Source organism: Pagrus major, chromosome 12 (assembly GCF_040436345.1).
Source record: "Pagrus major chromosome 12, Pma_NU_1.0".
Taxonomy (NCBI): Eukaryota; Metazoa; Chordata; class Actinopteri; order Spariformes; family Sparidae; genus Pagrus; species Pagrus major.
In genome coordinates this window covers 7,058,281-7,346,638 of record NC_133226.1, presented here as the reverse complement: position 1 = coordinate 7,346,638, position 288,358 = coordinate 7,058,281, and the positions used below count along the sequence as shown (strand labels likewise).

Below are 288,358 nucleotides of genomic sequence, written 5' to 3'. Positions count from 1 at the left end.
AGATCACAGATACAGTAGGTGTGCTTTTTTTTGTCGAATCAACATTGTCCTCTTTTTTCACCCAAAGTGTCATCGGACCTCCCGGTCATGATTTGGTTCTATGGAGGAGGCTTCATGGTCGGCGGTTCCATGGGGGCAAATTTCCTCAACAACTATCTGTACAGCGGTCAGGAGATTGCAGATATGGGCAACGTTATTGTGGTGTCAGTGGGATACCGTGTGGGAGTACTGGGCTTCCTCAGCACAGGAGATTCTAGACTACCAGGTGAGGGCCATTAACTGGATTATTCGGTTCTCCTGCCTACTTTCAGCCTTCACTGTGCTCTTAACAGTCAGTTACTTGAGTAAAGCGGTGAAGTATTTAAAACCAGCCTGGATGCCTGTGTGTCAGCAGACTTGTTGGCTGTGTTAAGGCGTGTTTTACTTAAAATCTGCCACTGCGACAGGAAACTATGGTCTGTGGGACCAGCACGCTGCCATCGCCTGGGTGCACAGGAACATCCGCTCATTTGGAGGAGACTCTGACAACATCACCATCTTCGGAGAGTCTGCAGGTGGAGCTAGTGTCAGCTTCCAGGTCAGCACCATCTTCTAATAAGACATGGTAGTTTTATACGCTTTATTAATGGCTGATAAACAATAAAACAATCCATTAATACTATATAGGCAGGCAATAATGGGTTGACAAGAACTATTTAAGGGTTGCCAAGTTGTAGAAAATCCATTTGGCTGATGTGTATGATCCTCCTGAATACTATTTGTTAAAGCATCCATCAGTATTTTACTAACTATAGCAGCACATATGCCTTTTATTATACTTTTCAATTTATGAAGAGCTATTTTTCAATTCTGAAGCAAATAAAAACAACTGCAAGTATTCTTTTTATATTCTATGAATGTATTCCTACACAGACTCTGTCCCCCCATAACAAAGGGCTGATCAAGAGAGCCATCTCCCAGAGCGGTGTTGCCTTCTGTCCCTGGGCTATGAGCAGTGACCCACGCACGATTACAGAGCAGGTATGTCCATGTCAGACATCACGGAGATGGATCCTGCTGTCACAAAAAAAGTCACAATATTTATTCTGTAGGATCATTTTTTATTACAAATGTGATTTCAATATTAATTTTTAGACAATTCATTATTAAATGATTTAATTATGTAATGATGAGAATGTTAAGGCCATAATTCTCCATTAGTTCCCAGATGATTGTAGAGATACAGACTAGTATTTAAACAGTACAGTACTTTTTTAAGTCCAAAACTGATGTTAGGTATTGAAACTGGAACATTTAATAACCAAAATGTCTGCTGATAAATTGAATCATCACTGTGTTCCATAATTACATATTAATTGCATATATATTGTATAAATTCCCTACATATATACATACTGTATGTTGATATGTAGTGAATGTCTTCGCAATCAACTTTGTGCCAATAGGAAGTACTCATGTTCAGGGTCTTTTACTGGTAATCAGTGTCAGAAAAGTATTAAATCCACATGCAATGTAGACAAACAATAACACATGAAAACTTCCACAAGTGTTGAATAATATTTGATATTATATAATCATACTTTTTTAACTTGTGTTAAGTGTAAAATGATATGTGCACCATGTTGATTGTTAACTGTGGCAGCCTTTTCTACCAACATTCACCAACATTATCTGTTATCATTGAAGGCTGAAGCACTAAATTGACTATGTTCTACTCAAAACATGCTTCATTACCATGTTCATTCAGGTTGCTGTGAAGGTCGGCTGCCCCACTGACGACAGGATGGTGGCCTGTCTGAAATCAACCGATGTTAAGACTCTTGTCATGGCTGCTCCCAGCGTGGGACAAGGCACCCCAGACAGTGAGCACATTCACAAATGATATTGAGGAATTGATCACATCATTGTTGAGTAAAGTGATTTATTTGCAGTTAGCTGTAAAAGCGCCTCTTATGACAGCTGTACATAACCCAATTCAACATAAAGTGCAAAATAAATGTATCACAGTTAAATTTTCTTTGTGGTTCACATAACTGAGCTTAAACATGGTTTACATACAAACTAATAATACCATCTACTATAAGATGCCACCTCAATAATTCTGTGTCACTTCATCTCAGATCCTGCAGTGAAAAACCTTCTTCTGTCTCCTGTGGTTGATGGAGACTTCCTCCCTGATCAGCCCAGCAACTTGTTCCACAACGCTGCTGACATTGATTACCTCGCAGGGGTTAACAGCATGGACGGACACCTCTTCACCTCAAAGGACATTCCCTCCCTTGGAAACAAGAATGAGGAGACTCCTGTGTAAGACTGATTTGTCTTCAGAGAGAAAGCATTTTTATTTTGTGGGCATGCACGAAAGAGAAAACGCAAGTTGTTGTTACTTACAGAGCTCTCTTTCTTCATTTCCCTGCAGAGAAGATGTGAGGAGGCTTCTTGCTGCTTATACCAAAGATGTGGGGCAAGCTGGTTTTGAGGTTGCCTTTGCTGAATACTCGTCCAACTGGGAATCAACACCAAGCCAGAACAGCATTAAGAGAACTGCTGTGGACATTGGGACTGACTATCTCTTCCTGGTTCCTGCACAGACTGCCATCTACCTGCATGCCGCTAACGCCAGGTGAGGCCAACTGTTTGCTTCTTCTGTCCTCACATATCTTTAATCTGTTGCAGGTGTATTCTTCAAGAAAATATAAATACTAATATTCTGTCAAAGTTTACCGGAAGAAAATCTTGAAAATACAATAAAAAAAAGGCCTCATATTGTAGAACGGTGCTGTATAAATACTGTGAAAGTATCAAATCTCTGGAAAATGGGGGGGGGACAGGAGCTAAAGTAAGAGGGTGAATAGAGGTGCTGCAGCAATGGACAGTATGAGAAAAAGAATGTGTTTTCTGACCATCAATCTAGTAGACACCCAAAATAAGAGTATGAAGCTAAAAATGAGCCTAATGTGGGACCTTTAAGGGCAAAGTTTGAGACTAAACATGCTTTGACTGTCTTTAACAGGTCTGGCCGTACCTACTCTTACCTGTTGTCTGAGCCCAGTTTAATGGCTGGACCAGGCAAGCCCTACAATGACTGGGTGGAATCCGACCACGCTGACGACCTGCAGTACGTGTTTGGGAAACCCTTCACCACACCGAAGGCTTATGGGGACAGACAGAGAGACCTGTCTGGATATATGATTGCCTACTGGACTAACTTTGCCAGAACTGGGTAAAACACTCTTTAAATGCATGTGCAACAGTATGGAGTTTTAACAGCTTGAGGATTATTTTACTACAGAACTATTCTCACAAGTGTTTCTTACTTATTTTTACAGGGACCCGAACACAGGAATCATGAAGGTGCCTGCGACTTGGCCTGAATATGCCATCACTGGTCAACATTTCCTGGAAATTAATGCTAAGATGAATGGGAGCTCCATTGGGCAGGAAATGAGGCTGCGTTTTGTTCGCCTTTGGACCAGCACCCTTCCCGGCCTCCAATCACGTAGTGACACTGAGGCTTAATGATGCATTTTTTGTTTAAATAAAGACACCAATTATAAAAATAAAAATGTGTGCAATAAAATAAAGTCAGTCAGGCTTTTTTATGTGGTTCAACTTGACTGTTTACATAAAGAGATGGCCTTGATGTTTACTGAAAAACAGAGTCAGCAATAAATGACATTTAAATCCAACATCATCTGAAGACCTGAACACATTGCAGCCATCAGCAAATGCCGAATTGTTTCTTTACATTAGTGACATTGAGGATGATGTCCAGCTAAACTGGATTCAGTCACCAAACCGTGAAAGCCTCACAATATGGTATCCTGTCTGAAGAGGTCTAATCCTGTGGCCCTCACAATGGCCAACAAGCTCAGGCTGTCCTCAGGCAGTAAATGGTGCTAATGGTGTTGTTTTATACTTGTGTGTGTACTTTCACTGCAGCAACTCACAACTATCAGATTTAATGTAATTCCCTGATCACCAACATTAGACATTACACATTCTGTCATCCTATAAATGTCACTTGAGACAGAGGAAATGGGAACATAAATATAAGAAATAAGAAATAACAGCATTGTTTGATTTAGCAATTCAAACAGCAGTGAAGTTAACTACATGTAATGAGAAGGGCGTAGGTTTTGCATATGGACTGCAGGGACTTGTCCCGACCAATATTTGAGCGAACTCGTTTGCATTGTCTTTTTACTGAAGTCATATTAGATCATTCTGATGTGTCCTCTCAGAGGCTACGTGTCTGACAGAGAGGGTAAGAGACAGAGGGATGAACAACTGATTCTGTGCCCCTCATACTGATTTTGACAGAGAATCTTTATTAATTAATAATATATTTTAGCTCTCTGCTAGTGCTACATTCTTATGCGAGCAGTGTGATTAATAAATGCAAAGTTTGAATAGGAAGCAAAAGCCTTAGGGCTTGTGTCCATATAGCATTTTTCTCTCTCATTGCATAAGCCTTCATCCCAGTGCTCCTCAGCACCCTGACTTCACTTTTATGCCAGAGAAAAATGCTACATGGGCAAACACCCTTATACAAATAATAATTATGATAAGACTATTAATAATAGGCTCATGATAACATAAACAGAATAAAAAGAATAAAAGCCACAAACACATTATAATTATATAAATGTTAAGAAATGGCCCTAAGAAATTTTGTGTGTTGTGAAAAGTGGTTTAAAAGCTGGCAGAAGACATGGACGGATACACCTGGTGTGAGTTTTGGACATCCAGGTTATAGACAGTCTTTGTGGAGAATGTGCCCTCTGGTGGGGGATTGCTGGAACCTTGTACAATTCAAACATGATGGATAGAAGGTGGAAACGCACTGGTTCTGCAAACTTGTGGAGCCTGCAGTTTTGTGTTGTTTGAATGAAGATAATTGCAAACATTAACATTTATGTATCTAAAAGGTGCATTAAAAAATTGTAAATTGTAATCAAGCACATGTAACTTTTTACAGTGGAGATGTGAAGAGTCTACTGGCTTTGTACACTCAGGTGAAGGACAAGATTGGTTTGGACACATCACTACTGCACCTCAACCTGGGGCACAACTCCCACTCAGGAGAACATCTAGAAAAGTGTTAAGGAGACTGGAACGGACTACATCTTCCTGTTTCCTACGGCTGAAATGAAAAGTGACCATGCCCATTGTTTCATATACTTTTGGACACATGAGCTAGTTCAACTATGTTGCAAGAATGGTTACTAGAGTTTATGGTAGTTAACAAAGTAAATACATGTTTTTATATTCCCGGCCAGGTCTTCAGAAAGAAATACAAGTGTGCGATTCATAGATTAGTTATCAGGTGCACTTTAAGGTAAAATAATCTGATCTTTATTGACTGATTTTTTATGCCGAAAAAATTTAAATAATCAAACTCTCTTCATTCTGATGACTGAATAAACTGAATAAACAAACTGACCTGACAACACAGTTTCATACTGTTTTACTTTGTTTATATGTGGCGGACCCTGCCACCTTTCTAGCTTCAAACAGTGTTCTGGGGACCTTATTTTCCTCTGAGAACAGCTTGTTTATTCAGTTGTGGAGAAAAATGATATTTCTGAGTTTGAATTATAACCTCATTAATATTGTAAATATTCAAACACTTTGTACTTCTTCTCCAAAACTACATAGTGGCCGTTCAATGTCACAAACATAACAAATATGATTCTATTTTTTCACTTGAAACATCTATATCCTATACTAAATAAATAAACTACTACTTTATCTTATAATTGAAGTAGCTTAAATGGCAAAAAAATACCATAATTATGTTTGATAAACTACATACAGAGACACATTCTTAACACCATTAAATTAATTGAATCAGGTTCATTCTCCAGGTCTGACAGGGGGAATAAGTCAGTCACTGTGTTAATATGATTAGATCAGCTGTACCTGCAGTGTGATAGGACCGGCTCTGGGTGTGGCGTAAACCAAGTGGCTCACCTCGTCTCCAGGACAGAGACCCAGGAGCGTCAGGATGGACAGTCACAACATGTCCGTGGGGAAGGTCGCTGCTATCCTCGGGCTGGGAGTAGGAGCGATGGTGGTGTTACATGGAGACCCGCTGGACTCTGAAGGCAGCGGGTACCTGATATGGAGAGAGACCGGGCTGCTCGGTGTTCCGGCCCGGGCTGTGGTGTGCATCCTCGCCGGTGTCTCCTTCCTCGCTGTAGGCTGGCTGTACAGGCTGCTCTGCTGCCCCCTGGAGCTGCTGAGGGCGCCGGATGATGTGGGATACATCGCCGAGGGCGGTCGCTCCAGAGCCCAGGCGGCTAACGAGGTCCGCCGCAGGAGGAAAACAGGAGAGCTGCCTCCGGTTTATCCGAACGGCTGGTTCCGAGTACTGGACTCACACCTGCTGGAGAGGGGCGACGTCAGAAATGTCTCTGTTCTGGGTAAGAGAAGTTGCATTATAACCAATTAAAAACTTAAGTGAGCTAACTACTATTAGTGTGTGACGCATTTGAGTATACCACCAGGAGGTAACCATCACAAATAAGACACTCAAGGAGAATTATTAAAATAAATTGTCTTTTATTTTGAAAACTAGACAGAACATAGAAAATAACAAATCATATGTGTCAGGCGAGCCCAAATGTCAAAGTATGTGTAAACTGAGATCAGGCAAGTTCAGGTTCCTCAGGAGACACCAGATAGTAGACCCTGACTGATACTCAATATTTGGTAAAGTAAAATAAGTAAAATATTTGGATAGAGATATGATGGCCATATACACATTTTTTTTTACAATGATCCCTCTTTTGCAGTTAATCAAACACAAACACAGAGGCAGAACATTTCACAGTGTAACAATAAACTTTATTGTCTAAAATGACAATCAACTTCACTGGGAATTTGATAATCATAAACCACCCCAAGCATCTTTTTCTACGTCTAAAAAAAGTCTAAAAGTCTAAAAAAAGTTTTCATATCGGCACATATTGGACAACATGTACATACCGATCAGGCTCTAACACACATTTCTTCCAATAATCCCTCAAATGTTGTTATAAAACACTTGCGACAAAGATATGAAGGGTATTTTACAGTAGGCAATAAACTTTATTCAATTTAATAATGTTAAACACCCCTGGCATCTTTTTCTGCTTTATAATCTTTAAAAAATAAAGATTTGATAAAATATTGATGCATATCAGACAACATCTACGCTGATACTGATATATCTGTGACAGGCAGATATCGGACGTTAATATCGACTAACCGGTATATCGATTGGTCTCCACTAAACAGAGACAGACACAAATGTCTCTGATCGTATGGCTCTGTTCCCTTCCAAGAACTGTTCAAAAAAAACTTTTTTTAGGCGGCAGGGATTAGCTGTGAAATTATCAGTAGGATAATGACAGGGTATGATTTTGATCATACTCCATCTTAGACCATTATACTTTTATTTTTCATGGGTTGAATAGGTTTGGCAGCGCTAATGTAATCAGTGCAAGACATCATGTTAGTGATCTGCATTGAAAACATTACACAAGCTCACGCCATATCCCTCTGCTTTGAATTTACTACTTTGAATATATCTTCTGCACGAAATGTGTCATGTAAATAAAGTCACCTTGCCCTGTATGCAATTCTAGCAGCACTTAATGTTCTCATGTAAAGGGGGGGTGGATTTAAGTGCACAACAAAAAAAACAATGGCTATCGCTAAGAACAACTCGGTTCTTTTTGTTTGTACAAAAGAATCGTTGGAAAGAATCCGATCGTTCGAGAACGCGACATCATGAGACAGGTGAGGCAAGTCAACCCACACTTTCTTGTTCTTATTTGCCCCTGACCACAGGAGTGGTTTTACTGTGGTTTCGCTCACATGAAATTTTTGGGATATGTCTAACTGCTTCTTCTCTATGTTTACTTTCAACTCAAAGGTCAACCGTTGGCAGACATCCACCGGTTGACTGGAGAGGCTAAAAAGGTTTCAAGAGGTAAAAAGCAGTCAGAGATGTATTTTGGTGTGGACAACATCCAAGAGGTAGTCATGTAAATGTGAAGTGTCAAACAGATCAGCGACCCTAGTAAGCTCCAGAACATTAGACACAAACTAAATAGTGTTAGGTGCACTGAAGATTAAATGAATACTGGTAATAGAGAAAACAAATACTTAAACGAGTACTCCAAATTATTTTCAGTGGCATTACATTTACATGTAATTCAGGTAATGCATTATTTTGTAAATGATCTTCAGGATGAATATGTCATGATTCAGTTCTTTATTGTAGGAGCTGTAATTGTTAATACAAATGTGTCACATTTTTTAATTTTAATTAAACAAAGATGTCACATTTTCACTTCTTTAGGTTTAATTGCCACTGCTGGTCTTTCTACAACCCTGATATTTGTCACTTCACCTGGTCTCTATTGTCTTGAGTGTAATGAGCCTACGTTGCCAGGAAAGGACAGACAGGATCATATTACAAAGTTTTTTGGTATTTAGAGTATACATATGAAACACAATGGCTCGCTGTCCTTGTTAGAACAGTTAGGGATTTTGGTGCTTAGTAACGCTTCGTTTTTGAACAAAGCACCATTGTTTCTGTCAAGCTGTCAACTGCTTGTTTGATTTGATGGTGTCATGGCGATGAACTATATGGTTACGGATATTATTTGAGCTTTTACGTAATGGCTGTTAAGCTGCACCTAACAGTTATTTAGTTATTCAGTTAATCTGCTGATTTCCTGATTAATCTTTGAACTGACTAATGTTTTTGCGTAGGTCATAAAATAGTTAAATTATAATTTGCCAGAGCCTAAGGCGTTTGAGGCAAGCAAGTTTCTTGCTTGTAAGCTTTTACTATTACAAGTAATTAAGTAAATTATTATATAAAGAGAAGGAATTGAGAGGAGGTATTCAAGAACGTGAATGAAGCCACATCCTTCCAACTTTTGTGGAAAACCCGAGTCCTTAACAAAGAAATCCACAGTCCAGCAGCATTTAACAACTTAAACAAATTATCCACTGGCTTGTAAAGCCAACCGAGAAATGGAGAAGGTCTCATTTTTCACATCACGTTACAATCTGCTTACATATGGTCAATAAAAATGTGATTTATACCTGTAAGTTGTTACAAATTCTTAGATAGAGGCCCTTTAAACATCATCTTCTCATCAAAATAAAACCAATCTGAGTAAATTACAAAGTCTCTTGTGATCAGTTTTGATTTAGATGACCTCTTTGATTTCATGTTTATAGTGATCTGACAGCCAGTCTATCCTGCATCAGGCCTCTCTCTGATCAATGATATGACATCTCGTCATTGTGGCTTTAAAGCTTCTGATATGTCATATGTCTCCGTGCTGCTTGATATGTAGCCGCTCCATTTCAAAGTTTAAATTAATGTCAAACACTGACACATGATTTGTTCCAGCCTATTTTCATCGAAGGCACGCGCTATAAAGCAGATACGTGTTTCACATTTTAGATTTGTTATTCTTGTGTTGATATCCGCTGGGACTGTTTCATCTCTTCAGAGAGTTTCTTTGAATTTGAGTTCAAAAAGGTTTCAAAGAGCGCTTGCTGCTTTCATGTTTCTGTCACATCACCTGCCATAAATAAACAAACAAACAGTACATGAAAGGTTTGAAAAGATATCCACCAGTAATAAGAGACACGTGCTCTAGCAGAGCAATTCAGGATAAGGATTACTTTTTATCACCAATTAATCTATTAAATATTTTAAACGTACTACAAGGAAGTATGACCAAAAATGCGTTGTCTTTATTTAACTCACTTTCAAATAAATGCATGCGCTAGCCAGATCTTTATTACAGGATGCGGAGGTGCTCATACCACTTTTGTCTAGAGGGGCCACCAGAGTCAACCAAAAATATGAAAGTTCCTTGTAGCAGCTTTAGCAATTGTGAAAAATGTCTATCATAACAAATTCGACGAGGTCAAGGTGACATCTGCAACCTGTTTGGTGCAGCAAATCCTCACATTTTAGAAATGTTATTTTGTTGAAGCTAACAAAAATATGAATTGATTAAAAGATAGATTTAAAAACATGTATGTCAATTAATTTTCTGGTGATCGACTAATTGAGTAATAAATGATTCGTTTCAACACCAAGTTAAAAAAATACTGTGTTTATTTGAAAGTAATCCCAACTCAAAGTCCACTCACTAGCTTTTTCCAGATAGACGGATGCAGTTTGTATGAGTGATCTGGATGAAATGGTCAAATGGACTGCAAGTACTTAGCGCTTTTCTACATTAACAGACAATGTGCTTTACAATTCACCTCTCATTCACCCGTTCAAATATCAGTGGCTGCCCCCACTAAGTACCATTAACTAATTAACGTCCCTTAAAGCTAGTGAGTGGACCTTGACATTTTTATTTTTTTTATCTTTATTTTGTCAAACTACTTTTTCCATGATCAAGGATAAACCTTGTTTAGCGTGCACACTCAAGACTTCCACCGACTAACTTCCGGTATAGTGCCCGACTAACTTGAATGGGGATAAAATAATGTAATTGTGCGGCTCTTCCAGACTTTCTAAATTTTATTGGACAAAATGTGACAATGAAATGAGTCATTTTGCATCTTTCACAATGATAGCTTATGGGAAAAAGTCTTTTAGTTCGACAGGTGGCCAATTCTTACATATTGCTCCTTTATTGTCGATATTGGTCTTGATCACGTTGGCTCATCTTTATTTCAGATCTTTCTTTACCCCAATCACCAGTGTTTCAGGTTATTTAAGCCAAAAATCTCATCCCTTTCAGGACATGTTCTCCCTCCAGCCCTCTGACATTTTACTGTCCCAAATTCTGTTGATCCAAATCTAAACCTGGCTTCCTTCATGAGCTGCGTCCTGCTGTGAATGAATGCAGTGTCTCTAACTTTTCACTGCAGTCATCCATTTACATCATATATCAAATTCTGCCAAGCGTGCTCTTCTCACACGCTGCGCTGTGGTTCACTTCTGCCCCACAACAGTCTGGGGACAGCAGCGCAGTGGTGTTTCAGCCCTCATTTGGATGAGCCTCATTTTGGATTTCTCAGAACTTTACTGGTTACCCTGACGAGGCACTGGTGGTTCTGCAGTTACTCTCAACGACAGTTCAACAGCCTGTGCTAATCTGGGAGCAATCTATAGGTCAGCTAAAAGTCAAGGCCATTGCAGTAGATGGAGATCTCCACATGTGGTGTCTGACTGGGCACAGATTCAATCTGACTGTGCACCACATAAAGTTGACCTACTGGAACTCAAACTTAATTATAGCAGTGAGCGTAAGTGTGAGCATCTAAATTAGCGACTTCATACGGTTTGTAGAGCTTATCCTTCATTAAAGACAGACTGTGGGATGAGGGTGGCTAAAGGAAAAAGCATTTAAAGTTTAAGCCAATATGTGTAGAATTTGAAAATTTCTCATTTTGATGCCCCCTTGTGGTAATACTAAAAAAGACACTGGTAGACATTAGTGCACTCTGAACACACTATACACATAGACTGCATCTGGTCTAACTGTAATTGTCTAATTTTAACAAATATAATGCCAAAAGAATCATTTAAAATATGCTAAAATCTGATAAAAAGTACTCATAAGTGTTTTAATTATTGATGAAACAATTGTTTTGAGAATAAATGTTTTAGTCAATGGAAATTCAGAACTGTAGTCAGTGTAATTGCATATACATTATATTTCAGTGAAATGTATAAAGCATTTTTGTTCATTTATATTTAAATTCTCAAATCTCTTGTGTAATTTCGCATCCTACATGTAATAATGTGTATATTCATTCATGAAATGTTTTTTAAGTGTTTGTCCCTACTGTCATTACTCGTCCTAGGTGAGCAGGTGGCAGTGTTTCGGGGCCAAAATGGGAAGGCCTACGTGGTCGATGCCTACTGCCCTCACCTGGGGGCCAGCCTGGCTGTGGGAGGACGCGTGGTGGGAAGCTGCATAGAATGCCCATTTCATGGATGGCAGTTTCGGGGTGATGATGGCAAGTGTGTGAAGATCCCCTATGCAGAAAAAGGTATGAACTGAAGATGGTGCCCAGGGATTTTTGTTCTACAAAATGTGTTATGGGGAACTAATAATACCTGCAACTTTACCATGTCTCAGTATCATAGTGTCTTGATTGTGTGTATAATTGAAGGACTAAGCAACAATATCATTTAGAATTAACAAGGCTCCTACACACTCTATCTATAACAAAATGCATGTCATTTGACGCTTTCAGACACATTAGTTTTATGTCTGCTACTGTTTCTAGTAAAAGATGTTTAAAGCCTTGCCATTAGCTCCATGAATAATATTTATATTTAATGTTATCTTGAGAGCCTCATTCACGATGCAGCACCAGCAAGGGCTCTGTTCGTCCAGCTCCACCACCCCACGCCCTTACCCTGATCATAACGGAACCATTAGATCCAGAGAGGTGGAGTTGGACCACCCAGTTGGCTTTACAGTGAGCACTACATGCCTGAGGGTGGTGCTAAAGGATATCTTGTGACAGGTGTTCAATGTTAAAATTTCAGCCTAAGTGTTGGTGCAGTAAAGGAAAAAATGGGCCAATGGTGGTGCTGGAAGGTGCAGACAAGTCAGCAAATCTGAACGTATTTTATACAAATCTGGATTTAAGTTTGTGTACAAAGGGGAAGCTGGTGCCCCTAATGAAAATGTTTGATTCTATGGAGAGCATGAATGTGGTAAGTTTTCTGCTGTGGTTAAACACTAAATTAGCTAAAGTTGTCTTTTCAAAAGTCAATAGACGAGCAATGGTCAACAGTGGTGAAACTAAATATCCACTGTTATGAGTGAACGGCGATTGTCTGAATGAAGTGCTACTGACAATTGTACAGATTGACTAATGAGACTGTATGATTCAGATTCACATTTCATCTGTCACGTTCAGTGCCAGAGTTTGCCAAGGTGCGCAGCTGGCCCAGCTGTGAGGTTAACGGCCAGATCCTGATTTGGTTTCACTGTGATGGAAAGGATCCACATTGGGCCGTCCCAGAACAGCAGGAAATTACAAATGGCGAGTGGGTCTATCGGGGCAGAACTGAACATTTTGTCAACGCTCACATACAGGTAGGTGCATATACTGTAAGTATGTGTGTGGATGTTTTTAAATACACATCATAAAGATGTGTTAGTTTGAATATAAAAAACAGGTGATTTACATTTTCAAATGATCAATGCTATTTACTTTTAATCCTCAGAACATCCACTTTCTGTATTTGTACATACGTTCAGTATCACATAACACAGGCAGAGAAGGGGCTTTTGTTACCCAACTCTTAAAGCAGTCACTGGAGCTTCTCATGACGACATCTCCTCCCGATAGGAGATTCCTGAAAATGCAGCGGACATCGCTCACCTCGCTCACCTGCACACGCCGAGCATTGTCAGCGGAGTAGATCTGCGTTACATTAACAGCAAAACCTGGGAGTTTTTGAGGCATGACTGGAAGGTAAGGATTTTTCTCTGCTGCATTTACAGTCCTAAAAGTTTCAATGATACTAAATCAGTGTTATTTTTGCTCGTTGAAATCTTTGGAGCCTGCAACCTAATTGTCTAATTCTCTGAACACGCAGTATGTAATTTCTGCTGTGAGTGGTCCCTAATTCAAAGCAATAGAAACAAGACACAGTTTGATTATGTCATGAAGTAGCATGGGATCATTGGAGATGTTGTCTTCATCGTTAAACATTGCAGAAAAAAGATCTGTCTACATGGCTTAGACAAGGTCATGTTTTAAAGTTTGAGTCACATTAAGTTACATTCGTCAACTTCCTCCCTCGATGTATCTTACCTTGAGTGAAATTACACATTTTTTTTTTTTTACATTGTTGTTATCTTAGGATAATGTTAGTACACAGCTCAACAAAATATAGAACAAAAGTCTCATAATTTTAAAGACATTTTAATGCAATGTTACATGTTACATTTAATGGTATTAGATTTTAGATGGCACAGAGTATATTTTTTTGGAAGGGGCAAAGTATTGAACAGTGTATTTCAGTGTTTGAATGCCGCTGTATGGTCTTGTCTGTGTGTTTTTTTGAAGGTTCAATGGGAACCAGAGCCAGAGCCCAACCAGCATTGTTCTCAGATGTTGGTGAAACATGCGTTCACTGTGTTTGGACTTCACTGGCCTCTGCTGGATGTTCATGTTGTGGCCAGACAGGTAGAGTAAAGTCCAAAGCAGACATGCAATTTGTACACAATTTCCTATTTATTTATAAATTGTAATGATGGCATAATCAATCTAAACAATCATTTTATTAAGATTTAACAGAATTTTACCACAATATAAGGGTTTTACATAACAATATCTATTGTACCTCAACTGAGGAGCACAGAACTGTATTTCTTTAAATACTTGATAAAACATTACAGAGCTTTATTACAGAACCAGCAGGAAATATGCTGGTCTGATGCAAAAAAACCTGGACACGGAACATTAGCAACTACTGTGCTGTCTCTTCCTTTTTTATCTTGCCTGGTTAATTATACATGATGAATAAATGTACCCTGAAAGCACTAATCTCACCAGTTGAACCAGTCGCAGAGGGCTTCGGGGGGAGCAGGATCCCTTAAGACCCGACACAAATGTTGAAGGCAAGGAAATGTTACTCTCATGTGGTGGGAGAGGGAGGTCAGCGGCATCATTGTGTGATGAGAATAGGATGTTTGTGCATCTGCATGTTGATTTTACATAAGGTAAAATATATAGATGAATATAAAGATTGCATTTATACACTGTCTGTGTTTCAGGTGGGTCCAGGAGTGGTGTTTCTGCTGTTTAACCACAGTTTCCTGGGCCGAGGTCTCATCATGCACTGTGTGACTCCAGTGGAGCCTCTGCTGCAGTGTGTCTCTCACATCATGTTTTATCAGTCTAATATACCACCTGTGGTGCCCAAATTCATCCTCAGAGCAGAGTGTATTCAGGTGCAGTACACACTTATCTTCTACTCTCACTGTGACACAGTCGTCCATTGTCTGCATGTATTGTGCAACGGGCCGCCCGCAGTGATAACCCCACAGAATTATCAGCGATTCTGCACATTTATGGAGATTTGCAGGCATTGTTATTTATTGGCGGTAAGTTTATGACTCAGAGTTTCTCTAATGAGTGAGATAATTGTGTGCATTTGCCTCCTACTCTGCCTTTGGTTTAATTCTGCCTCCTCATTGCCACCAGCAGTAACACCAGACAGTCACAGAAAAGGTGTAAATAGTCCTCATTAAACTTGATAATTAACTGTGTGGTGAAGTGAAAGAACAAAAAGGGAGACAGTTGGCTCAAGAGACAGCAAGAAAAGTATTTTTGTGAATGGTCATGGGCTGATGGCGATCAGACACTAAAAAGTATCCAGGGTGGGTCCCCACTAACCCTAACCCAACCCCTGCCAAAAGACTTTGGCTAAAATATGTTAGATATGTTAGATTCACAAGATGAACAGTGTGATTCAAAACAGAAAACATGACAGATGGAGATGGTGGTTGTGTAACCCAATCGCCAAAAAAGTGTTGGCAATTTAGTGGTTACTGGTTATGTTAAGGCACAAAAACCACTTAGTAAGGGCTCAGAAAAGATCACGTTTGGTTCACCTGGTTCTGTCTCCACAAACATGACGTTTTGTTAAAGATATCCAGTGTTATAGCTTACAAATGTTGAAATGCTGTCTCCAAAAGTTGTCTCTGGCTAGAGAGCCGTCTCTCAGCCAGCTTTCAGTAATCTGAAGGTGATATGACAAGTATGTTAGTAATGTTGATATGATACGTATGAAATGAAGAAATTTAACATATCCGTGGTTTGCACACAGAAGGAATTTCTTGTCGGCTTTGCTGCTGAAGTATTGTGCAAAAATGTGAACCCTTGAAAGTGTTTGATTTGAATCTGCAGATGTTTCTGTTTTCAATAAGACTCATTGTTATTAAATTATTCAAAATGCCAAAATGAAAAGTTTCGATGCAGATACTGAAACATTACTTTTTTCTGTACCTTTGTGAAATATAAGCACGTTCTTTACTTTTTTTTCACTTAACAAAAGAAGACAGATTTCTCTCGAGTTAAATGCAAGTAGCTACAAGAATTTAACCTAAACTGGAATGGCACTTGGTAAAGCACTTAAAATACTGTACATCTGCCAAAGCCAAACAGTCCCCTTTAATTCAATCAAACCTAATCCAAACTCGATAGCCCTGAACTGCTTAACCATTATTTAAGCTCCCCAGATCTATGACTCACATCAAATTACACTCACTCATAGATACCAGCCACCTAAACACACCTGATTTGAAGAATAAAGTAAATAAAGTAAAACCAAATCTGAATTTTCAACAGTCCGTGCTACAGAAACAGGTCAGTACCAAAAACATAGAAGGTGAAGTTTGATCTCCAGCACTAGTTTTCAGGCAAGTTTTGGCCAGCGTCTTTAATTTTCTACAATCCTGTAAGTGTTACTCAGCTGTTTGAAAGTTCAGAAAAAGAATGATTTAAGATAATTGTTTTCAGTTATTTTGCCATTTTGTTTCTCCATGTGGTATAAAACACAGGGAGCCACCGGAGGAAACTCAGTTTTAAAGGACAGTTCAAGGGGTGGATCTTGAGTGTGGACTGAAATGCCAAATCTCAGCAGCTGATGGAGCAACTGTGGCGTGACATTTAATTAACAGCGTTTCACACAGAAATCCCTGCTGAGAAATTGTAATCAGTCACAGCAAAGACACAGTACAAAATACAGATTATTCTTTTAGTTTTTATTTCATTCTGAAAGCTTCCTTGCTTTTCAGTTTCTTTTATAACTGTGTCACGTTTGATTATCAAATGCTAAGGGGGAAGTAAAGGAGGATAACATTTTTTTAACGGATGTTAAAGTTGTAACACTAAACCTATATTATGTCATGTTCACTCAGCATTTGAATTCATTACTCACAAGTCCGTCTCGTGACCTTCTCCTGTTTTCTTTCTGCGTCTAGTTTGAGCGGGACGTGATGATCTGGAACAATAAGAAGTACATCTCTAAGCCTCTCCTTGTGAAGGAAGATTCAGCCATCCAGAGGCACCGGCGCTGGTTCAGTCAGTTCTACAGTGAGAACAGCCCCCGGCTGCAATACCAGCGTGACACTTTGGACTTCTGACCTCCCTGAACTACAGGAGGGGAGATCAGCAGAGACGATGTCAGGTCAGGGTTGACATCAATCAGAAGTCTCGGAGGAGGGGCCAGGATTGATTTTCTCTTTTTTTAAATGAATTCATGGAGGAAAGGAGACCTGACTTGTTTGTGTGATTAGTGCTGGGAGCTCTTTTGAAAGCCTGAACCTTACGTTAAAGCTGACTTTCCAGCTTTATTTTTCGCAAGTGCCTACAGCTGTCATGTCGGCCGATCGGACCGGTATAACTGAGTGGATTCAGCCTGTAAATGTGAGATTTTGATGAACTACTGCTAATATTCAAAGCAAGCGATATTAAGTGCACCGCAATTGCCTTGTTGTAAAGCTCACAAGCTATCAAAGCCATTTAGCTCAGAAAATGTGAATTATTACATAAACTGTGATATTACATATATTACACATATTAGCAGTATCAGTCATGTACTTGAGAGACTGACTGATTTTTAGGTATGAATTTCTCTGCCTCTAGTTGGAGTTCAGTGAAAAAACTTCTTCTGCAGTCTTTCTTACAATCCTACTGTTTGGTATTTGCAAGTGTCTTTATCAATTTGAGTGTATCTGCATTGGAAAAATATTAATCTGGCCTTCTGACTGTGAGCTTAAATCTTTAATGTGTAATCAAACTGGGCAAAGCCCCAGCTGCAGGTGTAATGTCATGTGTGTTTGTTTTCTGATGGATATCTAAGGTCAGTCAACAGCCAGCTGATAGAGATCTCTTAGTCAGGGCAGTGTGCAAAGACAACTTAATGAGGAAAATAGCTCAACAGCACATGATTACAGAAAAGCTTTAGAAGTGTTGATAGGTTAGACAGAGCCCAGCGGTTTCCCTCTGCTTCCAGTCTTTATGCTAAGCTAGGCTAACCACGTCCTGACTCCAGCTCAGAGGTTATACTGCTGCTATGCATGTGCACGGTTTCACAAAACCAACTTTTACGGCTCATTACGGAGTGCTGTGACGTCATGCCATTGGCTCACTTGACCAAATGTGAGAGTTTAATGTCTAATCTTTGAATCGGGGCTACAGACTTTTGTATTCAAAATGCTTTAGGTGGTTTGTCTCCTCTCTGAAAACGTCTGTCTGTACTAAACCTGCAATCACTGATTTTTTTTGGCCACTTGGGGGCAGCGAAAACAAGTTGTGCCAGCAATACTGACATTACATACTGACATCACTGTTTATGTTGATATGGTGAATTTGTTTGCTTTGTTCAGCCGAGACAGAGTGATGATAGGAGCATATTGTATGCTGCTAAATGCTCAACTATGTTCAGTATCTAGTCTTTAAGGCTATGTTCAGACAGCAGGCAAATTTGCCAGTCACTACGTACGCTGGTGACGCTGCTTTCCGACACAAAAGCACCAGAAATAGAGATCCATCATCTTCCCCTCCAAACAATCACGCTGTCAAGTCATAGAGTGACAGTTTATTTCAGTCCGTGGACAGTTGTTTGTTGTTTTGTCCTCCATACTGCTGTGCCATCTGCCACTCTGATGCACTTGTCTTTCTGGACTTGACGTCGTCCTTGTGTGTCGCACTGCGAGTGACACACTGCGAGCGTCCAGAGTGTCCAGACTGAGACAGATTTGTAGAAATCAGATTTGAACAGCATTTCAAACCACCTCCAAATGTGAGTTTTTTGTTTTTTTTTGCTGTCCAGACTTCCTTAAACCAGTCTGGATGTGCCAAGAAATGGGTTTGGGCTGGCAGTCTGAACATAGCCTAATTCCGTCTGTCTGTTAGGTGTTTTGCAGGTACCATACCATTTCTTTGAAAACAGCTGAATGTTGCATGATACAATTAGTCATCCAATTATATTATAAAAACATTGATTATAGCTGTTTTAACACAGAGACAGGATAATGACCTTTAAATCATTAGTAAAGAAAGTGCAAATGAGCATCTATGCCAAATGTTGAACTGTTCCTTTAACAAGCACAATTGTACATACAGTCATATGTCAGCACTGGAATATATGCACTGAGAACCTGTATTCAAAGCCAGTCTTTATTAAATTTCAGGTTTAATTATTTATGTTTTGCTCTTCATACTCAGTCAGAAATCTGTGTTCCCATCACTGCTGTACATTTCTTTTTTTCTGTATTTACTCCTGGTGCTCAGTGTCGACTCGTTACTGACTAATCACTGATGACTACAATGCTGAGAGCCTCTATTAAAGGCTTCTGTGCCTGCTTGGAAATGTGTCAGACGTATGAAAGCAATAATCTTCGGTTGCCGGCGGCGATGGGGCTCAGTGTGTGGGAATTCTTGGCATTGCGCTTTAATTTCCGTTAAAAATATCGGCTGGTCGTGAAAGAGAGAGGCTGCATTTCAAAGCAAATAAACAGTTACAAAGCACAATGCTTGTAGTGAATATCAGATGATCTCTCTTTTGATATGAAAATGTATTTCTGTAAGTGGCTAACCTACATATTTATTGTTTATTTAAATGTGCAGAATAAATCCGTCTGCTCGCCCTTAATGTGTGTGCTCATGCATTTGTGAACTGGCAAAAGCTTTCTGTTGCACTGAATACATTAGTGTGTTAAATTGAGCGGAGTGGTGAAATGTTCACTGTTCTACTTTGCCAGTGGCACTTCTCTCAGGCTCATATTATAGCTCAGCACTCCTTATCTGTGAATGTGCCAATCTTATCTGGGTTTATGGTGGGAGAGGACTGTGTCGCCTTTGTTGTACAGAAGCATTACATCAACAGTTGGCTCACTCGAGCTTTGTCCAGGAAGAAAGTCGACTTTCTGGAATGCGAAAACATATTGAGCTTGTGTTTCGTGGGCTGTGTTAAATGTATCAGACAGACAGTAAAAATCTTTTCGCTATGAAGGATGGCTGAGGCAGAAGTCATGGAAACAGAGGAGGAGGCTGTTGCTACACTCGAAGAGAAGAGAGGAGAGGCTTGGGTCAGAGTTTTATACACACCGAGGGGAGCAGGAAGGCATGAAGATGAGATTGACTCAGTCACACAGCCTCTGCTTCAGCACAAACATCAGCACAGCCGTGATGAGATTCACAAAGAGGACAGGCAAGCAGTGACAGATGGGGCTGACCCAAAGACATCTGTTCCACAAGAGCTGGAATTGGCTGGCAGGGACGAGGCCGGCTGCAGTGAAAGTGTCAGGAGTTTGTGCAGCGACAGCAGCCGCCACGAGTGCCCCATCTGCAGCGAGCTGTTTGACTCAAGCGGAGATCACCGCATCACCTTACTCAACTGTGACCACGCACTGTGCCACCACTGTATAGCTGGGATCATGAAGCGTGGCAAGGATCCGGGCCGGCTGAGGTGCCCCTTCTGTCGACAGACCACGCCATTCCCAGAGTGGGAGATCAGGAGGATGCAGGAGGAGTCATTCAGCGGGGGTGTTTATGAGCCCGGGCCGGACCTCGTCATTCACCCTGGCCCTGAACTGCAGGCCGTCCCTGCTCTGGAGAGGCAGCTGGAGGTGCATACAAACATTTGTGGATGCTGTGGCGACCCTCCCTGCCTTGTCAGAGGATGGAGACTGATGCGACTACACTCCCTCTGCCTCTCCATCACTGCTCTCCTGCTGCTTTTACTGGTGTTGCTGGGCTGCTTCCTGTACATGGTTGTTCCTCTCATTATGCTGCCCATACTATTCAATGACAACGACTAAACTTATTGAGGATCTCTTGAGTGACTGTCTGACATTCAACAGGAACCCTACAGTGAGGCATCGAGGCCTTTAATTGAATTTGCTCAAACAGTTACTCAGCAATGTCAAATGTCATTCATACTTCCAGTATTTTATTAACCTCATTTCTTATCTTTCATTTTGGATGGATCCAGACTGACCCTTTGACTGTAAAGCAAACTGTTGCTGAAGGTATTATAATTTGTAAAGAGTCCAATTTGGAGTTGTCAAAAGCTAAACTGACTTTGCAGGCTCATATGAAGAATTAGTTGTCAGTTTTGAAAAAAAGCAATTCGGCACCAAAAAGTTAATCGTACAACATTTCTGAAATGTCTAAAACTGAGAGGATCCGCTCTCTTATCAGTTTGTCAACCACTGACTTTTGTTTTCTTTGAAGCGTGCCGCGGCTTTGTAGGATTTGGTGCCACAGATAAATGGAGGTCTGACTTTGGATCAAAACTTTTCATATCTTTCTGGGTCTTATATTGACCTACTTCTCATCAGAGCCGCTCAGATGCTCTCTGACGTTACCGCTCTGTATTCTTAGCTACAAAAACCCAGCTTGATCTCCTTTTATACCTCACATGAGGGAGACTTGGCCCTACAATTTAATCCTTTATATCCAAGTTCTTCTCTCAAAGAGAGGAACACAGAGAGCAGTGATGAAAGCTGGGAGTGAAGCTCCTGTTCGATTCCTCCTTTCTTTGTTTTGTTGTTTTGTTGATGCACTTGCACCTTTGAGTTTGTTGCTATGTACCTGAGCTATTAAACAGATATACATAAATATTCTTAGACTAGGTTTCTGTTCAGCTCAGTTTCTGGTTGTGTGCAGAATATGTAAGCATTTTTTTCTCATTCAGTGGAAAACTGTAAAGGTTCACTTCAAGTCCACAACAATCTGTGTGCTTCTCTAACATCAAATCAAAATTGACAAGAGTATAGAAAGAAGTTGAGAGAGCTTTAAACTGCACTCATACATATGTTTTAATCAACAATGGATTAAATGACTTTGTGTAATGTGATACACCCACTGTTCACTACCTGCCCAGCACCAAATGGCAGACAAGCACAGTTAAATAGGAATAAATATTTTACTCTGTGTCTGCTAAATGTGTAAATTAACAATTTGCATGTTCACCATTACAACTTCAAAGCCGCCACAAGAAGCTTTAACTTTGTCGACTCTGGCGGCCCCTGTGGACAAGAGCTGTATGAGCACCGCTGTCTGTGGTAAAGACCTTAATCTGGCTAGCGTGTGCATGTCATGGTTTGAGATTTTGGTTTACTTGTTTCCTGTTTTGTTTTGGTATATTTATCCTCATGTGTCATGTGTTACTTTCCTGTCTTTGTGTTTTTCCCACCTTTTTTGACTGCCCTATTACTCTCTCATTAGTCTTCCCTAACTTGCATATTTAATCTCTCTCTCAGTTTGTTCCTGGTGTCACTGTGTTTGCTCCTCGTGTTTTTTGCAATCCTGCCTGTGTTCCCCGACCTCCGTCCTAGTTTGTACTTTATTTATTTTTCATATTTCTCTTTAGTCTTTTATATTTTCCCCAGCCTGTTTTTGTCAGTGTTGTTGCCTGCCCTTTTCGTTGGCTGCATCTTTAGATTTTTGGACTTCAACTTTTCTTCCCTGCTGTTGTGTTTTGTGTTTGGGTCCTCACCTTTTAGCAAACTGTAACAGCGCATATGTTTTGAAATCAAGTAAAAGAAAGATGCAGCATGTTTCTAGTATTATTTTTCTTTTTTTGCACACAGCTGTTTACAGGATGCATGGTGGTGAGCTAACCCTAACCCTATTTGTGGCTATGTAATGTTAATAACTGTAATATGACGATGGTGAAACAAAGTGTTTTAGTACCGTACCGAACCACCGGACTACAGAGCAGCTTCTTTCCCCATCCAACCCGGATAAGTTGGAATCTGACCTGGTGACAGGCAAGTCAGTTTTATTTATATAGTGCCAATTCACAACAAAAGTTATCTCATGACACTTCAATTGGAGCAGGTCTAAACCATAGTCTTTACTCTTGAATTAAATAGTTTACAGAGACCCAACATCTCCCCCTATGAGCAAGAACTTGTCAGCAGTGTCGAGAAAAAAGTGCCTAAAGAGTAACTATAATATATTGGTAGGAATGTTCTTGCTGACCTTCTTCTTTGCTTATGTAGATGGCATCAGCATCAAAGTGAGAATGTTTCATAACCGGTTACAAATTCTTTGTAGTTTGTTTAAAGCGTCAAAGGTGTTTATGCTTGCCACGCTGCCCCCAAGTGGCCAGAAAATAAATAAATACATTGGTGCAGCTTTAACAAATGTGTCCTTTCAAAACTAAGTATAAACTTAGCGATAAACCAGTGATATTTGCGATATATTTATGTCGGGTGTTATTGAGCTTCTGCTTGATTTAATATCTTTACAAAAGAGGCAGAAGATTGTTTGATGAAATTTTCAAGACTAGGTTCCCAGTACGAGTGTTTGACTGGCTGTTGAGTCTAACGCCAATGATGAAGCAAAGGTAACAGTCAAAACAAGCTTGTCGAAAATATAAAAAATACATTGCTCATGTTACTAAGAGAACTGTGTGTCGAGTGCACAGAAATTTTGCCGTGGGCACACTGATGTAGAGACATACAACAAGGTATTCTGTTTTAAATATGGTAAGCTGCACGATAAGGATGCCATGCAATAATGAGAGTAAAGCAGGCACTCAATGGATCACAGACTCTCTCCTACACACACACACACACACACACACACACACACACACACACACATGCCATATACTTTACATCTACATCAGATATTGTATTGTTCTGAAGAAGATCGTCTGTAACATGTTCACCTGTTTTTCTCAGATCAAATCCTAAATCTCTCCTGACTCAGTGGACTGTCTCAATTGCCGAAACACAAATTTGGAGCTGACAAGCCTCTCTAATGTGAAACAAAAAATTGATCCGTATTGATCGGGCCTGCAGCCCCCCACAAGGCCACGCAGCATGTCAGGAATCTAAAATCCGGAAGAGTCTTTGTGTTCTCTGCGGCATGAATACTTCAGCTCGGCATTGGGACAAGCAAGCAAGCGAGCGAGCGAGCGAGCACCGAGGGGGCTCACACATCTATAATTTATGTAAGGACTTCACACTACATGAGAAACACATCAGATAGGCAGGCATCCATCTGCAGATGACTCATGGAGGCAAACCATTTCCAAGACTTCATCAGGCCTGTTTATGTCAAAGCGCTGGCAGAGCGTGACCTGTTTCGCTCCCCGCTTCAATCAGATAATGTGGGCTCCGTGGCAGAGGCTTCCGACAGCTACGGACATCAGCTGCATGCAGAATGCTGCTCGATGCATTTAAGTGACCCCTCGCATATCATTTATGGTACACTTCTTCACACTGTTCAGCTCGGACGTGTTCAGTTCAGAGCAAATGTGTTCTGAAAAACCACTTTCATCCCCTGCAAAGAGGGCATGAGGAGCTGAAAGCATGTGGTCTGCAGACAAACGCGCTGCTGTCATGCTAAGCGCTAAAGCATGTAGGAGTTCAAGTGTGACATGCTCTGTGTGTTCTTTCCTCTCCTTCGCTTCCACTTTGTGTTTCATACTTGGATGATTCTTGTTTTAAAATTTAACTGCAAGTCCTCCTGATTTTTGCCCATAGCTTTGATCACCCTTAAGAAAATGTTGGTATTTTAAGACCTTTTGAGTGCTACTAATACCAGGACCCTCGCTACAAAATAAATAAATAAAATTGAAAAACAATTTAAAAAAAAGGGGGGGTTGGGGTAGTTGAATTTAAAATGAGACGAAAAAGGTTTAGAAACCACTCCAACAACTCACTTTACATTACTGACATAAAGGTATTCATTTAATGCTAACACGGTTTAGCTGCAGTAACAACAATTTATAGCCTGCGGTGATGCTACAGCTGTATGCAGCAGACATTAAACTGTCTGGTGTAGATTTATGAACAAAGTCATCTTCATTTGAGTAGCTAGCTAAGACGGCTGTTGCTCAGTGTGTTTGTATACCATGTTTTCATTTAAGCTAGCTAGCCTCACAGTGTTTTCTATTGCTCCGCTGATGTTAAACACCAGACACATGCACTTAAAGATGAAGCTTATGTTATGTTAGCTTGTTAGCTGACATGCTTGAACAAATGTGACGGCGGTTCATACAGCGGTATACAGTAAAGGGCTACAGCAGTACGTACACAGCCAGTGCATATATGGATGATAACCATGACTAGCTGATGTAGCTTCCTCATGAATGTATTATGGAGCTGGAAACTACGGTGACAGGCCGGCTTGCTTTCACTTGTGCCCAGAGCTCCTGCAAAATATTCCCTTGTGATCTTAAAGCTATTTTCTCCAGAGACCAATTATTATAAAAGACACATCATTTCGTTTGGAAAAGGCTCCTGTTTGCAGTGTAATTACAGTCTCATCAGCAATATTTGGTCGATCTGGCCCCATTTGGTCACAATATTATCAGCCCTGTCAATCATTTGGAAAACCTCTCTCTTGTTAACCTCTCTCTGAAGTGTGTTCTTCCATTTTGTGGAGGCATCGTCTTTATCAGTTGCATACAACGTACATATGTTGGGTTTTAGTGTGTTTCTCCATGCATCTCCCATAGACTTCAATACAGCTGTCACCACAGGAAAATTTGGTGATGTAATGACCCTTCCTTCTTTTTTAGGTTCCTTGCGCATAACCAGGAACTAAACCCTGAGGCTAGGTGTGGAGCCACTCTCATTGGACTGAATGGGCGCCATCTTTTGGTTCACTGTCTTGTTCCATTTATAATCTATAAACTACCTAAAGACAGTTAGCTTCAGCAAGGTAGCTAGCAGAAAAAGCTGTGTGTTTAGGTAACAAAGGTACATATTTTTACATTATTATCAGTTCCATGACTGTCTTCAGATGAAAAGTTATCTTTTAAATTGATAAACATCACATGTGGAATTCATGGCACAATAGCCATTAACCACCATACATATTGTTTCTGAAATAAGGTCACAGGGTGTTCCACTGGAAGGGGAGGGGCCTCAGCTACACAAACACTCTCTCATCCAATCACAAGAAAATGCGGTGTTGCTTGGGGCAAGTAGTCAATAGATCAATTATTTTATTTGTGACAAGACTAATAAAATAGTACAAATAAATACATCAACTGATTGGTGGTAAAAAGAAAAGAGTTTGCTTTTTTTTAACTAGCTCATTGGAGGTCAGCGGAAAAATATAAAACTGTGTATTTATTTTTATATTCTATTTGACTTATTTTGCTAAAAAACATTTTTTAATTGTCTGGCAAAATTGCAGTACATTTAGTCAGTTTTGGGGCTCTATACAATTTGAAATAAGCACCAAAATGATTTTATGTCGGCATAGCCTCTAAATTTGTACATATGATCACATTTTCTTTTATTCACTCTTAAGCTTGTTTAGTTTCAATAAAGTTTAAGTGTACCTAACTCACTTTGAAACTGCCCCTGTGTATGAATTATGTTATTTAAATACATCTGTTCCAAACATATTTTTCAACCAAATATACAGCTGATGATAGTAATGTCTGCGTTAGGTATAAGAAGTTGTTTAGATAATAACCTTAGCAACGCAATTCCTACAGAACACATACACAGACACACAACCCTTGCTCTTCTCCTTGCAGAGGACTGTGTGGGTGGTGTATGAGTCTGTATCACTTCTGTGTGGGCGACGACTCCAAGTGTGAAACCAGGAGTGCGTCTCTGTGTGTGCGTCCGTGTGTGTTTCACCGTGTATGTGTGTAAACTTAAGTTTAAAAGCCTGCGATGATCTTTGAGTGCGAGACCGCCTGCTCTTATTTTTGTGCGTTAGTCTCACTGAGCTGGAGAGCCTTCATAAGACACTGCTGCGCTGCTTCAGTGGCAAACAAGCAAACTTATTATATAATGGCTGAGGAGCGGATTGGTCCAGCTTTATTGATGTGTGAGTGGAGGATGAGTGGGCTGCAGGAGGGGAAGAGGAGGGCTTCATAACCTCATTTAATACGAGTCAGGGCCGTCCAATAAGTGGCGAATTTAGACGCTGCCTGTGGCCGTCACACAGAGGCTGGGGGGGAACTCATTAGATCTGTTCAACACCTTCATCTTTCTGTTATTTTCAACAGTTTACTGGTGAGAGAGGCGTCTTCTCCTGTCTATGTGGCTGGCAATTTGGAGGCATGTGTTTTATGTGGCACTTGAACCAGCCAGACTCAGTTTTCACAAAATGTATTCTAGTGTTCTGCTCTAGACACATTTACCACCGTTATATAACAGATACAACTAATGGAAAACGTGTTTGCTTTGAATAAACAATATTATTGTTGTATTGTTGCCTTCAGGGGTGTTTCCTTCCTCTGCCTCCAGTCTTTTTCTAAAAAGGGTAACACTTTATTATAACCATCATTAAATGGTACATTTATGATTAATTAAACTTTAGTTAACATTTATTTCACTGTGAACAAACAAATTAAACACTTCTCTCAACATTTCTCTTATCCTATTAGTTAACTGTTTCATATCATGTATATCATTCAAACATTCAGACATACATGTACTGTACATCTTGCATGTGGTTCTGTCTTGAACCATTTCTCTGTAATGGCCTTTTTGCAAGCTGCCAACAAGACTCTCATCAAATATCTGTCTTCCATTAACACAGTGTCGTCTGTAATATGACCATGAAGCACAGCACTATTCACTATCCAGTAAAAAACAAACAAACATGGTGTTCTGTGTAGTGAGATTAAGGTTTCAGTTAAAGTGATGGAAAATGTTCCTCAATCTCCTGCTTGGAGAAATGTTACATTCTTTGTGAAAATGACATTCACAGCTTAAAACAGAGTAATAATGGCTTGTAGACACCTATGGGAGCAGATGTCGATCTGGAAATTTGGTAAACTGAACAGAATTGGAAATGATAAAGTTCAGATGTATTGAAATGTCTTCACAGGTCTGTAGAAATGTAGAAACACACACATTTTGCTGAGCCCTGCTGTGCCCTCTTCACTTACTCAGTATTTGGTCCAGGTTTTCTTGCAGGAACACTTCATAAAAAGTAATGTTAAAGGTAAGGCGAGCAATTATTTATCTATCTGCACATGGACCTATTTATTATCCAGCGCACATTGATTATACTGTCCTTGTCTGAAGTTATGAAAAGAAAAACAAACTCATCATCAGATCATGTTTGAGAGGAGCTCATTTTGGGAGCACACAGCCAGCAGCTGATGACTGTTGATTTCTTCAGCCTCTCTGATTAATTTATCAGCTCACTGCTGCAACACAGTCAGCCTCCACAGTGTTGTGTGATTTATAATTCACAACACAGTTGTTGTACTGGCCTCTTTTATAAAAACACCTTTTCCAATCGCAGCAATGAATAGCCTACTAGAGAAAGAAAAAAAGAAGAAGGCACAACGTGAATCCCCTCGGGGCAGAAATATTCAAATAACAGCCTATTAATAATTAAAGCAGCTGATAAATGATTTCCAAATGTCTTTTCGTCTTTTCATTTTGTGTTTTGTTGATGTCCTCTCCTCTGACGGTCCCTGCTGTGATGAATAAACTCACTCTCTGCTTGCCACAGAGCATTTCCTCCGTGTAAAGATCCCTCTTTGTTTGCGCGTGCGTGCGCGCGCGTTCTAAAGAAAATAAATAAAAAACCTTGTTTCCAAGGTAACCGGGAGGTTGATTCTGCTCGTGTCTCTGGCAGTGGGGATGCTCCCAACACTTTACTTAAACACTCCAAACGCGCTGGGTCAGAGATTACACAACGTCCACGGGCTACCACAGACTGATCCGACTGCGGCCACGCACGAACACGCGTGATTACAGGCGTGTTGAGTTGTGACGCGATGGCATTGACGAACTGCGTGATTAATGAGCTCGGTCCCACGTTACGCACAGATCTCCACGACAAATCAGACTCTCCTTCCAGTTTGGGGGGGACATAACTCACACCAGAGACCCGTGTCCGTGCCACCACCCCGCCGACCAGGCTACTATTGGGGGGGAGAAGGTTAATTTTCTAAATAAGAAGAATAACCTTCTTCTTATTAACACAGCTTATATTCATCTGTTTAAATCTGCGCACCATGTCCTGCAGATACCTACATGTGCTGCCTCCACTGGCCTCTCCTTTCATGTCCTGTTATGACTAACATGGTGATCGAGTGTATTTTGAGCAAGTAAGCACATTTATTTTTCATATCAGCTTCTACTCCAGCATCACCATCATCAGCATCATCATCATCATCATCAGCAGCAGCAGCAGCAGCAGCAGCAGCACGCCAACGCGCAAAGCTCAGAGTGAGGAGCCGATACGACGGGAGCGCGCAGTACACCGCCGCGGCGCGCATGCACAGCTGTCAGCACCAAGGACAGCAGCCGCTCAGCCCGGAGTGACCAGCCGAGCGAGCGAGCGAGCGAGCGACGCATCGGTGCGATCGCTGTCCGCACAGAGCGCACGGAGAAGCGGCTGCGAGGAGTGATACACACCCCGAGGAGGATGGTTTGAGTTTTTCTTCAGCAGAGAGAGAGAGAGAGAGAGAGAGAAAGGGGTTTGAGAGATTCCGCAGAGGAGGGCAAAAATGCGGTTTGGACGTCTCTGGTTAACAGCCTGCCCCTCATAACGATCATGCACATTCCTCCGCATTGCACATAAATCCACCTATTTTTCCCTGCCTTCTTCTTCCTTTTTTGGCCTCCCCCCACCCCCCACTCCCCTCTCTCTCGCCGCCCACCTGGATCGTATCTGCAGTCGAGCTCTCCACTGGCTGAGCCGTGCCGCTGTCCAGAAGCTGGTCGAGCCGACCCGCCACCGGGGAGAAAAGCGACCGGGCTGCGCTGAGCTGTTTGGTGGTCCACACGATGCGTCTGTTTCTGCTGGCGGTGCTCTTCTCGTGCTCCTGCGCGCGGGCCGGCTGCGAGCCGAAGATCGTGAACATCGGGGCGGTCCTCAGCCAGAAGAGGTACGAGCAGGTCTTCAAAGATGCCGTGACCCAGGCCAACCAGGTGTACGGCCGGGACAAATTCAAGCTGACCGCCATCTCCGTAACGCACAAGCCCAACGCCATCCAGATGGCTCTGTCGGTGTGCGAGGACCTCATCTCCAGTCAGGTAGTTCACTGCGCTGAATCCAGCAGTCACAGCCCATAACTCATGCTACACACCACCGCTGTACTGTACACATCACCGCTGTACTGTACATTGTTAGATGCATCACAGTGTTTTGGAGGAACTTGCATTAGAAAGTTGCTGCTTTCAGGAAACGTTTCACGCACCAGCCAAGGGACACTGGATCAGAACAGTGTCTCCTCTTTTCTATAAAGCCTCGCAGCAGGGACATATCAGCACATGTATAGAAACACAGCTCATATACCGGGACAGGCCGGCCATTTGTCCGATTTGGCAGCCAGTACCCTACACTTGAACCCAAAGCAAGTTATTTGCCTTTGGTTCAAGTGTAATTTTGCCCACTTTGTGTGATTCCAACACAGTGAACTCCCCACAGACCCATCTGTTTCCTCAGACATCCAAAAATAGTGCTTTGGTTTGGGGCATATCTCGGATGAAAGGGCAACTTGTACGTTTCAGGACACACAGCTGCAGATCTAGTGAACTGCAAAGGAAGCAGCGATGGGTGAAAAATGCGCGACATGTCATTCACAATTAACAACTTGGCTTTGTGTGTGTGTGCGTGTGCGTGTGTGTGTGTGCGCGCGTGCGTGTGTGTGCGTGTGCGTGTGTGTGTGTGTGGCGAGTGGAGGAGGTCAACATGTCTGCGGACAGTTGGACTTCCTGTGTGATGTCCTCCAGGGGGAGGATCACTCACCCAGCTGCGAGCTGTGTTGTGTGATATGATGCAGGGCTAACATGAGCCACTGTTGTGAGAAGTATGACCATCCTGTTTCAGCTAAAGAGGCATGATGTGGATTTTATTCAGCCGATACTGATAAACGATAATTACCTGCTTCTCATGGCCGATACCGATGCGATAACCGATAAAAAATGAAGTTCCTAATCTGTAGTTTATGTAGAAAGCTTAAGAAAGGCTAAGAAGTAGTGAGCAAAGATGGCTGATGTCATGTTCCACATATGCAACCCTAGTTTAAACTGTACTTAAAGGGTAACTCCACCATTTTTACACAATAAAGGGTGTTTACATATCTTGCATATATGACTGCATATGTAAGGAAAAAGTAGTATAAGGCCTTTGGTGGTTCCAGAAGAAGCTGCATGTAAAAAACTCATGCGATGTCACTCCATTGCACTGTGGGTAATGTAGGCGCCAGGTTTTAAAAAAGGAAGAAGAATGCGTGCTATAACACAGGCGATATCTCTGGTTTTGGTGTATCGATTTTGATCATTTGTTTTTAAATTGCACATATTGAGTCAAACAGTGTTTTCACTTAACCAGAACCAGCATTTTCCATGGTAACAGGATGCTAACCCTCGATCTTTCAGCGATTGGTACAGCGTATCATTCATTCATGAAGATTTCGATTAGTAACTTTGTCAAGTAAATATTACTAACACTATTATTGTGTGCGATGTTAGACCAGTGGACTTTTTCCCAAAACCTAATGCCTACATTAGCCACAATGCAACTGAGTGACATCACTGGAGGCAATTTATCAGATTACATGCAGCTCCCTCTGGAGCCACAAAAGGCTTTATACTATTTTTCCACATATGCAGTAGAACTCCCCAAGACCTGTAAACACACTTTAATGTGTAAAACTGCAGATTTACCCTTTAAACGCAGGTTTTCCAGGGAAGAATTATTCATCATCTTTACAACAGGCTTAAAGTCTCTAACATATGTGCAAACAAATAAAACACATTTCATCAGTAATGTATGACGAGTGTATGTGAGAGTCGCTGAAACACTGGAGCGTCCTCTCATGTGATGCTCTTCATGTCTTTTAAAAAGCGCCAATGTTATGTCACAGCATGCTGAGGCGTCAAGTCCCCCTCGCGCTCGCTCCTGTTTCTCCCACACACATAATTAGGCTTCAAGAGAACAACCCACACCCACAGCTTTAATGCTGCTTTCATGTCCTTGGTCCTCTTGCTTAGTGTAATGGCTCTAATTGATACAGGCTTGCAGAATAATAGTGTCGCATCCAGTCGCCTGTCACATGTTCACCCAAAGCATGAGCGTGCAATCCACCCATCAGGCTGTGCAGATTACACCAACAATCCCCAACAATTACAGACAGACAGACACACACACATACATACACACACACACACACACACACACACACACACACACACACGCACACACACAAACACACACATACACACACACACACACACTCCTCTTGTAAATTAGACAAAATCACACCTAATTCAGACAGAAAGTCTATGGAGGGTTTAATCAGATGAGATTGGCTTGAATGTGATAGCAGTTACTGAGAAGAGAAGTGTGTGGCAGATGGAGGAGTAGATGCCTGGGAGCAGTCCTTGGAAGATAGACCTAATTTTTTGACCCAGCCATACGGACTGCTCACATCCAATAATCCATGACTGCACTGCCATGCCAACTTCATCCCTCTTCCTCCACATCTCTGAGGCATTTCCCAAAGCTGAGCTCACACAAATTCTCTTTTTCACTGGGGTAGCTGGACAGCTTTGGGTTGCTCAATGCAGGGATAAAACTCAACCGAGCTGCCGTAAATGAATATTAGTCTGCCAGCCCACATAGTGAAGAGATTCTGAACAAAGGGAGAGATTTCTTTGCTCTTCGATATCTTTGTCATAGATGAGTTACAATTTATGTAGACATTCACGGCTCAAAAATGTTATTTTTAACCTGTTATACAACGTTTTGGAGCAGCAGTTGCTCCCACTCAAAGATGACTATATTGTATTTAAAGTGTGCACAAATTTAATTCATCTTTAATTAGAAAAACAGATGTTTCCTCCCAGGGCTGGATTATAGAGCAGGCAAAGCCCTAGATTCAATCAGTGGCAATCAGTTTGTAATCACTTGATTAATTATTAATGATAATCTGGAGGCTTTCTCTCAAAAAAGACTTTAAAAATGATGTTGATGAAAAATGAAGTGATGATGAAATGAAGTAATTATAGAGCAAATATCACAAATATCAAATATCATAGCCGATGTTGTTTTGACGTTAAAAAATATAATCAAATGTTGCGTGCTTTGTTTCCTGTCCAATAAACAGACAAGATTGTTTCTTGATACATAATTGCCAACCCTCCGGTGTTTGATTGCCTCTCTCGGTTTCCTCCCAGGGTCACAATGCTCCTGTATTTCTCCCTATTTCTGACAATTTTTCACACTTTATTCCCTCTTGGTTATCACAACCTGTTTCTGGCACTGTACAGCGTGCAGCCAGCTGTACTGTTGCGCCTCGTCCTCCTCAGTGAGTGAGAGAGGGACAGAGAAACGGAGAGGAGAAAGAATATTCAAACACATTTCAGAGAACCTCGACAGAGGAATTCATGTGTCTTACTTAAAGTTTTAAAGAAAAGTGGCTGTAAAATCTGCCACGTCGATTTTTCTGTCAGTCACAAGTGCCGCACCGCGTCAGTCCCCATCGAGAGGCTGACAAGCACAGGGCAGTGCCGTGCACAGACTGTTGTTAGGGTAGGGGCAAAAAATGATTGAATGAATTAAAAGTGATAAATATGACTTTGTGCCACAGATTTATGCAAGTTTGCGCTAGAGGGCAGATTATTCTGTACGGAAGCCCTAAACAGTCATGGGTTAAACATATTATTTCCTCCGTTTTCCCATGATAAGAAGTAAAATGTTATTCGTTTCTCAAGTTACTTATTTCATCATCAACAAGTGTTGTTTTCCTGAGTTAATAAGATAATTTATCATGAGAAAACAACAAGATTCATACGAGTAGACCGTTACATAAACACTCCTCTGTGGGGTAGGTTTTGGGAGTTTCAAAGCAAACCACATGAACTTTTTATGAATGTTTGCCATGAATAATGGGTACTGCTTAATCTGACATTTTCATTTTAAATCAGTTGCTACACTTGTCAAGACACCATCTATGCATGCTGGCATAGCACTGCTGATCTAATAAGCATTAAGCTATATTTATTCCAACCAGAGAGTTCGGAGAACCAGATTCAGCAGATTATAAAAGGTTTACTCTAGACCTATTCAACTGACAGCCTGTGGACCAAATGCAGCCCTTTTACAACCTCATTCTGGCCCTTTTATTGTTTTGTTAATAGGCTAATCAGCCCATTTATTTGCGATGTCTTTTGCCAGGAACAATATTACTGTCACTTCACTATAACAATTTAACCCAGGCTGTTTAATCGGAGGGAATTTCGTGTACTTTTGTACACATAATGTGTCTTTTTCAATTGTGAAAACTAATAAGCAGTGAAAATAAGAAAGAGAAAGTAAGTGTCTTGTTTGAACTCATTTACTGTGAATATTTACAGGTCAGACAAAAGTAGCTAAATAGGCCTGGTTTACACCAACCCTCTCAATCTGATTAAGATATTCCTTCGGATCAGGCTGCATGAGACAGGTTTCCTCCAATTGAGATGATTAAATGATGCATTTCTATTCTGGATGGGCAATTATTCTGATAATAGTGCAATATCAGGGCATTACAAGTTGCAATGATGCAATCGCCAATCTCTATGACTTCTGCACGACCTTGCAATTTTGTCTAAATATTATGATGATTGGTCAAATCTGCAGAAAAGTTGTTCTGATTAGATAAAAAATTTACACCTAATTTACAGGGATTGGGGACTGCAGCAATCGCAACTTCCCGGCGGGACTGACCTTTCCATATGTGTGTTTGGTATGGTTGTGTTATATTGTCTGCAAAAATGAGAGAAATGAGAGAAAGAAAGAAAGAAAGAAAGAAAGAAAGATTGTTGTTAAACTTTCATGCCCCTTTGAATTGAATTGAATTGAATTGAAAGAAAGAAAGAAAGAAAGAAAGAAAGAAAGAAAGAAAGAAAGAAAGAAAGAAAGATGTCTCAAACCGGCAAATTGGATACCTTTCTCTCTCACAAGATGACTGGTGTGCCCATTTTGTCTTGACGCCAGTGTCAGAGTGACAAAGTGTTCCTCTTCTCCGTCTCTGCAGGTCTATGCCATCCTGGTGAGTCACCCTCCACAGTCCAATGACCACCTCACTCCGACGCCCGTCTCCTACACTGCAGGCTTCTACCGCATCCCTGTGGTGGGGCTCACCACCCGCATGTCCATCTACTCCGACAAGGTGAGTGATGGATGAGAGAAATGTAAAGACAAATCGAGCGGGAGGAAAACAGGACGAGAGGGAAGAGAGAGAAAGCGAGGGAGTAAGGAGCTCCCCTGGGGCGGCTTCAAAAGCTTCTTAGATTAAACGTCCCATCACTGTCCATTAGGGGAGCTGTGATTAAATGGGCTTCCAGCTGCAAACTGAAAGGACATCATTAATAATGCGTCTGACCTGAGTAATGTTTTTTATGAAGCACAAGCCACTGAAATGAAACTTTAAAGCAATCACATAAATAAAATGCCACAGACTTTAATAACTCAATTTAAAGCCTGTTCAAGTGACAACTCACCTAATCTGGCAAGTTATTAAAGAAAATCAGAGGCATTAAATACAGAAAGTGAAGGGAGCCCGAGGGGTCAGAGCATGGATCAGGGCATATTCATGTTTTTTTTACAGGATGTTTGTTCATTATTGATAGTGTTAAAACCTAAAAACTGAAAACTCATTAATGCATGGTGTCCCTTTCTCTCAAAGAAATTCAGCTTCAGGAATTCCAGCCTTCAACATATTTTACGTCTAAAAGTACACTGTGTGCAATGTCATTCTGAAACTATAAGCATTAATATGTAGCTATAACAGCCCCCACTCTTCTGGGAAGACTCCCAGCAAGAGCATCAGTGAGGTCAGTCACTGATGTTGGGCGATAAAGCCCGGCGCGCAGTTGCCATTAGTCCATCCAGTGTTGGACCCATTGGGGTCAGGGCTCTGGGCAGGCAACATCATTTGTCAGTGCTTTACAAACCCTGTGCCAATCACTGTTTGAAACATAAATCTGTTTTATGATGTGACAATGCTATCCTTAAGGTTTATTTAGGCTTAGGCACCAAAATAACTTGGTTAGAGTTGGGGAAAGACCATTGTTTGAAGTACTTGGTTGAGGTTTGAAAGGCATTTTGACATGTGACGCAAGTCTCAAAGAAGTCCTAAGTCCATATTCTTGGGCAAGTCAAGTCAAGTCACAGGTTGTGTCAAGTTGAGTTGCAAGTCCAGAGTCGAGCCACTCCGAAAGTGATGACTCTTGGCACAGGCACGATGATGATGATCTGATTTGATCCATGGACCATCAGGTAGCATCGCGAGGAGCTTGACTGACAGGGTAGTCATCCAGTCATGACAAAGCCATTCCCAGCATGCGCTCACATACCAGGTAACGTTACACAGACACTTATAATGTCAACGTTGACAATGTTGAACCGTTTTGATGTTTTTGATATTCAAACTGAAAACATAAAATGACCACAGACAAGTCACTCAAGCCACCAAGTCTCAAGTCAAGTCACAAGTATTTAATTTCCAATTCCAAGTGGAGTCTTGGGTCATTCATTTTCTGTCAAGTCAAGTTGTAAGTCATCAAAACAGTGCCTCGAGTCACAATAATCCGCGACCTTATTTCTGTCATGATGAGAGCAGACAAGGTGGACCCAAATGCAGAAGATGGCAGGCAGGATCACGGCACACAAGGAACAGGCAAACACAAATGAACATGAGGGAAACAGGAGAAGACCAAAGACTGGACTTAGATACAAACTACACTAACGAGGGGATGAGGTGTAGGCGGAGTGAGGCAAAGAAACACAGGTGAGGGTAATGAGTGGAAAAACACCAGGAAAAGGGCTTGGCTAATGAAGTAATGCAGTGCAGGTGTGGAGGGAAAGCAGACTGGGGAGGAACACAGGGAACAGGGCTGAGCTAATTAGACTGATACAAGACAGGTATGGAGGACAAATCAGGCTGGTGAGGAGCACAAGAGAACAGGAGGAAGATGGAGCAAAAGACACCACAAAAACCAAAGAAAACACAAGGAACACACATAAAATGAAACTGAAATGACAGGACCAGGACAATTTCTGCTTTAAGGTTAGGGGTCACCATAACGTCTTTGTTAATTATGGTCATTAATATGGTCACTAGAGGGCTTTGTCACTTGAATTTAAACAAATGTAATTTTTCTTGGGAGGACAGTCTCCTTTATGAGCCTGGCTTTGTGCAAGGCGGCGCTGCCATGTACCCAAACTGTTGCCACAAAGTTGGAAGCACTTTTGCTTAAAAATCTTTTAATGCTGTAGAATTAAGATTTCCCCTTTTCCCTTGAAACTAAAGAGCAACTAGAGCTTTTAACATTTTTTCCTACCAAACTTTTAATCGTTTACTTGTGGAAATAATTGGCAGATTAAGAGTTAGAGTTTCAATCCTAATCACAAAAATCAGCCGCAGTTGAAAGGGGTGTCCACAAACTTGTGACCATGTCCAGCACATTCCAATTAGAAAAGAAAGTATTTTTCTGCTTGGTTATGACTCTATGACTCTTTCAGTAGAAAATTGTTGTAGTGGAAACAGAGTTTAACCTCAGAGCGTTAACCTCTATCTCCCGCTTCACGCTCCTCAGAGCATCCATCTGTCCTTCCTGCGGACAGTCCCTCCCTACTCCCACCAAGCACACGTGTGGTTCGACCTGATGCGCGAGTTCAACTGGAACCACATCATCTTGATAGTGAGCGACGACCACGAGGGGCGGGCTGCTCAAAAGAGGCTCGAGACCCTCCTTGAGGAGAGGGAAACAAAGGTGAGACGCTCGGGCTGCGGCGTGTGAGAGCATTGAGCGCGTGAGCGTGTAGGGTTTTTAAAAAAACCTCAAAGGTCTTCTATGTATGTAACTGTTTTCCTTTCTGTTGTGTGGCCACATCTCTTTCTCACCATTGTGTAAACATTGGCTAACATTCCTAGAGACATCTACAGCGTCTAATGTGGTCTAATCTGACAAAAGTTTGTATGTTTATTTGCTCATCTTCACGTTGCTTTTCGCCATAGTCCAAATTATCCTGTGTCTATCCACAATGGGAGCCAAATAGCGGACTTTAACGTGGGGCTTTGCAAACCATCACAGACGGAAGTGGTTCATTGGTGGAAGTCAGGTGTGTGTTTCCTGATGAATGGTCTGCTTCATTATTGTACACGCAGGCCTTGTGTAATACCACCCTGTTAGGTCATGTTCACAAGATGCGTGAGGTTTTTTTTTTTGCCTTTTCAGATACCGCTGATGCATCCATTTTAAGTGTAGCTCAGAGCAGTGTATGTGGGTCAGTGAAATGCTGATCTTCTCTGAGTCAAAACAGACTTGAGTCTGTGATGATGTGTGCCCTTTAGGAACAGAGAGAGAGAGGGGGAGGCAAAAAACGACTGTCATCCATTGCACACATTTAATAAGATGATATTACCTTGGGATATTTTTTTCCCCGCTATACTCTCTGATGCTTGTCCCTCTCTGGGGCTCTTTGCTGTAATTGTGTGGCCGAGTGAAATGAGTCCCGATTCGGAGATTTAATTAAATCACGAGCTGATGAGATGCTGAACATGACACAGACCCGAGGTAATTCACGGAAGACGGCTACAGCGAAAGTGAAAGCTGCTTAAATGAAGTGACCGGGATCAGTATTGATTAAGAGCCACCAATAGGATAACATTTCAAACATTTGGATTAATCATGTTAGATTGTGCTGAAGATGATACTGTCATATCATCGAGATGTGACTCACATCCTGCACTAGAGACGAGAAATCGCTGTTGTAAAAGCCTTTGATGAGAATCCAGGAAGTGCCTTTTTAATCTGAGTTTGGATCTCAAAATGAACCCATCTGTGCATCCCCTTCAATCCAATAATACTGAGAGAAGTTGCTTCAACTCTCTCGACTGTGAGGTTTTAATTACGCATATATTTAGACATGACTGCAGGGCTAGCTCAAGCATTTTCAGGCCCCGGGCATGATTTATTCGAGAAGCTCTCCAACAGTGTGCAGCAATAATTACACTGAAAGCCTGGTGAAACTTAAAGGATGAGGCCAGTGATATTAGATGGTTTTCCTACTGTCAACTAACAAGACCAAAGCCAACAATGAACTGATCTACTAAGTCTGTTATATCTTCTTCCTCTTTGCCATAAAGCTCCATTGGTGTCCAAATGTAATTAAAAACCACCGTTTGCCTGAATAAATGTTGGAAATGTACGTCTCTGCAAACCATGGACATGTTGAAACTTTACGTTTCGTTACGTTGTAACTTTACATCCTTAGGTTCAACTTTCAATTTTATGTTTTATAGCTCTGTGTTTCTGGCCTGGTTAGGTGTAAGCACAAAAACACCTTGGTTAGGGTTAGGACAAGATCATGTTTTCGCTTACCTGTCCCTTTGTCACAAAAACGGCTGGACAATGTCTTAACGTCTCATCAGAAATATCTGGTTGTTTCACACTTACAAATGTTAAAACACCGTCTAACAGTGGTCTCTGGCTTGGCAGCCTACTCGCCTAGTTTTAACTCCATCAACATTCTCTCCACCTCCCAACATGAAAGTTAGCTAATGTATGACTTGATACGTCAAATGTCAAAATGGTACATATCAACATGCTGCCGACTGCCAACATATTGGCGACTGAGCTGTTAAAACACATGAATAAACCACTGCTGGCCTCCAGACTATTTGTGGTGTCACAAATTACGCTTATAGGCCCCGCCTCTTAAAATCAGATATTCATTGAGAACAGAGAAAATGTACACTTTCAGTAGATGAATGTGAGAACAGCCTTCTTGTGTATACATCGTTCTACACAGCTCAAAAATTCAACTGTAGCAACAAAATGAGAAAAACACATTTTTGACTGGAGGGGCACTTTAAAGATTTATGTTTTTCATAAGAACCAATGAGTTCAGAGCTGAGTGCCACAGCAACGAGAGACAAGCAAGACAGACTAACACATTGTTGTTTTTGGTCTTTAAAATGGGATTGGCTCACAAGAAGAAAAATATACACCAGCCTTACCCTTTAATACATAGTTACAGCAGGTACAGTGTCCTTCTTATGGTAATTCTATATAAAATATACATTTTATAAGAAGGAGACCCTCCTTAATTGTGTTAAAGCTCCAAAGTTTCATTAGCTGTGAGGACAATTGGAAATGTGCTTATTTGCACTTTAACAAAATCAGTACGTGAAGCTTTAATGCTGAAAAGAAGATGAGAAGAATCAAATAAATTCTGATCTTTTGTTTGTTTGAGCGCCCTCTGAGGGTTATGTGACTCAGCCTGTCACGACATTGCCAGAATAACAAAACCTGTACCAGCTCTTCTATCGTACGTTTATTTGAATAGCAATGTCAGCTGAACACCCGAACTGCAAACGCAGCTTCGACTGCTCTAGATGACGGAAGAGGAAGTAAGTTTGGATGTTGCAGACTGCAGCTTCGTCACATCATGCTCTAATTAAAAGAGAGAGGTGTTGTTCTTGCTAATCACCCCGATGTGCTGCATAAACTCAGTGAACTTACATGTTATATTTAGCTTCGTGCCAAGTTCTTAGCGAGGTCACACAATCACAGGGGGATCGCTGTCACCAGCAGCACAGAGGCTCTGGACACAGTGGACTTAGGCAGAGTGCAAACGTGACCAACACAACATGAAATATTAATGCCTGACTGAGGATACAAAAATAGAGCGCTCAGAAATTCTCTTGGGGAAAAAAAAGACAAAGACAAGTTTTTTTTTCTTTTATGCTGCTGGATGTTACTAATGGAAAATATTTCTACACGCTGAAGATACATAAAAGCTCTCATTATATGATTCTGAGACGTAGTTACATATATACGTGTCCAAGAATAAGGACAAAAATCATTTCACTTAGTTGTATATTTCACTCTTTTTCAATGTCGTTTCACACAATTTTGTTTGATCTTTAAAGAAAATAGATTTTTAGAATATTTCCTTAAGAAAGTAATGAGATGGAAAACATTGAATTCTCTGACAATTTGTTCTAGCGATTCTTATCATGGCAAAATTTGTTGCGTGCGATCCTTCAGTTTTGTTAAAATCTTATCTGATCATGATTCAGGATTACCTCTCGACATTTAGAATCACAATCACTCAAACTTACATCACTGTAGCGTCAGGGTTGTGCAATAGGTCTTCAAAGCTTTCAGTTGTGAATGGAAGAGTTTGTGCTGATGGCTGAATGGTCAGAGTCGACTTTGTGAAGGGACAGAAACAGTCCCAGAGCGCACTGGAGTGTGAGCTGTGAAGCCAGGCAGCTGTGAAGGAAACCCTGTGAAGCAGAAAGACGATGTGTTTTCCTGCAAAATGGCTGCCTGTCTCCGGCAGTAGTCCCGAGTGTGTCCTTGCACAGAGCACAGACCCGGACTGGAATCCAAAATGGTGACGTCTCAGATTTTGAGATTAAGCTTAACTCAGCAACCACTGAGAGTCAGTATGTTGTCACGGGACCATATTATACACTACAACTGTTTATAGTATGGATTTATATTGTCCTAACAGTGAGTATACAAAAAGTAAACATAGTTTACAGTTTTACACTAACAGGAAATGATTAGTTGTCACACATCAACAACCACAGAATGTCACTGCTCATTAAACTCCACAAATAACAAGATAAATATGTCTGTAATTGAAGCTCGATTGGGGCTTTTTTCCTTTTTGATCTGATTCGTCTTGATTGTGTAAATTTAAATTAAATTGGTACCCATAGTTATCAAAATCTGCATAACCATTAAATAACTAGAATGGCACTCAGTAGAGTGTATACCTCCACCAAGGCCTTTAATTTAATCAAGCCTAATCAGATATCAAACTCCATAGCTCTGTAACCCTATACATTTTAAACCACCCATAACTGCTTAACCATATTTTAAGCTCACCAGATATTTGATCTGCATCAAATTCGACTCAGTCACAAATACAAGCCACCTTAATTGATTCTGTTCATCAGGATGCATGCAGTATTCCCAGAGAAATTAACCAAAATGTAGAGAAACGCAATGTTAAGGAAAATGAGGATACATTCCTAGAATGTGTCCCTTTATCCAGATCTGCACCAAAAGTTAATGAGGTCTATTCTGAGCTGATAATCCAAGTTTCTGACAATCCAAGTTTCATGGAAATCTGTTCAGCAGTTTTTGTGTAATCCTTCCAAAAAGCCAACCAATGAATGGACACGGATGAAAGCATAACCTCCTTGGTGGAGGTTAAAATAAATCCACATAGTTAACATTTGCATTAGATGTCATGATGGTTTATGGTTTCCGACCAGAAACTGTATCATGACAGTCATGAAATATAATCTACAGCAGTGTATTTCAATCCTATTCCTGAGGCCCCCTGCCCTGCACCATTTCAGACGTTTCCCTGCTCCAACACGTCTGATTAAAATGATCAGCTCGTCACCAAGCTCTGCTGAAGCCTGATAAAGAGCTCTTCATTTGACTCGGGTGTGTTGAGACAGGGACAACTCTAAAACATGCAGGACAGGGGGCTCCCAGGAACAGAACCGAAAAACACTGATATACAGGATGTGAATTTTAAATTGTTTTCATGCAGCATCTTTCATCATCATTTATAAACCGGTTATTAACCTTTTGGTTAAGATGAGGGAGAGGTCGTGATTTAGGCTTTATGTTAATAAAAATCAGTTTATGAAATAACAACAAAATCTAATCTTTTATGATTTATGTACATGGACACAGAATTTTCCATTTGAACCTATAGATTACATTTTGTCATCACTTTACAAACTGCTGTGATACTTGGTTGTCTGATATGTTGTTCCAAGTCTCTGGTCACACTAGTAAACAACAGTATGAGGACAGAACTAGCTGCAGTCTGTGAGGATGCCACTTGAGAGCTGGAAAAAATAGTGAACAGATGGTTGGATAGATGAGAGGTTTCCTCGTGCAGTTCTGCAAGTAGAGACGGCATAAAACTTTTAATGAGCTCTTATTTTAGCTTTAATTCTTATTTTTTTGAAAGCCAAAAACATGATCCTACTTTGGCCTTGATGGAGTGTGGGTTAGGGTTAAGGTCGGCCTTGTTTGGTTTGTTAAAGTTTCCAGTTGAACTGATTATTGCTGTAGCCTGAGCATTTTGATTGCTAAATTTCTCATTGATAATCGATGCAGCTGAATCGGTATCCTCGATCATTTCTGAATTGAACACGTCCTTTACGGCACTTGATATCTTCAGCGTTATTCTAAAGCGGTCATCTCTGATGTTCTTTGCAAGCCCCACTGTTAAAGATCCCAATTTGAAGCAGAAAAGTGGAGATTTGTTGGAATGCTTTACTGCCCTCCATTTTCAACTGTTTATAATATTTTTCTGTGTCTGCATATTTTCTCTGTGCACATTACTCATCAGAATAAAAAAAGGAACTATGAAAACCTCGACCAACTGTCCTATGACAACAAGCGAGGACCTAAGGTATATTTGCATGGTCAATGCACGCCGCCCACCAACTTTCCAAACGTAGCAACTAGAAACCAGCCCAAACCAGTCACCAGCCGACCCAGAAATGTCCCTCTCTTGGTAGCACGTGTTTTCTTTAATTTTTTACTTTGAGACATTTCCCTATGATTTAAATGAAGAATGATTTTGTTATGAAAAATCTATAATTTTCGGTCATTAAAGAAAAAAAAAAGAAACCAGTGAACAGCGTCCCCGCTTTTATCATTTTCATTTTCTCCTTCAATAAAGGAATGCATGTACTCAGAACACACACACTCACACACAAAAAGAGTTTGCAAGTCCATTCCTTTGTGGAGAACCGGTAGTGTGGGACAAAACCGCTTCCCAGATGCTACTTCCTCCTGTTCTGTAGCACTTCCCTAGTTTTCAGCAGTCTTTTTGTTGGGGGAAAACGTCCCCCTCACCCCCCTTCACCCGTTTTTAGTTACTGGTTGCATTGACCTTCTTCTTCCCCCCTACCTAACACATGCACGTCCTTCTTTGGAGCCTTGATAACCCTCAGTTTGCATGCGAACAAATGCAAAAGTTTTTTTTCCCTTCAAGCTTTTTTTTTTTAGTTCAGCCGGTTCCCCTGGATCGCTTTCCTTTTTATCTCTGTCTCCCGTTTTCAAACTAAATCGGCCAAGCTCGAACCCAAGCAGGTAAAAAGGCAGCATGGTGTCTGAGGTAGGGAAAAGTAGCTGGCTTGACCTTTCTTGTGCCCCGATCACAGGCAGAGAAAGTCCTCCAGTTCAGCCAGGAGACTAACTTAACTGCCCTGCTGCTGGAGGCGAAAGAGCTGGAGGCCCGAGTCATCATCCTGTCCGCCAGGTAAGAGATTTTTATCAAAAATTACACATTACTTTCATCCAAAATGGGATGATTGGTGAATCAGTAGGGCTGCAACCAACAATTAGTTACATTTTTATTAATGTGTTCATTAGTGTCTTGATGATGGTTTTGTCTATTAATTGTGAGAAAATAGTGAGTTTGTCTTTAAAATCCCCCAAAATGTATTTGTTTGAATCCTATTTCTAGCATTAGACAAAGAAAAACAACACATCCCAGAAACTGAGAAGATGGAGCAGCCAAGGCTTTTTTTGTTTGTTTGTTTTTCAGCATTTTAGCATCAAAATTAGTTGCATATTAAGTTTCAGTTGATCAACCAATCAATGAATCTACTAATCATTTCAGGTCTTGTTTTAACCTAAATCAGCTTCAACCTTCTGTGGAATTCAGCTGTGGATCGTATGTTCACTTATAATCAACATCTAAATTATGCCAATGTATTCTGGGCAGATTTTAGAAAAATGTACTGATGTTTTCTTAGTCAAACGTTAAGATAAATGTAATGAATGATGAATGATAAATTTAATGTCAGCTGCTGAGATCAAACAACACAATATTTTGCCATGACTTGGCCAAGAAACAACTTTACTGTTGCACAATAAACAGTACCTTTGCCATATGTGGAGGAGAGCGCTTTGTGATCCCATGGCTCATTGTCGTGGAACACGAAGACATTTTCAAACTGGATGAGACAGGGCTAAGAATTAAAAAAATATGACATGCTAGTTGGGAAGTCATGAGGCGTCCCCAGTGCTGTGTTGGTTGTCTTTCACAATTAGCGATTTCACACTGGACAAAAAACCCTCCAACACCCAACAACATCTGGCTTCATCAGCTCTGTGTCTAACATGGAACTTTTAAAACCTCCTGGTCCCTGATGTTTTACTTAATCGCTTATTTTTAGTCGGTTTACCCCATTTAAAAAAGGTGTATATATGTGCACTAATTTCTCATTTACATTCCCAATGTCAGGCCAGTATCTGGCTGATGTTGTGTAGTCTGATACTGGCATTGGTTTTGAATATTTCGCTACTTACCACTAATATTTTCGATATAAACTCAAGAGATTTCAAATTGGGGCATCCTGGTAACCAAATGTTTAATTGCATAAAACATAACTGCAACGTCCTTTCTGTCTCTCCTTGATTCTTGTCTGCCTTCAGACTATCAGCTATCCAACAGAAGCATTGATACAAGGGAATAAACTTGGACGTACACCAATCCCAAATAACTGTGGATTAATCAGCCACTCCTGAAAATGAACACAACATATCTTCCTCACACACAAAAACAATCTTCTGTATTTTTCCCCACACGGTGAATTCCAAGTGAGGAGGACGCTGCCGCAGTTTACAAGGCTGCCCGCTTCCTCAACATGACGGGCTCGGGCTACGTGTGGCTGGTGGGCGAGCGGGAGATGTCGGGTAAAGCCCTGAGCGAGGCGCCAGACGGTACGTTCATCCAGCAGAGATTCAGTGTGAATGTACGAGTTAACCTCCGGCTTTACCCGGAGACCCATCACAACACAAACAGGATTAGACGGATTAACCGTTTAACGATGGATGCACCACATGATATAACTGTATAACTGCTTGTTGTGTGTTGAGCATTTAAACGTTTAAGCATTATGTGTTTAAAGGTTTAAATGAGCTGTGTATCTACAGTACACCTTAGCTTAATTGTGTATGTCCTGGATTATCTAAAGGTAAATTCATTGTGCTCTCCTGCCATATTAATACCCTGGTTTCTAATGAGTTATAAAGGGAGACTTTTGCAACAGATAACTGGTAGAATGGTAAGCTACAACAGCCTTTCTTGTCTCTATTCTTGGATTCTTTCTCACACAAGTCTCTCACAGTATTTTATCACTTTGTGGTCACAAACGTCGAGCGTCTTCTCCTCACTCTAAACACAACCAACCCCTGAAAAGCGTCTGTTGTCCTGTCCATGTCCAGTCTCTCCCACGTCCACTGCAGCCTCTCCCAGGAGTCTGCAGGACTGACGGACCTGGTTGCAATCAGAAAACTTAGCTGAAGTTGGATTGTTGCTTTGTTTAAATTTAAGTCTCATGGTATTTTTGTTTGTTCCGATCACAAGTAATACCTTGCCTGTGCTGAATCACAAAAGCTTAGCTGGTACGGCCAAAAAAAAGATCCAACTTCAAGGGACTCTTTACACATGCTGCGAAAAGGTCATCAGCGGCAAACTCCGAAAAATGATCCATTTATTCTGCTGCCTTGTCTCATAAATGACTAGATGTGGATATTTCCCAGAGTTATATTCCCTGAGATTCACAGGCACAGGATGGATCATGCAGCTGATGTCTGACCTTTATCCAGGATGTCTAAACTGGAGGCCCTATAAGTTTTTTATCCACTCTGTGCATTGCAAAAGGATCCTGAGAGGCTGTAGTTCGCTCGGATCAGTGATTTTCTTTTTTGTTGTCGGCCTGGCCTCAGGTCTGATCGGCCTCCAGCTCATCAACGGGAAGAATGAGTCAGCCCACATCAATGATGCGGTGGCTGTGGTGGCTCAGTCCATCCAGGAGCTCTTTGAGAAGGAGAATATCACAGAGCCCCCGAGAGGCTGCGTGGGCAACACCAACATCTGGAAAACAGGGCCGCTCTTTAAACGGTAAGCGTGACTCATCATTTCAGTTCGTGATAAACTTTGACATTTATAATTTGTTGAGGGGCGTATAAAAAAAGTGTATAAAAAGGTAACCTTGGCTCCCAAAAATTTTAAAGATATTTTTAGCAGGAGGTATCCAGAATTTCTAACATTTTTTTCCTCTCATTTAGCCAGATGCATCTAATCTAGATTCCAAACCGACTTGTGTTTCTGATTGGTTGAGTCTGAATTGTGCATGTTCTCAATTACCCTAAAAGGGACAGTTCACCTTATAATCAAAAATAGGTATTTTTCCCCCTGGCTGTTGTGCTGTTAATCCATCTAGATTGATCTGGTGTGAGTCTCAGAGTTTTGAAGGTATCGACCTCGAAATTTCTGCCTTCTCTTCTGTATAATGAAACTAGATGGCACTCATGAGTTGCACCAAAAAGATTATTTTGAAAAACTAAGCTGCAATGTCTCTTATGAGAAATCATGACCCGGTTACTCATGATAATCTGCAGTCCTTGTTGTGAGCAGTTTAAAGTAGGAACTATTTTCTTTCTACCAAACCACTGGAAACTTGTCTTATAGAATTAGTTTAGCAAATTTTTCCAGAGTGTAAACTTCTTATTTGTCACCTGCAGATGAAGTGACCGAGTTTTCAACTGACCCACTTAAAGTGGTTTCTCAGCAGTGTAACAAAACAGTGTATGCACTGCTTCCAAACAGATGTGGTGACAAAAACAGCAGATATCATCTCCACTCCGTGTCATTGCGAATCATTCATTTTACCGCATGCACTCAAATGGAGGCTAGTACAGAATGATACACAATTAAATGCTCCGTTACACTCCTAATAGACAACACACGATACCCATGCATGAACACGTGTGTGCTCATTCACGCAAATAATCATTTTCATTCGCTTCCCACAGGGTGCTGATGTCATCCAAATACCCAGAGGGCCTCACAGGACGCGTGGAGTTCAATGACGACGGGGACAGGAAGTACGCACACTACAGTATACTCAACTACCAGAAGAGTCGACTCATTCAAGTCGGCATTTACAATGGAACACAGGTAAACTGACCGACAGAGACAACTCTGGCCTGTTGGACAGAACTGAAATGCAAAACCCTGGCACTTTAAGAAAAGAAGTCCATTACCTATTTTCTACTCACTGCCTGAGTAGTCATATTCTTTTTTTATTCATACTGGACATGCAGCTCCAGTTTTCTATCTATAGCACAATGTAGTCAATGTAGGGCAACTCCTCAGTCCCCTGTCTGTCCAGAGAAACACTGCAGTTCAGCCAGAGCTTTTACAATGCTGCAGCAGTCTGTCATAGTGAATTTGAGGTCATTTTCAAATATCTACTGTTTTTTATTGCTATATTGAACTGGAACATACAGAACATTATCAAAACTTTCTTGCTGCAGCCCAAAAAACAAGCCTTTCAGGGAGTGTTAAGCTGCTCCAAGCATTAATAGCGACTGTAAGCTTTTAGTTGATTTTGCTCGGGTAGACCGTCATCGTGTAACCTTTGGTTGAGTCATGGTTTGCAATGAACCATGCCTTTTTTTTCCGCACTGCAGGAGGATTGCAGATTTGTCCACTGTTAACTGCGTTCATGTCTAAATGGCAAGCAGGAGCTGCATGCATCTGAAAATAAAAACCTAACCATGTCCTTTATGAACCCTATAGAGATTAAGAGAAAAATACTTTAAAGGGTATGACTGTTGATCATTTTACAAACCACAATCAAATTTTTCAGACAGATTTCCAACCTTTGAGGCAGGCTGGTTTTCATTCATATCTATGAGGTATGAAAACCCACATGCTGACAGTCAGTGCCACATTCCCCTAATAGATAGTCCTTTGGGTTCGGCTTTAAAACTGTCCATTAGTGGAAGAACAGGAAAATGATCCTTTCTCATAAATGCATAAATATTATACCATAACATAACTCAGTGGTTATCAAAGTGGGGTCCTCGAGACCAGATGGTCCCCAGAAAATTATTTACACTCTATTTCCTTCCATAAGTAGCACAATGATAGAATGTATGACCTTTTGGGCCATCTGAAAATGTTTTGGTTTGGGTTAAAATAACTACGTAGCTACTGTAATGTTCGTTACAAATGTACCTACGTTACTGCACCTACATGACGCTTCTTAAATACATGAGTAAGTCTGAATAACTCACCGTTGACTTCTGGTTTCACACTGGACATTAACAGCGGTCTCCTGAGTGAAAGTCTTGTGCTATTTTAAGTGCAGACCTATGCAGACTTTTCACTCTTATGCTACTTCTCCTCACTTCCTTCTTTGCAGCCATAATAATTACTACAACCATAGAGCTGGTTTCATACACTTTGTGTAATAATACAGCCCAAAGCAAAAATCTTATCAGATGGAGGACCGTAGTCTAATTTCTGTGAATTTAGAGGTCGCTGATGTAAAAGAATTTGAGAACGACTTATATAATGTGACAAAAAAAAGAAAAAGGACACAACATTCACTCATGCAACTTTCAAAGCATTGCACTTTGTAATGAATTTGGAAAACTACAATTAAACATACACTTAATAATGTATGCTTTGAAAACTTGCCATGGAGGCGTCACTCCATGGCAACTGAGCAAAGTCTGCAACTCTGTCTGATGCTGTCGAAAGCTCTGGAAATACGTTCCTGAGGCCTCAGGTATGATACATAAGTCAGAGGTCGGTGAAGTAAATAAAAGAAGCGCTGAGCTGTGGTTATATAAAGCTGACTCATTAGAGATGCTCACCCACAGTGTTGGAGCCTCATCAGCAGTAAGCCTTCTGTCAGCACTCACCTATAATACTGTATATGTGTGTGGCGTCGCTGCAGGTGGTAATGAACAATCAGCGGAAGATCATCTGGCCCGGAGGAGAGACTGAGAAACCACAGGGCTTCCAGATGTCCACTCGATTAAAGGTAGGGCGCCTTCGCTTTGCTGCCTCAATGTGACGTTGGTGTCGACACACATAGAGCTGATATACGCGTGTTGGACAGTGCGCTGACATTTGTTTCTCAGAGGGGAGGAAAGTTAATCTACATTCATGAAGGCAGAAGTGATGTATTTGCTATGACTTTTATCTCTCCAAATTTGTCATAGGTCTGCAAAGAACCTCTCATCTGTATCCTTGTCGGTTATTTTTACATTCATCCGTCTGTCTTTGTGTGTACATGTGTATCTGTGGAGTTCGTTCATTTGTGTATCCGCTGGGTTTTTCCAAGCATTATTTTTCCCCTCTCTCTCGCTGCCTCGCCTGAGTCCCTCGGGATCAGGCTGGATCGAGCTCTGACTACCTGATAAACAGCTTTCTGTCCCATTTGTTGTAGATAGTGACGATACACCAGGAGCCATTTGTGTATGTGAAACCCACTCAGCCGGATGGAACGTGCAAGGAGGAAATGACATTAAATGGAGTCTTAATTAAAAAGGTTATCTGCACTGGGCCCAATGAGACCATCCCAGGTAACACATCAGGGACGTTTATACTGTCACTGTGCTTTTACTGCACCCGCCAAACACCCACTGGAGATGCATACATATATATGCAGTAGGTATCTATATATGTATGCATGTAGCTGAGTGTGCCATTCAGAGTGAGAGGCTGTCGGGATGCTTGGTGTGTATGCTGTGTTTCTGGCAAACAGCGTGATTGTGTGGTTGTCTGCAGTGCACCGTGTGTCACGCATTTCGTTCAGTCTACGTCCGCCGCCTTTGGATTAAAAAAAACAACAAAATCTAACATGTGTCATTAAGAGTGATTTTAACTTGCAACTGTTGCTGGTTTTGTTACAGGACGCCCAATTGTACCCCAGTGTTGCTACGGCTTCTGTATTGATCTCCTGATCAAGTTGGCTATGACCATGAACTTTACCTATGAAGTACACCTGGTGGCTGATGGGAAATTCGGAACTCAAGAGCGGGTCAGTTTTACATTAATAGCTATTTTTGTTATATTTTTGCATGAGGCACAGGTTGCACGCAGTATCTCACATTCAGTACTTTACGCGACTCTAGCTAATCTTTTTATTTTACTCCACAAGCAGTAGTGATCTCACTAACTATCCAGAGCTGAAGCAATAAGCAGTCATAGAGCCACAGATAACAAGCATGTCCAGCAGGTGAATCTGCCCACTGTCAGTGTCAGTTTTTAATGTCTACACTGAAGGATTAGGCAGGCAGCAATCATCATGGCTGAGTGCTGTGGTTAATTTTGAAGTGTAAGTTAATTAGTTTTGGCTTTAAACCAACTTGAAAATCTACCAAGTGAGAAAAAAGAACTTTTCCTTAATTTTGTAAAAGTATAGTGGTGCCAAACAAAACAAACACAGCACCCAAAACCGTTTTTTCTTTGTCAGTGACGCAGTTTTTCTTCATTACCAAGCTTCTTGTCTTCTCCTGTCTTCAGTCTCACCTCTAGCAAGTTACTAGACGTATGACCTGGAAAAAGGCATAGCAATTCATTTGCAATATAGTTACCACATATGAATATGATAATTGGGTTGCCAAGCTGGCACCAGCGCAAATTGGCTTAAGTAAGACGGAAGATGATAATGACAAAAATATTCTTCAAAAGCAGCTTGAGTTCATGTACAAAAACATTAAGCCAGCAAGTTTTGTCTCTATTCTATTTAGTGACTCAGAAATTCTAGTACATGTGCACCATCAGCCGCTGTGATATTTGATTAAAAGGTCAGTTTCATGCTGTACTGGTGAGCCACATTTTATGATTGCAAATTGATTTATAGTCTCAGAGAATTACACTGCCCTTAATAATACGATCGAAGACATAAAGTGTGACATTAAGACCTTTTAGTGATCTGATTCTATTATACATACACATGACTTACATACTAAAGATCATCATTACACACCATATACATCATTCACATACCAAAACATTTCTTGTCTCGACAGGGCTAATTCATTTTTATCAACCCCCTGGGAAAGGATTGTCAAATAGGAAAACTGCCACCACCTAAAAAGACAGTGCCATATAAGGATTAGCCATTTAACCTAACCTTGCATTAGTCAAGTTGTTTTTGTTCACTTTTATACATTTGTAGTACCTACTTTATATCACCTTTGCCTAATCTCTTAGCAACGAAAATCCCAGTGGAACAGCCAACTTCCAAATAGTGCTAGCAGCTAATATTTACAGATTCGGTCCATTGATTTAAGATCTCACAGTGCCAGCCTTGTGCTGTACACAATAGACCTGACAATTACAGGACCATATTTTAATGCCATGGTATTATTTGGCTGCAATGTAGTCTATCGTTTATTTTATCTTATAATATTTCTTATCGAACCAGGATGATCTCTTGAGATTTAAAACTGTTTTTTCCCGGCCAAAATGGCAGCATGACTGTGTAACACAGGCCAAGACAGAAACAACAGCTACAGAAGTAAGAGGAGAGACAGGACAGGAGCTGATTTTCTCCGTGGGCACATTCATCTCTAACCCAGAACAATTCTGTCCTGTAGGCAGTATAACACTTTTGGTGTTCTTAAGTGCATGATCTTATAAACTCCTTGAAAATAACAGGCTCTCTGTTTTTGACAGAGCCCGTTCCAAATGTGGAGCACGCCTAGAACTTACATCCCCGCTAGGCTTAACCCAAATCCTTAAAGCCTGGAAACATTCTGCGGTCTAGACGACAGCAGGTTGATAGCTGATTCTCTTGTTCACACCTTGCTTTTGGGACTTCAGGTGAACAACAGTAACAAGAAAGAGTGGAATGGTATGATGGGAGAGCTCCTGGGGGGCCTGGCTGACATGATCGTAGCCCCGCTGACTATAAACAACGAACGAGCCCAGTACATCGAGTTCTCCAAACCCTTTAAATACCAAGGCCTGACCATCCTTGTTAAAAAGGTAAGTGTCCACTGTAAACCATCTGGTGCTCTGTCAAGGGAAACAACCACTGGGGAGTTGCATGTATCGCTTATCCGAGGAATTATCAACCCTCTAGGGCAATTTTTATTCTTTGAGGATCAAGGTCAACTGTTATTTCATTCCTTGATTTCTACAGCACAAACACAGGGAAACATTGATGAAGCGGAGACACTTGTTAACGTATTACAAGGAACTTTAAACTGGTTATGAAATGTTTTCAATTTAATACTGATGCCTGTATGACCTACATAAGCAAACAACCATTATAAGCAAGAGGATTGGTCATTTCTATTTTTATTAATCTTGATGCCTGCCAACGGATTGGATTCTGAAAATCAAGATTATGTTTTATGGTGGAGTGCTGAGGATAAAATTGAGGAGTCTCACAGACACAGATAAAGAGGCTGCTCTGTAGTCATTCTACTGCCATCTGGCAATGTCTACATTGCCAGATGGCAGTAGAATGATTGGCTTTTGACATTACATTTGATTTTATTGGCTTTGCTATCAAGCTTTATCACAATGTTGGCTTATTGTAATGGTGACATAACATTACTAGGGAATGTTGAAGACTTTAGCTACCTCAACTGTTACCTTTAGGCTAATCTAGGTGTCCGACACTAAAACAAAATGTTGCTTGTTTCACAATCATCATATTACAGTTGTTAATCTTACATAGCCATAAATAGATATATTACTATTTTAAAAAAATAGTTTGTCCAGTCAATCCAGTGGGAGTTGGTTTCTGCTGTATCACAACCATACCAGGGTCTTTAGCTCTTGCTGCAAGCCATAGCCTACTTACTACTCCACCTGACCATTTTGCAAACAACGCTACTGTTCTTTAGAAAACTGAATACATTCTATCTCCTGATCCAGGTATCCTATCTCTTAGCCCACTTGTAAAACATGCAGCAAATCTGGATTCATTTCTGCCAGTGATTATGATAAGGTGATGCCGAGATGACTTTTCAAGTCAGGAAGTTCTGTCCATGACACTCTTGCTTCCATAAAAACTTATACCACCTTGAAACTGTGAACATCTCAAGCCAAGGGTCTGTGTTATGATTTTCACTCATACAGACATGAGAAAACACAAAAGCATAGAAGAGCAATACAGTCAGACAAGAAAGTATAGCAAAGCTGCCCAGTGAAAATGTAAATAGTACATGGGTTAAAAAGGTCCAGCATCTAGGATTTTAATGGCATCACTCTTTAACCTACCTTACAGTGGTTGCTAAATACTCGACAAATGTGAATGGCTCTCTTAAGAGTCAATGTTTGGTTTCTCTGTTCTGGGCTACTGTATTAACATGATCAGAAGAGGATCACTCACTCTGTACATATAAAAGGCTCATTCTAAGGTTACGAAATGAACGATTCTAAGTGATTCATCACTAATGAAAACACAATTACGAATACCATGTTCCATCTCTGGTCCTTTACGGGTATAAACTTGGAATATGATATTTTTCTTCATGTTAATCTATGAAATGCAAACGTAAGGTAATCAAAGTTGTTAATTATCAATCTACAACTAACTTCGGTGTGTGTTTTCAGGAAATCCCTCGCAGTACACTGGACTCGTTCATGCAGCCGTTCCAAAGCACGCTGTGGCTGCTGGTGGGTCTTTCGGTGCATGTGGTGGCGGTGATGCTTTACCTACTAGACCGGTTCAGGTACACGGGGGACATGTGTTTGTATGTCTGTGCCCATGTGTGTGTGTGTTTATGTGTATTCACTGAATCAGTGAATGTGTGTGTACATGCACTCCTGCGCGCTGCAGATCTTCCCTCGGTGTGGACTCGAAGGCAGACAGAGGTGAAGATTGACTCCAACCATCCCACTGCTCTGTCCCTGTGCAGCCGTCTTTGTCTGTTTTCTTTCCCACTTTGTGTCCCTCTTTGCTTTGCTCGCTCACGTTCAGTTCTCCTTCCCTGCCTGGGGTCGCCAGGGTTTTCCCCTCTACAGGTTCTCAGCGATTTCTCATTTTATCTCCTGCAACCCTCCCAATTTTTTCCCTTCTAGCCCTTTTGGAAGATTTAAAGTAAACAGTGAAGAAGAAGAAGAAGATGCCCTCACCTTATCATCTGCTATGTGGTTCTCCTGGGGAGTGTTGCTGAATTCTGGAATTGGAGAAGGTGAGACAGAGGCAATGAGAAAACATAATAATCACCTGAAATCTCCAAATCATCACTTGTCCACCAGTAAATGTTCCTTTCCTCCCAGAACACTATAATGCTGTCGGGTACTTTGGTCTTTTAGACAGGTTTGCTGTTGTAAAAGGCTCCAGGTGTTGCCTCTTTGTCATGTTTTTTCTTTGAGGATGACAAATTAGTTCCTTTTGTGAAGAACGGCGTTGCTGCAGCTTGTCTCCTAACAGTTACCTCTCCTTGTTTCATTTGTGATCAGTTTCTTCTTTTCATGTCTGATATTGCAGTGGGTTATTTTTTGGTAATTGGGTTATGTTACTTCCATGTAATCTTTAAGATAGAGCTGTTCAGAAAAAGAAGTATTTAGCTAACTGCTCTACATGACTAATTCTATTACAAATTGAAAATCACTGAGCTGAAAGGACAAAACTGTCAACCACACAGGTGCGCCGCGCAGCTTCTCAGCGAGAATCCTGGGTATGGTGTGGGCCGGCTTTGCCATGATCATTGTGGCTTCTTATACTGCCAACCTGGCTGCCTTCCTGGTGTTGGACCGGCCTGAGGAGCGCATCACCGGCATCAATGACCCAAGGGTGCGTACAGGATGATACAAGGACCATGTTACTACATGGCAACATTTTTATGACATCATAAAAATTGATACACAATTTTTTTATATAAATTATGCATCCATGGAAGTCATTACTCGTCCTTGTGTCCTTATGCAGCTGAGAAACCCATCCGACAAGTTCATTTACGCCACGGTGAAGCAGAGCTCCGTGGACATCTACTTCCGGCGGCAGGTGGAGCTTAGCACCATGTACCGCCACATGGAGAAGCACAACTATGAGAGTGCCGCCGAGGCTATCCAGGCCGTGCGCGACAAGTGAGTCTCGGCCAGGCCGGGCCGACCGGAGCACGTGTCGGCCGGCTGCTCGACCTATCAGGCACACAGAGCAGGGCCAGTCCAAGTCAGCTCGGGGGGTGGGGGGAGGACATGGACCTCTGGAACAGATGGAAGCGGCAGGATTTACTGCGGTATTCCCTCTGATCCAGGCCCATCGCCCAGCCAAGACAGATGTCAAGGGACAGGAGCAAGGGTGGACGTGTCAAAAGCACTGGCACCAGTGTGAGGTTAAGCTAACATTGAGTCCAGGAGCCCCCTTTTTCAGGTTGTACCCAGACGAACATCTTTGAGATGGGGGGAAACCAATGGGGGACGCGCCCTCACCCATCTGGCATTGGATTTCATTTGGGCCATAAGCAACGGTAGAGATTGCTGGTAAACGCTGAATGACACACACGATCTGGTGTGCGAGAGAGAGAGGGGGTGGGAGCCGTTAATGTGTATGTAAATCATTGTACTGTCGCACCGTAACCCCCTCCTTCCCCTCCTCCTCCTCCCTCCTTCCTCCTCCTCCCTCCCCCTCCCCCACAGCAAGCTGCATGCTTTCATCTGGGACTCTGCGGTGCTGGAGTTTGAAGCCTCGCAGAAGTGCGACCTGGTGACCACGGGAGAGCTGTTTTTCCGTTCGGGCTTTGGCATAGGCATGCGCAAGGACAGCCCCTGGAAACAGAATGTGTCCCTGGCCATTCTCAGGTCTGTCCCAGCCGAAGCTGCATTACTCGTATGACTTTTTTTGTTTCTTATCAATATGATTTCCTGGTCAGGTATTGACCTTTTACAGCCATCCAAAGCATCGCCTTATGTCACATCTTCTATCTCTGTATCTCCCCTTTCCCTCCCTTTCTGTCAGTTTGTCTATGTCAAGTTTGTGTCTGTTTGTCACCTGTCCTGCTGTCTCTGTATCATGTATGTTGCTATCTGGGAGTGAGCGGCTCGGATATTCCGTCTTTTTTGCGGCGTGTATTAACTTTGTTACCTCTCTCCCCACCACCCCCAACCCCCTGCAGTTCTCATGAGAACGGCTTCATGGAAGACCTAGATAAAACCTGGGTGAGATACCAGGAGTGTGACTCAAGGAGCAATGCCCCAGCCACACTCACCTTTGAAAACATGGCAGGTATGGTCCTTATGGCGTAGAGAAAGCGTTAAAAGTGATTGGACAAAAACTGCAGTGGTAAGGTACTGTAGCGCCTTTTTGTCCAATACCTTTACAAAAATCGTTGTTTTAGTGTCGGCGTGGGTGCTCTGTGGAAGTGTGCCGTACAGTATCTTGTGCAGTGGCTTTGTGCAATTGTGGTTTTCTATTAATAGTGTGTGGTTCACAGCCGCCGTCGTCAGTAGGAGCAGGTTGAAAAAGGAGGGGCGACCACTGAGCAAGACAGGCACACCATTCCTGCATTCCTGCTCAGTGGAAGCGGCGGGGTTTGTAGGGGTTTGTTGCTCACCTATCTCCACCTCTGCTCTCTCTCTGTTCGTCTGTCCCTCCCCAACAGGTGTCTTCATGCTGGTGGCTGGAGGCATAGCAGCAGGGATCTTCCTCATCTTCATCGAAATCGCCTATAAGCGCCATAAAGACGCCCGCAGGAAGCAGATGCAGCTGGCCTTTGCGGCCGTCAATGTCTGGAGGAAGAATCTACAGGTAGGACCGATCCCCTCGGGGCGCTCACACGCAGGGTGGAAGGGCCGAGGCTATGGTGCGATGGTGCCACCAAAGCCCCCTTCGCATGGGGATCGACTTTTGTTTCTCAGCCTCTTTAGGCCTCTTTTTTATTTTGCACATCAGCGGTGGTCAGACTGCCAGATCACTGTATAAGAAACTGTGATCTCTGATGCCTTCATGTACTGTAAGGCAGCCTCAGCGGCCACCCTTTAGTCCCTCCCGGAGGCCAACAGCGCCCGTGTCTCTTGTGTGTGCCTGCAGGATAGTAAGGAGGCCTCTGGAAGTCAAGCTGTGGCCGGGACCCCCTCATTAGTATGTAACTAATTAGCAGAACCATTTCCACCCCCATGTCACCCCTCGCTGCTCGAGTAAGATAATTAGCCTCGTGACCCTCTTACATGTTGGACATCCAAATTAAAACTTCTTCCACATCCATAGCATGAACTAGTATTTACTAAGCTGCTGCTATACGCTTCATAAGTTCAGATGATGTGGACATGAAAATCCAACGAAAAGAAGCAAACGTCCTGCTAGAAACATCATAAAAGCAAAAACAACAGTGATTACTGTGCGGTTGATGCACTTTGATCGCGTCATCATTGATTTCCTTCTCTCCAACGGCCATAATAACAGCAGCCAGGAGCTAACAATACAAATAGAGCATAAGGATTAAAATCAATGCCCTGGCTCAAACTATAGAGTGTGCCATGCGACAGTGTGTCTCCTTATCTACTGCAGTGTCCATACAGCAGATCTCTAACACGAGACAGACTCATCTTGCATGCCAGGGGCTTCATGCAACGCAGGCGGAAATTTTTGGGGTCAGTTCACCCAAATTTCAATAACCCTAACCCTAGTGGTATCTAGTCATGCAGATAGTTTTGGTATTATGCGCAGGGCTTTTGTGATATCCTCTGAGACTTCTGCCAACAAACCAATAAAGAGCTTGTGAATAGAATTTCAGAAATAGTTTGAAGACATTTGCATGGCAAGATACTACTAAATGTTATTTTTAATTTTTTTTGTAATTTGAGTGAACCAATCCTTAAAGGTCCAATTTGTAAGAACTCCCAACTCACCAAATACTGACGCTATGGGATGGTGGCCAACCTACAATCCTTAAGCGTCAGTATTTGAAGAGTTGCGAATGAGACTGAAAATCAACTTTCTTACAAATTGGACCTTTAAGCTGTAATCAAGCAAAAAGGCCAGACGAAGAGCATGATTTGCCCCAAACGCCAATGCAATCGTGGCTGTGAAGCGTTGGACATTCAGAGCACCCAACCTCCACTCACACCCTCCCTTCCTTTACTCTTGATGGTTTCACTCCCTGATTGGATAGCTTGGAGGTACAGGGGCTCTGCATTTAATAGCCAGTCACACTGTGAGTCAGTGGTGTGGCCCTGGCAGCCTGCCTGCTGACTCTTTGTGAGCCTTGAAGCAAAGCTCAGTGTTTGGCCCTGCTGAATAGAGAGAGCAGGGCTGAAGGAAGGTACAGTATAAAATCACAAGTGCCTGTCAGCAAATCAATGTCCTTCTGAGAGTGTCTTCCATTGACCCGACTACTGTGTGTAACTGTCGTGAGTGTCCTCATAAAGATGTGCGTTCTCTAGGCGCATACAGCAGGTGAATGCATGCGGGGGTGGGATCACTGAGAAAGGAGAGGGACACACTAAACTGCATGTCGACGTAGCGCGTTTTATATCCATGTCGGCGGTGATCATGTTGAATTCTCTGCAACGCTGAACAAAGACGGCTCATGCATGCTCATCTTGCTCATCGACCGTCACTCTGGGCCCTCAAGCTAAAATAACAGCACATACACAATCTTCAATGCCCTAAATATAACCACTGTAATGGGGTCTCATGTAAGGAGTGCAGAGGGAGCCCACGAAGTCATGTCGGGCTGATACAATCTGTTCTCTTCTGCGTGAATATTATGCAGGATATTATTCATACTGTTTGGGTGCACTGATTTGATTACTCACCGTGATCTCATTTTCACGAATTAAAAACGACAACTTGGTTATGTAGGACACAAAGTCATCACGATGGAAAATCTAAGATCACAGTTTATGTGGCCTCCTCCTTCCTTAGTGTGGCAAGCACTGAAACCTGGAGTCCCATTGTTGGCATCATTTTGACTGCTTGTACGTGTGTTTGTATGTAATTATGTGCTTATACTGCCCCAGGTTGGTGTATTACGCAAAGCACTGTGCAGTACTGTGCACCCACATACCTTTAAACACAGACATGTAACCTGAGAGAACATGCACTTCTGACTAACCTAAATCTGTTCATGTGGTACATCCCTCATCCTCTGCAGGCTGACACTATCCCCATATGCTGTTAATGCTCAAAACCCCGGAAAAGTTCATTAACTTCCACAACACATACATTTGCTTTACAATGAAATAAAGGTGCATGCATTGCTAGGATTGCATGCATAAGATAGTTTTTTATTTAAGGAGCTGTAGCCACAGAGATGTAATGGCTTTTTACATTTTGGTAAGAGAATTTAGCGGCATTTTTGAAAGTGATTTAAATCTTTATGATCTAAATTTATACATTTACTATATCATAAGTCTGTAACAGATGTACTGTATAGCCACAACTTTAGATGTTGTCTCTATTGTGACAGATGTGTGATCTTTGGTTAACTCATAGCGTTGTTTGAGGCTATGGCAGACATCAGTTTCCGGCAAAAGCATCAAAAACAGTTAGCAACTGCTTTGTGAATATAGTGGAGCACTTAGCAGCTACATAGCCAGATATGTTTTTCCAAAGCAAGGCTGAAAGATAGTGAATATTGAAGTCGCATCGCTAGGTGGCCAGAAACACAACTCAAAATTCAGCTAGTTTTGCTTTGTATCTGCTGTACGTATGAAACTGTCTGATATCGACTTCGCCATGTTAACATACAGTAAACCTACTGTCCCCGCTACGGGCCTGAAAACCTCCTCCTTGCAGTGGGCCACAGCTCCTGTGCTAGTGGTGTAAACACCAACACACTGTCAGTGCTGCGGCTTCCAGTCTGGTCCCGGCAAAGTAAGCTAGCTGCACTGCTAACTGGCTAACTATCTTACGGCAGCTACACAACATAAGTTGGTGGTTATTTCAGCAAGAAGCAAAACTATCTTGTCCATTAAAATAATTAAAGCTGTTATTTTATGGTAAATAGTAACACAATGCTGCTTTTAAAGTCATAACAGCAATCTTACTAGGTTTCACAAACATTTCTGTAATATTTTCCAAGATGGCCAACGTCTGGATTGAACGCTCATGCTAACGGAGGGACACATTCTATGTTTTATGTGATGAAATCCTTTGTTTGTTAGCTCAGAACCAATCACCTTAACAGACAGATGGAGTTAGCAATATTACAGATGTCATGTCTAAAAATGTGCCTAAAATAAAATAAATGGCAGTAAATTCTGAAGATTGGCCTGAAATTAAACTAAATTTAAAAACTGAGATTTAGATTTTATATTTTACAAAGTATGCAATAAAATATGCACTCTGTACATTCTTATCTTCTAAAATTTATTTCTGCACATCTCTCAACATTGACGCTGATTCCAATACATATCTAACGAGCTGCCAATAATACTGCTCTGGTTTGAACTATATTGGCTCTGTGTATTTTATATTTTCATCTTCTTTTTTTGCAGCTTGGTCTTGATGCTATTATAATGTGTTGTATAAATTTACATCATACAGATTTATATCTACATGTCTCTGATTTGTCTGTGATCACAATGTGTTGCCGACCACTACATGCCTGAGAGGCTACACATCTGGCTTTGAGCGCTACCTTTTAAAACACACGTTACTCAGAAGTGCACTGTCTGAACGAGACTGAAACTGGTGTCAATTTGGGATGAAAACAATGAAACCCTGTCGCGTGGTGATGATGATGATGATGACGATGGTTTTTATGATGATGCAGTGTGGCAGCTCGCTTCTGTTTCCGACGGGAAACAGGCGGCTGCTGTACACTGTGCGAGTCCCATGCCACGCTTCATCTGATGGTCCAGCATGCCGTGCATGGCCGGGACTGTGCACACGCAGCACTTCATCAGGGCTCAGAGCGGCCAGACTGCGCTCCTGCAGTCTCAGACGTGTAAGAAATGTGTGGAAGTAAAGATTAAAAGAAGAGAAACGACGTCACTTGGGAATTGACACTTACAGTTAGACTCTCTTGTTACACAGGCTGACGTTCTCCATTTACTAACATGAGATGTCATCTTCCAACAGGAAAAAAAGATTTTAGCCATTATTACCTGCACTAAAATCGAGTGATGTCGTGCACCAATCACTTCTCTGCCAGTGCTCATCTATCCTCCAGGCCAGCTAATGCCTGCTCTCCACCTGATATCATGTCATTAGCGGGTTGAGAGAAACATGCTGGTCGGCGGGCTGATGGGTGGTACGATTGTGCCCTAAAAGTGCCTAGTCATGTGACCTGATGAAAAAGGATGTACTGCGGGGCCAGTGCTGGCCAGGATTGATTTGTCATGCTATTTGTTTTGTGTTTTACTTCTTCTATGTTTTCCCCCCTTTATATCCCTCTCTCCATCCATATAACGTTTTAGCATGTTGAAATTCACACCACACTGCCCCGCCCGCCCAAAGGGCCTCCCTCCCCGCATCTGCTCACTCATCCTCCACTTATACTTTGCCTAACATCCATCTTAGAGTGCTTTCTTTTTTTAGAAATAGCATCTTTAGGCCTCCATCTGCTCAGACCATCATGAAATCAAGCACACAGAATCTTTTCTTTTTTTTTGCACTTTAACTCAGAGTACGAATATTTTTGCAGAACAGTAGGTGACCATACCTTTTCAGATCTTTTTTTTTTTCTGATGCTCTCATCTCATCCTCCATCCCAATCCCTTGTGTGTGGGGTGAATTTCCATTATACCACACTGAGGTATAATGACTTTAAATGGGCTTCAATACTGACTTTTGTCGCTGTTGTTTTCCCTCTTTGATATGCACTTTAGTGGCCTCTGATACTGTAGCTTCTTGACTTTTTATACCTGCCTGGCTTTGGATGTGGATGTTTGCTTTGCTAGTTTTTATTTTACTTTATTTTTTAAATATCCGCCCTTTTTGGTTCCCTTGGCTTTTGCTTAAGGATCTTCTTTAAAGTAATAACCATAAAGTGGATGGAAAATTTATTTTATTTTTCTTTTCTCCCCCTATGCAGCCCTCTTCCTCTCTAGAGACTCAGGATGTAAGAATACCTTAATATGAGTATTTTTTTTTGCACACAAACACCCAGTTATTGTGCTGAGAGTAGCTGTGGGGCACTCTGATGGTATGAGGGAGGGAGGGCACCAAATTGTCCCGCCATCTTGTGAGGATATGGTTAAAACTGCTTCTTCTTTTTTATTTTACCTTTTTATTTTATTTATTTACTTCATTTCCAAATGTTCTGGGTTAGAACTGACTACAGAGCAAATTCTAGATACCTTCTTATCACATTTGGTATCTTGTTTAGTTGATCCATTAATTTAAGATCACCTGGATGTCGAGATGAGGAACGTGTGTTCAGGCAATAGCGAGAGTACTTTAGATGGTTAAAGTAGTAGGTATCACAACCACTGACATCTTTACTAGTCATCTCTCATTCCAATGCATTTCTAGGGGCCAAGTGAACGTGTCAGCACATTTCTAGAGGACTACTGTGCCGTCTTGTGCACTCCCGATGTGATACTGTTGCCTAGCATGTAGATGAATGCCCTCATATCAGACTGAACAGACTATTTCCACTCTCACATCTAACAGGCTTTATTCCTTTCTTTCTTCCTCTTTGCGCATTTTACATTTCCAAATGCTGTAGGACCCTCCCTCTATTTAGACAATTTAAAGTAAGGTTATTTATTGGGGAGATGGGTGGTGGTGGTGGTGGTGGGAAGAGCGACCGGGTGAGACTGGAACCACGGTTATCACCCCAGCCAGAGAACATGAATAATGTTTCTACATATATTCATTTTAGGATAGGAAAAGTGGTAGAGCAGAGCCCGACCCCAAAAAGAAAGCCTCTTTTAGGTCCATCAGTACCACCCTGGCCTCCAGCATCAAGAGACGTAGGTCCTCCAAAGACACGGTAAGGAGACGAAGAAGCAACATCTTCCTTGTTTATTCTCCCTTCTCTTTCCTCTTCTTCTTCGCCTCCTCGTCCTCTGTCTCTACTTTCACCGCTCTCCTTTCCTCTTTCTCTGTCCTCTCTCTACCCACATCTCCATAATCCGACCGCGAGACATGTTCCACTCACTCATTTCCACACGGCTCCTCGGCGGCCTCTGCCACGTGTCTGTCCGTTCACCATCGATCAGCCATCACCATTTAGCACCTGTAGGTCCTTCTACAGGCCGGAGGGCATCAGTGCAGGAACTCAGGTCAGGCCAGGCCAGGAGCTGGGCTCTGAATTTTGGGGAAAGGGGGTGTCCCAAGTGATTTTTGGGGGGTTTTGATGGGTTTAGTGGCGTGTTCCTCTGGAGGAGGGGGGCGACAAAAGCAAGCAGTCTGCCAGTGGTGTTTTGTCTTGGGCTGCTCTTCCTCCCTGCCTCTGGTTTGGACGTGGATTCTGGCGATTGTGTATATCTTGGTGCCGTTGTGGTGTGTGTATACTGTACGTCAGCGTATTTGTTTATATATTTGTGTCCTGTCGTTTTTTGACTGCCTGATCCTTTGTATATCCATCGTTTCTTTGCACCGATGCCGCCCGCACTTCCTCTGTTTGAGTTTCCGCCACTGTTGGTTTGCTTTTGGTTTGAGAAGCATGCGCTGGTGTTTTGTCATTTTTTTTCCAATACCATCTCAAGGTAGTCGTGACGGCGAATCCTCCCGGGAACAAAACTAACGTGTCGCCTTATTTTTCAACATGTCTATTTCAGGATTACACTCATGGATTTTCTATTAATCAGTTTACTTTTTTGCTTTGTCATATTTTATTTGTCATAATTCTTGTTTTATTTTTCAGTGTCCTTGTGGTCTGAACTGTGCATGCCTCTTTCAGGGTATATTTTCAGGTGGTGACGACGGCCTTTTTTTATGTTTGACTTCTTGTTTTTACCGGCTACAAACTCTGTGAAGCCTTAGACTCTCACTGTGTTACAAATACAAGCTGCTCTTCGTTCTCCAAATCACATTTTACACAGCCTCTTTATCTTTGCGTGACTCCTTTGTTGCAGCACACTGAGAGTGTCAGGTTTTCTCCATTCTTTCACAGTTCAGTAGAAAAGTCCTGCTCGTTGCGGTTGGGAGATTGTGCTCCACAAGCTGGGAGTGCTCTGACAAACCAGTGACCCGCAGTCATTTGTGCCCAGCTGCTCCGCCAGGCATAGCTGGTCGCTGACCGAATCTGGCATAGGACTAAAACAAAAACAGCAATAATATGTGGAGATAGCACCTTCACAGAGAGGCTGCTGTACTAACATTGTGTTCTGAATGTGTTTCTCAGGGGAGATGTAGCCTATGGAAAACTAAGCTAATGGGTCACAAAGTAAAAGGTTTTTTGTGTGTTTTAATTTGATTTCCTGTCCTCCTCTCTTTCTCTTGTTTTAACTCTCTTTTTTTATGGATGTTTCTGCTTTGATTGAACCAAATCACCTTTACTCTCCCCTGGAGGTTTCTCACTAGAATTGGTTTGAAGAGAAGAAGAGAAGTGGCATCGCCATTTATCGTTAATATGTCTGTGTGAGGTTTCGGATGCTGGTTTTTTGGGCGAAACAAACGGCTCAAAATGGAAAAATAAAACAGGACTTAGCGTAATTTAAAAAAAAGATGCTCCAATTGAAAGATCTGCCATCCCCAGTCTTTGACCATTATTTTTGATTTTATATAAATGTTCTTATTTTATATTAATGGATATCAATGGACTTGAGTGTCAGTGTCCCTCACCCACATGCCACACTGCTCCTCTCTCCCTCTGCAAGCATGCCAATGACTGTAACTATCATAGCTGTAGTAACAAGTAGAGATAATCTCTGTAGCTGTGCCGTTTATTAAGAAGACTCACCATAGCTGTACTGAATAAGTAGCTTTATAATAACCATTAACTGTGGTTGTGATGTCAGTGAAGTGTCTCTCTTTTGCTGGTCCACTTGACCCCAGTAGGGTGCGCTGTTAGCAGGCCCTCAAGGTACAAGACATGAGGAGACCCAAATGGGGGCTGTAAGCCATATGATCATGATGCAACTCGCGGGTCAAGGAGATGAGGAACATCCACTCTGACTCTATTCAGGAGACAAATTCAACATTTTACCGTTCAGTCTGGATGTTTCCCAATCTGTCAGCATGTCAGTTGCATCATAACAGCTTCTGAAGCTCATATGCTTGAATGTATTGGCTCTATCAGCTTGAAACGAGAGGCACTTAAATCCTATAAGATCTTGCTCAATTGAGAAAGACAAAATTCTAGATGGGTACGCTGAGGCAATACTCTTCCCTGTTTTGGTTCTGTTCCTTTGTGATGCATTCAATGTACAAAACAAAACATGTTCCCTCGCACATTGGATGTTATGAAACAGGTTTTTTCTGTGAGTCGAGATTATGATTGGCACGTTGGAAATCATCAGAGAGAGTTGATTATTCCACCCAATTACACTGTGTTCCAAAACATGAAAAGAACAGCATGTGACGAGCTCTATTTATGATGTAATTGACTTTATTTACAATGTTTAACGAGTCATTGTTCCACCAGGTTCCTATATTTGTGCTCATCGGCAGAAAAAGCAGCCTCAGCATTGTAAAAAAAAATATATGGCTTACTGCTGTCGGTCCACACATAAAAAAAGACTCAGTCAAAAGCAAAATCACTGTTGCCATAGAAACTAAGCACCTGCATGGAATCGGGATCTTGTTTCCCCTCTCAGCACTGTAGACGCCTATAATTCAACGCACTCTGCTTTGAAAGAAGCACAGTGAATGAAGCGGGGACTGGACGTAAGAGTCCGACACAACAGCACTTTGAATTCAGACTAAAAGTCATCCTCTCCTCCAGAGCTGGTCACATTTACAGAATCGGCCTGTCTGCATGTGTTCAAACGACTGTGGGGAGATAAATAAGCAGCATGGCAGGAAAATATTACCAAAAATTAAACAACGCCTGTTTCAAATTTGCTGTTGTCCAAGGTCGTGACCTTACGTCTGCTCCCAACTAACCCACCTCAGGCACGACCAGAGAATCCAAAAATCAAACCTAAAGAGATTCAGCAAAAAACTAAGGTGTGCCTGAGAGGGGTTAGAGAACCCTCCTGCTTCTGAATTTCTACAGAAATGAAGCACAGGTGTTCTTAAAATAAAATAAAAAATGAATGTTTAGATAATTCTACTAAGGTTAACAGCAAGAAAACCCTCCAAATGCTTCTCTTGTCAAGAATGACACCCTGTTATGTGTCTCCCTTCCTCCTTCCCCCCCATGTCTCTTCACCTCTGCAGCAGTACCCACCCACTGACATTACGGGCCAACTCAACTTGTCTGACCCGTCTGTCAGCACCGTGGTGTAAAAGAGAGGGAGACATTCTGCTCCCCGAGGAGAGAGGAAACGAGGCGAGGAGTGAGCGGAGGGGAGAGGAAAGGGAGGACCCGTCTCCACCTTCCCTTCGCTGTGGAAACCGAAGCTTTGCCTGCCAACGGAGCTTTTGAGGAGACTTCTTGCCGAAGACGTGGCTGAAAAAAAAAAAGAAGAAAACACTGAACTTGCACCTTTCTTTCAAAGTCAGGATTATCTGGCGTTAGATGTTTGTAGGGTCCCTGAGCATGCACAGAAGAACCCATCTGACTCACATATACAATCTTTTCCTTCTGTATGTTATTAGCTTAACTTATTTAACCTTGTTTTTGTCCTTTTACTCACAGGAATTTATTAATGTTTGATGTTAACTACTTTCAAATTTACTGAGCAGCTGTAGAACTTTAGCGAGCCAGGTTTAGTTTGGTTAAGTCAACGGATAAACTAGTTCTGGTGCAAGTACTGTACTCGACATATCACTTCCAATTAGGGCTTAGACACCATAGTAATATCAAGTTTTTCTTATCAACATATACTGCAATACAAGACTGTACTGTAAGCTTCAATGGATATCAAGTATTTTTTAATAGGAACTACCTGTGTTTTTATCAACACTTTAAAGGTTTATAGACACTGTTTCTTAATTTGAAGCACTAATCACGGCACTAATGATGAGGAAAGGATTAATCTTGTCTACCAGTGAAGATGATGGAAGCATGTGTGTGCTTGTATAAGAGCTTTATGTATCTAAATGATGAAATTGATTATTGTTATTTTGAAGGATATATCTGTATTTTATCTTTTCCCCCTTTACTTTTGTACTAATATGCCAAATGCATGTTTTTTTAATTCTAGTAAGACATAAAATCTGTTAAGCTTTACTACTATTAATAGCAACAGATAAGCAGGTGACTATATGAGCTGACAGATTCATCTGCAGTCTGATGAAACAGTTCATTAAAAAGTGTTTTTTTTTTTTCATCCAAACATGTTGGAGACCGTAAGCCATGATACGCTCGGGGACGCCCTCTCTCTTCCTCTCTCCCGCCGCAGCAGTCTTTCTCATTTCCAGTCTCCGAGGGGGTGCATCAAAGGGCCAGGTTTTTCACCCAACCAGCACTCGGTCTTTCATGAAAAACTTCCTCCCGGAGAACTTTTACATGAAGGAACCCGAGTGAATTGAAAGCGTGGCTAAATTTGCGAGCGTGGTTAGATGCGAAAACAGGCCGTTTCCCATTTTCTGGATCTGAGAAACCACTGCTGTTTGATGACAAAGACTATCACACCCTGTCTGGTGTCTGGCACTGCATTTAGCACTTTATGCTGAGGGGTCTCCCAAAAACCAAGAAACTAGAACAGAACCACTACAACATCAGTCACAGATAGTAACTCCTCCATCTTCAGAAGTGTTTATTTTCACAAATCTCTTTTAGACGACCACACAAAGTCCCTAAAACACAATTTGGTTTGCTTCTGATCATGTTCCCATTCCAGCCTATGCATGCTTACGTGTTTCTAACAGTGCTTTGGTTTGTTTTTGGATGCCTGCTGTTGCTGAGTACAGTTATCCGAGCTATGTGGAGCACTTAAACTGAATGAATTGTAAATAGAGTTTGGTTCAGTGTAAATAGGGATGAGGAGATCGCACTGCGCTTGTATTATGACTGCAGCTGAGAATGTTTTAAGCTATAGTTTCACACACACACACGCACACGCACACACACACACACACACACACACACACACACACACACTAAACCCCATAAGGGAGGAACCACTTGTTTTTCTTACCTTTTCCAGTGAAGATCTTGCATTGACTCATCCTGTTTATACAACTGTAAATAAAATATACTGACATTGACAAGTCGAACCAATCCTGTGATTTTATTATTGAAATTTCACGTTCACATATCTATGACCTGACTTTCTTGTGACTAACAGTTACTTACATTCAATCTGTGGATTTTTTGACTAATCTCTTAAATGTATAGTCTATTCATATTATTATATAGTAAGGAAATATAGAAAAATGTCCCAATGTCACAGTTTCCCAGCGCCAAGGTTCTCAAAATATTCTCTTCAAAGTAACTTTTTTTGTCCAACCAACGGTCAAAAACCAAAAGATATAAAACTTACGTTTATATGAATGATTTAAAAAAAGCAGCAAATCTTCACTTATGAGAAGCTGAACTAGAGAATAATTGCCATTTTTATTAATTGATTGCCAAAATGGTTAGCAATCAATTTCTTCTGATTGACTGATGGATTATTTGACTCATCGTTTCAACACAAATGATTTTCATTGCTGCACATGAGTAAGTCAGTAAGATCTTTGTAGTATTGCATGTCTTTTACTGCTATTTTAAGACTTTCAAAGGGCTTCACAGTTGAAACAATGTACGAACATACTGAACCAAAATGAAGAAAATATATCAGACCATATATCAAAGAAGAAAAGGATGAAAAGCTATGCAGAAACATACACAAGAAGAAAATATAACATTTATAAGAATCAGAAAGGAGCAAGGGGGTTTAAAGAACAAATCAAAGCGAGCAAGAACATCAATTAAGAAAAAGTAGGTCTTATGTGCAGTGGTCCAGTGGTGAAGCAGCAGCGCATGATGGATATTTTTAACAACTGTCCTGCTCCGGCCCAGCAGTCAGCTTACATAAGGGAATATGTGGACCTCCTTAAAAGAATAGACAAAGTCGAACCAACAGGAAGAATACATTATGTATAGCACTTCTTAAGAACAAGCTTTCAAAGTGCAACACAATGCACAAAGCTTTATACTAAACTAGATTTAAAGTCTTTAGAAGCTCCATTAATTAAATTGTTCATGTTATAATTGAATTAGATGTCACACTGTCATGTACAAGGGGCGCCATTATTCAAAAGCTTCCAGACTATACGCTTGACTCCTAACTGCTCTTCCCAGCACTTCACATTAAAACTACTGTATAAGTAGCAATGAGACAGACAATCTGAGTGTTTGTGACCTGCCCGGCAGGAAGCAGTCAAAGCAAAAAGCTGATCATCATCAGTTAAAGGAGCAATTTGGACAGAATTTTTGTTTAATGAACCTACGTTGCAGTTATGTCGCAGAGATATCTACTGACATTAGCATGCTAACGAGCTAACCCAGGCCAGTCCTGCCTCATAACACCACTTTGTACTGCAAGAGGCGATAGTGTGATAGCCGGGAGCGTACCTATGTTCCCTGGGTCCTATGTTCCCCGGGTCCTATGTTCCCCGATCGGGGAACACCTGTCAACCAACAGCCACAAGGGGGACTTCTCCCCAGGATTTCACACAAGTCACGTGAGTCAGTCCAGAGCAGACTACAATTTGGCCTGCCTAAGACTAACACACCACACACATCTACATGCAGACCTACCAGACACATAAACACCACCAATAAGAGTAAAGACTGGTGTCTCACAGCCAGAAAAAAGTGGCTCATCATAGGGGAGTCTAACATAGCCAGATTCCCTCCCTTCCAACAACCAGAACTACAAATTGACAGTTTCCCAGGAGCCACTTTCAGACATGCAGAGGTCATCCTCGGAAAAACCGAGATGTCCAACACAGTACAAAAACTCATCTTATCCTTTGGCTTGAACAACAGAGCACAAAAAGTCAACCAGACTACTATTAAACAATTACAGAGGGCAGTGAGAATGGCCAAAATGGCTTTCCCTCAGGCCCAAATCATCTTACCTGAGATTAACTTTTCCAGGTCTCTCCCTCACCAGGAACAGGACAATTTGAGGCGCCTCAATGGCTACATCACCACCAACCACCACTTCATTCTAGCGCTGGCCAGGGGAGCCTTCACCACCGAGAAGGACGACATCCACTGGTCCCACTCGATGGCCAAACAGATCCTGGATCACTGGCTGCAACATTTAAAATAGACATCCCCGTGAATGCTGTCACTCATACGGGGTACAAAAATGTCATTAACCTGTGTAATAAATTTACCTTAACTGCAGCTCAGTTTGCTCTGCTGAGTAAGGGTCTCAACTTCATTCCCACTAAAGGCAGCAACAAAAACATGAGAGAACAAATTAGATGGGACATTCAACAATATCATAGGAGACTGAAATTGGCTACCTATTTCGAACACAAACCGGACTCAGAGCGTCCACCTTTCACTCCCAAATTAGATTGGGTCCCTCCCACGGGCAAACTGCCTCCTGAACTCACTGCTGCCATTGATGCTGACATTCAGCACTTACAAACAAAATTCAAAATTGGCTGGGTTAAACAGAACCTCACCAGTGTAGAATTTGAGGCCCTCTACTCACTGGGCAACAACAGGAACATCATTATCAAACCAGCAGATAAAGGCAGTGCAGTGGTTATCATGGATAGAGACGCACGCATGCTCTCTTCTACAAATCTAGTTTTCACCCCAAACATACTTATGCAGGCCTAGTCAAATCACAACTATTAAGATTTCACAGAATATGCACAAGGCAGGAGGACTTTAAAGAAGCCACCAAACTGCTGTTCTCAGCTTTAGCCACTAGAGGCTACTATAGGACCTTTTTACGAAGGATCCTCAATACATTTCAACAGACCAAGCCAGTGGTGGTCAGCTCCCTGCTTCCTTTAATTACCACGTATTCTCCATCAACTGTACAATTGGTCAGAACTATCAAAAACAATTTCAACAAATTTGTGGAGAAATCTCAAATTCTAAAAGACCATAGAATAATTGCGGCCTACAGAAAAAACAAAAATTTATAAGACATTTTAGTTAATGCCAAAATTAAGACCTGCACTGACTCCAGACCTAAATGGCACGGAGAATTTTTTCAGCACCGACCCTGGGTGCGCAACCAGCACAATAACAATGTCTTTAAGACATACAATTATGGTAATGTCCACCTGAAAAACTGTGTATACCTAATTCAATGCAAACAATGTGGTATACAGTATGTTGGAGAGACAGGCAATACAATGCTGGTACGATTTACACAACACAGACACAACATTTCTAAAAAGAAAAACACACACACTCTTTTGGTCAGACATTTCCTACAAATTAATTGGTTGTGGGCTGTGTTGCACGTGTGTACATACGTCAGACTTCAAGCTAATTTAAACATGGATCTTTTTAAAGAACCCTCACATGAAAAGGTTAATAAGATGTCTCCTTCACTGAAATGATACCATGGTAACACCAGTGGAACATAGCTCCTACACAGGCACTGTCACAGTCAGTACAATCTTTAATTAAATTAGGAGTGCCATCATTAATTAGATCAAAGCTGTCATTGTTAATTAATGACATATCTTGTTGAGGCAGAGGTGGGTCACAGAGTATTGTCAGGTGAGACATTTGTTCTGGTCCGTTGACCCACTGCCCTGATCACAGCCGACACTCTGTCACACTCTGTCAGAGAGATTAATGAGACTCTGAGCGCTGATTGGTTCTCCGCTGGGAAGATATGATTTATAGCTGAACTTTGACTAATTGCCCTTATTTCCATCCATCCATTCATCCATCATCTGTGACCGCTTATCCTTCAGAGGGTCGTGGGGAGCTGGAATAGTTCCCAGCTGACATTAGGCGAGGGGCAGGGTACAGCCTGGACAGATCGCCAGTTCATCACAGGGCCTCCTTATTTTACAATGTAATATTTAGAATTTTTCTATTTTTGCTTCGAGTTCTTAACTATGTTTGAACTCTCAATTACTGTCAGTGATGATGGTGGTGATCCGAACAGTTAAGAAGTAGTTGAACCGGAAAGTCCTGAACATGGGTGTGCTGAACGCTGATCACCTTGCAAACAAACCTTGACCAGCTTTGCCATCCTGTTTTCAAATTTGATACAGAGGCAACCAAACCAAGTTAGTATGAGGTAAGAACAGATTCGGTAAAACTCTAATCACATTGAACCCTGTTGCACTGAGATAGTCAACATATACTGTAATGTTTCCTGCCAAACATCAGAGTAACTTTGTAACTGTGAAGATGTTAGTAAAGCTGATGCCAGCATTTAGGTCAGCTTCACATAGCTTCACTTTGGGCAGTTAGACAAGACGCTTGTTAGACTTGTAGAGTCTTGTTCAGTTGTTCAGGAGCTAGGCACGCCAGTGTGACAGTGAGCCAGCATGCACGATACCAGGTTCTTATTCAAGGAGACTTAAGGACATTTCATATCACAGGTGTTGCTGACAATATTAAGAATGTGTAAGGGTTTAGTCATCAGGGTTATTTGACTTGGGCTTGGAAACATGCCCCACTGCATACAGCTGGTGCCCTTTTTTATTTTCTTTTTTTCACCACCACTGCATGATTTCACCCATCTAGCTGGGTTTCTCCTGTTTTCCCCCTATGCCTCTTCACCAGTGCCATTTACAAGTTTTTATAAGAAATATTTTTGATTATAAGCAGCTATAATAGCGACACTGGTGACTTAAAATGCTCCCGCTCTTATCAAGGTCCTCAACATTCATTTAAACACAGACAGTGGCAAAATTTCAGTCTTAGTATTACTGGATCTTAGTGTCGCGTTTGACACGGTCGACCACAATATACTACTGGACCCACTGGAAAACTGGGTGTGACTCTCTGTTACAGCTGTCAGGGTCCCACTGTGGCAGTCGGCTATTTGCCGTTTTTGTGTTTTTCCCTCTGTCTGCCTTCCCTCCTCCCTTCTCCCTCACCTGCTCTTTTCCCTGTGTGTGTCTATATCTGTGGGCGTGGCAGTAGCGGAGGGGCGCACCTGCAAGTCATCTACTCATCATCCGCTGCTATTTAACCCCGGTCTCATTGTTATTGTGTTTAGCTTCTTTCGAGTATATTTCTAGTTTCAAGATTTCTATCTTGCATTTAGCTCCGTGTGCTTATCCCTGTATGAGTTTTTCGTCTCACATTTGTACTTAGTTTGCTTCATGTACAGAACCTCCATTGCCTCTCTGTTCTGCTTCTTGCTCCACTGGCTTACCTGAGTTCCTCCCACACTGTCCCCGGACAACTCTGCCTGCCTGCCTGCCCAACTCATCTGCTATTTCCCTCCATGAACTCTTTTGCAAAATAAATCCCTTTACGCCCTGACTTCAGCCTCTGATCTCTGCATTTGAGTCGAGAAAATCCGCAACATAACAACAGGCGTGGCGTCCGAGAAACGTGTAATGAAAAAAGTGTATTATAACCTCTCTCACACGGGGAGTTTTGGAGGGGTGGCTAGACTACACAGAGCTGTGCAGGATGAAACCGGTAAAAAAGTAAATATTGAAAAAGTCAAAGAATTCCTCTCAGAGCAGGACACTTATACTCTCCATAAACCAGCCAGAGTACATTTTACCTGGAATAGAGTGTTTGTACCCCGATCTCTGGTTCAATTTCAGGCAGACCTTTGCGATATGCAGGCTCTGGTGAAGCACAATGACGGTTACAATTACCTCTTGACCGTTATAGATGTATTTTCAAAAAAGGCCTACGTAAGGGCGCTAAAGAGAAAATCGGCCCCCGAGGTTGTCAGGGCCTTTGAATCCGTTTTGATAAGAGAGTCAGAGCCCTGAAAAGTTACAGACAGACGCCGGTAAAGAGTTTTTCAACAGAAATTTTAAGAGCTTGATGAAGAAACGCGACATTAATCACTTTGCCACAGGGAGCGATCTAAAAGCCTCGGTGGTGGAGAGATTTAACCACAAGTTGAAAACGAGAATGTGGAGGTATTTTACAGCCAAAAGAGTTGCAAAAAGTACAGGTAGCTCCAGATAAGCTCTACCGAGTGGACAAAATTTTAGACAAAAGAGTAGTGCGAGGTGAAAAGCAGGCTTTGGTATGGTGGAAAAATTGGCCCGAAAAGTTGAACAGCTGGGTCAAGGTCAAGGAGGTCAAGGAGCCCTGGAGATTCTCAAGAAGGCTCCGGAGGTATTATGGTATTGGCCAGAAGGCCCAGGAAGAGGCCCCCGGGGGACCGTGTTTTAGCAAGGTCTAAAAAACCCCGATGGTGCAAAAAAGAAATCAGTAGAGAGAAGCCGTGTTAAGGGAAGGAGGTCCTCCGCCGGCAGAAACCTAGGCTCCGGAGACATATTTCTCAAATTTTTCTCTAAAAAAAATATAAAATTTTTTTTAAAAAAAGGCCTTATTGCATCACAAATTGGCGGAGTGCAGCATGGCTGAGCTGGATTTATTTTCAGCCCCCATGACACAGTTGTCTATCGACGAGAAACTCTACACAGAGGTCATGCCTCTGTCGGCCATTACAGATACAGGCCCCATAGAGTTTTTTATACCCGGGGACGGTGAAAAATATCTGGATTTAAATGACACCTTGCTCCACCTCAGGGTGCAAATTACCAACGCCGATGGGACAGACCTAGCAGTCGATGCCCCTGTAGGATTAATCAATTATCCTCTGAATACAATCTTCAGCCAATGCGATATTATTCTGGGGGACAGACTGATATCACAGTCCAGCGCTACTCATCCTTACAGGGCTATGATCGAGACCCTGCTCAACTTTTCAGAAGCTGGTCTACAAACACAGTTTAGCTCCGGGTTATTTTACAAAGTGAGAAACATGAGGTAATCACAGGAGGGAATGCATAGGAAGACAAGACACAGGAACTTCAAAATAAAAAAAGTAACTAGAGACAAACCATGACATTTACACACACTTAATAGCATTTTCTGGTTTTACAGATTTCCTTTGGGTGACGTTAAGAGGCTGCGACACTGGGTGGACAACATGAGGCGGAAGTCTTGGACGCCCAATGAAAACTCCAGGCTGTGTGCTCTGCACTTTGAAGAGGAGTGCTTCATTTTGAGCGGTGGAGGAAAGTGCCTCACTTCAACAGCTGTCCCCACAATCTTTGACTACTCCCAGGAAGGTAAGAGATTGTCAGTCCCCCACAAGGTAAGTGTTTATCACACAGACACTTTAACACAGACACACGTCACTGATCACTGTTACGCAAAAAAACACACACAAAATGTGGCAGAGGTCTTGGATAAAGACAGTGTCATTGTGATACAGGATTCATCTGAAAGCCATATTGTGTCTGATGTTCTGCATCACAATTACACTGCAAAACCAGTAGAAAGTATCACAGAGGAAATAGAAGAACGATTTATAGTGTGCGCCCCTAAATTTTTTGCTTGCGCCCCTAAAATCTTAAGTTAGGGGCCACTGTGCTCCTAGTAAAAAAAGTTAGTCTGGAGCCCTGTCGTGTGTCTGACGTCGTTGTTTGGACAAAATGAGCCAAAGAAAACGGAGCAGCATTTGGATGTACTTTTCTCTTGTGGAAGACAGTAAGGCAAAATGCAATATTTGTCAGAAAAATATTTCTTTTAAGTCCAGTTCAACAAATAATTTGCATAGACACTTGAAAACACAACAGCCAACAGTGACAGTGGCAGAGGTGAGAAGAGAGCCAACTGACCCAGGCAATAGTGATGTCACTGTCAAAGCAGCCTTGGCGCAACCTTGTGGAATATTTACAATGAATCCAGATCAGACTTTAAAATCTAGTCCACACATGTCAAATGAGGTTATCATTAATATTTCAGAATAATTCATACTCAGATATTGGTGGGATATCTAATTTTGTATTATTTTGTTCCAAATCTCACCCCATCAACCTCCCAGTGATTATTTCCAAGATAAAATGAGTTACCACCAGGCTGGCTTCTTAAAACTTAATAAATATAAAAATCAGTCAAATGAGCCAGTTTTTTGAACGGCTCTTTGAAAGGAACGGCTCACCAAGATCCGGCTCCCCTCAAAGAGCCATAAATCCCATCTCTACCAGCCTGGGCATTGCTTTGCCCACAGAGCCGCAGCAGGGCTGACTCACACGCAGACAGGGGGAGAGCATGCAGGCTCCACCCAGGAAGGTCGCAGGCCCGGGGAACGAACCCCCATTTCACGGTTAAACCACCACTTCACCCTGCTGGTCCACCACTCCATCAATCAAATGTATAAATGAATCAAAATTACTGACTCCAGATAGGCCTATTGTAGAACACCCCGTATGTGCTAGCTAGCGTTCGTCTGATGGCTACCAGGGATATGTTATATGGACAGATATTTAATTATACGGACTGAAAAAAATGTTTGTTTGAAAATATCATACCTAAACAACTGTTGTCCTTTGCAATCTGATCGATTGATGCAGTTGATGGCAGCACAGGATGGTATTTTGTCGTTGTTCAGGTCGATCACACGTTCACCGGTCCAGATGTGTGGGGAAAAAGGAATGTGTAATGTTTGTGCATCTTTTCAAATTTGATTCGGCTGTCAATCAAGCGCCCCTCCCCCACACTGTACAAAACTGTCATACACAGTACTGTACAGCGACAGAAGTGCGGGATTTTTTGAGAGGTAAGCTATGCTTTTCATCTTTAATTCGATCGATTTTCGATATCATTATCATTTATATAAACATCTGTATCAGCACAAACCATGCAATGGATAAAATATATAATAAATGATCTTTCAGTGTCTTTTAAACGAATATTGGAGCCAGTGACAATATGGAGCCAAAACAAGAACAGTCCAGTAAGAGAGCAACAATCTGTGATTAAAGCATTCAACTTTTTTATTTGGTCAATTTGTTTATAAATCCTCCATATGGGTCTAACACAAGAAAACGATCCTTTGTTCCACAGAGAAAACCGTGTGGATACTGGGGGACAGCTACGTCCGGAGAGCGGAGGGAAGAGCCAGGGAGACAGTGGGCTCCAACCTCGGCCTGGACAAAGCCCGTGTCCTCTGGTTTGGGTCGGGTGGCCTGAGGTGGCACAGCCTGTGAGCCATGTTCATGGTCTGCTTGAGGGGCAGGGCGGCCCCCGATGTCCTGGTCGTCGCTTGCGGCAGCAACGACCTGGGGAAGGCCAAGGGAGTCCAACTGGTGGGGGACATAAAGAGGGACCTGGAGGACCTCCACCACAATTTCCCTGGGATGACCGTGGTCTGGTCCGAGATCGTGGAGAGGCGCCGGTGGAGATGCGCCAAACCGGCCAGACTTAACAAGGCTAGGAAGTGGGTGAACAGTGTGGTAAAGTCCTTTGTAAAAGACTTGGGTGGGTTTTCTGTGTGCCACCCTCACATAAAATTTAACAGCCCTGGTCTGTTTTTGCGCGATGGAGTTCATTTTTCCACTTTGGGAAATGATATTTTTTTTAAAAACATTTTTGAAACCCTTCAAACCCACTATCAGGTGAGGTAAAACATTTAAAATGGGTCAGGTTTTTTTTGTTCGTTTCCTTTTTGTTTGTTTTTTTTGGAGCAAGCAGTTTTCCGAACCTGATAGTCTGTTGTTTTCGTTTTGTTATGTTATGTTCGTTATATTGTAAATAGTTCATGTTCAGTAAAATCACATTATTACTTTGAAAAGTGTTGAACTGTTTCATTATAAAGCCTTGCATAGGAACACCAAATTATGTTAAATACACCACACAACGGAAATTTGTAATTATAAGAATGATAATAGTTTGTGAAAAAATTAAATGAAAAAAAGTTTTTTCTTTTTTTTTAAAATTCAGTAGCATGTGGCGAAGTATAGGTTCTGACATCTCACTACAGGAGAAAACAGTGTTTTAGGGTCGACTATAAAAAGATATCAGGCTAGGAATAACACTTAATGTCCAGGAGCTCCTTCCATGACTCAGGTAATATCCAAACTATATCACATAGCTGTAAAAGAAACACATACGTGTTCACATGCCGGTAGGTAAATCTGTTTTGTCTATTAATGATCCCGTATCACATACGGGATCATTAATAGATAAAACAGATTTACCTACCGGCATGTGTTACCTACCGGCATGTGATCCCGTATCACATACGGGATCATTAATAGACAAAACAGATTTACCTACAGCTTGTATTATTGTGGGGAATCCCATATTTTTTTATTTTAGATTAACCTTAATAAAAATGACTCGTTTTATCCTTAGTTAAAAAAAAAATAAAACAACACAAATTAACCACGTATAGTCTATAACCACGACTTTGAGAACATCATCGGTTGGTGTGCCCTATAAATCCATCATTTGATTGTGTAGATTTGTCATTACCGGTCAAACCCATCCACAAGCACTCATGAGCGCGCAGCGCTTGTCCAGAACGCGATTTGCTCATTCTCATTGCCCCAGGGCATGATGGGAGGCCCCAGAGCATCATGGGGGGTGACTCAACTGCACATGCTCTATGGGCCCCATAACACGGAAGTAAACCCAGAAGTCAGAAACTTTTTCGGCGTATGCGCCAGGCGAGCAACTCCGTTGAAATCAACTGCCGCCATTTTCCAGTCCGGTATCCAGTTATATAATAGTTATATAATATACATATATATATATATATATATATATATATATATACACACACATATATATCCATATATATCCATGGTGTAGGTAGGCTACCGGTATGTTCATGTCCCTTTAAGATGCTCGGCTGTACTACGTATACAGCGTGTGTAGTCACGTGACTCCATCCAGTCTGTTACAAGAAGGGAAAGAGACGGTGAGACGGAGAAAATGGAGCACGCCGGGTCAAAAGATGAAGCGGCTGCTGCTGCGGCTGCTGTCGAATCTCTTTATAAGAGACTGTATTTTTAATACTTTGTGTTTGAAGGAAATTTAAGTTATTTTATACTTTTAACATGGATTAAAGTTCTCCGTCGCTACGACGGATTTCCGTCATTCAAACTTCAAAGAGGCGACTTATGAGATCAATGTAGATCGGAGGAGAACTGTTGGCTGATTTTTATTGACAGAATGTCACACTCTACAGCCGATGGTATCGTTAACAGCGTGTGCACGCCTGACCAATGGCAGTGTAGTGACCCACACAGGGCGGGATCTCAACACGGAGCTGCGTTCAAGTTTAGCTGCTTAGCTAGCAAGGACTCGTCGCGCTGCTAGTTATCAATTGAGTTTAGTCAGCGTGAGAACCCGTCTGACACGGAGAGTCTCCTGTTGTGTGCTACATGTGTGAAATAACAACTATAGTCTGGCCTTTGTCTGGAGTGTATCTGTGTAAACGGCTTCATTCAGTGTCTCTCCCTCCCCCCCTCTGGCACCGTGAGTTACCATGGTTACAGGAACACCCTGAATGCTCAATGCTGAAATCTTGTATTATAACATATAGAACAAAGCCTCAGAGCTTCTTTGATTACTAACATTATGTTAGTGATGACAGAAAGGTGATAACTCGCCATCAGACTGACAAGGCTGCAAAAGTTGCTGTATGTATGATGTATTTTTCTGTTAAACGATAAGAGGCTCACTTTAAACAATATTATTAATAATAATAATTAATGATGATGATGAGAAGAAGAAGTAGAAAAATAGCGTACTGAAAAGCTCTGTAGATGGTTGATTATTTGAAAGAGTAAAACTTGAGAGAAGCTTGGCAAAAGAAAAGGTTGATTTCATAGATTGAAAATTACATTGAAAAGACAAAAAACATTTTAAGTGTGAATAGAACAGCTGTTCAGATCATCCTCCTGTAAAACACTGTTGGTCAAATATTTAAACTTGATGTCTGCGTTAGAGAACATGGTGTGGGGTGAGGCTGTAAATCTTATCTTATTTTTTTAGCACGTGTCAAGTAAAATGCCCTGTAACATGTTTCACAAATTACAAATTGGGAATATGACTTGGCTACAGCTCGAAAAAACATTTCAGTCAAAAGATTTTTTTTTTGCTTTAATCCATGACTTTTAAACTTGTGCAGTTGTTGTCATTTCAAGTAATCTGTGCTTTTCAGCTGTTCAATCATGTGCTTATCAGTTGTTCTTAACTACTAAATAAATAATATAAATCTTAACTACAGTGTAGTTTTACAGTCCTTTAAAGTGGCATTTCTGTAAATATACAGGATTTTTTTCTTTTTTTTTTAGGCGCGCGCGGGGTGGTGGTGGTTACTTATTGTTCATTTATCGTTATCGAGGTGAGTTGCTCAATATATCGTGATATTGATTTGAGGCCATATCGCCCGGCCCTACTCTGGCGTACAGTCTTGTAGCTTTGTAGCTTTCTGCGATCCAGCTGGCGTGGCATTCTAGTTGGGGTTCTGATGCTGCTCTTTTGTGGTGTGACCAGCTACCTGGTCATTCAGCTGCTTTAACAGCAAACACTGGAAGTGGAGAACAGAGAACTTACCACATCCCTAAATGCAGCTATGAACAACTTCAGTTTGTTGTCTGCGGAAAAGACAGAGCTGAGGCTGCTCTTGAAGAACACGCAATGTACACGCTGCTGGCCTGGCTGGGTTCAGCACGATTTGCGCTGCTTCTACCTGTCCAAAGCCCAAAAGACATGGGAAGAGGCTCGCGGTGATTGTCATAGCATGGAGGCTGACTTGGCTGTGGTTCTCAGTGCAGAAGACAAGGCATTGTTGACCAACATGACTTATCAATTTGCACAGCAGCACCCTGAAGAAGAGTTCTACGCTGCATGGATCGGGTTGCAGGACATGACGAAGGAGGGCAAGTTCTCCTGGGTCAATGGCAAACAAATTGATCCAAAGGTGACTTATTGGAGGAGTAGTGAGCCCAACAATGTCATGCCCCTCTGGCAGAGCAGCAATGCGGGACAGGACTGTGTTGGAATTGTTGCGCCAACACGCATTCAGAAGCAGGGTTGGATGAACTCCTGGGACGACATTGTGTGCCGTGCTAAAATGTATTACCTCTGTGAAACCACAGCTCTCAATGTGTTTTGAATCTGTTTTTGAAATGAATTTGTAAATAGTTCGTTTTTAACCTATAAACTTTTTAGTAACCCAAGTCATGTATTTTTTCAGGCCTTTTTTATTTCTTACAGCAGCCGGGCTTTACGACATTAACTGGCTTAATGTACTGTACTGCACTGCTGCACTGTTAGGGCCTGTGTCCACATAGCGTTTTTTACTTTTTATTTTCATTGTGTATTGTTGGCAACTCTTGGCCTGAGACTAAGAGAAGATGGACACTTTCGTTTTTAAAACTTTTTATTAGCACTTTTTATGCTGTTTCTGTTACTCCTGGCAACGGAGAGTCAGGAGCGCATCAGTGAGGACATTGTTTACACACGCGACCAGCTGATTGTGCTGTGTAAACCTGCACTGCTGCCCGGAGCGAGGCCCGACCCCAAGATTCCACTGGATACGCGTCCGCTGCGTTACGGCTCCAGTACGATTTTGCTCCGTCGTCCTCGTCCGGCAACCCCCACCAGCTGCATTTTGAGTCGGCCACGGAGCAGCTCCGCCGAACAGCTGGAGTTACGAAACCGAGGAATTCCCGCGATAATTACATAATCACGCACGACTGCAGTTATACGTATGTGCTATAAACACAACAACACGACGTGTTCCCTACCAAAGGATTAGAAGAAGAGCTCGTATTTGTCTCTTTTTTGAGGTTTTTGTGCTTGTATCAACACGGAGTGTTTGTTTTTTTTAAATTAACCAGATGTCTTGTTGTTGTTTTGTGTCTGACTTCCTGTCTGCTCTGAGCTAAATTCGGCTGAATAGCTGCGTTGTGCTGCGGCATCCGCCAGTATAGAAGTCCTGTGTATCTGCTCCGCAGGGCTGCGGACTGGCAGAGCTGGAACGCCGCAGACACGCAGCGCAGCGAACCTGGTGGAAGTTAAAGGGTCGAATATACTACTCCTACTACGTAATCCGACTCTGTAACCACGGAGACCCCTCGAGCCTTCGCAGTTCTCCGTCGTGGTGCCGGACACGCAATGCAATTTCCCACCCGATCAGTAGGGGTCGCTACGCAAGACTGGCCTAATCCCATGACACCAATGGTCGGTAACCTCGTTGGTTGTTGTGCTTCCGGCTACAGTGAACAATGGCGTCCGAGAGATAAAGACTGTTGATGTTGTTGCAGCTGAATAACACTGAAACACAGATGCTTTTGATACACAAATGGAGACGTGAAAGACAGAGGAGACGTGTCCGGAGGTGGTATGTACATCCACTAAATGTACCGAGACATTGGCCAAAGTAACACAACTAAATAAACTACATCAACAATGTAGACATCTATGGCACCTATGACTGGATATCTTTGTTATGGCACACACTGGCGATATTAAAACAGCCTGCAGCTACACTGTCAGAAGAAACAGGTAATTGTATGTGTTACATCTACAATGCAGGCACATTTATCGCCAATCACCTTTATTTGTATGCAAAAATAGTAGCATACATCAATACTGTATTTGACTATGTGCATTCTGAGTTTTTCCTCCCTGGTTGTAGCCTACTGCTAGCATGCTCGTTTGCCTACACAAGGGAAACTTAACAATCATTACCTTCACATCGTAGTTGGATGACGTCTCCTGATGCTTTATGTGTGGTAAGAGCCAGGAGAGAAACATGTAGAGCTTCGGGACCTTTTTTTCACCGCCTGCATCCCCATTGCTGCTCGACATCTTTCTTCGTAGACGAACAAATTTGTCCCTGAGCGACCTCCATCTCTTGATGCACTCAGGGACCGACAAGTCAACTGCCTTAGCTATTTCCGACCAGGAATTACTGGTCATTTGTGCGTCCTTGTATGTCAGCTAGACGTTCTTCGATCGGATACATTCTCGTCTCGTCTTGCGAACCGGTCAAACTCTTTCGAAAATGGCGGTGGTGGTGTTTATGTTGTCGAGAGAGTAGTCAAACCGGAAAAGTAATTCCGGAAATGATGTTTTTAGAGGACAAATCACAGCCCTTGCCGTCTCCGTTTCCCCTCAACGGAGTGACGGACATTTAAAAAATATTTCGTGAGTACGGAGAGGGCCTCTGACAAGGCTCTCCGGCGACGGAGAGGGCTCTCCCCGTCCGTGTACAGCACTTTACGCAGTAGTAAAAATTGGGCTTAACACGTAGACTAGAGTGAATCCGATTCATTCCTTTTCAGTGACACAGCTCCTTCTCCTGCTCAGATTTATTCTCCTCATGCTCACATTTTGTGCTTGCACTGAGATGTTTGCTGCTTTCTTTCAAAATGTGTGCTTGAACTCAAAAATCACATGCTTGTGCTCACGCATCTTCTTCTTGCACACAAAAATTTCGCTCGCATTCAAACATGTCCTGTGCTCGCTCAGATCTAAAGTCTGCGCGCTCAAATCTAATGTGCATGCACTCAGAACAAGCACCTCCTCTCCGGTTGAGGAGTCTGCTCAGACTCAAGGCTGTCCCTCCCTGCGCTCAAAATATTGTGTTTCACCAGCCAATAGGGGACAGCTACAGTATGGACCAATCAAATGACGGATGCCGCCTTGGGTGCGTTCCTTTGCACTTTTTTTGAGTGCTCCGTAGGGGCGGGTATATGGTCTGTTTGTAAAACTGCTTCTCTCAAACTACACCAATTTACCATATTAGCCAACTATTTGAATCGTCACCTATTTAAGACGCCTGCATATGTATGTATAATTAATCTTAAGTAATCCTAAAAAGAGTTATCGTAGTTTAGATTTCTTTCAGTTTAATATTAGCGGATATATGTTATATAGTATAAATACTCACAACCCACTAAACCACATGTAAGTGTCTCCTGGGGCTCCAGCACTGCATAACATAAATTAAACTTCCATTTCAATAATCATTAACTCCAGTCATTTTCATTTGTAGGGGTGGCTGTAGCTCAGTGGGTAGAGCAGGTAACTAGCGATCAGAAGGTCGCTGGTTTGAATCCCGGCTACCCTGGGCAGAACTGTGCAACGTGTCAAAGTATCCTTGAGCAAGGTACTGAAGCCCAGAATTGCTCCTGATGTGCAGATGGCACAGGTCATGCTTGATTTGAAAGTCATATGAGATCACCAAGGACTCGGAGTGACCTAACGTGCAAAGTAGCGTTAGCTGCAAACATGTAACTTAATCCACTGATGTGTAACACTGAATAGTTACAGAAAGCGAATAGTTAGAAATATGTCCCTTTATATATGGGACTGAAAGCCCAAGGTGACGTTAGCAGCTGGCTGTAGGCTAACGGTTTGTTTGTGTCTGTGTAGTAACATTAGCCGCTTACACACAGCAATCCTGTATCAGAGACGATATTATATGCCGTCTTTGCTTTCAACTGTGTCTTTCAGACTGCATCAAGACTGCATTGTCTGATGGCTGCAGTTACCCTAACGGCCACAACGGCCGTCGTGTCACCATTGAGTCTTATTTCATGATACTGCCCCAAGTCCCTTTAATTAAAAAAAAAATTTAAAAAATGTTTTGATATGATAAGGAAGATTTCGTTGAAATGTACTACAAGGAGCTTTTAACTGGTTATAAAACAGTTCCAATCGACCTTCATAAGCAAACAAGACCAGGAGCAAGAAGTTTGGCTATTTCTTAATGGCTATCAGCAAGTTGGATTCTGACTCATCCAGGTTGGATAAATCACAAAATAAAAATCTTTTTTATGGCCCAGGATTAATTGAGGAGTCCCACCTCAGGAGGTCTGGTTGTACAGGTAGGGTTTTTTCAAAATACGTGCTGGCTCTGCACATCCTTTTGCCTAATACATATCTGTTTTTCATGAAGTATTGTGCTCGACTACTTGTTGACTTCTCCGTGTTTGAGATTAGTTTGTACTGCAAACACCTCCACATGTAAGCATGCTCGTGGCTATATGTGGAAAACCTGGGTTGATTTATCAAGTTGACAAGCAGTTTTGCGTGACCGCTTGGCACGATCGCGACTGTGAGGGTTAGTGAAGCTGGATAACAGAAACATATCTCTGGTTTTTTTGAACTGGCTTCATAGAACAGTCTCCAGAAGTAACTGTGTGCGACCTATTTGACATATTAAATCTCTAATTAAGTCTCTTACTTTTACTTTTCAACATTGACTACTTCACTCATAAACACGAGCAAAGATTGAACTCAGCTGACTGAAAGAGGATGTTTGGATCATACAGTTTGTAAAAGGGGAGGTCATCAATTATAAATTTAACCGGAACATCTCCATTATTTTAATGACATTCAAATGGCCCATGTCAGAAGTTTTGACAGACTGCTGCTTTTGCACCAGTAAAGATTATTCTACCTCGTGTAAGATGCCCAATAAAATTGCCCTCTGGTTGTAGAAGTCTCAAATTGAAACCAATGATAAATGTCGGGACATTTTTTATGGTGAAGGGGCATGCTCGGCCTCTTCTCCTGGTTTATTATAAGCATGGAGGCACTTAAAGGAAGCCTTTGCTTATGAACCCTTTGGCCCGAGTCCAGACCATAAAAACTAACACAAGAGAAACAAGGCCCCATAACTGGGTGTCCATTTACTTTACGTCTCAGCACGTCCAGTCAATGTAAAGACTGTTTCTGTCAGTTCCTTGATCCAAACCTGGACAGGTACCTGACACCTGGCTCATGTTCTTGTGTTTATGGTTCATATGGGATTAAATTAAAGCTGCGTTGATATATGGGCTGCTTTATAATGATCTGAGAAACATTTGAGGTTGCTGTCATCAGTGTTTGCTGCAGATTTGTTTTCATTAGTCTGTGGTTCACTCACAATATATGTCGACTAAGTTAATTAATGCTTTAGGGTTTTAATTGCTTTTATTGCAGCATGTGCAGTTTGCTTAAATATGTGCAGGGTGCAGAAAGGAAGGTGCAGTCTTTAGACATCCACTCTGGACACAGGAATAACAGTGCTCACAAGCTTTCTGAAGAATATGTCATGGAGCATCCTGTCCATACTTGTTCATCTTGTCCGTATTTCTGCACGTTTCTGAGACTGATTTCACTTTGAGCGGCGCCCTCTAGTCGTTGTCTTTCTTAATATCCATGCCGATGTGTCGGTTGCATGTATGTGGACCGTGACCCCCAAATACCACCAGATCCGTGTTCAGTCCGTCCGATCTAATAGGTTTCACTCCGCTGCATTGCGTAGCTACTCTGTTGCAGCCCCGACAGTCCAGACCCGAGCTGTGTGCTGCTGTCTGGTTGTGTTTTACTTCCTCTGTCAGAGATCAAACTTCCATACAACAGAGACATCCAGCCATCCAGCTTGTCCAGTGTTGGCAGGTTCACATCTAACTAGCATGTTAGCTTACAGTAAGCGTAACTAACCAGTCGTCTAAGTAGTCACTGTGTTACCAAGCTTCTAGAAATATTTAATGAGGACAAACGATAGTCTTTGCTGTGGTCCTTTATGGTAACATGACTCAAATAATACAAAATATGAATGAATGAAAGAAAAATAGAAACCTTTGTATTCCGGTGGCACAGACCTCCAGTAAAAGATAGATGGAAAAACTCAGCCCCAGATAAATCACTGAGAATCTTGTCAGCGTGATGACAGACACAACAAATACTTCTAATAAAAAATCTGAGAAATCCTTGATTAAAGTTGTGGCTGAATTACCAGCTCTGGCACATACTGTGCTGCTGCATGCCTTGTTTGAAATAAGCATAACCGTCTGGCTGCCAACTCGATTAGGAAGATCAAACCTTCCAGGACTAAGCTAATTGCTTGGACAGACTGCTTTTTTGGCAGATGATAAAAGCTTAACATTTCTGTGATAAGTGTCCAAAACAAACCAAACTACATGCATTAATAAAATGTAAGAAGTACATTTGGGAAGCAGACAGGCTGTGGAAAGGGACCGTGATTGGGTCCGCCATAACATTTTGGCAGTAATGTACCTGGACATGTGGGAAAATGAGACGGGCATCATTAGTGTAGCAGGAAGTTTAATACATTAGGAAAAAGTCAATTTGGAGATGAGGACAGTCGTATTAAAATGAGGACTAGAGGAACACTCAGCTTTTCAACTCAACAACTTCTTGATTGACAGAACATTTAGAGGTGTAAAACACTGAGGAAAGAGGTTAATTAGTTAGCCTCTGTGTCTGACAGACAGGAGGAACATGGTGATACACAAAAACAGGACTTTGGAAACTCATTTTAAAATCTGAATTTTCTGACACTTCCAACTGAACATCACAGACATACAGAAATGGTTCTTTTTATTATCAAAATTTGATTAATTCAGTCCAATAACATTAGAAAGGTCTATTCATGTGCTTGAGGAGCCCACAGGACATCAGCTGGCTTGGCCAGAGGGAGTCTCGGAAAAAAACGCAGCTCTTAACTGGCTTGGCTGGAGAAGGACTTTATGGGCCCAAAAATGCAAAGCGTGAGAAAGACGACGGTAAATTTATGCTAAACCAGAATAGCATCCAGTAGAAAGCCGAAGTCACGCCCCTTCGAGTGGACCTCATACCTTTATTCTGAAAGACTAAAGATCGTCTCGCTCAACTCACGTCACCAGCACCAACATGGCCACCACCTCGTCACAGAAAATGTAATAAAAACAATGAAAATCACAATAAAACTGGCCATGTTGACAACTATAGTTTTGTCAAAGGAGAGCTGCTCATATACAGGACCAGCTTCACAAGATTTAAGTTACGGGTTTTGGTGAACGTTCAACGTGACGCTATTGTGACTGGCTGTATAATCTTTATAATGACGTATTTTACAGTCTTATATTTAATTCATTTTATGACAAACTGCGACTTTCTTGAATTGGAAAATTATAATAATTATTAAATTATTTGTCTATACATTTTTTTAAAAAAAGGTTCCCATGGTGGTCAAGTGGACAGGGTCTGACTTCGTGTTGAGGTAGGACATTTTCTTGATTGTAAAAAAATCACATGATTCAGAGACAGAGCATAATCAGGTGATTGCAGCCTTTGTTGACTGTTGATTTTCCAGCCTCAGCTGGACAATAAAGTTGGGAAGTCACATCGCAATATCGCTCTTAAGCTTTGAACTGTGGGCGGACATTAGGGTAACGTTACTGATGTTGGAGAGATTGCAGGGTGCAGGCAGATAACACCCATCCTCCATCCAAGTTTAGTGGAAATCCGTTAAGTAATTTTTGCGTAATCCTGCTGACAAACCAACACAGGGGAAAACATAATTTCCTTGCTGGAGTTAATTAGCTATTAGCAGTTCCTGTTCAGTCTTACAGATAACTACCGCTGCTTACTTTGATACTGACGAAGAAGTTGAAGCAATTTTTATTTTTATAAGCAGATTTCTCAACATTTATTCGCAAATCAGACATAAGGATTTCCTTGGAAAGTGGCAAGATAACCGTGGCCCCGTAGCTGCTTTTTCGTTGGTATTAGCTAGCCAGATTAACACTTCAGAAAAATCACGTTGTACATGAACAAGAATTATTCCTCAGTTGAAGCAACAGCAACAAATGGGCCCACCAACAACTGTGCTATATTCAGAGCTAAGTAATATATAGGATTTATGGCTGACAAACAGGATGTCCTTTTAACCTCACGCAGTACTTACCCCATAGAAATATGTGCGTACTGGATCTACTGCATACAACAAGAACAAATAATAGGGAAGCTGATGGATGGAGGTGGTTGAGGTGGGAGAAAAATGGAAATGGGCCAAAAAGCACGTAAGCTAAAAGAGGCAAACAGATTCTTTGGAGCTAAATTGGTGTTTGGCGATGATTAATGCTGGAGAGAAAAGAAATAACACATAGCATTGAATAGATGCCAGAAGTTGAATGCATCCATACGCTGTGACAAGTCTCTGATCTTCCATTTAGAATCAGCAACAAGAATCTTTTTTTCTAATCTTTTTTTTCTTTTTTACCTCCTACTCTCTGAGAAGCATTCAGTTAGTCCACAGTGTTAAAGGTCTCTTCAGTGATGGAGGCTCATTTGACAACCAGAATAATAATTCAGACAGAAACACATTTTCAAAAGATAGTGTCGAACCAGAAGGCCACTTAATTAACTCATTGTAATGATTCTGATGATTTATTCCAGTGGATTTATTCAGTTATTCTAATTTTGTGACCCCTGTGACCCCTTTTTATACTGTCCTCATGACACATGAGAGTTTGTCTCACTAAAAACAACTCCTCTCAACTCCTGTCTCCTTTTTTTTTTCATATCTGCAGCCTTTCCTGTCGCACAGAGAGAGAGCGACTGTAAAGGCTCTTTTTAAATGTATCCTTTTTGTCTGGTTTCATTTAGGGATTGACCGATAGGCTTTTTTCATAACTGATACAAACCACAACAACTGATGGCAAAAATAAAATATTAATGTCACAATTTAAATTAACCACTACTGCAATGCTGAGGTACTTCAGTACTTTCATATTCTACTACCTTGTACTTCCACTCCACTACATGTATTTGTCAGCTTTAGTTACTTTGCGGATTCAGATTACTCATTGAAAGGCTATTATTATTATTACTAGTATTAATATTATTATTATTAAAGGCTATTAAAATGTCTCACTTCATTACACATAAAAATGATTGGGAAAGTCCGGCTATAACATTACTTTGTCGTGGGAACATCTTTAGTCCTACATCAGTGTCACGCTGGATTCAGTCGCATTAGTGCTGTGTGCTTACACACCAATCCATGCAGTTAAATGTGCAAAATGGAAGAAAATAGATTGAAAAGATGATTTGATTTATGGTAAAGATTTGGTTTAATATTTTTGAGAAAATGCACTTAATTTGCTTTCTGGCAGAGAGTTCATTCTCATATGTCTGTATTGTGAAGCTTCATGCATGTTAGCTTAGCTTAGCTTCGCAGAAAGACTAGGAACAGGTGGACTAGCTGACTTTATGTCTTGTTTCCTTAAACAACAATTTGCAGTTTTAGTCTGTGTTGGTAAGTGGATGTGAATAGCATTACACAGTGCCTGGCAGTAGTCTTATATGAGAGTGAACTCAGTCTGAACATCTATAAGATAGAAGAGCCAAATCCCATAACTCACTAATTACAATAACACACTATGTATTCTGTAAAAATGTATTTATGTGGTATGCCATTGTAAGTAAATGTATCTCTGTTCAGGAGGCACATTCTATCTACCTCTGTGAAACTACGTGAAAAATAAAAGTATTTGTTATATTATCCTATTTTGCTGCTGCCGTGCTGGAATGGCCATTAAGGCAGGAAAATGCTTGAGACAGCACGTCTAAAGGAACAAGTGTATATAGCTGCTGTGAATGGCCACACTTGAAGGCAGAGTGAAAAGCCTTTGTAGAGAGGGACGAAGCGAGATTGAATTGGGGATAAAGGAGCACTCTTTCAGAAAGTCTCTCCAGGAAGACATTCATAGCTGCACTTAGTTCTTTACATGAAAAAAAGGTAGTTGTGTAAAGAATGAAAAAAGAGCACTTCAGGATTGTCTCTCAGTCATTAATACCATCCGTCTGTCTGTTGCCATAAAGTCCAGTGTAAATATTCATGGTCCCCAGAGGAGAATACCTGATGATTCTGGTAACCTGTTCGAAGGTCGTGTCAAGGTTTCCATTTGACTCCTGGACACTATGGTCCATGTACAGGTATCATGGAAGCTAATGGCCATATTTCCATGTTACTTGCGGTGGATGTACATGTTTGCCAAGGGACTATCTTCATGTTTTGGTGGCCCCTTATTGACTTTCCTCTAGAATCACCATCGAGTCAAAAATCCTATTAATATTCAATTATAATATGCAGATTGGCATTTCCAGTTATTATTTATTCAGGAAAACCCTGACCCTGATAACAGCGGTGACGGTGGCCAGTAGCTCCTTCAAACTACACAATATTTTTGTTTTTAATCTGTTATTTTGGCACCTTATTGCTGAAACACATATTTACCGATGACAAGGAAGTACAGGCTTTGGATTAAGAGCAGCAGAGTTTGAGACAGTTACTGCCCACACCATCCCAGGGAGGAGAGGAAGAGAGCTCAGTGGGATAATACACTTGTCCCTGCGGTGCTTTTATGGGATGTAAATAGGAAGTATAACATTACCATGGATTCAGTTATACAGTTCATTTTCTTCAAAACACACTGTATTTGCCATTTCTCATTAATAGTATGCAATTGTAATATCTTGGAGACGGGGTTTCTCCTGATCCCCAGTGAAGGAAGTAATAAGTGTTGACTTCCAGAGCCGCAGCTGCGCAGGGTGACAACACACGGTTTAGAAGCTACAATCAGGGATTAATGCCTGGACTACACGAATACGATATATTCCTAAACGCACATTTTTTTGTCCAATTGGGCCTCTCAACCACACGAACACGGCGATTTCACCCACATAAACGGAGATATTTTTAAACGGATAAAAAAGTGGAGAAATAAAAAAATATCCGATTGAGTGGATCCGTGTAGCGATGTTAAACGGAGCTGGTGTTGACGCGATGACGTCAAGCGCCTAGCAACAAGCCGTTCGCACATGCGCATTGAAGCAAAACGGTTGCCAACAACAATGACCAACATGTACCGGGCTATCTATGTGTGCTTTGCACTTTTAGGTCTCATCTCAGCTCTACACATGAACGTAACGTTGTTGCATCAACTGCACTCCAGCGGTACGCAAAGGCGTCTGCTGCGCCCAATATTACTGGATAGCCCAAGCGTCCACGGTTTAAAATCCGCCAGAAACGCCGGTTTTGGGCCGGGTCGGACCAGCAAATGGTGGGACAATTTCGTGGCAGGGGGCGTGGTTGATGAGGAGTGGAAATTAAACTTTCGCATGTCCAGGGCATCACTCGTTTCTTCGCCATAACTTCTCACCCTAACTGCCGGCGTTTGACTGCGCATGCTCATAACGTTCTTCTTCTGTGGTATTTTACATTTTGCTAATCGCCACATATCGGCCGGGCATGGCACTGCAGGCTTCAGAGGCGATCGTTTTCAGTTTTGCCTCTTCGTATGGACAGAGATATTTCTGTGGTGTGGACAGAGTTTTTTTTTTAAACGAGGACGAAAATATCCGCTTAAAAAAATATCCATATACGTGTAGTCCAGGCCTAAGTTGTGGTGTAAAATATCGGCAGACAATCTTATTACATCTTTATATCGCTCTAACAAGCTATGATGTCACCCTCAATTAACCTTTTGATCTGGTTTAATGTGAGTTTGGTGCTCACAGGATATCTGGAGCACATAATAAATGCTGGAAACTGGGAGGATTCACATTAATGTAGATGTGACGAGGTCAGTTCGTAGGAGGTTGCATGTTTTGTTATTATTTTGCGTATTTGCATGCTGTGTTAATTTGTTTGTTTTACTGTGTTACCTTGTTTGCAGTATTTTGATTATTTCAGTTGGAGTTTATGTTGCACTGCACGCAGAGTTTTATTGTCCGAACTGACATTGAACTGCACACGGACTCGTCCCCGGCAGCAATCAGCTCAACGAGCCACAGGTGGTGGCGAGCGCGGGGGCTAGGCTTACATTCCTGTTTTAAGCAGCAGGAAAGCAGCGTGCAGGAGGGAGAAAGAAGGCAGGGGACCCCGGTGGAGAGCCGGACGGCGAGAGGAGACCACCGCAGGCGAACAACCACACGCCTGAAGCGCAGCAGCCTGTGTCCGTTGGCCTTACAACTCCTTACAACGAGTGGTGGACCGCGGGACCGGAGGGTGACCAGCAGGCGAAGGGAGCTCATCGGCCGCAGTTGAGGAGAAGCAGAGGGGTGTAATCACGATGCACCCCTCTTGCAGCTGAGCTAAGTACCCTTTCTGTCTATTTTAAACCATTTTAATCAGGGTTTTAACTAGCATTTTAGACAATTTTAGTCTGCCTACTTACCCCGGGATTTTCCCTCTCTTTTGTGTCTCCAACAGACAAATCACTGCTTGCCCGTCGTCACCTTCAAGGCCTGGGGTCTGCCACCTTCGGTTTTAGAGTAGAGCAGTACAAAGGACAATTGGACTGCCGGAAGAGACTTTGTGCTGGGGGTTTTATTTTATTTTATCACTTTTATTACAATAAATCTTGTATTTAACTGTTATTTGGATTTGTGTTTAACTCTGCTCAACCCTGATTTTAAATAAGAACCTGTGTTGCCTTTTTAAAATTAGAGTCCTAGGCTCTTTTAACCTAGGTGGCATTGTCGGCATTTTATTAATACATCTTAAGAACTCATTTTTAATTTAACTGTAGATTATTCCAACCTCCCCACATAAATAACTCATCCAAATGGACACACACTCACAGACATTTAAGCATTAGCAGTGCTGGTGCCAAGCTCTACTACAAATCAGTGTTCCTTTTTTATATGGCAGATCTACTTTATTTCCACCCATAGTGGCCCGCTGTGTATTTCCTCAGTGACGTATAAACAGGCTGGCTGGTTAAACAGCTGCCCTCCATCGCGGAGAAGTGATGCCTATGGAGTAAGAGAGCTTCCAAAAAGATGTGTCCATGATTCTAACCATTCGTACTCGTAATGATAAACATTTGTATGTAAATAAAAAAGTTGTACCCAAAATTCTGCTGTCATACACATGAGTCTGAGAAATTGTTCGGGTTAGGATTGTTTTTATGTGAGTATGAATCTAAAAGCTGTGAGTGCAAAGTCTTGTGAATACAACTCTAATTTCTACGACTACGAAGTCTTCACTGTGAACACGAATTCAAGTTTGTGGGTACGAGTAGAAAAAGTGTTGAAATGACGTCACAGCAGGTCACAGGCAGGTCACAGGGGAAAGTAATCGAACCCTGAGTGATGCGCCGAAGCCGAGGATGGCTGACAACAGCAGTGCACCGATGGACACCGCGGGTAACTCAGGGGAAGCAGCATCACAGGTAAAGTAAATAACACATCCAACATTCATTTATTTTTATTTAGTTATTTATTTCATGAAATTGTACTGTTTTAAATCATATACAGTTTATGGACGTGAAGACTGCTACTGCTTTAGCTTACAAGCTAACGACATGCCCGGTGATGCTCAGTTAGTGCTTGCATTAGCTACTAGCATTAGAAGTTGGTTTAAGTTAGCTAATTAGCGCTGATGAAAACAAAAACAAAACTAATTTGAGATATAACGTGTATATTTGTGTAGTCTTATCTGTCATAAACAAGAGATTAGGCGTTACGGTGCGCGTTTGTGTCGCGGTGCTAGACGGTCTGAGGCTCCATTCTCCACGTAATTAGTCGTTTATTTAACCAGCACTATTACTCTGAAGCTGTTTAATCAAGGTAAAAAAAAAAGAACCATAAGGAAAATATCCTGCATAGTGCCTCTGTAGCCTCTTTGATCAGAGCTGCGCCCCCAGTAGCGGGCGCACCGCTGCTGGGGGCCCTATAAGAGTTATTATTATTTGCCTGCAGTCATTTGCTTGAGATTAGGCGCACAAGTGTGGTTTGCATGGGTCCAGAGTCAGACCAGGGATCTATTATAATACATCCATGGTCCAGACTGGCTTTTTGTTTGTTGTGGATGCTGACCCAAGCTCAGACTTTAAGAAGAAGTTAGTTTACTTTGAAGGCATTCTGTAAAATCGTGGAAAGTACCCATGTCTGTAACATTTACTATCTTTTTTCTCACTCAGGGCCAATTAAGGGACATCATCAACACAGCACAAAATCTGGTGTTGATGTTAAGTAACAATGTCCCAGCGAATGTCAGGCCAGTCAGTCAGAGAACTTCAGGAGAAGCTGCTGTTGGACGTCCATAAACTGTATATGATTTAAAACAGTACAATTTCATGAAATAAATAACTAAATAAAAATAAATGAATGTTGGATGTGTTATTTACTTTACCTGTGATGCTGCTTCCCCTGAGTTACCCGCGGTGTCCATCGGTGCACTGCTGTTGTCAGCCATCCTCGGCTTCGGCGCATCACTCAGGGTTCGATTACTTTCCCCTGTGACCTGCCTGTGACCTGCTGTGACGTCATTTCAACACTTTTTCTACTCGTACCCACAAACTTGAATTCGTGTTCACAGTGAAGACTTCGTAGTCGTAGAAATTAGAGTTGTATTCACAAGACTTTGCACTCACAGCTTTTAGATTCATACTCACATAAAAACAATCCTAACCCGAACAATTTCTCAGACTCATGTGTATGACAGCAGAATTTTGGGTACAACTTTTTTATTTACATACAAATGTTTATCATTACGAGTACGAATGGTTAGAATCATGGACACATCTTTTTGGAAGCTCTCTTACTCCATAGATGCCATTCATCCTCTCCCCAGGGCATTAAATGGTGTTAATCACCTTCATAAATACGCTTCAGTGCAGGAGAAAACCACAGAGCTCTTTTTTAACCGTTACATGACAGGGAGCGACTGACTCACACAGTCTGACAAACCATGTTGTAGAAAACAATGCAGTGTCCTCCCACTCTTTCTCCGCAGCCCGATCTGTTCAGTTGGAGCTCCGTCAACCGGTTCTGCTGCTTTGCCCCAGCAACTACCAGCTCAGGCCTACAGAGAGCAACAATGAGGCGCTCACAAAGGGAAGACGGTCCTCCTTTCATCCAGATTCACACATTAGTGATTCTGTAGGACCTGTGAATTACATAAGATTTCAACATCTCAGTCTGAACCTCACACACACAGTTTGGATCAAAGCTGTCTAAAAGTTTTTATTCTAGAAGCTAAAACTTTTAATTCTGTTTTCTCTGAAGAGTTTCTTCTGTCTTGTCAAAATTTATAACTTCAGCTTTTAGTTTTGCTGCCTAAATGTGCCACGATATGGGGAACAGTGACATTACTGCCTGCATGGAAACGTTAAAAATGACTGAAAGCAGCCTAATCAAAGCAGAACTTACGCACATTATGAACGTTGTTGCAGTGTGCAATTTACTTACTGAGTGTGAAAACTGGGCCTATTTAGTTGAACACAAAGCTGATATTCTTGCAGGAATTGAAGAAAGACACACGAAGATCTTCCTTAACAGCTCTGAGTCTCTTTTTTTCGTCTTTATACCTATTGTCTCACACAGTGCAGCACTGACACCCTGCCATTTCTGGGTGTGTGGGAACATGTCAAGGTTGGCACTTTCCACGTTTCCAGAGCTGCACCTTTGAACGAAATCCCTTTATTTTATCTGTACTTGTGAGCAGGTTTTCATTTCGGCCTTGCATTCATGTGTTCAGGTCATTCAGATGTTGAAATATATCTGCCACACCACTTGTCAATTGAGAGGAACTTAGCGCCATCATACTTCTCATTTGTCAAAAACACTTTCAAACAAGTTCCTCCCGCAGCACATACACGGGCTAAAATTTTGCCACGGGACAGCCACCGGACCTCCGTGTGGAGCAATAACGCTTTATGCTCTGCTCCCATTTCCTCACAGTGATGCGAACATGCAACTTTTTACAGGTCTCGTCTTCACAAAGTTTATCATGCGTACAACATCTTCCAGTACAGGAGCTAGGTCTGCTGGTAATGTCTTGGCAACAAGTGCTTCCCGGTGCAGAAAACAATGCGTCGCAACGACATCTGGATGTTGCTCTTTCACTCTGTTTACAAATCCTTTGGTGCGCCTGAGCATGGCAGCTGCTCCATCGGTGCAAACACTTACGCACTTTTGCCATTTCAGTACTCCTTGTTCGAAGTACTCTGACACAACTCGAAAAATTTCCTCTCCTGTTGTTCTTTCTGGCAATTCCTTGCAAAACAAGGTTTTTCTCTGATGGTGTCTCCATCTACAAAGCGCACATTTGCCATAAGTTGTGCATGTCCACTGATATCCATAGATTCATCAAGTTGAAATGCAAATTTCCCACTGATGCAAAACTTTTCCAGAACTATCTTCTCAATGTCTGCAGACATGTCTTTAATACGTCTGCAAATTGTATTATTAGAGAGAGGGACTTGTATGGGGTTCCATTTGTGCCAAAAATATGTCGCCATGCGCATTGTCGATGTCTACTGAACATGTGAGAAGACATTTGTCTGTCTATTAAACGTTGAACTGTCCTTGTGTCATTTGACTGTCATTACATTGTGTCGTCATGATGTGTAATTTGACAAAATTACACACACGTTTAATAGACATAGACAAATGTCTTCTCACATGTTCAGTAGACATAGACAGTGCGCATGGCGACATATTTTTGGCACAAATGGAACCCCATAGACTTGGGCTATTTCTTTAATGGCGGCAGGGCTGAGCATCTCTTAAGATAATTTTGCAGGCAGGCAGTATTAATGTCTCTGCCACGGTGTGTGGCTGTTTTGATTTAGCGATGAGTTCAGCAACTTGGTAGCTAGCTTTAAGAGCTTTCTCACTCGTCTTGGTGATTTTTCCTCAATAACGCTGCCTGTTTCTGTCTGTTCACGCAGATTAACAAAATAGTCTGTGTTCTTGTTTTAAAGTGATGGGTGTTTTGTCTGGAGATGGCATTATAGTTTACTTGGAACCATGGCACTGTTAGACAACTTTTCCCCCGCACACCAGGCATAGCGGAGTTGGCTCGGTTGGTTCCCCAATAAAAGTAAATCCAAAGGCAAGATAACTTTCATTGTATTGTCTTGAGCTCACCTTTTTTGCTTTCTTCTGACCACAACTCATGCTAGGGCCTTCATCTGGGTCAGAATTGTCTCCAGGACCCAGGTCAGATTGAGTACTTTTTCCTTTCAAATATTTATCCATCACTATTACCTGCGCTGTCTCACTTGAAGCATGACTATGTACTTCTGTATTTAGCGCGATACGTCCAGCAGATGGCAGTGGAACATTCAACTGCCCTGTAGTAGTAGAAGAACATTTAAATGTTCTGCCTGTCACTACACGCTGCTCGCTTAGAGTACCAATCAGGTGAAATTGAATAATCTTCCACGGCACACCTGATGATTTCTCACGGCACACCTATGTGCCGCGGCACAGCGGTTGGGAATCACTGACCTAAAGAATATATCCAGGATAAAAGGACTTATGTCTCGGCAGGATTTGGAAAAACTTATCCATGCATTTATCTTCAGCAGACTCGACTACTGTAATGGTGTCTTTACAGGACTCTAAAAAATCCATCAGGCAGCTGCAGCTGATTCAGAACACTGCTGCTGGAGTCCTAACAGGAACCAAAAAAGTAGATCACATCACTCCAGTTCTCAGATCCTTACACTGGCTTCCTATCAGTCAAAGAATAGATTTCAAAATCCTGCTATTGGTTTATAAAGCACTGAATGGTTTGGGGCCAAAACACATTTCTGATCTGCTGCCACGTTATGAACCATCCAGACCTCTGAGGTCAGGTACAGGTCTGCTTTCAGTCGCTAGAGTCCAAACTAGACATGGAGAAGCAGCGTTCAGTTATTATGCGTCACACATCTGGAACAAACTCCCTGAAAACTGCAAGTCTGCTCCAACTCTCACCTCCTTTAAATCAAGGCTGAAGACCTTTCTGTTTGCCACAGCCTTTCACTGAAGCACTTTCACTGACTTTTATTCTTTAGTCTTGTCTCTTTTAAACCTCTTCTATTTTAGCTTACGTTCCTATTTCTTAACTTGTTTTAATGTTTTGTTTCTTGATGTCTTCCCACTTGTTTTTAATGTCTTTTAATATAATTGTATGCCCCTGTAAAGCACTTTGAGTTGCCTCGTGTCTGAATTGTGCTATACAAATAAACTTGCCTTGTCTTGCCTTGCTTAATCATAACAATAGTTTGTGTATCTACAGATAGGTATTTCCTTTTGCATGAGCATAAAGGAAATACCTCTGCCAGCGACTGAAGTCTTTGCAGCTTTTTGGCCAAGACACAAAAGATGTGAGGTCTTTTTTTTTTTTTTTTTTTTTTTTAAAAAAAAAGAAAAATCTCTCTCGTCAGTCTCCAAACTACATGCAGTTAACAAGATCAGGCCTTTTCAACTACTTTTAATAGTAGGATTTCTCTCTGCTTGAACAGCGTGGGTGAAAACTGTTCTAATGAAGTAAGAGTGGGTCTGTGCTTGGCAACAGACATAACTAAGGAATGGGCCAATTAGCCTGCTAATAAAATGATCAAAGGGCCAGAGTGAGGTAGTTAAAGGGCCGCATTTGGCCCCCGGGCAGCCAGTCGAAAGGGTCTGAACTAGAGTACCAGTTTAAAAATTGACAGTTTATTCTTGAATCTCTTGAATCTTCTTTAAAAAAGATTTAAAAGGGTTCTAATGAAGACCATTTGATATGGGTGTAAGCTCTGGAACAATAAGTCACCCTTACTCTAGTTGAGATTGTTTTGTTTGCCCCATAGTCATGTCAATTTTATGTATTTCATAAATTCATGGGATCCATTAATGACAGGATCTCTTCTATGATCCATGTTTCTCTTATCACTGCTTCCTCTTTTATGTCATTAATCATTAACACTTCCTCCTCTCTGTGAATTTTACATATAGAGTCACATTTTTATTGCCAGCTGCTCCCTCACTGTATTTGTGAACCACATGGGAAAGCCAACACCTGAACAACATAAAACATTACCATGTCTGTTGATTCAGTGTAATAGATGTCGAATAAATCTGTCACCTCTGTTGACGTTCAGTCATTGGACGCAACCTCAGGCTGTAATTTATCAGTGTAATGATGACGTTTGTATTAAAGAGCTTCAGCTACTTCACCTCTCTTCCAGAAGATCTTAGATAGTTATACTAACAGTAATTTAACTTTTTTTAAACAATAATGAGCATATTATCAATGACACACAAATAAAAATTAGTGCGCTGAGTTACAACATGAAGAACGGCTCACTTGCAATATTCAGAAGCTCCTTCAAAATAACTCATTATACATTCTGCTATATTTAGACCTTGTCAGAACAAGATTTCAGCAAGAATAGACACGTACAAAGAAAAGTGTAGGCCTTTAGTGAAAACTTCCCTTCCATGTTTTACCCAAGCATTCAAATGAGGGTGACATTTGCAAGTCAGGTTTTAAGCTGCAACCATTCACATGCAAATAGTGAAGAAACAACAAGCAGCTCTGGGTCTCTTCAGTCCAGCACTCTACAATCTGGATCACTGCCAGTTCAGGCAACACCTTGTTTCCTCTCTGATGGTGAATAAGTGAATCATGTGATTTTCCTCCTCTGTCTTCTATAGGTGGAGATTAATGAATGAGAATGAGCAGCACCAGCTCTGGCCATAATAAAAACATTTTTCCCTCCATGGCACCAGTAGCCTTGGAGCTGCTTTCATTCATTCACTGGCCGAGGAGGGAAGGGTTTCAGGCGCATGGAGGGGCTCTGGGCTGCGTCGGGGACATAAATTCAGGTCAGGCTTTGCTAGCTCAAGTGAAATGTAAAACAGGAGGCAGGCAGCAGGTGAAGCGTGAACCACAGGCGGGTTGTGATAACGCCCGGCCAGCGGGAAGCCGTCAGCCACTTCTCCCACTTGGCCGCTATTAAGTCGACGCTCAGATATCCAGCGGGCTGCAGACAGACTGAGAGGAGCAGAGCTGCACTTCTCACTTTCACTTCATGGCTCAGCGCTCCGCTCACCCTGCCGTCCCCCTCGCGCTGCTGGTGTTTGGACTTGTTGCCATCCTGCTCCTGACAGTCCCCACTGAAGACGTCCAGGAGGCTCCGGGGTTCATGGTAAGGTCGGTTACGCAGGGTATTTTTGGATCCGTGTTTGCCAGCGCGTTAAGTTGTCCGGACAGTGTAACTAAAGCTCTGCCGTGCAGGGTCCAGAAAAGGTGTTACGCACAGCAATCTGTGGCGCTAAGACTAGACGAGTGTGTGACAGGAGCAGTTAGCTCTGGCTGCTGGTCTTAGTTTGTTCTTAGGTTTAACATCTGTAGCATGCCCCTCTGATAGAGTTAGTTCAATAGTCTGCTCAGCTGGTGAACTTTAGTCAATGGAAGTCCAGGAGTGCCATTGTTAAATAAAAAAAACAAACAAATTAAATGATTAATTTTATCATTTAATTTTGTCTTTTATATGTGAATTATTACAGAATCCAGAGGTATAATTGTATAAAAACAAACAAACAAAAAACGTAATTAATTAATGTTCTCGATTTAATAATTTTTGGTCTGATTTTAGCATCATTTGTCGACATCATGCTATCATGTCTTTACACTTCTGCTATGGATTAGGGCTGCACAGTTAATTCAAATATCTTCAAAATCGCAATATAACCAAGTGTAATAACCAAAAGATGCTTCAATTATCTGATAAAGGTTAAAATACTGCAGCGCTGCAGGGTGTCCTGGACCATAAATTGTTTTCTAATTGCTTTTCAGTGACAAAAGGAATATTTTGATGCAAAAAATGATCATTACCACTAATCATGAATCATATCACAGTTGTAATATAGCAATATGATTTAAAAACATTTTTTTTTTTACCATATCATGCAGACCTACTGTGAACTACGTATGCCAATCAGAAGCTTGCCAAACAAAGGAGAAAAACCCTGGTTTTCCTGTCTACACCTAAACACTGAAAACTAACCCTGAAACGCTGTTTACGTGTGTACGGAAGGCCAAAACGCATAGAAAAAGCTTTGTTTTAAGAAATACCCATGTGCATGTGTACAGGGCCTAAGAAATGTGGATATAAACAACCTAGAGGTATTTGCTATTAAAGGTACAATTCACCCAAAATGAAAATGTGTACATCTACTCTCTTCCATGCCAATTTAAAGTCATGTTAAGTTCTGTAGTCCACAAAACATTTTTGGAGAAACTTAGCAGAAAATGTTGCAGCATTCTCCTAAACAACTGAAGTAGATGAAGCTTGTTTTAAAATATAAACCATAAAATGGCTCCATACAGCTAGTTTGGCGTACGTCTCCGGAACTATGGAGCTAAATCAGGGTCAAATGTTTTGTACTTGAAAAAGTAAAATTTGAAACTGAAATTTCAAGTTTTGTTCTTGAATTTTGAAAAATACATCAACGTATTCAAAATAAAAATAAATGTACAAAAAGTTTTTTCAGGTTAAAAATAGTTATGATCAACTCTGGTAATTCTTTTGAATAAATCATTTATTTTCATTTTTCACTTTCATATGTTTTGATATTTGGGATCCTATTTCTTTCAGTTGCATGTTTTATCTGTTCAGATTCAGATCTTAGTTTTTTTTCAGTATCAGATCCTTTTTTTTCAGTTTCAAATCTTTTTTTCAGTTTCAGACTTTTGACCCTGATCTAGCGTGGGGGGCGTGGCATCAACTGAGACCCAGCACACAGGTGAGGAAAGTAAGGTTGGGAAATCGTGATAAATATCAAAATGAGAGGTCGTTTTGTGTTTTTTTCAGCACCCCATGCATTCCTGCAACCACAAAACAGCACTACCTTTAATCAAATTAACAGCATTATCTGTGTTTTTCACGCAGTACATAGGCTAACGTTACTACCTACTACTGCATTAGCAGCTACTCGATGCTAACGTTAGCCCTATGCTTAACCTCTAGCTTTGACAATTCACCACTTAAAAGATGTCAGAAACATTGTATGTTGTTACAAAACGACCTCTCATTTTGATATTTATCACGATTTCCCAACCTTACTTTTCTCACCTGTGTGCTGGGTCCAGCAGGTGAGCCAGCAGAACCGGACGCCATGGCCAGCGGACACTGCGAGGCATTCACAGTGCTACGTGGAAATCGGACATTTCAGTACTTAAAGTGTGGGTGTCTGTGCACAATCTGGCGTGATTTTGTCGCTCCTGTACTACAATTGGTCCTCAGTACTGTCTAAAACAGCTTCCACATCTCACATCTAAACAGCCTTGGAAATTAAAACAGTTTTAGCTGTGCAGGATATTCGTGCATGGTGTGCAAATGGAAGTTTGTCACTGACAGCAGTTTTTTCACTGCCAATCATGTGGCGTAGCCGAATCGTTTTAGATCCTACGTTCCCTGAAGGCAACATGATAGGGGAAGGTCTGTAGCCTTTTGGTTAAGCTGTCTGTCATGATGCCACACCCCTCTCAGCTGATGCCACGCCCCCCACGCTAGATCAGGGTCAAAAGCCTGAAACTGAAAAAAAAAGATTTGAAACTGGAAAAAAAAGATTTGAAACTGAAAAAGAAAGATCTGAACCTGAAAAAAAAAGATTTGAAACTGAAAAAAAAGGATCTGAAACTGAAAAAAAACTAAGATCTGAATCTGAAAAGATAAAACATGCAACTGAAAGAAATAGGATCCCAAATATCAAAACATATGAAAGTGAAAAATGAAAATAAATGATTTATTCAAAAGAATTACCAGAGTTGATCATAATTATTTTTAACTTGAAAAAACTTTTTGTACATTTATTTTTATTTTGAATACGTTGATGTATTTTTCAAAATTCAAGATCAAAACTTGAAATTTCAGTTTCAAATTTTACTTTTTCAAGTACAAAACATTTGACCCTGATTTAGCTCCATACGGAAGCCCCAAGATCCCAAATTGATTTGAAAATCCTTTATTTACACCCTTGACGAGTGGTTAAAAACATGCATCTACTTCATCTGGGCTGTGTTTTCAGTTCAGCGGCCACAGTGAAAACTTTGGCTTCTGTTTTTGTAGTTTATTGTGAATGTTTGGTTCTCGCTCACTGCTTTAATGTGATTCATCCCTCTGTTGATGAAGATCAGCTGAGGACAGTGTGTTGTTTGCTTATCACAAGGCTATAAGCAGTAAGATTATGATCAATATGCACCCAGGTGACCTTGTGACTAAAATACTGATAAACTGTATAGTTTAATTCTCTCATTCGGTGAAAGACTTTACCTGTGGAGCACTGTGTTGATTAAAGAGACTACCTTTCAGTCAGAACAGAGATCACAGGTTTAAAGATGGAGAAAGACAGTTGATCTGTTTTCTACTGTTGAAAAAATTGTGAATGTAAAAAGTTTTGTTGTGTATTACTTATATAATCTTATATCTAAAACTTGCAAAATAACCCAGCTGAAACTGATAAAAGACTTGAAACTGTAGTGCAGCACTGTTTTGGCAGTTAGATCAGGATTACTGCACGGGTTAACTGAACCTTCTGTTCCCTCTGCTCTCTCGTTTTTGTGTTACCAGCTAAATACCCCATGGTTCCTTTTTTGGTATAAAGTAGCCACCCTTTCACTCAGTAACAATGCCGTCGACCAGCCACAAAAAAAGGAGATGGGTGCAACAGTTCTGCCAGTTTATCAAATGAAAGGACAAAGCAGGTCTTTACAGATCCTCTGTGTTTTTGGCAAGTGTTGGAGCGAGTCCTCACAACTGACTGCACAGCAGTAATGAGAAAATATTACGAGTGAACGCTAACACATGATGTTACTGTTGAACCTGCTGTACTGATATGAGAAGTTGTGTGTTTTTGAAATACCTCAGCTCGGCAGGATGAGCATGTGTATCTATTTCTGCACATTAATGTTGTGTGTGTGTGTGTGTGTGTGGTCCTTGCCCTTTGGCTCGTCACCCACATACCTTCTTGCATGGCTGGATTTCCACACATTCTGAGTGTTTCCTTTCAGACATCAAAGTTGCTCTAACATAATATTCTACATTGTAGTGAAAGTGGAAGCCCTATCAAGGCCACAGGATTTTCATCAGAATGAGCGGACCGTGTCATTTCAGGAAGTTTTTATATGCTTCAGTTATGCTGAATTGTGGGAAATTATCTCTGGGATATAAGGCCCTCCATTCAGTTATGACTGTTATCTTCATAAAACGTTAAGGAATAAGTACCATCTCTTATCATTCCTCTTTAATGCCACTGTATAAGGAACCAACATTGAGAGTCACACATTGATGACAAATTAACATTCGACAATCTTGTCTCCAAATCATAACAAAAAAGTAGAAATAGAGCTAAATGTCCTATGATTTGTAGGAAAAGGGTTGTCGAAGCTGTCTTCCTCTCTGTAATGGATTACGGTGATGTGATATATAGGCATGTCTCTACCTCCACCCTTGGATACGTTATCATTTAACTCTTAGGTTTATTTAGCTTGTACGAAAACATTTGGTGGTCTTCTCTGTCTGTGAGACGTGATATGCATCTGTATTTGATTATCCAGAAAACCCATATTGGGAAGTTGCAGTCCTCAAACTCATCGCCCACTCAATTCCCTCAAGTTGTAGGCCTACTCAATTTGGAAAATCCGCTTTTATTTGTATTGACTTGAATGGCAGGTTGATGTTATGCTGCTGTGTTGCAGGTCGTATAAACGTAGGGAGTCGACGAATTGTTATAATTTCATCACGTACCAGTCAACAACTGAAAAGTTGAAAATCTGGAGGGAAATTAGGCCATATTTTGAGGTAAAATAACATATTTGATATGCTAACATTAGCATTCAACCATTTCCTAGCTAACATTACCATTTGATTACATTCAGTGTGTTTCACCTCCAGGCTTAAAGAAATGTGTCCAAGACTTGGGTTGATATATTAGAAGTAATTCATGCCTTTACCATCGTATCGTGTAACACTATCAAACAGTAATGCTAGCTAGGAAGTGGTTGAATGCTAATGTTAGCAGTTGTATAACAGAAGATAATGGGTTATCAAATATGTTGTTTTAGCTTGGAAAATGGCTCGATGTCCCTCCGAATTTTCACCATCCATTGTTTTTTCAGTTGCTGATCAATGTGGAAGCAGTGAAATGATGATTTGTCAGATTCTCTACATTTGTACAGCCTGCAGTTGAGCTTTGGCAAAAAATTTAAGATGAGAATGGGGCCTGAATCAAATAGTTTAGCCTCTGCATATTAGCCCTTTAAGGCCTTAGCAAAACATCGCTAGAATTTCTTGTCTACTTTATCAACCTAGCTGTATTTAATTTAGCTATACTTCGCAATAATTCATATTGCAGCTGCCACATACAGACTGTTTAAATGAAGTCACTGTGTGTAAGTTAAATTCCTTTAACATGTTCTTGTACACCCCAAAAAAGCCATAGCCATAACAATTATATTTGGATAATAACATTTTGTCCCTTATTTTCTTATTTCTTCTTTTTGTTTCTTATAAGTCAATTAATAAAACACAACGATGAAGGTGTAAAATAATATTATGTCTAATAGTCCACAGTGGAGTAAAAATGCAGTGCAGTCAGCATCTGGCCACCACATATTATATGTGTCTTTTGTAATATAACACCCAGAAGGAGTTAACCTAATTTTACAGCCGAAGGCCTTACAGAAGCCAATTCAGGTCACTAAGCCTGGTCTTTTATGTTCTTATCAGTCATTAACCTGTTTTACCCTTCCCAAAGCTGTCAGCAGCTTTGGAAATGCTTAGCTGTCTCTTCTCTCAACCCCCTTCATGTTTTTTTTTTTTTTTTACCTCTTTTGGTTTTACTTTTCTGCCTTTTGCTCTCTGTAGTATGGGATTGTTCTGGATGCTGGATCTTCACACACAGCTTTGTATATATACAAGTGGCAAGCAGACAAACAGAATGGCACAGGCGTGGTCACCCAGCACACTGAATGTCATGTTAAGGGTAAGTATCAGCACCTTCTCCACCCAAAAACTATGTGTTGAGATGTGGTTCTGAAAGGTTAATAAATTGCTCTTCTCAGAGGACAGCAGCTGTAGTCAGCTCGGATTCACAACAGGTACAACACGTTCCAACAAGATTCAAAGTAAAAGGTATAAAACAGAAATGTGGATATGAATTGAAATCGTATTTTTAACTAAATATGGAGATACCAACCTGCAGAGCCATAGCCCCCCACAGAAACACAGGTTTATAAACAGTACAGTATATGCATGCAGACCAGCTGTTTCAAGCAGGAGATATGCTTCCTTTTTAACCATGCTTTTGCATAGATAACGTGACGGCGCAGTTGGCTGGTGTGCCAGGCTGCTCAGTGGACCCTGTGGACTCTTCCCTGGTGAATCTTATCTCTCTGACCCTCTCAAAACAACCACACCCTGCTGCTGCTGCGGAAACCAAACAGTCCTGGCTGCATCTATCGTTCCTCACCAAACTTCCCATTACTCTCATGTTGCTTTCATCATACTGAAATGTTCAATCAGTCTACGAACTAAAAAATGTCAGAACAAATTGATTACAGACTAATGTTTTTATCAGCATTCGCGGGAAATGCCAAAAGAAAAGCCCCAATTTTTCATCCTGACATAACAATGAATGAATAAAATCTTTACCACTATGTCTTTAGTCAGTGCCGGCCCTGACCAATTTGGTGCCCTAGGCAAGATTTTAGCTGGCGCCCCCTTGCATCGCAGTCAATTTCACAATCAATTTTCATATACTCACACAGGAACTGCATGTATGTATTCAATATTTTAAAAGTGCATCTGAAGAGAGAAGAGAAGTATATGTGACCACTGGATGTTACATTTTAATAAAAACAGATGCTTGGCGTGTGCTATACATAAGACTAATATAGACTAATAATGAAAATACGATGAGATTCATTCAACTTTATCGTCATTGCAATGCAATTCAGTCTAACCAGAGTGCAAAAGCAGTAAAGTGCAGTGAAATTAATTAGGTATGGAGTATTAACAGTTTAACACTTTAACTGAACTTTAACACTGATGTAAACTTAAACTGTGACACAATGAACCAAAGTCTTACAACTACCCTATTACTTATAAAGTGGATGGAAAACTAATAGCATTTTAACTGACATACAAGCAGGGAAAACACAAAATAGCACAAAATAAAATAGCACCTGAACAGGCCTAACGTTAATTTTCCAAATGTCCCTGATGAATTTAAGGTGGGAGAAACATTAACTTACGTCGACTCAGCTATTTACTGATTATTAAACAATGCTACTATCGTCCGAAGTAAGCTAGCAAGCTAACACTCTGCTCCAACAAGGTAACTACGATGCATTAAACTATTAGTTTCATTCACTTCATCACATTGACGTTACTGTACCTCTTTCTTTTTCACGTGTTTCTTCCTCTTCTTTCCTTCTTTTCCTTCCCTGGGCGCCGGTTTCAATCTTTTGGACATTGTGGTTCCGCTACAGTATCAATAAATCTCTCTCTTGGTCTTGGGGTCACGGTCCGGTCAGATTCAGGCAGCTCGCCTCTCGACCCCGCCCCCACCCTCACAGAGGGCAGGTACAGTGCAACGAGCCAGCCAGGAACCCAGAAAAAAGGCCTCTCCGTTATGTAATAGGCTTTGCTATGAAGTTGTGTTGCTGTGGGCTTTTATATACTTTATAATGTTCTGTTTCTTGTTGTATTCACCAGTGGGTTGGATGTTAAATAATGCCAGCTGTTTCCTGCTAATGGATTACATTGTCACAACACAGCATGGCGAGTCAAGCAATCTTTGTCTTAGGCAACCATGAATCAGGAATGAGTCAGAGTTGACCCCTCTGCTTTGCCACTCTTGTCCTGCTGAAGGGTTTTTATGTGTCTTGACTTAGATAAACACTTCTTTTCTCATTTAGTCATGGACGTGGTGTTTACATTGTCATGTTTCATAATCATAAAAATGTCCTGGTCAGAACTGAACTTTGATCCCTTGTTTATGCGGTCTATTATCAGGGACTTCTGGTAACAGTAAGAAATAATGTGTTGCTTTTCATGTTGATTTTTCAGTTTGGGTTGAGAAAAGTAACATAATACATTCACCTACAGTTGTTGGTAGATTGTCAAGCAGTTTCTTCCAGGTAACTGGGTAATTTCTGGATGGTATCAGTTTGAATAATCATGTTTTGTGCAAACTTGAGAACAAGACTGTACGTGTCTATACTATAATCCTGATGTTTGACCTTTTTATCCTGTTGTTATTTCACTGAGGAGGAGGAATATCCAGCTATGCGGGCCAACCAGGAGCAGCAGGGAAGAGCCTCGAGGCTTGCCTCAATCAGGCAGTAAAGGACATCCCCAAAGAAAGACACCAGTCTACACCTGTGTACCTGGGAGCTACAGCTGGCATGAGACTTCTGCAGTGAGTCAGTGTGTGTATGAGTGTGAGTGTGAGTTAAGGGTAGGGTCCCTACCTTTAGGAAAGGAATGTTATAAACCCCGCAAAAAAAGACTACTGCCTCCTTTCCCATTGCCAGGAGACGAGTTTGCCTTTCTGTTTTCTTTTTTGTTCTGTGTTACACTCATCATCACAAACTTTCCAGAAAAACAAGGAAGACTAGAAATCAGCAGATCATAAACCTCATCAGACTACATCCAGAAGATGTTAAAACTTGTTTTTAACGCAGTGAGACATCTTGTTTTTTCATCTCTGTTGCAAGTTGCTCATGCCCAGAACTGATCAGGCAGCTGACAAGGCTCAGTTAGTGACACAGAAGCCACAGACACAGGTACAGTGGTGACCTTTTCAATGTATTTGACTTCAGTCTCAACTGAACGGTGTATTAGCGCTCCTTGAACAGAAATGGATGGAAAAGTGTGAACAAGCCAGCGTCCTTAACTTCAGCACACATCATAGCATGCCGCCTGACAAAGGGTGAAAAGTGATTGTGTCCACCTGGGAGTGAATGCCAACAGTACCCATTCACATTAAATGTGAAGTATTTAATGTGATGTTAGTAGGCGTTGTGGGTGGGCTTTTTGTCCAGTGTGAAAGGGGTGTAAGTCCAAGTAATGTCCCCAGTGTGTGTGTATGTGTGTGTGTGTGTGCACATTATTTTAAGCGTTGACCCTGGATCTGCCTTGTTATTGTTACCAGTTAGTACTCTAAGAGGGAAAAAACACTCCATTTCTTTTGTTAACTAAAATGTGTGTACCAAAACTGGAAAAAAAATTACAAGTCATTGTCATTATTGTCCCTGAATTTGCATATTGGTGCATTTTTGATATAGCAACATAGTTTATATCTTTGACATTGTGAATATTGTTTTTTTATATTATTTAGGTAAATCTAATGATATAAGCCTTTTTTGTGGCTTCATTCATCTCTATGTACAGTTCAATCTACTTATGTCCCGTTTGATTATAAGTGTCACATATTCCTGAGTAGTCAACTCGCTATATCTATATCTGACTGACATTACCAAAAAACAGCTACCCAGCTACAAAATGAACTCGTTAATTGAAGTAAATGATATCACCAGTTAAATCTCTTTATATAGGCAGGGTTTGTTTGTGTAGTGCTGTGAAAGAAATAATATTTTCAGACATCTGGACTGGGCTCAGTGATCTCACACTTACATAATTTGAACACAGAGCTGTCTGTGGACTATGCCTATTAAGATACAAGTCCTATAGTGTTCATCCTTTATTTATTTATTTAAATGAGGGAATACAAACATATTGCCTGTTAACATGTTTAAGCTGGTACCCCTTGATTTTCCTGACTTATTAGTCACGTGTGGAGTTTCCCCTTTTGGCGCGGTTGTTACCGATATGATTGATTAGCAAGTGACACCGTGTCATTGTGCGGGAAGCTTTGAGAGGACAGGCGACCTTTTACTTAATGCAAATGTGTAGCAGAAAACAGCTGCCCAGACACTCAGTAAGAGGTGAATAAGTAAATCATTTGCTGAGTGTAAAAGTGTCCAAAACCTACAATTTGAGTAAGAGGCGACAGCAGCCTATTTTTATCTGTACATTCAAAGCATTCCTTTGTGTGCAGAAAATTTTGGCGCTGATGTAACTCCATACATACATTGTAAATGAACTAATTTAAATGCAGATAACACTCTTTTCAGTGCTGGTTGCAGCACAGGTCTGTTCTTACACTTAGACACACTTACAAATAGATGTAGCATGACTCAAGGACTAACCCTTTCAATTTTTAAATGCTGTTTAAAAAATGAGAAATAAGTCTTTCCCTTGTACCTTGTATCTGAAAGAAATGTTAATAGGATTTGGGCATGAAATTGGGGACTTTGCTAGATAAACATTTGAATTGCTGCATGCAAAGGATGATTTGGATTAAATATTTTAACAGCTAACAACAGAAACTATTCAAAAGAGTCCAGAAGCTACAACATGAGTGAGCGGCAAGGGCCTGCCTATTTTATTTATCTGTGCATTCAAAACACTACTTAGCAATCGTAGAATTTTGGCACGAATGTCTCTCCATACAATGTAAATTAGCTAGTTTGGCTGTTGATAACATTCGCTCCATCATTTCCTTAAGTGCCGGTTGTAGCTCTGTTCTTTTTCTTACACTGAACCTAATAGCTGCACACAAGTGATTGCATTAAACATTTAACAGTTGCAAACTTTTTGCAGATCAAAAGATTAAGTTAAAAAGAAAAGGAACAAAAACTATTTACATAACTAAAATGTAATTAAGTAAAAGAGAGATTCTGTCCTCAAATGTCTTGCTGGTTGGTGCATCTGGTCCAGCTGACAAACTTGTCGAACGGATTTCATGCTGGCGTCTCTGTGTCACTTAAACCTTTATAGTTTTAGAGGTCAGGGGTCAAACCTGCAGCTTGAAGGCAATAAAACAGCGAGAAAAAAAAGCAAGGTTACCGCTAATGATGACCATCAAACAAAGCATTTTATTCATGTATCCTCTGAATGAGGGTCCATGAAAGTTCACTGCTGCAGCTGTAACTTGTAAGAGTTTTGTCAAATTCTTGTTTCCTCCAAACAGTATGTCCAGCCAGGAGCAGTCGGATCAGATACTGCAGGAGGTGGGCCACAAAATCCAGTCCTACCCTTTCAGCTACCAGGGGGCGGCCATACTGAGCGGTCAAGAGGAGGGGGCGTACGGCTGGGTCACCGTCAACTATCTGTTAGAGAACTTCATAAAGGTACTTCATAGAGGCTGCCAGTAGATACCACAGAGTCAAACTATGATTCATTTGGAAGTTTTGTTCAATGCACAGCAACAGCAGACTAATGAGGATAACTGTACGTTTTGTGAAGTTGGAGCGCGCTCTGAAGCAGCTTGCATGAGAATAATTTACCATTCATTAATTCAATTCAAACATTTGTCCAGCTTTTGCACTTCATTGTCGCAAAGATGATGGTGTTTGGCTATTTAAAGCCCACTCAGAAGGCTGACTGATGACATCTCGTAGCATAATGATCGTACAGTCCATCACTATGGCCTCCGATGTTGAATCTCTGGGTCAATTGTCCTGGGGAAATTTGGATAATCAGACTGAGCTTATAAAGTCCTTCCTCCTCTTACTAAGCTATGTTTTAGAGATGAACAACAACAACAACTCTTAAGATGATGAACGGGAAATAGCTCATTATCCTCTGCTTCCCTTTCCCTCATTATGTCTTTGCAGTATGGTTTCGTGGGGCACTGGCTCAGCCCCGGTAGGCCCACAGTTGGAGCGCTTGATTTTGGCGGGGCGTCTACCCAGATCACATTTGCGACTCAGGATGAAGTAGAGGACGAACACGACATGATGAAGCTGCGTCTTTACGGCCAGGAGTACTCTCTGTACACACACAGCTTCCTGTGCTACGGGAGGGACCAGGTCCTCAAGAGACTGCTGGCTCATATAGTTACGGTAGTGTAACATACTGTATCACACTCATTCAAACCAAAATGAAACAACCTATTATTGTAAGCCAATTCCAAAAAAGTTGGGACACTGTGCAAAATGTAAATAAAACAGGACACCATCGGCTTCATGAAGTGTTCCTGAGCCCATGTGGTAATATGTTCTTTGCTTTTAAACGACTGAGTCTTTTGCGGACACCCCTTTCACACCCAGTCATCACACTATCACCTGTTACCAATTAACCCATTTACCTGTGGAGCATTCCACAGCTTTCAGTATTTTGTTGCTCCTGTTGCAACTTGTTTGGAGCATGTTGCTGGCATCAAATTCAGAATAAGCAGATATTTTCAAACATCAATGAAGTTGATTAGGAAAACATTAAATATATATCGTCTTTGTACTGTTTTCATTTGAATATATGTCAGAAAGGATTAGGAAATTATTCTGTTTTATTTCTGTTTTATACAGAGTCATAACTTTTCTATTTTGTAGTTATATGTTATTTTTAAACATATAAAGCTTTGTAGAATTAAAGTAGCAAACACATAGAACAAATCTCATCTCAGTGAAAGCTGCTGTAGAGCCCAACCAATTCAAAGAATTGTGTCCAACATATTTACTTTACTTCGTAGGACATTTTACAGTCAACAGTGCTCTCTGGTGGAGAAATGTATGTTTACTGCAGTAACGTGTTACTAGACCAACATAGACCAACCTATTAGGCCACACTGATACATCTGTGATAAAATAAAAACTCCCAATAAAATCAGCCATGTCAATTTTGAAAATCACATTCATTGATTGTTAATCTATAGTCTGATATACTGTATGTATTAGGGCTGCAACTCACAATTATTTTCAATTAATCTACTGATTATTTTCACAATTAATCAATCAAATGTTTAGTCTATAAAATGCCAAATAATTCAGATAAATACTCATCACAATTTCCCAGAGCCCAAAGTGTCGACTTCAGATTACTTTTTTGTCCAAACCAACATCCTAAACCCAAAGATTCTTCATTAATTATCATAAATGTCAAAGAAAAGCAGCAAATCGTTATGTTTAAGAAGCTGCAGCCATAACATTTTGACACTTTTACTTGAAAAACAATGATTAGTTGATTGTAAAAATAGTTGGCATTTAATTTTTAGGGTCAGCTAATCGTTGCAGCGCTAATATATATTCAGTTATAAGTACATAATTATCCATGTGCATAAAGAATATGAGGAATATTTCTTATAGTATTTTTAATGGGTTGTTTAGGGAATGTATCATATCACTCTGTCTGTCTCTCTCTGTCTCAGTCTCAGGGTGACTCTGAGTCAGTCACGCACCCCTGCTATCCTGCAGGCCACAGTAGATCTGTAAAGCTGGACTATATATTCAACTCACCGTGTACGGCAAAGCATAAACCCAGCTCCTACGACTCCCAGGCCACTCTGACGTTACAAGGCAGCGGACAATATGAACACTGTCTGGGCAACGTGTCTGAGATCTTCTCCTTCGACAGCTGCCCCTTCTCCCAGTGCTCCTTTGATAAGGTCTTCCAGCCAAATGTCACCGGTAGCTTCGTGGTAAGAATGGCTGGATGATACAGAGGGGGGTGGTATTATATACTAAAGGTCAGACCGTACACAAGGGGCAAAGACACAGTGTTAGTGATGCTTTTTAAGTTCATTATTGTTTAATATTTTCAGAACCACAGACAGACAAACAGTATTCTGTATGTCAAGGATTATTACATAGCTAACATTACCATATATCACACAAACACAAATACAAAATAAGCATTTGGATCTAAAATTGCATACTTTACATAGAAACCTATGAGCACATGTGACATCTTTCCTTCAGTGAAAGTAGCAACACCTCAATATAAAAAAAATTGCATAAAAAAATATACTAATGATACATTTTTTCAGCCGAAATGAGTATCACTATCAAAATAAAACTATGGAATGGCCCCCTCAGTCCCCTTTTACCCTGTAAATCAAAGTTGTATTTAATCACAACTATTATCCAAAATATAATCAATCTAAATTGAAAAATGTTTGATATACTGTTGAGTTCATACATGTATCAGGTCATTATTTTTATTAACATCATGTTTTCCAGGCAAATTACAAAGTACAGAGTAAAATGAGAATGTGGTGATTTATTTATTAGCCCAGCTCTGTAACGGTTAAAGAATTACTGTAACTAAAGAGCAGAATAGCACAAAATAACTGCACAGAAGTTTGTGGTGTGACTTTGAACAGACGTATGGACAACGAGCAGATTTTCACTGCAGGCTGCACACAGGAATAAGCACAATATGGCCTCAAAGTGCTAAGAAAAAAGAAACATATGCTGTAGATATGTAATTTATCTTTCCATGTACTACTAATTAACCCAGTCTGTGTTTTATGTTTTGTCCTCTTTCTGTGTTGTCAGGCGTTCTCTGCATTCTTCTACACTCACTCCTTCCTGCAGCAAATCACTGGTATCCCTGTGAGGACTCCTTCAGAGCTGGAGGAGGCGGCCAGAGCTGTGTGCAATATGACTTTCAGTCAAGTAATGTTCTTTTGTTCTATTTATGTATCATATCTCATTTGTGTCTGTGGCCGTGTCCATATAGTCCACGTTTGTTTTTATTTGACATCAGAACATCAGGGCAAGGAGGATGTGGGTGCATGACATAATAGAAGACAAATATACAGTGAATATTATCGCCTAGGCCAGGAAAAAGAAAAATAATGACAGTGATGTGATAGAAAAAATATTTTTAAAAGGCTTCTTATTCATTCCATTTGCAAATATGTATATCTTCTTTCCACAAGCAGGTCAAAACTTCACTTATCCAATGAAATATATTCACATCCACTAGATTGATTGGATAGAATTTGGATGAATTGTAATAACTTTGGTGATCCTTTAACTTTAATCTGACATCATCAGGCCACATTTTAAATGTGTCCAATACTTTGTTTTATGACTAAGAATCTTAAACTTATGACATTCCCATCAGTTTCAGTTTTACTTTGTGTTAACTGCTAATCAGCTATGCTCACATGCTAATACACTAAACGATGGTGAACATGATAAACATTAAACCTGATAAATATCATCATGTTACCATTGTCATTGTGAGCATGTTAGCCTGCTCCTGTTAGCATAACCCCACATAGTATATTTGGGCAGATGAGCATCATTTTTAGTTCGACTTCTTCATTATATTCTAACATTTTAACACATTTAACTCTTTGTTTTTGTTGCAGATGCAGGTTCTTGCTCCAGAGCAAGAGTCCCGCTTGCAGGATTACTGTGCCACCTCTGTGTTTATTAAGATTCTCATGTTGAGAGGATACAGCTTCGATGAGACGTCGTTCCCACGCATTTCCTTCCAGAAGAAGGTGAGAACTTAATCATCACTCTACAGAAAAATGTATCACTTAATGTGCATTTTCAAATGTAAAAAAAATAAAGACACATTTCCACTAACTTGCTGTAATCATGTGTTGCTGATCCTCCAGGCAGGGGACACCTCGGTGGGGTGGGCTCTGGGCTACATGCTCAGTTTGAGCAATTTGCTGCCTGCAGAGACGGCAGGGCACAGGAAGGCCTTGACTCGGGGAGCATGGGGGATGCTTATCTTTCTCTTCGTCCTCCTGCTGGCAGCAGTCCTGGTCTTCATCTTACTCCGAATGCGTGACCGGAAGAAGAAAGGAGGCGGTGAAAACAATACCTAGATACTGAAATCAGAAAACAGCAAGACAGTGATAGGTTTTTGTTGTGTGGGCCCTTTACTATAGCACATTGGATCTGAATTAAAGCTTTATTTAACAGTGTTTACATTATAATAGGTGGACAGTGTAGGGACTGTTTCTGTTTTTATACGTATTCCCGCAATTTTAGGTTAATGTAGCATTTTACTTTGATTGTACTGTATAATTATGTTGACTTTATGTGGCGTTATGTTAACTTGTCCAATTAATCTCTGTCTCCTAAATTTGTGGGACTGTGTATAAAAATGTGGAAGCAAGCACCCTTAAATTAAAGCTTAAAAGTCATGACTTTTACTTCATAGTTCAAATCCAATGTACTAGATCAAAGAGCCAACACGACAAAAGATGTGTCACAGTCCAAATTCTGTCTGACTGCCCTGTCAGTTTTAAACAGCACTCCCATGGTGGAATTGACACTGAGCGGGAGGTCTGAATGTAACTTTCATCCTTGAAAAGTCAAAGCAATTTTTTATGGAATGTAAGAAATTCCAGCTTTATTGTTTTGTGTAGAAAGTTTGACTGCACTGACTGAAGAACTGCTACAATAAAATGAAGCACACTGTGGAGATAACTACCCGTTTAATATGCAAAGAATCACTGTTTTTAATTTTTTTTTTGTATTCAAGATGTTTTTCAGGTGGAAGTTTTATTCACATTTTAGTCTGCCTAGATTAACTTTGAATAATCTATAACATACAGATGTGGTGCTGTTTGGATCTCTCTCTTAAGAAACTGCCATTGTGAGGCAGACATGTTGTGTCACACAGAGGATGTTATCAACTCATTTTGGCACACATGAATCACTGCACAGCAAAAAGAGCAAAAGAGTTTTAGTCAGTAAGGACAGAAAAAAAACGAGCATTTGGTCTTTCAACAAAGGGTTATTGGTCAAACCTGACAGTATTGTTGTACTGCATGCAGGAGGACAGTTAAAAAATTAAAAAATAATATTTAAGCCCTTCTGTATTGGATTGGATTACTCATTACATGTGTTGCATTTATTGTACCCTCTCTGCATTACCGGCTGAAGTGAAAGATGAAAGCAACTGAAAAATATTTGCTTGAAAACATGGTCAACAAACATGATTTTATTTGAAAAGGTTCATCAGTGGTCATAAACATTATCATTTACAATTTGCAAGATAAAAACATTCCAGTATGTACCAGGTGTGTTGTGTATATTTTAGAATTTTTCAAATTACTCGTATAGGTTTTGCTTGTAAAAAGAAAAAGAAAATTACACAATCCTAGTAAACATTGGTGCAGGTTACTGTGTGTGTCAATAGATTGAAGATATATTATAGATTTAATACATTTTATACCTTGCAGACATTTTTAATGTAATTATCCACATCAAATGCTTTGTTAATATGAAGTCATTGTGAATTTTGAATTATCATGACATTTCATTGCTCCCTGTGTGTTCACACTGGATGTTTTACCCCCAGATAACAAAATAAATGTTTTCTATTGTTTTGTGTTTTCCTTTGTACAAGCAGCCTGCTGAGTCCTCTCCATTCAGCTAATTAGGCTAATTTCCTGTCATGGTCTGCTCTGAACTGCAACTACCAGAATGCTTTGCTTTACGGAAGTAGGCGGCTTGCTCTGATTGCCTTCAGAATAAAAGCAGGGGTTTTTGTTTTATTTTAGGTAATTTTACAGTAATGTGACTTGCTGTTTAATCATTATGCCTAGGTGAATGCAGAGATCAGTAATTGGGGTGGGGAAAGTAATTAAAATAATGTAATATGTAACAAATTACAGAAAATGCTATAAAGTAGCCATAGTTTATTTGATCTAACAGCTTGTACAATATAAATGGTAAAGGACATACAATGCTATGATTAATAAGTGCAGGGGGAGGGAAGCAAGAAGTTTGTATAAATGTCTCCATAAAAAATACAGAATTAAAAATCAATTTTAAAAAATCTACATTTCAGGTAAAAAAAAGACAAAACAAAGAAAAATAAGGGCCAGTAAAAGTAAAATTAATTCTGAAAAATTAAATAAAAGATTGAAATGTATGCTTATTATTATTATTATTATTATTATTATCATCATCATCATTATGTGCTTAGTTGCGTTCTGTTAACGCTGACATGACGGCTAAGTACTTTTTAATCGCTTTTATTTTGAAAGCTGTGACCGGAAGTCCTATTGTTGTTGCTGCATGGCGGAACTGGCGTGACGGCGGACGAACTGTTCTCTGTTGTTACAAGTTCATGTTGCTCCATTCACGTTTACATAAACATAGAAAGGCCCTTTGAAGCTGTAAAGCTTTGTGTGTAGACAGACACGGAGACTGTTAAGAAAATTCAAACATTTTGTGTGCTAGCTTGTTTGCTAGTGTTGCCGCTGAGCAGTTCGGACATGTGCACACAGACGAAGGCTGCGGCTCTGATGGCCAACATAAAGCAGGCTGACATCGACCCGGCCGGCGTGTTTAAGTACGTCCTCATCAGAGTTCACAGCAGAGAGGAGGGAGACGACTCGGAGGTGGACATAGTCCGAGGATACGGCTGGGCTGAGTACCACGGTGAGTCAGGAGGAGGACCAGATATTAGAAACACCCATCCATCTAGTTGAATCTACACTGTCAGCTTCAGTCGGACAGACCTGCCAGTTTTGGAGTAATAGCAGGTTTCACTCTTGTGTTTTGGATCTTTGTTGTAGTCTAGTTTACATTTAAATCGCAGATTATGCCTTTAATTGTAACACACTATCATGGTTAGGTGTGGTAAAATATGAATGAAAGACTCACAAACTAATGTGAATACAGTAGTACTGACAGTGCATTGCATTAAGTACTGGCAGGACTATGCTGCCCTCTGCTGGTCAAGACTAAAATGTAAATACAGCTCTTCAGACAGTTTTGGGTTGTTTTTGGGAAGACATTTTAGTCATCTTCATTGACTGCCTAAACAAACTAAATAAACAAGCTCTGTTTTCATGACTGAATAAACCAATTAAACAAACTGATCTTAAAGGACAACACAGCTTCATACTGTTTTACTTTGTTTATATGTGGCGGTCCCTGCTACCTTTCCAGCTTCGAACAGTGTTCTGGGGACCTCAGTTTCCAGCTTGTTTATTCAGTTATGGAACAAATAAATATTTCTCAGTTTGTATTATTACCTCATTAATATTGTAAAAATTACAATTTTGAGTTTGAATTTCTTCTCCAAAACTACGTAGTGCCCCTTTAACTTGGAATGGAAAATTTATGTCATGTTTCATGTCCAAACAAAAAATTAAGTAATTATCATTTAAGGAATGTTTTCATTCAGTCATTAAATGCAAACATTACTCATGCTTGTATCCTGTGCAGTTCGATTGTCTCCAAGCGATTTTATATGTTTTTTTATATACGTTTTTAAATGTACATTGCTACACAACGTGTGTATATTCCAACTATGGGTGCAATTTTTATGTGCAATTGTCCTCCTTGGTCATATCTGTAACTGAAAGGCAAATAGTTAACAGTGTATATAGTTTTATTATTATATTATATTTTTATCTTATTCTATGTTAAATTAAACAACATTAAATTGATATATATCATTCAGTTACTGTTTTCCCTGGGTTTATGACTTAAGCTGTTGTAAACAAGGGAATTTCCCCACTGATGGATCAATAAAGTCTTCTTATCTTACCTTATGTTATCTTAACATAAAATTAAACTCACTTCTTTCAGTTTTTTAATTTGTATCTTCCATAGAAACGGCTCAGACCCGTAGTAGTTACAGTTTATTTAAGTATATTCATTTCCACACATTATGTTGTGTCTGAAGTACAAAATATGATCTAACAAGTCATCAGCCTTGTCAGAGACACCAGATGGAGGCAGCCCATCTGCAACGCAAGATTTCGGATGATCCATAAACATATTTTATGGACAGCTGGTGACTCAAACACTCGAGGCTTCATTCACATGTTGTCACATACAAACAAACAACAAATGTTGTGTTGTTTACTGCTGTTATTTATAAATCTATATGTTTGTTGATGCAAAAATCAATGATTCAAATGATTCCTCTATCAAATTATGATATAATTATAATACTAAACATACTGTATTTTTATATTTACAGATTACATATAGTAGAAAGCATATTGTTAATGCATTGCTCACTTGTCGTACACTCTTTCCTGCAGCTGATATCTATGAAAAGGTTGCTGAGGAGCTGGAAAAGGACGGTCACCTGGACTGTGAGTGTATCGGAGGAGGGAGGATCAGACATGATGCCCAGGACAAGAAGATCCACGTCTATGGGTACTCCATGGTGAGAGAGTCCTGCTGTATTAAAAAAACCCAATGAGATTATGTAGATAATAACAGTTCATGGAGTAAATGTAACCAAAACTATGAGCTAAAAGAGGCTTAAAAGCTGCAGAGACGGCTGAGAATTAATGACAGGTTTGTCACTAATCGCAATATCTTTCATATTATCATTAAATCAGTGTTAATATTGACTCTGTGTAAGTAAACGGTTAGTTTCTAACTCTAATGGAACACTGATGTGTTTTTATTCTTTACAGGGATATGGAAGAGCAAACCACGCAGTCACTACTGAGAAACTGAAGGCTCGGTATCCAGACTATAAGGTGACTTGGGACAATGAGGGATACTGAACTGAACTCAGATCAGTCGTTGCTGGACACCTTTCTCCTGGACTAATATGGCACTTATCTGCAAGACTGACAGACGGCAACAAGTCATTAGAAAAACTTTTTTCTGAGTTATTATGTAACAATTTAAGAAAAGAAATAGTAAACAATGTTGTTTTTCACATTTCTTTGCTAAATTTGGGTCTAAAACAAATACTTGATTATCTTAGTGAAGTTTCATTAGTGTAGAACTTAATCTGGAGTCATGAATAAAAACCTGGTCATGACAGTTTTGCAGAGTGACATACAGTCACTCACTGACTTGTTTTAGAGTCACATAGCCTCATCAGTTTAACCTAATCAGTATGATAATTGGAAAGTGAACCACAAATGCTTTGTCATGATGTTTGTTTAATAAATGTTTCCTGAAATATGCTTTTTTTTGTTGCCCATCAGAAAAATGAAAATGCCTTCCATCTTAGCTTATCATACTATTGGCCAAGAGCAGTTGTGTTCCTGTCAGCCACCGGACTGTAAACTGAATGTCGTGGCCTTAATTTAACGTGGGTAGATAAGACCAAATGAACCTGATGATCTTTCAAGATTACCAGCGTGCTGAAGTATTATGAACTCATGATATACATTTATATGCTGGCGGTGCTGCCAGTGACAGGACACTAGATATGCTGTTGACTTAGTACATATAGATCATAGATGCCTTAAAGAGGCAAGAGCTTAAACAAAGTGTCTCAGACAGAGGGTGAATACAGAGCTGCAACACTGGACAGTGTGAGAAAACTGTTTATTGAGCATTAAAGCATGAAAACCTATTCAAGAAGCAACCAAAAATAAAATGATGAACCTGAAAATGAGCATAACATGTCTCCTCTAAGTTTGGGCCACTTTGGCAGTCCTAATCAAGTCAGTAAACCTGTTTTTTTTCCATTAGCAGTTAGTGCAACATGCTGCAAACACAACAGTGACATACAGTATAAAGTTTATGTTTTAGCTAGTCGCCAGCAGACACAAGTGATGTTAATATTCATTCATTCATTCATTCATTCACTCGACAGGTCCAGTATTTACTCCTTTTAGCCTTTTTAGTATCCAACTAGATCTTTTTAGCTCTTAGATGCTCTGCTTTCTTCACCCAGTAGGTTTACTCGAGATTTTGTGCTAAAAATAACTACGCAAATGTGTGACATGGGGACGTAGTGTGACGTCACAAAGTCTACTTTGTAGACTACTGACGAGGCATTTAAGGAGCAGTGTTTTCTGTTGGAGAGAGGAGCTTCTGTCGGTGCGGACTTTCACCTTTTTAACTTTCAAGATCTTTTACATGCACAAGAACTGATATACTGTAATACGCTGAAGGAAAGACAGAAATGAAAGGCGTAAGTGTTTCATGAGTGAGTTTCATTCACAGTACAGTTACACAACTCAAATTTTCAGTCTCACTGAACAGGACCTTTGTGCTCCGTCAATTTGTCCAGCAGTGGGTTTTTAAAGGAATAGCTTGTTTTCTAAAATCTAAATGTCAATTTCTTACATTTAGATTAATGCATGTGTCAAATACACATAAATCAATTGTAAATCCAGACAGCTGTGGAGTGTGGGTGTGTGTATTCTCACTTGGAGTTATAGGCTTGTAGTTGCGTCTGTGGGATTTATGGAAATCAAGTGTAGTTTAGTCAGCTTAATTTAGTTATTCATGTATGGAGGCAGCAGTGGTTTAAGTGGCTATTAGACATCTCTGGCTGCTTGGTTACCTCCGTCTTGGCAAAAAAGAACTAAGTGGCAAAATGGATGCAAGCACATCATCACTGATATGAAGTGAATGTTAACGCAAATCCAGTCCATTAAGCTAATTACAAAGGATCTATAAACCATTACGTAACACGGTAAAAATGGCTGATTTCAAAATCCATTTGTCATCCAGAAAACTGAGCCAAACTGAGTTCCCTTAAGCAAGGCACTTTACCTTCAACCTCCTGCTCTTGTGAAACAAACACCATGAACTCAGTTACCAACTGTGTCTTCTTCAGTTATTGTGAAATATACTGCTGCGGAAATCTGCCATTAAGAGGAAATTGTTTTATGATGGTTTATTTTAGTTGCATGCTGGGAGAATTTAAAGTCCAGGTGTTATCTCTGAGAAACGGAGAAGAGGTCAGAGTCAACTAGCGAAGACTGTCCAGATTGTGTTCAGACCTTCAGACTGAGCAGGTGGAAGAGGAGAAATGAAGACGTTGCAGTTGAGGAGCTCAGCCCTCGTGCTGCTGGTGATTCTGCAGTTTGGTAAGAGCACACTCAGCCATACTCCGTTCAAACTCTGTGACTTTTTAGTGTGAAGAAATAATCCTGCTGCTGGACAGACTAAATGTAGCTTATTGTATTGATTCATTCATAAAGAGAAATATGAAGTACACAACTGTTAAGTAAGCGTCTAACGAGCCTTTAAAGTTGGACAAATCTTGAGGTCCACTCAATTTTTTTTTTTTTTTTTCAGAAAACTTTCAACCAATTAAAAACACTAATGCTGAAACTAAACTATTAAACCTACAGTTTCTGAGGTCAAAAATGAACATTTATGCTCAAGCAATAGTTTTTCTCTGTTGATGGTGATAAGTGTCACCTGTTGTCTTCAGTCTCTCAAACACATGTCTGCAGACACTGGTCAGGACACTGGGGTCGAGTCTTTTGTCTCTTTTTGAATAGATTCAATAGAATACATGTAGTATATATACATTTGACTAAATGTGTCAACTTTAACCCCAGTTATGTTGCAGTAATCATGATTCACTTTGGAGACACAATGAGTTCTTGCATAACATACTATCACAGCAGTTTGTCAAATGGTCACGAAATATAATCTACAAAATTCATGTACCATGAACATGACTTTTATATTGTTTTTGTAACTCTCAGAACAACTGTCTTTGTGCCTGCACCACGTTTCTCTGACTGACTCAAACAGCACATGTATGAACCACACTAGAGTTGCAGGGAGCTGGTCGCAGTAGATGCTGAGCATACAAAGTCCAGAACTGTCACACCAGAATCCAGGGTTCAGATCCAGTCTGTGGTCAGGTTTAGGCGAGAAAAGCACTTTGGAAAGATATTTTCATAAGGAATTTTGTCTTTACATTTAAAACTCGTGTTGAGTGTCATGATAAAAGTCTACAGTTCATGCCCATTCATGCTCAGTATCTGATGAACTGCCGTGATACTGGGTTCATTCAATGTTCATTTCTACTTTTATGAAATAAAGATGAATAGTTTTTACTTCTTTACCAAACAAATGACAAAACCAGTTACATTTTCTCTCAAGTGTAACCATCCACCTTTTATATAGTATATACAGTATACTTGACACTTTATTGCAATAATGCACAAGTTAAATTTTAGATTGTTTTCATTCAATGATCTTTTTTTTTTTGTTTTACAAGGAAAGAAAACAACATTTAAAAAATGATTTGTCACGATTGCCATATACATGTTAAAAAATTACAAAGACATCACTGAGACATTAAGCGGTATCACTTTATAATAACCATCATTAACAAATGGTAAATTGATAGTTAATCAAACTTTAGTTAACAGTTATTGGCAGACAATGAAATGCTTTATAAGACATTTATAAAGCAGTTGTGAAGGTTTAAAAACAACAGTTGCAGCTTTATAATGGCCATCCAAGTAATGTTTATAGATGAACCACACAGTATTTATTAACCATTTACAAAGTATTATAAAATCAATAAACAATTGCTTAACAAATGGTTTGTAAAGCAGTTTCTTAACAGTGAAATAAATATTAACTATTAAGTTTGAGTAGCTATGAATCAACCATTTATTGATGATGGTTAATATAAATGTGTTACCCAATAATCATAATAAATAAATTAAATATTAAAATTCTTCATCTAATAACAAAGCTGTTTGTCTAGTTTTGCTGCTGAGTCTGAATTCTGTCCTCACGTTCACTTTTCAATCACATTAGAAAGAAACAACTGAAACAATTTAAAAATGTTCTCATTTATTTCATTAATGTCAGCTGACCTCAGTGTCCTAGAGTTATCAGACTGTTATGTCAGTGCTGTAACGACATGCTCTTTGTGTGATAACACTGTGAAACGTGCAGTGTGCATGTTCCTGTGTTGTGTCTTAATCAGAGACCTTTGGATGAACGGATGGCATTTTGCTGGCGTTAACCTGATTACTTCCCTCTGGCCTTTGAGCCTGTTGGCATTAGTTGTATAATAAATCTTTGACAGTAATGAGTCCTGATAAGACAGTTGGAGTCATATGTGAGATTTGATACAGCCTTCAAACAGAAGCAAAGATGGAAAGTAATTATCTTAATGTACTTGTGCTGTTCTGATATCTCAGGTATTTCCATTAGGGAAGCTATAGGCCCACTTTTCTTCTACTTCATTTCAGAGGAACACACACTCTCTGTGCTTGTATTACATTTATCTGACAGCTGGAGTTACCCTTTACTTTTCACAAGTGGAGCTGAATTTCACAAAGCAGTATCCACTCAAAGTCCACTTGTTCTTGTTCTGGAGTTTTTGACTGTGTCACACAAACTTTATCAGCAGGTAGAATATTATTAAGTCACCGTGGCGCTGAAGATGTTTTATCTGTTATTCTGAGCACTTTTAGGACTTACGCCTGCATGTTGGCTTAAACGTTTAATTTAATGAGTTCATTCTAACGTTTCATGTTCTGGATCTTTCGGCTTTATCACTCAGTCATCATCATTTGATGTGTTTGTTTAGTTTTTATTGCAATTTTAATATGCACTGTTCAGAGACTAGCCCTGAGCTATTAGAGATCCAATGAAGCACAAATGTGGATGAAAAAGTCCTCAAAGTGCTCAGAATAATGGAAAGTGAGGCTGAATGAAGACTGTGTGACACGGTCAACAGCTTCAGAACATGTGGACCTTGAGTGAAGATACAGCAAAAAGTTTAATGTATTAATTTGTGGAAGGTTTATCCACTTCACTGGATTGTAATGTTTTTTGATTGTTCAGTTCAGTTCAGTTCATTATCTTGACCGCTTTTTCCGTGAGGGTCGCGGAGATGTTACCGCTTTATCCCCCCTTTCAGGGGATTGCGGGGGTTACTGGGGCCAAATCCAGTTCTCATAGGGCGGAGGCCAGGGTATATCCCTGGACGAGTCGCCAGCTCATCGCAGGGCCCTCTGACGGCAGAGGCTGCCACACAAGGTGCCAACTGCGCAACCTTCTGGTCACTGGTCACCTGCTCTACCCACTGAGCTACAGCTGCCCCTTTTTTGATTGAATTCTGTAAACCTCCTTGGAGATATTTATGTATGTTTTACACATTTTTTCATATTTTTAGGTTTATAAAATGTATCAAATATTATTTCTAAAGGGCTAAAGAACTTTTTCTGAAATCAGTTACTTGAAGAAATGGACATTGGCTAATATTTGGATGCAAGTATTTCAGAAAACAGTTTGAGGTGACTTTGATGTTTTTTCTTGTTACACAGTGGCTGGTTCTCTGGCTCATCCATGTCAGAGTCCTGGTGTGAGATGTGACTTTGTGTGTGACTGTTCTGACTGCAGCGATGAGAGTGACTGTGGTAAGTTTAAACGTGTTCTTTGAATATGGCTTCGGATGCTAAGACCCTGCTCTGAATTCTCTGTCTTTTAACATTATTTGCATTTGATGTGTATTCAAAAGTTAACTGTTATTTCTGTGACATCTCTCAAGGCCACAATGGGAAAGAGTTTGAGTGTGACTTTGAGGATGCAATGTGTGGATGGACTGACCAGTCCATCAATGCACCAGTGTACGGATGGGTTAGATTTCAAAGAGGGGACACTCTGCCCGACAGCGGGCCGTCCTCTGACTACACCACCGGGACAGCTACAGGTACACTTGAATACACAGTCACTTATCCCTTTATTTTGTTTTGTCTTTTTGTCATTTGAAGTATCAAGCACCTTTAAATATATTTATACAGTATCTAATTTATACTAGTAGAGTACATCAGCACAATAAGCAAAGGGTCTCAGACTGTATTATGAGGTGCAAATAGGACTTCTGTAGACAAGTTATTTAGTTATATGTCTGTGATTCACTCTTACAGAGTCGTTCTGTGCGAAAAAAGCTCTAAAAACCCACCGTGCTTTACCTGTTCTGCACAAAATGGCAGAAGGACAAAGTTGGCGACTAGCTGGTGAACTGTGAAACTTTTAGCAGCTAAGGAGCCACACATTTTCATCAGGGGGTGGTGAAGACAAAAAAAGAGCTAAAGGGAGAATGAATATTGGACAGAAACAAAGCTCCTAAAGAATGCTGATGTTGCTTTGTCACTGCTACATGTTGTATGCTAAGAAGTTTACCAATTCAGTGTTGTGTTTACCGCTTATCTCCGCTGCCCAAAGTGGCAAAAAAATAAAAAATCAGTTAATGTAGTTTTAAGTATTACGGTTTTTAGGGTTTTATGTGATTTTTTCCTTCTTTTGTATGTGATCTTTTTTCAGCGGAAACAAACTGTAGACACAACACCGACATACTATATGTTTACCTTTTGGTGCATGGCAGATAGAGCACCAAAACTATGAGCCTAAAGATGCTGATAGAGCTGCAAAGTTGGAGATCATTCTGTGGCCCTGTCACTATCAGTATTGGAAAGAGTACTGAAAATCTGTCGTCAAGTCCGAGTACATTTACATTACTGAAATATTACTCAATTACAAGTAAAACTACTGGTGATAAAATAATACTTGAGTAAAAGTACAAAGTATTTTTCTCAAACATTACTCAGAGTATTAGTTACTCTTTAACTGTTGATGTTTAATGCATTATAAACAGCTGACAGTCAATCAGAGGGTTTCTGTCTCTCCGAATCTGAAGTCATTGCCTACAAAAATGCAAACGAGAGGTTTAGATATTAATTTAAATTGTACTCAATTATGATTTTAGGCTGTATTATATATACTAGTAATATATAAAGTTGGAGTAAAATTATAAACTTGAAAAAAATATTCATAAAAGGACAAGTATCCCAAAAAAAGACTGAATTACAGTAATTTGAGTAGCTATAATTCGTCACTTCCACCCTGGTCACTATAAGCCACTCCTGTCACAGTCCAGGTAATCATGTGATCTATAAGTGCAGCTTTAAAATGTTTCATATCCTCTGTAGTAATAATGATAGGGTGCTTTGGATAAAACTAGCTCTGTTATTGTTCGGTAACAAAAATGGCAATTGAGTCTAATAATGAGCAGGATAACAACAGTACCCTGCACTAAACTTTGAATATGTCCCTTCACACAGGTTGGTTCATGGGTGTGACTGCAGTGAACACGGACTCTGTCAGCAGAGCAGTTTTAACCTCTCCAAATATGCAGCAGTCTTCGCCAACCTGCCGCCTTCGTCTCAGATATTTTCTGTGGGACTCAGGTAACGAGCAGTACTGACTACAGCTCATACATTCAATCTGCCCACAGTGTTAAAGACAGGGCTTCATGTCATTTTGTACTACTTTTACTACTTCTATTAGTATGTTTTTATTTGTTGTTTGTAATCTGTTATGCAATTGTTTCTCATAACTCTGATTGAGTTGATTTGACAGCTGTATCTACTGTAAACATAATCATAATTATTAGATGTTTGTATTGTCGTGTACACAGTAATAAGATTTAATTTCCCCTGCAGCTGCGGTACTAATAAAGTATTTGTAATGTAACCTGTAGGTCACGCAGGCCTGGGCACCACACCCTTGTGGGCGTCTGTCCATCACCAGGACGCTCGAGAAGCCGTAGTGTGGCGTCCCGAGGCCACCAGTGTACGTGGCTGGAGGGAGGCGACCATCTACCTGGGCCGTATTCCCGGACCATTCCAAATCCGTCTTCACTCGCAGCGCTCCCAGGGGGGGAAAGGAGATGTGGCGGTGGACCAGCTGGAGTTTCTGGACTGTGCTCTGCCCTGTGAGTCCGTCAAAGTCATCTGATTAATATACAGCCTTCCCATGGAGACTTGTGTCCCACACGCAATTAATCACAATAAATGACTATCAATGAATCACTTTAATAGGTTTTGTTGTTTTTCTCTTGTTATCAGTACCACTGCCTGGTCCAGAGTGTCCAACAAACATGATAGAGTGTGCCCGTGAGGGCTGCGTGGATCAGCGGCAGGTCTGTGACGGCACCGACGACTGTGGTGATGGGACTGATGAGCTGGGCTGTGGTGAGAATTCATCTGACTGACACAAAAAAACAGCATATGTTCTTTCTTACATGATGTCATATTGACAGACCTCACTTCTAATGAAGATATAGTCCCTATGAAAACTGTTGACAGGGGTTACCATAGAAACCAGAATATTTTTTACAGCAAGAGACGTTGCTGTTAATTTTTTCAAATGTAATTTCTCAAGTTTTTCTTCAGCTGGATGTCTTAAAAATGTGGCACTTAAAAGTATCAGCATAGCTCAATAAGACCATGACAATGAACAAAGACACATGACAAAGACAATGTGGGGTCTTTTTTGTGATTTGAGTGATTGAAAACAAAATTAAAGGTCCCGTGTGTAGGATTTGTGGATTGCAACCAACTAAACACACCTCATTTCACCCTACATTAAAAATGCAAAAAACGCTAAAGGCCTTTTCTAGAGCCAGTATTTAGTTTGTCTGTTTTGGGCTGCTGTAGAAACACAGCTGTAGATATAAAAGGCTCATTCTAAAGAAATGAAAACACAGAGATTCTTAGTTTCACATTATTATATCCTAATCATAACATATACGCTTTTCTGTGTTTTGTTACCTGTAAATGGCGAAATAGGTTGTTGGTCAGTGCCTTCCAAAATGACCCATGTGCTTTTTCTGGAGCTTTGACTCACATCTTACGGTCTTCCTCAATGTTATCACGTGACCACAGACCCATTCTTAGGTCATGTCACAGCTAAACAATCTCCATGATAACCGAGCCAACTCTATCCACTGAGGAAGACAGGGAGATGCGGATGGAAGCTCTGCGAACGCACCTTTGATTGAATTATTTTTCATCAAAGTGTTTGTGTTTCACTGTTTCCTGATCTGCCACCTCTGTGGTGAAGGTTATGCAACTAAACTTGATTGATAGAAAAAAATTGTGGTCATAATTAAAGGAATAGTTAGTTTAAGGAGGAGCGTAAAGTGTTCTGTTTCTTAGCCGGTTGCAGTGACTTCCTGGAGTCTCCCCTGCTTGATAGTCGCTGAATAGAACCATAACATGTTTTTGCATTTCGTTTTTGGTATGGATTTAGCATGTCTTTTGGACAGAGCCAGGCCAGCTGTTTCCACCTGCTTTAGGAGACATATGAGTGGTATTGATCTCCTCATCTAACTCTGAGCAAGAAAGCAAATTAGCTTATTTCCCAAAATGTCAAATAAGTAGTTTAAAAGAGCCCAGTGGTGAGTGTTGGTGTGGGGTGGGATGTGAACAGCCTGTCAGCCACCTCTGCCACGTACTGCCTCTCAGAGAGAAGTCGTCACATACACAATCACAAGAGATGATTCCTCAGGAAAGCTTACACAGGAATTGTTTCAGCAAACACACAATTCTGTCCTTTCTCTGCTGACGACTGCCTTAAAATTCCTTCACATGACTCTGTCTTACTCTATGATGTATTCTGGACTATTCATGTGAAGTAGACCTTTTGCAAAATTCCCCACAAAATTGATCAGATGTTCTATCCGTTCTATCTGTAATTTATTTTATTGTGTCTCCAGGAGACTTCAGGCTCTGTGACTTTGAGGAGGGCCTGTGTGACTGGGATCTGTCTTCAATCTCCAATCTGAAATGGTTCAGGACGAACCAGCAGAGCCTCTCCATCACGGATCCTCTGAAAGGACCAGGCAGGGATCATTCCAACAACAGTGCGACAGGTATAACAATTCCTGTACCCTTATGTTTTTATCATTTTGGAAATCATAACGTTGTTCTCAGTCTGTGGGTTCTTCAATTTCAACAGAGGGGATGGTCCAATCGGAGTCCCCACACTCTCTTAAGAATTTTAAGTAACTTTGTTTTTAGCATAACAACATACATAAATAATAATAATAGATACATTATTGCAGGTCACTTCCTGTATGTCACTGTGCCTGATGGTGGTCTCAAAATGGACTGGGCTGCTTTCCAAAGTCCCCGCCTTGAACCCACCAACAGTACACACCCATGCAAGGTGAGTTTCAAGCTGATTTCTTCTTCTATCAGAGAGGCTTTTAATTTACTCTTACGCTTTGTTTTAACAGTAATTTACTAATTGTTAGACTTAACTGAAAAAAAGTGAAATAAAATGAAATAACAATGGAGGAAATTAAAGGAAAAAAGGCTCCATTGAATATCAGTTCATGTTTAATTTTTTTGATTGATGATGTTCAAAGATATTTCTAAAGATAATTTGAACCGAATGTTTGTGTCTAGATGGTGATGTACACTCACCAGTTTGGGCCGAGGTCCGGCGGTCTGACGGTGCTGGTGGCAGATCAAAAGATCTACCCTGTGTGGGAGAGAGCCGGAGCTCTAGGTGATGTTTGGGTGAAGGCCGAGGTGGAGATCGTCACCAACGCCACTTTCCAAGTGAGTACCTCACCTGAGTTTGTAGCCATAGGAACAGTGTAGCCTTGGAAATCTGTAAAACTGAGATATTCATACTGAAGATTCATAAATAAAGATGAGTCACAGCAAAATGATCTGACATGGTAACAAAAAAATATTTATTTATATTCATTTTCTCACAATGTAAATGTGGACTTAATGTACACAGACGGATTACAATTGTCACAAGAATCTGTGAGTAGAGCCCGACACCGGATTTTTAAGTTCAGCACTGATATTGAATATTTGACAGTTCAGTCTGATGAGGATATATCAGCCAATATTCACTTTTTAAAATAAACATAGAAAGTGATCCGTGCACACCTGCTTACATGCAGACAGGTGCATAGAATAATAATAAGATAATAATAATAATATACGTATATATATATATATATATATATATATATATATATATATATATATATATATATATATATATATATATATATATATATACATATATATATATATATATATATATATATATATATAATATTTATTTGATATTTTGAAAATACAATATTGAACATTTTACTCATTAAAATGGTTAAAAACAACTAGACTTTTTTTAAAATATATTTTGTTGAGTTGTGAAATTACTGTACATAATGGGTTTATATGTTCAAACCCAGTTAAATCCATAATTTTACTTGAATAAATGTTATGTAATAACTTCAAACATCAGAGGATATGTCAGAGAGTAATGAAGGATGTCGCAAACATGTTCTCGTGTAGCATAAAACTTTAAAACATTACCTTGTCTGTAAACCTGATTTCTGCCTGAGTCACATCAGATAGATTTCATCATCAAACTATGTCTTTGGTTTTGATTGTTTTAACTGAGAGACAACCTAGTGGCAGAAATAGCATACTGAGTGTTTAAAAGAAAGGATGAGGATTGAGAGCCGACAATTTTTGACTCCAATGACAAAATCCTGATCACCACAAGAACTAGATTCCTTTACATTTTAGATATATATTAAATAAATCAAATAGTAGGGTTGCACAGCACTTAGTAAATGAATGATCTACAGCTTTTTGTGTTTGGATGAAATTGTCCTGCTGTCACAAATTCACCCTTTTTTTTCCTTCTTCTGTTGAATTTTCCATCATCATAGATTGTAATAATGGCAGCAATCAGGGACTTCGCATATGGAGGTATCGCCATCGACAGCATCGTGTTGTCTCCTGAATGCAGCTTATCACCTGGTAATCCTTTAAGCGGTCTTTTAACACATGACATCACATCTGCAGAGAATGAGAGTAAATGCCTTCTGTGGGGTGATAAATCTGCAATCTCACATTTTCTTCTTGAACAGTGAATGATACCTGGGCAGCATTCCCTGACCATCCTAAAGAGCCGTGTACTGAATCGGACAAGATGTGTGATTTTCATGGTGACTGTCCAGGTGAAGAGGATGAAGCCAAATGCGGTGAGTCTCCTATTTCCTCAGTTTAAACTCATCAACAAGTCTGCAAAGGTTTAAAGAACTAAAAGGAGTTGAGTTCTTTATAAGAGTCAGCAGAAGCATAATGAGGCTGCACCAGGCCTTGGGGGGCCACCAGGGGGCGACCTAAATAAGCAAATCAGGTGAAAACCTTATATTTCAAAAATGTTGACTCTTTGGGAGTCTTTAAGAAAAAGCAGGGGTTTTTTTAAAATGGGTTTTATGAGCCTGTGGGCGTAAAAATATCAACCCAAGGAGGAGCAGACTGTCCACACCAGGAACATCTACAGAAAATCTTTTGGTTAGACATAAAAACACAACTTTTTTTCCTTGACACACCATGTCTTAAGGCCATTTCAATCAGGAGACTTCTTAAGTACTGACGTGCACAATAAAGATCCCATCATAACATCGTCATACTCCCGATGGAGTCTAACCAGTGGTGAGGGTGGTGCAGGTGACTGGATGAAGAGAAATGCCGAGATCTGAATTGAAGGGTTGAGAAGGAGTGGGCTTCTGATGAGCTCGGACTCAAGCGCTGGAAGAGAATAGGGTGGAGAAGGGTCATGATGATTTGCACTGAAAGCAACAGATAGGAGAACAGACTGAAAGAGTAAACACCCATAGTCAGCTGATAATGACAGACGCGAGATAGAAGGAGATAGAGGAGAGAGACAAATGTCAGTGATGAGCAGCATAAAGATGGTCTTCCTGATTGAAGCTACGCTAAGCTAGCATTGTTTCTGAGAAGTGAAGGAGGAAGTAGAGTGATAGTCTCTGAGGAGACTGAGGAGATCAGGTTGGATGATTCTGCACCCAAAGTGTTTGACTGAATACCACAGAGATCTCTTACCAAAAGTTAATGATTCTCCTAAACTTAGCCAAGTAGTTTAAGTTGTGTTAACTCAACCAAACAGGTGGTAGATCAGAAAATACTCATATTAATTATTTTTGTAACTGTAACAAACAATATTGTCCATCTCATACCCAGAAAAAAACTGGAGGTTCTATGTTTCTATTTGAAAGCAATAAGTCCTCTGTTTGTTTTTTATTTAGTTTGTTTTAATGTGCTATTTTGTGTCATTTTGATACCTGCAATAAAAAGGGAATAAAGCAGGTAGATTATCTGTCTATTACTTTTAAATCAATATGCATGGGTCAGACATTATTTTAATTTTAGGTTTGTTTTTGAATACCAAAACCTGTCTCAGTTTCTGTCTTATTATGAGTGAGAAGTCTCCATGAATCTGTCCTGCAGGGGATTTCTCGTACACTGGGGGCAGCTCCGGCTGGACTGACACCAGTATTGGGAATCAAGGCTGGGTGCTCTTCGAAAATTCCACATCCAAAGGTACAAAAAAGCTCTGTCAGCTATTGATAACGACCCATTACTGGATTCACTAATCTTCAATGATTAAAAAAAATAACACAATATTTCTTTTGTATTTATTAGAGGAGTACCTGTCTGTAGATGTGGCGCCAGGCCAGCAGCTGACTGAGGCCCTGACACGGACCCCCCTCCTGGGCCCCTCCGGTCCAGCCTGCACCCTGAGTTTTGATTTTGCACTAACTGGGAATCCAGGACACATTGGTAACTAAGTTTACTTTGACTTCTTACTTTTTCCCTGGACCTTAGATCTTTTAACATGACTCTGTGCACGCGTCTGTGCTGCAGGTGAGCTCTCCATCAGGGTGATTGACAGCATGCTAGGAGTACAGCCTAAACTGTGGGAGTTCAGTGGGAAGACGGGAACAGACGAAGAGTCGTGGCAGGAAGCCAACTTGAATATTGGAGCCAGAAAACATCGCTTCCAGGTCTGATATGTTTACAATTTTTACAATTGAAATGTTTGCACTGATGATGAAAAATTCAATTTTTGGAATTATCTGTGGCAAAATTAGCTTTTTTTTCTTTCAGCCAAATAACCAATCATTTTTTTAATGTTATGTTGTAGTGACATTTCTGCTTTGATGATGACAGTTGAGTCACAGATATGAGCCGAAAAATTAAACAGGAAGTCAAACTTTGGTACAAAAAGCAGGTTAACTAGAGTTGCCCAAAACTGCAGTTCCTCAAATGGCCACATGAGGCTGGCTCCAAAATCGAGTCATTCCCCAAAATTTGATGAGTTCAGTGAAAGTCTTTTCACTCATGAGGCTCTTTTGTTTTCCTAATTTTATCTCTACCAGCTGGTGTTTGAAGCTCGTCGGGTGAAAATCTGTCCATGCACAAAGATCAAAGTGAGAAACGTCCGCTTCGCCAGCTGTCATGCTGAATATTTCCCATCCTCTGCAACAGGTAACTCTAATCACTTGTTACAATTTACGCACAATATTGAGACAGTTTATAGTTTTTTTAAATGTCTCAATGCTTTGATTTATTTATTTTTTTGCCAGCCCTCTCATGCAACTTTGAAGATGGAATGTGTGGATGGTATCAGGACAACAGTGATAACTTTGACTGGGCAATGCTCAGTGGGATGGACCACACCATCGGGATAGGTAAGCTCATTTAAAACAAAAACATACAAAAAAAACATTGACTCTACCTTTCTTTAGCCTTCCGCAAGCATGTAACATCAAGTTTTGCACTTTTCATATCGAGTAGAGAATCCATAAGAGGATATTTATATCATTCCATGTATTCATTTAAGAGTAATATTTTACTCATATGCTCATAGTTTAATATAAAGAGTATTTATATTGATATTGTTCACAGTTTTTTGAGAAAATGTAACAATCGAACCAACAAAAACCTCAAGTCTTAATTAATTGCATCACTCATACCCCCTCACCCTTATGTTGATGTCTAGGCAGAAGCCTCGCTGTGGACATGTGGAGTCCTTCTCTGCGCGGTGCGTTCGGGCGCTTAATTTCATTCACACAGGCACCTTCTTCATATCAATGCCTGACCTTCTTCTTCAAAATCTATGGGCCAAACACAGGTGAGGATGAGACTGAGTGGAAAGCAGTAGAGAGTGAGATAAAGATAATGAAGTTTCTTTATGTGTGTTTTAAGGGGAAAAAATATAATAATATAAATAATAATATAATAGTCATATTCTGTCTGTTGTAAGTGTTTTTTATTGAGTAACTGTCTGAAAATGAAATGAAATATTAGCTTCTTACCTGATAGAGGCTTGAAATAATGAGAAAATTGAATCATTTCTTTGCCCTCTCACTGCTGCTGGTCCATCCTCACCCACTGATCCCGTCCAGGTGTTCTGAATGTGAAGCTGTTACATAAGGATGGTTCTGAGAGTGTCCTCTGGACCCGCAGTGGAGCTCATGGCAACATGTGGCATGAAGCACACTGCCCAGTGCCACACCAGCTCACAAACTTCCAGGTATGGAATAACAGCAGTCAGCCTGAAATTACTACACAATGTCTCAAAATTCATTATTCATTAAAAAAATTATGACAAAAGGAGGGAAGATGGAGTAAAAGAGGGTTAAATTGGGTTTTTGTGTTCCAGTTATTGAAAACCAGATGGATAAAGAGATAATGCCAGAATGATTGATCAACATTATCTTCTGTCTTGTCCAACTCACCCTTTCTGACTTTTGACCTACTACCAGCTGATGTTTGAAGCGGTTCGCTCCGGTTTTGACGGGCGCATTGCCATCGACGATGTGGCGTTCACGGACCATTTGTGCACCGTGCCAAGGATGTGTTCCTTTGAAGGCCAGCAGTGTGGCTACAGCAGCTCTGGTAAAGTTAACTGGCTGTACCGCAACGGATACACCACCACGCCTGCTGGACCCAAAACTGACCACACTCTGAAGACTGAACTGGGTGAGACAGAATCCCATTAAAGAAAAGTCACATTTTAATAAATGTTGAAGAAAACTGTGAGACTGTGAATCGTGATTTTTGCGCTGCTCGGTTGGTTGCTCAGGCTTCTACATGATGGTTAACACTGCAGCGAACATCCTTAATTTTGGTGATACGACAGCCCTCACCTCGCCTTTTCGCCAAGGAACCGCTGCGACCGAGTGCGTCCATTTCTGGTATCAGATGGGAGGAGAGGATCCTGGTAAGACACCTGCACACACCTGCACTCACACAAACTATTAACCCAAAGAAACACAATATGACACAATATATGATATGTTTGTACTTCTTCAGGTTCTCTGACAGTGTATATGAAGCCGGTGACGGGAGAGAGGGTGAAGATCTTCTCTGACAGTCTGGAACAGGGAGATATCTGGCGCCATGGCAACGGCAACATAAGTGGCCTTATGGACTGGCAGGTACAGTGTGGAGGATCAATGATAGACTTTTCAACACAATGAATGAATAAACTGTATATCAGCAGTGTTGTGAAATGAACCCAGAAGTCATGCTTGAGTCGGAGTAAAGACATAATATATATAATGGATCGGTTTAGATCTGTTGACCCACTGAATACAGTATGTACTCAAGTACTCTTCCTATACGTGACTTTCACTTTAACCAGTATAATATTTTAACATGATGTCTTTTCTTTACTCAAGTATGACTTTTAGATACTTGTTCCTGTCCCATTTACAGCTTCTGTTTTGTAGATTTAAAGGTGGCTGTCTAATTCCGAGATGTCTTCAAATGCCTTTAAAAATCCACACTCAGACTGTAGCAGCATGTTAAATTTTCCCTCTCCGGCAGAATTTGACACAGTAACTTTAGAGTACTTTCATTAGTGAATTTTTACGTGTAGGACATTGTGTTTGTCTTTTAAGCCAAGCTGATGTGGTGCTTTATTCTGCTCTGCAGCTTGAGTTTGAGGTGGCCGGAGCCGGAGGCAAAAACACTTTCGTTGCAATTGACGACATCTTTATTTCGGCTCACCCGTGTCAAGATCTAGGTTTGTATCAGCCTCAGCAAAATAAAGGAGAAACACACAACAGACTGAGACTAGTGTGAAAAGGGTTTTTTTTTTAGGTCATTTTAGACCAGCACCTGTGAGAGATCATCTTTGTTTTTACTCATATTAGTTAGATTATAGTCACTTTAACAGTATTACAGCCACATTGGTTTCTGCTGGTCATCCTGCAGCTTTCGAGCTCTTTAAATGTGTGTTTTTACTGGACATCAAGACTATTCATTTAAAAAGGAGAGCCTGTGTGACAAAACAGATGTAGTCTTTGAAAGACATGGGCATGTACCAGGCAGGGAAGGTTTAATGAAAGACCCTGTTTTGTGAGAAATGTAGGCTGCATTGTCCAAATATTGGAAACTTTACTTACAGTATATGTGAGACTGAATGTCAGAATATCTTGGACTCTGTGGCTTCAGTTTTGATCGCTCTTTTGAAATTCCAACGACTTTGTTGTCTTTTTGTTTTTATTTTTTGTATCTTCCCGCCATGTTTAGATGCAACTACCCTGGAGTTAATAAAATATCTTCATACTTTATTTCTTACACCTCCAATTAATTAGTTTATTGAAATTGAATATCTCAGGTTCGAAGTGCACACTGGAGAAAGGACTGTGTAGCTGGACTAACACTCACAACGGACAAAAAGGACTCGAAATGGACCAACTGGACTGGGAGCTGACCAATCAGGAGGCAGAGAGGCACTTCTCCACCCCGCCACACGACCACACTCTGGGCACAGAGAGGGGTAAGCCCGATAGAAGATAATCAAGGATTGAGCTACTTCGACTGTAGATATTGTAGAAAAAGCGACATGTGCTCATGCAAGTCATGTGTTTCACTCCTCATCGAATATATCTGCACACTGACAGTCAGGAAGAAACAACACTCTGTATCATTTTTAAGCACAAATATCATTAATCTATGTCCGTGTCTCATCCTTGATATGTAACAAAATGTAAACTTCCTTGTCTTTTCCTCTAGGTCACTTCCTGTTCCTTCCAAGCAGCAACCGGACGGCAGCAATGCAAAGCGCTTACTTGCTGAGCCCTCACCTGCCCCCGACCAAGGGCACCTGCCTGAAATTCTGGGCCTACAAGCTGTACTCATGTAAGGATCAGTGTTCTGAATCATCTGTGCTTTGTTCATCAGATACATTACATTTTCTGTAGCCACATGTTAATCTTGTATCACAATCCACTTTTTTTCATGTGTGCAGCAGACACTGCGGAGCTGAAGGTGTGGATGCTGGTTGAAGGTCTGCTGAACCAGCTGGTGGTTTTGAGTGAACTGGAAGCACCGTGGAGACGCTTTGACGTCAACATCACATCTGTTAAGGAATATCAGGTCAGACTCTCACTGTATAAACTAACAAGCCTACGTAGTGTTCTGCATGCAAGCCAGGCGATGATGTCAGCTGTGGTCTTGTTTTTGTCATCAACAGATCGTGTTTGAAGGAATCAAAGGAACGTCAGGTGCTGTCGCTCTGGATGACATTGAGTATACTGTCGGAATCAACTGCGCCGGCGAAGTCAAAGATCCAGTCTTAAGTACGATGTGCCAGCGATTTTACATGTTTTTCAACTTTTTAACTGCTAACATCATATCTACAAAGCTTGTTTTTCAGTTTTTTTACCAACTTTCTCAGAAAATATGTTCTGATTGACCAAAATCTGGATAAGGGCTTTGTAGCTGCCATGTCTTAACATGGTCCTGGGTATTTCTTCTCCTGGTGGTGATGTGTACATACTGGTGGAATTAAGTAAAGCTTTTCTGAGGTCACCTTCCCTTGTTTAACCAGAGACTTGTGTTCTGTCGGCCCTGAAGACGGTCCACCTGTCAAGTGCAATAGCTTGATGTTGTGATGGAGCCAGACCTGTGGGCAAAACAGTCTCTGCTTTCTCGTTGCTGAGTTAGCCAGTGTCTTATTTTATCAATTTTATTTTCCTGGGACTGGATATCAGCCAGAAGTAGCCAAGCTGGGCCAGCTCAGTTCTTATCCCCTCTTCCCTTCTCTCAATCGCAATCTTGACATTAAATATGAAGCTATGGCCAGCAGCAGGTTAGCTTAGCTTAGCATTAAGGCTGGAAGCAGGGGGGAATCCATACAAATACAGAAATGTAAAGACTGCAAATTTCGCTTTTACAGGTAGTTGCATGCTGGAACTTTTTCTCTCCAGGCGTAGTGATTTTGTATAATTGCTTCCATTTACTTCACTACAATATATAAATAATATTGCAATCTTGTAAATTGTACTTGAGACTGGTAATGCAGCACAGTCACCTCTACTTTTTCCAAGTAATGCTAGCATGTTGTTAGCATGTTCATGCTCTCACATCCTGTATTTCACAGTTAGCTGCTAAAGAACAAGTATTTTAACTTACATCTTCATTGATGTTGATGGCATATCAAAATCAAAATGTCTTCAGCACACTCTCTGGTTAATGAAAACTAATGTTTTCCATCTTCCCCGTAGCCTCACTAAAGCACGACAACGCAGGAGGGATAGCAGCGTCCGTCATCGTGATGCTCCTGCTGGTCGGCACTTTGATCGCCCTGCTGGTTTATTACCTTCGAACCCGGCCTGAAGTCACGTCTGGGACCAGTCCATCATCATCTTCCTCAGCTCGTGGTGGCTTCAGTAATGACATATATGAACCAGACCTCACAGTGAGTTATTCTGACATTCAAACCTTTAAAAATACTGAAGAATCATCTTGTGAAATTAATGCCATGAGTATTAAAGGATAATTCTGGCTATCACACCTTTGATTTTTTATGTTTGCACGTTGGGCCATCATGCCAAAGAGTAATATTAAAGTTCCAGTGATGTTGTCTTGCTAGGCAAGAAGCTGAACTAGGATTTAAATTAACCAGGCAGCAACAAAGGCTGGCCCCTAACAATAAGACTATTTAAAAAATGAAAGGTAGTAAATCTTATTTGATGTAGACAGAGAGAAAAGCAGAGCATATAAGAATAATGAAAAATGAAAAATGAAAATAACCAACAAATACAGTGAATATACTGGCCAAATATCTACCCACAATCCACAGTGCAGATGACAAAAGAAAATCACAGATTTTTTAAATGAGGAGTGGAGTTTATCTTTAATGTAGCAGCAGCAGCAGCATCTTTTCTTTGCTGTGTCTAGTTAAAGATTAATCACATGTTCTCTTCAGCAGGACCGAGTGGCAGTTCCATCAACACAAAACCATCCGATGGCAGCCGGCTTCAATGATGTCTACGAAGATGTCAGGGAGATGGAGGTGGCGTGAGGCGGGAGGAGCAGGGTGGTCGTGCCACCTCAAGGTGGCTTTGTGAATTTAAGGCGATATCACAGCAGGAGAACTGTTTGTGTCGCCCTTACATGACACACACACACACACACACACACACAACACATGCACAGCACACATACTGAAACACTGATGAAGGCCTAATCGATGCAGCTGCCTCAGATCTGGTGGAGCCCTTGAGGGTCGCAGCTGTCTGCCTGTGGACGGACAGAAGCAAGTCAGAAGGAGAAGAAGAAGACATGGATGGAATTAGTCTAACTTTATGAAAATCGAGATGGGCATTACCCCTGGCTGACAAGGTTGAATGGAGTTTTATGATCCATTTTGGATCTGTAAGGAAGTTCCAACAGTTTCAGGCGAAGAGAAACACTGAATCGTGTTTGTTTAGTTAAAGAAGAACTCATTTCTTTATGGCTTAAAGGGGCACCCCTTTGATTTTAAGTCCATTTACTCAACAAAAGTGCCGCTCAGCCTGTGAAATCTGTTGTATAATGTCTTCTATGGCTCTCTGAGTGAGCTTTGTTAAGTTGAAGAAAAGAATTCACTTAACAACTCCTTATCTGCATATTTTAGCTTTACCTCAGAGGCACATTTATTACAGAGAGCCTGAGCTGTCGCCATTTGATAGACATGACTTTACAAGGGAAGGGGGTCTAACGAAAGACATTACCGAGTTGCATTGTGGGAGTAGATCTCCACTCACATTTAGGACTATCAGAATCTCTCCACCTCTAATCTGTCTCTATGGAAAGTTGTGGAGTGCCCCTTTAACGAGAAAGGAGGAAGAAAAGAATGACTTCAAACAGACAGACGGATTAAACTAGAGAGAAGATCAGGAGGTTGTACAGGAAGTTGACATGTAGCGCAACTGTTTGGAAAAAGACTGTAGGACGGATGTGTTCTGTTGGATGTGCTGGAGGGTTAACTTTACTCTGCTTTACAAGATATAATTAATCTCTGATGATAAATGAATTAAAGTTGAGCATTGCAACACTGGTGTCACTGTGCTTTTTCACTTTGAGAGTAAATTGGTCCACTGGGAAACTACATTTGTTCAAAGTCTGAGAAAAGAAAAAAATAAATGTACATTCTTTACATCAGTTGGTTTAGTTTGAAGAAAAGTATTTGACTTCATGTAAAAAAAAATTCAAAAACTTGTCATTTTTCTTAGTTCTATGCCACTGAAATCCAGCTAATTTGATGGCATATAAATTAAAGAATAAGTTCACCCAAGAATGAAAATTCAGTTATTATCTATACACCCCCATGCTGATGGAAAGTCAGGTGAAGTTTCATAGTCCACAAAAAATGTCTGGAGCTTCACAGCAAAACAGCGTTGCAGCATTCTCCCAAACAACTGAAGTAGAAGGGGACAGAATGTTAGCATGATAACCAGATAGTCTCAGTCCTGTGAGCCTCTTTCTCGCAGCGGTCCAAATCGTCTCTGCTAGCTAGCTGTGTAAACACCAACACTCCCAAAGTAGTCCAGCTGGCTTTACAGCTAACTGAGCTAACAAGCTCACAGTAGCTACAGTCACGGATGTCTAAACATGAACACAGTCAGCAGCAGTTAGCAGTTAGTCTGGTGATATGCTGCCCCCTGTTTGTTAGGAGTATGAATCAACATGTGGCAAATTCTTACATACTGAACCTTTAAGTCTGTAACAATCACATGAGGTCATAGTAACTTCATTATTTGTCCATGGTGGGCAACAGGACTCCATGATACATCCTGCATTCAGTCACCATGAGACGTGCATCTTTGTTTGATTTCATCTTTGTTTTCATGACTGAATAAACTGAGTAAACAAACTGACCTTAAAGGACAACACAACTTCATACTGTTTTACTTTGTTTATATTTGGCGGACCCTGCCTCCTTTCTAGCTTCAAACAGGGTTCTGGGGACCTTATTTTTCTCTGAGAACAGCTTGTTTAGTCAGTGTGGCGTAGTCTGATGCCACTGTGGGTTTCTCGACAGGAACAGACACACGGAGTGATGATTTTTATGTTCTTTTTATTTTTCAATACTCGGGCCACACAATAGCTCTCTCGGGGTCGATCACAGGCGTCCGTTGCTGCCGACCGCCAGGAGCATCCGTCCCTGTGTGGCTCACTCGTCTCTCTCCCCAGGTCCAGCACGCTACTGTGTTTTAAAGGAGAGAGTGATTAGCTCAACAGGAAACCGGTGTGCCAATCACTCTCACCTGGCGCTGCTCTCCTGAGCCCTCCCCACACCTCTCTCCTGCAGCCGATGCACCACGCCCCCTCCACATACCTCCACCGCCCGACTTAGGCCGGGGAGCCGTCCGGCCTAACCCACTCCCCCCCCCCCCCTCCTCATGAGAGCGGGAAAGGAAGTCGGCCACAGCCATCTGCACCCCCGGCCTATGGATCACCGTGAACTTAAACGGCTGCAGAGCCAGATACCACCGGGTGATCCGGGCGTTGGCATCCTTCATGCGGTGGAGCCACTGGAGGGGAGCGTGGTCCGAGCAGAGGGTGAATGGGCGCCCCAGCAGGTAGTACCGCAGAGCATCGACCGCCCACCGGATGGCCAGGCACTCCCTCTCCACCGTGCTGTACCTGGCCTCCCTCTCGGACAGCTTGCGGCTGATGTACAGCACTGGGCGGTCGAAGCCCCGCACCTGCTGGGACAGAACGGCCCCCAGCCCTCTGCCCGACGCATCAGTCTGCAGGACAAAAGGGAGAGAGAAGTCAGGTGTGTGGAGAAGAGGCTCCCCACAGAGGGCCTGCTTAACCCTCTCAAACGACACTTGGCACTGCTCCGTCCACTGGACCGGATCTGAGGCACCCTTTCGGGTGAGGTCAGTCAAGGGGCTGGTCAGCTCCGCGAAGTTGGGAATAAATCGCCGGTAATAGCCGGCCAGCCCCAAAAACCGCCGCACCTCTTTTTTGGTCTTGGGCCTTGGGCAGGCTGCAATCGCTGCTGTCTTATCTACCTGAGGACGCACCTGCCCGCCGCCCAAGTGGTACCCCAGATACCGTACCTCCCTCCGTCCAACTGCACACTTCTTCGGGTTGGCCGTGAGCCCCGCCTGCCTCAGTGACTCGAGCACCGCGGCCACCTGCTGCACATGCTCCGCCCAGGTGTTACTATGGATGATGACGTCATCCAGGTAGGCGGCAGCATATACAGCATGTGGACGCAGCACCCGGTCCATGAGGCGTTGAAACGTGGCTGGGGCCCCGAACAACCCGAATGGAAGTGTAACAAATTGGTACAAACCGTACGGAGTGGAGAAGGCCGTTTTCTCCTTAGACTCTGGAGATAAGGGAATCTGCCAGTAGCCTTTGGTCAAATCCAGCGTCGTGAAAAAACGAGCAGTGCCCAGGCGGTCCAGGAGTTCGTCGACCCGGGGCATAGGATAAGCGTCAAACCGTGAAACATCATTCCCCTTGCGATAGTCCACACAGAACCGGATAGACCCATCTTTCTTGGTTACAAGAACGATGGGGCTACACCAGGCACTGTTGGACTCTTCTATAACCCCCATCTCCAACATGGCTTTCAATTCTGCCTGGACCACTTTTCTCTTGTGTTCAGGCAAACGATAGGGCCGTGAACGCACTGTCACGCCCGGGTGAGTCTGCACGTGGTGTTGAATAAGGCTTGTGCGTCCTGGCAGGGGGGAGAACACATCAGCGTAACGCTGCTGCAACCTGGCAATGTCTGCTCTCTGGGACGGCGAGAGATGGTTTTCACATAGGAGCGAGGCAGGATTGGTCGATTTTGGTACCTCCGGCCCCAACTCATCTCTCTCTGCCACTGCCGTCACCAGGGAAACAGACTCCGCCTCTCTCCAAGCTTTAAGGAGGTTGAGGTGATAAATCTGTGTAGCCCCTCCCCGGTCAGATCGCACAAGCTCATAGTCAACCTCACCCACTCGCCGTGTGACCACAAAGGGCCCTTGCCACTTGGCGAGTAATTTGGAGTTGGAAGATGGGAGCAATACAAGCACTTTATCTCCCGGTGAGAATTGTCTTAACCTAGATCCTCTGTTGTACAGCCGCTGCTGACGTTCCTGGGCCCGGAGCAAATTCTCACGTGATAACTGTCCTAGTGTGTGGAGTTTTGCTCTCAGGTCCAGGACGTATTGAACTTCGTTTTTACTGGGGCTTGGACCTTCCTCCCAGCTTTCTTTAACCAGGTCCAAAACCCCGCGTGGTCTCCTGCCAAACAGCAGTTCAAAGGGAGAAAATCCCGTGGAGGCCTGGGGTACCTCGCGTACTGCAAACAACAGAGGATCTAGCCACTTATCCCAATTGCTACTATCATCGTGAACAAATTTACGGATCATGGACTTCAACGTCTTATTCAGGCGCTCAACGAGGCCGTCAGTTTGAGGGTGGTAAACACTGGTCCGAATTGACTTGATGCCCAATAATCCGTACAGTTCTCTCAGTGTTCGTGACATAAATTGGGTGCCTTGGTCAGTCAGGATCTCTTTCGGGATCCCGACTCGGGAGATAACTTGAACCAGCGCCTGCGCCACACTCTTTGCAGAGATGGTGCGCAGCGGCACTGCCTCTGGATATCGTGTTGCGTAATCCACAAGAACTAACACAAAGCGATATCCACGTGCACTCCGGTGAAATGGCCCGATGAGGTCCATCCCAATACGGTCAAAAGGGACCTCAATCAGTGGTAATGGGCGCAAAGGCGCTCTCGGGGTGGCCGGTTGGTTAACCAACTGGCATTCGGGACAAGACGCACACCAGCGGCGCACGTCCGCCCAAATACCAGGCCAATAGAATCGGGCCATTACACGGTTCAGTGTCTTTTCACACCCCATATGTCCAGCCATCGGGTTATAATGAGCCGCCTGGAAGACCATTTCCCGGCGGCTTTTCGGTACCAACAACTGGGTCATTATTTCTCCTGTCTGAGTGTCACGGCTCACTCTGTAAAGTCTGTCCCTACGTAAAGAAAAGTGCGGATATGTTAACGCTGTGTCAGGGCGCACCGTGTGACCATCAATTTTTATCACTTGGTCGAAGGCAAAGCGTAGAGTATCATCACGAGACTGCTCGAGTGGAAAATCTTCCATGGAGTCAAACACAGGAACCTGCGGAGCCTCCTGAGAAGGCTCCGCTGGCTCCCCCTCCCCGTCTGCAGTGTCGGACAACCTCGCGTCACCGCTGAGCACAGCGCACATATCCCATGTCCCTGTCGGCCGTGAGCGCACCCCCACACACTGCCCCACTAACTTATCAAACCCCGGCCAATCAGTACCCAGAATCAGGGGGTGCGTTAGGCGGGAGCTAACCGCAGCCTTTATACTATGCTTTTTACCCTTAAACCGAATTTCCACTGGTACTACAGGGTATCTGTGAATATCCCCATGCACACACCTAATATCCACCCATCCAGCCTCTATCAGAGCCCCGGGTCGAATCAGACTCTGGCGAACTATAGACTGCATGCAGCCCGAGTCCACCATCGCCTGATATGTACCCCCCTGAATCCTTACCGGAACGCTGTACGTCCCTCCTGGACCGGGGGAGGGTGCTGGAGGGCCGACAACCCGAATCACTTGACCGACCTCCATGAGTGGGCATTCACGGCGGAAGTGTCCGGGCTGTCCACACCTCCAGCACTCCTGCCCTGCCGCCTGAGGAACCCTCTGTGGGCTGAGAGCAGCCCCTGTAGCGGCTGGAACCTGGGAAGGAAAAAGAGGGGAAGGGGGATTAGATCGGGGAGGAGGAGAGGGTCGAGCGGGTGTGTGCGTGTGTGTGTGTGTGTCGGGCGCAGGTCTTCTCCGGGGTGCCGGCGTGGGACGGGCGGGAGCGGCTGGCCGATCCTCCTGTGCCCGGGCTCTGGAGAGCACGGCCAGATGGTCCTCCGCCAGTGTGATGGCCGTTGTCAGGTCCACCGGGCGGTGGCAGTGCACCCAGTCCGAGGTGGCAGCTGGAAGCCCCTCCGTGAACTGCTCCAGGACGATCTGGTCTACCAGCCGGACCTCGCCGGCGGAATCCCCGGGCTGCAGCCATCGCGTTGCCGCGTCCTTCAGCTGCTGCGCGAAGACAAACGGCCGCTCTGCGGGTCCGAGCCTGGCTCCCCGAAACCTGCGGCGATGGTCCTCCGGGGAGAATCCCAGTCGGTCCAGGATGGCCCTCTTTATGTTCGCGTACTGTCGGGAGGGGGCAGGCAGGCCGAGCGCCGCAGTTTGAGCGTCCCCCGACAGAAGGGGAAGCAGTCGCACGGCCCACTCCGCCTCCGGCCAGCCGCATGCCTTCGCCGTCTCCTCAAACATCCCCAGAAATGTCTGTGGGTCGTCCTGCTCCGACATTTTATGGAGTGCCAACCCAACGAGCGAGGGGGCCGGTGCCGCTGCCCCCGCCCGGTTCACCATCACCTCTAACAGCTGGGTCTGTTTTTCGGCCTGGCCCTGAAGTGCTGCCAGCTGCTGCCTGCTGAGCACGGCCTGGTCTCGGTTCATGGCCGCTACTTCTGCCAGCATCTGCGCCAGCGCCATGATTGGTTGCTGCGGTTCCGTCATCCCCCGTCTCTGCGTTCGCCTGCCGAATCACGTTGGGCGCCAATGTGGCGTAGTCTGATGCCACTGTGGGTTTCTCGACAGGAACAGACACACGGAGTGATGATTTTTATGTTCTTTTTATTTTTCAATACTCGGGCCACACAATAGCTCTCTCGGGGTCGATCACAGGCGTCCGTTGCTGCCGACCGCCAGGAGCATCCGTCCCTGTGTGGCTCACTCGTCTCTCTCCCCAGGTCCAGCACGCTACTGTGTTTTAAAGGAGAGAGTGATTAGCTCAACAGGAAACCGGTGTGCCAATCACTCTCACCTGGCGCTGCTCTCCTGAGCCCTCCCCACACCTCTCTCCTGCAGCCGATGCACCACGCCCCCTCCACAGTCAGTTACAGAAAAGTAAATATCTCTGAGTTTGTATCATTACCTCATTAATATTGTAAATATTAAAATTCTGAGTTTGAATTTCTTCTCCAAACCTACATAGCGCTCCTTTAAGCATGGGCTACTTTTATGATTTGTATGTTTATTTCAAAGTTTTACAGTTGTTTGTCTTGTGTGTGTTATTGTCAGTCTCTTTGCCTGTATGACAGTGTTGTATTATGGGTTTTATCCCTGTAAAGCCCTAACCAGGAACAAGTGCTGCACATTAGCTAAAGCTAGGAGTTCTGTGTTGGACTGGCTGCATATTATTTAAATAGATCAATGCCGACACGTGTTATGCTGTCAGATAAAAGAGTGAATGGTAGCTCTTGCTCTTGATTGCTCCCTGCATGTGATGGTCAGATCCTCCGTTCATCTTTAGGAAGAGGGGATGACGACATCCTGTCCTTAGCAACGGTCGCGTCTCTACGGCAACATCCTCCGGTGTCCCCTCTCAGCTGCTGTCACCGTGACTCTCAGCTGCTGTCAGGGAGACAAACAGAGAATCACCGGTTTCACGCGGATGAACGGATTATTTTGGAGGATGTTGCGGTGTCATGGGTGGAGTGCGGGCGATCACCGCAGCGGCCGTTTGTGTCTCGCGACCTGAGCGCTTAAAGTTAAACGCGGGGCAACTTGGGCACGAGGACCCTCTTCTCCTCTCCTCATCCTCATCATCCTCATCATCATCATCGTCAGCGATCATCACGCATCCTGCAGCAGACCGCCGGCCCGGAGCTGTGCACCCTCATCTGGACCGTTTTTATTCGCGCCACCGGGGTCTCATCCAGCGGCGCGTGCGGCTGAATGGATCCCGCCGTGCTCATCTTCCTGCTGTACGTGATGATCGCGCACGAGCTGGTGTGCGGCTGGATGCAGTACCGGAGACAGAGCGCCAAGCCCCGCAAACCAACAGCTGGACCGCTGCTGCGCTCCAGGTGTGTGTGCGTGTGTGTGCGTGCGTGCGTGCGTGTGTCTGACAGAAATATTGAGATTTAACATTTTATTTACATTGAAAATCCCATACCTATACACCTTGTATCTATAAGGTCTGCACAATGTCAGTACTGCACCATAAAAAATGAACAGATGGTCATTTTTCTTAATGAGTCCAGACTGTATCTGTATCAACACCTCTGAAGATGTTAAATTCCTGGGATGTAGAGAAACTTGCATGGTAGCCTCATACTTTGACCTGTTTGAAACCTCTCATTGGATTTGTTCTACCCTCAGCTCACTGAAAGAAACAGCCCTTTGAACTGACTTCATCTTTAAGTGTACATGCGCCCCACATGATCAGAATGAGGCCATGTGACATCACTTTCCTTTTTTTCTCAATTACTTTTTGTTTGTCAAACCAAAACATTCAATTCACATTAGATTGTTTAAAAGAATCATGTTGATTCAACACAGGATTTGGCAGTTACCGTAATACCAATTTATTTAGACTTTTCAGCTTTGACTCCAACTTGATTTCTTAATTCAAATATTATTCAGTGGTATTCAAGTTACCTTTTTTTCAGTTGTGTAGCATACACTAAATGCCTACTTGTAAACTGAACCACCCACCATTCCCCTTAGGCTATTTAAAGTGCTATAAAGGAAATCATTAAACTCCACTGTGGACATGAATTGGGGAATAATCATCATCTACATTTATGTTGTGGAATTAGACTTTTTACTCAAACAATTTCTCAGCAACAGCACTGACTTGTTTTCCTCATGAACTCCTATTGTGAAGCATAAATTCATGCTAAAGGGAAAGTGCTCAGATCAACAGCAGATGCTCTCGTAAAGGTCAGCAAAATGAAATTGAAAAGACAATTACTGTGAATTAAGTTAAAGTGGTCAGATGGTCCTCTGATTGAAATGAATGAATTAGGCATTATAAGGTTACATGTAGGCTGTACATCTGGGTAATAGGATTTTTATCCTCAAGAATATTTCAAGTGAAAGTTCAGAAACTTCCCTTTCACTTTTGATCTGGTTAAAGGGATCCTGCTGTAGATTCATTAGCCCTTTATTGTTTAATAATAACTCATGTCTGTCAGGAGCAAGTATAGTCTACAATCTGATGAATAAAATTTAATTGTGTGTAAATTATGGAGCAATCAATAAAAAATAACATACAGTAGATAATCAGAAAACAAAGCTTAAACTGGTATTGTGCCTGCTGTCTGTCATGACTGACGAGACTCTTGATGGATGTGTGCCATTATTGACAAAGTGTGTTTCACCTGTGCTTTTCCTGCTATTCAAGAAAATCTGCCAAGGAAAAGGCCTCTTACACACTGAAGAGTAGCAGTGTGTACACAGTAGTACTGTGAGTGATAATGAGTCCTAAAACCTAGAAATCAGTTAGCATGTTCACACTTCCGGTTCCCTCGTCTCAAAGCCATTGAGTTTTTTGAATGGTTTTTCAGTTTAATGCCTGAAATAAGGTCTGTGATTAAGATATTTACAAGTTTTGTTCTCTACGGCATTAAATACATCATTAAATGTCCCACTATTCAATTATAAAGCAGTTCCTCAATAAGTCTACAGAGGTTGTCACACACTTTAAACGTCATAATGCCGTACATGGAGGCTCAATCTACTCACTGGTCCGTCTTTACAGGCCGACTTTAGTTACAAACTATTCTAACTCTAACTTTACAACTTGTAGATTTATCAGTTTATAGAGAACATGTTTAGTAATTGTGTAGTATACAAAAGCTCCTCCAGCAAAAGCCATCAAGTCAACTTTGAAATAGAATACTTTATCTAAGAGTTGGAATACTAAATTAACAAATTTAGGATTTAAATTCAGAAATGTTAACAAAAACTGACCAAGTATTTGGAACGTTTTTAACAGTTATGCACAATCCTTACATTTTGCACTCCAAAGGTTTTGAGGTTCAAAACTCCAGTCCTACACTTTAGTCAACTATGTGTTAATCACTTTGTGTTTTAGTACATTCATATTTAGGTAGAGGTGTTAGGTTATTTATTTATTTATTTGAATTTTATTTAATAGGGACGATGCAGTTGAACATAGTTCCAATACACAGAATGTAACTGATCTGCTGCACAGAGAGTTTATAGCTGTTGCTAATTTTCAACTCTTGTCCCTAGCTGTGCTTTTACATGAAAAACATAATTGAAACATAACGTTGTGGTCTGTATCATAAAACCACAGTCCCATAAAACACACATACCAAAACACACATACCACACTACATCATCACACATCTAATTACATCAGCACACACACCCTTCATCAGAGTACAATGTGCTAAAACCAGTTTTGGTTGGCTTTTAGCCAGCACTTAATCTTTGTTACAAAAGATTGTACATGTGGAATTAGTTTGATTTCAGTTGGTAATATGTTCCAGAGATGACAGCCTTTAAAGGACAAAGCTGACTGTGCAAATTTAGATCCACGATGTGATATTTTACAGTTGCCTCTCACAGTGCTCCTGGTTACTCTCTCACTGTCTTGTCTTTGTATATATCCGTAAAGAGGCTCTGGGGCTCGACTATTGATACATTTGAAAATCAATTTGAGAAAACATGTGATTCTTAACATTTAAAAAAGGTTTCAGAGACTCAGGGAAACTGCATGAGTGAGACCTGGCTCGCAGTCAGTGTTCAGTTCATCCTCCAGGTGTTGGATGGGGTTTAGGTCAGGGCTCTGTCCAGTCCAGTCAAGTTCTTCCACATCAATTTGGGAAAACTATTTCTTTAAGCAGCTGGCTTTTTGCTCCAGGACATTGTTAGTTACTTCCCTTTATTGAAGCCAATTTAAAAATAACCCAGGTTGGTATGAAGGAATGTAGACGGGGTTGGAAAAGTGCACCTCAGGCAGCATTCCTGAAATCTTCTTTGACCTTACAGTAATTGACGCTGCCTCAGGGTAAATGAGGGTGTGGGTTTCTGCAGCGGGCTGTCAATTTTGAGACATTGCTTTGAACTTTTTTATTCACCATTGTTTCACTGACATTTTAAAAACTAACCTCCTGATAAACCAATTATGAAGTCACACCTTAATTGCTCAGAATAAAAGTCGGATGTTGGTCGATTGCAGGAAAAGTGACTCAACTTTGTAATGTTATGAACAGAAGTCATGTGGTTTGTAGCACAGTCTCTAATCATGTAATCATGGGTTCTTCCTCCTCAGCGCCCGGGTGTGTCAAGGTGCCTGGAGGTCAAGCATCCATTCGGTCAGGAGCAACAGAGGAGGGAGGGACCTGAGGAAGAGCGGACGCATTGTGAGAAAAGCCTGATGAAGACAGAAGCTGGACATGGAGGGACACTTGTTGAAGAATAACTTTGACTTCATCTCCAAGTGGCTTCTGAGTGTGAACTTGTTGTCTGCAGGCCTGATCCAGTCCACCTTGCCTCGCCATCTCAATCGCACATTTGGGCATTTGAACAGTTTATTACTGTGGTTATTTCTGTAACATATGAGCCATTTAGCATCTTTACCAAAAGGATTTTAAGTCTGATATAAATCAAGATGCAGAGGGCCAAACTGCTGAGAGGATAAGATTGAAGAAAGGGCCAAAAATGCAGCATTTTTATTCAAAAATACAAGGCACTGCGTGTCAGTCTAGTGAGCTTCATGACCGTCATCAGATCAGTATCTTAGCGTCTGTCAAACTGTTTACTGTTGGGCTCCACGTTTCTCAAACTTTGTTTCAAGTACAGTTTTTTTGTTCGGTTATGTTGCTAAAACAGGAGGATCAGCCCTTCCCTTCAGTTATTATCTGTCTGAGATGCACCGTGTTAGCACCATGTTCCCAGTTTGACCTTTGACATTTTCCTTGTATGTTCTCTGTCTGTCAGAGCAGTCAACTATCAAATAAATAAAAAAAAAAGGCCATAAAAAGAGCCAGAAACCACTCCAGCCAATCCAAATCTTTTTTTGAGTTGATGGACATGATGAACCTCAATTTCCAAAAAAAGGGACAGGTATAATGAACACTATGTCAGACTGAGTAACACAGGGAAGACAACATGTAAATTATTCTGTATATTAGCTCAGATATTAGAGTCATTTAAGGACCCTGACACACCAGACTGACTGAAATAACCAGTAGCAATGAAGACGGAATGTTGCATCACCTCGTCACCTGTGTCTTGTCAAGCTGCACTTGAACACACTGCAACAGGCCACAAGATACCAAAAGATAAGTCAAGATATGCCAGCATCTGCTAATTGCACTACACTCCAAGTACAGCTGAGGCTGACAGGCATGTCATCTGTTTTATTGGTATTTGGTCATGAACCAAATAATTAGACAAGCCGCAATTCTGACCTGGTGAAGAAGCTGCTGTTACAGAGGCCCTGAGGGTGACACAACTTGGGTTTTGTGAAATGTTGTGTTTTCTAAAAATGTCATTGTGATTTCTGAAATGTGTTTTGTGACCCTTAGGGCCACCGTATGGTTATAGATCAAAAGTCAAGCTTCCGTCAAGATATCTGACTTTAGAGCTTATTAATGGCTCGGCCTGCTGGTGGCCGCAGAGTTAAAAGTCAGGCGATCACCGAAGTCATCAGGATGAGTTGCCTGTGGACCACGAATGTGTGCACAAATCATTTATCATAAATAAATCTGATAACTGTTGAGATATTTTAGTTCGGACCAAACAAACTGGTCTGACCTCTTTGCTAGCATGGGTGATGTTTATGTAAAGGCAGCAAACAGAGGGGAGATTCGCATTTTACATATTATACCATGTAACGTCCGGGTGCAGAAGAGTATCCTGTTTCTTTTGTACTCATATTTCCATAAAGGGTTGGTGTCACTTTGACTCTCTTGGACTCACCTCTTGCAGTTGCACTGGATTGCAGTCCAGGCATGTTGCATGACAAGTTTATTGTTCTCGACGACTGTGACTCAAAGAGTTTGTGACGTCTAAAAAGAAATTCCATGCATCACATAAAGTGCTGTTGATTACTTCAATTACAGTTATCTAAGGGAGGGAACAGAGGGTGTTGCTGATGTGTATCCTGTTCATCCAGTCACTCCAGTCCTCAAATGTTCACAATTCTATACCCAACATGCTACCCACAGACCTCATCCAAGTGTTTGATCTGCTTTTATGTTGTGCGTTAATGAACTCTCCCACTGATACCGCGCTCATCTACCGTGACACACACACCCACACTACACAGAATTTTGTATTCATGCTCTGAACTTCATGAACCAAAAGCTTATCCTTGCTTGTGCTCTCACTAAATACAGTATATCTTCAGTTTTCAATAACACAAACAACACTGAGCAACAGCTTTCAGTGGAGTACGAATGTGACATTTCATACTGAATCTAATTTTGTTATAATCCTATTTTAGTCACAGAACCTCATTACCTCAATTTTGAGAAAACTTAAAATACATTTTAAGCAGTATGCAGCTGTCAGTCGTACCAAACTTTAAATCTATTGTTGAAAACTTTGCACAGTTAATAAACATTTTTGTCTAATTCCATTGGACAATATGTCTTATCCCCCAAAACTGTTTTTTTACATCAAGTGAATACCCATATTTCCAGTTTTTGGGATTGCCAGTTTTCAAATATTTTGAAGTTTAGGCTACTTACTCTTCAACTCAGTCAGAATGTTGTTGCAATATCTAACTCTGGGCCAAAGTCGGGGACCAACCAACAGACTGACAGTGACTCCATAGAGCTACACCTATAGCATGGCTCAAATACATTAAGAAAATAAGGTCAGACATTCTGTAGAGCTTTCTAGAAACCCTTCAGAATGTACTTCTTATCCAGTTAAAACAAGAATCCAATTATTGTCAGTTCTTCAAAGGTTCATGTTTCTGGATACAGCAGCAGCACTTTGTCATTTGGTTGTTTAGGGGCCCCTGGAGGCCCTGTGTGGCCCAGCTGTGTGCGCACTTAAACACACCATCACAGCGTCCCATGTGACCGGTGCCGTTTCTGTAGGAGTTGTTGAATTTCTGCCCTCCTGCCTGATCTCAGGACAGCTAACCTGACGGAAAGTGAACGTATGAGCAGCCTCTGGTCTCTAATTGTGTTCACTGAGCCGCACGACTCCCAGCTCAGCAAACAGCAGTCAGACACTATCAGCAGATGGCCTCTCTGGCACAGGTGGGTGTTCATTACTATTTCTCATGGGAGTTTATGTCCATCTCAGCTATGACCGTGCAATTTAACTGATTTATTGTTTTTTGTTTGTTTTTCTGTTTTAACATATAGAGGACGGAGGGCTGATTGTTGAGGGTAATTGAAATGTAACACGTTGACTGCATGAATTTTTTTTTTCTAAACAGAGAGAAGCAAGTCGTTTGTCAAAAATTGTCACAGATTTGTTTTTTGCTTGAGGATTAGATTTTGTCAAATGAAAACATCATGCTCTATGTAATGGAAACAAAAATCAAACACACACCTGCAGTTACATAACCGAAAGCCATTGGATGTCCTGTTACGTTCAGGACACGTGACCCTGTGTCAGCAGCGTGGTAATTTGCATTCCAGTTAAATACACCAAACAGGTTTGGACAGAACACACACTGAGTTGTCTTGTCGGTTGCACTTGAAGTCATCTGTAAGACAGTGAGTATTTATCTATGTCTTATATATATATCTTTATTCTGTAACACAGCAGTGTGTAATCTGATAAATACAGCTTCTAGTCTGAGTTATCTATGGATCAAATCTCTTGTGATCAAAAGTGATGCAGGGTCTGATGCAATTAGATGGACAGCTTTGCTCATTCTTTAACTTTGAGCTGTCTGGACTAACAGTTTGTAAAACACATTAGTAGGATTAAAAAATTACATTGTTAAATGAACAAAAGTAAAACAAAGATTGACACAAAAAAATTACAATTTGTATTTTTTCAGTTTTTTGTTTCTGTGAACGTATATGGAATAAAAAAAGATAATATTGTAATATGATAAAGATATGATAACAAAATCACTTAGAATTGATGATGGTGCAAATGGAAAAACTCCATAGATGTGTGCTTTGTTTAAAGTAAATAATACAGAAGTAGAGTAATATGTTTGACTCACTTTAGTACAATTAACTGACATTGTGCGCACAAGTGAAAATTACATCTGCAGTGAGTCAGAGCCTCATCAGGTGTTCATTACCATTCCCATCAATGTGTTCAGTGTGTGAGTGTCATCATGGAAAAATGTTTTCTTGGTAACTCCTTTTGAAGCGGGAACTAAAACACAAGTGACTTCAAGTATTTTTTCATGTATTATTCTGCCAGGAGTTTATATTTCTGTCAGTCTGTCTGTGAGCATCACAACAGTGCAGGACTCAGCACAGTATGACAACATTCATGTGATGGAATGTAACTTAGTAAATTTACTCATGTATTGTACAATGTTGAAGTATTTATACTTTACTTGAGTATTTTGATTGTCTGCTACTTTCACTCCATTACAATTTGGAGGCAAATATTGTACTTTTACTCACTACATTTATTTGACAACTTTAGTGACAAGTGACTTTTCAGGTTAGATAATACTTTTTTTCTGCAATCATATTAAAAATAGAGAACAAAGTTTCACCTTAGTATAGTAGAATTTTAACACTTAAGTATGACTTTTGGATACTTCTTACAACACTGCAACATTCACTGCTGCTCTCAGTGTGTTTGTGTTTCTGACCTGTTGCTTTCTTGTGTTTGTGACTGAAAAAATCTTTCTTTGTACATGTTTTTCAAGTCCTGCAGGTTTCTGTCCTGACCAAACATAAATCCAGCTGACAAAGGAAAAAAAATAAAATAAAGTAGAAAGTTGGACTAGTGACCCTTAGTAGGAGTCTGTCCTTGTGCAGGTGAATGAATAGAAAATCTTGTAGAGCTGACGTGTCACATAATGTATTAAAAAAAAAAATTATCTTTGCATTATATTCTGCCTCTCTGATTAAAGGTGAGCATGGCATCGGTATCATGCAGCTCCAGCCTCAACAAGGCTGTGCGCCAACAGTACATGAGCCTGCCTCAGGGGGGGAAGTGCCAGGTCACATACATCTGGATCGACGGCACTGGAGAGGGACTTCGCAACAAGACCCGAACCCTGGACAGTGAGCCAAAAAGCCTAGAAGGTAAACTGCCTCTTTTGTTTTCGGTTTATTGCTTTTGGGATGAGTAGCAGTTGGTTTAAAATGAAACATTTTAGTTAACTGCCAAATACAGAGTCATTTTAACCCTTTATTTCTATACCTCTTACACTTTTCATATCATGATAAAGGTAAAATATGCATGTGATAAGTTTGTTTAACCTTCATCCTAACAAAATGTTTAACACAGAGGGACTGCTGAGAATAAGCCATCATTGCAAAATGTTAACTTATTTCTTAATATCATCTGAAATCAGATTTGATTATTTTAGGACAGCTACAGGAAAGTTGGGAAGCTTATTGTGCTATTATTTCAGCTGTGGTAGAAATATGCTGCCGTAAATTTGTAATTTAGTTTGCAGTTATTTCAAGTTATAAGTGTTATTAGTAATTTGTGTTATTTTTATATTGTAAAACCAACCAGGGTCATAATGACTCCCCCCAAAAAAGTGAATTAAACTCACAGTCATGTTAAGTTCAACACTTTTAAATCTTTGTCTCCTTCAGCATGACTGACACACTTCCCCTCGCCCCCATGTGACACCCATGACTAACATGAACTCAATAAATACTTCCATACAATAAAGCTGCATAGCTTGAATTGTATGCTTTTGACTGGCATCCCACAGCACCCCCATACATTTGTATTTTTAAAAATGGATACTAAAAACAGACACAAAAAGCAATGATATGAAGACATTGGGAACAAATTGAACAACCAAGTCATGAAACATTGTAATGATAGAATAAAGCACCAATGAGACGGGACAAAACGTATACCCCTAGTGTCCACAGTCAGTAGGTAATGATAGAGGAGTTACACATGCATGTTTTGATGATGATCTTTTGGGTACATTTTTTCTCGCCAGATATTCCCGAGTGGAACTTTGATGGCTCGAGCACGTACCAGGCCGAAGGCTCCAACAGTGACATGTACCTCAAACCAGTCCGCATCTTCAGGGATCCGTTCACACTCGATCCAAACAAACTGGTCCTCTGCGAGGTCCTAAAATACAACCGTTTACCTGCAGGTACATAGTTCACATTTCTGTCCATGGCCATGTCCTGTTTGTCATAATAACATTCAGGAAGTTCAGGACAAACGAGCTGATATGGTTTTTCTGTCTCGACTAGAAACTAACCTTCGACAGAGCTGCAACGAGGTGATGGAGCAGGTTAAAGAGCACTGCATCTGGTTTGGCATGGAGCAGGAGTACACACTCTTGGGAATAGATGGGCATCCTTACAGTTGGCCCGTTAATGGATACCCAGCACCCCAAGGTGAATCAGCAGTCATTTTTCACTCCTGTTTGTTCACTTCATTCATGTGGAAATTTAAATTGAATAAAAGTTACTGCTGTTTGATAAGACATGTTTATAAAGGGTTTATAAGTTGTAAATAATGGTTGATTGTCAGTAAGTATTACTTAAATGCACTTTGGGTCTCTTAATCAAAACAAGACGTAAGAAGTGAAGGATCATGGGAGTTGTTATCTTCATTTTTTAACAACCACCATTGCCTATTAAAATCTATCTGCGTGACTCAGGCAGAAAAATTCAGGGATGAGGTTACTAAACAGATCCTTCACTGGATATTACCCAAAATAAAAGAGAGAAATGTCCCACAGTTCAACAAAGTTGTCACAAAGAAAAGTTACAAGACCAAACAACATTAATGTGGTGGCAGGTAGTGTCTACAGCAGCTTATGTGATGAAAAAAAATACAGAATTTAAACGTGGAAAACTGGCTGTCATCCTGTCTGTCCTACAGGCTCTTCATCACACTTCCGCCCGAAAAACAGCCTCTCTTCCCGCCAGTGAAGCCAGGCGGCTCACACAGTCGACTGGCAATGATTAAATGATTGTGATTCCAAGAAAAAAACTGTCACTCACCATGTCTTTGTCGCCTTACACTATTGTGATTACTGTCTCTGGCAACTTATATCGGGGAAAAAAATCACCAAATTTACTGAGGAAAAGTCACCACGACGGTCATCCCTCCAACTGAGACTTCAGAAAACTTTCCTCCGGAAAAACAGCATCCGTCTCCGCAAGTGAAAGCCAGAAAGGGGCTATTTACTGATGCCGCTTATGTGATGTAATTTAGAGCAAAGACTTTTCTGTATCACTTAGAGGCGAGCCTTCGTTGCGGCGATAATGCAGAATCTCTGTGTGAAAAGGGCTAAAGAGGGAAGTAGGGATGACTTGTAAAACCAGCAGAGTCATGATAAAATGGTAAAAAGTCAATAAAACCGCTAAGATCACTTACGATTGTAGGATTAAAAACATTAAAAATATAACTTAAAAACACCTGGCAATGCCAAAAACAGTGACACGTAGCTCAGTGGATGTGACATCAGTTAAGAACAGATCCCAACAAAATACAAAATACTACAGAACAAAGGTCTGGTCAGTTTAGACACTTTGAGGGAAAGGTTGTGAGAAATTCCCGGTCCATGATCTGGATCAAGTGCTGCAGAGCATCCAGAACAAGAACTATTAAATTAACGTTTTCCTTACAAATACTTTATCACATATCAGGTCTTCCTGTTGAGTAAAAGAGTGAGAAAAGACTAAATATAAAATGATATAAAAATGATTGGTTGAACCAGTGTGTATTGGGCCACAAGCACGTGGCTTAAAGCCTCGCCAGGTGCATTTTTAACTAACCATTAATAACAACTCACAAACCCTTTATGAGTGCTATAAAAATGAAAATATTTTGCGATTGTCAATAATTAACAGACGTGATGAATTTTTTGGTACAGGCTGTATTTTGCCTTAACAAGCTTCCCATCATGTCATCCACTTTAAGGACCTTACTACTGTGGCGTGGGGGCCCAGAATGCATATGGACGGGACATTGTAGAGTGCCACTACAAGGCCTGCCTGTATGCAGGGATACAAATCTATGGCACCAATGCTGAAGTGATGCCATCTCAGGTAAGTGCCACCGTTATTGTAAGTCACAGTGGAGAGAAAACGCTTTCATGTTGACACAACTATGCATTTTGGCCCTCAACGGTGTCCTTATTTGCCTCTTTTCTTTGCCGTTGCTTCTTCTGACTCCAGTGGGAGTTCCAGGTGGGTCCTTGTGAGGGCATTGAGATGGGCGACCAGCTATGGGTTGCACGCTTCCTGCTGCATCGTGTGTGTGAAGATTTTGGCGTTGTCGCAACACTGGACCCCAAGCCAATGACGGGCAACTGGAACGGTGCTGGCTGCCACACAAATATCAGCACCAAGGAGATGAGGAATGAGAACGGACTGATGTGAGTGAACAGTTCCTTTGAAACTTGCAACAACAGTAATTCATCAATGTAAATGCAAACACCCTGACTAATTTAGGACTGATTATTGTACAAATTAGTTTTTTAAATTAAATCCTGCTCGTATTGATACTCTTGTCTTCAGGAAATGAAATACACCCAAGAAGATGTTACCGTTGATTAAGTCCTTGAGTTCTGTATTTCAGGCTAAAGTTGATCAAAAAAAGATAAATGTTCTGGAAAATTGTCTCACTCAGAGTTGCTAAAACATTGTGCTAATGTATGATCACAAATCTCTCTATGGACTAATTCACTTTAAAGTGTTGATATGATTCACCAACATTGCTGTTTTTGATTCAGTCTGAGCAGAATATAATTTCAGTACAATACAATTTGAAAATGCTCAGTGACATGAAGAGACCTCTAAGTGTTTATTTTCTGACCATAAATGGTACATGCATATATGGTAACATATACATTTTTTTTTTTACATTTTGCAGTAACTTTTCAGATGAACACAAATTCCTTTAAGAATTCCTCTAAAATTTCACAACAAAGACCAAGACCATATTTTGAGCTTTTTAAAAATGTTTCACATACTCAAAAAGTAGAAGATAAAACAATACAAAAGTGTTTCTAACTTACATTAACAGATTTTCTGCAAATTCTGTAACTTAAAACAGCTGTAACCAATACTTTTATATGAACAATTTATCACATGTAAGTGAAAGGTTTCATATACTGTCAGACCCACAGAGAATTATCACTGTTTTGGTTTTATCTTACAGGCAAAACAGGCAGCCTTTTTGGCGAAAAAGCTCTAGAAATGGCACTATATGCTACCTTTCCACAACCAAACAGAAAACGGACAAAGTTAGCAACCATATAGCTGGCGAACCAGGAGTTGGTGGGGACCAAAAACAGAGCTAAAAGGAGAGTGAATGTTGCATTTACATTCATGACCTGGCCAGAGAAATAATATTCCCTACATTAATTTAAAGTCTTGTGTGTAGAATTTAGAGGAAAAAGTGGAATATAACTTTAATAATAAAAGCAACGTTATGTTACTTTTTACCTTAAAATAACAGCTTCAAAATCATGTTGATGGTACAGGGTCTTGTAATATGGTGGTGAATGGTGTCTCAGCCACTCCATCCCCCCCATCACTTGTTTATTCTGTAACTTCAGTGAGAGGGTAGCATCACAGCATTACATACATCAAGATGTAATTCAATTCAAGATGCACGTTTTAAACACATAACAATGTTAGGATGTAATAAGTTTTGTTTGTAGTTAGCACCTACATTAGGTCTGGAATTTGTATTTATGACAGTGGAGTTGCACTCAGAAACTGTGGGGGGTGCCAAATCACGCAAAATGCCAATTTCTACATAATGCTCCTTTCAGTTTTCATTAGTACATTATCGCCTGTGTTTTCGTTACTCTAGAATGAGCCTTTAATATCTACAGAGGGAGGGGTCATCTTCCAAGAAGTCTGCCATATTGAACCGCCATGTTTCTACAGTAGCCCAGAACAGACAAACCAAACACTGGTTCTAGGCCTTTCGCGTGTTTCACGTTCTTGGTTGCTATCTACAACCTCACTGCTAGATGACACTAAATCTTCTATACTGGTCCTTTAAAAGGTGATGTCAGTGCTGTGTTTACAGCTTGTTTCTGCTGCCTCCAAGTGACAAAAAACATCCAGCAGACTTAATCAGACTGTGTCAGGTTATAGTCACAGGTTACATTTGAAGGCTTGTAGGCTGTCTTTAGAAGTTCTGTAACTCTCATCATTCTAGTATGTAAGCAGACAACACTCCTCCACCAATGGTCACTGCACCAACCCTCTATATCTCAACTGTCTATGTTTTCCTCTGATTACAGATACATCGAGAAGGCCATCAAAAGGCTGAGCAAAAAACACGATGAGCATATCGCTGTGTATGACCCACACGGAGGGCAGGACAACATCAGGCGTCTCACAGGTCTCCATGAAACTGCCAGCATCAAAGAATTCTCTGCCGGAGTGGCCAACCGAGGCGCCAGCATCCGCATCCCTCGCCAGGTAGGCCAAGAACAGAAAGGCTACTTCGAGGACCGCCGGCCTGCAGCAAACTGCGACCCGTACGCTGTGACGAAGGCCATCGCAAACACCTGCCTGCTTGATCCAGAAGATGAAGAAAAAAGCGAATAGGAGAAGGGAACCTGCTGTGTGGAAATTAAAGCTGCAACGATTAGTTGACTAGTCGATCAAAGAAAATTAATTACCGACTACTTTGATAATTTATTCAACCTTTGCTGATTCCAGCTTCTTAAATGTATTTTGTGTTTTTTTGACATCTTATTGACTAAACAGTAATCTGAAAATAATTAACCGTTCTTAATCTTACCTCTGAGTTCACCTGAGCTGAACACTTGAAAAACATCTCCGTGCAAGATGAAGAAATGTAGATTTAATGTTTCCTGTTATTTCAGTAACTGTCCTTACAAGTGAGAAATTGATAGAATATATATACAGCAGCTTTGTCAGAAGTGGAAATACTGTTACTCACTCTTACACTGTGTCTGAACCTGCATGCATCTTAGCCTATGCTACATTCAAATGGTAATAATTGCATTTTACGGTATGTGTTTGGATGAAGTGAAATAAAATGTCAGTGGTGCTATACTTGTTTGTTGTCTTGTCTATTTGTCTGTGTTGTTTGTTTGTATTGGCAGAGAAAATTTTTAAAATAAGTCAAAATCAAAACAGAATTAACTAGATTTGTGCAATAAATCAATACAATATCAATACTGCAATACAGGATTAAATACTGGCTGTGATTTGATTATTTTAAAGGTGCACTATGTGGATTTGGGGAAGAAATGTTAATCAGAAGAGAAAGACCTTCACTGACTGACTTTTTATGCCTAAACAAACTAGCGAATAAACAAACTGACAACACAGTTTCATACTGTTTTACTTTGTTTATATGTGGCGGACCCTGCCACCTTTCTAGCTTCAAACAGTGTTCTGGGGACTTTATTTTACTCTGGGAATAGCTTGTTTATTCACTTATGGAAAAAGTTTGTATTATTTCCTCATCAATATTGTTAATATTAAAATTCTGAGTTTGAATTTCTTCTCAGAACTACATAGTGCCCCTTTAGTATTGAGATATACTTTAAATATTGTCTTTATCAAGTTTTTAAGGCTATGTTTTAATTGTTTTAACATAATCAACAGTGACTCATTTTGATCATTTGGTCATGATATCCACATTACAAATTATTCTGAATGTGTTACCTAAAGCACCAGTTGTGACAGCCACATTATTTGGTTACAGTATACAGTGTTTGTCAGTGTGGCACAGTTATTCTATCAGATAATTCCAAGAAAATAACTTCAGACATCAATCATGTGGCCAAACCCACTGCAGTACTGTCACAGGTGTAAATGGCTTCAGGCAAATGTCCACCAGGTGGAGCCACTAGTATGAGTCTCATCTCACTGTGTCTCACCTTGGCTGTACATTTAAACAATTGTAATTCATCTGTCAGAACCACCTGACAAAATGCCAGTGTCACAACACAGCAGAGCCATCTGTGTAGCACTTAGAGAATGAATGAGTGACACATGCTTTAAAATGGACAACACATAAAATGACTGAAGGCAGAGAATGCATGGATTAGGTTGTCTAGTCACTACACTCTCAGTACTGGCATGGATCCTCCTCAGCCTGATGCTCGTGTATCTGACATATGGCATTAGCATCTTATCCTGTTACTTCCCGACACACAATCCTCTCACTTTCAGCCTCGCGGTGTCAAAATGACTCATTATCCAAGCTGTTTGAGGGGAGGCTTTTGCAACGTGAGTAAACAAAAAAAGGAGGCATTTCTTTAGACCAGATCAGATGCCACCGCATACCAGATTTCCATGGATACAGGCAGTAACTTGGCAACGGTGGTGTTTGTCTGTCGTCATGGAAACATCTGTCTCAGAGCATTTACGAGGAATATTAGCAGCCTGGTGACCTGATGACAGAGAGAGAGGAGAAATAATTAGTGTAATGTCTGTCTCTGTGAGTTTGATTTCCATGTCCTCAGGTAAATGCAGCATGTTAAAGCTCCATGATGGAAACTGTGAGCTTTTTTACTGTGACCTTTTAATGCAACACTATCATTACCATTATAACTGTCACATCTGCTCCAGCTGCTGATGCTGCACATTCAGACAGGAAGTACAGTCAGAAACAGGAAGTGTACACAGAGATGGGAGGAGTGTGAGCCATGTAAGCTCTGTGAAACGTGCTAATTTATGTTAGTGTCTTCCACAAAATGCCACAATGGGGCTCGTACTAGCTGACTTAATATTCTGGGTGTGGTGTTGATAGACATTTTTGTCCCACAATGCAAAATGAACATAAACGAGCTACTCACAGCCGACAGTATCATTTCCTGTTAATAAAAAAATACAGTTTAGTGATTTTTTCTTTTGACTTGTGACTAGTGTCTAAATGCAAAAACATTGCTCTAAACATCAACTAAGAAGTATTACACTGGCAGTCTACATGCAAATGCTACAGTTATGTTAAGCCAGCGTTCCTGTTTTGAAGAGGGCTATTATTGCAATAATGTAAAGTGAGACTGCTGTATGCGTAGAGTTCCCCATTCAACAAAGCTTGGTTACCAACTTCCCCAGGAGGCTGGGAATTCTGTGTCAGTATGTCAACTGATAATATGCTCGGATCTTGTTGGGGTCAAAGACCAGTTTTAACACACCTTATATTTACGTTTTATGCTTACATGTCGCATAATCCTTAATTAATGGATGTTTAATCAAATGACTACATAGGAAATCTTGGATCTAGTATTCTAGCACAAAAAAGCTGCACACATTGTACAGAAAGTGGGAGGAATGGGGCCTCCCCCAGCAGGTTAGTCAAGTCAAACAAGGGCTGGAAATGTATCTGTAACGATCATTGTCAGTGCAGAATGTGCCTAATGCGATTTCTCAGAAAAAGAAAGTAACTTACTTTCATTATTTCACAAAGTACTGTACAGTCAGGTATGAAACCTGCAGTATGCTGAGGAGTAATACAGTACAATTAACCACTATTAGATAGATTAGATACTATAGAGTTATGTCCAACTTTTAAGTAGATAACAGGACAAAGATTACATTTTGATTGACCTTTCTTTGACATTTTCAAAAAGATTAAAAAAAATAGTAATCTTGAAATAGGTAGCAGCGGTAGCATGCACTTCCTTTGGTTTAGCTGGTATTTGGAGCTCTGTATCCCCCTTTACAAGCTCTTTTTAAAGCAACACTATGTAGAAATTGGCACTTTGTGCAATTTTGCACCCCCTCCCCACTTTGTGAGTGCAACACCACTGTCATAAATAAAAATCCCAGGTCTGTAACAACTACAAACAAAACTTGTATGTTGAAGTAAACTTGTATGTAACGCTGTGATCCTACCCTCTCACTGAAGTTACATAGTTGTGGAGTGTTGATGATGAATTGAGGAGCCTCACAGCCTGGGGAATGAAGGTGCTCTGTAGTCTGGTGGTACGGCAGCAGATACTTCTGTATCTTTTGCCCGATGGCAGCAGGGTGAACAGACCGTGGCTGGGGTGGATGTTGTCCTTTAGTATCCTTTGGGCTCTGTGCAGTCATCTCACTTCACAGATTTGTTGTTCTGGGCGATTTGCATCTCTTGCTGCAGAGCCTTCCTGTCCTGGACCGTGCATGAACCATGCCAGCTTGTGATGTTTCGAGTTTGAATGCTTTCTATTGCTCCTCTGTAAAAGTTGACCAGAATCTTGCTCTGAAATTTAGTCTTTGTAAGTTTCCATAGGAAGTAGAGCCTTTATTTTTGTGCTTTTTTAACCAGGGTGGTGATATGTGATGACCAAGATAGGTCCTCGTGATAGTATTCCAAGGAACCTATAATTCACCCTATTACAAGACACTGGACCAGAAAAATGATTTTGAAGTTGCTATTTAAGGCAAAGAAGTTACATAATGTTGCTTTAAATAAACTGAGGGATCAACAGTCCTCACAGACAGACAAAACCATTAGCATATTGCAAAACTGTAAAGGGTGGGAGACATTCAGTGCAACAAAGTCAATTCTTCAAGTCCCTCAATGAAGTCCATCAAATCTAACTCACTCAGAATAATGACAGCTTAATCCATTTCCTTTATTTCTATCTGATTTTTGTGTCGTCTGTGATGCTGAAGAGTTTGAGGGCTGCAACAAAATGTTACAAGCCGGTTTTTACATCCAGTTTAGAAGACTGAGGATTTCACCCCAAACGATCCTGCAACTAAATCATAAGAGTCCATAATCCCCAGGCTGCATCGCTGATCCTCCCTCCCCATTACTTTCAATGGGCAGTCAAAGTGACGTCACTGGTCTCTGGGGCGGGCGGGGGGTGGGCTCGCGGCAGCAGGTGAGAGCGCAGCGTAGCCTCCTCACTGCCTTGAGACGCAGAGCGGCGGAGGAGCGGAGCGGAGCGGAGCCATGGGCAAGCTTCAAGAATTTGATATTACTTTTACCAACAACAAGGTGGTTTACGGACCTGGAGAGTCCATTAGCGGAACTGTGAAAATACGAACCGCGCACTCGTTGCAGTACAAAGGTAAGCTTCCTTTTCTAACATGTTTTAAACAGAGGGAGAGGAACATGTCTCTCACCGCTTCTGGGTCAGCGGAGCGCGCCGCCAAGCCCTTGATGTAAATAAACTTTTCCTCCGTGATGGTGGACAAGAGGAAGAACGGAGGACTGAATGTTCACAGCCGCCTGCTTGTTTCAGCCGCTCGTTCATTGTGTGACCGTGAAAAATGTGGTGCGCAGGCTCCATCACGGATTTTGGTGGTGCCGCGCTGGGAGTGGACGGAGCGTTTCCACCCCTCCACATGAGGACGAGCCCGCTGTTGGCTGTGCCATTTCAGGTAGTTGGTGTCAGAAAGCCACATCCTGGACCACGTCCTGCTCGTGACAACATGTTGCTTCCATGTATTGTTTTTGACGAACCATTGAAGTTGTTCGGGGATGTTGTTGGAGGCTGACATGCAACCAACAAAGCACAACAACAGGTGTTAAGACACTTTATTGCTTTATTAAGACGAATTTCTTTCAGGAGCATAGTAATGTTTCACAGTGTGGGAAGACATTTAAAGCTTTTGCTTTCAAGATGTCAGACGAGCCAGTGGGAATAGTTGATAATGGGGGGTAAAGTAGGTTAGCAAGGTGGAGAGCAGCTTTTGGAGTGGCCATGGAAGTACACAAAGAATCTATTGTATGTGGGATCCTTGTGGGGATTCTCGTCTGATAATAGAGGGCTGCTATCAACTTTAACTGGAGCACTTTTTCAAAGGGAGTCTGGCACAGAGGTATGTTAATTAACAAGGACAGTAAATACTGCTAAGATGGCTTCTGGGAAGTGCAGTGATGCTAAGGTGGCAAAAAGAAAGCCGTTTCCTCAAGAGGAAGTCACAAGAAGTGTTTACCAGCAGTGACAGGTTAGTCCAGCATCTGTTGAGTGTATCAAACTGATATTACACTGGATTCCATTTAATTCATTTTAAATGTGTGTGTTCAAGACAACAGATACTTTGGTAGACAGCTGATGGTCTAAGGTCTTGTTGATTAAAATAAAAAACACAAATTGTCCTCAGTTCCATATTTTTAAGACTTTTGTTTTGGTCTAATTGACATGTTAGTGAAGTTATTCAGCAGCACCTCAACCTTTATGTCAGACATAGAGAGATTAATTTTCCATGATGCACAGGCTGACCTGAAGCAGATGGCGTTACAGCAGAGGTCAGAGCTCCCGCTGAGCTCCGTTACACCGTAAGGTCGCATGGATGCGGCTCGTCTGTACCTGACACCAGGCGTTATTTCCAAATTAAACCGTGCAGTGGTGGCTGCTGTGGTGAGTGTGGGCTGTCCTTGAAGCATACAGGCAGCAGGAGAGCTTCTTCAAATCAAGTGCAGCTCAGTGAAAGGCTTTGAAGATGCTGAAAAGAGCACGAGGAGAGATTCTGACATCATTGATGGAGGGTTTGGATCAGCTACATACACATGAATGGAAACCTATTTGTTGAACTTACTAGTTCTCTGTACATCCAGTTTAATTTACCTGTAATAACAGGTTTCACACCTGCAACTAAGTGTGAAAAACCATGCAAAAAGTTAACTTCATGTGACGGCTGCTGCTTTTAGGTGTTACTCCTAACACTTTGTCACCCACAACTTTTGAGCTTGTTCCACCCAAATGTTAAAAATGGAGCCTGACCAATATATCAGTTGGCCGATATTATTGGCCCATCACAGATATGTTGGTATTGGATATATTTTTTTTCCTATAAATGATGACATGAAACTATTTTGGGAGATTATAGTACAGAAAAAGATGTTTGTGGTGGTATATAATCATTAAGAGAAGTTTGCTGTTTCAGTGCACTGGTGTCATTTAAGATGATGGCGTGAAGTGTAAAATATCCTGCAGTCATAACGTGTTTTTGTACCAAGTGTTTGATAACCACATTTGAGGGATCATCGCAAAAAAAAAAAAGCGTGTGTATTGGCCACTATGTCGATATGGAATGTTTCACTCCCCAATATTTATTGGCCCCAAAATCCAGTATTGGTCGTAAAATGACTAAGTAATAGACCCTATCAGTAATATTTTTCCAGAATACAGTAGTTCAGTCAAAATTATTGCAGGAATTCTTTTTTTAAATGACTGCAGTGACAAAAGGATGCCAGTCTAATCAATTGATGCTCATTACATGTTTATATTTATGTAACTTTTCATAGTAGCAGCAGTCTTTGCTATGTCTGGTAGTCAGGATGTTGGGAGCTAAAAGGTTAAAACATTTTCAACACATTTTTTGTGAAATTGCACCTTTGGACAAAAACAATAATTATGTCTGTTCTAACAACTAAATCCCTTTTGGCAGTAGGAAAAGATGAGATTTCTCTTTGTCTTTCTCGGTCAACAGAACAAAACACTTTTCTCCACCTTCTGCGTTGATAAATGTGTGTTTACTGTCATGCTGTCGAATGCAGACCTCAGTGCAGCATCGGAGGGTGTTTTTCTGCTGTTTGTTGTTGTCAGTTTTTCTATTACAGCATACCAAAGATTGTCTTGTCCCTCACAGAATGTTAAAATACACCAAAGCTTGGCTGTGAACGTGTGTTTTGAGACGTGATGTTCAAGCTGCTGTTGTATTGTCAGTTTAAGTACCATATTCAGTCCTCCACTGACTTATGGGAGGAGGTACTCCAACTGAGGAGACTCTCGCTCCATCTCAGGCTTTCAGCGAGTCCATTAATGTATTGTAAATGCCGAGGCTGCATTATATGTCCAGTGACATCACCCCTCTCAACCACGGCCGCAGATGATTCCATGAATCAGATGGCTTGAATCATGCTGAGGCTGGGAAATGTGTGCTTGCAAGCTTTGTGCGAGAATTTCCTGTTTTTGTGAAGAGAAAACAGAGGTGTTGTTGTTTTGTAACTGTAAATCTGGACACTTGTTTCCTGAACAGTCAGAGCAGGTTCTTCATTTAACCCATTTCCTGCATTTATTTCATTATGGTTGCCTTATCAAGTAGATTACGAACATGATGAGTCACAAAGGTAATAATTTAAGAAATCATTTCCACATACATAGAATCACTCAGCCCAGTCACCAGGATAAACTGTTGACAGTTAAAGGTCCAGTTTGAGTCTCATGCCAAACTCGTCAGATACTTACACTGTGGGATTGTACTGTAGGTCAGGTCAGCCACCATGCCAAAACATCAGTATTTGACAAGTTGGGAATATATTGACATTTCTACAATATATGTCACATCAGGTTCACATTGAATGTATATGACTTTCATAGCAGGAGGTGGAGGGGATGGTGGTGGAGTTTTAGGAGAGAATGCTGACAAGCCAGTGACGGCAGTTCGAGACTGTGTTTTAACAGTTGTAAGTGTAAAAACCACTGGATTTCCAGCTGTGTTTGTTGCTCTGTTTTTTGAGATCTTGGGACATCTCCAGCAGTGTTTGTGCCTAAACCTAACCAGACCATGCACACAGCGTTGTCTCAACAAAGAATTGAAAATTGAACATAAAGAAACGTAAAAGTCACCACATAAAGAAATATATATATATATATATATATATATATCCATGGTTTGAATGTACCCAGACAATGGATATCCTTCAATGCAAATGGCAACACATCTTTTTAACTGAAGAGTGTTTTTCCATCCTGCTTGGTTAATGAAGCAGAGCAGCAAAATGTGGCCACCAAGCGTTTGCCTTGAACACATGTGGGACTACTGAAGTGCTTAAAGTAGTTAATCAACAGAGTGTTAATCATCCACAATTTGGTCCAGTCAGCTTTAGACTTTCCTCTTTAATGGTCATGAGTCCCTGATGGTCGGTTTTTGAAGCAGCTATTTTCCTGCCAGAAGTATGCACAGCGCCAGTTAAAAGTAGAATCCATCCTCAGATATTTTGCCAAAGAGCTGAGCTGGCCAGGAACATGAAGTTGTGTTTTTTGTCCTTTAAGTGTATGTGTGTCTGGATATCCATTACATACATATGAACTGTTAGGATTCTTTTTTAGTGTGTTATTTACATTGGGTAGTGATACAGTCACCAAGTCGTATGATGAAATAAATACACAGTGATATTAATAAACAGATCCACGCTCTCTGAGAAGCTGAATATTGTCCAGGCCAAATACTCAGCCTCACTCTATTATTGATGATGGAGACCATTAGACAACAATTCTATTGATTAGCTTCCTTACAGAGACAGTCTTTAAAGCACAGTCATGAATGCTTGAATGGAAAAACATGAATAAACCACTTATACACATTACTTACACATAATGTTGAACATGCACCACAACCCAGTTGAAACTGTTATTACTAGAGGCTATGTTCATATTGCATGATTGACAACAATGAATGGAGTTGGTGGATGGATTGGCAGTTTGCATGCCTTCAAAGACTAACAATTATTATCTTTATAGCCGTGCTAGCAGGATGGCTTTGTGGAGGGTAATGTCTGATTGTTGGTTAGGGGTTGGCAAACAATAGATTCTACATGCATTGCAGTTCTCTCTTGAAAGAGTACATCTCAATACAGTCTCTAATTGGAAATTGAAAACCTGTTTGCCTGAAAGAATTTTGTAAGACTTGGCCAAACGGATGGTGAAATGTAACCGACATAAACGTGTTCCTTGTATTCATGTTCTAAGCTAGGCTATCTCTTGAGTTTTGGTAAGGATAGTCTCCCAGTGCCCTGGCGAAAAGGGGTGGTTAGGCGAGCCTTGGTATCAAAATAGCTAAATCCCTGCAAATGAGAAGGTAAGAGCTGCTAGCTTGTTTGGGTTTGTACTGTTAGCGAGCAGGTTCGGGTAACTTGCCATTTTCAGCATGTAGGTTGCTAGCTTGGAGCATGTTGTTGTTGTTTCCCCTAGTGACACAGATTTCGAAAAAGAGCGTCGCCTGGAAGAGGAATCTAAATCAGAATTGAATTATGAGGTGTACAGCAAGGTGGCCTTGCTGTTAAACTTTGTACAGACATCAATGGTTCCCCGTGAATGAAACCCTATTCCTCTAGTTCCTCTAATTTAATTGTGGTGATCCCTGAACTTTTCAGTTGTGCTTTGGGTTTAGTGGAAATGTTGGCATACAAACTTGCTAAACTAGAATGATGAAAATGGTAAACAACATTATCTGGTGAACATCAGTTACTGTATCACTTTAATTTTGAGCATGTTGTCATGCACTGCTCTGCCTGAATACAGCCTCGCAAAGGAGCTAGCATAGATGTAAACTCAAAGCATTGTTTTAACCAAAACTCCAGCCAGTTGTTTTAGTTTCCTAACCTTAACCACTCCTCTTCTATGTTTGATTTCACATATCCACAGTCTTTCTTGAGCTTTAACGGTACTGGGGTTTCTTGATTGTTGGTGTTATCATACAGAGAACTTTTTACTTTTTGCTTTTGACTGGCATTATTTTTAATAATTTTTGTACATGTTAGCGATTTAAAGATACGTCATTTTCAAACTACATTTTATGTTATTGATTGGGATATCGAAAGAAAACACCTTCACTGAGAAGCAGGTGCTCTCCCATTCTGTTAATGGCGATGAGTTATAGATCTGAGGTAGCGGGAGTAGCCAGCCTGTCTGTTTAGTCTCCACTTGTGTTCTGCTCAGCTTCCTGGCTCTTCAAAGCATGTATAGTCACCTGATACAGGAGATGTTGCTGTTTGGTTTCAGCTTGTATGGACATTTTATCTCACGTGGGACATACCTGTATTGACAGTTTACATCAGGCTCTAACACTTAAACATGAAATGCACAGTCCTGGTGACTGCAGCATGAGGCAAGTAGGTTTAGCAGCGAGTTTAACAGGAAATGAATCACTTCGAGTGAAAGTCCACCTGACTTCCTGCCTGTTTGCAGTCTTACTTATCTTTTTCTTCACTGTATATCTAAGGATCCCCTGGCATGCGTAAATGAAATGTTTAGGTGTGTAGTTCCTTTGTATCTCAGATGGCAGTGGAGGTCTCAGTTTACTTTTCAGAACAGCAGAAACACAAACATTCACTGTAACCCAATCATCATCAGTGGTAACACAAACCACCGGCTTTATGTAAACAAGACTAGACATTCCTTAAGTTCACATGAAGCTGGCCACAGGCATGTGTATCCACGCACACACATACACATGCTCGCACACACTTAAAATTGTGTTGTTTTTATCTTGTATTTCGATTTGCAGAAAGTGAATCACATGGTTAGAGCCACTTTTTTAAATTGATCATTTTGACTTTAGCTGCTTTTGTGCATTGTCAGTGAATTACTAACCCATCCTGTTACTTCTTGTTTCAGTCGAAATTCTACATGAATTAACCATTTTAATAATAAACATTTTTCTTTATGAATTTTAAATAATGTGGGGATTATTTGGTTGGTGAAAATTACAGATTATACTGGCTGAAGTAATGTGATTGAGATTGATAAAGTTACATATCTGACCTGACACAGTACATTCGTCGTACATAGCATCTCATCTTTGTTGGAACTCCAGCCTGCACACTACTACTTCAACATATGAAGATCGGTTTACTTATTGTGAGAAGTACTATTCAGCCTTTGACAACAGCTGTTTAATGTGTTCTGTGGTTGTGGAGGGAGCTCTCTAAAGTCTGAGAAAACAACCCCAGCTATGCCATTAGTAAGGCTAACCCGAACGGTTCGAAGCTTTATAGCTTGTACTGTTGCCATGGTGATGGACATCCAAATCTGTATTTGAACGCTTCAGGGTTTTGTTTTTTGGATTTTTATTTTTTTTTTGAAAGAGAAAGGAGACGTTGCATTAGATGCACCAGAAAAGAGGGGAAAGACACTTCACACAATTCAGAACACTTTTTTGATTTTGATCATTACTTTTTAAGGTGACATTATTAAGTCCACCATCTTTATTGAAGAGCAGTAAGAAAATCGAAGGAGTACCTCTTTTAACTTGCTTGAGTGTCTTGGTGTTAAGGAACTGATTTTGGAAAGACTACATTTACTGTTAGTGAAGCAGTCTCATTAAATAATTTAAAATCAAAACACCTTCTGTAACTTCAAGACCTGCATCTTGTCTATGATTCTGTGATGTCAGTGTTTCATTATTTTCTCAGTGTAATTGGTGTTGCTATATATTGTGTATATTGTTACACCTGTTTTGGAGGCTGTCCTGGCAATCTCAGCAGGCAGTTGGCTGATATGGGTGGGTCGTTAGCAGATTAAACTCACCTTGGCCTTTTCCTTGGGCTATTAAAGCTTGCCCATGTGTACACATGGTGTGTGTCTCTCCATTCCTACACCTTGCATTTATTGTCTTATGTTAACTTTAGTTTGATAAATTACTTGTCTGAAGTAAAGTCTCTTGTCACAATATGTTCAACAAAAGAAATGTTAATGTGTAGGTTATGGTTAGTGATGAATGGAGTTAGATGAGAGATTTTTGTCAGTCACAGGACCTGACGGGCTGGCGTTGGTCACTAATGGACGTCACATGAAACAACTGTTTTCTTTGGAGTAGTGGTTTATTGCTGTTTAAGCAGTTTATTTATCACTGTTGTGACTGATCTCACTATTTATCCAAAGAAAACTGAGGTGAAATGGATACAGCACAGATCAATGGATGCAGTGTATGAGTATCTCTGTATTCTGGCTCATGAAGACATCACTGCACGCCAGGGTTCCTGTGTGAGTGTCTAGACTCAGGGGCATGAGTAAATCATGACATCACTGCCCCAAGGGCGAGTGATAAGAGACCTGTCTGAAAAACACAAAAGCTTCATTGAAACCAGAGGACTGACTCATCCTGCGGACAGGTTTTTACACATTAGCCTCCAAATAAGATCATAATATAACATTAATCTATCGTGTTAAATGTATTCATGGCTGATATTAATACTTCTCCTACTGCTACTTCAAATGTGATTACTGGTGTTCATACTGGTGGTGTTTTTTATTGTAGGATATTACAATAAAAAGTAAAAACAAAACAGACAGACTTAATGTTTTTTAGGGGGTTCTTTCCTTTTTTGATAGGTGGTTTGATAGGCTGCCATGACCTTCATTGTGTTTGATTACATTTTTAGTACCCTTTTTCTGTCTTCTGTTTCTATTGTCCTCTTAGACTTTTGTGTCATAAAGGATTATTCTGTATGAATAATGAAATTTGACAGAAACAAAAGGGTTTTTAATCCCTCTGACTTTGGTGTCTTTTGTTCTGAAATGAGGAACGTAACACATGATTACTGAGTGAGAATAGCAGTGACTAAGATTGACTCCATTCTCTCTGGCTGCCCTTCAGTGTGGGTGGGTGGCATCGATCCACATGTACTTCGTCAGTCACTGAACTGTGCCCATAGAAGTGGCACCGTCAGCTGGAAAATCTTGGCACCAGCTGTTCCCTCTCCCCTTGGACTTAGTCATGTTAATAATAACTATCCTTTGACCTCCATAATCAACAGCCAACCTAACCCCTCGACTGGTTATCTGGGTCTATTATAAGAGGATTCTGTCTCATTGCCCCTGATAAGCACAGACACACCCCTGATCACTCCTCCTCTTCCTCTCTCTGAAAAGCTGCCCCACTTCCTACATTGTGTAAAATGAGGTGGCAGAGACGATGTCATTCGTCAGCGGAAGTGGAACAAAACGTTGATTACTGCCAACAATGAAGCTAAAGATAGAACACTCAGCTGGGAGATAAGAAGTTAGTTAATGGTTATACTAGTATGTTGTGAAATATTACGCAGTGTGGTCAAGCAGGCCAACATGGTAAACGGATAATCTCATCCAACACTTAATTTAAAGCTGCAATCATTAATATTTTTAAATAACCACACTCAAGACCACATGTAGTGAGAAAGCAATCGCTTGCAGACGAGCCCATACAATTACAACTAACTCTCAAGCTTTAAGCCTCTTCGTTGTCATAGTTTTAGTTTAAGCTATATGTACAATGTGGTTCGCTTAAATTTATCTCATTTCCAGCAGCAGTCAGCTCTGATAAGCACCACCATACTCTACCGGCCCAGCACCAAACAGCAGACAGATAAAGTCAGTTACTGCTTCGCAAAAGTGTGGGGTTTTTTTTTGTTTTTTTTTTGCTAGTTGTGGATTATTCTGACAAAAATGATTTATTGAAGCTTTGATTTATCATTAAACCAGATTAATGCAGAGGAGATTTTAAAAGGCAAATGTCATTGTGCAATGTAGACTTTGTAAAGATGGCAGACAAGCAGGATGTGGCTTGGGTGGATGTTTTTTGAGAAACCACACTATATAACTCAGGACGCACATACAGTATTACATCTTTTATTGCCCATATTTAGAGTTGAACCTGTGTGTGTGTGTGTGTGTGTGTGTGTGCGTGTGTGTTTGGCCCAACTTTTGAGAAGCCATCCATCAGAGGTTTCAATCATCATTCCATCTTTCCCCACAGTTTTGCCTACATTTTTAGACAAAGCTGGTCTTTTGCCATAGTTAATTCATTCAATCATCGCTTCTACCTGTGACTGACGCATGCATGTATTTGGCTTTCAGAGCGCTGTCAGCTCAGAGGAAAGTTGTTGATGGGATAGTTGTCAGTTTGGTTCACAGAACAGAGGGATGAAGGTGTTAAAAACAAAACTTGCCCCTTCATCACAACTAGGGCTGCACGATATGGTAAAAAAAAAACACATTTTGCCATGTTAAGGTTCTCTCCTGCAAGGCATGTAACCTCTAGTGGAACTGTTCTGTGGACAACAGATCAGACTGGTTGTACTGGGCATCTTCCAGATGTAATTGTATGTTTGTGTGAACAAGATGTGCTCCACTGTTCATATTGTTTTTTAAAAAAGAAAGCACTTTTTGTCAACCTATGATGGTCATAGGAAACTATACATTGCATGTGACGCACAATATACATAATTGTATTTAAGGCTGGAACAATTACATGATAGATTCAGTTGGCAGAAAATGAATCAGCAGCATTGTTTTCATTGATTAATCATCATTTTTAATCAGCAAAGTTCTCCAAAATTCTGTAGTTCAGCTTCTCAAATGAAGATTTGTTGCATTTCTGCATTTTATATCATTGTAAATTAAATGTTCTTGTGTTTTGGACTGTTGGTTGAACAAAATAAGAAATTTAAAGTGAAAACAGACGACTCCCATCCCCACTACCACTCCCTTACCCTGTGAAAGCAGATAGAAATGGTGCCAAGATGCCAGCCTGACTGGATTGCCAGTCAGCCTGGTGGCAGACAAAACAGCATAGTGAAGCATGGTTCTAGGCAACCAATCTAAACATCGACTGTGCAATCAGCACTTCATAACGAGAAGATAAAGCAAAATAAAAGTGTCTGTTGCCATCTTAAAGACGTCTCTTAATGTTTTTTCAGTGGTCCTCGACACTGTAAACATTAAGCAATGATGAATTGATTAATCAATAAGGAAAAAAACATTTGTTGTGTACATTTTTAATTGTTATTATTGATATTGTTGTTGTTATTGTCTGGTTTCATCAGGACGTTTGATAGCTCCACGAACATAAATTCTCTGCTTTCTCTCAGCGATGTAACTTCCATTTTTCTCAGATCCTGACTTCTGACTCAAACTGGAGCGTTGTGGTTGTGACACTGTCACTACTTTAACCAAGATATGGGCGGTCAGCATGCTTGCATGTTACAAGGTTTCTTAGTCGTGGGAAATTGTGTTTGTGGCAGTTTTGAATGACCAATAATTTATGGTTTGAAGGGTTAGGGAACGTGTTTGTTTCTTCTCAGTTTTTTAGCTTGTTGGAGACAGCAGGTTTCAGGTCTGTTGTTCTGAAATGGTTTTGAATAACCTCTGGGCCATTGGCAGCTGTTATTGTTGACTGAAAAAATGAAAGGTCAACACGCATGAATACCCTTGGAAATGTGTATGTGTGTTTGCTCCGTGTCAGCCTTCTCTGAAACAACCACAGTGGCCATGAAAATGCTTCTTTACAAGGTATAGGCGAGCTCATGATAATGTGTTCCAAAAGTTAGATAAGAGCACATATAGCCTAAGTCTTTGTTTAACACTCATGATTCAGTTATCAATGCTGCAAATAATGAAAACACTGTAGCAGCTTAAACACACCCATATGATAAAAGCAACTGTGATGCTTACAGCCAGAGGGAGTGGGCAGAGGTCTGAAGGTCACTGTTGGGCCTCAGCTGATACTAAATGACTAATCACATCATCAAAGCTGATGACTGTAGTTTGGAGCACAGTTAATATCTCTAAATTACAAGTCATTACCTGGATACAAAAGCAGTGCAGCCTGTATTAACTAAATGATTTCAAAATATCATATAGAGTTGTTGAACTTTCTGACTAAACTTTGGCCTATGATTCATCACAGTCCGAGCTTGTGGCCTCAACTGTCATGACTCAGGAAATAACTTCAGAACACCCATTTACAAAAAAATCTAGTTCCTTTTGTCTCAGATCTGTCCAGCCCTTTCTTCAACATCTTCATCTGAAAAAGTGTTTTTTATGCTGCTTTCTATCTGACTACTGGAAAATGAGATCAGGTCAACTGAGGACACCACTTACTGCTGCAAAGGAGAAGCCAATGCTTAATGTAATTCTCTGCTGACATAGATACCATCAAAAGTGACCCTAGGCTGGTGAAGAGGCAGTATTTACACAACTTATTACCAAGCAAGCCTAATACAAATATTAAGACAATGAAATAGAAGAAATACTCAGAGGATTTAATGATTAATTCACTTTTTGTCATACACATGTCATACAAAGAAAGCCTGGTGAAAATCTAGCAACTAAATGTGTGGTATATGTTTTGTTGTCCTGATATACAGAGTCAGTGTGTCTCCTCATGTCACAATGTCTGTCTGAATTTGAGGCCAATAGAGTAGAATGTTGTGGACATTTCCTGGCATGATATGTAACGTGCAGAGTACAGATTACACGTCTGCTGGTTGTTTTATGATGTAACTTCTTGCAGGGATAAGCCTCTTACACACACATGCATGCAAACATACGCAGGAGGTGGTGTGTAGTCTGCTTGCAAACATCATTAACTGATCTGACAGGAGTGGGCATAGCTCATCAGCAACCAGTGAAAAGTGGTGAGTGATGAGAACTAGTTTGACATAGCCAACATCATAGATTCTTTGAGTTAACTGAAAGTAAAACTCTACTGCCAGGATAAACACCACTCATTTAAAAAGTATCTGATGTTTTGGTGATGGTGGTGGAGAGCGTTATCTAACACATGGCTTCAGAATCTCCCATTGGTGCTCAGTTGGGTTGAAGTGTTTGGTTGGATGTATACAGTATTTCCACTACATTAATTCAGGAGCGGTGCACCACAGCAGCTTGATAAAACGGGAAATTGAACATTATTATCTAGATAACAAACAAACACTAAAAACAAACCAGAGACCATGACTACTCAGTAATCATTAATACATTATTACGAGACCATACACCTCTTTGAACTCAGCCTTCATTTTGATCTTAACCACACTTTGACACTGTGACGTTGTGCTGCGACAAAATCTGTTTACAGACAGACAGACAGGCAGAAAAGATGAAAACATTGCCAGCTGTGCTAGAGCAGACGGGAATGATTGGAACTGGGTTACAGTGATCTGATAAATGTGAGCCAGGGGTGTAGAGGACCACTCGGGTGCTCAGGACCACTGCAGACCTGTACGTTTTGTGATTATATCTTGCACGGTTGGGACACTATCGCACTGATAAACATCTGTCCACAGACAAACAAACATTTAAACACCTGCCACAGTACTCAAAAACACTTCTGTGTCTCCAGGACCACATTTTATCATGAAACACACAGACTCACACATTGAAAACATTACCAACCAATGCTGATGTGGCTGGTAACAAGCATAACCAAATATGAACAAAATTAGTGCTGCAGCCGCTTATAGCAGACCAACAAACCAACAAGAATTGATGGGACACAAATACCAGAATGAACTCCTGCAACTACTCCTTCAAAACAATTACAGAGGAAACACTGTGTATATGTACTTGGTTGCTGGGTCTTCTCTCTCCCCTGACATAGTCGGTTGACAGGCCTTGCAAAAGACAATGGCAGTCCCCAACTGTTGTATGATCAATTGCCTAATCTTCTTAGTTCTTGAAATGTGTTAGAAACACAAACACAAATGCACTGATGCAAAGTTTAGAGGCGTGTAGAGAGTTGTGTAGTTCCTGAATTCTGCTCTTGTGGTTTCTTAGTTCCTGAGACTGTCTGGTTGAAAGGCTCTAATAGAGGGCATGAAGCCGTGCATCAATTTTATCTTCCCTTTCACTGAGGCAGCTCTCAAAGCAGGGTTTCTGCCTGTTACTGATCTAACAGAGGTAACTCAGGACGTGTCTGAACGAACAGCCCAGGCTCTGTTCTGCTGCAGGGGATTCCCTTACAGTCAGGGGTAATAGATCATAAGATCAGATGGCCGTGTTTGACATGTCTCACTGAGAGGCATTAAAAAGGAGACGAGGGAGGGGGATGTTGGAAAAGAGAGCCGGACTAATTGTTTGCAGCGCTTAAAGATTTAATGAAGGTAGTAAGTGTAGCATCGGATTACTCCAACGTCCTGTGGTACAGAGTGAAGGCTGTGACCTCTGGAGTTTGTCGAAGAAACCAGAAATATTTTTAACAAAGGGTTATAGGAAAACTGGGGGAACAGAGGTTTCAGTGCATTTTGTTCTCTGGCCTTCACAGCTAGCGAGAGCTGACCTCACAGTAAAATTAGTCTTTAAAGCACAGGATGGTCTGTCCATCAGAAATGGACCAGTGGGGCCTGACAACTAGACATATTTGTTAAAAATTCAACTTTAATTGAAGTGCCTTCAGTCCCACTGATCTCATTCCCTCTTGTTGTCCAGCGGACGACCAGGGCCACGACACCCTCTGTCAACGTTACCGACGCGTTGTTATTTCCTAACTGTATATTCAGTGGTTGTCTGTATGTGTTGTTGGGCGTGTTTTTCTCATGGTTGCTATGTAAAAACAAACAGTCAGCGGCAGAGCTGATGCAGAGGAGTGTGATCAGTGGTTTCCACGCTGGCAAAAACACCGCCTGGCTCTCACAGCTGCAGTGTCTTTGGGCTCCTTAGGTGAAGCACATATGCTGGGTGGCAGAGCAGCGGCCTACTAGCTCCAGCTAACGAGCCTAAAGCCACTCTTGCAGCGAAAAGCGGCTCTGGAGAATGAGTCTAGAGGTTGGTGTGCCAGTGTGAAGAGACATTACCGGAGCCTGTGTGATTTAACAGTTTGAGTGAGGCATAGAGTGCCGAAGTCCCGCCTCTTCCGGCAGACCCCATGGGACCTTATCCCCGAAAAACTTTGTATGGTACTGAATGGAGAGAGATAAATTATTTTGAATCCATTTAAATTGTGCCATGAATTACTCATATGATGTTTGTCAATGTAAAAGATCATTTTTCAACTTGAGAAAGTCACAGTTTGTCATAAAACCAATGTAATATGATATTGTGAAAATACGTAAAAATAATAAATAAAAAAATAATTATAAAGACAGCCGACAGTGGCGTTTGTGGCGTCGTCTCGTTGAATGGTCACCAAAACCTGTAACTTAAACAGCAGTTGTCAGTATGGCCAGATTTATTGTGATTTTGTTCTTTTTGATTACCTTTTCTATGCCATGGTGGCAGCCATGTTGGTGTTGGTGACGTATGTTGAGCGAGACTATGTAGTTCACTGAGTGTTTAACACAAATTACATGATATTTTACTTTATTTACGTCAAACTGCGACTTTCTAGACTTGAAAAATAAGGTCCCATGGGGTCCACAGGAAGGGGCATGACTTCGGCACTCTATAGAGAACGCAACCAAGGAAGCCAACCAATCATAGGCTGAGTAGGGCGGATCTAATGAGAAGGAGTCTGTCTTCTTGAGCAGTATGATTGCGCCCTCTGCTCAAACAGAACAATACAGCAACAAGAACAGATAACAGAATGCATTCATACTGATTTCCCTTGTTAGATCCATGAACTTTACAAGCAAAGTAACCACATGATAGGTTGGTAGATATTGTCACAGTCTCTTGATGGTATCGCAGCATTTTATTATCGCGAAATTCAGTATATCGTTACATCCCTACTAATTAGTCAGAGTTATTCTAGCATTTGCCACCAAAACATATCCTAAATTTCAGTTTACTTTTACGTTACAAGAACACAGATTAAACTGCTGCATCCTCTGCATGTTTAGTTTCTACAGAAGCCTCATTTAAAACAATTGGGTCTTATCACGCAATCACTGCTTTGGGAGTTGCCGTGCCTCATTATACTGGAATGTATAAATGACATCCGAGGAGCCTTTTAGTGCATGTGAGGAATGCTGATCAATTCATTTAATTCAAGTGGTCCTCTCTAATCTCATTCCTACTCCTCCTGACCTACATCAGAATGAAATCCTAGTCATAAAGACACAGTTCTTCTGTTTTGTCTGAAAGGTCGTGGGTTTCCTCATCCTGCTTTCTTCCAGTAAAGTTCAGACCTAAAACAAACTCACTGAGGCTCCTTTTGTGCATCCAGACGTCAGCTGAAACTGACCTCATTGAAATCAGTGTAAATAAGGAACTGTCATTATCAGGCCAGCTTCCCTGCATGCTTCCCACCAAGCCCCCAAGCTGACTCATTTTTCCCATCTCCTGATGCAACAGGTAGCAAGCGCTGACTGAATCCCACATGCACAGTTCAGAAACAGCTGTTGCTAAAGCAATATGACTCACTCAGTGTTGACTGGTCAAATGTGTGCCAGTTTGAAAACAAAATTTTCTGTCCAGAAAATAAAGCTATACATTTGAAAGTCTGGATAGTGTACCTTGCACATACAATATTTCTCAGGAAGTTATGCCCTGAAGGACAAAATTCTGCATAGGGAGAAGTAGAAGAGAAAAGTTGGAGTGACATCAATGATATTACCAAAAACGTATGAAGAAAATAATGTCCTCTAGAAACTATTTTTTACCAGAATCCCTCACCCCTCTTTTAACTGCCTTACTAAACTATGTATAACTATAACTACTTGCTGATATTTAAGATAACATCCACCAGTGAAACTGGCCTAAACAACAAACACATTTAACTGCAGTATTCTTTAAGTATGGCTGGGTATTGAACCTGAATACTTTTTTTAAATGAACAAATGTATCAAAAGCATTAAGTATCAAAGCTGTCAAGTATCAAAAGCTGGCATAAATGCCTGATCAGATCCATAATCCTCTGTTCTTATTGTTTGATTGGATATTTCTTGATTTAAATCAGAAATTTTGCACTTCTAGTGGATTTTATTTAGGCAAAAATCTTCTTTGGCTGATTGTGTTCAGACAACATATAACAAATGTTAAGTTTGGCTTCTTTAGTAAAACTAGAATGGCACTTATGAGAGTGCATACCTCCACCATGGCCCAACAGTCCTTAATTCAATCAAGCCTAATCCAATATCAAATTTGATAGCCATATATTTTAAACTCCTATTTCAAGTAAGAGAAAGCAATTCTGGAGAAAATTTAGGCCAAATACCAATCAGGGAATGATAAATATGTCAGATTTTGCAAAAATCTTGCAACTTAAAGAAACTGAGAAAAAAATTCCTGGATCCATCAGCAGGATCTGCACCAAAAGTTAATGGGGTCTATTCTGGGCCAAGACCCATCCTCCATCCGAGTTTCCTGGAAATCCATTTGGTAGTTTTTGTGTAATCCTTCTGACCAACCAACCAACCAACCAACAAACGGAGGTGAAAACATAACCTCCTTATTTTCTATTTAAATTATGGTTGTGATATCAGATTCAGCACCGAAAGTCAGATTTTGTATCAGCACCAGTATCAACAAATTTCAAACAAGACCAAGCCATGTATGAGCATGATGATATGATCTGATACACTACAACACAATGAGGTGTGGTGTTTCCTCTGCCGAGTCTGTTTCGTATCTTATGACACTTTCTGTTTGACTTTTTCATCTCTTCTGTGACTAAAAGCAGGATATACTTTACAGATGCACAATGGCACGAACCAGATCATCTTCCTGAGTTGTTTTTTTACTGAACAGCACCACACCTTCGACTCCCAACCCACATCCTCCATGACCCACCAACACTCTGTTCTAACCCACATCAGAGAAACCTTTGATACAATAAAACACAACAGTCACGTTAAGGCAGTGAGACCTGGCAGCACTATTGATTGCATCTTCTCTTCTGGATATGTCTGCCCACACAGTCTAATTGTAAAATCAAATGAGTAGTAGAACCAGGATCGTCTCCGCCTACAGACACTCTCATTGAACCATGTAGAGGACCTTGACAGACTCCAGTGTGTTGGCAACAAATTCAGGCAGCTGCTGAGTCAGAGCATGCTCTGCTGCTGGCTTCTCTCTTACTACTGACTGTCAGCCTCCCTCAGGCTGTGGTTTAATCTGTAGAGAGCTGGCCCCTGGCATAGATTCCTGTGCTGGCAGTTGCAAGGTGTGATCCAAAGCCGCTGGTGTGTGGTAGACAAGTTGGAAACTTAGCTGCAGGATTTCAGTCTTTTATCTGGTTTGTGAAGAACTACTTGATCGCAAATTTATCAAGAATCTGGTCCTATTTCTTGCCTCAAATTGATTTGCCAACTGCATTAGTAGAATAAATGCCTGATGGGCCTTCCTGGACCACAATGATTGAAGTGACATTTATTAGAAAACAAAATATGTTTGTATTTCTTAATACCTTGAATATATCCTCTTATAACTTAAAATATATTGTTATAATGTGAAAATATCTTACTATAACCTCAAAATATGTTGTTGTAACACTAAACTAAACTGCTCATTTCACTACATGAACTTGAAAATATCTTGTTATAACTTAATACTGATCCTTTTTTTGCCTGGCATTTCTTGATATTCATTAATATAACAGTAGTTGATGGAAATGTAACTTGATGGACATAACTATGGAGGTAATTCTGCATAATTGTTTGGGGCAAATAGGACTTGGTTAGTCACACAGGATACAGAACAGAAATAACATCAGCAAAAATCCCATGAAGTCAACTAGAACCAGGCTCAAGGTAAAAGACTCATATGAAGGTTTTGGGCTTCTACCACCCTCATGGTGTCTGTGACATCTTCCTCGTGTGTCTGGATGTGCGTCTCATCAAACACATCATCTCTACTCCTGGTCAGTGTGTCTGTAGAGAGGCCAGCCCATTATCCAGTTGCAGACAGCCAGTCTCTGTGCCGAAGCAGGCCGTCTCTAGTGACACAACTATTCACTATTCAGCTCTGCTACAGCCGCTCTTCCTGCAGCTGATGCTGCTGCTGCTGGGGATATTAACAGATTACCTCTGTGCTGACATTTCATGGGCTGAGCTCTTTACTTTTCCACAACAGAAAGCTGTAAACAATAACTTGTCACAGTAATGGCTCTTGTTTCTGTCTTATTTATGTACTTCACACTCACATTGTTGCTTCTGTGAAGTGTAATGACTCCACAAAGCTCACACGGCGTGTTAATGTGGAGTATAAAGGTATTATTCCTCATGAATGAGGCAGATGGCTGGAGGGGCAGATTGCAGGGCTTAATTAATGACCAAATAAATGGACGTTTGTCGCATGGCTGAAGGGCACCTCTTGGTTTTGTGAGCTGCAGATTTTGGTTTTTGTTTTTACCGGCAGCAGAGGTCCCTCCCCCTTCCCCCAAACTGTGCCAGCAGTCCTGCCGGTGTGGAGAGCGCAGCCATCTGCCACTCTGAGCGTGTGTGTGTGTGTGTGTGTGTGTGCTCTGTGATGCCAGCACAGGATACTGCCTGGGTGTGAGCCTATGATTGGTCAAACACAGTCTGTGGCATGACAGGTTTTTTTTTTTACTTCAGAGCCTGTCTTTTAGGTTTTGTTTTTGCTTTTTTGCCTGGATATGTTCCCATAAAACCAGAAATCTTTTAGAGTTGTGCCAAAATCATGTCGGTAGTCCATGTTTGTGTAGCCAAACTGTCATGTAGGGTTGGGCATTATAACGACAGCAAGTAGACAGTTTGTTAAAATCTTTCTGAGGCAGCAAGCCCCAATGTCTAGGCCATTAGACCATTGTGGGAATTGTTGCAAATCTATGAAAAGGACAGCATTATGGCAGTATTGGATCAGCAGGATGTTTGCATCAATGTGATGAAGCACCTTGGTATTAAGACAGAAATATCTCTATCATTGTTGGGTAGATTGCCTTGACAGTATGTACAGATATTCATGACCCCTAGAGGATCTTGCTGACTTTGATGATCCCCTGACTTTTCTAATTTGAATGATTTTGTTATCCTTTAATCACCATTTAATTTCTCCAATACTGTGGTTTATGACCAAATGGTTTAACTCCAGCTGTAAGCTGATTTATATTTCGTGATATTTAGCAAATGTGTGCATGCTGACATGCTTAACAAAGACAGTGAACACAGAAAACATTTTACCTGCACATGTCGGCATTATATCAGCATAGTCACTGTTAGCATGCTAGCATTTAGCTCAAAGCACCACTGTGCTTTAGACATTAGCATGGCTGTAGACTAAGAGTCTTGTTTTCATTATTGATGAATGTTGATTGTGTTTTCATTAACTCATTAGAGTCTATTAAATGTTAAAACATAATGAAAAATGCCCACAGACACTCACAACATCAAAAACAAAACAAAACTTCACAACAGATTCTGGTAATTTTCTCAGTTCAACCAACAGAAAATGTATTTGTGCAGATGTGTGTATCATATATCTACACTTTGCATTGACAATTACATACACTGTGCCTGTAACTGAACATTGTTAGCAAGTCTTTGGTGAGATTTCTTATTCTTTTTTTTACCTTTTCTTGTTACGTATTGCCTGATTTAAGTGTTGTTCATGTTATTTTGGATATTGTGGGGGTAATGTTGTTGAAGATTAAATAAAGTGTTTGTACTCTGAGAAATGAAACAAGGAAGTGAAGACATTCAGAAGCTACAGTGGGACATTTAACATTCATACTTATCCATGTCTGTCTGTCTGTCTGTCCGTCTGGCTGACTGTCTGTCTGACTGTCTGCCTGCTTATCGGAATACTGAGATAATACTGAGGCTGGGCCATCTTTCTGTTTAATCCTCTGGCTTCTGTCACAGTGTTGTGTGTGTGTGTGTGTATGTATGCGTGTGTGTGTGTGTGTTATCAGAGAGTTTTCATTTCCTCACAGAGAGACAAGGGGGATAGAGAGAGGAGAGATGACAGAGAGAGGCTGAGTTCGCACTGCACAATAATGTTCCTGCTGCTCACTTTTTTCATTGTTGGTTAACCGTTGTCTATCACAGAATGATCTGGCACCAGTGTGAACTTTCCACACACTGCCTTTGTGTAGAGTTAAAATGATGTTATCTGGATCTTTGAATCAAGCGTGAGAAGATGATCATTTCCTGTACACTAAGCAACCGCACGGGGGAACAGACAAAACATCACAAAGTGTATTCACATTACTTTAAAATCATGCTCAAACTCTTGTCTGGAAGGCTTTTACCGCAAAGAGAAAATAACTGCTGCTCTTAACAACTTTTTGTTCTTGTTGTGCTTGTGCGCAGTTACTGTTTTTGTTTTTCCAAAATCGAGTTTTTGGCATTAAAACAGGTCAACATTGGATTCAGGTTCAGTTGAAAAAAATGTCTTGCATCTCTTTATGTTCATTCATGCATTCTTCTGTATTATCAGCTTTATCCAACCTGTTGCTTGATCACAAGCATTACCGCCATCATCATCCCATTGAAACGCAGGTCTAACATGACGCTGCAGGTGACGTTCAGTCAGTGCTGTGACCAGTCAAACCTGATGCATCCAGGTCTTTATTCACAGTGACCTCTTTACTTTCACAACAGCTCTCAGATAAAGTTACTCTTCCTCTTTCATCTGTTGACACAAACACAGCCCGCTGTGATTATTTACCACTGCAGCAGAGTGAACACGAGCACTGCCAGAGGCCAATAATTATTTGGCCTGTTCTGAATTATTCACACTGAGGTGTTCAAACTGACTGCTGCTCTAAATGATATTAATGTGAACGATGATTTCCATGGAGGTGTGTTCCCAGCATCAGTTCAGAAAATGATTGTGAAAAGTTTTTTTGGTTACACGCTAAGAGTAAGACGTAACAGAGGATGGTTCTGTCATTTACAAGACAAAGTTCAACACTTAACCACTGGAAAGAGAGTGACAGAAAAGTCAGAATGACAATTTACATGTGTCCAAAAGGATTTTGTTTGTCGGACAAACATTTTGGCTCTTGTGTCTTATCAAGAAAATAATCTGCAGATGAATAAATAATGAAAACGACCCTTGGTTGCAGCCCTACAATGACAGTAGATTGACTCTTGTTTCTGTTCTGTTTTTCACAGCCATCAAGGTGAACTGTCAGGGCTCATGTGGGATCTCCAACAAAATGAACGACAGCTCGTGGGCTCTGGAGGAGCAGTACTTCAACAGCACGTTGTCCGTTGCTGACAAAGGTGAGGGCCGAACAGCAGACAGACTTCTTACTTTATTGGCTGCTGTTGATCTTCATTCATATTTGTGTACACTATTAAGAAACATCATCCATCTCATGTGTACTACAGTGAATGGATACCAATGGCTGCCTGGAAGTAAAACACTAAAAGTGAAATGGTGTAAATCTGTAAAACACCTGTGTGGCCCTTGAACAACACAACACCTTTATGTTCATGTGACTGTATATTCCCTGCTGACATCCCCTATATGAAACAAACTGTTATATCCATCTCCTCTGAGAGCACTGAAATGTCAGAGCCTCCACATCCCTGTCATAACAATCCCTGTGTGACATGACTGAAGCCTCCTGCCTTTCACCTCATTAGGTTTATGGGAAATCTGCTGCAACAGGCCTAATCTCACAGCGGCAGCAGCAGGTTTTTTCAGTCCTGTAGAGAGAGTTACAGCCTCAATCAGTCAGAGTAACTGTCCCATGCAGGGATGTTCCAGTCTGCCTCTCTGCATGTTGCCTCCCTGAGGTGCGACATGGTCATCAGGTTGGACATGCTCCACAGAGGACAGGTTTAGATCTTTCCCTCCACTCTCTGGGTACCATCCTGCCCTGATGCTCCGAGGCCCTGCTGCCCCGCGGAAACAAGAGCTTACAGGACCTATTGTTGTGAGAGTGATCTTCCGTCTTTTGTATGCGATGCTGATACCGCCCAGAGCCAGAAGGTGAAATGTGCCATGCATGCATGAAATCTGTTGTAAAGGGAAATCCACTGTGGAAGTTAATGGCAGTCATTAGAGCATGTAATCCATGCTGGTTAAGACACCAAGAATCAGTTCAATGTTTAACTAACAGGACCGTGTCCTTCAACATGTGGTGTGCACCTGTTACATTACATACTATACTGGTGTGTAGTAATCAAGTAGAATGCTAAAGTGTTTGTACTTGTTTCCATTTATGCTGCTTTATACTTCTACTGTACTACATTTCAGCTAGGATTATTGTACTTTTTATTCAACTGCATTTATGAAACCTATACATTCTAGTTCACTTGCATTTTATAAGTTTACATAAAAGATATGATGTATTATTGTAGATTGAAGGCACAGTGTGTAGGATTTAGGGGCCAGAAATTGAATATAATATTTATTATGATGTTTTCATTTTTGTATAATTACTTCAAACTAAGTTTCGTTGTGTTTTTGTTAGATTGAGCATTTAATATCTACAGAGGGAGCAGGTCCTCTTCCATGGAGTCCACCATGTTTCTACATTAGTGAACAAACCAAACATTGGCTCTAGAGACATACATTCGCATTTTTTGCATTTTTAGTAGGGAGGAGCAGGTCTTCAGCGCTAGATGCCACAAATTCTTACACACTGGACCTTTAATCAGCACAACTGCATATGAAGTAGTTCAAGTTAGCTTGACCAGCTACATCATTAAAATACTGCTTGTCAATGCAGAAGTTTTAAGAATCCAATAATAAAATATATACATATAGATATATGAAATATACTTAACACAGATATTCAACATTGGTATTCAGAATAAATTGGCTGAAACCAACACATATACTGCACATTTATTCATAGAGATTGTCTCACTTTTCTACAAACAAGTTCAGGCCATTATTATGGCCCAAGGTCATTTGAACATGTTATTACAACAGCTTTGTTTATTGTACCGTTTGACGTGATTCAAATCAGGACTCTTCTATCAAATACCAAACAGGGAAGTGGAAATTAGGCATTGAAGCAGGCACATATTACTCAAACTGAGCCGACAAACAGGCACAGACGTGAACACACCTGCCTCACAAAGCAACATACCTGTTGACATACAACTGTATGAGCTTTATTCTGAATGATGCATGGATACAGGTGTTGTAACACTATTTAAAAGAGTAGAAAAACATATTCATTATCTGCAGAGTCTCAAATGGTCAGTATAAATATAGTAAACTTACAGCCAGGGTCCACCTTAACTGAATTATGATTAAACTGAATTATAAATTTTATGAAAGAAATAGTTGGGTTGGATATCAAACCTCAACTCTTGAACACTTTTACTGTCTGTGGTAAACTGACACAGCTGTTCACAAGATGTGCAAAAACTTTATATTACTCAAAATGCAAATTAAAATAAATAAATAATATATCTTTGAAGCTTGTCTAAAACTCATTCAGCATCTTAGTTCACACATACAAACACAGTGTTCAGTAAACCACCAGGCGAACCACACTCCAAACAGAGGAAGACATAAATAATTCATCAGACACCTTCCCTCTGAGCTCTCCTTTATCTCTGTCATTTTTCCGTATCCCATTCTCTTCCGAAAATGGGCTGCTCTGCCCCCAAGGGCCGAGCGACCACCACACACACACACACACACACACACACACACACACACACACACACACACACACACACACACACACACACACACACACACACTCACACTGTTGCACAAAGCAAGCAACGCTCACTTTGGCTGGCTGATAATGTGGTATGCCACAGATGCTTGACGGTTGGAGGAGTAAAGACCAGTGATGTCAGTGTCTACTCTTCATCCTGTCACTGCTCTCAGTTAATGACCTTCAGGGAATAAAGATCTCACTGCGACAGTTTGATTGTGGTTAATTAAAGATTTGTTTTAGAAACAGACAGCTTTATATTCAGGCCACGTTTGAGACAGACTCACTGTAGCATTTCATGTGTTTTCAATATTTTAAATTATCCACTCATTAATCTTTACATATCTCTGCACAGACAGTATTTGTTTGTCATTATGTTTGAAAGGGAATTAAATCATAAGAACTACCAGTGCAACATCGCTGTTTCACAGTTCTGAATGAGAACAGACGTACAAGTACGTACAAGGTCTTTTATATGTCACCTTGCATTATATTCAGACAGCATTAGGCATAAAACACAACTAAAGAAAGTGTATAAAGAGTCTATAAAAGGCCTGACACCACTAACAGGCTAGGCACTGGTTCTCAATGCAATCAGTCATTTATTTCTAGGCTATTACTCATATGCTAAGATAAATTAATTGTCTACCACAACAGTGAGAAAATCTTGAAATATTTGTATTTTAGCAAAGTGAAAGGACTAGTCATTTGTTGCCATTCAAAGAACTAACAGTTCCCATTTACTAGTCTCTAATGGAGACGTGAAAGCAGATCGAAATGGTGCCAGGCTGCCAGCCTACCAGCCTGACTGCATCTCCAGTCATTTTTAAAGTGAGGATTATTGGGACCCAATCTAAACGCAGATGGGTTCAGTATTCTGTAGCTTACATTGTGCAATCAACATTTGTATAATAAATATATAAAAAACAGTTTTAGCATTTTTTAAACTTGACTATTCTATTGTAAACTTCCACTTTTATTCATTACTGCTGAGTTTGAATTGTCTATGATTGATATTGAGTGAGATGAAAACTCACATGAGGTTAGGGTTTGTATACTCTGGGTAAGAACCTCCAGCAGCTTGCCCTATATAATCTAATGTAGCCCTCTGTTGGTTGTTTTCCTTCATCGTTTTTTCAGACAGTGTTTCTGTCTGTCCCTGTGTAAGCTCTATTCTCTGCTGTTGAATATACAAAGTGGCTGTTGCATGACTGCTTCCTCCAGCAGTAAACATGATGCAAATGAGCACACAGTGCTTCCCCTCAGGAAACTGAAACCAACGGAAAAAGTTGTGCCCGTCCCTAATGAGGTGAGACATGTTGCTGTCTAGAAGAATTTAATTGGGCCGTCAGCTCATCTAGAGAATTAATAACCAGGCTGGCTCAAGGTGTTCTTAGTATGACAGGGATGAAAAGGCATTTATTGGTGTCTTATACTCTTGTTAGCAGTTTAACTGAGCTTATGAAGTCAACAAGTATGAGTAATGGTCTTTACATTATGTAATTAATGCAGCATCAGCCGAATCTGGATGAGTTGATAATTGTTTACAACATTTGGTGTTTATTGAGCCTAGTGGTAAGTTGGGATCTAGTTTCTGGATAAGCTTTGAAAACACTCAAAATATAAGTCCAAACCGAAAGTAGGAAAATTGGGTTGTGGGTGGGGTATTGTAGCCAACTGGTGCAATATCTGAACACTGCAAACGGAGGGCTTGTATTTTATCGTACAAATTCCTAATCTCAGAAAATGTACTTCACATAGTTTGTTTTGGTCCCAAGCACCTCCTCATGCTCGATTGCACTTCCTGTTGAGATCCTCAGAATGCCACATGTGTTTCTGAAAACACAGCAAGTTCTGCTTCAGATTACCCTGTGTTGTCTGATAACATCAGAAATACAACGTTTGCAGACTGACATTGTTGCACTTCAAAGGGTTTTTGTTTTTTTCTGCACCACTGCTTGATTGAACTCTTAAAGTCTGAAGATATGTTTTAATTACATTTTTTAGTTCCTAGTGTTCATTTCATTCTCTTCCTCTGCATGAGATTCTGAATTGTTTTTTAATGCCTACATCTTATAAGCGTGGTTATTCTCGATATTTTTGTTATTGTTAACAGATCTTTGGTTGTCGAAAGCCTGATATATTTTATTCCTCTGTCATGTAAATACTAGAGTACTCGAAAAACATTAGCTACAGACTACATTGTCCAGCTGTTTTAGGGAATTATTCAGCCTTTAAAAAGAAAAAAAAAAAAAAGTTTGTAAAGATTTATGTCTTTAGTAGGAAGATACTGGGCAGACAGGGTAGGTCGTCTTGCCAATAAGAAAAAAACAAAAATGTAGAAGGCTTATCCTTTAATCTATAAGGGCCATCTTGGCACAATGACCCGCTGAAGAATGCACTCGGTCTTGGGTCGATCACTGCTGTCCTCCCTGTGCTTGTAAGTCATTGATTAACTTTGCTGAGAAACGCTCCAACTTTGCCAGCAACACGACCAACAGTTTATCACTTCCTCTAACACCAGCTGATTGGTTTCAGTCGCATGTTTTGACCGCAGCAAAAAACATCTCGGCTCAGCTGTCTTTGAACAGCAAAGCCTGTTTGTTACAGAAACTCCATCCCTCTGGGAAAGTAGGTGAGCGGCACAGACAGGGGGCCTCACGTGGACATCTGATCTTTAATGCAAGATATACAGAGTCTAACTAAATACAGTCACCGACATCCTGATAACTGTCAATATATGAGTACCTGTAAAAGTCATTAGCATTTTTTTTCTATTACTGTCCAGCTAATAAAACTTCCTCTTTTACAGGAACTCTGGTGGCAGGCGAACACAGTTTCCCTTTCCAGTTTCTCATTCCAGGTAAGTTTGAGATTAACTTTAATGACCTGTTTAACCTCATTCCTCCATGTCGGAGGCGCCGCCTCTGTTTCTGTAATAGTTTTCCCATGGACCTGCTTTATCAGAGGCCCAGATGACGTTCGTGGAAGAAGCATGCAGGTGTGATAACCTCTGATAACACTGGACTTTTTCTGGCATGTGTACTTACAAAGTGTTCAGCCTACAGTCCTTTTTCTCTGACACAAAGCAGACGCACCCACGCAGATCTGTGATAGTGCAATGTGTGAAGGATCATTACACAGTTAATGTTTGAGAGACTTGAGAAGAACATGCCAAATATGACGCCTCAGTGGGATAATGAATCTATTCCACACGATTACAAGTACATTATAAATCTGAGTTGATCTTTCCTGAAGGCTGACATAAAATTACAACACCATATAACATGCAAATAAAACAAAGATCATATGAACATACTTGGCACCTGTGAGGGCTCACATACATTGTCTGTCTAGTATCCACCATTCTCTGAGGCGTGGGCTGAAGCACAGGGGGGTTCAGGATATTTTTAGTTCCCTCTCCTGTTGTGCAGTCACTGTTTAATTGGTCTTCATGCCCCCATGCTTTGCCCTCCCCTCCTATCAGGCTCTCAGTCTCGAGAGCATCAGCACAGGGCATGTTAACTACTGTCAAGTGAGAAGTGGTTCATAGGAGAATCAAGTGTCTCCTACTGCCCCCTGCTGGTATAGCAAACACACTGATATGCTCGTGAATATCTTTCAAGTAGAAGTATTTAGATGGAATGAGCCATGATGTGATGAGCTGATGATAACAATGACGTTTTTACCCTCTTTGATATGTATTAATGTGTAGATATGAAAGCATGTCAACATAAAAACACATGCAAATATATATACATAGAGAATCATGGTCAATATCTGATATTTGTAAGAAGTTCCCTGAAATTCTGCATCTGATCAGGATCCCCCACTGAAATCAAAGAAGCTCTAATGGATGAATATACAGAACCAAATCATCTGGAGTGACCAAGTAATGCAGTGTAAAAGCACTGCCAGGAGTTACATGAAAACACAGAGCAACTTAAGAGCTGTTCCTGCTCAAGGACGGAGAGATAGAGACCTTAAGTTGGTTTAAATGTTTGTTACACTGTTTACACTGACACTAATGGTTCAATGTTGTTTTCAAGGAAAGTAAGAAAAGTAAGTCATTCATATAAGCCAAACACAAAAAGTATTTCTAACACTTTAATTTAACGCAACTATGACAGGCACAATCCAGATATCACAACAGTGGTGTTTCAGCTCCTGACACCATGACAGAGTGCCCTTGAGCAGGTGACTGAACCCCAGTGTGCTCCTGATGTGCAGCTCAGCTGCCATCAGTGTGTGAAAGTGTGTGCTTGGGTGTATGAGAAGAATATGAAGGTTATAATGTTCAGTATTTGTTGTAGTGTTTTAGAGAGGTGTTGATTCAACTTAAATTTTGGGGCATCAGTATTTACTTAAGTGTTTAATAACCGTTTGATAACCAGTTAAAAGTTAATTGTGGTATGTTTAACAAAGCTGTACAGGGGAGGTCTAACAGAATTTCCTCTGAATAGCCCAGCTCATTTATCTGGAGTCGAGGCATCAGGTGTTGTTCTCGCCTGATGATTTCTCACTGCGGGAACAAAGAAATTCAAAGAGAAGAGGAAGGCGTAGGCTGAGATAAACTCAGTACAAGGACACTTAGAGGAGTAAATAGGGTTAGATAAAATGGTGGATGGCCTAACTCCAAACAGACACAGGATACAAGTTCAGGAAGAGAAGAGAGAAGAACAAAGGAGATGAATACAAGTGATATACGTTAATAGAGTGCTACAAACTTTTATCCTTTGTAAATGAGCCTCTTCATACTATCTAAGCATCCTTGTTTTCATACAGATAACCAGAATAAAAACTGAATAACTGGTGAGCAGCTGCTTATCTAGTTCCATAGAAGAAGTCAAGAGCAGCCTTCAAATCTCTATCCTCCTATCTAATTGCAGATTTTTTAAATTAAACTAGATAATTTGGGGTTTGGGGGTCTTATTGGCTGCTAGAAAACCTGTGTGAAATGTGTGCTGCTTTTCCTGATAAGCCAGACCTATTGAAATCACATAAAGTATTACCTCCAAACAAGATTTCTTCTCACAACTAATTTACTCCCCTGTTTAGCAGATAAAATCCTTCTCTACTTGATCTGTACACCTCTGAAGTCAAGATCTAAATTCAAATTTTAAAGTTTAGTGGAACTGTGTGTGTGGAACTCAAGCACAAATTGGCAGTCGTTGACAAGTAATGAATAATTTGTTGATTAACAGGTTGAAAGATGTCTTGTCTGTATACTGGGCCAAATTTGGATAAGGACTTAAACTTTTCTTCAGACATTTAGGTTTTATATAATCTTTGTATCAACAGCATTTCAATGACTATATTTCAACTTTTAATTAGGAAGAGATAAGTATTGAGCCATACTGCTGTTGAAGTGATGAACTAAGACTGAGTCTACAGCTACAGCAGTGCTTTGAGCCTTAATGCCAACGTTCTCACACAGAGAATCATAACATGCTGGTATATGCCAGGTAATGTTTACTATGTTCCCCATCTAAACCCAAGGTGTAGCTAGCCTTGCCGGTGTTCAATCATAAACCAAAAAAGATAATGCGATCCGTCAAATTCATCTTCACGAAATCCCAAAAACTGTACTGTAGCTAGTTAGCTAGTTACTGCATCTTCTTCTTATTCTTCTTTTTTATATCCTATTTTATGGTGGGTGGCAACCAGCGTTCAGCTGCTTTAACGCTACCTGCTATGACAAAGTGAGAAAGGAAGGACAAAGAAATGATTTAAGAGGTGCTGGATAACTTACACAATATTATCATTTGTGTAATATAAGTATCGCAGTTCTCATCAATATTGATGTATCGCGACAGCTCCTGTCCAGATCAAATGTAATGGCAGTCCAAGTTAAAAAAAAAAGTGAACCTCATGGTGGCCCTAGGGGAAATGTCAGAAGGATTTATCTTCTGGGGAACATGAATTATTCTCACTTTGAAAACCAAGCCCAGATTTAACACAGGTGTCAAGATCTTATTTACAACTCAAAATGCAAATCAACAAGTGCTTACTAGGTTTCAAGATACAGACTGAAAGTCCATCCTAAAAGATGATGTTATGGTACTTCCTGTTGAAATTAAGTTGTCACCTTGAAAGTACAACAGCAGCTAAAGAACCAGGAGAAGTTCCTGTCTGAGCTCGAAGGAACAAGTCAGGCTAAACAATCCTCTGCCACTTTTACCAACCCCCAGCAGCTCACTGAGGTGTGTCCCCAGAGAAAGTCAGTCTGTCCCCTGTCAGTCTGTCTGCAACAATTCAACAACAGCCCACCATTCATGGTTAATTCTTATTGACAGCAGCAGCAAACTCGTCCCTGGAGCAGCTGCCTGCCTAGCTGACATTAACATCTGAATGAGGATGCGGGAAAAAACGAACACATTAGACTAGTGAGGGTGAGAGTGGCTCAGCTTTAATTTTGACAACCTATTAATCACCTTTTTGTATATCCTGTTTGGGAATTTATATGCAAATTGATTGTACTTGCCAGAAGGGTTTTTTTTCCCCCTCTCTCCCGGATCTGAATATCTCTCTCCATCTGTCTGTCTGGCTGCTTTCTCCCAAAATAGTTATTTTTACCTCCCTCTTCTAAAATTTCCTTCCCTCCAGCATTTTCCCCCCCTGTTTCCTCTTGTTCACTGTCCTTTCCGTAAGTCACATAAACAGTCTGTGTCCTTTCGATGCAAGATGAGATGTGCAGAAATCAGTCTGAAGGACTTACATCTTGTGACAGCTCTGATAAAGGTCTGTGTGGATAAGGACAAATCCAGCTCTGTCTTCCCCCTACTAGTAACATTATAAAGTATAATCTATTACATTTTTAGCCTGATGAATCCAATTTTTTTAAAGGCATTGCATTATTGCAATCTTTTGTTAAAGAATGTGTTCATTTAAAGATATAATACGTAGAAATTCAGCATTAAAATTGAAATAAAAACGACTGTGTTTGTTATACATTTTGTTGAATTGTGTACATTATCCCAAATGTCTCAAACCCAGAGGAATCCACAAGTTTATTCGGGGTAACAGTGCGTTTCATTAGGTTGCCGCCACTACTTACAGGTTAGTGAAGTCAGCAAATGAGAAAAAACTTAACATGAACTAAACTTCAAAACTACCTTGTGTGTGAGCATGTGTGCCTGAGTCAGATAGATGTTCATCAGCAGTCGTTGTTGTTAAATGGTGTATTAACTACCAGGAAAGCAGGTTTGACTACGGACTACATCATTTGTGTTTATTTGTATGCAGCGCCCCAAACAGCCAGAGTACTACATTAGCCATGAGCTAACGTTAGCCAGCAACAGCACAAAAGGAGTGTGTGTGTGTCTGTGCGTTTAAATCCAGGTAAACTCACTATTCGATACTCACCAGAGACTGCAATTCTCCTCCCTGTAATGTCTCCATGAAATAAAAGTACATTTCCCATCCAGCTGCTCCAGTCAGCAGTCAACATAACATAAGCACTGACAACGGAAGACTCCTCAGCAAATCGCTGCTGCAGTCAGGCTGATAAACAGGAGTGAAAAGTTAAAAAGTAATCTCTGAGCTCTCCTCCGTCAGATCAGAGCAGAATCCGATGTGACTGTTTATTCCTCGGGTCTGGCTTTGCCTTCGACACTCTTCCCGGCTCTGAGCAGCTGAGTAGCGGCTCCTCCCCTCAAAAGTCTCTACAAATGTCTTATTGTATGTTATCTTTTGATCCCAGCCCACTTTGAGTGCCCACTAGTGATGGAAATTGCTGGTGCAGATCAAACCTTTACTTTTTCCCCTTTAATCCTTCCTTAAATTCTTTGTCTCTTTTTTACACAATCGTATAATATCAATTATTTCAGAAAAAAAAAGAATAGTTTTTGCCGTACTTGTGCACATGAAAGGCTGTAACAGCATGTGTCTATGTTAGTGTCTATGTTATGTTTCACAATTTACTTTAAGCAGCATTTCATATTTTCATGGGTTATACAAGATACATTTGAAACGTTAACATTTGAAAGTGATAACTTTTTTATATACCTTTAGATTAATACATCAAACGTGGGCTTTTGCAGTCCTTACGTAGGAAACTACAATATCTTCACTGTCAAATTAATTTGTCTATTGTCTTCACCATCCTCTCTCCAGTTGCTGCCCCGACATCCTACGAGGGACCCTTTGGGAAGATCATTTACCGTGTGAGGGTGGTCATTGACACGCCCCGCTTCTCTAAAGACTACAAAGCCCAAAGGCCCTTCTACCTACTCAACCTGCTCAACCTCAACGAGGTGCCTGACATTGAAGTAAGTGTACAATGCACAAATCTCATTGATTATCTCTATGCTTATTTTATTCCTTTACAAACCTGAATGTTGCTGTTCTGTTCCTGATCAGTAAATCTCGGAGTTAAAAACGAAGAACAAAGGACTTTCAATCACTGTAACGTATCTCCTTATTTGAACAACCTTTGCCTTGGTCGAGGGCTTATTTGATTTCATGGCATTACTCACTTATCATTCTCTTCCCATCATGACTGAGAGTTTCCTGGTTCTCTGGAGCTAAGCAGGAATAGAATATCAGCACGGCATCAGCTAATGAGGCTTCTTAATTGTTTACAACGCGCAAACAAACATTTATCCTCTAACTCTGTCTGCAGCATCCAAGTTATGCTGTGACCACTAAGAAGTTCAACTACCTCCTGGTGAAGACGGGTACCCTGATGCTGAAAGCTCGCAGTGACCTGAGAGGTTACATCCCCGGTCAGGTCATCAAGTTAGCCACGGAGATCCACAACAAGTCGGGAAAGGACACAGGATGTGTACTGGCCAGTCTCATACAGGTAGATTATTGAATATAATCAGTAATAGTTGTGTATTTTACCATCATACATTTGGTAAATAGGCTAACTTCTTTCTGCAATGAGCCAACTCAGGAAATATGATTTTGTTTCTATTTTCTCTTTGCAAACTCTTGTTTTTACAGGTGTTGAGTACAGAGCAGTGCTTTGAGTGGAAAAAAAATTGCTAGATCATAAAATCAATGAAGAAAAATGAGAAACAAAGCTCTTAACAAAGACCATAAACCACCTCGCCAACCCACAGATGTGTGTCTTCATAGCCTTTGTCCTATCCCAAATACCATTATAATGAGCACCATTATGAGTGTGCACTGCCCTCTGGAAATTTCCATTTTAGAGGGTAATAACCTTTGAGAACGTAAAATAAATCTCTGCTGGGAAGCTTCTAACATAACCATTGATAGAGATAATCCTTTCATGTGGGTGCACATAACATCTCTGTAACTCAAGATAATAGAGGATTTTCTTGATCTATTTCAATGGTTCATGTTTCCTTGCGAGTAGCTTGAGGCGGGTGAAGTGGTTCGACGTCACCATAACTTCTTTTTATGTCCATGTTTGAAACCAGAAAGTGACCTATAAGACCAAACGGCCTGTGTTTGACCTGCGGACCATCGCAGAGGTGGAGGGAGCTGGAGTGAAAGCAGGAAAACACGCAGAGTGGAGAGAGCAAATCATCGTCCCTCCTCTTCCTCAGTCAGCGCTGACTGGCTGCAGCCTCATAGACATCGACTATTTCATTCAGGTTAGAGTGTGTGCATACTCATCAGCTCTCAGCTCAGTTCATTATCTTTTCAACTAGTGGAGTGAACACAGCTGAATTTTTGTTGTTGTGTTGTTCCTGCTGCTGCCCACACATATTCAGCAGCATTTCAGATTTAAGGGCTTGTTGTTGCTGTAAACAATGCAAATGCTATATAGCAGCGAGGTATGCTGCATCTACTTTTCAGCTTGTAATGGTTTGTTTTCTGACAGACCAGCTCTTGACACGCTTGTGAATAATATCTTTGTTTACTGTATTCAGAGCTTCCAGATTGAAACCTGTGAATCACTGATGACTCCCACTCACTGTAAACTCGCTGTAGAGTACTCTCCCGTACTTGCTGTAATATTCAATATAATTTGTTTTCTCAAGCCTTTAAACATGAAAGAATAAAATTCTGCAGAACTATAACATTCAGCCTCATTCAGCAGTAGCTGATAAAGAAAGTAAATGTTTCCTTTCTATTTTTGAGTAGAATCTCTGTGAGCAGACAAGGTGATGTTTTTCTTTTCTTCTAATGCTAATAGAATTGTATTGACTGTATTTGTCGGGCAGATACTGTCTGGTTTGGATAGTATATGTAGTATATTTAAAGGATAAGGCTGGTGTTATTTTTTTAATTACCTTATTGTCACCAAATCCCATGGAAAAAACAAAAAGTGAGGGGGACAAGTATGAAGAAATGCAAATGAGCAAAAAATAAAATAAAATAAATGAGCATCTTGTATATTTTCATATTTCTATATCATTTTTTATTGTACTTATTTCTGTCCTTGTGCTGCTCTTACACCTGGAATTCCTCTCTGAAATGAAGGATTATTTTATGCGAATCTACAGATTAAAGAAATTATCCTAGAGAGGGCCTTTCACCTTTTTTTTTTTTTTACGATTTTGTTGGCCACAGTAGCAGAGGGTGAGACGAGGAGAATTCGGTTAGTTGCAATCTGCAGCCTCGCCAGAAAGCTGATATTTTTTTCTGTATTTTGAGTTATATTTAAAATCATTTTTGTCCAATTAAACACTGACAAAAGAATGTAATGAGCTTTAATTATATCGCGTTCCTCATTCATCTCTGTGTTACAGGTGTCACTAAAATCTCCAGACGCAGTCGTCACTCTGCCCATCTACATTGGGAACATTGCTGTGAACTTATCTCCATCAAGGCCCGTGCCCACCAGTCCAGTCAACTGTTGTGCGACAATTGCGCCAGGGGCAGCGGGCGTGACACCCAGTGCCCCGCCGGCAGAGGAGGAGCCAGAGGAGGGGCTGTGTGCAGGCGCCGTGGCCAGTGAGGAGATTCCCACCAAGAGTCACTCTCAGCAGGATTCCTCAGGTCAGCCGGTCACCATGTCTCCCAGCGCCTTCAGCCACGCACCCGGCGCAGCACTTCCTCCAAGCCACAGACGGCCCAATGCCTCCGCTCCCTTGTTCTGTGTGTCCACTGGGGCCACCATACCTTTCTTCACTGAGGGAGACGTGACACCCATCCCCACTTCCTGTTCACTCATCCTGCCTCCAGAGTACAGCAGCTGGGATTACCCTCATGGTTAGTTCTTCAACAAATTAGATTGATGGCCGAATAATATTTATAGAGTCTCTCTTTCTTATCAAAGTCGATGCTTTTAATATCATTTCATGTCATGGCAACAATCAAATCAAGTAATGGGTCGCCTGAAGTTCAGTCTAAAGATTTCAGATAATGCTTGCTTATGTTGGTTCAGAAGTAGATTCATGTAATAGTGTTGTTATTTGTACTCCTATGAGTAATAAGACAGATAAGACAAACACAAGTACTCTCAGAATCAGCTGCAAAGTTTTATATCAAACAAGAGAAACACCAGAGCTGTTGGTACAAGTTTATATCACTTTGCTAAAGACTAAACCTGTATGGATACCTGCAAGGCTCTGACAATTGGTCATACTATCTTTGAGTAAATACAAGGTACAGTATGTTGAAAATAGAAAATAGAATTATTTTAGTGTGCAACAAAGTAACCATCAGGTTGATCTATGAACTGTTTGTTTTTGTCTGATGTCATTGACATTTGACATTTGAAATGAAAAGAAGTGATGGATGACCTGACACCCCAAGTGGTACTATACTTGGGTTGCACGATTTGGTAAAATCATCACGGAATATGATTCACAATTAGTGAAATAATGATGATGTGACATTTGTTGAGGTCTGTACCAAACAAACATGTTTTCTTAGATCTGGACAACAAAATGTGTGGGCCAGGACATCTGCTGTTCTGTCACACATTTTCACGTGGGTTGCTGAAGCATTCACAGTTGAACTCAATAATCCTATAACATATAATCCTTAAATATCCCACATCCCACGTCACTGCCTGTCTGTGTAGGAAGAATCTAGATAAAAGATTAACATCTGTAACCCAGCTAAAATGAAGCGTTTTTTGCTATTCAACAACATATTCCATGAGTTTTGTTGTTTATTGCTTATATAGACTGCTTTTCCAACCACGACAAGTCAAAATATCTGTAAAAAAGGCTTGTACTCTTACAATACAAAGGTGGAAAACTGCAGAAAACTGTTACAGCATTTCAGAAGAAAGAAACCCTATGAGACAAAATCCACTGACCTACAGATACTTTACTACAGTAGGTAAGAGTGGAACAGATATTAGGACTTTAACTATATTGATGTTTGTTTTCCTCTCTGTTACAGAGCCCCCGCCCAGTTACGAGGAGAGCTGCAGTAGCGCCAACTCCAGCTTCAACAGCAGACAGTAGAAAAGAAGCAGGTGATAAAGCATCGTGGCCACGCCCACCCACACCTGTCTGTACTCGCCTCACAACAAATCAGGACAGAGACACACTGGGTTAAAGAGGATGGACCATAACCCCTTCCCTGAACACCCCAAAGATTATTTCTTTGTCCTCGAATACGTAAAAAGGGATCATATCTTATATTGAATATAAGTTTTTAATGTCACCTCATGTCCCACCAGGTAGTGTCAGACAGAGCGGGTGAACATCACTGTGCCTAAAAGAAGTATTTTGGATCATTGTACAGCATTTAGAATATTCAGTGAATGGACATGTTTGTTTCATGGGGCACAATCATGTTTTTTCAGTGAATTTTTTTGCATCTGTGATGCCTTGAACGATTTCGGCACACTGAAAGCTTGTGTAAGATGAGATCAAACGTTGGCCTTTTCTGCAGTCTTGTTCCAAATGTGCACTTGTTGTGGTCCACTGCTGTCATTTGTGTCTCAGTCGTCGTCATCATCAGCAGGGTGGAGAGGTCTTCATGCTGGATACTGAAAGAAGAGCTTATTGCCAGTTTGTGGTCTGTCTGTAAAGCTAGTTGAACCCCCTGTATGTAGGATCTTTCTGTGATGATATCATCTTTTAAGTTATACTGATGGTTTAAGTCTTTGTTTGAAGAAAGTAGAGACAGTCCCAGTGAAAATTGGTGCAGTTTATATGTATGTGTGTACTGTAGCAGCATGCATTGCTGTGCAGTGCAGTGTCTTTTTGTTTATATCACCAGAAGTTGCCAATCAAAAATGGTTGGAATCCTACACATAAGGGCTTTAAAGAGTTTTACGTACTCACACAAAATCAATATTGTAAATATTGTTTTCACTGACATTAATCAACCAATCGGAGTATCTACAATTTTATTTTGAATTTGTTTTAGATCTCTAGTCAAGATAATTTATATTGAAATTCAACACATAAGACTGTTGTTATGCTTCGTTTTTTTTTTGGAAAAGGATTTTAAGGGCTTTTCACACTGCACTTGGCCCAGTGCTTAGAACCTTCTTAGTCCCAGGCTAATAAAGATATTTCAGGATGTTAACATAGCTGCTTGTTTGAACAAACATTTAACCCAGGGCCAGTAGAAGTGTAGAATGAATCGTATCACCCTGGGCTTAGGTCAACCCTGGGTTAACAATGTGTGTGTGAAAAGGGGCTATCCCAGGGTTATCCCAAGGTCAACTCTGGCCCTGGTTTAAGAATGAATAGTGTGAAGAACCCATTAGATAAACGTTGAAAATCATGTCTGGAAAAACACCTTGTGTTTTTTCACGAGAGGTTTTGCTTTGACACCAGTTTTGTATTCAGAGGAGAGCGTAGCTGCAGATGAGGCTCAGTTTTCCTGCAGCTGGATAGTACTGATGCAGTCTGTCTCTGCCCTCTTGTGGTTGTCGGCGGTACAAGCTTAACTCAGCCTGTCCTAAAACCGGAGCCTGACATAATCACTTAAATACTTGGATGATGCACCAACTGGGGTCCGCTGTATGTTTTTACATGTTGTGTATGTTTGTGTTTCTCCTGTTTGTTGCCTTAACTTTCTTTGAGTGCTACATTAGTGAGATGAAAATCCTCAGATGATAAACATACATGTGCACAACACAGCACTTTTTACGATTTGAGAGCATGGGTGTCTGAGTGCACATCTACTGTACGTGTGTGCGTGTGTGTGTGTGCGTGTGCGTGTGTGTGCATGTGTGTGTGTGTGTGTGTGTAGGTAAAATAGAGCTCGTTTAGATGAGAACCTAAGTTTTCCCGAGTTCACTCAAACTGTTTGTGTTTGTGTAAAATTATCTGTTCAAGACATTTTCTTTGATTGTGTGCAAGGGCTGGGTGATAGCTTAACCTAATCTTATCAGATAGTATCATCTCATGATATGATCTTATCATGTCATTTAAATGTATGTATGTAACTAAAAACTAAATCAAAATGAGCTACTGAAGTTTGATGTTGTGTAACTCACCACAGTGAAACAGTTCATTGCTTTGAACATCAGTTCATTTTATATCTGATATTGCATCCATTTGTCATGTTGTGTCATACTTTAATGACAGAAAATATCCTTATTTATATAATTATGATTTCAACCATGTCACCCAGCCCTACATTGTACTTTTTTGTGGGAAACCAATGCCACTGAAAATCTTAAGCACAACCTCTGTATTGAAAGTTTGTGTGACTATTGATGTGTTTTTCTTATTTAAGTCACATCTCAGTACAATCTTAAAGTCCATTCTGTGAATTCAGAAAAAAAAACCTGCTGGTTGGCTCTTGACTGTAGATCATGTTGCCATGTGTTTTTCAGAATTTCTGTTTTATTTTACCGCTCTGAAATCTCCACAGACAAACTAGTGTTACTGTTTGGACCTGACAGTCACCCAAACTCCATTATTGTGCATGCATGCCTTAAACAGTCTGGATTCATGTCACCCACTCCAGGAGCGTGTAGTGGACTTTCTTCTTCTCTGTCACTGAGGATGTCAGGATGTGCTCGTGCAGCTCTTCCTCTTTGGTCTCCTGTGGACTGTGCTAAGTGCACTTGATGTACACAAATGTAGCTTTTAAAAACAGCGAGGACACTGGACCTTTTGAACTTTGTTTTTATTCTTGTTTTAGAAAATATGTGCAATTCCTTTCATTTCCGAGAAGGCTGCAGTAGCAGCTCCCTGAAGTCATTTCACGCTGCCTTTATCTCTCCTGATTCTGTTGAATTCTTCTCCACCAAAAGGTACTATAGCTTTATGACGCCCCGCTTGTTCTGTGTAATTTTTTCATTCTCCCCCCTCACATATTGATGAGTGGTGTCTGGTTTTGTATTTTTCTACTTGTAAGCTGTTTACAGGTGCAGTATGCAGATACTAATAGTAGCACCTCAATCAGTAAATGTAATATTTCAACTTACAGTGCAGAAACAAAGTTTTACTGTACAGTATAACAATAAAATTATATGACATGTTTTTGTTGTTTCTCTCAACAGAGTCAGGTTTGTGGTTCTGAAATGAGAGCGTGCCTCCAAAACTAGAGTTTATTTTTTCCTTTTCTTTTGACAAACAGTCAGTGTTATGAACCTTGGAACAACAAGGCAATTCAGTGTGCATTACATGAGAGCAAATCTCGGTTTGTGTTGACTTAAAACAGACTAAATAGTGAAGAGACACAACTGATCCATAGCTAGATCTAAGTGTCAAAGGTCTTTCATTTCCAGAAATATGTGTACAGCCATGGGATTCCTCAGAAATTGCTGGTGACAAGTTCTCAGTTATCCTAAAAGCTGCACATACAAAAAGGCAGCCAGTAGAAGCTGTTCCAAGGATGATTCAAATCAAATGAAGGCTAAGATAATTACCGTAGGTCAGCTGCAGCATTTCATCCATTTTGATAGAATCTTCACAACATGCATTCATCATGAAATAGACCGATCAGTTCAGGGAATATTTGAAGAATGATTAAGTATGTTTGCAGTTTAAAAAAGGGGCAAAAAACGTAAGTTAATAACTTTATAGCACCAAAAACAGCAGTTGATTAAGAGCTGTCTGCCAAACACAATGCACAGTAAAACAATAAACATTGTATTCAAAATCTCCAAAAATGTTTTAAGATTTACCATAATAATTGGTATTTATTTTTTTAGGTTGCCAAGAGTTTCCTCTTTTACAGATTAGTGGGAAGAGAAAAAAACATTTAGGTGTTTAAGGTAGCTAACATTTCTGCTCTGGACATTTGTGCAAATCAGCACACATTTAAGCCTATAGCCTGATTTGCATACTTAAATATCAGAAAACTTGTAATGCAAAAAGATATGCTCTCGTGATATCAGTAATCAACTTGGGATTTTTCATGGTGACATCTTTCAGTTCAAATGTTTACCCTATATCTTTATTTAAAACAAAAGAAAGTTACAGTATTTCTAAAAATCATTTTTTCACATAGTCTGAGTCAGAAATCTCCACTGCAGTAGCACTTACACCAAGCGTTCCAGTTTACGTCCTATATTCTAAAGGTTCTTACAGAGGGGTTTGTTCATACATATCATTCATAGCCTGATTTAGATAACATTTTAGATAACATCAGTTCTGTGTAACATGCAGAACATTTATTTTTTGACAATATTTTCAGATTAATGGATCGATTAAAAAGAGATATCTGAAATTTCCTCTTAAAGAACCTTTTACTCTTATATTTTATCAAAATGAGACAAGAATTCTGAATTTGGCTTCATCCAGTGTTCAGATTTCTGTTTAGGAAATTAGTATATTTTTAATTAGACAATGACTCATTTGTATATTTAAACACAAAGTTTCAGTGAACTTTGTATTACAAAAAATGTTACAAAAAGTAATCAACTGAGGAAGTTTTATGTTGATACCTATCAGTTAAATTTGTTTTACCCTATTTACCTGTGGTGTATCCCCTTAAAGGTGCATTATGTAGTTTTGGAGAAGACATTTGAATCAGAAGAGAAAGATCTTCATTGACTGATTTTTTTTTTATGCCCCAACAAACAACATGAACAAACTCATACTTCATACTGTATTACTTTGTTGATATGTGGCTGACACTGCCACCTTTGTAGCTTCAAACAGTGTTCTGAGGACCTTATTTTCCTCTGAGAACAGCTTGTTATTTATAGAGAAAATAAATATCATATTAAATATAAATATAAACAAATCTCTCCAAGATTAACATTAGCCTCCTTCCAGTAACACATGATGTGGACAGCAGTGTTTCTGCTGGCCTCAAGCTGCTTTAACAGCACACTTTTCATTTCATATCGGGAAAGCAGCCGAAAGTCCACGAATGACTTCGGCTCCCTCCGTCTGTCACGTGAACAAAATATTTTGTAGTCAAAATCTGTGCCTTCTGCGCATGCGTCGCGTCCGAAAACGTCCATCGACTGCATATCTCGGCTAACGTTGACTAACTATTGGAAAATAATGCAAATATTTACCGGTTGTACGCACCCTGCTTAATTTCGACGGCGACATTTCGGTCTCGGGACGACTAGAACGGGACTTTCATCATTATTTCGGTATTTTAGCCGCAGTGGCTCTTTGTTCTCCGTGGCTGAAAAACTCCATTAACCGTCAGCCCTCTGGTGTCCTCCTGCAGTCACGCAGTAGCCTCATTGGGCTGTAGTGACTCAGGAGCTGGCTCAGCGGCTCTGACTGGTGTATTAGAGACATGGCTCGTACTTGACTGCGCCCGAACAACAACTGTGTCCTGCTCCGGTAAGGAATGGGGAACCGGAGTCAGTAGCTGCTGAAACTGTGGTGTTAGCCTGCGCTCAGCAAGTTCACCATGATGTCCGTAAGTTGTGTGCTCACTCCGACATGCATGTTACTTATTATGTATCACTGGAATAAGTTCTTTCTGTATTTTGAGTTGTGTCTCTAGTGTGCTGTTGAGTCACAGCATGTGGTGTGGACGGGAGCGGACCACAGTAAACACAGAGGAGCAGAATCAGTGCTTTAAGCTGTTGACCCAGTTGTAGACAGAGTACTTTAACTGGGGGTACAGGGCATTATATAGTAGACTAATGCAGTATGGCTGACATCAATTAAATGTGACACTTAACACATAAGTTAACCAATTTTGTTTTAGTTCAGTACGTGTTTTATGTTCATTCTGACAACATGGTTTTCTAAAACAATAGCGTGGTATAATCATACCATCACCATACAATGCCACTGAGAGTAAATAGCCTACTTGATAACATTGAGTTATTGCCCAGCCCTACATTCAATCCATTTATCTCACATGTACCTTACTTTATTTCCTGGTATTTTCCAAAGTGAATCATAGCTTTTTTAATAATCTGTCATTACTTCCTTTTAGACCGCCATAAACATGAAGCTGTAATATTGTATGGTTAAACTATTTAGTTTAGTTAAATTTTAATCAGAAGAGAAAATTCTCCCTTGACTGATTTTTTTTCATTTAATGCCAACAAACTCTTTGTTTTTGTGACTGAATGAACAAACTGACCTTAAAGGACAACACAATTTCTTGCTGTTTTACTTTGTTGATATGTGGCGGACCCTGCCACCTTTCTAGCTTTAAACAGTGTTTTGGGACCTTATTTTCCTCTGAGAACAGCTTGTTTTTTTAGGTGTGGAAAAAATGTATATTTCTCAGTTTGTATTCTCACCTCATTAATATTGTAAATATTAAAATTCTGATTTTATATTTCTTCTCCAAAACTACATAGTGCGCCTTTTTAAAGTGGCAAATTAAGTCCCGAATATGCTAATGACATGAGTGGCAACCAACCAAAAACACAGATCCAGTCCTTGAAAGTGTACTGAGTGTTTGTAGTAGAAACACCACTCTCCTTGTTTGCAGTCTCAGTAATCACCTGGCAAGCTAATATCTGGTTTTCTCAAGCGGTTTGAAAGATAAGCTCACAATGATCACCCTGCCTGGCCTCAAGGTAGATTGTTGACTCAAGATATCTATATTTGTCCTTCTCCATGTTTTCCGTGTGCCTGAAATACTTCACGTAGTCAATATTACAGTACATCTGCACTATTTGTGAACTTTGTTGACCTTTTTCTATGTTTAATTGTTAGAATCTTTATTTCAGTCAGAGAAGTGTCAACAGTTTGACAACCATAGAACTGGATCTTAGTGGAATGGCTAAAACTGAAAATGACAACGAGCTAATCACTCACTTTTCTGCAGAACCAGTTTTTTCTCTTTTACTGCTGTCACATTTTTCTGAAAAAGATAACTCAGATCCGATCAGATCTTATTTTTGTAGGGTTAGTCATCATTTTTGACATCATTAGAAGGAAGTCTGACAGGGCAAGAAACAGAGAATCAGACAGATGTTGAACTAACCCCAAGGTATGTTTGCAGGAGAATATGAAGGTGAACAGTACAGTTTACGGACCAACTTCCTGGTGCGATGAGAGAATGATTACATACGCTACAGGTTGGCTCCCTGTGCTTTGACCTCCACATACATTATCTTAGATCATCTGTCTTTGCTGTTGGCTGGTTTACAAACTGTGTGATCATCTCACTGAATGTAATGATTTTACTCATGTTTAGCTTTGATTGGTAGTATGCAATTTAAAAAAAAGTCCTTGGCCATTTCAGATGGACATCCTGGTTATATGAAATACACATTAAACCTCTAAACCACAAGGAACCTTACAGGTTGAGCTTTGGGTTTCACATGAAGGGAGCAGACAACAGACACATTTAAAGATATATAATGTAACATTTCCACATTGTCCCAACATTTTTGTCAACAATGATGACTGTTGCTATAACTTTCACGTAAACCTCACTGTCCTCGTCTGTGAACATTTCCACCTGTGTCACATCAGATAAGTTTTCATTGGCAATGGTGGTTATATCACAATGAAACACAACTCCAATGATCCCACGCTACTTCACAGTGTCATCAAACTCCATCTTTCATTTTCGTTCTTTTGACTGAGAGACCCTTTAGTGGCAGAAATGATGCGCTCTTCCTTTATTCCACAGTGATATATTATGGATTAGAACTGCCACATTTTTATTCTAACAAACTTTAGAGAAATGTAAATGTCCAAGTGACATTTTTAAATTTCTTGTTTTGTCCAACCAACAGATCAAAACCCAAAGAAAAGGCCTATTTTAATTTTATGAACCAGATAAAGTTTGGCCTTATGGTTGTTTTTAATCAACTAATTGATTGGTCAGTTTGGAAAATCCTTCCTTTTAGACCTTCTCCGGTGTGCAGCTGGTGAGAGCCACTCATGCCAGGCCAGGTGGTGAAGGGACAAAGAGCTGGGCAGGGACTGGGCAGCAGTAACACACACACACACAAACAGTACATTCCTCTGTCAGTCACACATTCACAGCAGCAGGGCAGAACAGAGTGTGCTTTTGTGGGACCATACGTCCTGTAATTGTGGAGCGAGAGATCAGCTGAGTAGATTTGCTCTGAATGGCGTAAATTGGGTTTTTTTATTATTAAGGAATCCAAAAATGATTTATAGAACAGAGGAGGTTTTGAGTGCGGCATGAAAGAATGTAAAGATAATTCTGCACGCACATCGTATGAAAACTGAAGAAACAGGAGTAAATCAACAGTTTTCCTCAGTTAAGTTCATTTCATTGTTCTTAAACAATGTGTGTTGTTTATAATCTTTATTGTTCTGAAATGTTTATGTTGACCAGGTTTCTGTTATCAGGTATTTTCCTTTTTTGTTTTTAACCAGGAAAATCCAACAAATTCAAAATCTTTCTGTTCATGTTAATAGATAACATATAATTTCTCCCATTTGTTTGGACTGGGACGTTGAAATCACTTGGAATGGCACCAATTTTTCCAGAAACAAGACGTAAACACTGGCGTTATTACTGCTACTTTTTATAACGATAATGATCTTGGTCTTTTATGAAAAGGTAAAAAGGAGAGAGTATGGGTTGCTTAGATCTGTAATCAAAACCGTTCTGAGTCATTGCACCAGAAAATAAAGCAGGTGAGGGCTGATAACAGAGCAGTGCAGCAGCTCTCAGTCTTACATGACTGATCGTGGTGGAAGGGAGGCTGAGGTCAGCGTTGTTGCAACACCTTGGCGTGCATTAATTTTGTTCAGCCAGTGAACAACGACAGCTGCTTCAGTTTTTTCATGTTTTTCTCTTTTTTCTTTAGATGACTTTTGGAGTGTCGAGCAGCGTGACGCTGCTGTTTGACTTCTGGGATGTGCACGGGCCTGCAGGTAACAGTGATACTGTCCAATATCTTCAATTCAGAGGATTCAAGATTCAAGATTCAAAGATTTATTCGTCACATGCAATTGTACAAGTACAGCAGTAGTGAAATGAAATTGCAACCACTCCGTTTACTGTGCATAAAAAAAAAAGTGCAACCAGAAAATAAAACTGAATAGAGAATAAAATAAAAGACTTAAATTTAAATAGAAAAAAGTAAAATAAAATATATACACACATATATATATATATATATATAGATGTATGGTGTTTGCTGAGTGTGTGTTATGTTGGTTTATGAGAGTTTATTGTCTAAATGGCCTGAGGGAAGAAGCTCCTCCTCAGACGCTCAGTCCTGGCCATGACACTGCGTAAGCGCTTACCAGAAGGCAGCTTCACAAACAGTTCGTGGTTGGGGTGGTGAATGTCCGTTATGATCCTGGTCGCTCTGGACCTGCACCGCCTGGTGTAAATGTCCTGAAGGCAGGGCAACGCAGTTCTAGTGATGCACTCAGCACATCGGATCACTCTATGCAGAGATTTCCGGTCCTGGGCGCAGCAGTTGCTGTACCAGGCTGTGATGCTTCCAGAGATGACAGACTGGATGGTGGCAGAGAAGAAGGTTTTCTGCAGCCCTGTGGAGATCTTAAATTTCCTCAGCCGTCTGAGGTGATACAGGTGCTGCCTAGCCTTCTTCACAGGAGCTGTTCACAATATTGTGGAATCAGTCTTGGTTGTCCTTAAAAACCAGTTCTTCTGCTTAAAACATACAATAGTTTTGTGTCAACAGACACTCCTGTTTTTGCTGAACGCACATGGGATGTTTATATAGCATCACTTTAAACTTAAGCAATGCATTTTTTTTAAAGAATGATCGACTGAAAACCTGCAGGCTTGAAGGATACGACTGAAAACCTGCAGGCTTGAAGGATACGACTGAAAGGTTGCAGCCTTTTGTGGAGGGCGTAGCAGCTGTCATCAGCTTGATTTCATATCAGTAAATGACATTGGCCTGGTTTCAAAGTAAAGAATGTGTCGGATCATCTGTAGACGACTCTGAAACCTGCCCTTCATACTTTTCATTTTCCACCATCCGTCTGTTCAGTATGAGAGCTTGACCACTGCTGAGATTATGAAGCCAAAACCTTTATTTCTGGGTTTAATAATAATCCATTATTCATGTTGTAGCATAAACGTAATAATGAACAATTTTATAAGGAGCACTTGGTTCAGTACGTGCCAAGCTGTACCTCAGTTTGAAGACTGTTAATATGACACAAACTTTTTTTTTTCATTTGACTTAATATATAGCCAAAATGTTAGAAAGAGTCTAAATTAGAAAATGATAATTTAGATTAAAGAATAAGTAAACAAGGCTTAAAACTGACCAAATAGGAAGTGCTGGACTGCCTGATAGCCCCCTATCCTGTCTGACTCCTAGCTGTCCTATAAAAAATATAAGCTAAAAGCCCAGATTAATCTTTTCTTTTTTTTTAAAAAGTGTGCTGCCAACGGACTCAACAGTTACTCATTCATCACACATTTTGATTTTTCTCCTAAAAACATTGAGATTCCATACCAAGCTCTACTCAGTTCTCTTCTCAGTTATTTGTTACTTACTGGCCAACATAAAGTACAGTATATGCCAGTCCTAGTATATATTTGTCTCAGTGCCAATGTGGTCAGGTTCTACATAGTATGTTTCAAACTATGGTTATGTGTTTAAAGCATAACCAGCGTACAAATGATGAGCCAAGAGGATTATGCAGCAGGAATAGATTGCTTATATACACTGAGATATGTGACTCTGGATTGCCATAAGAATGTATAGTAACTGATGTGAATCCGAGCTGATTACACCTGGCATCTTCTGCGAGTTAGCTACCAATTCTGTGTTGTGTAAGTTAAAATATGAATCAAAGCTAAAGCAACATCTCCATATTCAGGGATGAGTTAGGGTTTGTGACACCGAGCTCAGCTGTATGAGTTAACTCTCTGTATGTGGTGTTTTTCTGTCTCCAGGGATGGTGCTGTCGGTGTTTGTGGTCCTGCTGCTGACGGTCTTCTACGAGGTTCTCAAAGTGTGGAGGGTGTGGCTGGGGAGTAAGTCTAAGCTGGCCCAGCCTAAGTCTCCGTACGCCGTCCCTCCGCCCCTCCGCACTGACAGCAGCTCTGTACTGGAAAGCAGTCCCTCTGAATCCTCGCTGACCCCCATCGAGCCGCAGCCTCCTGCTCCAAACACCACAAACAGGTCAGGGTCCTTGTGATATACAACTAGGTCTAAATAAGCTTATATAAATCACAAACAATATGGTCATTTTTCTTTCTGCATAGAGCATGCTGCAAAAATATAAATAATGTAATACCTGATAATACTATTAAAATATAAGTTTTTTGGAACAGATCTCCATCAAATGATAATGAGTACAGTCCTAGAGGTCAGAAAATTATGGAAGCCAGTTTCTGCCAGTAAAAGGAAAAATATATCCCCATGGTTAGTTACATTTATTTTTTTAAAATCATAATTTCAACTTTTTATGTCACAGTTTTGACGTATTACAGTGAAACTCTCGCCAAAATGCAACCTAGGCTTTTTTTGTGAATGTGTTTGAGTCAAACCTTCATGTAAAAGCATAATTAAGACGAAAAAGCCACTTTTAAGATTCACCGTAGTTTCGTTTCCAGGTCAAACTAATTTTCAATGGTGTGCAGGGGCAACTTTACGGTAGCATCAAAATCGCTATTTTTAAAACACTAAGAAGACTCGACACAACATGAAACTTTGCTCGTAGCATCACCAGGGTCTCTACACATGAACACGAGCATTGAGAACATTGTTTGTGTACACAGAGTTAACTAAAAAGAAGGTTTTTGAACAACTCACGTTAGCAGTAGCAGTAGCCGTCCTGCCAGTCGAGATGCGTCGATCCCCGAGTGCAGCGTAACATGGAGGAGAAAGCTCCATGTTACGCCGGGGATCAGGGATCGGGGATCGACGCATCTCGACTGGCAGTACGGCAGCGAGCGGAGCAAGCTACTGCTAACATGAGTTGTTCAAAAACCTTCTTTTTAGTAAACTGAAGTGGCTTTTTCGTCGTAATTATGCTTTTACATGAAGGTTTGACTCAAACACATTCACAAAAAAAGCCTAGGTTGCATTTTGGCGAGAGTTTCACTTTAAGTCACTTACTATTTTTAAATCATTGCTTTTTTTCTTTCTTTATTTTTTTACTGGCAGAAATGGTCTTCCGTACAAATAAACCTGAAATCCTACATGTAACAGCCGTTAGATTCTATGAGCTTTCCTGACCCTGTTTAACCAGTTAAAGCTGTATGTTGCTTTGTGTCTGTGTATCTTTGCACCTGTCTTCACACAGTCGAGTATTCCCACTCACTAGATGTATGTGAGACTGAACACTGACCTCTCTCTCTGTTAGCTCATAGAAATGTATATATAAGCTAACAGAAAGGGAACATTGAACTCCTTCCCTTTCTGTAAAGTGTCACCTGTTCTGTCATAATGATTGAACACAAAAACAGCATGTAACCAGAGTCCTTGACTGGTAAAATCCTTCAACATCTCGACAAAACAAAATAATGAATTTACACTATTTTACTGAATAAAGTATTTGAAGTAATGATCTTGTCATATAGATGTATTGCAGCCTGTGTAAGTTATGTTTTCCTCTCTTTCCTCCTCAGATATTTGCTGCATGGTATCCAGACTCTCCTCCACATGCTGCAGGTGTCTCTGGGCTACATGATCATGCTTTGCGTCATGTCCTACAACACCTGGATCTTCCTCGGGGTCGTCGTGGGCTCGGTTCTCGGTTATTTCATCTCATTTCCTCTCCTGGGTCACGCCTGATGGTCTGGACAGTTCAGACAGAGGACAACATTTGTTTTTTTTCCTTTCTCCCCCCCCCCACAAGTTAAAGGATCTCACACTTTGGATACTAAATGGGAAACTACTTGACTGACTTCTTTCTACGTGCTGTTCTGTTGCTCTGTAGTGGAGTAAGTAAGTATTATTGAAGGTTTTAACACTGGAGGGGCATGAAAGGGGAATAACTACTGAAGAATGAGCTGCACAACACTTACTGTCACATAAAACTCCATCTAGATTGTTGACATTGTTGACACATCATTCTATCAGTTTGTCTCCCGTGTCTGGCCTCAGGACTCGGTACGAATGGGTGCCATTTACATTTGAACTGACACAATACCTTTTTTTGGTACTTTACTCTCTCTGTAATAACATAAATGTAATTTCAGTTGTAAAAAATAAGTTCAAACTTCTTAACTTCAACATGTTACACACATAAAATACAAAACTCTAACCTCTCCACCCCCAAACCCATTCCTTCAACCTCGAGCCTGTAACAGTCTGCCACCAGGGCATAGCGTGAGACAGTGGAGCGTTTGCGAACACACTAAAAATGCTAAGCTAACATCATCCAAGAGAGTGAAAAAAGCCCAGTGATCTCCAACATCACCTTGTCTAACTAGCTAATTAATTACCTGAAGATGTGGAAGTCGTCGATATCTCACCTTCAGTTTACTCAACCATGGAGGGTTCAACTTCTTCAGCATCGTTAGCTGCAGCTGCTGCAGGAAATTTCTCTTTCAGGCTACCAAACACAGCACGCCATTCAGTTATTAGATATATTTAGATGTGTTAGAAGCATAGCTCTGGCCTGCTTCACAGTTAGCATTACAGACATTGCAGTGATTGTTGTCTGCATAAAGTGTAACCACAAATGCGACCACTTTTGGCTCACCATGTCCCCGACTCAATGTGACATGAACAAGCTGCATGGATGATGTAGTCTCCCTCTCTCTTTTTGTCTATACTCCAAAGATGCCCTCTCAGGTACCGAAACTTGGCACCGATTGATTTAACATGAATCAGTACTCTTATTGCCAATGTTACAGAAGCCAAGGACTCAATTGATAACTTGAATAACATTTGTCTTTGACAGTAGGGACTGTGTGTATAATTTCATCTTTAATAAGGTGGTAAGTGCTTCTCTGTGGTATTACTGTTGGTACTGCTGTTCCAAACACAGTTTTAGCAACATGGCTACAGCTAGCAGCCAGGCTAATGTCCAAAGCAAAAAACAACAGTAAGAATTGCGATTTAACCTAGAAACCCTGATCTCAGCGCTATGAAAAGGCAGAGTAAAACACCCGGTTGTAGGCAGGTTTTGTTATTTACTGAACTGTTATTTTACTGATCTTTACGTCTCAAGTCCCAGTTGTACGGAGAAACACATATTTTATTGGGGCAACAGACTTTGACACAACACTAGAGTTTTCCTCTGCAGCGTAGAGTTTCCACAGTTATTCCAGTCTGTCCACTGTTACCTGAGGATAGTGACCTCTTCCTCTGTGCTGTAATGCAACCTTCATTTTTGCGGGGAAAATTCGAGCCCGGTGGCAGATGGAAAAGCATTGTGAAAGTGAGGCTAATAGGGTATCAGTCTGTACACGGATGGTGTCGTCTATCTACAGCCATTTCACTGTGCAGTGAGTATTTACTTAAGTAGAAGCAAAAAAGTTGTCTTGCCAGCTTCAAGAGACACAACATTGTGTTTCTTAGGCTCAGTCCTGCTTCTCTAGCAGCAAACATCTACGTGAGTAATGGAAAAAGGGATTTTAGTGTAGTTTTAGTTGGAGAAATGCATTTGAAACATCCACAGCAGAGGTACATCAAGAATCAGAGATAGGAAGTCACCCTTAGCTTGTGGCGTGTAAGGCCTACGGTTGCTTCTGTAATTTAAGTTTATTCTCATCCACCATGACAGACTGTTAGACAGTTCACTGTATATCACTAAACAATTCAAGGTGTTAATGACACTACAAAACTAGACTTTCAGTCAGAAAAGGAGAGCTCTGACTGTGTTGATGAGACATTGCTACTGTAACTTTAGAGTAAAACTCATACTGATGACTTTCATGTTTTTGACGGCTTAAAAAGCAACATTTTTAAGTGGAACCAACAACATACTTACATACATACAGTATTTAAGTATTGTGCATAGTTTTCTATCTTTTGCAGTGTTTCGGAGTGAAACCTAAAAACAGACTCAGAACAGACTGAGATTTTCAGTCAGAGGTCATAAGACTCAGATTCGGGAACTGAATCATGGGATTGCGGCTTGTAAACTTCTCTCTTGTGTCATCTTGGTTCTCACACGTATGTCAGGGGACAGTGAAAGTTGATCATGAGGGTTTTGTGGCAATCATTGACAAACTACAAACAGTTTGAGTGCCTTGCAACTGACATTTCACGTGTTTTCTATAGAAATATCTAACTTTTATATTTCTAAAACTGATTCTGATAAGAGAAACATTTTCAAATATGTGGTTTACTAATAAATGGCAATATTTTTTTTCTCCGCCCTGGTTTTTGTGAAACAATCTCAAAGGATGTGGTCAACAAAAATAAAGAATAAAGTTGATAAACTTGTTTTTATTCATCCATATTTTATATAATTCAAGAAGACAAAAGTACTAAATATACAAGTTTAGCTGCTGACACCAAACAGACAGATTTTGTAATAAATAAACAGGAGATGGTGACAGAAAATGGTCCCCCACTGAAGTAATGGGTCTTAATCTAAAGGCAGCAAACTCAAAATGTGCTTACTGATACAGTGACAGTTTATAATATGGATATATTATTTCACAACAGGACACTGACTCATGAAATAGGGAGGGGAGGACAAGAATTTAAACTCTTATCAGAATTTGACAATATACTGTAGCTTGGTACAAAAGTGAAACTAATCCACCTGTGTCTGTGTGTGTGATGCTAACATGTGATAACACTTTGTTGTACAGGTTTACCACAAAGAAACTGATATGTAACTGCAAATTCAGAAGAAGATTCCCAGAGATGTTTTCTGTGTGCCAATTGTAATAAAAACTATGTTTGTACTTCTGCCTGCACACTTACATTCCACTCTTCTGTATATACAACACCTTCTGTATTCCATGTCTGTTTGGTTCATGGCAGAGGGATCCATCTTCTGTTGCTTTTCCTGAGACGACTTCTTTTATTTCCATATCTTTCCATATTTGAATCGAGGGTAGCCTTGAGATTCTTGCTTTGTGGTTGGCAGGTTAGCTGAACATGCAAAAATCACTGTCTCTCATTTCACTATACTTGGTACCAAATTACATAGATCCTGGAAATCCCCCCATATATGTATAATAAAACATAATATTTACAGTTTATCAAACCTCCTGGATTTACAGAACAACCGTGTCATCAGTGTCTCGTCATGGCTTTCACTGACACTACTGTCTTTTTTACACAGCCTCTTCATCCAGATTACATAGATTTAAGAAAATATTTCACCCAGTTTGTAAAATTTGCAATAAATTAGAATATATTGGTTTCAAAAAGAAAGATCCTCGCTGTCATGTTTGAGTCAATGTATTTACAGTGAAGTTGAAAAGACAAACTATTGGTTGATATGAAAAAGACAAAAAATCAAGCAGTAGGAATCTACCTTGTAATTAAGAAGTGAGCTTCTGATTACAAGTTCATCAAAATCCCACAAGTTAGAGATCATGGTCATCTACACCCAGAGTGACAAAAAACTATGAATTTTGGTTTTGTTGTCAAAAAATTTAAAACATTATCAAATCACAGTGGAGGGTGTAAATCATTTCTGACAGGTTTCAATAAAAACATCTCGAGTTGAAACATAAAGGCCATTTGCGAATACAGGAAAAGCATTCAAAGTAAACAAACTTCATGTTTCAAACAATTGCATTTTACAAAAATAGATACCAGTATTTAAAAAAAATAGCACTTTTAAAATAGCAATTCCCCATACAACACCTAAAGATTGATTGTAGCACCCCCTGCTGCCCAGGTAGAGGATGTGAGCATTACAGAGGGATCCATTCACCTGCAGTAAAGTTAAAGGCACAATCTGTATATATAGTCTGACTGCATAAATGTGAGATATAGTGAGAAAACATAGGCCCATCCTCTGGTGTAAACAAACAATTTACATCATCAATAACTTGGGGGTTGTTTAGTGTTCCTTTCTTTTTCTATAAGTTTAAAAAAGTGGATGATAAACTTAAAATAATCTGATCCTTGTGATGGACCCACAAATAAAAGAGCCTTACTCATTTAAATCAGATATGTCGAATTCAGTGTCATACAAAAAAACTTGCTTTGAGATTTACAAAGCTGCATAGAGAGGGAACCAATCACCAAAGAGATGTCTCAAACAAATCGAGGGGCGGATGGAGGAGTTGGTTTCAAAGTGTGCAATATAACAAACATCAATATAATGAAGAAAAGGCAACGCTTTGAATTAAACCTTTAAATACAATCCTTATATCGTCCCACGTCTCTCCCTTGACACGTGATGCACACTCTGCTGTATTTCTCTCCAAAGTTTTCTCCAGCTTTAGAGTAACGTTCAGACGATTGTTTTCCTAAGTTAAATTTCCACCTCCACGTCCACCGGGTCAATAATTTTGTCCTCTCCGTTCAGTCTGTTTGTCATTGGCTGAGGCTCGATTTCATCCGGCCCCTCGTTGGTCGGTGACTGGAAGCCACTGTCGCCATATGAGCCGGTGTCTGTGGCCAGTGCCAGCTTCGGTGACGACTCATAATCGGATTCTGCTGTTGAGACCTCAGCGATGCGTTCACTGTCGTCTTCCTGTACCGCTATCTCTATTTCCTCGATGGCGTCCTTGATGGCTGTTTCCTCCTGATGCGCCTCATCAGCTTCCTGCTTCCTGTTTCCCATCAGCTGCTGGAGGAGTGACTGAGGGGACGACTTGTCTCGTGGAGATTTCCTGGGGACTTCCTCCACCATGGTGGTTACATGGGTCACGTCCTCTTGTACTCCATCGTCCATGGTGATGGTGCCCGTGGTCGGCTCCGTCCCATTGGTCACCTCGGTCCCGTTGGTCCCGTTGGTCACCTCGCTCCCGTTGGTCCCGTTGGTCACCTCGCTCTGGTTTTCCTCTGACACAGGCAGCACCATCTCCACCACAGGATTTATCAGGTCTCTGATTTCATTCACGCTGTCAGGAGATTTGGGAAGCTCAGGCAGGTCTTCTTCCTCATCATCCTCCTCCTCTTGGTCCTCCTGTTTGACCTCAAACATCTCCACATCCTCCTCAGGGATCAGCTCCACGCCGGGGACCTCCAGGCAGGACTCGTAGGACAGAGGCAGCCCGTCCAGCTGGATCATGGACACCACCTGCTTGCGTCTTTTCCCAGTACCTCCTCCGCCGCCGACAAGGCCACCATCTACAGTGCTCTCCGGCTCATCAGCCCCGAATTTAGAAGCCCAGTCCACCGAAGGGTTGTCTCCGAGCAGGTGCAGGTTGGGATCGCTGTTGGTCAGAATGATGCTGTCCCTGTACAGGTTGTGTCTCCTCTGGACGGCTGCCTCCTTCACAGCTGGACAGAGAAAGAAAATGAGAAATGTTAGCAATGATATTTCAAGTAGACACATTATTCAACGGCCACTACAACTTTTTTTCCCTTACCCATCATTATGTCCTTGGAGACAGACTGCAGCACCACCTCCTCGAACATGTTCTCCACCAGCAGGAAACGGGAGAAGTCCTCAAAGATCAGCTCTTTGAACTGAGGCAGCACCTGAGGAGGAAGGGACACAGATGAGCTTCATAAAGCTTCCAGACGTCAATATATATCAGTTAACAACGTATTGATATTTAATGTTTCTGATCCCTTTAGTTAGTGTGAATCTGTGGATATGTTGTCAGGGAGGGTTAAATCAGAGTAAAGCCTATCCGCTGACCAGGGCTACATGCTAACTGAAGGATTCAGAAACATTACGTTTACATTTTTGTTAGCTGACATTAGCTAATATGGACTTGTGCTTTCTGTTGTGAATTTTGGCAACTGGTTTGGCACCGATTATTGGCCTGCCTGTTATAAGACTCGACATTCTGACATTCTTGTATTTGGAGATTCTTTGTCTAATTTAAAGTAATTTAAAAATGCACTACTTTGGCTCTGATGCAACCCTCTCTCTGTCTGTAGTCACCACTCTGGTTTCACTCAATGTCCTGCCCACAAAAAATCTGACTGGTTTCCTGTTAAAAAGTAAAAGCCATTCAACTTGGATTAAACAGAATCTACAAAGTAACTATTAACATAAGTTAGTAAAGAAACATAGTGGAGTAAAAAGTACAATATTTGCCTCCAAAATGTAGTGGACTGTGAGTATAAGGTAGCAGAAAGTGGAAATACTCCACATAAGTACCTCAACATTAGGGCTGCACGACATGGTCAGAAAATGTATTGTAATTATTTTGACAGATACTGCAATTGCGATATAATTCATGATTATCATGGAGGATTATATTTTACGTCACAATTTTCATTGTCATTGAAAAGCTAGTAAAATCATCATGATACGGCAACAAACATGTTTTATTACATCTGGAGAGCAAGCTTTGTAGGCCAGAGCATCTCTGCAGCACTACAGCATTTCACTAAAACACTGTTTTGTGACACGTTTTACCTTAAAAATAATAATTGCAGTTCTTGCGATTTGGATATTGTACTTAGTCATAATGCGATTTCGATTATTTTGAGATTAACTGTGCAGCCCTACTCAACATAGTATCAACATACTCAAGTAGGTGGAAAAGTCACAATACTGTACTGACATGTAGTATATTGTAATGCATGTAACTGAAAGAGAGTCTAAAATGACAAAGTGTAAAGAAATCTGATATGAGACATGTTGTTTGATACTCACAGGCGAGCAGGATGGCGAGAGCTGCTGCAGCATATATGGGATGATGATCTGCAGCAGAGCCTCTCTGAAGAACTTCTTTCGCACCGTGCTGCTGTCATAATCATATTTCTGGAGGAGGAGATGACCAGAAACACATGCACAGCTCAGTGACTCATAATAGCCTCTTTACTTGTAGCTCAAATCATTTTTAACTGAGAAATTCACATCTACCAACATTTCATCCTGCATTTGCTGAAACCTCACCTTCCCTCTGGAGATTATTAAAATATACAGTATATCCAGATACGGCGTGACGAAATGGACCTCACATAGTATTCTAATTTTGTTAACCAGATCAGGTTAGATAGCGACGTCTCATTCATCTTAGCAAGGACCGGCTAATTATGGAATGGCCCCATTTAAAGAAAAATAAACATAACACAAATTCAATTTGATCAACCTTTATTTACCATCTGCATGGCTAAATAAATAAATAATTAAATATATATACTGTATGTATATATATTGGGGGAATTTTGGTGAACTGATCCTGAAAGTTTGTCTACAACAGTATACTACTCCTCTGATTTAACTTTTCCTATTTTACCTTGAGGACCCGGTCCTGGCAACACTGGATGGTCTTGCACATTTCATTTTCTCCCTTGGCCTCTAAAGACTGGTTCAGCAGCTGCTCGAAAGTGTACACCGCATTGTCCATTTGCTGTAAAATAATACATAAAGTTATACAGTTGCACAAAAACAGAACTTACAAATTGTCATACTCCTTTTGTCCAGCAGGTGTAAGTAGAGACTTCACCACAGGCAGGACAGGTTGCTAGTGGTGTGTGTGTGTGTGTGTGTGTGTGTGTGTGTGTGTGTGTGTGTGTGGCTTACAAGGAACTAGGGAGTGTTTTCAGACATCCTGACACTACCTTCAGTACATGCTGATTCTTTGTGTTATTTCAGAGAACATCGCTGCAGCAGCTTACCTCCCTCATGAGGATCTGGGCCCTGCTGACGAACACAGAGGGGTCCGAGACGTCGAACCTCTGCTGCAGCCCCTCCAGATTGAGCTGCTCCACCTTCTCGTAGCAGCTCTGCATCTTCACTGGGTGGAAGGCAAGCATGGACAGCCTGTCCAAGTGCTGAGGGGGAAGACAGACAGACGACGGTAATGATGATCGAGATGGTACAAGTAGGAGAGAAAGAGGTTGAGGTGATTGTTGAGGATCAGTCAGGGAGATCAGCTGAGGACACTCCCTGACTTGTAATTAGAGACCAGCACTAAAAGGACTTCCACAAACACACACTGTCTTTTCATGCACTCTGATCATTTTGTTATAATTAAAAGTCAGACAATACACTTAAAGACAAATTCACGCATTAACACCTTAACTGTATTATATAACTAAAGTTAAGTCTCCATTGGGTTTCACAGTTCAGGCTGGGTAAGTCACTGTAATTGTTCCTGTCACACAGCTTAGTGAGGTTTCTGTCTGTGTGATCTGTGGAGCGGTTTCATGTGAAAAATGCAGCTTGGTAAGTGATGTGGCTAAAAAAAGGGCTTGGTGGATTTTGTGTTACATGTTGATGCAAGTATCAGAGTGTCTGTTAAAGGTCCAGTGTGTAGGATTAAAAGGCATCCACCAGTGAGCTCGCAGATTGCAACTGACTGAACACCCTTCATCTCACCCTCAGAAAGGTCCTCTTTAGAGTCAGTTTTTGATTTGTCTGGTTTACGATAGAAACAGTGATTATGTGTTGTATAATAATGAAAACATAATTATTAACAGATATTCCCTTTCTGCTAACAGATCCTCACATTGGTCCCTTACAGCAGCATTAATCACAGTTTTGACATTAAAGGTGCAATATGTAACAATCAGCCACCAGTCAAAGTCATGCTCAAAACAAATAGGGTGCAGGATATCACCAGAGTAACCGCTAACCGCTGCTAACTGTAGGGGCAATTAGCCAGTAAGCTCAGTTAGATGTGCAGCTAGCTGTACAGAATGGGAGTTCAGAGCACCGGGGGAATGTTGGTGTTTACACTGCTACCAAAGGAGCTTTGGACCGGATGGAGACGGGGCTAGCTGGTTAGCATTCTAACTTCAGTAGATACATTGCAACACAATACATTCCTTTACATTCTGTTGACTTTCTTATTTATTTAGTGTTTTCAACTAAAATTCGTACATATTTAAAGTGACTACGAGGAACTTTCAGTTTTTGTTGATTCTAGCGCCCCTTTGGACAAAAGGGGTACGACACCAGCGCCTGTTGTTGTGAAGATCTTTGCTAGCATGACAGAAATACTGCAGGATGAATTGCGATGAGGTGATGTACATATATTTGATTTTATATGTGATATATGTGATCGGACCTGAGAACAGACATTAATAATAACTGAATAAAAATAGCAGTCTCTTCACTGATGGTCTGTTTGCTGTTACAGGTCATTTATAATCATCAGAGGAATCAGAGACTGTTTCATAAACACTTAAAAGTTCCTCGTAGTCACTTTAACTCTGTGAAATGGGAAAGAAGCTAACAGTGAAATACCCACAGAGAATTAACATCAACTAACTTTTGGCCTCTTTTAGCTCATTGTTTTGATTTTACAGCACCTTTACTGAAGCAGCAAACGGCTGTTTTCACTTTCAGCATTTAACAAGTAAGCCCTAACTTTCTATGCTGATAATATATCAGGCCTGTGTGTTTGACAGCTTGTTGTGGAATTCTTCTGCACCCTGGTGGCCAAAAACAAATGAATGCAGCTTTAAGGACATGACAACACCTTCCCAGCTGCTTTCCCTCTATATTACCTTTGGTTATGAAACAGTTCTTGTAGACTTGTGTTACTGGAGATGACTCAAATTACTGTGAACCATGTTAACACCTAACTATTACTTAACAGTAATTCATGTACAGAGAGGCAAAACTCCAGCAACACTTACCTACCTTAAAAAGGGTAGGTAAGAAATGTTGTTTGTAATGCCCTCTATGATGACCCTGATTAAGGCCACAAGTTGAAATGTGTTGTTCAAACAATAAAGTTGTTGTATAGACTTGTTGCTGGAAGCTCCATGCACAGTGGAAGTAGGTGTAGTTGTGCCCCTACTCTGCTACTACAGATATTCATGTACAGACGGAAAGATTTGTAGCAGCAGAAAGATGACTCACGTCTCCCAGTTTTTCTTTGCCTCCTCCGTTGAGCGAGTTCTTGCTGATCTCCACCAGCTCCCTGAAGAAAATGTCCCTGACCTCGGAGAAACCTCGGCTGGTGGGCTCCATCAGGGCCTCCAGGATGGAGCTGATGTAGGGCTGGACGCTGGTCCGCAGGAGCTGGTCCGCCTTGGGCAACACCAAAGCTGCACACCAGCAGCGACACATGGAGAACGGAAGAAAAAAAACAAAAACTTACAGTTAGGTCCTGCAGCTTGTAAACAAAGATGACGAGTCAGTCAAGGCATGAAGAAAAATAAAGGCATGGCTCTGAGTTAATAAGAACTATGCAAATATGTCCTCTCAATGTGCAGTGTATTGTTTAATACCAGGATGAAATGGTTGGCATGTTTGCAATGACATTTAAGTAAACACACTTGAGCTGTTTCAATGGAAGCCCTGCAGCTTTCATCGTCTGAGATACACCTGTTGTTAATGTAACCTGTGCTGAAGGAGACCGTCAAAATAAAATTCACAGCTAGGTTTACAGCACTAAACGCCTGCAATACCTTTGCGTAATGTGAACCTCTATCGTTTTGTGCAGTTGACTCGTAGTTTGAGCCTTATCTGTGGAATTAAAGTCAGAAACTGCCAATACACTTCAGGTAATGGAATGCAGTTCAGCCACTTTAGTTCAATGGGAAACAGTACATGCAAAAAAAGAGCAGCCTGTGCCAAGTTAGCTTTTGAATAGAAAGCTGACAGGCTCAAAGGGTGGATGCTCAGACTCAAATACGAAGTGGAAACTGCTAGGAGACTAAAATGAGGAAAATGTCAGATATTGAGGGAGGTTTGGTTACAGGGGAAAGGCCCTGTTAGTGCCAAATGTCCAAACAAACTGGCAGGAAACCTGAGCGGTGTGTCGTTATTCAGTGACCAGACTGATAGCTTGACTGTGCCAATAATCCCTCAACCAAAGAAACCACAGCTACATCGCAGTGAGGCAAACAATGAAGCGTGCACTTGAGGTCGGGAAGATCATGTTACACAGCACAGCGAGCACAAAGTGAACCAAGTCATTTTGCACAGCATGTTGGACATGTGTAAGTAGGTAAACGGAGGTGGTGTTCAGTTTAAAGTAGATTCACGTATTAATATGCCATCAAAAATGGAAAAGTGACTTCAAGTACAATTTGTGTAAAACTACACCACATCTCAGAGGGAAATATTCTACTTTTTCTTCTGCACATTCACAACTTTAGTTTCTTTGCAGATTTAGATTAATTATACAAAATATAACCAACTAATAAATGATGTATTTTTGTGGATTATATAACTTTATTAATCCCTGGGAGAAACCTTTACCAGCTGCACCATTAATGTGTATGTTTAAACATGCACTATGTAGTTTTGGGGAAGAAATGTTAATGAGAAGAGAAAGATCTTCATTGATCTTTTTACTTTGTTTATATTTGGCGGACCCTGCCACCTTTCTAGCTTCAAACAGTGTTCTGGGGACCTTATTTTCCTCTGAGAACAGCTTGTTTATTCAGTTATGGAAAAGGTTTGTATTATTCCCCTTTAATATTGTAAAGTATTACAAATGGCTGGTGCCTGAAAAAAGCCGCCTAAAACTGAATGGAAGCATCATAAAACATCTCCTATTCATTTGTCAAAGCAGGAAGATCCATTTGCAAAAGACGGCTGCTGATATCTTTGGTCACCTCGTATCTTGCTGCTGACGTGCTCTTTAGCCGTGATCATCTGGTCCATATCCGTTCTCAGTCTGGCATCCAGCTTAGGTCTCTGGACCTCACAGGCTTCGACCAGTGCTTCGTACTGACCAGTGGTCTGAGCCAACACCTGCTTGTACACTGCATCAGAGATCTGGAGGAGAGAGTTGTTCAAACACAAAATGGGTTTTAGACTTGTCTGAGCCTCTCCTGTGTTTGTACAGCATGTCTGCAGTGCACTTTGTGGTAGAACAGGAACTCACCAACATCCAATTCCTCTGCCTCTGCTGCATCTTCCCCTTCAGACGAGGTCCGATCATGTTTCTCAGCTCTGGGTGGAGGGTCTCCATCACCAGGTTAGCCAGAATCTGTCCACACAGAGGATACAGTGTTTATACTCTTTTCATATGTATTTTTATAATTCATGAATTTTTATGTGTACATAAGTAAAATAGAACAGAAATAAGAGATCCTGTCTGGATGCTATTGGATTGATTTCCACGTATATACTACGTAATAGTTCATACTGTGAGCTGCGAGGTCAGTCCCATATTTCACCAGTTACAGGATGTTATGGTCACTATGGAAATATGCCAACTGGGCATTTTTACCCTAGAGGTGTAGTCAAAAACAACCAATATCTCCACCCAAAGAAAAATAAAAATAAACCTTAGAAAAGGCAGCCTCTCTTTCCTTTGTGGTTACATGGCTACAGTGGGGTGGTTGTGATGACACACAGCTGGACAGGCAGGAAAGCTGGTTTTAGTGGCACTGCCCTCTCAGCTGACACACACACAGGAAGCTCAGCACCCCAGTGAGATTTAAACTAAGCTTAACTAAATATTTGTTGAAACATGTTGTTGTTTTAATGAATGGCTGCGACAAAAGCAGAATAGGTTTGCAGGTTTTTTCATGCAGAGGAACAGAAACGCCTGACAAACAACAGGTGTACTGTTTGCCTAAAGGTGGAGGTACTTATTAAAAAAAAGAAAGAAAAAAAATTATCTTTTTTGTTGTTTGTTTTTTGTGCAAAGTCACTATCACATCTATCTGGAACCCCCCAAAAATGTAAGGCCAAAAAAGCCCTTTCAACCCTATTTTTGGTAAATAAATAGACATAAATTCATAAGAAAAGAATATCATACCTTTCTTTTGTATTTATCAATATCTCCATGTTGTAACGTCTGCGCTGGATAGCCAGATAACATTGTAAAAAACAACAGACTAGATCTAAACCGAGTATATGGCTGGACCGTCTATGGTCAACGTGCTCCTAAGGACTTAATTAAAGACTGCCTGTCCCTCCAGTGTAAGCCTTTTAAGGACGTAATTGAGGCTCGTGCCTATTCATTTTGAAAGAGCAACAGGCAATGGGAAAAACAAACACTCAAACTGACCAATGGTGTGACTTTATCACTCGCTGAGTGAGGCAGGGACAGACTGTCCTGTTTATTTGCTGTGGTCCAGCCAAAAAAGGATGGTGCCTGAAAATAACAGACTAAAAATGGTCGAGCAGAATCTGCTCGATACGCAAACAGAGGCAACTCTAGTTACTCTGCTACATTCACACATAACATACTGTGTACTTCATGTACACAACAATGTCACAGGCACCAGTTCAGCCCATTATTCTGCTGTATATTCTTCAGTAAGCTCTTTGTGATACCTCTACCACTGCTAATGTAGTGTTTCAGAGTCAAGCTACCCTCTTGTGGAAGAAATCATTGTTTTTGAGCCTTGTTCCTGCTACTGGTCGGCGAATCTGTTTTTTGTATCACCTCATGACGTCAAACAACACTTTAAGCTGACCTTAGCTATGGTAGCTGGAGCTGGACTGTGTGCTTCAATGAGGTGAGCGTTAGCTTTATGTGCTATCATACAGTATATTGCTTTGGCTTTATTAAGTTGGTGCTTGTGTTTATGATAAAACAGTTTACCGTGAGTCACACATGGATTAATAATAATAATGATTAATGACTATATTTTCCAATTATCTCAATACAGAAAACAAAGGATGCTAGTATTAACAACATAAGTATGCAGCCAAAGAGAAAACATGTTCATTTGTAATCTGAGTTGATTTCTAACCTTCAGCGACTTGAGAGCAGAAGATCTTCACAACAACATTAAAACCATATACTGTACTGTGTGTATACTATCACATTTGATTCCCCTTTATCATAAATATACAGTAATCATCATTGTTTGTTTTAACATGTCCATAGCTGAGTACATACTGCAGTGTTCAGGGATTTAGAGAAAACATGAGATAGGCAGGAAACACCGAGATTAGTGAAGAAAAAGTGACTGCCATAAACACACAGAGTGACCACGAGGCACGAGCAGGAGAGTGAAAGGGACTCATTCAGAGGGGAGACCCCAATCAACAGTGTGTGTGTGTGTCCTTGTGAGTGCTGGTATGTTGAGGGGTGGGGTCGTGTTGCTGACAGTCTCTTTGAAGGTGTTGTGTAGGTGCATTCTTGTACTGTAGTGTGAGGAAAGGGTGTGTGTTCATGACGTGTTTTCCTGAGCTGTATTCATTGAGAAAAAGCCTCTGAAAACACTGCCTTTCATCCATCACTGTGACGACTCAATGGGTTAAACTATGGTCCTGACCTGGACTTTGAAGAGGTAATCACAAGGACTGTTTGGAAACTGTTCCTGAAGATCCGTTTTAACTGTCACCTTCAACAAACATTAAGGCACAATATCCTCAGTGTCGATCCTTCTCCCAAGAGGGAAACATAAGTTGTATCAGGGGCTGGATCTTGTAAAGAATATGGCCCACAAAGGCTTCTTCCAAGAACCTGAGAGGTAAAACCCAACGTGATGTCACCCACTGGTTTATGAACTCATTCATAAATGAAGCCTCATGTTTAGCATCACAACTGTCGCCAACTTGTTTTTTTGGAGCCAGAAGAGACCATATTTGGACAAGATGGTGGAGCTTGGGGGGTTAGAATGGACCCCTAATCCTGTCAATCATATGATAGCAATGCACTAAAGCATACACCGCTTTATCATCTATTTTACTCGAAGTGGAACCATAAATTACAAAATGAACATCATTCTGTATTGGAGAAGACTTGAAACTAATGATAGAGACCATAAACTCACAAAGGAAACTGTTTACTGAGGTAATAAATCAAGTGAGAAGCAGGGTCATTTTCTCATAAGCTTACATACATTCTGACTTCTTTTTGAAACCAGTAGAGTCGCCCCCTGCTGGCCATTAGAAAAGAAATGTAGGTTTAAGGCACTTCCACAATTTGTTTCACTTTTCAGAGCTGGAAAACACACTTTATAAATTTTAAAACTTTTATTTTAAAACGTCAGGAAACCAGTTACCTCAGAATTACTTCCCTGTCCTGCATGAACTAACCCACAACTTGGGGACACAGCTACATTGTGATTAAACTGAGATCCTGACCTGTGGGGGCTTTCCGCACATCATGGCCCAGGTCCCGTAGTGTCCTTTGGCCTGTCTGTGAAGTCTCACGGCATCAGTGAAGGCTGGCGTCTGAACAGTGCAGTCCTCTGGCAGACCTGTTTGGGGCAGAAAAGAGCACATGCTTGGTGACATTAGAGAAACAAGACCCTTGTCCTCCCCTCATGTAAAAGAAGACGCAGTTGGCTGATCTTAGTAGCAAGAAGCTAGTAGAGGGATGCTTATTTTGGATTGCATGACTCCTTTTTATTGATGTAAGGTCTCAGAGTACTTGACTCAATGGATGTTTACATGGCGTGGGATGAACAAATGTGTGGACATTTCACTGGCTTTAACGACAGTTTCCATAACATCTGAGTCACTTCTGCGAGACGGACTGAAAGTATCATTTTGGACAGCGGTATATTCCACAACAGTCGCTGGGGTGCATGACAACATGTGCACACTCTGTCACACACAGCTGTGTCATCCCTGAAAACAGGAAGAAGTTGGCTTGTTAGAGGACAGATCTCATATGGTTGCTATGGTTACTGCCCCTCCCAGCCGACAGGACAATGGAGGCGGCTCTCAAAGCACTCGGCAACATGCATTTGTTTTCAGGAAGTTGGTTCCTATCATGTGGTTTTGTTTAAGTGATGAAAATACATCACTGGCTCCCTCTCGCTCTCTCTCAAGGCCGCAGCACTGGGCGACACGTGAGTGCTGAAAGTCATACATCCCTCACAAAGGAGTATAAACAGGTGAATGGAATAAAACATCCCTATAATTAGCAGTCTGTCCTTCAGAGCAGCTCCTTCTATAAATAAAAGCGATGGGCCCTTCTGTGAGTCGGCCCTTCTGACGCAGAAATGTCTAATTAAAGGAAAAGTTTGCTGTTTTCAACCCAGCCCTTATTGAGATGTTGTTTATCGTCATGTATAATGGTCAATAATATACAGAAGCACAACTTCAACAACAGCAACAATACCTTGAGAAAAAGTTTCCCTTCTTCAGCATTTTGCTGGGGCTAACATTTACACACGCCCAGTTTACATCTGGTATTAACAGGCGACAACGATCTCTAAATACAGGAGTGAATGCACCCAAGACACATTGAGATCTGACTGTTCAGACCACATTTGGAGTTGGTCTGCATATGGCGAATATGGCCACATTGTTTTAGCTGTGTGTATGCCAAATGTGTCCCGGGCCACACTGAAGGACCGCCTTCTCAACTGACGTCCTCTACATAAGTGGAAGTAAATACTTTTTCATAGTGATGTCACATTTCTACAAATCCACAATTCAGTTTGACCTTCCATATTAAGATCAAGATTCGATTATTGATTTACATGTTGTTGTTGTTTGTTTTTTAGAAATGCCCGTAATGCCATTGTCAGACATTCACATCTGGATTTGTAAAGATCATCTTAAAAAGATAGGGGCATACCACAACAACAGCTTGATTATCCTCAAAGGCCATTGGCAGGTTAAGGTTAGGCAAGTTCAAAAAATATTCACCAAAAATAAAGATTTCAGAGTTTTTTTTTCTTTGCAACTGAAACAGTATAGTTTATTTGTATATAGCGCGGGGAAGTGAAATCTGATCGAGACACGTGGAGATGCATTCTCCTGCCAGCTGTGAACTGATGTACTTTGAGCTGTCCACTTTGGATCACCCAAGATGCTTGTTAATGCCAGGGCCATAGTAAGCTGTACTTTTTCCACTTTCCACTGTCCATTTCCCATTGTGAAAGAAATATTTAGAACATTTACTCAAGTCAAAGTGGATATACTACGATGATACTGATTTTCTAAGCCCAAAAACAACCCATGCAACTGTTGCATGAGGCTGTTCTGGACATTACATTCCAGTCTTTCTTTCTTGTGAGGCCGATTCCTCCGGAGGTGCCAACACATGAGAGACAAGAATGCAGACGTTTCCTGCACTGCATAATGGATGAATGTTTGGTTTACCCAGCATGCCTGAGCAAAAAATCTGTTTTATGTGAAGTCCGTTGGGCACAAGCATCAATGTGCAAGTGTGTGTCTTTATTGCAAGGTTGTTTTGTCTGTGGCTCTAAGTCTGTGACTCAGAGGAGGCTGACAAAGACAGGAAGTGACCAAGGAGTGAGGAGGGGGGAGAAGCAGAGCCAGACAGGAAGTCGTCTCTGCTCCTGGTTCACTAACTCTTCGCTGACAGGCTGGGGGTCGCTGTGTTAGCTTGTATTGGCACAAGTGTTCATGAGAATTCACTGGACACTAAGGTTAGAGGCGCAGTGGGAAAATAAGGGCACAGACATCTGCCTTGTTGGCAAGCGACCAACCATCACTTGAAGGCCAAACACAGTGAGCAAAGTGTCTGAGGGACGCAGCAGCAGGCTGGCTTATGGTCTACTGTCCTAATACCAGACAGTTCAGGACCAAAACTGATGATGTGCATGTCAACAACAGCCACATGGCCTTTTGAAGAGTTCATGACCAAGCAGTAAACCAACCAGTTCCCCATGATTATAATTTATTTGGATGGCTTCACATTGTATTTTTACTTTCTCTGCATGAGTGATTGTTGCATAAGCAGCATGCACAGGTGTTTATTATGTGACACAACCTGATATTTACTAGTTCCTAGTTGAGCTCAGAACAACACACCCTCAACAAGAAGCTTCAGACACACAACTTGCTGTTGTTTGTTATTCAACATCATACCTGCCACCCTGTTCACTTCTGAGCAGGCTTTCCAGCCCCCACTGCTACGTAATATGCAGCACATTTGCATGGTTAAAAAAAAGCATAGCTGATAGGGAGCACAGTACGTCATTATCTCTATTTATTCAAACAATTAAATTACCTGTAGGCAGGAGTTGTTTTTTTAAGCCTGAAGTTTATATGGATTGATCAGAAGGTAGAAAACTTTTTATAGAACAGCCTCAGATCAATGTTTTTGATCACAACAGTAAGAGAACTATTTACAGACTAAGTTTTTAGAAACTTAATAAACTTCAGTCAGCCACCCAGCGAGGAATTTCCTTCATCAGGTATGACACATTTTAGTTAGATGAAAAGTACATTATCGGTTCTGGATTCTAGTCTCAGCTGAGTACTCGCTCAACCCAAATTGCCAATTCAAATTTGGGGGCAAATGGGCAGATCGTGTGTGGAGCTGAGGTGGAAAGAGAAGCAGAAAGCTCTACTGCTTAGTGTCTCGCTCAAGCTAACTTGCCCCAACATACCATTATGAAAGCTCAAATATTTGCGTAATGAAAGTGCAACTTTAAAAATCCCTAACACACACACACATTAGTACAGAGGATTTCAAGAGAGTCAAAGATACTGCATGAGGTGAGTTAGAGTCAAACCATGTCCTCCTTCTTCTTTGAGTCATAACTGAGTCAAAACACACACAGACAAACACACATTTCTACATTCAGAGTGACCCACACTTTCCAAGGAAATCATTATATCCAATTGAATCTCCACATTTCAAATAAATGTCCTCAAAGACTATTGTCTTTCATAAAAAAGAGACTCCTTGTGACTAGCACTTGCTTGAGAATCATCCCGTTTTTATCAAAGTAATTCAGTGATAACTGTCTATATATCCATGGGTACTTTCCCAAAATAAGAACAGCTAATTCATCATATTTTTAAAGGTGCCAATTTGCAAAAATCTCAAATTGTAATCTGCAGCTAACTCACTGGTTTCCATGGCAACATTATACTTCCTGTTTACATCTCCCAAAAGCCCCTACATCATGGGAATTGTAGTACAAAATGTTAGAGCAGGATTGTTTCAATGTTTTCATAATCACGTTACTTGTGGCCGGGTTCTCGTCTGGGAGCCATAGGGCTGCAACATTCAGTATTGGTGGTTTTCTTATTTACTGTGTGTCGTATAATATTATTTTGAGCAATGCGCCAATTTCAACATTTTTTAAAACTTAAATAGTAGATGTGATCAAATAAATCAGTCAATCTATGGCCAGAATACCAGTCTGAAACGGCTAAAAGTAAATTCCTCTACATTCTCAGCTCGTTGCTCACCAAGGAAACTTCCTCTTGGTGCCAACAGAAAAAGGAAAATACTTTTTGACAACCTGCCAGGCCTGTGAACCACTACACATTCTCCATGTGTCTGAACCATACCAGATGAAGGGACAGATTACAGTTTCTCTGCACTGCATGTGTATGTGTGTGTGTGCTGTGTATAAATAGAACATGTGGCAGCACTTACCACGGTCTCTTTATTTGAGGCATTTCCCTCCCTGCCTTTGCTCGCCACACTCTGGTTGGCAGCAGCCGTGGATGAGTTCCCAGGCCTTCGCATCTGTGTGTGTGTGTGTGTGTGTGTGTGTTTCTCTTGAGTTAAATATATTTGATATTTCTAAAAACCCATTAAGAATTTGGATGTCAAATACTGTCAGGCTAGACTTCGGGCCACCTGCCTTCCTACTGTAGCAGGTTTTAAACACTTGCTTCAAACCCTCACTCTGCTGCTGCTCCCACTGACATGCATGAGTAGGATTTCCCCTACACATGGTGCAGCCCTATGGAAGCAGCCAAACCCACAGTACAATAAACACTCATTGAAACATACCATCAGCCACAGACATCACAAACACATGCAATTTTACCATTAAAATGAGAGAATACTGAACACTATTTTGTATATTACTATATTCTCTGTATTGTCTGGTAACTTAGAGTATATAAATGTCAGAATTCTTAATACTACATCATGCTGCGAAACAATCTGCTCTGCTAAGTTAAAATGTTATTTTATCAGCCTTTGAATGTGCCCATTGCAGGTCTGCTCCTGCTGATACGAATCCGTCTGAGGTCTGATCGAAGCACAGGGCTGCTGACTGGTTTTAAAGGCTGCGGGGGAGGAGAGCTGGCTGTGATTGATAGTCCACTCGTGGCCCAGCAGCAGCTCCTGGACTACTAATGTGATGCACTATCACCCTGGGTGCTGCTGCCTGCTGCAAGGGCTGAAACTAATGATCAGTTTTATTATCGATGACCCTCTTGATGAATCGTAAAAAAAACTATGAAAAATATTATTTTTTGAGAGCCAAAAATGATGCGGGTGGGCGATCTGACTATTTTAGCTTGTGATCGATCTTGAAGACGTCCACCATCATTTTTTCAGGTGAATTGTAGTGATTGCAATTTTTCAGTTCCTCTTACTTTTGTAAGCACATCCATGATAGGTGAACAAACCAATAGAGATGTAGCTAATTAGATGGCTAAACTGATGAGACAAATTATTTCACCAGGCTCTTCTTATTGTAGATAATGCAACGTAAGTAGTGGTATGGCAGATGAGAAACTATTTTAATGCAATATTGTGTTTTACAAATGGACAAATTCATAGGCTATTTCAAGTCTGAGAACATTTGAAACTGAGAAAAGAGATAAAATCGGTGGTATTCCCATTTGCTAAAAAAGGTAGAAAACCTACAACAACCAGAATGCACTGCACTGCACCGGACCGATGAACACTCCTGCTGATGGGTGACTTACTGTGAAGGGGGCTGTTCTTGGCTTTGGCTCGTGTTTGAAACAGGAAACAGGCCAGCTGGTAACAAACAATATGGTATTACATCTACACAGTACACTTAAATATGTTTCTTAATACAAATTAAGTGAGAAATAGATAATGAACAGGATGGTGGTTCATATTTGATCAGTACTGCCTTGTTTTATCGTTTGATTTGTGTTTTCTAGGCCTCTGTTTTCACAGTGCATAACAATATGGCGATCATATTCCGACGGCCAAATCGCCCACCCCTTACCAAAATAAAAGATCAGTGATATAAAACCAAATCCTCACATTTTAGATGCTGGACCTAGTTTACCAATTTTGCTTCAAAAATGTACTTCTGGTAACTTTTATGGTGAAGCTGTTATGTCACAATAGACTTTCTGAGTGGCCTGAAGCTTTATGGAAAATTTCAGTTTGGGCAACTGGGTCCAATTTCAGTCATTACAACAGTTGACTCACTAGGCTGATTACAGAGGTGAAGGGACACGGTGACTCCACTCTGGTCTGCAGAGCTTTACAGAGGTCAACCAGCGACAGCAGTCAGATTTTAATTTCTATCATTCAACCTTAACTACTGTACTTAACCCGGTTTAATCTTTACCTGTCATAGTTACCACTGAGAGTTTGGCTATTTGTCTTTTAACGCTTGACTCTGCGGTGCAAACATTCAGACTGACACGTTGACCAGTCAGACAGGCTGCCGCTTTGTGTTGTGCAGGATAGTGCGATGAGGTCGCCTGTTAACGGGGCGCTTTGCAAATCATCCTGTTAAGGCGATGCAAAGCGGCAGCTGATTGTTTTATTGCAGACCGATGGAGGATAAAACAACAAGAGCTTTAGTGGATTCAAATAGGTCTTCAGTGTGTCAGCGTGAACATTTAACTTGCGGTTTTAAGTTATCAAAGCCAGCTGAATAGAGTCAGTGTGCAGCTGAGGGACTGTTTTGCATGAAGCTTCTGTGCTGAGGGCGGTTCATTCTTCCTGGGTACTGCAGCATTCCTGCACTATGACTGACTGACAACGTGTGCAAAGTACCACGTAGCTTCAACATCCAGATAGAATTGCAAGAAATTATTTAACATTTCAAAACTAGAATGGCACTCAATAGAGCGCATACCTCCGCCAAGGCCCAACAGTCCCCTTTAATTTAATCAAGCCTAATGTAATATAAAATATAATGTATTTAAATCTGCTAGATCTGGATTTTTATTCAGATCTGCATGAAATTGTACTCAGTCGTAGATACCAGCCACCTAAATAGGCCTATCAATATCCATGCATTATTCTGAGAGAAATTAACAAAAAATTTCAAAAACGACAAGTGAGGACAAATTTGTGGATTGGTCCCTTTATCCAGAGCTGCACCAAAAGTTAATGGGGTCTGTTCTGGTCCGTAAACCATCCTCCATCAAAGTTTTGTGGAAATCTGTACAGTCAACCAACTAACCAACTGACTAACTAACCAACCAGCTGACAAACTGACCGACCAACCAACAAACTAACCAACTAGCTAACCGACGACTCAACCAACCAACTGACCTACCAACGAACCCATGGACCAACCAACCGCTCAACCAACCAACTGACCTACCAACACCCCGATTGACCAACCAACCACAAAACCAACCAACCAGCCAACCAACCAACAGACCAACTAACCAACCAACCAAATTACTAACCAACCAACAGACAGGGACAGAAACGTAACCTGCTTGGCACCAGTAAAAAGTAATTCCAACATTTTTAAATCTGGCCCATCATAAATGCTGGCATGTACATGTGTGTGTGTATGAGGAACTGCAGAGAGGGCAGGGGTCAGGCTATAAACCATTTATCACTCCCAGGAAAAGTCTTTTACCTGGTCTGGTTTTCCTCCAAACACTGACATGACAGAGGTGAGACTGGGCGTGTCAACACAGGCCAAAAACACGACTGCCAATCCACACTGACACCAGCCATGGCGACAGTAAAACAGCAACACACTGTGCTCCTTACAACATATCCCTGGAGCCCAGCCTCACAGCTGGAATGTATGGCAGAGACTGAGCATGCCCAAACAGGTAGTGCTGGGAAGTAAAGGGGGAGCTTGGCTGGATTCAGACAGAGGCTCATTTTGTTTGACATTTTTAAAAAAATGTGTGCACTGCAGTTGGTGTTTGGCTTCTAAGTCATTTGGCCATTAGCTAGTTCTGACACTGAACTTTGCTAAACTGAAGAAATGAAGACCCTGAATTTTGGGCTTGCATTGGATGTTTTCAAAGTAATACTGATGACAGACAGCTGCAAGCACTGTCATGTGTTTCTAGGCAGAATGCTTTGAATTCATGCAACACAGTCGGTTGGCATGACTGTTGGCTAAGTGCAAAACAAGGCTGAGCAACGTTGTCAGCCCGGTGAGATAGTGTCTGGGTGTTGTTTCACTTGATACACGGTATGAGTACGGTGGTATTGCTGATAATACAGCATTGTTTTGAATGTAAAACTACATATTTGTGTATGAGTGTGCTTGGAAAATGCTTGGCAACTCACCAACATTTTTGAGTCAGTATTAAGTTAGTATTCAGTGGGGATGCATGATAATATCGGTCCATCATCGGTATCGGTTCATAAGGGCTTTAAAATTAAATAATTGATCATTTCTGAAGATATGACAGGCCGATAAGATTACACTTTAAGTATTGCATGTAACGTGAACCTTTTGACTTAGTATTTTTTTAAATTGTGTTGGTTGGACAAAAGAAGCACTTTAAAGACGTCCCTTTGGGCTCTAGGAAATTGGGATGATAATTTTTCAACATTTTTTGATATTTTATAGATTGAACGATTCATCTTGAAAATAATTAGCAGAATAATCGAGAAATGAATCATCAGCTGCAGCCCTAGTTATATGTATTTTCCAATCAAAGACTTTAAAATGAATATAGTGTATGTTTTTTCGAAATAAATATACAGATATAAATATGTAGATATGGTCATAAACTCATAATCTGTATGAGAACCCTTACAAATAATCTACATTTGAGCTACAATCTCTTGTCAACACCACCTGTCCTCACAGCCAGCAGAAACCAAACAAGCCCAGTCTCGCTCACTGCAGCTGCCGTTTGTTTATCACTGATTCTCTGTAGCTTTGTATTTTTATCTCAACTTTCCCAAGGCTCCCACTCATTCTCATCCACTGTGTCTCAACTCTAAATAAAGCTCACTGAATGTAGGATCACACACTCACATGCACGTGCACATCACCGCAAAAAAAATTATCTGACGAGCCTCAAACGAAGGCAGCGAATAAACTCCCTGCACTGTACTGCAGAATTAACATTTAAATATACCTGCTAATTAAACTGGGTGTGTAATTTGCAGCCAACAAGCCACTTTAGACGCTGCCATACAGAAGCCACGACACGACAGAAAAATGGATCACACTATGTTTGCACATCCTCTGGCATGTTTCTACCTTCTGTGTCTCAACACAATGACACATGAGTCATGCCAGGACACGAAGACACATTTAATACCAGATCAAGAGTTGTCTCCACCCTAATTAAACAAACATCCTCTAAAGTGCAACCAAATACAAAACACACCGCAGTATCCTCCAGAATACAATGTCAACTCACAAACAAAAGGTAGCACTCGAATAATGGTGGCAAACAAATAAAGGCAGGGAGAAAACTCAGAGAGTCATTACCATGACATTCCTCAAGCTTTTGATGAACACATTATGTTATAACGTAACAAGCCTGATCTTTAGGAATTCTTTAGACATAGTTTGTCACGGTTCTAAATTCTAAAAGGTTTTTTTTCTATCCTGATGAAGCCAGAGGCCGGTAATGCCTCAGTGGCCAAGGTAGAGTCTACTTTGGAGTTCTTTTTTGACATGAAGATGATTTTTTAAATGTTTGACAATAAAAGCCTTCTGGGAAATTGAAGGGCATCTGATTAATGATTATCTTCAAAACTGATTAATCTGTCTATTATTGGTTTAATTAATTATTTCTATTATTAATAATTATCTGAGCCCAATGTGAGATCTTCTCAATGATCGTTTGTCTGACCAACATTTCAAAAACCTGAAGTTCCTCAAGTTACAGAGAAAAGCCTGACGCTTAAGATGCCACAACCATTTTTATTTGATTAAAAACTACTTAAAGGCACACTATGTCATTTCTGCCACTAGGGGTCTCTAAATTAAAACAAAAGGCGTAAGAAGCGCAGGATCATGGGAGTTGTTGTCTTTATTGCTGAACAACAACCATTGCCATGAAAATCTATCTACGTGACTCAGGCAGAAATGTTCACGGACGAGGTAACGTCGTAAAGCTTTCTTCACGTTCGTCAACTTCCTGTCTCCCTCTCTGACGTATCATCTGATGTTAGAAACACAATCTCACATATAAGCCTGATTCTCTCTTCAGCTGAGTAAACAAAGTTCCTGCCCACTGTCTGAGTGAAACAGTCTGAGCTGTACATTTTTCAACACAGGTAGCTCTGATCCGACGACAAAAACATGTCACACTGTAACCAAGACCACGAAAAGACGCAACAAATACACATCATTCCTGCAGCATCTCACATTCACAGCTCACTCAGGTGGCATGTAAAGGCTTCACGCTGTGACACACACTCTCACACACCCTCCTCTGAAGCGTCAACAATAGTTGTGAAGGCACTAATTGTCCAGGGTGGAGCACAGAGAGAAAGAGAGGGCTTCACTTCTTCTTAAGCTGTAGTGAGGTCACTGTGTGCACGTGTCCATACCGTTGTCACAGTGTCTGACGCAGTCCTGCAGCACGGCGTGCCACTTCTTCTGCTCCTTCTCTGTCATCACACAGAAGTAGTGGTGGCGGGCGTATGGGTGCCACAGGATGAGGGGGAACTCGGACGGACACTTGATAAATGGATTACTGCCCACTTTGGCCTTGATTCCTACGACAAGTCACATGACAGAGTGAGAATGAGAAACTACAAAACACAGAAAGGGCTTCACAGACAATAAAAAAGGAAAAAATATATATGAAGAGGAATTGGAACAAGTGGGAAGTACTACCACTGTTGAAAAAGTAGAATAAAGGCTTTTGTTGCCCCAGAGGAAGCTGCATGTTCTCTGATAAATGGCTGAATTGCATTGTAGGTGATGTAGATGTGAAAAGCAGTCCACTGGTCTTGCATTGTACCGCTATAGCACTGTTGGACTCGTTATGGACAGCAGAGACAGCAGATATCCACTTTCTATTCCACACATTTTTTCTTCCTTTTCAAAACCTGGTGCCTACATTACCCATGATGCAACTGCCACTGAGTGACATCACTTTAACTACTTTTAAAGTACAACTACTTTTTTCACATATGCAGTAATATTCCCGAAGACCTGTAAACACACTTTAATGTGTAAAATTGGTGGCCTTACCCTTTAAAATATGTCAAATTAAGGAAAATTTTAACATTTAATGACAGATTCATACATGACTTTCTCTGTCTGTTGTCTCACTCTCAACATTTCAAATACGGCAACCTGGTCAGTGGCCCTATGCTTCTAAGATTGACGCTGTAGTAAGCCCTGTAGTGTTATTTATGGAGATGTTCCTGTAATGTTTAAGTACAAATAGCCAGAAAAGTCCAAGTCAGTTCGGTTGGTTGGATGCGTCATACACTGGACTTTTTCCCAGAAGACCAGGTTTTGAGTCCCATGTGTGACTAATTGTCAAGGCTGACTTGTTTTTAAGGTATGTAAGTGAGGTAGTTTATGTAAATTACGCAACTAAAGTGAGATAAGCGACGTGACTGAACTTGTAAGTACGAGCATGACGGAAGCATGACCTTTTCTCAAACCTAACCAAGTAGCTTTCATGTCCAAGCCTAACCAAACCACAACCATTTCACAATGTTATTAACAGTCCAAAAGTTACATCTTAGAATATGTGAAATGTTTCTCAGCAGTCTCAGCATTTTTAAGTGTAACAGAACATCACATATTTATTATTGCTTACTTGACCACGGAGCCCTGCATGTGCAAAACTGACACTAGAGGAGTACCTAAAGTGACAAAGCTAAGGGACACCCACCAGGCTGCCGTATTTGATGAATGAGAACATGTTGGATTCTCCTACCTGGCAGGCTGGTGTTTATCAGCTCCATGTATTCCTCCATCGAGGCCAGGGCCTTGTATCCGGCGCAATTGATGGTAGCTTTAGGGTGGAGGCCCCGTTCATTTGCCTGTTAGAGAGATGGCAACACGCCCCAGCTGTTTTAACACAAGTGCCCATATCACTGAATCGGACAGCTGTTTAGTTGAGTAAGAAGAGCACTCACTGTTTTACTCTCATAGAGACTGATGGTGTAGCTGTTTGGCACCGATACGAAGCGACTCCTCCACTTCTTATTCTCCTCCAGATACTGAAACAGACTCCCAGAGAAGATGGAGTGGCCTGCAAGAGGGTCCTGAAAAATCCCAGGGATGATGATGAAGCATAAAATTCATATAATTTTGTTTTGTGATACAAAGCATTATACGTTTGTACATTGTGTATTAATGGGATCTTTAACAAAACAAAACAGTTTCTTACTCTTACAGTTCAAAAATGGCTTCAATCAGAAATTCCTTAACTGTGCAAGAAACCTGAAGCTTAATCATGTTTCCAAATATGCCGGGGTGGAGATTTTTGTTTAGTGTTTACTCAAGGATACACACAACCCACTTTGTTTTCAGATTTCCTGCCTTAAATCAAATAATACTGCAACTTAGACTGCCCAGAGAGGAAGGAAGGAGCGGAGGAGACAGAACGGAGTCGCAGAGCTGAAACATACGACACAGATTTGCTGCTGTTGGTTGCAGGGAAATGTTAACTTGTCTGTGGAATTTGTGCGCATGAGTGACGAGAAAGAAAGTGATGATCCTTGACGACGTTATGCGGGGTAGACCACAGAGTAATATGATTAAAAAGCTTTTTGTTTTTCACTAAACTAAATCAGTTGAAGCGGTTTTTCACTTGGATTTATGTACTTGTGTACCCAAAAGTTTTGGTTTTCTGCTGTAGGGACACACTGGTCACCACAGAAATGTTTGGTCAGCTCAGAAATGCTTCCAGGAAAAAAATTAATAAATGAAAGTTGAAAAGGATGAGGAAAAATTCAAATTCTCTGATTCCAGCTTGTTAAATGAGAATATTTCCAGTTTCCTTCCTCCTCTATGACAGTGAACTGAATATTTTGGGGTTTTGGACCAAACGTGACATTTGAGGACGTCATCTTGAGCTTTGGGAAACACTGAATAACATCTTTTAAACAAACAACTAATCGATTCAGCGAGAAAATAATCTACAGGTAAATCAACAGTTGAAATAATCATTGAAGCTCTAAACAACAGTGTTTGTTCTCATGTGAATCATTTTGTGTTTCTGTCACAAGCAGCTGGCCTCCACTCAGTGAAGAGAGTAGATGAACTGCCAAAATAGAATTCCACACAGCATCTCTGCTCATGTGTGAAATGTGCTCTACTTCCCCTTCAGTGACTGAAACATGAACAAAAGTGGGACTTTCAGTTCTCTCAGTAAACAAAAAGAGGAGGAATACAAAACCAACAGAGTGGTGAAGCAGAGGGATCGTTTGTTTGGTGCACAGACTCCAAGAACGAGATCATTCACACCACATGTATGACATGAAGCTCTGTTTGACTAACAAAGCCTACACTGAAGTTTATGTTAGCACAAGTCATTTAGCTACAAACAACAATGTGAATGTGTTCATCTTAGATACCAGAAACATTTTGTGAAGATGGCTTGAGGGCGGTCAGATTCAAGTTCCTTAAATTATAGAGCTGATAGCAAATTTTGATCATACAAATCAAATTTCGTAATTACTCAATTTGTAAATGACATCAGGGGTAAAGACAATTCATGTAGAACAGGAAGTGTTATCTCTAACAGCAAGATGCACCGACATAGATGGAAACAACAAGTTTAATGATAATTATGGGTTTTTACAGCGGGAAACATGTTGACATTGATAAATGTGGTCAGATGGGTCAGGAATTACAAACAGTTGGACGAATAGTGTTAGCCAAACTTAAATGAAACACAATTATTATCCAAACTGGCCAATCATAAACATCCATTTCCAGATGACTTCCTGTTTCAACTTTGACCTACTGTCCCTGACATAGGGTTCACAGTTTTCCTCTAGTAATGAGGTATTATTACCGGCATTTCAGATGTCCTCACTTTCAGTATTACCCCCAAATAAAGGTGTTCAGATAATCAGGATAAACTGTTGGTTTGTTTAGAGCCGGTCTAACAGTTGTAGTGACTTTACTGTTTACCCAGATGTGAGCAATTACTTTGCTGAGTCTGATGTTATCATAATGGATATAAATGATGCCAAGCCTATTAAAATAAGATCAGTGTTGTGATAAACTGGAAATGTCCTTTAAATGTTCGATTCAAATCCAATTTCATGCAGGATAAAAGACACGACCAAAGATGTTATTATGTGTTAGAAATGGCAAAGATTCCAATAGAATCCAGTCACAGGTGGAAACAGTATTGTTTGTGTAGTTTGTGTATGTCTTGTATCTTTCTGTCTGTATAACTGATACAAAGCACTTGCCTTCCTATGAAGCAGCTGCGACTGCGTTGCTCCTCCTCCTTCTATCTCAAAGCGGACGCTGTTGAAGAGGGCAACTGCGTACTGCTGCTCGTACACATCACCGAACTCCTTCATCACATCTCTGGTCCGAGCTGCAGGAGGACGCACACGCACACGCACACGCACACGCACACGCACACACACACACACACACAAAGGGAAAAAAGAAAAATGTATAGAGCTGTTCAGACACCATTTTTCCTTCAGTACATATGTATTAGTAACATTATTCAATACTACTGGATGTATGAACAAATCCATGCAGAGAATGAATGCCAGAGTACTTTCTTTATTATCCAGATTGACAGTCGCAACTAAAAAGACCTCAAAGATCAACAAAGACCACAAAGTTTTGTGAAATGTGCTTAAACTTAATCCAAGTTGCTTGCCGTGAATGGATACTGGGTAGTTGTGCAGTAAAAAAAATCTGCTAAGCTGCATTAAGGTGTACGGGATGCTACTGGGAAGTCCTGTTTCGGGGCTAGTAAACATTGATTTGTGAACTCCTCGATACCCAAAACGGCATTTTAGGCTTGGATACTGGTAACAATATCAGAACAACCCCTAAAAGTTAGAGTAAAAGTTAATTTTGGTTCAAACAACACAAGTCAGTAGAGAACAGATCAAGCACTTGACAGCACCAGACAGACTTGACAGAGTCTTTATTCTATGGCTGATTTGCACATGATTTTTGAGGAGGATTTTTTCAACGCTATGTTGGGGAAGTTTTTTAAACATATCAGTACTGCAATTTAAATTTCTGTGTTAAATATTAGCTGAGTGTAGATGGGAAGCTGCAGTTCTCCTGTGAGGACGTACTGTCTTAAATAAAGTATCACTGCGTCAGCGAGGCCACAACCTTCCCCACTATCAGTTTTTGATGGAGTACCATATAATAAAATTTAAAGTGGGCCCACTGAAACACAGTGACTCCTGTGCAGCACTTACAAATATGTTTTATCAGCACAGTCCGCTTCATGTCATGGGTGTCTGGTAAAACTGTCAGGATGGAGAGCTTTGCATAGTTAAAATACAACCGCAGTCAAAAGATGTTTGAATATACTAACTGCTTGGCAAATAAGCACATTTTGATAGCGACTTCTGAATATTCTCAAGCTTAAAATGTCATTTTAGACATTTTATATATCAAATTCAAAACCAAATGTTTTGACAGCTGCACCATTCAACCAAATAGTAATATTCTAGATGTTTTACTTAATCATTTTATATATATTTCTTGTTTAATTTAGCCCAGACCTTAAAATGATTATCCTTATAAATCAAATATCTTTAGGTGTTGTGGACTGTTGGTAAAAAAAAATAAGTAGTTTGAAGATGTCACCTTGGAAATAAAACATGTTTCACTTTTTTCAGACATTCTAAATGGAAAATGAAACTAATAGTTTCTGAGAGTAAGCAATCTCCTTATCAGTATTAGTTCAATTGAATCAATGTTTTCCTGTGTTCCATAAATTCTTTCCAAGTGTGACTCAGCATTTCTTTTCCGCCACCGTCTGCAGGCAACATCCTACTAAATAGTCAAAGAACCTGCTGGAGGGGACGTGAGTTATTCCCACGTTCCAGGGCTGGAAGAGTCAGTTAGCGAGCCGATCAGCGTGCTTGGCTCAGTCAGCAGCAGACAGTGTTGACTATGATCTGTTTATGGAAGGAAAAACCCAGGAAGGAGGGAGCCGGCCAGTAGTGGGAGAGCAGGAAGGAAAGAGCTGACAGGACAGGATAGACAGGGAGAGAATGTGGAGGAGACGGGGGACAGGGACACACAAACTTATTAAAAACACGGTGTCATACCGGGAGGAGGTGCACAGGGTAGAGGAAATATAAAGGAAGGTTGTGAGACAGCTGAAGTAAAGACTCCCACTAATTCCACTGTTTAGTCAGGCTGGTTATCAAATCTTAAGATACTGAAAGCTGGCTCGGAATGTCTTGTTTATTTATTCTTTGATGAGCTCCGTATTTAAATTGAAATTTATGATTTAAATAGAATATATTATCTTATCATTTTGACTATCCAGTTGAAAGTTAAATGGGCCTTCCATTCCAAATGTTCAGAGGGTCGGTACTTTCCACGGGTTGTCCTGCTTTGCCAAAGTCAGCAGACTGGGTAAGTACACATGGACGGCCTTTTGCGCACTTGGAAATTGGAATTTGGAAACAAAGACCACATCGTAAATCACACACTCAACCCTCTGTTTCAACCGGTATATGCATGCCAAGAAGTTCTGTTATATCTCTCCAACCCATCACTTGATATTTCCCGTTTCACTCTCGTCGCACAGGAGCCACGGAGAAAACTGACAAACACCTGAAATCACTGCGCTTGTAACTCCACTATTAACTTATTCCCAGATTCATGCCTTCATCATCAAACCCTTGTTTCATCCCACTGTTACAGTAATTCCATGTTCTGTATGGACTAATAATAGATCAACGATAGGATTATATAGATACTGTTAGCAGCACCTGTTTATTAGATAACAGGTGTAAAATAGGACAGATGTCCCCATGTGGTTACAATCTAACTTAAAATTAGACAGATAACAGGGACCATGTTTACATATTCTAGTGATCTATGCAACAGTGACATATTACAAGAATGTCTGAATTTAATTTGTGGAAATCCACGTAAGAGTTGTTGAGACATTTCACAAACCAATGCCAACCTCACAGTAGTGTTGAAGGTCAGGGGATCACAAAAGTCAGTAGGATTCATCCTCTGAGAACCATGAATATCTGAATCTCGTGACCATTTGCTGAGAGAACTGAGCAACAGACCAACCAACAGCCAAGCCACCAGCACATAACAAATACCTCAATCTCAATATGAAATGATAAAATGTGGGTATTATTGGTGCTTTCAGTAAAACTTACAAAATAATTTGTTACTTGAATGCATTAACTGTAATGCAGCCTAAGAGACCTGGAAGAGGGTACAGAATAAGCACTTGCTCCAAACCAGCAATCAAACTGCCTTGGTCGAAAATGGGTATAAGTACACCTGATGATCATAGGTAAGTGCTGGAATGTAGATCTACTGGTAAATTGAAAGCTATGTCTTGCGACTCAGCCCTGTTTTTACTGCATCAAAACAACGTGTCAATCTCACATTTTATCCTTAATTACCATCAAGACAGACAGATATTTGATCTCCTTCACTGAGGTCAGCATCTAACTCCCAAACCACAGGGAGCAATCCACTGTTTTCCAGCAGGGAACCATGGCCTCAAACTTGATCATGCTTACTACCCTGTCCACTGCTTCACATTCAAGTGCAGGTCATTGTCTGATGTCTGAAGTCAACAGAACCACATCGTCTGCAAAGAACAAACAAAAACTTCTGAGGTCCCCAAACCCGACTCACTCCACTCCCTGGCTTTGCCTTGAGATCCTATGATAGTCATAACCAGTCCACAAAACACATTGAACAAAACACTAGATGAACAAACTCCAATGACTGCTCTATTTAGAGGTCAAATAGCAGAAGGAGACAGACTTCAATTCTTTCTGGGGTTAGGACAGCAAGCAGTGTCCCAAGCTACACAAACTACACAGCCTCTGACAGGAAAACTGAGATCAGCTTGTATTGATGCAGCTGTGAGGAGTGTTTCCCAAAGCAGGCTTAGCATCTCAGCAAACAACTTTGAAAGGTGTTAAAACTCTTTAGACACATTGTAATTATTAATGCATGACTGAAATATGAGATGATGACATAAGCTGGTGGCCTCAATCACACCTTGCTTTTCTTGTCAACAGCAAGAATGTACCACAATCATCCTGAAGACAAACCAGCACATAACCTTGTCCCTTTTTCAAGCTTAAAAATAATTACGGTTGGTTGAATATGAACTGCGTGGGTCAATGATTTGCATTTGTACTGTGTGTGTGTGTGTGTGTGTGTGTGTGTGTGTGTGTGTGTGTGTGTGTGTGTGTGTGTGTGTGCATATCTTGTCTGTGTTGTGTGGGCTGACAAGGGTGGAGATCATTTTGAGAGAATGTGCTTGGGCAGCGAGGATGAAAAAATCACCTTGTAGGGAGGTGCTCACTTCAAATAAAACTCCCCATGCAGAAATGCTGAGCTAGTCTTCACTCACACACACACACACACACACAGTGCATACCCACTCGAAAGACAAGACTTAACAAATGAGAGTTTTTTCAAAGTTACACTATATTCGCTTGTGATTTAAAGTACTTTAAAGGACATGCTGACTGTTGTTCATGTGTACGTGCTTGTATACATGCAGAGAAGAGTGCAAAAGATCAACAGAAAGAGAGACAACACAGAGGGAGGGTGTGTGTGAGCCAGACAGAAGTTTCAGCTATTAATCTTGTGACATGTTTCTACCTGCTTCATTTCTGCAGCTTCACTCATTATCTTCTCCTCTCCCCCCTCCTCTGACTTATCTATTTATGTGCATCTTTTTCTTAACCAGAGTCATAATATGTATTGCACTCGTTTAGGTAAATCTTGAAATGATGGTGGCTCTGTGTACAGTTGTTCAGAGGTTCATGTTTTACTATTTTTATTTATTTATTTATTTATTTTATCATGAACAGATTTTAGAGCCTGATAGATACTCCATTTTTAGGGCTGATACTGATATTAAAGAGTACACATTGCGATATTTATATATCTACTGATATACACACATTTTTTGCAGTGGTCACTCAAATTTGGTTATCAAACACTTGTGATAAAGACATGTAATGTAAGCAGGATATTTTACAGGTTCACAGCTTGACTTTTTTGTCTAAAATGACATCAGTGCACTGAAACAAACACACAGACACACAAACTGATAAGGTGATATTATCAGCAGAGATTGGCCTAGCACAGACATTTTGGTATTGGCGTGTATGTTGTCTGATATTCTAAATAATGTGTAAAAGAAGCTTTAAGTAATTTATAATCATTCAATTCCCACTGAAATTTATTTTTTAAGTGCAATGATATCATTTTTCACAATAATCCAATAGTATATCATTAATCCATTCCAAACCTGTCTCTGTCACAAGTGTTTGAAAACATTTCAGGGATAATTGCAAAAAATGTGTTCATGTATATTCTGTCTGTCTGTATATAAAACAATATCGGCAAATATATCAAAATATTTTACTCCTTAATATCAGTTTACGCCGCAAAAATCCAGTGTCAGTCAGGTTCCAGTCAAGAATACACCGATCATGTTTGTTTTGAGCTTCTTTGAGCTCATTTTGGGCAGGCTGTGGCTCAGGAGGCAGAGCGGGTCGTCCACTAAATAGAAGGTTGGTGGTTCAATCCCCAGATCAACAAGGCGTGCGTCCTTGGGCAAGATACTGAACCCCAAATTGCATCAGATGGCTATTCCATCGGCGTGGTAATGGCTGGGCATAGTATAGAAATATCATGTGCCGCCTTGGATAGGAGGTGCTCCTGATGAGCATGTTGGCACCTTGCATCGCAGCCTCTGCCATCAGCGTGTACACTAAAAATGCTGGGTTGAAGCATGTTGGGTTAATTGTACACACACACACAACTGTAATTAGTGGTTGTAAAGCGCTTTGAGCGGTTGATAGACAGAAGTTTTAGAGTCCTGGCATCAGATATAGGGCAGCATCATTCAAGTAGGGGTACAAAAGATTGTTTCCTATATCTCTGAACTCATTCATTATTTTTTTGGATAATCAATGATCCAATAATCAAATAGATAATCAATGATCTATAAAATGTGGAAAAGTTTGTGAAAAATGGCTCTCATATTCAGTATATGTGAGATGTGATGTCTTCAAATTGCTTGTTTTGTCCGACCAACAGTCCAAGACTCAAAGACGGCAGCTTCTAACATTGTCATTCTTTCCGTATTAAACCATCTATGAAAGTATTTTTCTGCCTAGTTCACAAAACAACAACAACAACAAAGAAACTTGAGTCTCTTGACTTCAAGAACATAATCTTTGGTTTCCAGAAGTGGTTTCCTCATAAAAGAACGCTTGCCAGCATAAACACACAAACACAATAACAATCCTGAAGAACATCCAGCTGAGGCTAAAATGACAGTTTGTGCGAAGTCTGGAGGATCTAAATGCACACTCAAGAATAAAAACAAGCAAGTCTTCTCCCTTTTCCTAATTTGTTCTTCTTTAATGCATCATTAAACTACATCTAGCAATGACGGTCTCATAATTTCAAGAAAGCGTGTACAGATTCCTGACAGTGTTTCAGCCTCTGCTCCCATGCCTCGGGGACATGATCACACAGACCTGCACACAGTTCACAGTGGGAGGCTGGAGCAATCTGAGACTTAAATAGCAGTCGGTCCCAAACTTATACAAACATGCTCCCCTTTGGGAAACCTACTTATTATCTCTGAGAAATGGGCCTGCAGCAGAGTTGGGATTCAGGGGAACACTTCATGTAGAGCAGAGCAACAATGCACTGATGTGAATGAGAAGCTTTGTGCCAGAATCAAACAGGGGAAGGTGACACCCGCTGAGATGGAATTGCTTTCATTCGAAAATTAAAAGCTGGACTTCTGCAGGCAAATTTAACATCACAGTATTCAAAAAGTTAAATCAGATTTTTTTGACAAATCATTAAGGAAGGGTCTCTCTGCAGGTCAGTCTGACAGCTAGATTAAAGACTGTGAACACTTTATATCAAAGGAAAAGTCCAGCCACAAATTAGAAGTTTCTTAGTCCACAAAACATTTCTGGAGCTTCACAGCAAAACAGCGTTGCAGCGTTCTCCCAAACAACTAAAAGCAGATGGGGATATAAAATGTAAAAAAACAAAACACTAAATGGCCTCATACAGCCCGTCCAGCGTAATTAGCCCTGAGATCCCAAACTCCCAAAAAAAACGTTACTGACACCCCTGAAGCAGGATCAAGCTTATGTGGCCGCTTCAGACAGGCTGTGCACTAATGCTTTTAGCTTAGCTGCTAAAGTGAAGATTTCAGCTTTAAAGAGGGTGTAAATAACATCTTTTAAATCAAGATGGGATCTTGGAGCTTCCAGAGACTTGGATTATACCGGACGAGCTGTATGGAGCCATTTTATGCCCTTTTTTCCTGTTGTTTTTTTACTTTTTAAAACGAGTCCCCATCTACTTCAGTTGTTTAGGGAAATGCTGCATCATTGTGAAGCTCCAGAAATGTCTTGTGGATGATGAAACTTCACCCAATTTTCCATCAGCATGGGGGTGACTAGATAATGACTGAATTTCTAATTTTGGGTGAACTTTTCCTTTAAGATCCTTGTGTTGGTTTATAGGTAATAAGGCCCTTATACCTCCTTATATGATGCTTATTATCATTAATAACACTATATAGGTGTTAATAATAGCATAATAAATGTTATAATAAATATATAACATATTATAGTTAGAAGTCTTTACAGAAATTAAGCTTATAAATGCTTCAGATTGTTAATAAAAACCAGTAACTGTAAGTCCACTATAATGGCTTTTTAACCTTAGTAAGCATTGTTGTTCCAGTAGCTGTAAAAAGCTTACTTAAATGTTAACAGATGCTTGATAAAGTATGTTTTCATCTTAATAAAGCAAGAAAAAAGTTAAGAAAAGGTTTAACGATGACGTAACAGGTAAGTTAGTTGTTTGTATTGCTATAATGAACACCTATAAGACACTCATAAGCCTTTTATTAAAGTTTTTATGCGTAAACTGTTAACAAGTTTCTCATAAGTGCTTATAAGCGTCGTTACAATGCTATTATTAGCACTTACACAGTCTTATAAATGTTAATAAGCATCTTATGAGGACTTACAAGGGCCTTATTACCTGTCAACTAACACTTCTTAATATAAAGTTATGAGATTTTAGGTAATATTGACACAGAAGAGAAAGAAAAGCAGATGTGAGAATATAATTACAGCTGTTTTACTGGATTTGTTGACTCTGCAAAATAAATTCATTAACTTTTTGAAATACATATAACTAAGTCATGAATCCATAATTAGGACACAACCGAAGGTTAAAAAAACTCAATGAAGTTATTGAAAACTTTTATGAATATGAATAGAAGAAGTTTAGCGGAACTCTAGTGTGTGGGAAACTGTCTCCAGCTGCAGCTGGGACACTTCTCTCTTACCTGTAATCATCTCCCGCCTGCTCTCATCCAGGTGAGAGGAAACCACGTCCCCCATGATCACACGACAGCTTCACAGATCTACAGGTATCCGAGCTGCTTACAGGTTGTAGTCAAAGGTAAATGGGTGTCGGTGGTATTTCCAACAGTGTGTCAAATATCCGGGCAGAGCCGCTGGGAAAATGCTTCTGTTCCCCCCTGAGAGGCGCACTGCTCCGGCGCTGCTGCGAGTCTCTGAGGTCCAGAGGAGGAGGACTGAGGCGAGGTGACAAGGAGGGAGGAGGAGGAGGAGGTGAACACTGGCCTGGTTCACAGAGGCAGGACACACCCTCTGGGAGTCATCACTGGTCCAACGTGTTCAGTCGGCCCTGCCAAGGGTGTGGCCAGAACCAGGAGCTTAATAGAGGAACAGCGTACTCTCTATTCACTGTGTGTGTGTGTGTGTGTGTGTGTGTGTGTGTGTGTGTGTGTGTGTGTGTGTGTGTGTGTGTGTGTGTGTGTGTTACTTTAGTGTGCAGTCTGACTTTATTAAGCTATAAATGTATAACTTATGAATATGTAAAACAATATCCATGTACTGTAAAGATCGTCCCAGAGCTCATTTTAAAATAGTTTGTGATTGAAGTAATTTATTAATTATTATTAAATAGTATCATTAATAGAACTCTTGAATCCAGATTAAGCCTGAATACTATCAGAGGTTTGTGCTGTGAGAAAACAGCTTTCCATGATGCTCAGTGTTTGTGTTCCCCTGCAGAAAGATACATGCTGCCCCCTTGTGGACTCTTTGTTTCTCGCATAGTTAATGATGAGATGGTCCTGGATACACTGCAGGAAACCTCACCTCATCCTTCATTACAACAAACCTGTCATATAAATCCAGTCAGAAAATACCATCTTTATATAATAATAATAATAATAATAATAATAATAATAATAATAATAATAATAATGCCAACAGAGTAAATAGATGTGAAATAATTCAACCTTTAATGGAACAAACATCCACAACATAATCACTGATTGATGCCAAATTCAGTGTGAAAGTATTTTCTCTTGATATTCACTTTAACCATATTGCCGAAGAGGAGTTAGAAGTTTATGGTTAATTTGGATCCCCATTAGCTCTCTGTTGGGTTAAGAAAATCAATAAATGAGACAAAAATGTCAGACTTGAGTAAAAAATGTTAAAGTATCAGATATTAAATGTACTTAAAGGGTAAGTTCACCCAAAAATGAAAATTCAGTCATTATCTGCTCACCCCAAACCGACATTTCTTGAGCTTCACAGCAAAACAGCTTTGCAACATTCTCCTAAACAACTGAAGTAGGAATAAGTCTCCGGAAGCCACGAGATCCCAAATTGATTTGAAAAGACATTATTTACACCTGTTATAATGCTGAAATGTTCACTGTAGCTGCTAAGGTAAAAGCATTTGCGTGCACCCTGTCTGAAGTGGAGTAAATCATGTCTTTTTAAATCAGTTTATGAGCTGAGTGCTTTGGAGCCACTTAATGTTTCCTTTTGCATGGCTGGTAATGACTGAATTTTCATTTTTGGGTGAATTTATCCTTTAACCATCAAAAGCAATTTTCTGCCATAAAGTTGACTTAAAACATCAAAAGTAAAAGTAAATTATACATATATTTACATGTATGTGTATACTGTATGGTATGGGTCTGCCCACCTTGTTGATTATGGGATCTAATATTCAGCATTTTTTTCATAATTGAAATCAGTGTTTTTATTTAATCTGATTATAAATTGATTTAAAGATGCACCACTTTGTCTCTGATCCAGCATGCAATCTACAAATTAAGTGAGTAAATGAACTTAGTTACATTTAGTTACATTTCATCAGTGACAGCAGTCATAGCTGCTTGTGTTATTTTTCCATTATTGAATGGATCCCACTGAGGAGTCATTTGATTTATCCGGCACAAATGCCAGTATTAACTTCAACTTCTGAAATGAGAGCATTTTCTGTTTGTCTCGCTGTCAGCTGAATATATTGTTGACTTTAATTTTTCAGGGACACAAGTCATCTTTTAGACATCACACTGGGCTCTGGGAACTTTATATAATAGCCACATGAACTGATAATGACAAGAACCAATAACTGCAGCCTGATGATCTCCACTCATTAAACTAATATTTATGTTTTTTCTTATACCCAGACATACATTAGAAAGCCTTCCTAGAATGTTTCTGGAAGGCAGGCTATACAATATATTCCCTCATGTTTGTAATAGTTTGGATTAATGAGGGACTGAAGAACAAGTAGCCTACGTGGCTGTAGTAAGAAGGTGTTTAAGCTAATAAGTGGCAGTAGTAGTAGTCAAACGTCCAACAGCACCAATGAGAGGATGATGCGGAAGGATACGCGGTGACGTTTCCCACTGGAGGCTCCTCCGCAGCGGTGTGAGGTGAACACAGAGGAGGAGAGAGAGAGAGGGAGAGAGAGAGAGAGAGATAGGGAGGAAGCAGAGGGTGAACACTCAGTCCTACACTCAGCAGCATCATGGCACCTATCGGATTAAAGGCGGTGGTCGGCGAAAGTAAGATTATTATATTTCATATTGTACTAAATGTGGTGAGATGCTCCTCTGCGGCGCTGCTCCGTGCGCGCAAATACGGTTGTGTCTGCGTGTGTGTGTCTCTGTGTGTTTTTTTACAGGATGCGGATGTCAGCTAGTGCAGCTGGGCGATGATGAGGAAGATGATGATGAAGGTGCTGCTGTTGGTGTACCATTGTATCGTGTTGCAAAGCAGAGCCGTGCGGTGAGGGAGCTGTAGATAACCTGCAGAGGCTGCCTCGTCTCTCTGGGCTCCTGCGGTGCGGATGCGCAATTTTGTATTTCACGCGGCGGAAACGTGAATAAGGCTTTAAGAAGCGGTGATTAGCCCTCTGATGGAACACGTAGGCATCGTTCTCCAGAAGGATGCAGAGAGCCTGCAGGCAGATGTAGCCCACATACGCCCTTTTAGCCCAAAACAGCGCTTATTTCAGCAATAATCTGCGCTGCAACATCAACTAGACGCTTTAGACGGCCGCTTCTCACGGCTTGGTTAGCTAATTACAGCCAATATTGTGATATAGTGCTATTGGTGATAACGTGACAGGAGATTAACACTCTCAGTCAGTGGGATTCCCTGATTTGAGCAGTGCCTCACCCCTCTGATGGAGCATGAATCGGTTGCGTAAAACACCCTTTCTCCACCGGAGCGCGTCTCAGCTGAATCAGGCTAATGGCGGATTGGATCAAAGAGGAGAAAGTTGCCTTAAAAAAGGCCGCAACGCAAGAAATTCCGCATTATCTGCACGCAAGCTACCGTCCAGTAACGATCAGTGGATGCCCTTTCCTCATCTTCATCATCATCGTGCTCTTTACTGGCGCTGCGCCACCGATCAAACCCACTCCGTGTAATCCTGTGTCATTAGGACGCTGTAGACTCGACTGGCTACTATCTGATTTTGCCATTAGACTCATTTATTTCGGCTGATGTGATACTCCTGCAGTGTGTGTGTGTGTGTGTGTGTGTGTGTGTGTGTGTGTGTGTGTGGTGCTGATGCAGGCCGGAACATGGAGGCGCAGCTCGATCCTCCTCAGCAGGGTCAACTGGGTGCAAGTGTTGGTGGTCGTGATAATGTCAGACAGTAAAGTGTTAAACAGGGCAGTTCGTGTGATGAAGCCAGGTGACTGAGACTAAATGCAGTCATGTCTCTGGCTGCACGTTCTCGTGAATTTCGGTGCCCTGCCCGTGGCGCAGGATGAGCTTCATCTGATATCTGTTGTTCACGTTATTGATTCGACTTCACATTTCACTACAGAAATCCACGCGCTGGCTCTGGAGTCATATTTCACTCTCTGGCAGCAGGATCGCTGAATCTCTGTATTTTTATGAATCTGTCAGGATCAGTGGTGTATCATATTTGTCATGTGTCCTGCTGCACATTTTTGGGCCCCCATCCCCACCCAATCACACACACAGAGACACAACCACCTCCTCGCACATGGAGAGTTACTGTGTTTCCCTGCTATGATATGATAGAGGGTGAGAAGGCTTGGGCTTTGGCTGGGAATCAGGCCTCCCACATGGAACAAGAACCACTGATGAGGACATAAACATGTAAATTCACTCAGCAGTACAATATCATTAAAAATTATTAAATGTAATTATTGTATGTATGGCCATTTAGTTGGGGGATATATGGCTGAAATTTATAAATTTTATATAATATTACGTTAGATACAAAAATATTTTCCATTAAAGGGCCAGTCTGTAGTTTTGGAGAATACATTCAAACTGAATTTTAATATTTATAATATTAATAACTCTAACAAGAGCACTAACAAGCTGTTCTCAGAGGAAAATAAGGTCCCCAGAACACTGTTTGAAGCTAGAAAGGTGGCAGGGTCCGCCACATATAAACAAAGTAAAACAGTATGAAACTGTGTTGTCCTTTAAGGTCACTTTGTTTATTCAGTCATGGAAACAAAGAGCTTGTTTATTTTGTTTGTTTAGGCATAAAACAATCAGTCAATGAAGATCTTTCTCTGTTGATAAAAATGTCTTCCTGAAAACTACGTAGTGCACCTTTAATAATAAATGTCGTAATATTTAGAATTAAGTTAAATTCACACACAGAGATCAAATTTAAGCTCAATGAACTCTGTTCCACTGTTACTAGAAAAAAAAACCTCGCGTCTCAACCAAAAGCTTATTGATTTATTTTGTGAGTATTTAATTAGTTTTCTTGAAATAATTGATTTTAATTGATTCTTTACAGAGTTGATTACATTATATGATCATATTATCATAAGATCCCACTAATAACTAATGGCCTGTGAAGTTGGAACATATTGTTTTAGGTGATAAGGAGATATTGTTTGGCTTGTTCTGTATTGAGGTTGATGTGAGAATTAGTATTAGTATCATTGTCATGTTCTGCATCACTGGTAGTCGTGCTCGTGTTAACATTTTGTCTGTAATATTGCAGCATTTTTAGCTTTAAGGCCATGAGACATCATCTGCACACCTACATCATTACACAATGCATCTTCACATGCCCAACATTCCTGGACGTTCTGCATTATTTAATTACTAAGTCCTTGTGACTGGCAATTACATAACCCAGTTTGTAAAACTAAAGGCAGACGTGCGGGATCGCAGTGTCGCGTGGATTTTCTAGAATGATGTAAACACTCGTGCACGTCTCCCAGTAGGTAAAGGCAGGCACGCAGCAGGCAACACCTGCGCCCTGTTTGGCTGAGGTGAAGCTGCGATGGGATTGGTGGAGGCAGATGGGGGCAAAAAGGGAGGGCGACACCATCATGGGTCCTCTCTGCAGCAGTGGATGTAGCAGCCAGGATGGAGGAGGAGGGGGATGGGCAGCAAAGCAGAGCTTCACCCTCCCCTTTCATAACTGTGTGTGAGCATCAGTCCCAGAGAGCAAGAGAAGGGAAATAAAGCTGAATGATGAGGAGCTCAGCAGCAGACTGATGACCCGAACTGGGAGATATTTAAATCTTAGTACAGCAGCTCTTTTTGTAAATTACAACCAGTGAAAAAGAAACAGTATTCTGGTTTTGACATTCATGGTGTGAACACTTATGCACTACATGAACTGTAATGCATATAAGGCTGTTGAACTGGATCTCATTATATCGTACAGGCGTTCATGTTTTTCTGTCCATTCCTTCTTTTTTCACCTCTTGTTGACCCAGACAACCAATCATGTGCCTGCACTAATTCATTAGAGTTGGGTTACATGAACAAAATCTTGTATCACATAGTATGTTATTTCCTATCCTGATATTGATCTAGTTGTATACTGCAGTGAACGTTTTGGAAATTAAAGGGAGAAAGTCTTTATGGATAAAGCACTGAGTGCGCATATCTGTTATTGGCTGTAGTCGACTGAAATATATAGCCTACAACTCAAGATACTTCACATTTCTGCAAAAATCCTGTAAATCCAATAACACCACACAGCATTGCGGGACTTCTCCGTCTACAGACAGATTAATATTGTCTCACAAATGCGCAACCCTGCCTTTGTACATTCATTTTCAAATTATTCCTGTTCAGGGTCATGAGGTTCATCCTCTACATGCAGTTGCTGTGCATATAGTATAAATCACTGCTCTTTAGTTGCATAACAGATCCAAGTAATGAGTTTGTCCACTTATGAGACAAAATGCGCCCATTTAGCGGAAACTGAGGAGAAGAAACATCAGTCTGACTGGAAACAGGAGGGTCGTCAGCAGCTGTGTATTGAACTGAGATTCCACCCTGAACGACATATTCTCTTATTTTCTCCTTGTGATCACTTTCTTCATCAGTCAGCTAATCCAAATATTAAAAAGGCATATCACAGCCACAACAGTAAAGGATATTTGTTGCTGTTCTCCTGTGTGAAGGATTAAGTCTGGCTAAACTGGGAGGGAAACAATCAAGACAAAAACCAGTAGACGCTAATGGTTAATCAAACTGTCAGTTTGTTTCTGATATCGCTGTGTTGGTGTTGTTGCCTGAACATCACAGTTAATGTTGCTCCAGGACCATCATTGAAACTGAGCAATCATATTTTTGCACTGCAATAGCTTTCCCACTCAAAGAAGTATCAACATGGGAGAAGCTATCCTTTCAAACATGTGATTAACATTGTGAAAAAGTGTATATAAACCCCAAAAATCTTGTCCTAAACCTAACCAAGCATTTTAGTTCCCTCAAGCTAACCTAAGAGCAACAGAAAATGTCAAAGAAAAGGAAAATAATAAGTACAAAATTAATAAGTGAATAGTATGTTCCAAACAGGATACAAAGCCCTGTCTCCTGAGTGGGAGTCATATAATAAACCCACTCAGCCACTAAGTCAAAATGATGAGACCCTGGAGCAACATTTATTATGATGTTCCAGGAACAACACCAACACGGCGATATCAGATACACCATCATATTACACTGTAATGGGATAATTGCCAAATACTAATCTTCGCAGTGTAATATTTTGGCAGTTGGGATACAATAAATTTGTCCTCTTCGGTATTGGACAGATCCAAATGTCCTAATGATCCAAAATACCTAAAGGAACGAGATGTTGCGTCAATTGAAAAGGAGAAAAAGACTGATGAAACAAGCAAGAAACAAAGCATGCTACGGCGGAGTCTCAAAACCCACGCACGTAAAATCCAAAGAAGGAGCATTTCTGCTCTGTATACATCAATGTGTTCCTGTGACGAGCATGAGCAAGTGCTTAACACTCATACGCTCCTCAAGTTGACTCTTGAGACTTTGGAGGCGGGGACGGTGGCTGATCTCTGCCCTTCTGTCCTCGTCTCTAATTAGACTCATGGTTCAATATAAGTTTGAGTTAGAACTTATACAGTCTGAAGCTTTGAATATTTATATAGCCCCCCAAATGGTGTTCTGGACAGCCCTAGTTTAAACAATGCAAGGCTTGTGCTGAAAGATGCCAGTTGAGTGAAGAGCAGTACTGGGCACTGAATCATTTTTGGGTATTGTTGTTTCTTTCAGTCTTGTTCGTTGTTGCAAGACTTTGAAACCATTAAAATATATTAATCTTTGTAGCAGAGATCGAGACAAAGAAACTGACACCACTGTCATGTCTGTACGTTGCGTACGGAGCTGCAGTCAGGACGAGGTTAGCCTAGCTTCGCAGATAGACTGGAAGTAGAGGGAAACAGCTAGCCTGGCTCTGTTCAAAGTGCAGTTTCTTGGCAAACAATAGCCAGGTGCAGGGATGAGGCAGCTTCCTAGAGTCTCGACTTCACAGTGAATTTGCCAGGTTTGCTCATTTTAAACTCAAAACCTGTCATTAGTGATTGTGGAAACATGGGCTATAGCCGGAAGTGCAGCACGGGAAGGCTAATGTGCAGATGGACAAGTGAACTCTCCTAAATACTTAATAATTAATTATTATAAGTAATTAATAATTATTTTAATCCTTGGGAAGAGCCAGGTGAGCCGTTTCCACCTTTGTCCAGTACTTATGCTAATCTAGGCTAACCACTTCCTGTCTCCTAATGCACTGATTTAAGACTGATAATTCCTCATTTTACTCCTTGAGTGGTAGCAAATAAGCATAATCTGATTGGTTGTGATGCGTCAGTTCACTCTTATCTCAAGCAGGCTGGGTGTATATCCACTCCTCTCTGTGTAGGCCTTGTGGAAGAGAAGGAAGGAGAAAGGTGATACAGAGAAGGACACATGCATGCACTTAGTAGCGCGCACGCACACACACACACACACATACACATTCACACAAACAGCTCTCGACTGACCTTGGAAGCATCACTGAACCAGAGCGTCGTCTGGGTTCAGTGTCTGACGCAGTGCCTGCTGCCGCTGGGCCTCCGTGAAAAACACATGCACAAGTACACAAGCCGCATACACACACACACACACGCTCCCCATAAATCCATGCTGAAATGTCACGTCCTCGTGGTTACAGTACATGAAGGGCTGGCTGAAATAGAGCTTTCTAATGCTGGGATACAGTGGCTCATGATCTTAATGAATCCCCCCTCTCTCTCACTGAGGAAGAGTGCTGTGTCAGAGCTGGCAGACATCCTCCTCCCACTCTCCTCAGCAGCACGTGACTGCTCTCTCCATCCTCCTTTTGCATACATATGCACACATGGAGTACAGACATATCTAACACCGTGTTACACAAATAGCTACTTATAGACGATCGGCGTAGTGTGAAAGCCAAGTCAGTGTCGGCCAAGATGCTTTCGTCCTCCATCGACACAAACAAAAAGAGGAAACGCACATTAAGGAGACAGAGGAAGGGTAGCGTGACATGATGGCAGTGTGTCAAGTTTTTATTATAACTGTAAAGGGATTTAAAATGCAAAACGATATAGATTTGGGCTTTTATGTTGTACATTAAGCAGTCAAGCTGAGCTGTAGTCGACTGCAGAGCTTCAGACAGAGCTCCAGCCAGGTTGTCACAGCCTGCAGCATCATAGTGGCTCGCTCGCTTTCCTACAGCGCATTATATACGCTCTGCCATTTACAGCACCCTGGGTTTCTGTGGTTGTGTGGTTTCCGACTTTCACTTAAATTGCTGTCCATCTGCTTAATTTATTTAATACAAAAATAAGCCTCCAGATTACCTGTAACTGCCCCTATTAGCTGGAGAACACAATGGGTCCACATTATATAGTCTTACATGGTGCAAGTTCAAATTGCAATATCACTGAAAATGAACACTTAACACATAGAAACAATTCATTATAGTCCTTTATCTCCTTATTTACACGACTGTATGCATATAAAATAGTCAAAGACAAGTGCATAGGTGGAAAAACAGCCTCAACCTCTAGGTTAGGGCTTTAAAAACTGACTTAAACTATATATTGGTGGGTTTGAAAACTCATTGGTTACATAATGCATCAATCATCTGGAGGCTGGCATGTAAGTGGTTCAGAAGAGAGGAGAAAGAAGAGCGAGTCGGTCACTTGTCTACACGATCACCCATTGGCTGTTTCATGCTCTAGGGTGGGCATAGACGCTCATACTTGCTCAAATCAGCTGTCAATCAAACAGCTGCTATCTGAGCAAGGTTAACGGCTTCTGCTGTGAAATGAGGCTTAAACATTATTTCTCCATTCTGTCACCATTTAACCATTGAATACTAAATTCAGACTAAATATGTTACTGAAAAGGATTTAGTGTACATTTGGGAATAAGAGAAGACTGTTTTTGTTGGAGTTTGATGCACTACTGAAACACCCAGACACTTTACTGGTGAGTTGACAAAACTTCATACATGCTGTGAAATGGTTTGCATGAATAGAATCACGAGAATCTAAGCTTTCTGACAATGTATGGCATGAGTACACTACACTTGAGGCTTGTTTGCTTGTCTGTATGTATTGTTTCGCGAACTAGCCGGATGGTTCAGAAAAGGTTAAATAAAATGAATAATCAGTGGCCGTTTGGATAAGTAATCCATCTTTAAGGGAAATGGCAGTAAGAGCACCCTGTTGTTCCCTAATGTGTTGCATTTTCTATCAAAATGGAATATTTAGGTTATAATTAGAGAGGGATTTGATTAAATTGTTCAGGGATTTAATTTGATCGCTCATAATGTGTGTGTGCTCTAGTGAGTGTGGAGCCTCTGGAGGATCACAGTGTATTAGAGGACTGTTGGCCTCCACCTACAGCTGCTTCACCTGCATTATTAGGAGAATTTGAAGAAATTAGACTGCAGCCACACTGTTGTTTATTTGTTTATTTAATTGGGACAGAGCAGGTTAATAACAAATACAAGATGTAAACATGACGGATGAAGAATTTGCATGTGTAGTCCCCTCACTGTGTGGAAAACAAACTGTTTTTCCATCTGACATCCGACTACACACCTCTTAGGAGGCACCTGTGCTCTATGCCCTGAGAGCATTGTTGCCCACAAGCTGACAAAGTGAACTGTGGTTTGATTTCTGGTTGCCCCAAACGACATTTGTTGGAATAAATGAATGCATTCAACCTACAGTGGAGGATGAATCATTCAAATATTTTGACATAGAGTTAAATTTATATGATATTTGATAAATACCAGGAGACAAGTTCATGCCAGGGCACAAGATAAGAATTTATTTCACTATGTCTTCTGTAAAAATTTCAAATATTTATCTGACATGAAATACCTTAAGGTGTTCCTCTCCCTTACTAATTCTCAATTAACATCCCCTTCATCACTTTAGTTAAAGCACAAGTGTATTGTCTTGAATCAAATGTGTTGAAAATACAAAAGATTTCTTATCATCTTAAAAGAACATCTTAGTAATATCATACCTGCTGAAAGTAATTCTCACTGGGGGCGTCCAGTAGGAGTGTTACAACAGCAGGTTTTGCACAATAGTTATCGATCAATTGGCTGTCACTGACCTCGTTACAAAAGAAAAGTTCTTATTCTGTGCAGCATTTCTTTAAAATGTAAGTCCTTAAGTGATGTTTTGTGTGATTAAATGCATATTTTGAATGAACTGTGTAACAGTACAATCATTTCTTCAATCCCATTTGAATCGTGCCATGAATTACACATGCTTGTCGATTAAAAGTTCATTTTTCAGCTCAAAAAAGTCCAAGTTTGTCATTAAATTCATCAAGTATAAGACTGTGAAAGTACAGGATTAGAAAGAGTACACACCCAGCAGTTGCAAAAGTGACAACCCTTCTTTCACGTAACTGCAGCTGTCAGTATGACCAGATTTCACCTTTTTTAAACACTTGTTCTCTGTTGAGGTGACAGCCATGTTGGTGTTGGTGACGTATGTTGAGCGAGACGACTTAGATCACTGTTTTTACACAAAACTAAATGGTATTTTACTTTCATTTCTTATCTCTTACTATCTTATGTTTTCAATTGACAAACATCATATTTGTTCATTCATGGTTCAACTCAAACGGGATCAAAAATATATAAGTCCTCCGTCACTGACTAATTTTTTTCAGAAATTAGGTCCGATTGGGGCACACCTGAAGGGGTGGGACTTCACCTCTCTATTAGCAACTTATATTTGTTGAATGATAAGGGAACATACTTATTTGAGATGATCTTTATGTCTTTACACATAAAATTGTTGTGTCTCAGCAGGTGGTTATCTGGAGTCTTCAGACGTTGATATCTTGATGTTTTCTGCTAGGCCCACTGCCTAAAATAGAAAGGGTTGTCTTTTATACACCTTTTGCATTGGCTCAGAATTTGAGCTATTGAGGTTTGCTTATGAAAACTGCATGACAGTCAACTGACAGACTGCAAACACGGTCACCAGAGACCATGAACTATCATTAACATACAGTACATATAGATATACAGCCCTGCAGTGAGGTCTCATAACACTTCTTTCTGCTCCTGTACATAATCTACCATCACCCATCGGTGCAGGTCATGGGAAAGGGTCCTTACATGAGTCCATTTTCTGTCATGGCTGGGTGACCTGCACCCCTCCTCAGCCTGCATGACCTCTGACCTCTGAATGGATGGATGTTTGAGGCCAGAGAGTCTACAAGCTCACGATCTTCCATGAGATTTTTCTTTTTTTTCTGGTTGGGGGTGGCTGTGGTGTTATGTAAGTGCAGGCCTGTTCAACCAGGCTGCAGACTAAATATCAGGCTGCGAACACACACTAGCTCTGGCTTTCAAGATTGGTTTTGTCATATAGTATTACATTTCAAGTCAATTAATTTTAAATTATTGCTCAAGATATTGAACTGCAGGAATCCATAGCAGCTCATGATGCTACATTTCTAGTTGACTCTCACTGGTAAACTTTTACCTTAATCTCACCATGAGTAAAACTGACTATGATACAACCACCAAGACGGTGGTTGTATCATAGTCAATTTTATACATGGTAAGATTTTTGATTTTTACATTGGCTTATTTAAGTTGAGACCTCACAATTGAAGCTTCACCAGGACTGTAAAACCCAGTGAACTGAAGAGCGATGAGGGCTGTCGTTGTGTTTCAGTGCGAGTCCTGCAGAATCGTCAGCCTGTCTCTTTAAGATCATCCATGTCGGATTCTCTCGGGAGTGATGCTGCTGTGAAGCCGAGATCCAGAGAAAAAATGGGTCATGTACTCATAGGTGAAAGTCCCTGAAGGGGGGAGAACGACGAGGCAAAGGGAGAAACTGTCAGCACTTCACCGCTGCATAATGTGTCAGGCCTGTGTGTTGACCCAGTCACATCACACTTCTTATTGTGGCTAAATATTGCTTCAGTTTTGTTAAATTGTGTTTGGTCAGCTCGTTTTTTTCAAGGAAGATCCTGCCTCTTTATACTTGAATGTGACATTAAGTCTGTCTTCATTTTCTTTCCTGCACTTTCATGAGGATGTGTATCCTGTTAAACTGGAAGTGAGAGGGATGAGGAGGCTCTTCAGGAGTGTGTTTGTGTGCGTGCCAATCTGCCTGTTTGGTTGACACAGCTGTTGCACTGTGTTTTTTTAGTTCCCTTCCCTTCTGTCTGACTGGTGTGTTCCTGTATTGTTGTGTCTCTATCAGGAGGTCAGAAAGGAAAAATCGACAGTACGGTCTCTTCCTGACATGGTTTTGATCTTCATTCTCAGTCATTAGTTACAGCGTGACGTGCAGCATGCACTTTACTATTTTATCATCATAGTTTCATTATTTACACGACTCGGTGAAGGTCAATACAGGAGATGAAAGAGAGGAGTGAGGGAATATCTGTGGAATTAAAGGGTGTGTCTGTAAATCCAACCTGACGCTCTGCACTGAAATGAGAGTGTGGCTGTTCAAAGTAGTAGAGCGTGCTCTTTCATCTCTCTTTCTGTCTAATACTGACCAGTGAACATCAAAAACATTACCAGTTACGCCATATTTGTCCCCAGATTTAACTGTTTTATCTGTAAAGTTAACCTCAAACTCACACTGAGTAGCTAAATGCTGTATGCCTGCTTGTCTAATGAAATGTTAGCTTTATAACGTTATGCAGCTTTAACTTTGCATCCCCAGCCTGGCAGCCCACCATCTTTACATATGTATTTGCCCAGACTATTTATCAATAACAACATCGATTTGACTTAATTCTCAATTTTTAGCCCCTTTTTGACCAACATGATTTGCAAAAATTATGTTGTTGCTGAACCCTTTTTGAAAACTAAGTTTTAATTTGAATCAACATTAATGTGTTAGGGACTGTTTGTGAGATATTAAAACTCAAGAGAATCACTTAAAAGACATTTAACAAATAGTATAAACTGTTTTATACTAGTATATCAGTTAAGTGACTGGAGCTGACTTCAGAAAACCTTTATCAGAAAAATGCTGCAGCACAGAACGAGAGGAAAAACATCAGCTGCTGCAGAGGAAAAGGGAAACAAGTGACGGATGTCCCCGCTGCTTCTTTGTTTGTAGAGGTGTCTCATCCCGTGGCCTGGAGCTGCTGCTGGAAGAAAAACAATTCGACTTTTTAGGAACTAAAGTGAATCAGCTTTAATTTTACAACTACACAGATTTGTACTCAGGCCTTTGTAAAATAAAAGCTCAAGCATGTCAGTGTTTGTTTGTGTTGCTTCAGTTCGTACCGGCCCCTGCTGTTGTGCTGACACAGCAGCTTACAGAAGAGGAGATGCTGGAAATAGACTGAAGCTGAGTCTGGGAATCTCTCCGTCATTTAGTGAGAATCATATTGGGACTATTCCAAGATCATATGTCCCACAGGAGGTCAGATACAGTTCCTCTGACTCAGTGGAGGTGTAGGGCGTCGTCTGCCTGTCAGTGTTTCAGGATTCACTCGGTCAAATTTCAGTCATATAGCACACAGGCGGCTTTTAAAATTATACAGTGTTTTGACAAATTACATTTCAGCCATGTTCATATAAAGTACATAACTAAAGGGTTATGTAAAAACATGAATTATATACAGTATCTGTACTTCTATCGTTCCCTTTACCCTATCTACCCTTCCTTCCATAGACCATATTTGCACGGCAGCCATTTTCCTCTGATGTCACGCTCAGGGTGGGAAGCTCAACTGCTGGAATAATGTTTTACTGCTTTATTCCAGGTTGCAAGTTGTATAAATTTAGGAAATTTGACAAATTTTTATCATATGGCCGCGTCTGTCTGATCAGCAACTGAAAAGATGATGGATAGTGAAAATCTAGGAAGGGAATTGGGCCATACTTCAAGGTAAAACAACATATTTAGCTAACGTTAGCATTCAACCACTTCTTAGTAAACATTATAGTTTAATTACATCGACTGCGTTTTGCTTCCAGGTTTAACTCAATGTGTCCAAGATGTGTGTTGATGTTTTAGAATGAATTTAGACCATTCCTATCATGTCATGTAATGTGTATCAAGCGGGGAAGTGGTTAAATGCTAACGTTAGCTGTTGTCTAACAGAAGCTTACAGGTCATCAAATATGTTGTTTTACCTTGAAATATGGCCTGATGTACCTCCAAATTTTCACTACCCATTGTCTTTTCTGTGTCATATCAATCAGGAAGCAGTGAAATGATAATTTGTTAGGTTCGTTACATTTATTTGACTTGCAACCTGGAGCGCAGCAGTACGACATTTGAGCTACCCACCCTGAGTGTGATGTCAGAGGAAAATGGCCGCCGTGTCATTATGGTCTATTAGAGTCTGACCTATTTATCAGCCAGATGATTTTAGAGGTCGATAAATCTCCTGTCACAGATACATCAGTATCAGTTGTGTTAGTGTATGTGTTGTCTGATATGTGCCAATATGAGATTTTTTATTTTTTATTTTTTTTGGTCACAGAACATAAGATGCTTGAGGTGATTTATATTTTCAGTTCACCGGAAGTTTATTGTTACACTGCCACATATCCTGCCTCCATTACATACTGTAACCTTATCACAAGGGTTTGATGACCACATTTGAGGGATTATTACAAAAATGTGTGCGTGTAGGCCGATGTATTGATATCAGAGTTTTACTTACTCCCTAATATCAGCATTGGCCCCAAAATTCCAGTATAAGTTGGGCTCGACCTTTTATCTTATACAGCAGGGTTGTCAGGTCTGACACTGTGGACCCCCTCAGATAAAAAACAAGAGAATGGCATCACTATGAAACACGTTGATATTAATGGATTTGTCACAACCATGCTCTAAGTTTTGGAACCAAGAGCATGATTAATAATTTCCAATGAAGAAGGAGCAGGGTTATTTTTTAAAGTAACTGCAGCATTCAGGGGCATAAACTAATATTCTCCAGCTGCTAACAGTGTTGATAAACAGACCAAATCATCAGTAACACCGGCAGCATGCACCTCTCCCTTCCTCACCTCATGCAGCCTCTTTGCCTCACTTCTGTCTCACCACTCCCACTTCTCAGCTCGTCCTCCGGTTTAATAACCTCTGCTATGTATACATCCCTCCTTCTAACCTATCCTATCTATCTATCCTTCGTTTCATCCTACCTTCTATGCTACTATGTGGCCTTCAGCTCCTCCCTGTTACTGTGAAAATAGCCGATCAGCAGCTGGCGTCTCCATCACCTGGAAGAATTTACCGTTGGTTCTCTTGGAGGCAGAAGCTGACAGGCACCAACACATCCCTGCTCATTGTTTGATGTGTGATTTGTAATCTTTTTTGTACGAGTCCTTTTAATCTGTAGTAATCCATCAGTGTCTGTGTGGCTGCAGGTTTTAGCCGCGGTCGGAGGGCTTAGTGGTTTATATTCACAGCGATCCAGCATGATGTTAAACAGTAATTCACCCTAAATGGATTTATTCTAATACTGCTGGCAGATGGTTGGCAAAGTGATCAGGCTAATATCAGTATTGTGGCACAAACACGAGCATCAGGCCGTGACCTCGCAGTGGATGGGATTATTATTCCTCTGTGGATCTTTGAGATCACTGAGAAACAAAGCACAATCACCTCCCAACAGCTCCTGTGTTTGTATTCACTCCCCATCAGGATGATTTATTCCACTGGTGTAGATCTGTGGTCATTAACCTTGTTGGAGGCTGTATTTGACTTCCGCATGTTATTATCCTCCAGTGTAGGAATTGCATTATGGGATTTACAAATTTGTACCAGTAGGGCAGTATAATGTTGTTTTCCACTATAGTCTCAATGTATTGAGTTGAATTGAGAAAAGACAACTTGTTTTTGACTCAATTCTCAATGCTCTATTGTACTATGGAGTAAAGCAGTACTTTAGTTGTAGCATTGGTAGGGTATAAAGAATAGTTATTGAAGAAATTGATGTATTTTTGCTTTTGATTTTACCAGGGAAACATATTAACACATGAAGATGGTTATATAGGTGGTTATATACTTCACAAAAACCTAGTTAAGATGTTGTTATTTTTCTTGTGTATACACAAAGCACAGTTTGTCAATTTTCAGTTTGGTCAGTTTGGACATAAAGATTTGCCTCCATCGTCATTACTGGTTCCTTGTTCTTAAGTAATTGTTTCTTATTACCAACCAATAATAATGTAATAATAATAACCAACCTGTGACCCTCAAGGATAAGCAGGTATTGGATATACGGATGGATTAAGTGGCTGAAACAGTTGGCAAGATTTTTACTCCTCATTTGAGACTGCAGGGGTGAGAGCCAGTGAGCCAAAACAAAAACATTACTACACATTGTTACGTTGTTTGTGTATTATTGTCATTTTAATCCTTAATAGTAATACTTCATATGCATGACATATCTACTTAATGGACAGTATTTTGAAATGTATTATATATTATGTATAATTAAAAAAAATATTATATTAAGTGCACTTACATGCTTTTGGCCTCAAACAGTTCAGAGTGCTCAGTGTTGGGATTTTTTTTTAATTAGTGATACTTGATTGGTGGAGAATTCACGTGTGTGCTGTCAGCTGTAGGGAGAGCTCACCAAGAGCGCCATTTGATATACAGTATATGTTGTACACTGTATATAACTCATTATTTCCCAAAATGCCACTTAGCCCCCTTTTGTTCTCAACCCGTATTTAACTGAAAGTTTAAAAAAAAAACTAAAAAAAACCTCCTGTTGGACTAAAATAACCCCACAGAGTCATCTGTCAGTATAGCCGAGCAGGACTGTCAAATAATTGGAGCACAAAATCTTCCAGCCTGCAGGGCTCAAAGACGACAGAACAACCAAGCCATATTTGTGACATATATTTCCCTGAATGTATCTATTTATATATGCACCTGTTCGTGTATTTGTGTGTGTGTGTGTGTGTGTGTGTGCCTTTTCATTAGTATTTCCTGTTTAAATGCATTAAAACATCTTTGTGTGTCAGATCAACATGCACCACTAAGATTCCTGATGATCTTTATTTTCTGTTACAGAGATTATGAATGATGTCATCAAGAAGGTGAAGAAGAAGGGAGAATGGAAGGTAAGAAGAAAATATGCTGAAATAATGACCTCTGGATCTAATAGAGAGAGGGAGGGGTCCCCGATGTGAAAGGCTCTGACTTAAACCAAATACATCAAAATATTTCAATGACTAACATGTCATACTATTTCAGAACTAAGTTCAAATCAAAACCCTGCAGCTCTTCTTGTTTTCTTCTAGTTTATTAAGACAGTTAAAGCTTTGTTTATTTGTTCTATTTTATATATATACTGCACATTCTGGGAAAAAGAAAATCTGCAGGCCCGTTTACTAACGGCAGCAACTTTATATCTGATAGAAAATGTTCCTCCCTGTCCAGTATTTGAACAACAGCCAGTAAAAACATTATGAAGTTTTCTGCAAAGTGACCAATTACACAATTGGAAAATTAGGTTAATTTGCCTATGTTGTATTTTAATTTTAAAATTTGAGTTTATATTTAATTAATTTCCACTTCAGAGCAGTATAGTCTTGGAAAATTAAATGTCAAGTGCTGTCTTAATTTTGCAAATGCATTCTTATATTAATTTTGTCACTGAAAAAGCATGATGACATGTAAATGCAATAGACTGGGGGCAGCATTTCGCTTATTGCCATTTGAGTAATGTCCACTTTAGAGCAGTTGAACTCTCAAACAGGTTTTTCATTTTCATTTTCATTTTGATATGTCATAGAACGCCCAAACACCCCAAATTTTTCATTAACATTTTAGTTTTACTCAGATAACACATACATATTTTGAAAATTATAATGCTATTGAGAAATTACATTTTCATTTTCAAGTTTACATTTTTATATTGTCCCCTGTGGGCGTCCATACCATTGGCGACAATTTTGATAATCGATTAATCGTTTAAGTAATTTAAAGCAAAAATGCCAGACAAGCAGCTGTTCCATTTTCTCTAATGTGAATATTTGCAGATTTCTTTGTCCTCTTTGATAGTAAAATATATATTTTAATGGATTTTAGACTGACACAAACCTGACACACCAGCTGCCATTGTTGCCTTTTCCAAGAATGTTTAAAAGGAAGCTGCTCAACACTTGAATTAACTGCATCCTGCAATACTGAGTGATAACAGTATTGGGCAGCTGGTCGAAATTTAACATGTCTGCGCTTGGTGCCAGTGGCCCAATTCAAGCCCTTCTCATTTCTCTAAGTGGGTATGAGTGGTGCAGCCAAATAATCTATTAGTCAAATATTTTTCGAGGACCTGGAATCAGTCATGAATAATGATGTCTGATGGCTATGTAGCATTTCCTGCTGACCACCACAGGATATTCCAAACAGTCACAATATTTACTAAAAAATGTCCTAAATCCGTTTGTTTGACACAGTTTTGGACATTGAAACAGAACTGACTACTGATATTGGCTAAAAGACATTTACAATATCATCAATGAACATCAGCTAAAAAAAAAGAAGCTTTGTTTGAATGTTAGCAACATGTAATAAAGTGTGTTTGTATAGTCACTGTCTTATTTCCTGTTGCCAGGCGCTGATTGTGGACCAGCTGAGCATGAGGATGTTGTCGTCCTGCTGCAAGATGACAGACATCATGACAGAAGGCATCACCAGTAAGAAACAGTGGTCGCAGCTTTCATTTCTTCCGCACTGTTACGTGTTTGTGTATGTACTTGTGTAACTGTGTACGTGTGTCTGTTCCTCCTCCTCTAGTTGTGGAGGACATCAACAAGCGTCGAGAGCCTCTGCCCAGCCTGGAGGCCATTTTCCTGATTACACCCACTGAAAAGGTGTGCATGCTCTCCTTCTCCCTCTCCTTCTCCCTCTCTCTCTCTCTCTCTCTCTCTCATCCATAGTGTACATTCAGAGGTGTGTCTGTGGCAGCAGGTCTGTGTTTTTAGCAGAGAACAGAGACACTGCTGTGTGTCCAAACACACGGCTGTTGACTCAAACCACACATGCACACACACACACACACACACACACACACACACACACACACACACACACACACACACACACACACACTTCTTTGTTTCGATGCTCACTCTCTCGCTCTCCAATTCTGATTCATTTCTTTGGCAATACCATAACTCTTTCTTTCTTTATTGATTTTTTAGTCACTGTTATTATGCAATACATCACACTGCAAGTTCTTACTGTAACAAACATAAACTTTTTTCACTCTCTTAACGCCTCGCTTGCATTTGGAACCAAAATCAATATAAAGCATATGACAATATCAATCATACAATTCAATGGTATGTCTAACAAATTAAAGATATACATAGACAAGCAGCAGTGCAACACATTTTTAAAACATGCCTACATCCCCCTCTGGGGTCTACTACTGCTTCTTTAAGTATCCTGTCCTACGTTTTATTCCTGTAGGAGCTCCTCTTTATCTCCACTTCTCCACTCATGTCTCAACTTTTATAATATTATGAAATGGTTTCCTAATTCTCCCATGAACACCCACTTTGGATCAAAAATATAGTGCAATGCATGCCACTGGAGAGAGTAACATAAACCATGGTGAACAAACACAAATTGTAGGTGCAGCAGTTTCTTCCAGTCTAAAGCTAGTTAGTGTCTGCAGTATAGCAAAAATCAATAAATGTTATTTTGTTCGTTCTTCATTGAAGACAATACCAGAATTAATACAGTATCACTAAAGCAGGTTTGAGAAGGCCTTAAGTGTAATATAAATATGTTATACAGAACCTTTGGAGTCAGAATTACAGAACAAAAGAAACAGATAGTTTGGACATTAATACAATAATTTATACAATAATGAAAGAAAAATTAACCATTGCAAGAGAGTCATCAGGAAATGATAAGACGTATGTATGATAAGATGACATTAAGCTTAACAACTGAATGGATAATTAATATAGAAAGAATTATTTTTAAGCAAAGATATTAAAAGATGTTTAAAAATGTCATTTGGCTTTAGTAGTCACTCTTCATGTCAAGACTTTGGAAACATCAGAGCAATAAAGCTTTAATAAATTGAATAGTACACTCTGATACACACATACTGTAGTGAACATACTCCTGTGAACTCTTCAGTCTGACTCTGATCGTCTGTTTCCTCAGTCCGTCCACACCCTCATCGGTGACTTCAAAGACCCTCATTCAGCTAAATACAAGGCAGCCCATGTTTTCTTCACTGACTGTGAGTATAAACACATGAAGACCTGCTCCAGCATGACTGTGTGTAATACACTGTCTTCTTTGTTCTGAAACATATTTGTGTTGCAGATTTCAATTCACTATTGTTAATGTTTAATTATTTATGTTCTAAGCTTCTAAGATTTTTATTGTTTTCTTTGGCGGTGCTGTTTGCAAAGCTCCTCGTGACTTTCTTTCAAAAATAAATCTTGTCCTTTTCCGAAGCATCAGCAGTGAGCTCAGAGGAAACAACTTTGGGGATGTAATTTACAATGCTGGAATAAAACAGGGAGTTTATCTTTAATTAAATTGGTTAATTTGATAAATGAATAGGACAAAAAGATCCTCCCATTGTCCCTTTGGCTATTTTAATTTGCGTTTTCTCTCATTTGTCATTGTGTGTCGGCTGAGAATGATATTTTGAAGCTGAATACTGCTTTTTGGGGGTTTGTTTTTTTAGTATTTTGGTCTTGCATTGCACAGTGGTGATAGATGAACCCAATTAATTAATATCCATCAATAGTATGGAGCTACCATGAAGCTGCAGTTACCTGCAGGTGAGGATTAGAAAATCGGATTAAACTGTTAAACCAGGCACTGCTGATCAAATATGAATCAACTTTCCATTACTGCATTGCCTATATCCCACTCCAAATGTACTGTTTAGCTTGTAACACAAGAAAGCTTGTGACCAGGCTGCCATTTTTCCCTGCTTTAAACCAGACAGCCAAAACCAAGTGCTAACTCTCAGTACGTCACCCACCAGGAGTGTTTATTGGTCCAGTGCAGTGCATGTAGATTTTTCTACTTTTTGACCAAAAGTAAATACCACAGCCCTTTTTCCTCTGTTTTTTTATCATATCGCACCAATTTAAAAATATTTCCATCTTTCTACTGTGTAGTACCCCGGTTTGATGAAAAGACCATCTTTCTAATGGTGAAATACTTCTTTAAGTGTATTTGTCTGTGAATGCAATGCAAACCTGATTTTCCTGAAAAAATCAGAATCTGTCCAACAATTATAATTCTGTGTTTTCTCAATTTCACCACCTCCAGCCTGCCCTGATCCTCTGTTCAACGAACTGGTGAAGAGCCGCGCTTCCAAGTCCATCAAGACTCTGACGGAGATCAACATCGCCTTCTTGCCCTACGAGTCTCAGGTAAATAACCAGCTGTGTGTAATGATGTTGGGTAATGAGGGTAGTGATGGCCTAGTTTCACAATGATTTCTAAAACACAAGCACGAACAAATGTATTTATAAATGTGACTAAAAGAGTGTATCTTTGTGAAGTCTATCTGGCCCCTGGATTGTTTTCCCTTCACCTTCCTCTTCTCCTCTTTGTCGGCCATGAATGAAAGCGGGTTCACTTCTATTGTTTGTTAGTGACTGTGAGTGAAAACCAGAGAGAGAGACAGAGAGAGATCCAGAGATAGAGAGCGAGAGATCGATTAAGACCATTCCAAGGACCAAGGTGGGAGGAGAGAGATGCTGTAAAGGACACAGACAGGAATAGTAACAGTGAGATAATTGGTTGTTGGAGTCATGGATGGATAACAAGAGAAACACAAATAACACACTCTGGTGGTCACCTGGCAAAACGCTGCTGACTCACCAGTAACTGTTTAATGCCAGACTGTTCGAGAACGACTCCCGTTTGTCACATCGCCTTCGCTCCCTCCTCCCACCTGCTTCTCCACCCTTGATGTATTTCCAAATTCTTGCCTCCGTCATGTTTTTTTCCCTCCCCCTCCCTCTCTCTCTCCATCCCTCTGTTTTCTTTTTCTTTCAATCCCGCCATTCCTCCATCCCTGCCTTTGCACGTCGCATGCGCTCGCTCTTCTCGCTGCCCTCCAACAACAAGCCTTTAATTTTTTCCTCTTATTTATTTTTTTTATTTCCCTCCCCCAACCATACTCTCCCTAATTTTTGCCTCCCTCCCTCCATCTCTTCCTTCTGTCCATCGTCCTCTCTCTCACTATTCTGAAGATGCTGCTGGGCCCACAATGCTTTGCTCCTCTCCTGTCTACTATGATTAATTCAGAGTCGATGGTTTTTTGCTCCAGGCAAAGTGCTGCCTCATTGCCCCGCCCACAGGCTGAGGCTCTCGCTCCATTGGATGAGTCAGGATCTTTACAGCAGGCGCTAGCCAATGGTAGCCGGGCTAACAATATAGGGACTCTTCTGCAGAGCAGCATGTGACTGAGGACAGATGGGGTGGAAGGTGGGAGTGGTAGTGAGTGATGCATGAGAGGAAAGAGGAGGGGAGGAGAGGAAACAAGGAGATGATAGTAGGAGACAAAACCAGTTCAAGGAGGGGAAATGGATTGTAGGAAGAGGAGAGAAGAGGAAATACAGGAAGAGGAAGGGAAATGGGAGGAAAAGAAACAAAGAAACAAGCAAATGAAACAGGAGAGGAGGTGAGAGGGTTGAAAGAGAATTGAAAAGGAGGAGATGAAACAAGGAAACAGGAAGAAAGGAAAAGGGAACAGAGTACAGGAGAGGCTTAAAGAGGAGATGAAAGAGGAAATAGAAAAGGATGAGGACCAGGGTGTCTGCAAGTCTTGAAATGTTTTAAATAAATTGTTTTATATTTTAAATAATAGGCTGATAAAGTCATTAAATAGTCTTAAATTTGAATGTGTGAGGTCTGAATTGTTACAAACATTTTATCTTATTTAATTTTTCCATCTTATAATCTATTTTTGACAAAATGAGTCAAGCTCTTCTGAGTAAAAGTCTCCATTTATGATGTAACAAATCTTTAAACCTATCACTGAACTCCTTTTTTACTTGCACTGACCTGTCGGCAAAATGTAGATTAACCTAACGCACTCTAATAACCATGTTCCTACATAAAACCTTCCTTGGCATGCGACCACATGTAACTGTAACTGGTGGGGACTGGAGTTCTGTGCGTTTTGTTTTGAAGAAGAAACCCGAAAGTGAACACGGGTACAGAAACTGAGTCTCAAATGTTCCATATATTGAATCTATGGACCTAACATGTGAGTTACTGCTGTATAGTTGACCTTGTTGCACAAGGTTTAGTCAGTCTGGACTACATACCTTTATACTTTGCTGCAAAGCTTGAGTCGGAAATTTGGTTAAGAATTCTTCAAACCCTTTAAATTCAAGAGTCTGGTACCTGTAGACACCCTGGAGGACAAGAGAGAGAATAAGGAAATTAAATTAAATGAGAGAGGTGAGGAGAAGAGAAGAGACAGACAGGGGAGAAGAGGTTAAAGGAGAGTTGAGACAAAGAGAATGAAAAAAACAAAGGAAGGAGAGGATCAGAACAGATAACAGAACTGGAGAGAAAATGTATTCTAGCTGTGTTTGACTTAATCAAAACACCTACAGCTGGTTTTAACAGCCAGATAACATGCTGCCTCTGCACAGTGACCTCCTCTATTTTACACAGAGCAGTGTGCACATTACATTAGAAAAAGGAAACACTCGCAGAAAGTAGGAAGGCAACAATCTGTTTTGGCTGAAGTAGAGTTTAAATTGTGTCCATGTTTGTGTGTGCAGGTGTACTCTCTGGACAATGCAGATGCCTTCCACAGTTTCTACAGCCCCCACAAGACCCAGCTGAAGAACCCAGTGATGGAGAGGCTGGCTGAGCAGATCGCCACGCTCTGCGCCACCCTGAAGGAGTATCCTGCTGTCAGATACCGAGGGTGAGCAGCAGGGGGCGCTGATCAAGGGCGGCTGTTGCAAGTTTTTTAACTGTAATGTGCGAATGTCTCTGTAGCCAGTGACATCTAACCCGTGATGGTGGAGGGAAATGGTGTTCGTTAAAGGCCACTAAAAAAAAAAAAGTATTAAAGATCCCCTCTAGACGTTGTTTAAAATCATCAAAAAATACCCTGCTAAGGATAATAATCTGTGTCTGCTTCATTTTCTTTCTACAAAAGAGTTAATTTACCTCTTAAAAATACTTAAAATGAGAAAATTAATTTCTTTTGCTTCTGTAAAAAGATGTAATGAGACTGATGAGACAGTTAGGAAGAGAAAAGCCAGTAGTACTGCTCTTCAGTTATAGAGTGCAAAAAGGGCTCATAAATCACACGGTGTCCCTCAAAGTCATCAAATAATTCTTACAGGACTGATTCAGCAGGTTTGCCATAACAATTTCCCCTCTTGAGATCAGTGTCCTTTGAAAAGTGCAGCAGAGACAGAGCTGTCCCTCAGTCAAATGCTCCTAAAATGTCTGAAAAGTATTTTTTATCAAAATGTTTTTCTTGCCTTCTTGTTTTCTTGCTTAAATGTGTGTCATTGTCTCTGTCCTTCTCCCTCCTCCTTTTCACATTTATCTTTCTTCTTGTCTCCGTCCTAATGCCTCCATTTGTCCGCCCATCTGACAATCCATCTGTCCTTTTTGTCAGCGAGTACAAGGACAACTCCACCCTGGCCCAGCTGGTTCAGGACAAACTGGACGCCTACAAGGCTGATGACCCCACCATGGGAGAGGTGAGCTCAGCTCATTACATTTAATGTCCCTTTATATTCCTGCTTTATTTAGTTTTTACCTGTTGTCCTAAATTCTTGTTGCAAAATAGTTCAAACTGATCAGACGTACCGTATATGTGTAGCATCATATATGTGTGTTAATCTTTTCGCTCCTTTCATTCCTGTATCTGGTGTCTGCCTCGCTGTAGGGTCCAGATAAGGCTCGCTCACAGCTGATCATCCTGGACAGGGCGTTTGACCCCGTCTCTCCTGTCCTGCATGAGCTCACCTTCCAGGCCATGGGCTACGACCTGCTGCCCATTGAGAACGACGTCTACAAGTACGAAAAACACAAATGACAAAATAGAAAAATTATTGCTAGCGATGCCTATATTTGTGTTTTAATTCAGGTAAACGTCATTTGGCAGAATTTGTGTAGTAAAATACTGACATGTTCTTCAGGTATGACACCAGCGGCATGGGAGACTCCCGTGAGAAGGAGGTCCTGCTGCATGAAGACGATGACCTGTGGGTGAGCCTGAGACACAAACACATAGCCGAGGTGTCCCAGTGAGTACTTTTCTTCATATTTTATCTCTTTATATATGTGTTTGGACTGAATCAAGTCATACAACGACTCTTCTCTCATGTGTTACTGTTTCTCCTTTGCTGTCTGTGTTTGTCATCAGGGAAGTGACACGCCAGCTGAAGGACTTTTCCGCCAGCAAGAGGATGAACACTGGGGAGAAGGTAAATTTAAAAAAGTGAAAATACAGTATTGCCAAGATATTGGTATTATAGTGTTATCTCACATGATGGTTAACTTCTTTAATTCTTCAAAAAGGTTGGCTAAAAAGATCAATATCACTCTTGTGTCTGTAAATGTGAAGCTAAATCCATGAGCTTACCTCAGCATAAAGACTTGAAACAACTAGCCTTAGCTTATTTTAGCATAAAGACTGGAAACCACTAGCCTGAGCTTAATTTAGCATAAAGACTGGAAACCACTAGCCTGAGCTTATCTTAGCATAAAGACTGGAAACCACTAGCCTGAGCTTAACTTAGCATAAAGACTTGAAACAACTAGTCTTAGCTTATTTTAGCATAAAGACTGGAAACCACTAGCCTGAGCTTAACTTAGCATAAAGACTGGAAACCACTAGCCTGAGCTTATCTTAGCATAAAGACTGGAAACCACTAGCCTGAGCTTAACTTAGCATAAAGACTTGAAACAACTAGCCTTAGCTTAATTTAGCACAAAGACTGGAAAACACTAGCCTGAGCTTATCTTAGCATAAAGACTAGAAAATACTAACCTGAGCTAAGCTTAGCATAAAGACTGGAAACCACTAGTGACAATTATAAATATTATATACTAATAATATTCTATTCCTTTAAGTATATTTAAAAAATATACACACAGCATCAGAAATTTCATGAAACTTGATGTTTCTGTTTCTCTTTTTTCAATTTTTGTTCATTTGAAATTTGTAGCACAGAGCAGACAGCATTACATCAAATTCGTAATTCAGTATTATTAAATTCAATCAAGTCTCGTTCATCATCAAAGAGTTTCAAACAGAACTACATTATGTTTTGAGCCGTTCCTGTTTCTCAATGGTGGAGAACTTAACTCTTCAAGTGTTGAGCGATGTGGCCAGCTGGTTGGTCTGCCATGAGACTAAAGTCCAACATGAATATGATCTGTTGTCAATCATTTTTGTTATCTAGTTCATAATAACTTGTTCTGAAGTCGACATCATCACACTTTTACCTTTTGCTTTTGTTTCAACAGACCACAATGAGGGATCTGTCCCAGATGCTAAAGAAGATGCCTCAGTACCAGAAGGAGCTCAGCAAGGTGTGTGTGTTTATGTGTGTGTGTGTGTGATTTTTCCTGTGTGTGTACATGTGTATGCTGACCCACTGTGTGTTTCGTGTTTTCAGTACTCCACTCATCTGCAGCTGGCTGAGGACTGTATGAAGCACTACCAGGGAACAGTGGACAAGCTGTGCCGCGTCGAACAGGTGAGAGGGCGGGCGAGAGGCAAGAGGAAATAAAGAGAGCTGAGAGTAAAGGAACAAGAAGAGTTGATAGGAATGGAAACAAGGAGAGGAGAGGAGAGAAAATAGAGATTAAAGAGGAGAGTAGTGCTGGAGGAGGAAATCACATGGATCAATTACACACTGATTTCGGAAATCTTCTGTAATTGCAAATGAAATGCTTTCACAAACACTTGAAATGTGTATTCAGGCTGTTAAATGACAAACATGTGACACCCGTGTTCTCTGTTCCAGGATCTGGCTATGGGCACAGACGCTGAGGGAGAGAAGATCAAAGACCCCATGAGGGCCATCGTTCCCATCCTGCTGGATGCCAACGTCAGCACATATGACAAGATCCGCATCATCCTGCTCTACATTTTCCTCAAGAATGGTAAGGAGGAGACTACAGGTGACATGAAGAAATAACATGTAAACTTTGTAAAGTACATGTTCCTGTCAAATTATTATTTTTAGTTGTATTTGTTTTAATTGATTTCTTGTTTAAATTATTTTTACCTAATAGTTCACCACACAGTTGTTATCTGAAGCATGAACAATATAATAATCAAAATTATAAATAGCTTTGAATTAATAAAAAACAATCACTGAAGTACAAAAGGTACTTCTTCATGCTAGTGTCGCTGTAGTCCATCACTCATTAAAGACATAATATGTACATTTTTGCATTAAAATATCCAAAAGCAATAAGACCTTTGTTAACCAAACACTCAAACCCAGAGAAATTTGTAATTTTACTCAAAGTTGCTAGAACTTCTGAGGAAACTTGAGCTGATACATCAGAGAGTGAGGAAAGAAGTCAGCAAACATGTACATGAGTAATACTTGTACATTTCTGCTTGAAGAATTTCATCAGCAATCAATCAGTTGTTTTGACACAGAGACCCCTAGTGGCAGAAATGATATTCTGTATGTTTGATATTAACTAAGAAATTAATTTATACAGCTCAATTAGAGCCTGAATAAGTCAGCTGTCCAGCATGAGTCTGTAAACATGATGTTTGACAGGATACAGATGGAGAAAATAAGCCTTCAGACATCACCTGGCATTTCTACACAGCTACTGAATTTATATAATATAGAGTTTTAATAAAATGGTGTTATTTTTGTACTCAAGTTATAAACCATGAATTCCCCTCCATCCCAGAACATATTTTCTTTATTCAAAAAAACAAAAAACATGACCTGTGTGTGTGTGTGTGTGTTCAGGCATTACGGAGGAGAACCTGAACAAGCTGATCCAGCACGCTCAGATCCCCCCTGAGGACAGTGAGATCATCACCAACATGGCTCACCTGGGCGTCCCCATCATCACAGACGTAAGATCCTGACTGGATGAAGCTTCTGTTGTCTGCTCTCCATCATCTGGTTCCCTGTGATGCCCTCTGAGTCTTTACTCCTCTACTTTATATTCACCTCTTTATTTGCTTAAGATATATGTTCCATGTCCTCTCCTCATTTATCTTGTATCAGGACCAAACAGGACCAAACAGTGTGAATGACTAATATGAGAGACATTCAGGTGATTCTGATCATCCTCTCTTTTTTTCTCTCTCTCACCTCCTCATCTCTTCTGTCCCTCATTAGTCCACCCTCCGCAGAGGAAAGAAGTTGGACAGGAAGGAGCGTGTGAGCGAGCAGACCTATCAGCTCTCCCGCTGGACACCACTGGTGAAGGACATCATGGAGGTGTGTTTGAAGGGCTTATGTCCCTGTTTGTTTTTTCATAATTGTTGTTGTTTAACACAAGGAGGGCTTTATTTAACCTGCTACCCCAGCAGCCATATCGGAGATTTTCATTTAAAAAAACAGCTTCACTGTGAATATTTTATTTTTACTCAAGCAAACCTAAATGTGGGATTCAAATTCCTCAAATATAACAGAATTATTTACTTTCCAGCTGACGTACACCCACCGAACCACATCTGTTTTTGCCAGCCTGGTTGTCATCAACTATATTTAGCCCCTTATTTGTGCAAAGCCAATTCTCCAATGGACCTCCATGTTGGAGCCACGCATGGTTGCTAAGAGATGTGACGCAACGGTGAAGCCCCTATTGAAGTGTGTTTGTGTGTGTGTGCGTTTAGTGCTGACAAAGATCTGTTTTGTCTTTTTGTCCCCCTTGCAGGACACTATTGATGAAAAGCTGGACGCCAAGCACTACCCCAACATCTCCACCCGCTCCACTGTCAACTTCAGCACCACTGCAGTCAGGTAGATACAAACACACACAGTAGTAAACGCCTTTTTTAATTAGGAAGCCAGAACTGATCAATAGTCATTTTTGGAAGGGAAATGAGTCTAACGGATCAATACTTGAGAGGAATGGAGAGCAGGGAGGTGATGCTGATGACTGGCAGGTTAGTGAGCCGCACACAGACCTCAGTGCTGAGGATAGGAGGCATGATACAAGCTCAGGCATTCACCAACTCTTGTATATATTTTAATGAGGAAGAACATAATATGGTGTTTTTACAAGTAAAGTGAGTAAAAAAGCTGTTTTCAGTCACTGTGGAAATGTCTTCCTGCTTATCACCATCTCTGGAAACTCTGCCAAAATGTAAGCAAGCTGACCTGAATGCAAGTCGTCAATATTTTCCAACTCCACTTGCATGTGTGTGTGTGTGTGGGGGGGGGGGGGGAGTGTGATGGGGCCACTTTCAGCCCCACTAATCCTTACACTCCAGTGTGCGTGCAAGCTGCTGGTGTGTATTGATTCAGTATCCAATCCTCTCCTGTTACAAACTGATCTGCCTCATTTGCTGTCCCTCCCCTGCGCGCACACACACACACATACACACACACACACACACACAGCATTGAGGATCACATCAAGATACATGTCGGTTAGTCAGGGAGAGTCACACACATGCAGATGGTTTTTATTTCCCAAATTAAAGTGGCTGCCATCAATATTTTTATAATGACTGTGCGTTAAATGACAAATGACTGTGTGTAATATAAAGGGGCTGCTCATAGTGACAAATCAACAGAATTAGCACCGACTCTACGTGTTTTTCCTTTACCTCTACAGAGCTTTATAGCATCTTACTGCTCACTGTTTTGGTTTTTTGGATAGTAACTTTTCCAAAACCAGAAAGGAGACACCAGGAACAGAGCTAGGAGAAGAGAGAGTATTGTACTCAACACTCACTCCAAATAATTATAATGTTGCTTCGTAACTGTTGAATGTGTAAACAGGCATCTGTGAGCTAACATGTCACCTTATCAACTTAACAGGCGATATTATTGAGTTTGTGGCTTGTTTTTGCTGCCCCCAAGTGGCCCAAACATCAGATATTGCAGGTTTAAGCACATTTGAGTGCAGTAACTCCTGACATTGGGTTTATTTCGCCTTAACCAATTTTCTATAATCCTTTCATATTAGATAAAAACACATAAAAACATTAACTGAATTAATTATATGATATACTCATGACAGTATAACATAAACTGATCTTCATACTTAATAAAATATTGGTGGTCCAACATAAGAATTAGAAATGTTGCCTTCATTTCTGTATTGCAGTAATATTACTAAAAATTACACTTGCTATTTAAATTATAATATTAACACAAACATTTAAAAAGTGTCTTTTCTCCCCTAACTTTTATTAATGTTCAGTTGTAGCATTTTTTCAGGAGTCAGTCAGGAGCAGCCTGTATGTAGCCTGAAAGGAAACAGTGCCTGAGAAGCAAAATTCAGGGTGAAATAGCATTTTTTTTTTTTTAGCATTTTCATAATTTCAAGTTATTGTCTCATCTTATTTATATCAGCTGGACAATAAAATGAAGTGAGTTTCAATCACTAGTTTAAAATGTGGAGAAACTTCAGTCATCATGTCATTGCCATTGGATAAACAATAAATTCACATTAAATTCACAAAATTGTGAAAGGAAGGGTAAAATACCCTAGGATGCAATGATAAGGGGAACAAAACGAGCTGTAAAACTGTAATAACGTGACCCTGTTTTCCTTCCTGCTCCGGCAGTGCTCGGTACGGACACTGGCACAAGAACAAGACACCTGGAGAGTACCGCACTGGGCCACGTGTCATAGTCTTCATCATCGGCGGCGTGTCCTTCAGCGAGATGCGCTGCGCCTATGAGGTCACACAGGCCAATGGGAAGTGGGAGGCCATCATTGGTGAGTAGAGCGACAGGAGGCGCCACTGAGCGCAGGCCGAGAGCAAGAAGAAGTTTATATGTGCTGGCTACTCAAAGATACACCCACCACTCCGGGGTTTAACTTCTCACCTTGCTGCAGTGTTGCACAGGTGTACCTCAGGACACCATGACATCACTGTTGTGTGTGGTTAGAGGTGAAACACTGCTTTTCAGCCGCAGAGTGGACGTGTCTTTAAGTGGCTCATGTTTTATAGAAAGTCTGTAAACTAATAAAAGCAGTGTCCTTATTCGGGGGCCACGTCCTTTGACACATTTTCAGAGGACTGTGTGAGGTTGGAACAGCAGGTTCAGGTTCGGTCTGACCTCCAGGTCCTCTAAGTGACACAGAAGGACGCAGCTCATGAACAGAGACAGAGCTTAAATAACAAAGATAGAGGGGACGAGAAACATGGGGGGAACTAACGGAAGTGAGGTGAATGGACAGAGTAACGCTGAGCTGAAGTACAAATTCAGTCCATAAAAGAAAGATGTTCTGTCAGCATCGGGTGAAATTAATTAACCTTTTTTGCTAGTTCTTAAGAATTGCTCTCTGGGATTACATTGTACTTAAGTGAGCAGAAAGATAATTATAAGGGAGTTTAGTTTGTTCCGTACAAAATTATTGAAGGTTTACTATCACTGACAAAAACAATATTTTACAAACTAGATTTAATAGAAATAAATAATAGCTTTAAGAATCAGTATGGGTTAAATGTGGTTTGATATTTATTTAAACATCGACGATAAATATGTATAATCCCTTTTATAAAAAATGACACATCAGCAATTTCATTTTTTGCAAACAGAACCCACCTAAAACAATACAACAATTTCCTTTCTGACTTCCATGCAGCCGCTTCATGACAGCAGTCTGTTGTCGGCCTAGCAGCAGATAGTCGTTACAACCTGCCTATTGTGTGCAATGTCTTCTGTTAAAATAGCCCTTTATGTTATGCCCCTCTGTACTGTTTATTTGACGTGTTAAAGCTTCGCCAGCCAGTCTGTGTTATAGATGGAAAGTGTCTTGTTAGTTTCTGTTGTGCTCTGCTTCAGCTGTTGTCTTTAAAACAACTGTTGTCTTTGAATTGCAGCAACGCCATGTCTTTTTCTGTCTTTTTTCTGTGTGCGTCCAACCTCTATGTGTTTGTGCAACATGGCGAGTGTGTGTACTGTCAGTGGATGAGTGTGTCTCTGTGTGTGTGTATTTGTGTGTGTGTGTGTGTGTGTGTGTGTGTGCTGTACGACAGGTTGCTTGTCTTTTTTAACCCTTTTGTTTCTGGAGAGAGTGGGGGAGGGGGCGAGGCATGTGCTGAGAGACGAGTGGTGAAGCCACCTCTGTTCCTCCACAGGTTCCACCCACATGCTCACCCCCACCAAATTCTTATCGGACCTGCAGCACCCCGACTTCCGAGAGTCCACTAGGGTGTCCTTTGAGGACGCAGAGACCTCAGCCGAGTGAGGCAGAGACAGATTGGGAGGGAGGGAGAGAGAAATCACACTGAAAAAAGTAAAGGCAGCCGCACAAAGAAGCCCTTTCTGAACCTTCACAGCACAAGGGCTTCCTCATTCCTCCTTCTTCTTCTTTGATCACCCAGTTACTGTTCCACCCTCCTCCTCCCCATGTCCCTCAGGGATGGGCACCCCCGACCTCTCCTCAGTGCATGGACCGCTCCATTGGGCTCCAGTCTGTGTATACTGAGAGTTAGCCAATCAGAGTGGGAGTCCTCCTTTCCAATCAGGTGCAACCTGCCTGACGTCCCTACAGAGAGGCTGAATCCAAATGTCCGAACTTCACGCCACTTTCAGACAAAGTCCAAATCCACCAGTCATCAAGTCCGCAAAAGGGCTCATGGACTTTCTGCAGACTTCTAGAGAGTACGGGTTGGGTTCATACTTCAGACTTTGCTGATTAAACTGCCCACAATTCAATGCAATAGGAATGTGGCGCAGTGGCTGCATTCCATGTCACATACTTTTCTTTTTGTAGAAGGAATTCAATTGGGACATGCTACTGTTAAAACATGGGGCCTTGAACCTTCATCCTTGTGCAAAATTTGAAGCAAATATGCGATTTGGGCACAGCCATCCGTCTGTGCTCTCATATCTTCCTCTGCGCAGAGGACTGTGCGTTCAAATATAGAAAAGCATGCTAGCTTGCGTAATGCAAAATGCGAACAGGTGCAATGGGACGTCCTTGTTTTTTTGGCAAACCACATTTGACATACTATCTATTGGGACATACTGAAGCTTTTTCTGGCATATTAAGTCTTATGTAGTATGAATATTGGAATGCAGCGCATGATTTTTAAAATTGCCAATGCAATAAGACAAAGATCCATAAATGTATACAACACGGACGTATGGTGAAACTTTATTTGCATCCTGTAGAAACAATATTTATCCAAATAATATTGGAGAATGAAGAGGAAATAAGTTGACCCTAAGATGCATCAAATAAATAATGTGTGTAATGCTCATCAGAGGCTTATGTCATCTTGCATGATGATGCTTGTCACAGTGCATATGGCTGAAGTACACCTTTGAGTCCGCCCATTTGGATACAGCCCAAGTAAAGTCTGTGCTAAAGAGCGGCCATGTCTGAGGGGGTCG

At 40.8% G+C, this 288,358-nt stretch overlaps 13 protein-coding genes across 18 annotated transcripts in view; 11 read left to right on the top strand and 2 right to left on the bottom strand.

Annotated features, from left to right (window-relative positions):
* LOC141006016 (bile salt-activated lipase-like) overlaps positions 1–3,595 on the top strand; it is a 4,449-nt gene extending 854 nt beyond the window's left edge. Inside the window, exons 4-11 of the mRNA XM_073478099.1 lie at positions 68–265; positions 447–577; positions 913–1,020; positions 1,748–1,862; positions 2,121–2,307; positions 2,420–2,623; positions 3,014–3,223; positions 3,330–3,595. Of these exons, the coding sequence (XP_073334200.1) occupies positions 68–265; positions 447–577; positions 913–1,020; positions 1,748–1,862; positions 2,121–2,307; positions 2,420–2,623; positions 3,014–3,223; positions 3,330–3,519 (1,343 nt within the window). The 3' untranslated portion in view covers positions 3,520–3,595. The remainder of the gene's footprint in view (positions 1–67; positions 266–446; positions 578–912; positions 1,021–1,747; positions 1,863–2,120; positions 2,308–2,419; positions 2,624–3,013; positions 3,224–3,329) is intronic.
* A 2,415-nt stretch (positions 3,596–6,010) lies between these two features.
* Positions 6,011–17,493, top strand: LOC141006015 (cholesterol 7-desaturase nvd). Its single transcript, XM_073478098.1, has 7 exons — positions 6,011–6,428; positions 11,851–12,039; positions 12,922–13,100; positions 13,357–13,482; positions 14,080–14,199; positions 14,790–14,966; positions 17,001–17,493. Exons 1-7 carry the CDS (start codon positions 6,011–6,013, stop codon positions 17,160–17,162), a joined length of 1,371 nt encoding a protein of 456 aa, XP_073334199.1. The 3' UTR covers positions 17,163–17,493.
* A 2,511-nt stretch (positions 17,494–20,004) lies between these two features.
* Positions 20,005–22,584, top strand: LOC141005979 (uncharacterized). Its single transcript, XM_073478049.1, has one exon. It carries the CDS (start codon positions 20,037–20,039, stop codon positions 20,841–20,843), a length of 807 nt encoding a protein of 268 aa, XP_073334150.1. The 5' UTR covers positions 20,005–20,036; the 3' UTR covers positions 20,844–22,584.
* Positions 22,585–29,762: 7,178 nt separating this feature from the next.
* Positions 29,763–67,464, top strand: grin1a (glutamate receptor, ionotropic, N-methyl D-aspartate 1a). 4 transcript variants are annotated; one of them, XM_073478107.1, is made up of 23 exons: positions 29,763–30,014; positions 35,003–35,137; positions 37,566–37,742; positions 43,369–43,431; positions 44,189–44,286; positions 45,634–45,755; positions 46,764–46,938; positions 47,853–47,997; positions 49,790–49,876; positions 50,285–50,420; positions 50,751–50,878; positions 52,669–52,833; positions 54,415–54,533; positions 54,883–54,995; positions 55,452–55,600; positions 55,736–55,893; positions 56,446–56,607; positions 56,922–57,031; positions 57,408–57,553; positions 57,836–57,886; positions 62,787–62,813; positions 63,579–63,689; positions 67,025–67,464. In XM_073478107.1, exons 1-23 carry the CDS (start codon positions 29,766–29,768, stop codon positions 67,091–67,093), a joined length of 2,895 nt encoding a protein of 964 aa, XP_073334208.1. In that variant the 5' UTR covers positions 29,763–29,765; the 3' UTR covers positions 67,094–67,464. The 4 variants fall into 4 exon arrangements, with proteins under 4 accessions (XP_073334208.1, XP_073334209.1, XP_073334210.1 ...); XM_073478108.1 differs by lacking the exons at positions 57,836–57,886; positions 62,787–62,813; XM_073478109.1 differs by lacking the exons at positions 57,836–57,886; positions 62,787–62,813; positions 63,579–63,689.
* A 33,743-nt stretch (positions 67,465–101,207) lies between these two features.
* On the top strand, positions 101,208–118,394 carry entpd2b (ectonucleoside triphosphate diphosphohydrolase 2b). Its single transcript, XM_073477377.1, has 9 exons — positions 101,208–101,383; positions 107,105–107,222; positions 109,511–109,661; positions 112,278–112,437; positions 112,924–113,151; positions 114,453–114,722; positions 115,582–115,701; positions 116,406–116,540; positions 116,661–118,394. Exons 1-9 carry the CDS (start codon positions 101,267–101,269, stop codon positions 116,874–116,876), a joined length of 1,515 nt encoding a protein of 504 aa, XP_073333478.1. The 5' UTR covers positions 101,208–101,266; the 3' UTR covers positions 116,877–118,394.
* Positions 118,395–119,091: 697 nt separating this feature from the next.
* Positions 119,092–121,951, top strand: phpt1 (phosphohistidine phosphatase 1). The gene is made up of 3 exons (XM_073477973.1): positions 119,092–119,448; positions 121,068–121,195; positions 121,452–121,951. The coding sequence occupies exons 1-3, from the start codon at positions 119,283–119,285 to the stop codon at positions 121,542–121,544; spliced, it is 387 nt and encodes a 128-aa protein (XP_073334074.1). The 5' UTR covers positions 119,092–119,282; the 3' UTR covers positions 121,545–121,951.
* A 1,809-nt stretch (positions 121,952–123,760) lies between these two features.
* On the top strand, positions 123,761–141,726 carry mamdc4 (MAM domain containing 4). The gene is made up of 28 exons (XM_073478369.1): positions 123,761–123,818; positions 127,041–127,133; positions 127,265–127,426; positions 128,838–128,963; positions 129,257–129,490; positions 129,624–129,749; positions 131,276–131,431; positions 131,624–131,727; positions 131,970–132,125; positions 133,265–133,355; positions 133,466–133,579; positions 134,853–134,945; positions 135,048–135,185; positions 135,270–135,409; positions 135,785–135,893; positions 135,992–136,096; positions 136,408–136,539; positions 136,814–136,941; positions 137,174–137,390; positions 137,494–137,631; positions 137,724–137,848; positions 138,348–138,438; positions 139,036–139,197; positions 139,434–139,559; positions 139,669–139,796; positions 139,894–139,999; positions 140,927–141,120; positions 141,634–141,726. The coding sequence occupies exons 1-28, from the start codon at positions 123,761–123,763 to the stop codon at positions 141,724–141,726; spliced, it is 3,645 nt and encodes a 1,214-aa protein (XP_073334470.1).
* A 1,999-nt stretch (positions 141,727–143,725) lies between these two features.
* LOC141006115 (uncharacterized) lies at positions 143,726–148,595 on the bottom strand. The gene is made up of 2 exons (XM_073478236.1): positions 147,242–148,595; positions 143,726–143,892 (listed from the first exon to the last, which is right to left on the bottom strand). The coding sequence occupies exons 1-2, from the start codon at positions 148,268–148,270 to the stop codon at positions 143,890–143,892; spliced, it is 1,032 nt and encodes a 343-aa protein (XP_073334337.1). The 5' UTR covers positions 148,271–148,595; the 3' UTR covers positions 143,726–143,889.
* A 9,000-nt stretch (positions 148,596–157,595) lies between these two features.
* LOC141006075 (glutamine synthetase-like) lies at positions 157,596–163,245 on the top strand. Of its 2 annotated transcripts, none has more exons than XM_073478182.1 (6): positions 157,596–157,764; positions 158,649–158,810; positions 158,914–159,060; positions 160,595–160,722; positions 160,852–161,051; positions 162,936–163,245. In XM_073478182.1, exons 1-6 carry the CDS (start codon positions 157,596–157,598, stop codon positions 163,243–163,245), a joined length of 1,116 nt encoding a protein of 371 aa, XP_073334283.1. The 2 variants fall into 2 exon arrangements, with proteins under 2 accessions (XP_073334283.1, XP_073334282.1); XM_073478181.1 differs by having other exon boundaries at positions 158,887–159,060.
* A 4,285-nt stretch (positions 163,246–167,530) lies between these two features.
* arrdc1b (arrestin domain containing 1b) lies at positions 167,531–206,903 on the top strand. Its single transcript, XM_073478578.1, has 9 exons — positions 167,531–167,681; positions 189,056–189,166; positions 194,387–194,437; positions 199,690–199,844; positions 200,198–200,380; positions 200,967–201,143; positions 202,245–202,707; positions 203,851–204,239; positions 204,320–206,903. Exons 1-8 carry the CDS (start codon positions 167,564–167,566, stop codon positions 203,913–203,915), a joined length of 1,323 nt encoding a protein of 440 aa, XP_073334679.1. The 5' UTR covers positions 167,531–167,563; the 3' UTR covers positions 203,916–204,239; positions 204,320–206,903.
* A 1,906-nt stretch (positions 206,904–208,809) lies between these two features.
* slc31a2 (solute carrier family 31 member 2) lies at positions 208,810–219,597 on the top strand. The gene is made up of 4 exons (XM_073477858.1): positions 208,810–209,253; positions 212,597–212,663; positions 214,678–214,906; positions 216,358–219,597. The coding sequence occupies exons 1-4, from the start codon at positions 209,245–209,247 to the stop codon at positions 216,521–216,523; spliced, it is 471 nt and encodes a 156-aa protein (XP_073333959.1). The 5' UTR covers positions 208,810–209,244; the 3' UTR covers positions 216,524–219,597.
* Positions 219,598–220,987: 1,390 nt separating this feature from the next.
* On the bottom strand, positions 220,988–254,088 carry niban2a (niban apoptosis regulator 2a). 2 transcript variants are annotated; one of them, XM_073478269.1, is made up of 15 exons: positions 254,034–254,088; positions 245,890–246,020; positions 243,598–243,726; positions 243,396–243,501; positions 242,047–242,214; positions 231,741–231,856; positions 228,574–228,678; positions 228,302–228,464; positions 226,596–226,783; positions 224,402–224,557; positions 224,020–224,133; positions 223,434–223,541; positions 222,190–222,301; positions 221,643–222,100; positions 220,988–221,588 (listed from the first exon to the last, which is right to left on the bottom strand). In XM_073478269.1, the coding sequence occupies exons 1-15, from the start codon at positions 254,086–254,088 to the stop codon at positions 221,127–221,129; spliced, it is 2,571 nt and encodes an 856-aa protein (XP_073334370.1). In that variant the 3' UTR covers positions 220,988–221,126. The 2 variants fall into 2 exon arrangements, with proteins under 2 accessions (XP_073334370.1, XP_073334369.1); XM_073478268.1 differs by having other exon boundaries at positions 220,988–222,100.
* Positions 254,089–256,532: 2,444 nt separating this feature from the next.
* On the top strand, positions 256,533–287,245 carry stxbp1a (syntaxin binding protein 1a). Its single transcript, XM_073478687.1, has 19 exons — positions 256,533–256,589; positions 271,875–271,924; positions 273,421–273,502; positions 273,603–273,679; positions 274,989–275,067; positions 276,120–276,223; positions 278,597–278,745; positions 279,454–279,538; positions 279,727–279,857; positions 279,980–280,087; positions 280,207–280,267; positions 281,313–281,378; positions 281,465–281,545; positions 281,816–281,954; positions 282,791–282,900; positions 283,169–283,270; positions 283,710–283,795; positions 285,574–285,728; positions 287,098–287,245. The coding sequence occupies exons 1-19, from the start codon at positions 256,553–256,555 to the stop codon at positions 287,205–287,207; spliced, it is 1,812 nt and encodes a 603-aa protein (XP_073334788.1). The 5' UTR covers positions 256,533–256,552; the 3' UTR covers positions 287,208–287,245.
* The last annotated feature ends 1,113 nt before the right edge of the window (positions 287,246–288,358 follow it).

Excerpts from the sequence above, each read along its gene's own strand:
- LOC141006015 (XM_073478098.1), top strand. The coding sequence starts at position 6,011 with ATGGACAGTCACAACATGTCCGTGGGGAAGGTCGCTGCTATCCTCGGG. Across the intron at positions 13,483-14,079 it reads TTTTGAGGCATGACTGGAAG|GTTCAATGGGAACCAGAGCC; the intron begins GTAAGGATTTTT and ends GTTTTTTTGAAG. Across the intron at positions 14,200-14,789 it reads TTCATGTTGTGGCCAGACAG|GTGGGTCCAGGAGTGGTGTT; the intron begins GTAGAGTAAAGT and ends TCTGTGTTTCAG.
- LOC141005979 (XM_073478049.1), top strand. The coding sequence starts at position 20,037 with ATGGCTGAGGCAGAAGTCATGGAAACAGAGGAGGAGGCTGTTGCTACA.
- grin1a (XM_073478107.1), top strand. The coding sequence starts at position 29,766 with ATGCGTCTGTTTCTGCTGGCGGTGCTCTTCTCGTGCTCCTGCGCGCGG. Across the intron at positions 50,879-52,668 it reads AATTCGGAACTCAAGAGCGG|GTGAACAACAGTAACAAGAA; the intron begins GTCAGTTTTACA and ends TTGGGACTTCAG. Across the intron at positions 57,032-57,407 it reads CACCTTTGAAAACATGGCAG|GTGTCTTCATGCTGGTGGCT; the intron begins GTATGGTCCTTA and ends CCTCCCCAACAG.
- entpd2b (XM_073477377.1), top strand. The coding sequence starts at position 101,267 with ATGGCTCAGCGCTCCGCTCACCCTGCCGTCCCCCTCGCGCTGCTGGTG. Across the intron at positions 109,662-112,277 it reads GCTGGCATGAGACTTCTGCA|TATGTCCAGCCAGGAGCAGT; the intron begins GTGAGTCAGTGT and ends TCCTCCAAACAG. Across the intron at positions 112,438-112,923 it reads TGTTAGAGAACTTCATAAAG|TATGGTTTCGTGGGGCACTG; the intron begins GTACTTCATAGA and ends ATGTCTTTGCAG.
- phpt1 (XM_073477973.1), top strand. The coding sequence starts at position 119,283 with ATGTGCACACAGACGAAGGCTGCGGCTCTGATGGCCAACATAAAGCAG. Across the intron at positions 119,449-121,067 it reads CGGCTGGGCTGAGTACCACG|CTGATATCTATGAAAAGGTT; the intron begins GTGAGTCAGGAG and ends TCTTTCCTGCAG. Across the intron at positions 121,196-121,451 it reads ACGTCTATGGGTACTCCATG|GGATATGGAAGAGCAAACCA; the intron begins GTGAGAGAGTCC and ends TATTCTTTACAG.
- mamdc4 (XM_073478369.1), top strand. The coding sequence starts at position 123,761 with ATGAAGACGTTGCAGTTGAGGAGCTCAGCCCTCGTGCTGCTGGTGATT. Across the intron at positions 128,964-129,256 it reads ATATTTTCTGTGGGACTCAG|GTCACGCAGGCCTGGGCACC; the intron begins GTAACGAGCAGT and ends TGTAACCTGTAG. Across the intron at positions 135,894-135,991 it reads TTTCCCATCCTCTGCAACAG|CCCTCTCATGCAACTTTGAA; the intron begins GTAACTCTAATC and ends TTTTTTTGCCAG.
- LOC141006115 (XM_073478236.1), bottom strand. The coding sequence starts at position 148,270 with ATGACGGAACCGCAGCAACCAATCATGGCGCTGGCGCAGATGCTGGCA.
- LOC141006075 (XM_073478181.1), top strand. The coding sequence starts at position 157,596 with ATGGCATCGGTATCATGCAGCTCCAGCCTCAACAAGGCTGTGCGCCAA. Across the intron at positions 158,811-158,886 it reads ATACAACCGTTTACCTGCAG|CTGATATGGTTTTTCTGTCT; the intron begins GTACATAGTTCA and ends AGGACAAACGAG. Across the intron at positions 159,061-160,594 it reads TGGATACCCAGCACCCCAAG|GACCTTACTACTGTGGCGTG; the intron begins GTGAATCAGCAG and ends ATCCACTTTAAG.
- arrdc1b (XM_073478578.1), top strand. The coding sequence starts at position 167,564 with ATGGGCAAGCTTCAAGAATTTGATATTACTTTTACCAACAACAAGGTG. Across the intron at positions 194,438-199,689 it reads TTTCCAGTTTCTCATTCCAG|TTGCTGCCCCGACATCCTAC; the intron begins GTAAGTTTGAGA and ends TCCTCTCTCCAG. Across the intron at positions 202,708-203,850 it reads CAGCTGGGATTACCCTCATG|AGCCCCCGCCCAGTTACGAG; the intron begins GTTAGTTCTTCA and ends TCTCTGTTACAG.
- slc31a2 (XM_073477858.1), top strand. Across the intron at positions 212,664-214,677 it reads GGATGTGCACGGGCCTGCAG|GGATGGTGCTGTCGGTGTTT; the intron begins GTAACAGTGATA and ends TTCTGTCTCCAG. Across the intron at positions 214,907-216,357 it reads GCTCCAAACACCACAAACAG|ATATTTGCTGCATGGTATCC; the intron begins GTCAGGGTCCTT and ends TTTCCTCCTCAG.
- niban2a (XM_073478268.1), bottom strand. The coding sequence starts at position 254,088 with ATGGGGGACGTGGTTTCCTCTCACCTGGATGAGAGCAGGCGGGAGATG. Across the intron at positions 242,215-243,395 it reads GATAAACACCAGCCTGCCAG|GAATCAAGGCCAAAGTGGGC; the intron begins GTAGGAGAATCC and ends GACTTGTCGTAG. Across the intron at positions 228,679-231,740 it reads TGTGCGGAAAGCCCCCACAG|ATTCTGGCTAACCTGGTGAT; the intron begins GTCAGGATCTCA and ends CTGTGTGGACAG.
- stxbp1a (XM_073478687.1), top strand. The coding sequence starts at position 256,553 with ATGGCACCTATCGGATTAAAGGCGGTGGTCGGCGAAA. Across the intron at positions 279,539-279,726 it reads ATGACCCCACCATGGGAGAG|GGTCCAGATAAGGCTCGCTC; the intron begins GTGAGCTCAGCT and ends GCCTCGCTGTAG. Across the intron at positions 281,379-281,464 it reads ACCAGAAGGAGCTCAGCAAG|TACTCCACTCATCTGCAGCT; the intron begins GTGTGTGTGTTT and ends TCGTGTTTTCAG.